The sequence below is a fragment of the Pseudopipra pipra genome, chromosome 10 (assembly GCF_036250125.1).
Source record: "Pseudopipra pipra isolate bDixPip1 chromosome 10, bDixPip1.hap1, whole genome shotgun sequence".
NCBI classification, from domain to species: domain Eukaryota; kingdom Metazoa; phylum Chordata; class Aves; order Passeriformes; family Pipridae; genus Pseudopipra; species Pseudopipra pipra.
In genome coordinates this window covers 1,940,136-2,225,783 of record NC_087558.1, presented here as the reverse complement: position 1 = coordinate 2,225,783, position 285,648 = coordinate 1,940,136, and the positions used below count along the sequence as shown (strand labels likewise).

Sequence of the window (285,648 nt, the reverse complement as noted above, 5' to 3'; positions counted from 1 at the left end):
CCAGGGATCTCCAAAACATCCCTCAAGTGTCCTTCTGGTTCTGAAAACGTCTCCAGCTCACAAAAAAAAAAGTGCTAGTAAGACTCAGGGCATGGTTTGGGTTGGAAGGGACCTAAAAGCTCGTCTCATTCCACCCCCTGCCATGGACAGGGACACCTTCCATAGATCAGATTGCTTGGGATGCACCTCCCAGCTCATCCCATGTAATCCTGGAGATTAATAAACTTGATAAATATTCAAAACACACGGAAAAATACTTGACTAAAGGACTTGACTAAACCAGCATCTACATATTCCCTGGGGATCCTGTTCCAAGTTTTCCACCACACTCATGTTTTTTGGGCAGGGATCCCTTGATTGCAGCTCCCAGCAGTTCTGCCTTCCCCCACCTGCACCCAGAACGTTCCTGCCTGCATTTAAATGCAGATTTCCAGGTAAATGGCAATGCCAGGCAAGGAGCTGCCAATGAAAAAGTAGCCTGGGAGAGCTACTTAAAGAGATTAACTTTCTTATTATTGTCACTGCACACTGTAATTCAAGCAGCTGGGAGCCTCATTTCTGTAACTACACAAAATTAAACTGGGAGAGAAAGCTCCTTTTTGTGCTCTTGTTTTCGTGGCTCCAAAGCTTGGTTATGTGCCTCCAGTGCCCCTGCTCCTGAACAGGAGGATCAGCAATTAGAGGGCAAGAACAGGGTTGGTTTTGGTTTTTTTCCCCTGTAAAATTTGCTTTTCTTTAATGTGTTAGAAAAGTAGTCCTGTAAAAGTCTTAACATTATCTGAACTCATTTGCAGCAGCAGTGAGAACAGCTCACCTTTCCCTTACACAACAAGGGGAGGCAATAAATGTAGAAAAAATAAGGTTTTGGAGTTTTTTTTAATATGTTTTTCACTGTAGGCTGCTAATTTTTACAAGAATATATTTCTATTTCATGAAGACATATATAAATCACCACTGTACACATAAGAGTAACTTCCTTTGGTGACAGTGGGCTGATACAAACCTGTGCCACTGGAATTTTGTGCAGCATTATTTTCAGCTTTACCAATGTCAAAGAATGACAGAGTCATTTAGGTTGGAAAAGAGCTGCAAGATCATGGAGTCCAGCATTTATTGGTGGGTTAAATCTCTTTCCCAGGAGCAAAACTATAAAGAAAATGAAAACTTTTTAACCTCCGTTCAAAAAAAATCATCTTTAACTCTTTAAACTCTACTGCTAAATCAGCTACTGTGGGTTAAATGAGCCTGAGGGACAGGCAATTTATGGAGAGAAAACAGTTTCCATGTAGAATTCAGGAGTGTTTAAAAGCCTGGGCAGAGTATCTTTTACTCATGTTCAAATTAACAACATGGATTGGAGAAACTCAGCTTTGGAATTACTTTCCTTTGAAAGCCTGAGCAATTTGGGTGCTTTCCCCTTCCAGATGGGATCCACGAGCCTTTTATTGAAGTAACAGCCAGAGAAAGGTAATTACTGCAGAAAAACATAAAAGAACTTAGACAGGTTATGTAAAAAAATCTTAGTTTTATCATTTTATCATTTCTAAGGGCGATTTTTCCCATCAACCACAGCCAAATTCAAAGGGTTTTCCTTGACTGCTGGGTGAGTTTGACTTGTGGGAGATGGAGCAAGGGGTGGCTCAAGCAAAGAGAAGCCACAGGAGAGAGAAAAACAAATTAAACCTAGAAAATATGACCTAAAGAAATGGAGAGAACTGGGGATGTGTGGTTGCAGGTGCCCAAGGGGAGGGGTGATAACATTCTGACAGTGTGTTAAAGGTAAATAAGTCAGGAATTGAGTCTTCTCCATGGTCCCTACAGAGAAACTACAAGTGATGAGCTGAAATCCCAGCCAGGGCAAATCAGGTTGTGCACCAAGGGAGATTCCAAAGGGTGAGGAGAGTTGGGCACAGGGACAGATTGCCCAGGGAGGGTGTGGACTGTCCAGCAGCAGAAAACCTGGTAACAGGCACCACAAACGAGTTGAGAACAATTTTGATGCAGTGGTGTTGCTGCAGTGGAATTAATTGACTTTCCACCCCTATTTTCCACCTGTAAATCAAGCTGCTCTATTCCCAGAGTTCTCCCTTCCAGCATGGCCACTGGAACCACTGTACCCCCTTTGTGGTAGCTGGACAATGGCCTCACATGGAAACAAGTGTCTCCTCCAAGCACAAATGACCCTTCTCCCCTCAGGAAGGCACCAACCAGCCACTGGCTTCTCCTGCAAAAGGGAGATCCCACATGGAAGTGAGATCCTTCCCTGTAATTCCCCATGTTTTCTGCATCAGCCTCATCTTAGAGCATTTCTAAGCTCAGTGCAGGAGTTTTTCTCTTGTCAATAGTGTGGTGATTTGGAGTAAAATCTGCCAGAGCAGAAAATACCTTGGACTGCAGAAAATGCAAATTAATTTATTTGTACCTGTTTGACTCAGAGCTGTAGCTCTACATTGGCAATGACATGAGAGGCTAAAACTAATTTTAAACCTACAAAATAATGACCTGATGCTGAAATCAGCCCTATGAATATTTAGGAGTGGTAAATTCCTTTAGAATGCAGGAGTGAAGACCATTTACTATTGGAAAAGGGAAATCTGCACAAACAGCTTGTGTTTCATATAATCATGGAATGGGTTGGGTTGGAAGGGATCTAAAAGACCATCTAGTTCCAATCCCACCACCATGGGACACTTTCCACTATCCCAGGTTGCTCCAAGCTCCATCCAACCTGGCCTTGGACACTTCCAGGGATGGGGCAGCCACAGCTTCTCTGGAAAACCTGTTCCCAGGAGCTATTTCTTGTCTTTCCCCAGTCACTAGTGTAAGTTGAACAACTCCTTGAACCCTCTGTAAACATCAAATCTTATTTCTCTCATGTTATAAATCCTACAAGTTTTCTGGAGCTGGAACAATCTCTGATCTGTCCAATACCCAGCCCAGTGGATATTTCAGATGCATAGTTCAAAACACTTAATATTAGTGATTGTGAAATAAAAAACTGTTACACAGGGTCCTAAAACCACATATTCTTCAGGGTTTTACTGAAATTAAGAGGAAAAACCTACCAGAGAAGGTGCATAAAGCCTTGCTCAGCACAGGAAGGTAAACCCAGCAGTTGGTTTCTTTACTGCCCTTTGGAGGTCTTTGGAGTCAGAGCTGTGAAAAGCTGAGTAAGCAGAACAAAAAAAAAACCAGTTAGTGAAATGCAGAAGAAAATGTGGTCACTAAAGCAGTACTATTCACCTGTACTTTTACTATTTAGCTCAGTTAAATTCATGATCCATAAAACAGAGAGCAATAAAATCAATTTTTTTGTTGTCGTGGCTGTGTGGAATTAGAGTATCACTAATGCTTGAGAAAACATTGCTCTTACTCAGATGCTGGTGTGGGTTTTTTTAATCAGGAAGCTGAGCAATTGCAGATATTATTTCCCCTTGACAAGTTTCAACCCAAGTCTTTTTTAATGCCCTGCTACCTTAAAGACTCCCCTGAGCACGGAATGCCAAGCTCTGGAATAAAGACTCAGATCCAAACTACTACACAAAGAATAGGGGGTGGTTTAGTGGAAGTTTTTTTGGGTTTCAGCCCAAAGCAGAGCCACAGCTGATCAAGGCAATCCCTGCACCATTCCCTGTCTTCAAGGATGGGGACACAACGCGTCGTGTCTGGGAAAACTCCAAGACATTTCTCTTGTTCTGTATCCCATTCTCCAGAGAACAGTCAGAAATTTCCAGTGCTAAACTTCCTCTGTGCCATGGACTGTGCTTCTGGAGCAGCATGGCCATGGAGATCCAAAAAACCAGAGCTGAAGGGATGGGGAGGCAGCAGAGCAGAGCAGGACATTGGGCTGTGCCACCTCACACACTCGTGGGCTTGGGGCACTGTTGGGGACATTTCTTCCAAAACCAGGGAAAGAAATCTGCTGCCTTGAAATGTGGGGATAGGACAAGGGGGAATGGGTTCAAACTGCCAGAGGGCAGGGTGAGATGGGATATCAGGAAGGAATTCTTGGCTGGGAGGATGGGGAGGCCCTGGCACAGGTTGCCCAGAGAAGCTGTGGCTGCCCCATCCCTAGAAATGTCCAAGGCCAGGCTGGACAGGGTTTGGAGCAACCTGGTCTGTGGAAGGTGTTCTTGCCCATGGCAGGAGGTGGAATGAGATGATCTTTAAGGTCCCTTCCAACCCAAACCATTGTGGGATGTGCCTATTTAGAAAGCACCTCTCACTCTGTGCTCTGGCTGCTGTTCCCTATTCAAATGCAAGTCTTTAATAAAGGTACATTTCCTCCCAATAAATACCCTTATCTCTGATTTCAGGCTCCTGCCTTTAAATCTGAAGAGCCCTGTGTCCTGTTGTTACATTAATATATTGGCCTCATTTCTGCATTAACTGGAGTGATTCTCTTGGCTGACCTCACCCTCTGGGTGATGCCACCCCTGTGGTGTGTAAATGGAAAGTAACTCCTTATCCAGGAGGGAAGGGGCACTGATGGATTGCAGATGAGGAGCAGGGAGGCAGCAGCAACACAGACTCAGTCCTTGTAAGTGGTTTGCAACTACAGGTGTCTGACAAGTGTTGTTTTGCTTTTCCTACTGGAGCTTCAAAGTAAAAAATCATCCCTTTTGTCTTTCAGTAAAATTTAACTGACTGCTCCACGTCCAAAGGTTTGATAAGTGACACTGCTCTTATTTTCAGGCTAGAAAGCATTCCCAAGGAAAAAGATCTGGAAAAACCAAGTAAAAATCAGTCCTTACCCAGCCCTTCAAGCTCTGCTATAACCACAATTTTACCACGTAAAGAGCAGGTTGGTGCTGATGAGGTTTTGCTCTCACTGCTCCTCCCTGTGGCTCTGTGTCCTGTCAACCTGTTTTTTATTGGAGAAATCCCAAACCCACCTGGACACATTCCTGTGTCACCTGCTCTGGGTGACAAAGCCTTGCAAGGGGGGTTGGTCTGGATGATCCCCAGAGGTCCCTTCCAACCTGAACTATTTTTAGTTCCAACCTGAGCTAATTTTGGTTCCAACCTGAACTTCCAGCTTCCAATCCCAAATCCAATTCCATCTTCCAGTCCTTTCCCACCTGAACTAGTAGTTTGTTACCACTAACAAACAATTCTGTGATTGATGCCTCTGTCCATCAGCCTCCACTTCTGCCCTGGCATTCACAGCAGCCTGATGCACAACACTCCTCGCTCCCACATCCAGCAATTCAAGACCCTTCCAACCCAAATTGTTCTGTGATTCCATGAAATTCACTTTTTTTAATAAGGAATCACGTTGGCATTAAGTGTTTGAAGGCTGAAGGAACCCCTTGTCACCCACCTGCTGCCAGGTGGTGGCTTCAGCCCTGCAATGTTGAGGACCAAGGAGGTGCCTCCCCGAGCAAGTTTTTACTTTGCCAAGTAAAAATATGATTATCCTCACCAAAAAAAAAAAAAAAAAAAGAAATAACCCTGCCCAATGTTGCTGATGTTGCTGCTTTATCACTTGTTCCTAAACCAGCCCTGCAGCCTTTGGAAAATCCACCTCCAGCTGTGTCCCAGGTGTGCAGCTCTGATCCAGAGATGACCAGAAATGGCTCCTTCTCATCACAGTTTTAGGGGCATTTTTACAGAAATGGTGACATAATCGAAATTTTGAGGATGCTTGTTCAAAAATCCAACTATTTCAAGCACAACTGCTGTCAAAATATGTTAATGGTGGCCCTTAAATTGCAGCTGCATTTAGGAACTTGATGGTTTCTATTGGTATCCTGATGGATTCTCCCAATGGAAGAAACTTTGCACACACCAAATTATAAACCTGAGTGGAACAGATGGTTCCATCAATATTATCCTGGCCAATTGCTAGAAACACTCTTATTAGTCTTAATATCTACCTAGATCTTCAGTGAAAACCACAGGCAGAGAAGTTGTAATACAGGGGGGAAATATCATTAAAATAAATAGCATTGAAATGAATAAAAAATTACTCAGCAACTTCAGAATCCCAATGAGGACAAATGGCCTGTAAGTGTCATCTAGTGACTGAAATAAGCAATTTATTCAATGTCAAGTAAGCAAAGTGACACATAATTTAGTTCTGCCATTCCTAGAACATCAGAGCAGCAAGGAAAACACAAAAATAAGGCCATCATATCTCAAGAGCAACAGAAATTAAGTTAATGAATCCTTAAAAAAACACTCCTGGGACCATTTTTGGAAAGATTTCTTGTCATTAAATCAGCTGTGCTTAAGTGCAAATGGAACAGCACAGCCATAAAAAAGGATAAACTTCCAACAGTTAATTCAGAGAACCATTTTTAAAATGAATCTGAAACTTACCCCAATGTTTAATTCAGAGAAGTGTTCTAAAATTAATCTAAAACTTACCCTGAATATCCTGAACCAGGAAAACAAAAATTCAGCTTGGAAATTCTCTGTAAATCAGATTAATTCTGAGATTTCCAATAATTACATTCCTTCTGGAGGAAAAAAGGCCTTTGCAGTCATTTCAGCTAAACTTCCTATTCCCACCTCCCCAAAATCCCTAAGAAATCAGATATTTATCATAACAATTTTTGGAATCTCTTTTTCACCAAAATATTTTGGGGTGCTCATACAGCTCCACAAGTTCAGCACAGAAGGCAGCATTTTGTGGATGCTGTTAGGATTGTATTTTAAATAAGGTTTTGTTCAGACAAAGAATCCCAAGGAGCACACGGATGTGCACTTGGATCCCTGGGTTTTGCTGCTCATCCCAGCAGGAACCACTCGAGGTGCTCAGCCCATCCAGGGCTCCCTGAGTGGGAACAGAGGGTAAGTGGACAATTAAATGCTCTGCAAGATGACATTTTATTAGCTGAGTGTTCTGAGAGCTGTGGAATTACTTCCCTTTTTTTTTTTGTTTTCCTCCTTGAATATTGAGGGAGCTGTTAAATAAACGAGGAACCCTGTGGTCAGTGGAGGAGCATCTGACTGCTCTGCAGCCCTGCCCTGACAGATGAACCCATCGAGTGGGAGCTGTTTTAATGAAGCCACAAGATACTTTTATGATAATTTCGGTCTTTAAGAGGCAGCCTCTCTGATGAAGTGTGTTCCAACAGGTGCTGGAAATCACTAAATGCCTTTTTTCTCTAGACAAACACTTCAAGAAGAGGCATTTTTGTGCTTCCCAGATTAGCTGCTGCCATCTCTCATCCCCTTTAGCTCCAGCATATGTTCAGGTATTCCCTGGTGTGTTTTTACAGCCACAAACAATAAACTCCCCAAAGCCCCGAGGAACAGAGGGAACAGCGAGTGGGTTGTGTTTCATCCCAGAAATCACAGAGAACATAAATTAGTCGAGTCATCTGTGTCATTTATCCACCTAATTGGGCTTCCCAACAGGCAGAATTTTCCCTTTCTCCCTTTTAAGTTCCCAAAACACCTTCTGGGTTTGGATGAGGACACATCAAGAAAAACATAAATCACACAATGCCAGGAATTGTCAGAAACACAAACCTTTATGGAAACCTGGCTGTTATTTCAGGTTCATATTCCCATTCCCAAATTGATATTTTGATAGGCAGAAGAAAACACATATTTGCAAGTCTCTTTGGAGCCTTCCCTGGCACTTTGAATCCGGCCTAAGACACTGCTGGGATTGTGCAGGTTGGCTCAGGTTCCCAAAAAAGTGAGTCAGGAGCGCTCTTGGAAACACTTCCTCGAGCATCTGTCAAAGGAAAACCTTTCACATGAGCTGTCAAAACTCCAAACTGGCCAGTCAGCCCCTCTTAGAGCTGCTCAAGCTCCTTCAGCAGCCAAAGTGCCATCAGGTGGTGTTTATCTTGCTCTGATAACAACAGAAATTGGAAGCATAAATATTATTTTCCTATTTTATTTGTATTATTTTCACTGTCCCTTTTTGATTTTTACTGGGATGGAGATCAGGCCCATTTCACACATCCCAGTTTAATCCCCTTTTCTCTTGGCACTTAAACCAACATAACTCTCCTTCTGCTCCTCCAGCACTCCTGGAAAACCCTGTTCCTGTCTGACAGCTCCTTATATCCATCCCCCATGGCCTTGGGAATACCATCAGGACATCTATCCATACAGGCAGAGGAGGAGATCATTCTTTTACTTATTTATACTTTTCAGGGCTCAGACTGAGGAATTCATACTGAATTTAAGGAAATCTGAGCAAGTTTTAGAACAGAGGACCTGAATTCATACCCAGATTGGTTTTTAATTGAATTATTTTTCTTCACAGTTCAGGAGTAAATAAAAAAAAATTGGATTTTCTACCAAGAACTACCCACAACTGACACCCTGCCATGAGTTGTTTCTAACCAGCAGCAGAAGACAGGAAGATTATTGTATTTCTCCTCTTGTATGTCCCTCACCCCACCTTTCCCTCACTAATTCCAGGTGTAACTCAGCTGAAAACAAACATTTCCCTGTGCTGCCTCCCACCAGGTATTTACACACCTGGAAAAAGATCCTCCTGAGCCTCTTCCCAACCCCAGAAACAAAAACACACAACGTGGGAATAAAGCATTTTCAGCCTGGGAAAAAAAAAAAAAAAGCACTACTTGATTTTATGCCATATGCCAGTTTTATTGGAGATGCTTCTGCTACCTTGGAATAATTTTTCCCCCCGAAAACCACCATTTTTATCCTTGAAAACGACATTTTTATCCCTGAAAACCACCATTTTATCTCTGAAAAATACCATTTCCCCCCAAAAAATCACATTTTTATCCCTGAAAACCACCATTTTTCCTGTGGAAACCAGCATTTTTTTCGCTGAAAGCCATCATTTTTATCCCTGAAACTCACCATTTTATACCAGAAAAATACCATTTTCTCCTAAAAATCACGTTTTTATCCTTGAAAATCACCATTTTTCCCATGGAAACCACTATTTTATCCCCTCAAAACCACCATTTTTATCCCTGAAAACCAGCATTTCCCCCCAAAACCACATTTTTATCCCTGAAAACCACCATTTTTATCTCTGAAAACCACCATTTTATCCTTTAAAACCACCATTTTTATCCGTGAAAACCACCATTTTATTCTTTATAACCACCATTTTTGTCCCTGAAAAACACCATTTTTCCTGTGGGAACCACCATTTTCCTCCCTGAAAACCACCATTTTTCATCTCTGAAAAACCACCATTCTTATCCCCAAAAACAACCATTTTTCTCCCTGTAAACCACCATTTTTATCCCAGAAAATCACCATTTTATCCTGGAAAAACACCATTTTCCCCTAAAAACCACATTTTTATCCTTGAAAACCACCATTTTTCCCATGGAAACCACCATTTTTATCCCCGAAACCCACCATTTTCCCCCCAAAAAAACACCATTTCCTCCCTGAAAACCACCATTTTCCCCCTGAATATTCAGGAAGTCGTGTCGTGGACGTACCACAGGGGAGCTGTATCAGATCCAGCTCAAAAGGATGGAATCACAACTATTTTTACATGGCTTAAGTCTCCTCTTTGATATTTTTGAAGAAGGCTGATAAAGCACTTCAAAGAGATCCACACAGTCCTTATCCTCCCTCCTCGCCACAGAGCATTCCAAGGCTTGGAGAAGGGCACAAAATTCAGTGTATTTTTAGCTGTCATTTATATTTCTATCTCGGCATGGGATTAAAGAAGTTCCTCCTTCTCCTCACAAAAAAAAAAAAATAAAATTAAAGTACCAAGAATAAAACTGCCAAATCAACCCCCAACATCTGCTCAAGTCGTATTCCTGAAAGAATCCGTTTCCCAGAGGGATTAACAACGACTGTGGATCAATATTGACAGAGTCAAATTAACCAGATGCCTGCAGAGAGTCGTTTGCTGCTGCTGAAGATAAATTTTAAAACTTAAATGAAAATTTTTTGCTGCGGGTGGGCGTCCTCAAAAAAAGAAAGGGATGGGAATGCTGCTCCTCCACCTTTAAAATTTTAGTTTTAAGGATATCAGGAAAGATTTATGCAATTATTCTGAATTTTGTTTTCCTGTTTCTGAGCGTATCAACAATTTTTGTGGGCTAGGAAATGCAAAAAATTCGAATTAATGAAAATTAATAAAGTTGATTAAAAACGAGATTCTCTCAAAACTGTAAGAAGTCAAAAAACATGTAAATAATGGGCCAATTTTTGTCCCAATTAGGCCACTCAACAAGAGGGAAGTCAACGATTCAGGACAATTTTAGTTTAAGGATCCTCCTCCCAGTTTTTCACCCACAAACTTAAATAACGCAGTGGAAGTTCTGGGCTGTTGATTCACTTTTGCTTACCCAGGGATGGACTATTTAAAGAGAAAATTAATTACAGAGGGGAAAAAAAAACAAGTTTGCACCTGAATTAAGTAAATTTTGTTAGCTAGATTATTTTTTTGGGGCTTCAGTTTAATTATACCTAGATTTTATCATCATTAAATTAAAGCTCAGGCAAATTGGTTCTCCAATTCTTGCTTCAAGAATTAATACTATTTGCCTTCCAGGAGCACTAAAGTATAAAACTGCTTGAAATTATATCTTTTTTAAAGTGTTTGTTACCTCCTTCTAATTAAAGCCATTCATCACTGCAATATCATTGGAGGTTTGTTGAGGGTTTTTTTTGGTTTGTTGTTGTTCTGATACTTAATTCTTAGCATCCCTTGTTTTCCTGGGATGAACCTGAATGTCTCCCAGACCAGGGAAAATCAACACCTGGAAGCAAAGACTCAAATTTTAAGCACCCAAAAGACCTGCAAAGACCAACACCAGACACAGTTCCTCAATTTCCAAACTGGTTGTGCTCTTCAAGTTCAATATTTTCAATACAAATGGCTTTAAATTTAATATTTAATTCCATTTAGTTGCTCATTTTAACTTTCAGGCAACTTAAATGGCCGAGTCTGGCTCGCACAAGGTGCCATTTTCTGAGCTGGGAAACAGGTTTAAAACTGAGATTAAGGCTGTTAAAATAGTCAGGCACTGGGATATTTTGTCAAAAATAAATTATATATATCTTGAATAATTTGGGTCATCTACCTTCATCGAGGCAACAGAGCCAGGGCATAAAGTGTGTCATTAATAAAGTGAAGTTTATTTGGGATTGCTACTTTTAGTGGGCTGTTACACCTTCATAGAATCATGGAATGGTTTGAGCTGGAAGGGACCTGAAAGACTCTCCAGTGCCACCCCTGCCATGGGCAGGGACACCTCCCACTAGTCCAGGTGGCTCCAAGCCCTGTCCAACCTGGCCTTGGACACTTCAGGGATGGGGCAGCCACAGCTTCTCTGGGCAACCTGTGCCAGGGCCTCCCCACCCTCCCAGGGAGGAATTTCTTCCATAATACAGGTATAAAAATAATTAGATATGTGGGTATAACGACCTGGACAGATCCAACCCGTCACAGCTTATAACAATATATAAATTTCATACCAGACCAGCCAGGGAAAAGGACAAGAACTTCCAACAAACTCCACCAGGTTGGACCTTCCCATCTCCACTTCTGCTCTCCCACACCTGCAACGTTTCCATGAGGATCTGGTGGTGACCAGTGAGATACGTGACTTTAGCTTCTGCAAAACAGGAGTCCCACAAGTTTAGATCTGTGTTAAAACTGTCCTGATGACACAACAATGGGTTAAAATTCCCATAAAACAAGTTCCAAGTGTGCACACCTTGGCTGTGTGTGCACTGAGAGCTGCCTCCTCCAAGGGCAGGAAAGCCCTCCATGGAAACCCCCCATTAAAACAAACAAGATTATTCATGGAATTAGAGCGACTTTGGGAAGCTGCAGCCATTAATTGCTGCTGTGGTTTTGTGGGTTTAGGTTTTTAAACACTGCACCAGGGTGCTTAAAGATCCTCCTGATTACATAATTCAAAATATTTGCACTATAGAACATGTTTGAAGGGGAGAGACAACCGTGCTAAACACTTTGAATTCACGAGGAAGCAGCTCATTAACATGCCAGGCTATCAAATATTTATTACCTTCTCCTCTGTAATGAGCTCATTTAAGATCAGGGTGAGAAACCCCCATCTTGTATTAAAGGTGGCAATGTTTTATTTATGGGCACTTTAATATTCACTTTAGGCCACGCCAAAACATAAACATACAATTAATATTTCATTCATGAGAAAGCAGAATCTGTTCCTCCAACTTGTGGTGTGCTGTGATGCTGCAGCCCCCACTGCTCTGGGAGGGGAACAATCAGTATTCAATTATTAAAAATATCTTTTCCCTTCCCAGATTGGCTCAGAGAGGAGCAGCAGTGCTGTTTCCACAGCTGCTTTTCCTGGGAAAATGAGAGTAGGGGAACATTAGGGTCCAAAAATAGATTAAATGCAGCCCAGGGTGCACAAGGAGAGGGATTGCCCAGGCATGGGAATAGCTGGGAATGTCCTGGCTCATCCAAGTTATTGACTTAACTCCTCTAAACAACCCACCTGTGAAATATTGATGGGCTCATCCCTGGGCTCCAGGGATGGAGACCAATCCCAGCCTGGAGCAGTGCCAGGCTTTGGAGCAATGCCAGGGGCAGGATTTGGGATGGGCAGCACAGCTCTGTGCCACCCTCTCCCTCACTGATCAGGTCTGGGTATCCCTGGTCAGCTCCTGGCCTTCCCTGGATCCCTCTGGCAGACAGAATTCCTCTCTCCCTGCCACACCAGCAGCACTTTCGACAGGATCCAGGCAGGATTTCCCCCCCCCAGTTAAATGGAGATTTCCCAAGTTGGGCAGCAGATTAGCTGAGATTTATTCCCCAAAGCAGCATTGCTGGCACATCCCAAATTCCTGCATTTTACCCACACTTATTTTACCTTTCAGCAACAATATCTGTAACTTCTTACTATATCCCACCAGCAGGATAAACACCCATCACCACTTATCTCCCCAGGATTGCTGAATAATCCATTCATGAGTAGGAAATCTCCTGGAAATGGAAACTTTTCACCTCTCTCCTCCCCGGACAAAGAGGGGTCAGGTTCCCTCTTTCCCTGGATTTTGACAGTCTGGATGTCTTTACAGAGTTAAAAAAACACCTCTTGGCTTCTGGGGTTTAATCCAACAAGCTGTGGCACTCAAGTTGGCTTCAACAAGCCTCTGTTGAGCATCAGAGCTCAGCTCTCACCCTCAGTTTGCACATTCATTAAGCACCAAGTGCTCTCACCAGCTCCATGGGAATCACTTGGCAAGGAATGGTGCCAATCCCTGTGATCCCTCTTTGCCAGGGGCTGCTGGCACTCCTGGCACAGCAGAAGTGGGGTTCTGGTGAAGCTCAAAGGTCTGTCTCAAGGTGTCCCTGCCCATGGCAGGGGGGTGGAATAAGATGAGTTTTAAGGTCCTTTCCAACCCAAATCATTGTGTGATTCTATGATTCAGCTCTCAAGAAACTCTAAGTATGACTTTGTTGCACCTTCCATTCCTCTGATGGGATTCTGTCCTTTGATCCAGCCAGGGCACAACTTCTTAGTTGTGCCAAAGACCCTCAGCACCATTAACACCCATCAGCAAAGAAAACATCCCCGTCTGGGCCACGAGTCATTTGGTTTAGATACAGGTAAAGGGGGGAAAAAAAATAAGGAAAAAAGTACTGTACAGACAGTTTTGATAGGATAAAAGCCTCCTGCTTTGGGAATAAATGTGGCTGCTTCACCTTGAGGTTTGTTGCTGCTAAATGGCCCAGCTTTGCCTCCGTGTGTGTCTGGCAGCAGGACCATTATCCCGTGACAAGGTCCTGTTCCATGGGCATTATCTGAGCAGGGACAACAGGATCAATATGAAAAAAAACCCCAAAATGCACAATTTGCCTCCATAAATGTGACAAATACACGACATCACCCCCACCCCCAGTCCAGGGAATGGTGCATAACAAGACCAATTTTAGTGTACAAGTCTCACAAAATGGAGTGTAATTAGCTGCAATATTTTTTTTATGGGGTTATTGCATAAAAACAGGAGCTGCCACAATTCTTTTAAAAGGATTTTTCTTTTTTTCCTCTCAGGTTCCTCAAATAAAACCGAAGGTTTTACATACATTCTATTAGCACAGTGATTTTTAATCCAACTGTGCATAATCCCAGAGTTTCTGCTGCCTGGAAGAGCTTTTTGCACAGGTCTGCAGCAGTTTTTTTGCCAAGAACCAAAGATGCATTTAGTGAAGCAAATCCCAGCTGCAGCTAAACATGCATTTTTCTGCATGAATCAGTCTAACAAGATGCATGTTTTGGAGGGCAGGCATGTTTTTAGCTCGAGGAGAAAACCCAACACTTAGAAAGCAATGAAAAATTCATTGTCCTTCAGGGGAGATTTGACCGTGGAACAATCTTCCAGAGGACACTTGGCAACTCCAAACTTTGAGGTCCTAAGAAAATGTTGGGAAACATCTCTCTGAGGGAGTTGTAAACAAGGGATTTAATACTATTTAATTAATTTATTTAATATTATGAATATCCCTTTTTTTACTCCTCAAACCAAGCCATTGTCCCAAATGCAGCAAAAGTTCCCTTTTGACCTAAAAAACAGTAGAAGGAAGGTGGGAAGAAGTTAAAGACTCCCAGAAGTCCTCCAGACGCTCAGACTCTGCCACAGATTTGTACATGAAGTCCATAAATAAGAATTATAAAATTCTTAAACTAATTGGAGTCTGCCCTGCAGTTCACCCCCAATCTAACACCCATCACGCCGCCTCTTTCATTCCCTCCTCATTCTCATCACAGACTCACAAGGTCTCTCTTCAAAAGCTGAAGGAATTCTGTTCATTCCTTTGAGCTGAATTTCGTCCCAGAAGGTGTGAACAAAATCAAAAGCCGCCAGGTAACCTGGTTTCTCACTGCCACACCCACTGGTGCTGCTTAAATAACCCACCTGCTGTGCCCAAATTAATTTTTCTAGGCTGCATCCAAATTAATCTGAAGTCATCAGACAGAATCCCGTTGGCTGCAACAAGCTTTGAGTTTCCAGAGCACCTGTGGAATTGCTGTAACTTGAATTGTGGAGGGGTTTTGAAGACAAAAATCTTTTCTGGCCACAGCAGCTCCTGAGAAGTTGAAGAGTCACAACTCAATGGGTCAAGTGAAGAGCATCCACTCACCTGCATCCACAATCCCAACTGCATCTGCCCCTGGCCGTGGAAAGAATCCTTTAATCCAGGATTTTCTCCCCGGGGAGCTCAGCTCCCACACCTCAGAAAATCAGTGGGATGGTTTCAGCTCATCCCTCACCCTGTGGCAGGAGCCCCCTCTGAGAAGGTTTTGTTCTGTTGGTGTTTTAACCAATCAATCAATGGGGCAATGGGGGAAAAAAAACCATAATTTTTCCAGCCTTCTGGTAGTTTATTGTTACTGGGAGTGAGTTTGTTCCCTCTGCTGTGTCAGGGGGGTTGCTGAGGCTCTCACTGAGTGATGCTGGGGGGTCCATCCAGAAACACTTCAGGGTCAACACAGACCTTCAGCCCAGGTGAAGAAGTGCCCTCACCCACAGCAGGACTTCAAAAGCACCATCTGCAGGGATTTTCCTTGAGCTACATCAGGAAAGAGGGATAAATATAACAGGAAAGAGCTTGGGCTGCAAATAGCTCAGGCCCAGAAAGCACTTTGACAGAGGATGCCCCAAATCATCCACAAAACTTGTAAAAATTGGCAGAGGACACTCTCTGTAATTCAAATTGAGCAGCAAGACCCGCCTTGAATCCCATTTATTTGCTTAGAAACCTTTCTGAGACCTGCACAGCAGAATATTTCAGTCTTTATCAAGAGATGAAAATCTCTGGGTCTTCTACCAAGCAATATTTCCTCATGTAAGAGGCACAGCCACACTCAGATTTAATCAGAGAGAGAGCAAATCAAGCAACAAGCCAAATAAAGTCTGCAGCTTCTGGTGGAAATAGCACATAATGCCCATTTTTGACTGCAGTGGCAATGCAAAAAGTTATTTCAAGTTAATTCCATTTGCTCTCCCGAGACTGCAAACCAGAAATACTCCCCCCCTTTTTTGGATTTTTGGCATCATTTTGCAGCTCTTCAAAAATGACAACAGTAATCCTTTCAATATAATTAGTTACTGTGCAGAAAAAGAGGCTACAAAAACATTTCTTTGCGAAGAATTTAAATCAGAAAAGCAAAATGATACAAAAATGTTTTAGAACGTTTGCTTTTGATGTCGAGGCTCTTTCAAGAAGTCTTTTGAAAAACCCCTGTTTGCTCACATATATTCAATAAAATCTGTTTATCATGTTAATGATAAATGTTTGTAATGTCTCCAAAAGGAACCAGAAATGTGGAGTTTTTCCTAAAGGTCTCTTCCAACCCAAACCATTCCCTGATTCCTCAAATGTTTTGCTGGATTATTTGCTGCTGAGGGGGGTGGATGGATGTCGGGCATCCCGGGGCCAAATCCTGGATTCTGGGATCACACCTGGAATTCCAGACCACATCTGAAAGGCATCTAATAACTCATGGGATAAAGAGGAGTCTTTTCACCCCTTTTCCATCCCGAAGGCACATTCCTGCTTTGCAGAACCTCAGAGGCAGAAGCTACACAAGGAATGTTGCCAGATGTGGCTTTTTCTGCTTTTCTCAGTGTTTTTTAAAGCCAGTTTGAAACCTCCAGCCTGGGCTCCTTCCTCTGTATTTACAACAGAATCCCTCTGGGAATTTAAACCCTCCAGGTGAACCCCCCCTTTATTACCAGGGGGCTTATCCATGTCCAGGGGCTACAAAAAAAAAGCATCACCAAATCAAGATTCAGACAAGAATAATCTGCATCTGCCATCCCGACCCTGCCCAAAATAATATATATATACATACTTAAAAATAAAAAATAATACAAAAGCATTAACAGTTTTGTGATCTCAGGACCAGATTGAAAATATTCACATTTTTGGAGGGGGTTTTGGGGGGTTTTATGTCGTGTGTCAGCAGTCCTGGCACATTCCTGCAGATGCTTTTGGCAGCCAACAGGCTGCTCTCCCACCAGGAAGCCCAGGGAACCCCATCCTATCCCAGGCCCCCTCCCTGGGCACCCCATGGAGCTCCAGGAATAACAAAGCATGGAACAAGTCCTATTTATCCAAGTTTATTCCACTTTTCGCTTGCTTTGGTTTGCTCTGGGTTTGTTTTAAAGTTTGTTGGCTAATTAGAGCCTCATGCAGCCTGATGGTTTAGGACTCTCAAAGCTGGATTTAATTAAGCTGAATTGTAAAGTGCATTGAGTTGCATTTTTGCCTCATTTTTTAAGGGGAATATTTCTTTCTAAGTGAGCCCATTTGATATTTCTGCCTGTTTCTTGCAGCATTTGTAATTAAACAGGAGCTGAAGCAAAAGTAGCAGGAATTTGTTCACTTTTTTTATAGGTTATTTGTCAGTGGGCAGCCCTGAAAAATGATAAAATATAATTAGAAATATGTACCAACCACAGCCTGGGCTTCCAAGTGTGCTGCCCTCAGATCAGCTGAATTTTGATCCTCGTGGAAAACCATGTCTGTCACCAAAATGGGGATTTCAGAAAGTCAGCTTTACCTGGAAAACTCACCTGCTTCCCAGAGAACGAGGAACCAGAGCTCCCTCTTGGCCACCAAGACAAACCCTCACGAGTGTGGGGTGAAAACAAGGAGATTCCAGATGCAAACCTGGAAAATCCCGGAAAGTGAAAAGGTTAATTAAATCACACTCTTGGTTTTGACAAGTGAGGGTTTTTTAGATCATCCCATGAAAAAATTTCAAAACCAATCTGCAACACACAAAAATCTTCAGTTAATTAAGGATCAATCAACTATCAGCCTTAAAATACATGTAAGCAAAGTCTACTAAGCCCAGGTTGTGTCCCAACCTAAAGAGGAGGTTTTCATGTTATGTTTTGGTGTCTAATCACAGAATGTGGGTTCAGAAATTCAGCATCCATCAACAGAAGGGTAAGTTTTCCCTTTCTGCTGGGTCAGCCCTGATTTCAGTGCATTTGCATTGGAAGCAAACTGTCTCAGCTTCTAAAAAGTTGAATAATTGACATTTTCTTCCACTGCTGACTTTTCAGAGAGTCCCTGGATTTATTTTTCACTGAGTCCCCGTTTTCCTTCCCTCAAAATCAGCTCCACCACTCCCATTTGGAGCACAGAGAGATGCACTTTGTCAGCATCTCCTCTCCCAGACCTCCAAAACCTTCAGTGGAGATGCAGCCACCAGAACAAGCGTCCTCGTTGTCACTGGCAGGAAGAAACCAGCTACAAAATTGTGCTTCCAAAGCACTTCAAACTTCAGCCATATGTTTATAAAACTTCGTTTTTGCAAGTTCTTGTGAAATCAAAGAAGGAGCACAATTAAAAAAAAAAGGAGTTCAATTAAAAAAAAAAAAAAAGGATCCAAAATTTAAGAGCTGTTTCAGCTGGAAAGGTATTTCAACCACCCAGAACCTGCTTACACAAAGCTCTTATTGTGTTTATATAGACAAAAATCTGGTTCCTAATTAGCACTGGGAGCATGTAAAGTAAGATAGATGCTGCCTGGCCAGGATTTAGATTACTGCAAGTTTCCAGTATTAGTTTGGGGTTTTTTCTTTTCCCCTAAGGAAAAGCTCTGGAAGAAATGAAACCTCCTGCATTAAAATAATGACTTGACACATGGATCATCAAAATGCCTCCACAATGAAAAGCTTCTGCTGTTGTTCTGCTTAATTAAATCCAGCTATCAAATGTATCATTCCAAAAAAACTTGTATTAAGTATTAATCAGTGGACAAAATGCAAAAAAAAAAAACCCACTCAAAGAAATAAATGATGCTTCTTAATCCAAAAGGATTCAGTAAAATAATACCCACTGAAACTTTAAATTCAGTGCTAACACCAAGTGTAGCTACATCATATTTCTGTTGTCATAAATTCAATTGTTGATAAATTCAATTGTTAATAATTTTCTCATTAAAAATGAACAGATCATAATTTCCAAAGCAGCATCTGGATTCTGGGGATATTTTAAAAAAGGGTGGGGACAGACTGAAATTTTGTTTGTGGATAACAGAGACACACACAGGGCACAATAGTTGAAAATAATCGAGCAGTTTTCTTATTTCTTCACTCTGGGGGGGAATTTCCTTTGCTGTTTATTTTCTGCTCCCTTTTTTGCCACCCTCCAAATGAATTATCAACAGCAGCTTTTCTGGTTTAAGAAAATCTCTGGATCACATTTCCCTCCAAGTCATTTCCTTCCCTGAGATGATGAACTCATGGAACTCTGGTTCAGGAAGGTCCTTCCATGGGTTCACTGAAATCCCTCTGAACTGCTCCATCCCACCAGCCTGCAGCTAATTTGCCCAGCTCCTTGCAGGGTTATTAAATGGATTATTATCAGCATTTCTGTGCCAAACTCAATTAGAGCCCATAAACAAAGACATGGTAAAGCCCTGAGGAGTCAAATGGATTCACAACCTCGTGGAAGCAGCAGCATGCAAAAGGTGACATCATTAGAAAATCGAGGGAAATGGGAGAATTAAAGCTTTTAACTTTTTCTTAATAAAAAAATATAATCAATGATTAAAATGACCACGTGTTTTCATCCTGAAGCTCAGAGTTTGACTCTGAAAGGGTAAAAGCAGCTTTATTTTGAGTTGAGCAAGTTGATAAAAGTCCGTTTCTATCCAAGATTTTTGCCATCTGGATCCTGGGGCTGGAGCAGCTCCATCAGCTCAGGCACCACCAGGCACAGGAGGGAGGGAAAGCAGAGACCTGCCCCAGCAGCATCACTGTCACCAGAGCATCTCTTCACCTTTCATTATGTCCAATTTTCCTTCCTGTGGTTTGGAATTTGACATTTTGAACTGCCCCAGCTCAGAGGTGGCAGTGTCTTGTCAGGCCACACGCTGCTCAGGTTAAAATCTAAATATTGAACGCTTGGTTTTCCTCGGGGAACGTTGTGGGTTATTATTTTATGTTGTCACATGAATAGGAGAGGGAAGATAGAATGATATAAAACACATAAATAAAAAATAACATAGAAAATAGAAAGGGAGGAGGTGGATGTGATTTGGTTCTTTGTTTTTAACAGATATTACCTGTCTTTGGATATTCCTGAATTCCCAAACCACACACATCCATTTCCATGTGTTACCAGGGGTTATTTGGGAAGCACAAGGTCTCGGCACACACATCAATCATTCCTTGTCCTCCAGCTCCAGAGAAACCCAGGGAGCTGTTTGTCCAGTGTGCAAATGTCCAACAGCCAGGCTGGATGCAGAGTTCCTCCTGTCCTGGTGTCAGGAGATTTTATTCCCCAAGAGGAAACTCATTCTCCTGTAGCAAATGACACTGTCATGACAATAAACACAGGAGCCATCTGGAACCAGGAGATGCTTCTCTCCAGAGGATTTTTAAACTACTTCAGAATGGAGTTTGTTGTTACAGACTTCAAATGTGCATCCCTTGTCTCTTAAAATACGAACAGGGACCCATGAGTTTAAAGACTCCTGCTAAAAATTAAAGGAACTGCCACCAAAACGGGCAAAGTCCTGCTCCCTCTAAGTCCTGGAAGAGAAGAAGCCAAAATGTTATTTATAGCAGCTCCAGGGGGATGCACAGGGGAGTGGGGACTGAGCAAAATCCAGTTGCAGCAATGGGATAAGAATGATATTCCTGAATTGAGGAGTTAAAGATATTATGACTCACCCACCTTCTTCTTCATGATGAGGCCCTGGCACAGAGAAGTTGTGGCTGCTCCATCCCTGGAATTGTTGGACAGGGCTTGGAGCAACCTGGGATGGTGGAAGGTGCCTAGTGAAGGTGGAACAAGATGATCTTCAAGGTCCCTTCCATCCCAAACCATTCCACGATTCCGTGGGTGCAGCTGGGATAGGTTGTTTGCAGGGGGGCTCTTCCCACACCAGCAAGGAGAGGTTTTCATGGCAGATAAATGCTGGAAGCACAGGGGTTGTTCTGCCAGAGCTTCTGCTCTGCAAAGTGACACCAAAACTGCCCAAGTTCTCAGCCTGGCACTTCCCAGGAATTCATTCTGCCTTGAAGGGCAGGGGAAAGCAGCGAAAGGTCAGCGCAGACAACGACATTTTTAAACTGAAAACGTAATTGCAGTTTCTCTCTGAGGCTTGTAAATATGCTCTCAACTATAAATAGGCCCTTTCCATCACTTTTCAAAGAATCTTAATTAATTTATCAGCCATCACAGCAAATACAGCTCCAGAACTTTCTGACACACTCGGTGCTGTCTCCTTGAGGTGTCCCACAAACAGAGCTGCTCCCGGGCCACATCTCCACTTCCAAGGGGGAAAGGGGGAAGGGAAAACCTGTTTTCAACCAAATTTCATTTTGCCCTGCAATTCAGCAAGAACTAATAAGCTGTTTAACATGCAGAGGTGGTTTTCCACGTCGCCAGAAAAAAATATTCCCTCTGCAAATGCGGCCTGGATTTCTTTTCCTGTCTGTTGATGCAGCAGCTCTGAAGGTTGTTGGCATTCCAAGGATGCACTGGAGCCATCTGAGAAGAGATGGATACACAGCAGTTAGTGCTGGTTCTGCAAAAGTCCCTTTTGCAGAACCCTTTCATGGGTGAGGAAAAGCAGGAGCTTTTAAGGATGTCCTTAGGAATGAAGATTTTGGATCAGGGTCGGGTGGGGCTTTCTCAGCCCCTTGGGATCTGTTTTCTCAGGGATGGAACAAGGGATCATGGAGATGCTGTGCCTTGGGATGGGGTGAGGCTCTAAGACATCTTTGGTTGGGCTCAATATCTTCTGATACTTGTGCTGCAGTGCCATGAAAGACAAACAGATGTCATGGAAACCATCAGGAAGGGGAAAAAAAACCTCTCCGTTTCAAAATTCTGTCCTTTTGTTGTCAAATCTCCATCTACCACCTCTAACTATTTTTCTCTTTAAAAAACTGTACTTGCATTAAAAAAATCGCTAATTATTTTGCTAGTGAATCCCTTTGTTTTGCATAAATATAAAGAAAATTGGGGATGCAACAAACTGGGTGTGAAGTGTCAGGAAGAATATAAAATGGTGTGTTATAGAGAGTGCAGCAAAACAATATTTGATTAATAACAGTCAATAAAACCATTAATTGGTTAAGAGTCTCAGCGTCATGATTAATAGTTCCCTCAAAATCTTAACATAAAGGCAGGGAAATTAATCTTAGGAAAGATTTAATGCTGTAGATGGGCTGTTGAACTGCTGGCAAAAGAGATTTGAAAACATTTACCTGTGAGAATCTGGGGGATGTGGGAGGCCTTGAGCTCAGACCCATAAAGGACTCAGGACCTCAAGAGTTTCTAGAGTGGTTCTTGTACCTCCACCCGAGGGTAATTCACCTCTTGGGATAAAAGCTCTCCCTTCTCCTCCTTTCCCACCCTCTCTCCTGCTTTTCCTCTCCCACTTGCTTGTTTATTTTTTATCTGTGAAGTTTTCAGCAGGACTGGGATCAGGAAGCCCAGTTGGAAGTGGCCTTCCCAGCTCTCTGGGAAGCCAATTAGGACACAAAGCAATTGTGTCCCTCTGAGGCTCCATCGAGCCCAGCTGGATCACAACATTCTCAATAAATCACTAGAGACTCTTTAATATGATTTTTTTTTTGGATGAGTTACTCTTTGTTATTAGCTAATTCACTTCCTAGAAAAAACTACTTTCAGTGTTGCACAGTTAAAAATCAGCAGCAATTCCAAAATCCCTGCCAGGGGTTGGGTTTTGCTCCCTGGGGGCAGAAGTTAAAGGTTTCTAACACAAGCCAACACCTGCTTTAGCCTCTCTAATCCAGGTCAGCTCTGTGTCATTCCCTGGCACAAGCAGATTGGTAGACAGGCACACATTGACTACCTCAGGTTAATGAGCAATTAATTCACTTAAATTAAAATAAGGATCCAACTTCTCCAACCTACACGTGGCCATCACTGGGCTCTGCTCCACCACCCTTCTGCCCCTTCCCCCCCTTATTTTCACTTACAAATTATGAGCCTGCAGTATCCTCAAATAAAACAAACACAAAGCAACAGGCAACAATCTTAGGGGGACAAATCATAGAGTGACTTGGGTGGGAAGGACCTTGAAGATCATCTAATTCCACCCCTGCCATGGGCAGGGACACCTCCCACTAGCCCAGGTTGCTCCAACCTGGCCTTGGACACTTCCAGGGCTGGGGCAGCCACAGCTTCTCTGGGCAACCCATGCCAGGGCCTCCTCACTCTCCCAGCCAAGAATTCCTTAATATCTACTCTAAATCAACTCTCTGTTTGAAGCCATTCCCCCTTGTCCTGTCACTCCACGTTCCTGTAAACAGTCTCTCTCCAAGGAACTCTAAACTGCTCCATCATGAAAACCTGTGACCAAAAAATTGCCAAGATTGACCCAAAACAACGTGAAACATCACCAATCTCTCTTCAGACACTAAAGATGAGTTAGAAAATCTTGGGATATCTGCTCCCTCCCATCCACATCCCCCTCCTGAGGATCTGCACCCCAGCAGGGCAGCACAGGAACAGGACGCTGTTATTCCCACGCTTTGCAAGATCCACCTGCACAGAAACCACCACGAAGAACCCCCACACCTCCCCAGGAACTGCAGGAGTTAAATATTTGATGTTTTGCTGCTTGGTTCCAAAGTCTCAGCTCCCAGATGAGCCCTTTTAATGCAGCACAAACGAGTTGAGCTGCAGCTCAAACCCCACTCTGCCCTTTCAGGCTGTTTAACACAATGTCCTATAAACCCACCCATGTTTAGTGTCACTTTGGAGACTGTTTTTCTTTCTTCCTTTCTGAATTTGACACTAAAGGATTCAGGATTGTTCTCCTGCACCAGCCAAAGCTGTCAGGCTTTGTTACTTCCAAGGCAAAAGTTCTAAGATAATGTAGGAAATGCTGGAATGGGAAGATGCAGTGATTTATCCCGTGGGAATGGGGTGACACCAACTGCCCCTGCCTGGTACTGCACAGCCCCTGGATGATGGGGAATGTGGCATTCCCAGACAAGGGTACCCACTGCAGAACCCCCAAAATAATAATTTGGTCATTTTAATAATAAAATATATGTATTGGAAGAATTTATATATATACCTATGTATGGGAGAGGGAATTCCTCGTTCCAAGGTTTCATGGGGATACTACAGCCAAAATTTGACTGTTTAGGAACACTATTAGGATAATGTATGAAATGCTGGAACGGGAAGATGCAGTGAACTGGTTTAATCCCGTGGGAATGGGGTGACACCAACTGCCCCTGCCTGGTACTGCACAACCCCTGGATTATTAGGAATGTGGCATTCCCAGACAAGGGTACCTACTGCAGAGCCCCCAGATTAATAGTTTTGGTCATTTTCATTAAGAAATATATATATATATATATATATATGTATGAGAGGGAACCCTCAATTTCAAAAGTTTCATTGGGATTCTGCAGCCAAGAATTGCCTTTTTAGGAACAATATTAGCCAGCAGTGATCCTCATTAGCTTTACACCTGCATCATTCTATGAAGGGTCTTTTGGGGGTTTTTTGGGGGGGTTTTTTTCCCCTCTCTCTTCTCCAGTTGTACTGCCTGCTCAAAGCCCAACATCTGGGAAGGAGTTCCTCTGGGATTTCAGGATAGCCCCACTCCTGCTGCAGCCCTGCCCTCACCATACAACACACTAAAATTCCTAAACATCCCTCCTAGACCCTTCCCCAGTTTCCTGAGCAGCCCAATTTCGGGTTAATCAGTTCCCTCTCAGGTGGGATCCGTGCAGGATCCCAGCACTGCTCCCTTCCATCCTCTCCCAGCCTTGCTGTTCCTCATCCCCTCCTGCCCCCACTGCATTTCGCCCTCTCTTTCATCCTCCCACACTATCTCCTCCAATCTTTCACTATTTGAAGAGAAAACTGTGCCCAGAGTGGTGCATCCAGTGCCCCAGCCCTGTCTGAGAGGATAAAATCCCTGTTGAGGCACTAAAGGATGGATTTGATTCCGATTTGCACACCTGGCTAAGAGAGACCTTTTTCCAGCCTGACTTAGCATTGTGTTTTCCAGCTTCCTCTAAACAAGCCTATTTTCCGAAAATAAGCAGCCAGGGTGAAGTTCCCCTGCAGGCAGAACACTTGCACGAGGCCCATTCACTCGAGCTCAACTTAAGCCTAACTTTGATGGTTTAACAGGAATTTACATGGTACACACACGGCTCCTTCCAGCGCCCGACACAGGGAAGATTTCACCCTCTTTGCACTTCAAAGTCTCGGCTTTTCCCATCCCAGCTTTTCAGGGAGCGCAGCCCATTGTGCTCTTAACACTTTTTCATCCTTTTCAAATCGCACCGTGGCACCTCGCAGAGCTCTAATATTGTCAGCCCGTGACCGGCAGGGATCCGGGAGCCAACTGCAAACACGGGGATGCTCCGAGCACCGACGTCAAGCAAAAGTCCTCCGGTGCTCTCAGCAGCATCGCACAAACAGCCTCCGGCCTGGCTTCCCCCTGCAGAGCTGCACCTTCAAAATGTTAGTTGTTTTGAAGGAGAAAAGGGAGGAAAACTTTGCGAGGTTGACTCCTTGCTGGTGGAAGAAGCCCTTGCACAAATTGTCCCATTCACGCAAACAAAAGCTTTTCCCACATCCTCTCTCTTCCCGCTCCGAAATGCAAAATAATTAATTGGAAATGACCTTTTGGCACTGGCACCTAGAACTGCTATTTCCAGGAGAAGAGCTTTAAGTCCTACTTAAAGAGAGTGGAAGAACCTGGCCCTCACACAGCCCCAAAGAGAAAATGAGGCCCCTCCGAAGCGCTGGAGTTCACAGAGTGCCCAAACAAACCAATCAAGCTCCTGTAATTAAGGGATTTAAATCTCCAACAGACCAGCCATCGAGGAGTTGGTGCTTTCTCTTTCATGTCTCTTTAATTAAAAATTTGTCAGAAACTTCAGGCTGGTTTTCAGAAGTGCCTGGCACTCCCTGTGTCCTGTTGTGAATCTTAATGACCAGGTTTTTCAATGGGGGTTTGGAACAACAGGTTTTCTTGAAGGAAATAAAAGGTTTATTTTGTGCACAGGTCTATAAAGAACACATGGGTCTCACCACACCAACACACCTCACAACTCAATTTTAATTGCTTTCTACATTTTATAGGAGCAAGGAAAAACTCCTTGACCCTACCAAGCAAAACTGGTAGGAAAATATAACTTCTCCTTAGAGGAATCTGACCTTCAGCAATCCCATTCCAAAGACTTCCTCTAGTCCCAGCCAGAGACACTTATCAATCCGAGTGGGGAAAGAAAATGGATCTGTCAGAAAACAGTGGCCCTGCTAAAATTAGAGCCAGAGGTGTCATTTGGTAATTTCCCTGGTACCTCTCAGCTTTGGAGGATTTATCAAATATATATATTTCAGCCAGGAGACAAAATACTTAACCTTTGCCCAAAAACCTACATTTTCTAGTAAAGATTTAAGCTGGAATTTATTCTTGGCAGAGGTACCTGAGCCACTTCTGTGAGAGCCTTTCCAGGGGATTGTGAGTGTCCCAAGACCTTTGGGGACTCCAATTTACCTTTGCACAAAGTGAGGCCAATATCTCATTCTAGGGAGCTCTCAAAACTAGAGAAAAACATCATTCAAGCCAAAGGAACCCTCTTAAAATATATTTTTAAGCGCTCACCCTTTGCTTGTGCCATTTGCTGCCATTTAAGCAAGATTTTCATTTTTCTTTCAGGACTTTCACTGCTCACAGAGCATTTTTCCAGTCTGAACCATGTAAAATAACTCCAAACCAGTGAAATATCCCAGAACAAACCACAGGTTCCAGTTAGGAAGCTCTGGTTGAAGTTCTGGGTCCGTGCACCCTTCCCACTGGATAAACTGAGCACAGGAACACCCGAGCTTCCCATCTGACATTCAAGCTGGAACAAAAAGTTTCTGTTGGAAGCATCCAGAAGCACAATACTTACAAAAATTAGTCTCTCCAGCCTTCCACATCTTGCAGAGAAATTAATGCATTATTCAGAGTGTGAGGCTCAGTCTTGGCTCCATCGCTCAGAGCAGCAGCATGGGAGGAACTGGGAGGCAGAAGAAAACATTTAAGGTTTTATTACTTCATTTAGAAGGGGAAAAAATTCAAAATCTAAACAAAATATGTTTCCACCAGAAAAAAAAATAGAAATAATAATAAAAAAAATCTCACTTCTGCCACTGGCAGTTTTTGAGTCAAATCTTTCAGCTGCTTAATTCACATTCACCTGGGTGGGTTAGTTATTGGTTAGGTACCAATGGTTCTGATTATTTAAAACTTATAAAATAATAGTAGCAAAACAAAAAAAGCACCAGTCTAACATAAGGGTTTGACCTTTTTCTACAAGAGGATTATTTTCATGGCAAAATCCTTCGAGCTCAGACGGCTTTTTTTTGTCCTTTTCTAGCAAGAACGAGGCTCATTTTCATGCCAGGCAGGGCTAATTCCTCAGCAAACAACTCCAAACTTTCCCAGCAAAGAAATGTTTCATGCATAAAACCCAAACTCTTTGCACTGCTATTTTGCATGCCCTCGTTTTACAATTAAATCCATGCTAATGGATGGTTACCTGCATATGAATGTACCTCAAGGAAAAGAGCAAAAACTCTCAATTTAATGTGATTGTGTCAACACTGTCGACTAAAATAGCCATATTTTAGTGTGATATATCGACACACACGAGGTGGTGGCATCCACCCTGCTTCTCAGGGGTCAAGGAGTTACTTTTCCACCTAAAAACCCAAATTTGAGGGTCATGAAGAGCCAGAGAATTGCCCAGAGGGAGGAGGATGTGGAGGGACCAAGGACAGGTCGTGCAGGGGGTACAAGTGGTCACCAACGGGAAATAAACCTCTCTCCTCCCTTAATTAAGTCAAGAGAGAATCCCAAGCTCTACATGTTGGACAGTTGGGGTTTTTTGGGGTGATTCCACTCGCTTTGAGGGGCTGGATGACCTTGCACAAACAGCAACTCTGTAAAGCAGGGGAGCCTTTTGGAATGGGTTGGAATTCCAGACAGGGTCTCCCACATCCTGCCCCTGCACCGGGATTTGGGGCCCTTCTGGGGCTGCATCTTCTCTCTTTCCTCTCAAAAAACACATCCTGACTTGGAGAATCATTTCGAAGGCAAACCCCAGATATTTAAACCTTGACACAAGCAAAATGAGTCCCCCCGACCCCAAACTCAGATTCCCTCCCTGCACCGATGACAGCGGCCGCTTCTTGTTTCATTTTAAAGTACCTGGGTTAAAACTGGAAAAATCTGGTTAAAAACATCAGCAGTGACTCAGAAAATGTTCAATAAATAAGACAACACATAGAAAATGTATCAGGCATTAAAGGGACAGGAATTGTTGTGGTTTTTTTTGCAGTTTTCTACTTTTTTACTGACGCATTTCCTGGTATGAAATAATTTACTTTAGTGGGCAGATATTTTGGCGTCTTCCCATTAAGCCCCAATTCATAGCTGAGTTAATTATTTCTTTGTTACAAACTGCATATTCAATCAATAAAAAGAGGCTTTTTTTTTTTTTACACTAGTTTCAGTAGCAGTTTTCATAACTCCTTTTGTATCACAGAGGTGTTTTTCTTTACAGAGTGTCAGCAACTCTTGCAAATTCGTGGGGTTTTAATTTACCAACCTGTAGAAACTTCAAAATTAATTTAACTTTGACCTAAGAGTGTTTTACGCTTATCTTTGACAGTAATAGAGAAGAACTCCAAAAAAACTAAAGGGCAAGAAGGGTGGACTCCCCAGGAATTTTAATCACCTCACCATTCCATCTTATGGCTTTAGGGATTATTCATAATTTTTAAACTTTTATGTCTGTAGACAAAGACAGATGATTCAGGTAATCAAGTTAACCTGTCCTGCTGCTTTCCAGCCTTACTTTACCAAAAAATAAATAAATAAATAAATAAAAATAAACTCTCTTTGGCCTCTGATGCTCAATAAATGCACCAGAATATTACAGGCATTTAACTCCCCAGATTTGCAGATACCCTCAGGCATTTCCAAGCAGTAAAACACGTCAGCAAAATTTGTATCCAGTTATTTCCACTATCAAATTAGGGCTCTCTTTCCATTATTAGCCACCTTGAAAACAGTATCATGTTCCAGCATCTTCAGGGGAAGGACTGAAATGCAGCCTAACAAAAATGTCTTTTGAAAGCCAGAGAGATAAGCAGGGGCCAAGCTGCTCAGGAGGGAGGACAAGTGGCCTGCAAGAGATGCAATCACAGAAATTACACTGCAGGATGAAGCCAACTAATAAATGCAATTTTTACAATGTTTTTTTAAGGTAAAAAAAAAAAATTCCATTTCTCCTACTGCTACAAATCTCAACCTTTAAATGCCCTTAAAGAGGAAATAATGTAATCTCTACATAAATTATTAAATTATACTTCTTGTCCTAAAATATTGGGGTTTAATCTTTAATAGCTTGTGAAGGCGTGAGCAGCTACTCTTTAAATGCTCTTAAAGAGGAAATAATGCAATGCCTGAATAAATCCATGAAATTCTGTTTCTTGTCCTGGAATACTGGGGTTTAATCCTTCAGAAGCAAACAGCTCCTGAAGTTGTGAGCAGCTACTCTTGAAATGCCCTTAAAGAGGAAATAATTTAATCTCTACATAAATCTATTATAATCTCTACATAAATCTATTAAATTCTGTTTCTTGCCCTGGAATATTGGGGTTTAATCTTGAAGGATGAAAAAGCTCAGGTAGCTGTGACCAGCTACCCTTTAAATGCCCTTAAAGAGGAAATTATGTAATATCTATATAAATTATTAAATTATGTTTCTTGCCCTAAAATATTGGAATTTAAACTTTAACAGCTCGTGAGGGTGTGAGCAGCTACCCTTTAAATGCCCTTAAAGAGGAGAGAATTTAATCTATACATAAATTCTGTTTCTTTCCCTAAAATATTGGGGTTTAATCCTCGAGAACCAAACAGCTCAGGAAGTTTGAGCAGCTACTCTTTAAATGCACTTAAAGAGGACATAGTATAATCCCTACAGAAATCTATTATGTTTCTTATGATAAAATATTGGGGTTTAATCTTTAACAGCTTGTGAAGGTGTGAGCAGCTAGCCTTTCAATGCCCTTAATGAGGAAATAATGTAATCTCTACATAAATTATTAAATTGTGTTTCTTGTCCTAAAATATTGGGGGTTAATCTTTACCAGTTCATGAAGGTGGGAGCAGCTACTCTCTAAATGCCTCTAAAAAGGAAATAATATAATCCCTAGATCTATAATTATCTATAATACCTAAATCTATTAAATTATGTTTCTTGCCTTAAAATATTGGGGTTTAATCTCTCCCAGCTCGTGAAGGTGTGAGCAGCTCCTCAAAGCAGCTGCACAACACAAGCAGAGCCTTTTTGACTCTCTCCCTGTAAATTGTTTAGGGCACAGACTCCTTCACACATTCCAGAAGAGTTTCTACTTTTGCATAAAACATGAAATTGTGGCACCAGAGGCCTGCACAGTTCAGTGCAGCCATTGATTCCCGCATTTATTTCCTCCCCTATCCCAAATCTATTCCTCCCGCCGCTTGTCAGGGAGGGCTGACACGTGTCACAGGGTGCCACCAGACACCGTGGCAACACGGAGCCATCAAATGGCAGCTGGGAGAGAGGAATATATTTAAAATACTCCTGAGCTCAGGGGCTTGTTTTGTTTTTGCTGCGGCCTGGTAATCGCCCCGAGTCAACAGCCATCGGAATAATTCCGGGAATACAAAACAGCTCTCCCGGTAAAGATAAGGAGAACTGAGCTCAGCTCAACAGGCACCACCAGAATGATAAATCTTTGCAGCTTGTTTAAGCATCAGTCCTTTTTAAGGCAGGGTTTATTTGGGTTTATCTGCATTTTTTTTCCTTTTAGGGGGATAAAATAAGTGGCAGAGCCGCCTCGATGACAGGGTACAATTGGGGTTGTGGACTGGTTAGGCCTGGGGGTGGAAAGCCTGGATGTCCTGCTTGGTGTCCTGCCATCACAGGAGAAGGTTTAATCATCCTCTCTCTTGGGTAACCCCCCTAAAAAAGGACTGTAAATATATAAAATAAAATTATAAATGAAAACATTGACTGTGTTGTTACTCTGCTCTACAGTTGGTCTCAAAGACCTTCAAGTTGCAAGTTGCTCCTCATGGACCTGACAGGGAACAGTGTGGTTACAGGAGCACCTCTGGGGCTGCACAGTGATGAAAATGAGAGGAAAAACTGAAATTCTTGATGCACAGTCAGGCCTAAGAGTGTGTGAAATGCTACAGAGAGGACACGAGGTCTGAGAGAACCAACACAACCCACAGGAAGTGCAGGAGAATCAACACAACACAGTCTTCAGAGGTACATTTCTTACCAGCTCTGCCAAGCATTATGAACTGTAAATTAATCCCACTCTTATGTGGGAAGGGAATTCAGACTTCATATTTATTTGGGAATGATGTGGGATTATGAACTGCAAAGAGACTTTCTGTAGTACCCAATGTTGCTAATCGCCAGCACAATGTGCCAAGAGTTAAAGAGAAAGGGAAGGAATGGCCAGAAAGTCTCTTTGAAACAAATAACCCACAAATTTCAAACGTGGCAGGATGATATCAAGGGGAAAAAAAGAAAAAAAAATAAAAGAAATCATGGACTTTTTATTGTTCAGCAGATCCTGCATCCAGGAATCCATGTTCACCAGAACAGATAATTCAAGAGTTGGTCTTTTACAGGGCCTTTTTGACCTCTGTTTTATCTTTAGTAATATTTATGTTACAAAACTGTACTTGCTTAATTAAGACCGGTACTAAAATACCAACCTGCCAGCTCAGAAATGTACCTCTGGAATAACTGCATTAATTGCCCTTTGGAATAACCATACAATCACAGAGAAAGGTATTTTCTACACGTTCTCATCCTTGTCTCTTTGCAAGGGCAAAGCAAATACTGTAAAATCCCCCTGTTCTCTGCAGTTACAACAGTTCTATCTTTGCTCAGAGGGTGGGGAGGCCCTGGCACAGGTTGCCCAGAGCAGCTGTGGCTGCCCCTGGATCCCTGGAAGTGTCCAAGGCCAGGTTGGAGCAATCTGGGATAGTAGAAGGTGTCCCTGCCCATGGCAGGGGGTGGGACTGGATGGGCTTTAAGATCCTTTCCAAGCTCTTTTTTGATTCTGGGATTCCAACTGAGATCAGGAAACCCCAGAGAACATCCCCACAAGTCTGAATCCTGGAGACTCCAAGGCTCTAGAGTGATATTAATTCTCAGGTGCCAACATCTCCCTCAACAGAAAGAGGCACATTGGAATTTTGGAGAATACACTGTCATTATCTGAAGCCTGAGAAGTGTTAATCACGTCATTCCAAACCCAAAACCACACTGCAATGAGGTACAATCCTTCACATCCACGAAAACACCACTCCCTTCAAATAAATGCAGCAGGAAAAGTACATTACCCAGACACATCAAAAAACCCAACATCTTTAGAGGCTTATTGAGCATAATCTGGCATACTTACAGGTGGAAATACTCTCTAAGCCCTCAGTACCAGCAGGTATTTCAGTCAGTGTTCCACCCCAGCATCACCTGCTTCCAAAATGCCCCCCTGACACCAGCCTTGACAAGATTAGGGGACAGCTTTACATAGTAATGATGAAGTTTCTTTTACCAGCTTTTCCTCTTCTGATCCTATTGCTCTTTAAAGTTTTTATGCCTCCATTATCCTTAAATGATTTCTGGAAGTTTTGATCAATGTTTCCTCCTCTTTTCACATACAATGAAGATAATGAGACATAGTACTCAGAATTTTTAAAATTCATAATATTTTTCCTTCCTTGATGACATTTGCACATCTACAGCAATTTTTCCTCTCCCAGCAGAAATATAAGACTAGAATTTGGTAGTGGCAGAGAGACTCCAAAGTGTGTTGGCTGGCCAGCAGTTTGTAGGTATTTCTCCAGAAGTTTCACACACTCTTTTTAGCTCATGTTTTATTTAAACTTCATTTAATAAAGGCCCTCATTCCTCACCAAGGGCTTCCATTAAAGTCTTCCATTAACATCTGAAATGCCAAGCTTGTTTAATAAATTGTCTTGTGTTTCTTAGTGGCAATCACAAAAGCCACTGTATAGCTCTGACTAATTACCTAAGCTGAGCTTAATCAAATGTCTCCAGTGTAATGAGGAATTCTCCTTGTGTGGAATGAGCAGGACACTCTGTTTACGTGGGGTAAACACCAGGCCAGTAAATACTCCCACAAATCACTACACCCATGTTAACAGCATTAAGAAAAGTGGATTTCAGCAGGTCACAGCTCTCTGAAACACAGGAATGGCTCCAGGGGGATTCCCTTTTAGCTGGACAGAAATCAGCAGAGGCAGCATTTCACATGCACAGCAGTTATTTAGCACCAGGGAGAGTTGTCTTCTTAATGGGTTTCTTGACCACATGCCCCTACTGCAGTGTCATGGAGACAAACTCATCCCTGTACACGGACCCACAAACCCCACAGGGCAGGAACAAGCTGCCTGGAAAGTTGTCCTCTCAAAATGATTCAGCCACAACAGCAGGAAGTCAGCAGAGCTTTTCTCATCAGGATGAAAACACTGAACACATCAGGGCAAAGGCATCTCTGCTGGAGCAGAGAATAGCAGATGGTTTGGGTTGGAAGGGACCTTAAAGCTCATCCCATCCCACCCCCTGTCACAGGCAGGGCCACCTTCCACTAGCCCAGGCTGCTCCAGCCTGGCCTTGGACACTTCCAGGGAAATGTGCACTATGAAAACAGGAAACACCACATAAATGGGAATTACATTTCCCAGCTACAAGCCAAATATACAAATATCTGGCTCAGATTTGTACTTTCTCACTCAGATTCAGAAGAAGAGTCTTTTTCCAAGGTGCTGATTTATTCACTTACTGTAGCATGGTAACAATATCCACTGATATCAGTATCCATGATATCAATATTTAGAGAGCTTTATGGAAGTTTAATCAGATAAGTGTATCTTAACAGCCACATGTTTTTGTTTCAATAGTTGTAACAAGACCCTTAATGTTCCATAAGGATATTGATAAAATGAGGAACCTTTTATTATTTTATCTCCCTTATAGGACTGGTATCTCTCAGCCTTTTGTATCATCTATCTCAAAAATATAACACAACTTTTCCAGAGATTATCAGTCCATTTCTTCTCACTGAATAAGGAGCTTTTACTCAATCATGGCTTAAAAAAACTAAATTGTCATTCTCAAAAGCATTAATAATCTGATTGGATTAGTCTAAGAGTAGCTACTGAGGTCTCAGTGCTGCCACTAAGACAAAAAGAATCATTTTATAAGATTCAATATGCAACAAATGTCACTTTTGCCCCTAAATGATTATTAGCTATCAGAATATTTATTAACCATCAGAAAAGTATCTGCCCAGAATATTCCATCTACCAGGGGTAAGGAATGGTTGCAGAAGTCACAGTGTGAATGAAAGCAACATATTCTTTGGTTTTTTTTTTAATTCAGTGTCTGCCACTGAATGTCACAAGCCCACAGGACGTCCCTGACTCTTGGTCTTTGCATTTGAATAACCAAAAAAATTAAATCACTAAAGTGTGAAGTGGTCCAGCTCTGACAGCAGACAGCCCAGCAGTGAGCACCCAGCACAGCACAGTCCTGTGTGCTGCTATTCCAGCGTGTGTTTGGAATATATTTTGCTCCTGATAAACCAGTGACAGGACAAGAAACTTCTTTCCTTTAGTCAAACAGTTTTCCTTCCCTTTGTCTTCAAACACAGCTGGAGTTCACACACACACCTGCAACCTTGTGCTGCGACCTCCCAGCACGACCAGAGTTATCAGAGGACAAGAGTCCCTCTTTCATGTGACACAGATTTGGAGCCAAGATGAAAATGAAAAGTAAAAAGGCACTGCATTATCATTCCTTCCCTGGTATCCCAAGCATTCCCTCCTATGATCTCCCCTGCATTTCTCTGATATTCCCACAATGCAGCTTAGGTCACAAAATAGAAAAGACTGAAAAAATGTGGGGAAATTATATCAGCCTAATCTTCCAGGGCTGGTTAAAAGAATATATTCCGTTTTAAAAAAGGACGTAATTTAGTTAAGTTTGGGAATGGATAATTTTATTCTTTCTTTCATGCCCTCTCCTTACCTCTTAAGACTTAAGGGAGTCCAGCAGTTTATCCCTGAGGATGGAGTGGTGCCAAGCAGTGCTGCTCAGTCATCCAGGACTTGGCCTGCCCTTCAATTCCTTCTATGGAAGGGGAGGATCCAAGACACCCAGAGAAAACCCTCTCCCTTGGGCTCCACTAATCATCATGTTGGAACAGAAGAGCAGAACTTCACCTCTCCCCCAGCTCCACCCTCTTGTCAAGACACCCAACCACGAGACCACAGAAGGCACGTTCTTCTGAAACCTGGTGAAAACAGAAATGAAAACACCCCCAGAGTCCCCTGATCCTGGAAAACTGAATGTCCCTGGATTGACACGAATTTAGTGAGGGTGGGGAGGCCCTGGCCCAGGTTGCCCAGAGAAGCTGTGGCTGCCCCATCCCTGGAAGTGTCCAAGGCCAGGTTGGACAGGGCTTGGAGCACCCTGGGCTGGTGGAAGATGTCCCTGCCCGTGGCACTGGAACATGTGATGTTACAGACACACCATCCCTTCTCTCTGAGGAGGTTTTGCTCACAGAGGTTGACAACAGACATGTCAAACTGTCTCCCCTTTGATGGCTTTCCCTCCTTTGCCTTTCAGCAAAGACAACAGTGACTTTGCATAATCACCTCGTCACTGCTTTGCAGCTTCTCTGACAATTAAAACAAGGTCTCCCAAAGAGAAGCCGTGAGGAAACACTAGAACAAAGTCAATCATATCCAATAAAATTACTCAAAGTGTAGCTCGTTCTAACCCAATATCCTCCTGCTGTGTCTGTCCATCACCAACATTTCACTCTGCCTTTGACTCCAGTTCATGGAGGAACATTTCCATCCAATCTCTCTCCCTCGGGATCACTGCTGGAGTAGTGGGGAGGATTTGCACACATGGGCTGTGCTGTTTACCTGACACCACTGGCCCAGCCAGACTTCTGGGCTTGTTCTATATGACAATCCTACTTTCTGCAAAGGGAACCTCCAAGAAGAGGCAAGTTTAGGATGTGGGGAGCAGAACCTGGCACTGCACCTCCTGCTGTGGGACCATCAAATCAGCCTGGAGAAGAGAAGGCTTTGGGGTGACCTCACTGTGGCCTTCCAGGACCTGCAAGGAGCCCACAAGAAAGATGGAGAGAGAGAACTGACAAGGGATGGAGTGACAGGACAAGGGGGAATGGCTTCCCACTGCCAGATAATAGGTTTGGGTTGGATATTAGGAAAAAATTGTGCCCTGTGAGGGTGGGGAGGCCCTGGCACAGGTTGCCCAGAGAAGCTGTGGCTGCCCCTGGATCCCTGGAAGTGTCCAAGGCCAGGTTGGAGCAACCTGGGCTAGTGGAAGGTGTCCCTGCCCATGACAGGGGGTGGCACTGGATGATCTTTAAGGTCCCTTCCAACCCAAACCATCTGTGATTCAATCTCTGGTCTCACAGACTGTGCCCAGGCAAAGGTTGTGTTGGTTGTGAGTTTAACTCTGCTGGGAGGGATTGTTACCCCAAAGGGAAGCTGCTGGTTCACACCCAGCTCAGAGCCCTTCCACAAAAAGAGTGGGAAAGACACTGGTTTGGTACAAAGAGCATGGCTGCTGTTCCTCAAACCCAAATAAACTGCAGGAGCAGCTTTGGCACGGGAAGAGTCGAGCAAGGAACAGGACAGAGCAGTGCAAAAAGGATATTCAGAGGAATTAGGCCCCAGCCCCCAAAATGCACACACAAATAGCTGCTTTCTAACATACAAAAATTAATTTATGGACAACTGGGACCTTGATTTTAGCTGTAAAGCTGAATCCATTGATCTGAGTGTTTAGGAAGGGAATCAGGGTCCACATTATCATCACTGGAAAATGAACATAACAGGGATTTTCCCTGGAAGCTGTTGAACTCTGGCAAGTGTCAGCCTGTGATGTCACTTTTTGTGGCTTCTGACGAGTCAGAAAGGAGTTTTAAATGCTTGTCAAAACTATTCAAACCCCCAGTTTGCTTCCTTCCACCCTCCCTCACCAACAGAGCCACATCCACAGAGGGAAAAATTGTGTGGCATCACAGCTTTCATGGAGGTATTTTGGGATTTGGTTCAGTGGGCATGGCTGTGTTTCATCCAAAGTTGGACTTGGTGGTCTTAAAGGTCTTTTCCAACCTTGGGGATTCCATGATTTTGGGCCTGCAAAGAGCCAGGATGCAGCTGTACACATCAGTACAGAGTTTTTCCTTGACAGGAATTCCCTTCAAAAAAGGACTATTAAATTGTATCAAACTTGCAGTTTTCCAATGGGTATTTCTGGATTCAAAATCACCAAAGCACAGTGCTGCTCACTGAATACTCTCAGTCAGCTGGCTGGGAACTCCCAGGCTCTGTCTGGAAGATTGAGTTTGTTGTAAGACTGGCAAAATAATCTGGTTTTCCCCTTGCCATCGTGGTTTAATCAGAACCATGAACTGCTCCACCTCCAGGGCACAGCCCTGCACCTGATTCTGGAAAGGTTTTCAGGGGCCATGCTGGGCAAGTTCTTTTGCAGTTTGATACCTATGAGAGGGAATACAGCAAACAGCATGTATTCCTAAAAATAACCATTCTACTACCTGTAAAAAGACCCCATTCTCCAGAAAAAAAAAAAAAAAAAGGCACTGGAGCAGCCCCACGTGCACCCAGGCTGAGGACTGCAGGTTTTAGCAGGGAAAACATTTAACCACAGATTATGGCAATGTCAGACACAGGCAGGAGAAGAAATCACTTAAATAGTTATCAGGAGAGCTCAGTGCACTCCTTATCATCCCTAAATACTCTACAGAAATGCCAGGGCCCCAAATGGATCACACCCAGCATATGCAACACGTGCAGGGGGGAGGCAGCACCATAAATTAAAATATATCTTCCACATCAGCACTAAAGGGTTGTGTTGCCCACTGAATTTTAAACTGCTGGGCAATAATGCCACCTGCAGGCCTGGAATTCAATTTTTTCTCAGCTAAATACGTAGCAGCAGGAAAAAGCAAATATAGAGTGAGTGCTCAGCACAGTGGATGTTAATATGACTTTCATATGCTGGTGGAAAGTTCATTAAAAAGAAACAAATACAAAAGGAAAATACTTGGAACTCCTCTCAATAATAATAATTAAAAAAATAAAACACAATCAAAGACTACAGACCCGAAAACACCAAATCTTTTCTGGGATAACCCAGAGAACATCACTATCATCACAGCACTGTGTTGTGCATCCATATTTTAGGAAGAAACTGTTTTTGCACGTGCTTTGGAGGTCACAAGTGGGTTGCATTTTATCTGCTGCCTGATTTAAGCAAAGCCAATGCCTTGAGGCATTTATTAAAAATCAGAAAAGAGAGAAAATCTCTTACTGGCAACCTCAGGTTGTAACACAGACAGGCTTTCCTAAAGAGGAGCTTTTCAGTCCTACTCGTGGGCCCTACTGGATTGTTTGGAGGTTCATACTCAAAATACACAAACAGTTAATGAAATAATTCTACCTTTATGTTACTTTTATGTAGAGTTTCATCTCACCTCTAGACCTGATGACATTTTAAACCCTCACGTGTCAATGGTCGGGAAGAAGATTGAGAAAAAAGTTGAGTTGTGCCAGAAATCTAAAGTACAGCCAAAGAAAAATATAAATATAGAATAAAATAAATGAAGACACTGATCATGGTAAAAAATTACCAAGTTTCCAAGAGAGATTGCAAATAGAAATCAGCAGTATATTCCTATAAATAACCACTCTGCTACCTGAAAAGATCCCATCCTCCAGAAAAAGGAGGAACAATCCCCCATCCAATAACTCCTGGTGGATCTGGCTGATATTGGCCCACACAGACAGTGTGTCCCAGTCTGGAGTGGATTTTCATTTAATGAAAAGTAAGCAGCTAAAAAACCACTCCTGGAAAACTGGAAGCAATAAATCCATGTGGGGATTACTGTACATGTGTAGTTTCAGCCATCCAGACAAGTGTTAATACCTTCCTTGCTGAGTCTGAATAAGAATAAAACTCCAGCTCCGTTCTCTGACAGAGAATATGGAGATTTATGAGCAGGAAGAGGACATAAGAAATCAGCCACACAGAGAATACTTTGCTAAAACCTCAGTCTTTTTGTTGTCCTGGTTTTTAAGCGTGGAAGGAATTCACATAAACTCAAAGATACATAATTATTAAATTATATTATTATAAAATAAAGCAGAGCATCATTTCTAAAGCCCCAAGTGTCTTCAACTGAATTTACTCACTCAGTTCTTCACTGTTATACATTTGTGTATAACATTCATATACCTGGAATTTCATGCAGTTCATCCTGTAGGAATATATCAATTTAAGGTGCAATTTAATTTAAAATACTGGTTTTCTCCCTTCTTCTTCCTTCTCCTCCTCCCCATCTTCTCTCTTCCCATCTCGAATTGTTCCCACCCAAATAGCTGCAAACCCCAGTTTTCCCCATTTTATTATTCAGTGGGTATGGTTGTCAAACAAATGAATTCCCTTTGATTTGTTTGTTTTGTTTTTTTTTTTTGAGATTGTGTATATATTAATTCTTTGAATTGCAGGCACTGCTGTTTGTTTAATTCTGTAAATAGTGTTGTGTGATTACTCAGCGTTGTCACCTCACAAATAAAACCCAACTGCAAATTTGCTACTGGAGAACAATTTACATACTTTTTCCCCCATGGGAACAGGGCTTAAAGATGGCAGAAATATTTTATTACAGCAGAAAAATCTCTCAATTAATGTTACATATACCGTGTTTTCTGTCAAATGTGGCATGAAAACGTGTGTCTCACCCACAAAGTGGCCCATCCTTGATTCAACTAAGCTGAGAATAATATCAGCTAAAAGATGCTTCTTTTTCTGGTTACCCTGGAAAATTTGTCTTCTGGATGAATGTTTAGCACCCACAATTTGGCTGGTTTGTCCTCTCACATCTTGACTGCAATGTCTGTGAGGTGGCTCGTGAGAACATCCAGCCAAGGACAAAAAGAGATTCCAGATTTGGAGCAACCCAAACCCAGCTGGCAGCAAAAAGAAACTTGGTCAATTTGAATCATAAACTTTGGGAAAACAAGGACTGAAAACATCTCATTATCTAAAAAGAAGTTGGATCCTTGTCCTAAGACCTGTTGATGTACAATCCTCAGATTCTGCCACCAGTAGAATTAAAAGAGGACTTTTTGAGATGATTGTTAAGACTTTGTCTGAACCCCTGTAATCCTTCCTTCCCCCATGTAATCCTGCTTGAAGAAAAAAATTAACTATTTGGAAACTGCAGTAAAAACTTCTGTAATTCCCTAACTGTCAGTATTGTCAGTTTGGGGGCTTCTACTACCACAAACATCTCAAGTGAAGAGAAAACCAGATATAAGGTAAGTACAGGAGCAGCAAACTCCCTGCAGCCCTAACAGATATCTCTTAATAGGCCTGTGATAATTAAGAGCTGATGTGATCCCTTTGCTCCTCAAACATTTCCAGCCATCCTGGTCTAATCATCAGTCCAAACTCTCTCACCCATAACCCTGAAGGCTCCATTCCAGCAGAAGTGCCCAAGCATTCCCTATTTTACAGGCTTCCCAGTGCTCCCTAAGGGTAACTGAATAATTTGTTTGAAATAATCTCCAGGAATAAATTTACCATCTTTAAATGTATAATTAAGCAAGGAATCATTCCTTCCTCTTCTAAACTTATTCTACTGACAAGTGACAAGTTTGTGGGGTTTTTTTCTGGGTGGTAAACACAAGTTCTGACAGTTGCCAGCACATTCCTGCTTAAAAAGTTAATCCATTCCTCTTTGAAGGTTAAGGAAATGCAAAGGAAAACAAGATATGAGGGCTTAGGTAAAGTGGGAGGTTCCAAATCACTGGAGCTCTGCTTAGTAGAGAGCTCAGCTGCTCCTGCAGCAGCAAAGCACTCACAACTCACATGAATTGACCTCAGAGAGACCATCCTGACCTTCATCCACCTCCTGCCCTGACCTCCATCCACCTCCTGTCCTGGTGAGGGTTCTGTGCTGCTCTGTCCCATTAATTCTTTGTGGAAGCTGTTTTTCCATCTCCTGTCACAATAAAGTCTTGGCCCAGCACTGGGACACGGTGGAGAGGACCTTGGGGTGAGGGAGGGCAGGGAACCCAGCTGGGTAAAGAATCACAGAACCCTTGAGGTTGGAAAAGCCCTCCCAGCCCCTGTGCCAGATGCCCACCTTGTCCCCCAGCCCAGAGCACTGAGTGCCATGTCCACCTCTTCCTTGGGCATCTCCAGGGGTGGGGACTCCAAACCTCCCTAGGCAGCTCCTTCCAGTGTCTGACCACCCTTTCCAGGGAGAAATTCCTCCTCATGGCCAACCTGACCCTCCCCTGGCACAGCTGGAGGCCGTTCCCTCTCCTCCTGTCCCTTGTTCCCTGGGAGCAGAGCCCGACCTCCCCCCCGGCTCCCCCCTCCTGTCAGGGGGTTGCAGAGCCAGAAGGTCCCCCCTGAGCCTCCTTTGCTCCAGGCTGAGCCCCCCCAGCTCCCTCAGCTGCTCCTGCTGCTCCAGCCCCTTCCCCAGCTCAGTTCCCTTCCCTGGACACGCTCCAGCCCCTCAATTACAAAGATCTCTTTGCAGAGATGAACACCCTAATTATTAATACAGCACAAAGAGAAGATCTAGGAGTGTTGGATCCATGATTTACAGCCCTCATCCTACATTTATCCACTCCTCCAAGGAGCTCTTGACCCTTTTGCTCCCTGGCACAGGCATGTGCTCTCTGGGCACCTCTCGCTGCACAAAAAAAAAGAATTGCTTCATCCTGGGGAGCAAAACCCTGCAACTCATTCACCAGAAAAATGCCCCAAACAATATTCAGCTTAAAAATTGATTTTCCAGCCTTTCTCCCTGCATGTGTTTACACAGGGAATATCAGAGGCTATGTAATGCTTGGAGCTGTGAACTCTTTCTGTGTACAAGACATAAAAGGACTAAACACATGTATGGAATTATATATTCTGTCTTTCAAAGGCTGAACGAAAAGATAATCGATTATAAACCCATTTACTCCTGCTCAGCAAAGAAATATCATTAGATCTGAGGACAAGCCCACCTTTGGGTCCCGTGTTTAGAACAGACAGAAACAGCAGTAAAGTCCCTTTCAGGTGTGGGTTTGAACCTCCCAGGAGGGTGGAGACAGATGCAAATCTCCAAGGGATGAACCAACTCAATGTTCCTGCAACTTAAAATTGGAAGGGACTGTCGGAACTGTGTTAATTGTGGCTCTTCTCCCTCTTAATTGTCATCCTTGAGATTTAGGGAGGCCTGCCCTCACCTGCTCTTCAGACTTGCTGTGCAAAACTTCCCTGAGTTATTTATTCTGAGCTATCCCGGAAAGCCACGAGGAGGAACAGTCCTATTATTTATTTTTATACTTTTCTTTCATGTTATATTTGATTTCTCAGCATCCATCAGTCAAAATAGTAAAAAATGTTGCTTGTTGCTTTTCATGTTACCCAAACATACTGAAATGATGGGAACTAATAATAATTATTTTATTTCCAGAGGACTAGAATTAGACATGTCTGAGAATAAAGAGCCACATTCCAGTTCCTTCATAGCCAACCAGAGCAGGGGAACTGAGTCCCCAAGTTAATAACCCCCAGGACTTGGCAGAGATGAATTATCTTTCCTCCTCCAGCTGAGATGCTCAGATCTGCCCAAGTGTTCCCTGTGCCCAGATCCCATTCATTTCAGCACACAGTGACTTCCAAATCTTAGTTTGAACTGTAAAGCAGCTCTGAAAAATCTCTTAAATTAGATTTGAAGAGCCATTTCTTCTGTTCCTGAGGAAAACATGGGAGGCAAGGACAGAAATCCATCTGGCCAAAGCCTGGTGCTGGGAGGGGGATCTTCCCTGATACCCAAAACATTTTTTTCTCAACACTATTTTTTCCTGGAGAAAAGGAGCCTTCATCCCCAGTAATTCCAGAGGTAACAGCTCATATATAAACTGTAAAACGGCAGGAGAACTTCCATGACCAATATAATGATTAAGGAAAAGCTCTGTCTCTAAAATACAGCAAACAAGGAAGAGATACAGAATCACAGGATCAATTTGGGTGGAAAAGACCTCTGAGATCATGGAGTTCAACCTGTGACTAACATATAACACAACCAACCTCATTCCAAATGTCCTCTCAAAAGCCTGGCCATGGGAAAGGTCCCATTTTAACTCCCTCCAGAATCCATGCCCTGCCCTCCAGCTCTGGATTTGGATTACTTTGATAATTGTGGATGGGATTAGAGCAAAAAGTGGATGGAGATGGATAAAACCTCTCACCTACCCCCAGCCTTCACCCACCTGCTCGTTTGGAAGTGCTCTTGTATCAAATTAATTGACATAACAATTAACCAGACCCCAGAGTGCTTGTTCTTGCAGAGGGGATGTATATTTAGGCTCAGCTATTAATGAGCTCTTGGAAAATTTCCCATAAGATTTCTTTGGGCAGGGATACAAGATCTGTTCCCTCCATAAAGCACAAAGCCTGCAGCTGTGTTAACATGCTCACAAGCACATTAATGACACTCTGTTATTAAGCAAGTGCAAAGAAAGAGCAAACCCTTCCAAAACCCGCTCCAGATCCACTTGGATTTCAGCCTCCCTGCAGAATCCCAGCTCTCTGCTGGCTGATGGGCCTCTCTGAACCTCCCTGCCCTTTCCCAAGCCTTCACAAAGCAGCCTGATTTCCCTCAGAAGCTCTTTTTTTTTTTATTTTATTTTGAGGTAGCCCATGGTGACAGTCCCACCATCACTCCAATGTCACAGCTAAATCCCAAAACATCTCAAATCCTCCTCAGTGGACAGTCCATGCTCTGCAGCACCAGCCTTAAAATAGTCATGGAAGGTGATGAAGGTGCTGGACAAAAGGCAGCAGAGAGGCCCCCAGTGGGAATGCCATGAGCTGGACAGAGGAGTTTGGGGATTTTATTGTCTACAGGGAAGTGGATGAGATGCAAACAGTGGGATAACGAGCTCAGATATCACTGAGGAGCACCCACCATATTCCAAGTGCTTTTGGAGACTGGCCCTGGGAAAGCACAGACAGCAGCAGGACCAGAAGCCCTTCCAAGATCCCACATTTTCCAACTGAGGTTGGAAAAGCCCTCTAAGTTCAAGTCCAACCATTAACCCAGCACTGCCAAACCTGCCACTAAAATATGTCCCCAAATCGACACATTTTTTGAACACTTCCAGGGAGAGATTCCACCCCTTTCCCTGTTCCAGGGTTTTGTTATTATTTATTTACAGTCAGCAGAAATTCTGGGGCTCATCCCACAGCAGTGATCCTGTATCACAGGAGGGTGGCATCAGATCTAAACAGGGACATTAAACACCAAGAATTTTTGACTTGACAAGTTTTTACCAGAATTATCCACAAGAAAGTCACATCAAACAGGTTGGTAATGACCAACCATAAAAATCCATGTGGGAAGTGGGACAGCCCACCAGCTTTACCAGTGCTCACAATAAAATACATTTTAAAAAAAAATCCATTTTGTTATAATCAAAGAGAAGAAATTCGCTGACAGCTGGTCATCCCAAGCACTGTGGTTTGTCTCCATAGATCATGAAAAATATATAAACCTTCTGCTGCACAGCAGAGGAGAACACCTGCTTCAAATTACTGGGACACTGTAAACATTCCTGGAAATTGGAGAGGGCTGTGTTTTAAGGAAGGGAGAGGTACCAGTGCCAGCTGAACTGAACTGAGCAGGCTTGGGTCCAGTAAAGAGAATTATGTGCCTGGCCCCTGGCATAGAACTGATAAGAAACCTGAGTGGGCACAAAATTGAAGCCTAACACTGCAGAAATCCTGGCAGGTTGTGATTTATATGCATAAATTAGCTGAGCAAATTGTATTTCTTAATGGACTTCTAGTATTTTCCATTCGGGGTTGTCGCCTCTGGAATCCCTTCACAGCAAAATGGATCATTGGAGGTGTCTAAATTAAGAGAAATATTGGGTAGATTTGGCTAAAAACGTTCATCCGAGATCTAGCAAAGACTCCTGGAATTTTATTTTGACCTGAGGGATGTGGGTTGGTGCAGTTTCATCACTTCTTCCAAACCCATCCCAAGGCTGAATCCAAGCTCACATCAGCATCCAATAAAGTTGTCGGTGCATTTTGCTGATTCCTTCCAGGAAACATCTGCCTCCTCCAAGGGAAATGCTGACAAATGCTGAGGGGTTGCATTTCCAATGCTTATCCAAGAAAGATTTGTGCCAATGGCAAGCAGATGTTGTCCCAGTGTCCCTGCACTCAGCAGGTCAGATTTGGGAAATGCACTTTTCTGCCTCGTTCCATGGGTACATCAGTCATTCAACAAGACTTTCCATTTCTGTTCCATGAAATAGGAACACTGGCCCACTTCTTGAGCACATTAAAAAGCAGAATATCTCTTCATTGAGGCAGTAATTTTATAAATTGGATTCTGGAGCATCATTCCCTTAATGCCTCTTGTGTTCACAACACACACAATTAAAGGTGAAATACAAGAGAAATAAGGAACATTTTAATAAGCAAATAAATTTATAATTTCTATTCCTGGATACTTCAATTTTTCAGGCAGGTATAACTAAACCACCTTTCAACACAAGGAATGAATTACACAACATATATCCTGCTATAACTGGGTGTCCCTTATATTGTCATTGCTAATTTTGTGTAATAAAAGCTATTAAATCCATGCCACAGCAAATTAGAATGGGGAAACCAAGGGAATTTTAATTTTTTGTGTATTTTTCTTATCACTTAAAGGGGAAAACCAAAAAAATTTTGAAGTAGAGCTCTGACTAAAATCCCAATTCAAACACTCAGCCATGGAAACTCCAACACAAAGGGGTGGAAGCAGCACAGTGGGAGCTAAAAGAAGGATAGGGAGAGTTGAGCATTCCCTGGACAAAGCATGGATCATGTACAGAGGGGGATAATCAGGAATAATCTCCCAGAAAAGGCTGGTTCATCCATCACTCCCTTGGCAGATCTCCCACACCCAGTTCCTGAGCTTCTGAAATGAGTTTTTTGGTAACCACCACTCCCAGACTCACAATATATGAGGATGAAACCTTTAAAACTTCAGTTGTTTTTGTCCAAATTAACCCTAATTTTCATCCTCAGGAGCTATTTTGCATTACATGTATGTTGTATGTGTTGGTTTAATATTTCTATTACTATTTCATTATTTCTATTCTATTTTATTCTACGACCCCAGCTGTGCTCACACAGCTCTAAGAGCAGCAACTCAATTAACTTTTTTTTTTTTGTTTGTTATAATTTAACCCAGGAATGGATTCAGGAAAGTGAAAACAAAAAGCAGAAAAGTTTGGACTTTTTTCCTCCCAGCCATATTACAAAAGGATTTGGGAACAGCTCTCAAAATTCCCTGGAGATGAGTTCCTTGAGCACCTACACTGATGCAGCTCCAACTTTGTTAAGCTTTAACTTGAGCTGAGATAAACACAAGTCACTCATTCACAAATTCCTCACAGCATTTGCTTGAATAGAAAAAAAAAAATCCACATTATTTGCAGCCACCCAAATGCTGCACTGGGAGGTGCATCTTATTATTCCACTCCAACTAAAAATAAAGGAGTTATTTATAATTGGCTTGGTTTCCTCTAACTGAGCAAAATTCAGTGAGTTTCATTCTAAATCCAAGCAGAAGTGCTGCCTGATTTCAGAGCCCTTTTTCCAAGCCCAACACTGGGATTACAAGGCTGGCACCCACCTTTTTCCTGCTTAAGATTAAATGCAGGCTCCAATTTTTTTATATTTTTTATTATTTTTATATTTTTATATATTTTATATATAAAAAATATATTTTTTTTTTTTTTTAATTTGAGTACAATGTAAGCTATATGAGCACACCTTTCAGCTCTACTGAATCTGTAATCAGAGTTTTTAGTCAGTTTAAAGATTCTGGGACTACAAGGCTGGAACCCACCGTTTTCCTAAAGTCTATGCAGGCTCCAATTTTTTTATATTTTTTTATATTGTTATATGTTTTATATATAAAAGATACATATCAATTTTTTTTTTTAATCTGAGTACAATGTAAGTTATATGAGCACACCTTTCAGCTCTACTGAATCTATAATCAGAGTTTTTAGTCAGTTTAAAGACTGAGATTACAAGGTTGGCACCCACCTTTTTCCTGGAGCCTGTGCAGGCTCCAATTTTTTTATTTTTTTTATTATTTTTATATATTTTATATATAAAATATATATATTATTTTTATTTTTTTTATTTGAGTACCATGTAAGTTATATGAGCACACCTTTCAGCTCTACTGAATCTTTAATCAGAATTTTTAGTCAGTTTAAAGACCCTGGGATTACAAGGCTGGCACCCACCTTTTTCCTGGAGCCTGTGCAAACTCCAAAATTTTTTTATGTATTTTTTTATATTTTTATATATTTTATATATAAAATATATTATATATTTTTTGATTTTTTTACATATTTTTATATTTTTGTTTTAATTTGAGTACAATGTAAGTTATATAAACACACCTTTCAGCTGTACTGAATCTTTAATCAGAGTTTTTCATCATTTTAAAGGCTCTTTAAACAAAATTTCAGCACCCAGAACAGATAAAATCATCTCGGAATCCTGTTTATAATTTTCATTAACGTTCTGGGAAGAAAAATTTTATAGCAATTAAATTCACTTTATACCTTTTTGCTTTAAATGTGGGGACAACTGACCAAGTTTTGAGCTCACCATGCTCCTGGACAACCTCACATAAATGCATTTCTCAGGGGGTGGGAAACTGGATAACCTTTAAATTCCCTTCCAACCCAAACCATTCCATGATTCCATGAAAAGTTTGGATATTACCTTCCAGTTTTTCCACATGTGAACAAAAAACCACCTCCCACAACCCAAAACTGCACCTGCTTGGCTCAGGTCACCAACCTGTTCTTCCAGTCATTTAAAAATCCCTGGCTTTGGACTTTATTAACAAAAAAATTAATCTGAAAGACCTACTTTTCCAGCAGGAACGTCAATATTTTATGGTTGCTGTAAGGATTCCAGCCTGATTTATATGTTGTTTAAAACAAGCACCAAACCCATCATATTATGTAATATAAAATACCACCTTTGCCTCCAAGGAAACATCACATTTTAATCCAAAGCTACAAGAATAGTCCAAAAATTCAAGCTCCCACAAAACCCAAAACCAAAAAAAAAGTGGAGAAGGCATTAAATATAAAGGAATATAAAGAAAGCTCTCCCAATTCCTTAAAAATGAGCCTGTTTTCCCACAGAGCATTCCCAGAAGGAATGGGGGGAAATTATTATCTCTGCCAGCAGCACTTTTTATTCCACCTTCTTTTCAGTCCTTTCTTATCCATTTGCAGACTGACCCACTTATTGGTAATAAGGCCAAGTTCTTAATTTTTCTTTTTTCTTTTTTTTTTTTTAGGAAGCAAAAGCCCAGTAACCTCCTGAAAGCTGGTGAGCACCTGAAATGTTTCTTCCAACTCTGCATTTTCATGATTTCATGGGCAATTTAAGCAGAGCACACACACAAGTTGGACAAAAGCCAGTCACATTCACCTGTTGTCATGTATCCCAGATTCCCTGCCCTTTTAATGGAGTTGTGAGTACTGAGAGGTGATGCTTTCCATGGGTTTTTCCTGAGGAATCCTCTGCTAAAATCACTGGGAAGTTCTGAGCACAGAGCTCTTTGCTCTGAGGTGATGCACAACCTAATTTAAGTATTTTATCTATTCATACTAACACAAAATGTAGGAATATAAAACACAGAAATATCCAAAAAATACAGACTGAATCCCCCTTGAAACAGCCTGAGATGTTGCACAGTAACACTGACCAGCAGGTTTGGAGGGCTTGCTTTTTCATTTTTAAATCTTCCTGCCTTTTTTTTATTTTAAGCCAGTGGTCTGAACTAAATCATCCAACAAAATAAATTCCCTTGCCTCCATTTTATCTAATCCACACAACACAAAATCAGAGCAGTGACACATTAGAATATGTGTTTGGGCTCGAGAAGGCATTTGAGTCTCTCCAAGGTCAAACATAAATTTAAGTTCTTTCTGAAACAGGGCCGATTTTCCTGACTTTAAGGGGGAAAGAGTGATGAGGAAAGTGCTGGGGGGAGGTGAATCAAAGCTTCCTAAACCACATCCCATGGAATAAACCCCTCAGATGATGCAGGTAATGCAGGTGTCCCTCCCATTTTGGGGTGAGAACAGAATTAAATGCATTAATACCCATAATTTCCATCAGCAAAATAAGTGATCCCCCTTCCCACAGATTTCCTCCCATCCAGCTGCACCTCACACCCTGGATATCACCCATGGCCTCAGCTGAACTCGGGATTAGGAGTGGTTTGGATATCTGGCTGCTGCTCCTGGCAAAGAATTCCCTCTGTTTTCCATATAATCCCTAATTTTGGTGTTTCCTTCACCCCACACGTGCTCAAGGAGAGGCCTGGGAGCAGCTTTTAAACACGAGAAAAGTTCCTGCAGTGAAGGAGAAAGGATGTTCTGCCTGAACCCACTGGGAACAATCCAAGAGAAATGGGTTTAACCAGGAGCAGGGAAGACTTCGCTGGGATATTGGGATGTTTTTCCTCTAGCTGAGGAGAGCTAATTAGAGGAACAGATTCTTTAGGGATCTCCAGCAGGAGAGCTTTAAAGAACAGGTTGGACAAACACCTGCCAGGCAGGCAAACAACAGGAAATCTCAGGAAAATGAACAAAAACTCGCTTCTGGATTCAGCAACTTCCTTAATTCAGTGACTTGCACATTGTCACTATTGTGGCCAAAAATTAAAGAGGCCAAGTGACCTTCCCTGTGGCAAATTTGGGATTATAAACTCAGGAATTTGGGAGTCCAGTCCTCCCAGTTCTTTGCAGAAGATCCATTGGATTTGTTACTACAGACACACACATTGATATATTTATATATTTTATATATATAAAGCACATACATTTTATATATATATAAAATATATATAAGGCTTCCACTTAATTCCTAAGGAACAGAGGAATTTCCCTCCTGGCCTTGTCATTGGTTTCCCCTTCATCTCCAAGTGAATGCTACATGATATTTTAAACACTGTATTTTTATGCATGTTTTATCTCTCCTTCTTTTTAAGTTTTATTTAATAGCAAACAGCTTGTCTCCTTAACTGTAAAGAGCAAAGTGACAGAAAACAAATTAGTTTCTAAATTTGAAACTGTGTTAACGTTGCCAGGGCAACTGAAGCTCCACAATCACATAAAGCAAATAATACCTACTTGTAAGAACAGCACTCGAGCTCGTTCTGCAAAGAGCTGCTCTTGGAACACAATCACACTCAAATAATAAAGTAATAATTGTAAAGCACTTGAGCAAAACAGGGTTATAACCGGTTATATTTGGGAAAAGCAGAGACTGAGAGGTTTTCCTCAGGAAATGGCTTCCTGAGACACGCAGGGAAATGTGTGTTTGCCTCATCACAGGAGGTTTCTACTCGTTCCTGACAAGGACACAGGAGTCCAAAAACCTTTTTCTGAGGCAAACAAACAATGCTACGAGTGGCTCGTTCGACACCCAGGGCTGGGGAGGAACACTGGGCACGTGGAGAGAACCCTGCTGCCTGTCCCTGTCCTTATATGGGGTCCCAAAGGACAAGCTAAAGGCCAAAAAATCTCTGAAAGTTTTCAAGACAAGCTGCCCAGGGAGGTCGTGGAGCCCTCCCACTCTGGAGACATCCCAAACCCACCTGGATGTGCTCCAGTGTCACCTGGATGTGTTCCTGAGTCACCTGCTCCAGGCAAATCGGAGTAGACGATCTCCAGAGCTCCCACAAACCTGAATATTCCGTGATTCTCTGCTCCTGCTGTCACTGAGACAGAGGAGACAGACAACACGCAGAAAAATGCAGTTTTCAGCTGCACATTGGATAGGTCTGTCGAGCCAGCAACAGGTTTCTAATTGGATTTCTCTCTTGTTCTTTTAATTTGGGATGTTTGGCTGTCCAAGCATGCCAGAGAGCCCCAGAGTTCCAGGATTCCAGGCACTAAAACACGCACAGACACAGCAAGTTGTCTTTCCTGCTCCCTCAGTTGAACAGCTGCACTTGTCAAGTGCAGACAGGGATGAATTTCTCTCCAGATGTGTCCAAAAATATTTGGTTTTTCTTTGTAATGTGTCATAAGCCCACAGTGTGACTGACCAGAAAGATGGTGTTTCAGAAAATTATCTGCTGGTTGCCTGGTTTTTGTTTCTGTTTTTGTTCTGGTTTTTTGAGGTATAGCCACGAAATATTCAGTCTTTCTCACTAAAAAAAAAAAAAGCTCAAGATGAACCTTCCTTTTCTCCCTCCCTTCTCTGTGCCCCATAAAATGAACAATTTACAGCAAATCATTTTCTGAAAAATATGAAAAATACATCTGCACCAGAGGTGAATTCAAAATCCATTCAAAATTCAGCCCCTCCAAAGGTTATTCCACGTGAACTTTGTCTCTGCAAGAGGCAGACAAGGCTCTGAATCCACAAGTGACAGGCTTAAAAATGGAGTTGTGGTCCCTCTGCACTCTGCTGTTGGAGCTCTGTGGAAACCAGCAGCTCCTCCAACTGGTTGTCTGGACTTGTCTGTAAATTGTCTTGGAGGAGCACATGGAGCAGCACAGCTGGGTCCCAGGGAGCTCTGAGCTCCACACCATTAGGAAGAGCCTGGAAGGGCTCCTGGGCATCACCACCAGCCCTCCCTCTCCTGACAGTCATAACCTTTATCATTTAGCAGCCCTGTCCCTCATAAAATTATTAAAGGTTCCTTGCCCAGTATTCCCAGTCCTCCTGCAGCTCAAAACCTTCCATTAATTTCCAGCCTGAATTTATTCAACCCCTGTTTATATCCCCTTATCCAGCCAACAAAAACATCACCTTTTCCCCTCCCCTTCTTTTATTTATCCCCCGATGTCCTCACACAGAGCAACCACATCCCCTCCTCTCAGCTCTCATTTTGCTCAGCTTAACAAGCAGCTCCAGGCTCCAGTGGGACCAGCCCTCCTTCCCCCAGCAGCCAGAAGCATTTCCAGACATCTGTTCCAGCCCCAGTTGGGTTTTCCCTGAGCTCAGGTAACCACAACCCCGGACAGATTTTGGCTGGGAACTCGACAGCACCTTTCACAACACTCTGCATCACATTAACAGGTCAAAAGCATCCTGTGATCAACCAGATGCCCCAAAGGTCCCACTCTTCCTGTTGGTGCTGCTGGGATTCATCTCATCAGCCTTCAGGACACGACCCTGAGCTTGCACTACTCAATTTTATCCTAATTCTATTATTCCAGTCCTGGAGGTCACCTAATCCTGCCTAATTAATCCAATCCTGCTCGGTGTTGACACTGTCTCCCTGTTCTATGTCATCAGCAAATTTCATTAGCACATTTTGACTTTTGTGCCAAAGTCATTAATGAAAATATTCAACAATATTGGTCCAAACCCAGTCACTGAGGAGCTGCACTGACAGTTCCCCTCCAGCCCCAGACTTGTTCTCTTTCAACACAACCCACTGTTCTCACATCTTTGGGCTGGTTCTGAGGCCCTTTACAGTTTTCCTATTAAATCCAATTATCCCCCTGTTTAACTAATAATTGGCTTCTTGGAAACCCTGCTCCATGATTTAGTCTTTGGAGAGTGAATTAAATCTGGCTGTTTATGCAGGATCCTCACTGCCCACATCCCTGGGAAATCATCACTGGGGCATCCACACGGGCACAGGGCAGCAGCCAGAGCTGCCCTGACATCTCTTAGGGGGACAAGGATCATGTTTTGAGGACAGAATCCTGATTTACACCATCCAGAGGGGAAAAACGGGCTGGGGGGTGGGAGGGGTGCACTTACACCTAAATTTCTTGGCTGGTTTAGCACCGAGTGTGGTCTGACATCTCCCTGCTCTTTAATAACACTTCTCAGTTGGTGTCTTTCTTAATCACAGGATGGTTGGGGTTGGAAGGGACCTTAAAAATTATCCCATTCCACCCCCTGCCATGGGCAGGGACACCTTCCACTAGCCCAGGTTGCTCCAACCTGGCCTTGGACACTTCCAGGGATGGGGCAGCCACAGCTTTTCTGGGCAACCTGTGCCAGGGCTTCACCACCCTGCCAGCCAGGAATTCCTTCCCAATACCCCACCTAAATCTACCCTTTCTGCAGCTTAAATCCATTCTATTTAAAGAAATACATTAAAAGCATTTTTAGGAAAAAGAGCAACCAAAATAAACCTCCAACCTTCCCACAGCTCCCAAAGTTTGCACTGCTAAAATATCACCAATATGAGGCATTTTCCAGCAGATTCCCCTGGGAAAAATAGGGTTTTCTATATGGATATTTTCACTGTTCCTCTTTCAGCAGTGGCACTGACTCCAGTGAGGCAACACCAAGGATTAATTTGACCCACTCTCTTTGATACACTCAAAGCAAATCAATCTTTCACGGGTCCCAAGCTGTGAATACCTGCTCAAATAATTAAAACACTCAGCAGGGAACCTATTCAAAAGGTCATCTTTTACCAAAGATTAATTCAATTTTATCTCATGCCCATAAAATTTGAGGCAAAAATAACAGAAAGAAATGCATTACCCAATGCATCTCTCATGTCAGCACTAGAAAATGCTATTTATTTATACAAGGAAATTACACATGTACCTTAAACTAATGCAAGATATCGCCTTGCAAAGGGTAAATAAAAGTATTTTGCTTATTTATTTGTCATCAAATCTCTATGAATGAAACTGGGCTTATGCTGTTGAAACTCTGCATATCCCTGGGTGCAGGGAGAGGATTATGTGGCCTTTCTTTTGCAGGGCTTTTGTGGAGCCATCCAGCCTTTCCAGCCAAGGGAAATCCTGTTTCACACAGCACACGTTGCACTGAGCAGCATGGAAAATATCCTTCTTTATTCCTCTTTCCCTGAGAATTTTCTAGGCAAGCAGAGAGTAGATAGTACCTAAAAACTGCTTCAGGGAGGGGCAAAGTTGTCACTGAATTCAGTTGGAATGAGAGCCCAAACTTCCTAGTTTTAGTAGGAATGTTCTTTCCCGTAGGAACTTTTCATGTTGTGTGTCTAAAACTAAAACAGTGAGAACAGAACTTCAGACTTGATCAAAACTGAACTCCCACCAGGAAAAATATATATATATATATATATATATATAAGTGCTCATCCTGTTTACATTCACCTGACATTTTATATTACAGCTTTAAGATGAAAAGAAAATCTTTTCTTTGAAGTAGGGGAGGTGAAGGTTAAAGATGAGGTGGAATAACTGCATTTATTCTACATAATAAATGGAAAATGTGTTAATCTATGATTAACCTTTAGGTGCCAACCATACTTGACCTCTTTCCTTGTAATATTCTTGCTATTTGGGATCACACTGAACACCTTACTGCCTCAAAAGAATCTTGAAATTCAGAACAACTCTGCTGCTGCCCCACTAGAATTTCAAACCTCTCAGGACTGTGACCTCCCCAGAGCAGCCAAGTCCTGCGCTGCCCACTTGAAAATTAAACAATTTAGGAGTTAATCATGATATTTGTTGATTAAAGTCAGAATCAAGGTCAGATTTGGTCTCTGAGCAACCTGATCCTGCCCTTTATCCCTTTTCTTTGTAGGAGGGTTGGACAAAAAGACCTTTAAGGTTCCCCTCCAAACCGTTGGATGATTAATAAAGAATTTATTTCATTCCTGCTCCTCCCAAGCTTCAATACATCCAGAAACAAATCAATAAATATCCCAGCATCTGAGAGCTGAAACTATCAGGATCATATTTTCACTGGATGCCATATTTATTCACACACTTCAAGCCTGACATGCAGAATTATGGGGCTGCTTTATTGTCTCATGAAAAATGTATTTCAATAATATATCTTGACTACAACTTGCCCTGACACCGAGTGGAAAGCTCCAACATACTTTAAATAATTTAAAGCCCAGGTCTCAGGGAGCATTAGTTTGTGTCAGGAGGCACAGACACAAATAAAAGTAAGATATCTGTGGGGGGTGTTAACCAGCTCCAGGGAGGTGTGAACTGAAGATTTAACATAATTAACCCAGAGGAATAAAGGAAGGAGAGACAAACAACCCATTAGACTCACAAAAAATGGAGAAATGCAACAAGATATTTTGAGTGAATTAATCCACAGCGATCAAGAAAGAACAAAAGGACTTCGAGGAGGTGTCAACTCACACCAGAGGGTCGTTAAATGTCTTTTTTAAAAGCGTTTTCAGATCTTTTAGAAGCCAATACTCACTTTACAAAAATAAATAAATAGCATACAGTTCACAAAAAAATTAACTGACCTGGATACAGAGCACATAATTCCTACTGAGTTTAAATAAAAGTTGACTGTGTGAATTTATTCTTTGCCACGCCAAGATTTGTCTGCGAGAGAAAACACAGATGTGAGTGTTCCCCACAGCATCTGGTGGGAAGGGGACCGAGGAATCGAGGAATTCCTTGCTCTGCCCTAGAGCTGACAGGATACTGGTCCAACTTTTAGAGGAATTGGATCAACTGGTCCAATTTTTAGGGGAAAAAAGCCCTGCAAAGATCAGTAACCTCTTCAGACACTCAGCTGAAATTGCAGACTCACCAAGAAGGCACCTCAAGTCTTTGTTGAGTCCCTGTTTTTAATGCCTTTTTTTTTCTAAATATTAATTTTCAGGCTGGCTGACACGTTGCTGATGGACTGACCTTTGAACTGAAGTATCTCAGGTACCTGTGGACATCTGAAAAGACTCAGGACAGTGTCAAACCCAGAATTAGGAGTCATTCGTGGATACACATTATAAAATGCCTTGATAAACCCCAAACCAGCTCCCAGCACAGCTGGTGTTCCCCTGTTTGCTTTGAGGACCAACAGCCCACCAGGACTGGCCTTGAATTTTTTCTCAGAGCTTCCAGGAATTGTCCTATTTCCCCTGGAAAACATGAGGTTTGATATTTGGCTTTGCTGCAGAGCTGCAGTCCCACCACCAGGAAGCTTTAACTGTGGTGTGACATCCCAATTCTCAGAGGTGCCATTTCCTGAATCACTGGGTCACCACTTAAACCTGTATTTTGCTGCTGCACAGCTTCACTTGCACCACAATTGTCACTCTCAAGGAGCTGCTTTCAAACCCCCCACCACACCTTAATTCTGAAAGTTTTCTATTCAGAGCTTCAGTGCAGAAGCCACTCGTGTTCCTCACCCCAGTGGTCCCAAAGGGCTCCTGGCACAAGTCAAGTGAGGGGGGGAGAAAGTGCCTGGCATTTTTTTTCCTTTAAAGACACAAAATTCAGGCTGATTTGGCAGGTTTGAACTAATCCAAATTGGAAGGTCAGGGTCTGAGTCTTGCTTATTTTCTGCTCCAAAGCTTTCCTCAGCTGAGCAGGCACTGTTTGAGAATGCAGACACTCTGATTTGGAATTCAAGAGAACTTAATTCCAGGAAAAAAAGACCATTTTTGGAGGCCAATGCAAATATCCTAAATGTGGGTTCATGTATCTGTCCTACTTCTGCAACCTATTTAAAGCATTAAACAATTCTGAACAGTCTGATTCACCTCAGGTTATTAAGGAGAGTGAGCTGGAAATGAGAAGAATGGTCTCTAACATCTGATTTCCTTTTGATAACTAATTCTTTTATATATGTAATAACAAGTAGTTGCTATGACTGTGACAATTCTGAGAAGAATCAGGTTTCAGTGTTCCTTAGGATCTATGAAAATGCTCCTAATTAAATGCAGTGTGATGATGATGATGGGATTTTTGATTTATTTCCCCAAGTCTGAGTGTCCTTTCTTTTTATGCAAAGTATCAGGACTAGTCAGAGCTGCTCTTTTTTAGGTCACTTTGCCCAAAATAAAACACTTCAAGTACCCACATTGCATTCAAGTCTCACCTGTACTTTTGCAGCAGCCTAAAATTGGCTTTAGCTTTAGCTTTTTTTTTTCCCCCAATATATTATTCTTAATATTCTGTTTAATATCTTTATCCATGATCTGGACAAGGGGATTAAGTGTGTCCTCAGTAAGTTTGTGCTTGGGGACATGGTTTAGTCCAGGACTTGGCAGTGCTGGCTTAAGGTTGGATTCAATCTTGGAGGCTTTTTCCAACCTGAAAAATTCTGATTTTAACTAAATGAAGAGGGGAACAAAATAGACCTGGGAATATCCCTGGAACCACAGTGGGCAATTTGTCAATTTGATAAATGCAGTGCCTGCACCTAAAACCACCCTCACTGCTTTGTGCCCTCACATCAATTAACATTCCATTGGACTTTTTACAACCTCACTTCTCACCAGTTTTCACTCTTTAAAGGCAAAAAACATTGTTTTTGTGACTCTGACAGTTTGTGGTTCCTTTGAACCAACACAACTGCAGGTGAAGGCAAGAAGAGATGAACAGAAGACAAGTGCAAGGAAAATTAACAGAAATTCAAAGTAAAATGAAGACTATATGATCCTACTGCCAACCTTCTACTAAATAAATACATTTGATGACAAACTAAACCAGAAGTGTATTGTGGTTTTTAATCAGTTTAAACATCATCTGTCCTTTTGGGCAATAATTTTCCTGTTTACACCACACAAGTCAAAGCAGCAGTTAATTAAATGGAAGAAGAATTTGAAAGAATTGCAGTACACTTTAGACTGTCCACCAGCTCATTTTGACACCTCAAAATTAAACTAAGGACACCATCCTGGTTGTGTCAGAAGAGGAGAATGGATGAAGACTAAAGTGAGGAGGGATAATCCTTTCTCATGTGAGGGTACAACTAAACCCTGACTATTCCCAACAAGAACTGTGAACAAAGATAAATTTTGGAGTTTTCCACCTTGGCATTTCCTCTCTTCAGGTTTCTTGAAGTGCTTCTCCCAGTAGATTCAGACCTACCTACAAAGAGACACCTAGAGAGGGAGATCCACCAGCACAGCCCAGGGCCAGCAGCACCTCAGGACTTCCCAATTGCTTAATTCCAACTGGGGGGTTAAACAACCTCCCAAAATCCCCTATTCCTGCTACTTTAAACAAGATTTTTTGGATGAGGAGCACGAACAGGTCACACCTGGACATCTCCCACCTACTCACAAAAGCTCCAGCAGGTCTGGCTGGGAGCAGAGTGCCTGTTTGCTCAGATCAGGACCTTGAAGTCCCTCTACTCTCAGCTCTTTACCTTAAAGTCCCCATTCCTGCAACAAATTTAGATTCTCCCCAAGGGACTGGATGCAAACACACTCTTTTAAATCCATATTTCCAGTCAGAGCAAACCACAGGTGGCCAAAACCAGGCTCATGAGCTGAGTCTGGTTCAGGAAGCTCCAAGCCACTCTAATTCCCTCCTTCCACTTGAACTTGGTGTCCAACAGGACCAGGTGAGTCCCTAAAATGAGGGAAGGGAAACCACACGTGGGAGAGATGTTTTCTGGGCATAAACACCCAAAATGTGCTCTGACCTCCTGCCCAGTCAGGACACAGGGACAGGCCAGCCCAGAGCTGAGCAAGGGCAGAGCATGGCAGGGAAAAAAAAAAACATTTATTCCCAAGAATTTCAGCTGCTAAGTCTTTTCTTCAGACAGTAAAAAAGTGCTGCTGGAGCAGAACTGATGCTTCCACAGCATCAAAGGAATCAGGGAATTCTAAAGATGCTCATCCCTTTAGAAAGTTGCTGTTTATGAGGAAATAAAAATACCTGTGGAAAATTGATACTTCCTCATGGACAGGGGGTTTCTAAAGGAATGAGCATCCTTGGAATCCTTGGATTCCTTTGCTGTTATGGAAAGATCACCCACATCCATCTCTATTTTGCCTTCTGGTGTCTCAGCAGCCTCTCCTGCCAAGTGGAATTGCTCCAGAGAGGACAAAACTGCCAAAGGAGGAGGAAGAGGTTCCACCTCCATCCTCCTCCCAGGGATTGGTTTGATGAGGTTCATCAATTAGGGGGGAGAACATCCCAATCTCTACTCAGCTCTTTTGATGAAGTCAAATGATCTCAGCCAAGCAGCTGGTTCTGAACTATGAGTAATTCCTTGCTCCCCCCCAAACCATCCCCAGGGATACCCTCAACAATGGAACAGCATTCCCAGAGAGCTGGTTACCAATTAAAGATTAAATAAATCTTCAAAAACTACATCCCAATAAACAAAACCTCTCTAACCTTTTTTTCTGGCTTCTTTGGGGCACTTTTCTTTGGCTGTCTGGAGGCATCCCCTAAGAGTTCCACAAAAAGCAAATTTAAGCAAATTTAACTGCAATTTAAGCACAACTAACAACTGGAAATTCAGTGAGAAACCCAGAGATGCCCAAATTAAACCACTGCAGCCCCACAGTGCTCTTGCCTCATCTTTTCTTTCCCATCTCCATTAATTGAAATACCTGTTTTAAAGACAGCAACAGGAAGAAAGGCACAGGAGGGGGCTTTGATCTGTAAAAACATTGAAAGGAACATGTTACAGTGGCAGAAAGAAGAAAGGAAAAGAGGAAGGAGACCTGGGAGAACTAAGGATAAATCAAGCATAACACAGCATTAAAAAAGAATTAAGTGTCAGACAGAGCTGGCGAAGGGAAACCTCCAGAATAACTCTGTGTGGCTCCTTTTCATCTTAGAAAATTTCAACACCTGTGAGGAGAAAAACCTGAAGCATCAAAACAGCCACTGAGATGAAAATAAATAAGATTTTTGATAAAAAAAGTGGCATCTGGCTGTGCCAGGCAGAGTTTACACCCACTGATTATTTTTCCTGGGGAAGATGTGCTTTTTCAGCAATTAAATTATTCTAAACTTGGCCAACCCCAGCCAGATCATTCCATTCTTCCTTTTAATAAAATAAAACTTGTGTTCACTCAGATGCTTTGCAAGTTAAAAACAAATACATAAATAGAAATGTGTACAAGAAATACCTCCAGAAATAGAATTTTCTTCCTGTTAATTATAATTGCTGCTTCTTAATGCAACGGCAGCAGCTCTTATTTACAGCCATGTTTTCACCAGGCAGAATTAGGTTTTATTCATCCCTGAAAACCCAGTGTTTTCCTGAAAACAGAGTCATCTAAGCACACTTTAATATATATCACTTATGAGGCAAAAAAATGGAAAGACAAGAAGCTTTACCACTAATTTAAGCTTGGAGAGCTGGGAAAGTGATATTGCAGCAAAAGTTGTAACATTATGAAGACTAATTTTAGGAAAATAAGGATCCAAGGGATCCCAAAAGGACCATTTTTTAATTTTTCGTGCCAGCCCCAGGTTGTGGGAGATGCCAGGGAAGGAATATTGGCTTAGGTGGGATAAGGGATAGAAAAATGGGACATAAGGCACTGGTTGGGCAACCTGGGAAAGGGCAGGTGAGGAGAGATCAGCCACGAGCAAGATTTTGGAGCAGAAAAATGTCTTTGGTTTGTGATTAAATGCAACAATTTCTGTAAAAGCACCAGTGCAAGAGAGGGGATTTTTTTGGCTAGTTGGGAAAACCAATTATTTAAAGAAACCCAGAATGGTTTATACAACACTTCACTATTAACATAATTTATTTAATATATTCTATGTCTCAATTCATTAAAAAATAGCCCTGAACTACCAAAATATTCTGTGAAGTGGTGGGCTCTGCTCTTCAAATTCCTCAGCTTCTCAGGGCAACCTGTGCCAGGGCCTCACCACCCTCACAGGTGGCAGTTGTTGGAGCTACAGGTACCAGGGGTTCTGGTTCCAATTAAATCAATTTAAAACAAAAATCCATCTTTTTACTCCCAACTACCCCACCTCAGATGATTTCTGCAGTAAGATCCACTGGCAAACCACAGCTGAGACACGAAGGAAATTTTATTTAACCAAGTGCTAATATTTTTTTTTTTATGCTGAAGCAACACAAACAAATCTCAACTTCAGAGCTTCGCACAGAGTTAATATTTCCAGCCCCAACATTAAAAAAGATCAAACCAATATTTTCTAAAGTCACTCAAAATTTTTACAGGGGAAAATGTTAAGTGTCAAAACAGCACAACAGGATTTTCATGGATGAGGTATTACCAAATATCAGCTTATTCTCAATAAAACATTTGCTTCCTGCTCCTGCAGAAATATTCCCCGTGGAGCCAGAAAAGTTTTCTGATCAAAATAAAAGGTTTTAAAGGGAATCCTTTTTCCCTTTTGTCTGCTGGGGAAAAGGTAGCAACAACTGGGGCCAGGACCAGACTCTCCAGCTCAAGGCATTCAATCCTTGCTGCTGGACAGCCCCTAAAATACAGATTTTAAAGCACGATTTATTTCATATTTTTAGTGATTTTTCTTGTAAATCATCCATTTTCTGTCAAAAAGCATCTTTCTGCATCTACATGCAGGAAAGAATATTGGGAAATTCAGTTAAAATTGAGGTCACATCACTGAACCCAGATGGGTGGTAAGGAATTGACAGCCAGAAGAAAAATCCCTCATTCCCATCTCACAAGAGAAACCAAACTCCACAGTCAAAGGAACGAAAATCACCGTTTCAGAACAATAAATCATGTTATGAGAGGGAAAAAAACCTCTTTCTGTTATTAGTTGCCATATAAATAAGGAACATACAATTATTTCTCACAGCTCTCTGCATGTTCTGAAACATTATTTCTGTCAGAAGCATAATTGAAGTGACTCTCCCTGACACTTGAGCTCCATTAAATAACAATTCAGAGCTTTCACTAAAGGAGAGCTAAAAATATTAGACATTTTCACTGTGTGATTACACACCCAGCAACATGTGGCTGTTACAGATGAGGATGAAGAGGAGCTACAGACATTGAGGGAATTCATCCTGCCCAGCCAGGAAGTTATGGATAACAAGATTATTTCACACTAGTTGACCTAAATTAGAGATAAAGGATTAAAAAGCCATCACTCTGGATGTTGGTATCCTCTAAATTTCCCCCCCCTTCTTGAGTCTGTTCAGAAATAGACTTTGTAAAGGCAACATCATCACTTTTTCCAAATTAACTTGATTGGATTTGAGCCCACCTAAGTAAAGCAGAGGGGAAAGGCACAGACATCCTCAGGGAAATATCAATTATTTCTTGGAAAGGCAAGGCAGGATTATGTTATTGCACCTATTCAGGGGCAGGCACCTGAGCTACAACAATTCATACCTTACAAAACGAGGTAAAAACTGTTGGGAACCAAAAGCTGCCAGTTTTGGTTTAAATAAGTAAAAAAAAAAAAAAAAAAAAAAAACTGGTTTGCAGAACTAAATCCATCCTGGTGGCTTCTTTATTTCAAGGAGAAAGATTTACCCTTCTGTGACAGCAAAAGGCAGCAACAGAGACAGATTTGTGCTACAAAACCTGCAATCTGAATTGCACTGGGGATTTCAATATCTGAGAATTTGAATAATTTGGTGCAAAACGTGTTCAGAGAACCTTCAGATGCAGAGCCTTGAATGCCTTCACAAGTTCCACAGTACAGGCTCAAGCCTCCTCTCAAGGTCACAATTAGAAACCTACACAGAGATATTCAAATTAATGTAATAATAATAGTCCACCTCCATCTCAAAAGTGAATTTATTAATCTGGGTTACCAAGAAAACTCAAGAATTTGAAAATGGAGAGCAATAAGATCACACAGAGGCAAAATTTTAAGTATGTTTAAATGAACTTTACTGGAAGTTTTCAAGAGAGTTTAAAGTGAACTGGCTTCAAAGTTGCTTTAAAATGCAGGATCTTTTGAAAATCTCCCCATTGTTATTATCAGTGGCCAGGAATAGTCTGGAAATGTGTCAAGGAGAACTGAGAGGTAAACAAATAAAAAGAGGGGGAAAGGAAAAACAAATAAAAAGAGGGGGAAAGGAAAAACAAATAAAAAGAGGGGGAAAGGAAAAACAAATAAAAAGAGGGGGAAAGGAAAAACAAATAAAAAGAGGGGGAAAGGAAAAACAAATAAAAAGAGGGGGAAAGGAAAAACAAATAAAAAGAGGGGGAAAGGAAAAACAAATAAAAAGAGGGGGAAAGGAAAAACAAATAAAAAGAGGGGGAAAGGAAAAACAAATAAAAAGAGGGGGAAAGGAAAAACAAATAAAAGGAGAGGGAAAGGAAAAACAAATAAAAGGAGAGGGAAAGAAAAACAAATAAAAGGAGAGGGAAAGAAAAACAAATAAAAGGAGAGGGAAAGAAAAACAAATAAAAGGAGAGGGAAAGAAAAACAAATAAAAGGAAGGGGAAAGAAAAACAAATAAAGAGACGGGGAAAGAAAAATAAATAAAAAGATGGGGAAAGAAAAATAAATAAAAAGATGGGGAAAGGAAAAACAAGTAAGAGACAGGGAAAGGAAAGAAAAAAAAGGATGAACCCCCACACACTTTTAAGCAGTTTCTGTTTGATTCAAGTACAGGGTTCCCTAAGGGTCAACTACAGAGGGGACAAAAAAACCTGAAGGTCCCCAGCCAAGAGTTTACTGTATTTACAAGATTCCAGTGGTTTTTGTTGTTTTGTCATTCACTATTAAGTGTTGACTTGTTTTATTTTCAGATTGCAACATCAGCAGTATTCCAGAGGTCGTTCTATGAGTTGTCACCAAAGGTTAAAACACTCAAACCAGTGCCCTCCTGGACTTTGGGATCATCCACAGTGCCCTGCAAAGTGTCAGATAGAGCTGCAGGGCCAAGACCTTTCCAAATCCATGGACTGTGAGAATACAGCATCAAAACTCATGATTAAACACAGCTTCTTCTAAAATTAAACACCTTAGTTGGAAGAGGTGTTAATACGAATAAAGACCACCCACCCTGGATTTAAGGTCGGGATCAAAGCAGTCACATCATTCCAGGTTGTGCCCTGAGTGCCACCATCAGCTCCTGCTCAGCCACAAAAGGCAAGTTCCTCCCAAAAAACAGAGCAACTAGGAGAGTATTAATAACCCAGCCAGGTCTTCTTGGCCATGAATAAATTACAGCACAACCAGACACTAAAACACGCAGTGGCTGCTGAATACGAGGTGTCTGCAAACTATTGGTGCTGGGAAAATAGGATACAACATTCCACAACAGAAGGGCACCTGGAATCCCTTGGCAGTGATTCCTGAGCCCGTCCTTGAACTAAATCAGTGCTAAATAGATGTGCAATGTTATCTGTGTGCCCATGGAAACCTGTGTTCTTCACCGAAAACCGACTTCTGGGAGTCTCAAACCACCACATGACAGCAACTTCTTTGGGGGGTCATTTTATCTCGAGCTGATCCTGACTAACAGTGCCTTCAGGGGGCTCAAACCTAGCAAGGTGGATAAATCTCATCCCTGAGGTCACACTGTCCAGTGCCCTGGTTTAGGCTCAGCCTAAGCCTGAGGGACGTTCTCAGAGGCAGGTCAGGAGCAGAGCAGGCACAGTGTGGTCCATCATCCCTTCCCCACACTCAGCCCCCTCCCCCTGGGGTTAAATGACAGGTTAAATTTACTACAAGTGTTAGGGAGTTCCTACAACCCCAATTCCTGAGCCCTCACAGGCTTAGTCTGCCAATCCCCAGCAATGCTTTGAAGTAACTGCTGATTTCAAGCCCAAACCCAACCCAATATTTGATTAAAAAAATGAGGAATAAAAGATGAAAAGGGCACATTTGCACCAAAGCTAAATTACATATTGCAATATCTTTTATGAAATTGTTTTAAATATGTATTTTTCTCAGAGAAAACAGTGACTTTTCATTATTTAAAAATTGTTTATAAATATCCCCTCTGCCTTGAGCCTCACTTTAAAAAGAATTGTCCCTAGGGGTCAATAGGTACAAGAACAGGTGAGTGTTAAAGGCATGAAAAACAGAGTTAATATTACAATGCTTGGGTTTTTTTTTTTAATATCTATCAGAATTTATTTCAGTGGTTCCTCACTCTCCACACCTCATGCCTTTGTGCATAAAGTGTGTTTATGAGAATGAGACAACTTTCCTTCTGGGATTTCTGTTTGGGCTTGATTTAAGGGAATGCATTTAATAAGTGCTTCTCAAACTTTTTCAATTCTGCTTTTAATGTGACCTGGAAAGAAATTTGAAAGTCCTGTTGATAAACTACATGTGAGGGACAAAATAGGGTTTCTTTTTCCAACTGCTTTTCAAATACCTGGTAGATGTTGATGGGCAAAATGAGGAGAATTTATGACAGCATAAAATAAATTCACCCTTGCTATAAAACTTGATTAGATTCATTGATTATGTAACAAAAGCCTAGAGTTTGGTTTTAATAAGCTCCATTGATGTGTCCAAAATGAGGAGCATCCTCTTTAGTGTTGCTGGAGAAAATATTCAACATCCTCCCTTTCTGAGGTCTTTGTAATCCTGCTCAAGACAATGGGATTGAGAAGGAAAAAATCAAGTCAGACCTTTAACACACCTCAATTTTCTAGTGATTAAAGGTATTGGATGAACTCTCATGACTTACAACTGGCTTTGGGTGATGCCCCAATCAGAGTTCAAGGATAAATCCATACTTGGGGCTACAAAAAAAGAGGCATTACCTGGATTTCAAATACTCAAACTGTCCACAAGAAATCCAGGGGCAAGGATGTATTCACAGGATGGATTAAAAGTTAACATTGACTTTCAAACGAGCTCAAGGAAAATCTTATGGGGTTCCCAGAGAATTTGAGAAGAGAAAAAGTTCTATTTCCTGGATAACTTCCCCACAGTGATTATGTATTCACCTCCAGAGGCTTTTTAGCTACAGAAATATTTAGGCTGTAAGATAAAGCAGACAGGTGCTGATATTGTGAATATATCCAAGCATCTCAGGGAAAAAAAATTCCACCTTGGATCAGCCTGGTGTGCACTGAGACTGAATATCCAGCACATGGTTTTTCATGAGATGGTTCAAGATACCAGGAGAAAGAAAAGGAGGCAGAAACTGGGGTAAAACCAGAGTAGCAGGGAAATCACCTGCAAGTATTTGTCTCTCATTTCCCAAAACAAGCAGTTTAGAGGCACTTGTCACCCGGGAAAAGAGATCCTTTACCCCCTCTTCTGTCATTTCCATCAGCTTTCTGTAGGTGAAGCTTCAAAGCTGACCCTGATTTGGTGGGGTGGTGGCCCAAAACCCTCCAACCCAAATGATCCCACAGCTGTTTTTCCAGCCAAGCCTCGTGTCAGCTCCCCCAGCCCACAATTCCCAGCCAAAGCACTGGATAAACTGGGGGTGGAGGTTTTTGGGGGGGGACTCTCCCCTGGACAGGAATCCCTCACTCAAAAAGCACAAAATTGAATTTTATAGGGACACCAGAGAGCAGAGTTACAGTTCATCATGAAGATTCAGTTTATGAATTTTAGTGACACAAACCACATCTCCCCCCTCAAATTGTCTGACCTTTGAGAGCCAGGGATTAAATCCTATAAAACCACCACCTGAGGGATGAAGCAAACTCATCTCCCTTGCACAGGCTGGTCTTTTGCTAAAGGTCACAGTTGTTCTACACCTACTTCAGAGCCTTGCTCAGCTTAAGTGATCCCTACATCTGCTTCCAGCCTGTTCTACATGACTTAATTCCTTCCCTCAGTGATGTTAACAACACTTTTGTCTCCCTTCTAAGCTGACACTATTTATGTTCTGTCTCCTAACGAGACATTTTGCTGGTGTTACTCATTTGGGCGTCCTGGCAAGGCAGGATTTGTTCTTTCCTACATATAAACTGTGTGAAAAAATCAGCTTTAAACCCTTTGACTTTTAAGGCTACTTCCATTAAGCTGCACTGAATCAAACCCAAGCTGCTCATCTCCTCTTGCTCCCATCTGCTTCAGAACATTGCAGAGAACATCACCTGGACTTTGCTGGTGAAAGAAATAATTATTGCTGTTCTAAAATGGCTCAGACTGGTGTGAGAGGGACTGACAGTGTTAAAGGAACCATTGCACTGCAAAATAATGAGAAAAGAAGCCTGTATTTTTTGAAACAAATATCATTTTATGCTTGTGTGAAGCAGTGGGAATTAAACCCCCAATTCAAAGCTCTTTGGGGGCCACAGTCCAGCCCAGAATCCAAACTTTACATCCCTAAAGTGTTTGCAACAGGTTGTTATTCCTGCAGTCAGCATGTGCTTCTCAGCTGGGAGACTGCACCAGAAAGAGTTCAGATGTAGAGATTTAGGAAATGTGATTAATTTCTGTGTCAACAACCAAATTTGCCCAAAATAATTCCCAAATTCCAGCTTACAGCCAGGGAAAATATTGGATAAAATATTGGAAACATGGATACCCAATTTTGATCCTCTTTCACCATGACTTCTTTCTTTTCAAGGGCTTAAAGGATTATTCAGGTGGATGGACAAGTGGTGTCCATGTGACAGGAGCAGGAAGGAAGTTAAATTCTCATATTTCCTTGGTTCATTGTTTAGACCAAGAATTAAACAAGGGGAAAACATACTTTTTGTAATATAAAAACTTTCCACAGTCTCCAGGGCTTTGAGTGTGTTAATCATGGGATAGAGACCCCCAGCAGCAGCCCCTCAGTGCTGCACAAATATATTTGAGGGCCCCGAAATGGTTTCATTTGCTCAGTAACCTCAACCCTGTTCTTCAAAATAACTCCCACATCACCCTTCTTCTCCCTGCTTTTTCCATCCAAAATGAGCTCCTGTGCAAAATGAGGCACCTGGGAGGTCCCAGCACCTGCAGAGAAACCCAAAGTATCATTTTCTCATTTTCCAGGCATTGAAAGGAAAAGCAGAAACCTCTCACTGGAAACCCACTGGATTTATCAATGCTTTGGGCTCCAGAATGTCTAATGAACTTCTTTGATTTTTTTTTTTAAGGACCATCTCTAATTGTGTACCACTAATTTGCCATCCAAAAATCAATGGCAGGTGCAGACAACACTATTTGGATGCCTAATTAATTGAGGAGTCTCACAAATCAAGGAGGTGTCCAAGTTGCATTTACAGCTTCTCTGCCTCCTAATCCTGCACATGTGGAGACACCAAACTGTGCCACAGTGACACCTGTTACAGTTCATTTTATGGCTCCCAAAAAGCAAGGTTGAGAGTGAGGAAGAGCCTGGGAGAAAGAAATGGGCAGGAAGAGGTTGGTAGCAGCAAAGACATCAGAAAATCCTGTGATGAGGCACTAACAGGGGTTGCCCAGAGAAGCTGTGGCTGCCCCTGGATCCCTGGAAGTGTCCAAGGCCAGGTTGGATGGGGCTTGGAGCAACCTGGGCTAGTGGAAGGTGTCCCTGCCCATGGCAGGGGTGGCACTGGATGGGCTTTAAGGTCCCTTCTGACCCAAACCAGTCTGTGATACCCTAATTCTATAGTAACAACCCTAAAAAAAACAAAGGGAGCCCCCAGTAAGCACCAACCACCCCATTGTGGACCCAAGTTTGGCCTTTTATGCAGTTTCCAAGGAATAAAGTCATAAAATTACCTCCCTTAAGTGGAAAGGACCCCCTGCTAGTGCCCTAACACCACAACAGCCCAGAGCTCTCCAGCCTCACCAAAATCCCAGCTCAGCAAAGCTGACCCAGAGTTCAAGGATGATGGACAAAGCAGCACAAATATCCCAAGCCTGGGGGCAGGTTCCCAGTCAGAGCAACCCATAACCACATCTAATTATGCTGGAAAACTGTTCACACATCCCCAATCCCACCACAGAGCCCCTCTCTGCACCCACCCCAAGGTCAGGACGAAAGGCAGGTCCCCCCCAGCAGCGCTTCCCTGGATTTTTCCGGGGACTCTGTGGCCCAGCCCGGGGTTTCCCGGAGTTTTCGGTCGGTTTGCAGCACCACATTGCCATCTGCTGTCCCTGCTTCCCCAAAAACCGGGCGGAACACTAATCACAGCCAGCACGGGACACACAGAGCTGCTCAAAATGCGAACAGGTCCCAGAGCCGTCAGTTTGCAAATGGAATTTAACGTTTTAATTAATTAGTTAAGGAATACAAGAGATGAGCTTGGGGGGGGGGGGGGGGTGACCCTGGGCACTCGGTGCCCACCAAAGCCACTCCATCACTGCCCTCCTTAGCTGGGCAGGGGGGAGAAAACACAAGGAAAGGCTTGGGGGCTGGGAAAAGGACACGGAAGGATCATCAGCCGTCTCTGTCACAGGGAAAACAGGGTCCACTTGGGGAAATTTATTACCAATAAATCAGAGGAGAGTAATGAGAAATTAAACTACATCTTAAAAAACATCTTCCCACCCATCCTTCCCTTCTTCCCAGTCTCAGCTTCCCTCCCAGCAGGGGGGACAGGGAACAGGGATCGCAGCCAGTTCGTCACTCGATGTCTCTGCTCCTCCCTCCTCAGGGTTTGGATTCCTCACCCTCAGCCCCTGCTCTGCCCAGGGCTCCTCTCTCCAGGGCTCCTGCAGGAATCTGATCCGGAATGTGCTTCCCACGGGATCACAGCCCCCTTCAGACCTCCCCCTGCTCTGCTGTGGGGTCTCCATGAGCTGTAGGGGGATTTCTGTTCCCCCATGGGCTGCACCACAAAACTCCAGGGAATCTCAGCTCCAGAGCCTGGAGCAGCTCCTGCCCCTCCTTCTCCACCACCCTGGGGGTCTGCAGGGCTGTTGCTCCCACATATTCTCACTCCTGTCTCCAGAAGGTGGTTTCCCCCCCCACACCTTCCTAAAAACTTTATCCCAGAGACACTGCTGGGTTCAGCCTTGGCCAGCAGTGGGTCCTCTTGGATCAGACTGGCACTGCCTCCCTTGGACAGGGGGGAAGATTCCAGCAGCTCCTCATGGAAGCCACCCCTGTAACCCCCCCACCAGCAAATCCTTGTCCCCCAAACCCAACACATCTTGCAAGGACAGTCAGCTGAAGCATCACAAACAAGGACCAACCCCAGAATTAACCCTGACGCTTTAGGATGATGTTTTGTGTGGGTGCATCACTCCTAAAACACCTTTTAACACCCCAGCAGTTCACCATTCCCCAATAAATCACATCTCTGCAGTTGATAACATCTTGCTTTAGCAGCCAAACACACACCACTACTTTAACTGGTTCCTGAAGTGATACACCAAGTTATTGGCAGCAGATTTAACCTTTTGCTTAAATCCTGCACGAAAGCTCAGCTACCTCCTTGTGCAAACAACCTTCATGGCTTGGCCTGAGTTCTTCCTGAAGAACTTGCATGAAGGTCTTTATTAAACACAGGTTTAAGTGGTAGCTTTGGGGCTGGAACCTGAGTCTGATGGTGGGAAATCAGAATATTCTTTTCCAGAAAGTTACCTGGGCATTAAAAGGAGGGGTAGGGAATAAATCTAGCCAAAGGGAATCCTTCCCCAGCAGCCAGGAACACAGAAAACAAGGCATGAGGCTGTTCCTGGCTGGTTCTGACTGGCCTAACTTGCATTCCTACTCTACATCCATTAATCCTCTTTGCAGCTCCCAGCACAAGCTCAGGAGGGAGCAAACAGATGGACAATGACTTATCATTGGAGAGACTTGGATCAGCAACTTAGAAATTCAGATTTATCCAGGAAAAGCAAGTTAGTCATCCAAACAAATAGATATGCCCTGGGGAGAAGAAAAATCTGGATAGCAATAGAGCTAAAATAAAACCTTAAGAAAAAGTAGAGGCTCTGAGGATGCAGAAGGAAGAACTGGATGTAAAGTGAATTTTATAAAGAGGAAAGAGCCACAAAGCACAGAGAACTTTGCTAAATGCTCATTTCTCGTGTGGCTGTATTTATGACACAAGGAGATAAAGACTGAGAACTTGAAAGCACTGAGTGTGTTTGTAAGATACAGGTCTGTATATTTGTGTTTTCCCCAACATTTTAACATTTCCTGGCCTCAGATTCTGCAGAAGAAAACTGAGGCTGTTGAGCTCCCAGCTGTGCATCAACAGCTGGATGGGTAGGATATCCAGGCTATATTATGGATCAGGATTTAAGATTAAAATTACTGGGGGAGGAGGTCACAGAGCAGGATCTCTTAGGCAATAAATTACATCAATCTCTGAAGTCATTTCTTAGAAACATTCCAGAGGAAGCAACCCTGCCAAGGCAGGAGATGGTGGGATGATCTCATCCCTCGTGGCAGGGCTGCACCATTGCCTTGGGTTTGCAGCCCAGATCCCACGTGGCTGCAAATAGCACGGGCACAGCAGGGTGTTCTCCTGCCCCCACTGCTTCCCACCTGCCCACAAATCCCCTGCCAGGGCCACAGATGCAAATTCTGGGCAGTAGGAGGTTGGCATCTCATCCAGCAAGAGGACACAGGGATGGAGGGATGAGCTGCTGGTGGTATTTACCCTTCACAGGAGGCAGGAGAGGGGAAAAAAAGAGGAGAGAGGATTCAGGATTCTCTCCAGGAGCCCATCAGACACTGGGATTACACCTGGCAGTGAAAGGCAGTTAAACCAGTCCCTGCCCTGTTCCCACCTCCTTGATAAATAAACAAGGATGAGCTACTCATTGCTCCTGCTTCCCACTTCCCTGAACACCCAAACAGCAGAGGAAATGCTGTGACATTTCCCAGGCATGTCCCAAGGGATTGAAGTGTGTGAACAATGACAGACAGGATTTAACTGCTGAATTGGAACATCATCAAGCATTTTTCACCTGTGCTATTTTACGAGCCTCTCCACTCAAGGGGAATGATGAGAGGTATGCCAAAGGATTAATCCTGCTCTAAAAACTGAATTTTTCAGTACTCTTAATTTCTTTCAATTTTGGTTCAGCTTTTACATAGTTAACTATCAAACTGACCTTAAGTTCTGCAAGATTTTCAGAAGAAAAGTCAGTTGTGCAACTGCTGTACTTTTTGTGTGTCCTGGGAAACACACCCCAGGAGAGGTCCAGCCCAAAATCCACACCAGGATCATTGGATTAAAGCAGGAAAGCTCTAAAGACTTTTTCCTCAGATATTTCCAGATGGAAGCTGAGATTGCTGTTATTATTATTCTTCAAGCCAATGTATAGTTTAGATAAACACATCATCAATATTCAGTGACTCAAAGAAAGTGTTAGTTAAAATATATATAATTTTTTTTTTTAAACACAACCCACAGCCTGTTTTGGCCAGATGGATTCAGACTTTCTCCACCAATAAGAATTCTTGCATTTTTCCCTTAAAACCTGGAGCTTTGGCTAACTAAGGATTTTAGGTGCTTGAACAACAGAAACCAGAAGAGGCTGCACAGGTAAAGGAATCACACACTCCTGTCCTAAACACACAAAGATCCTGATATTCCAGCCTGCTTCCATCAGCACTTTATTCCCTCCCATTGCCATGGAGCTGTGCTAGGAAGCAGAGATCCCACCTTTACTCTGCAGAGAGGTTGGAACTTCCCCTTCCAGCTGTGTCAGCCATGGCAAAACTGCTGGGAATTAACAGTTTTCCACAGGCAGAAATAACGTGCCATCAACTCCCTTGTCCCCATTTATTATCCATCAGGAGCAGAACTAATTAAATATCAGCCAGTTCTTTAAGCATGAGGGAGATTGTGAAAAATCCCATTCTCCCACTAACTGCCCATGCAGGGCCTGAAGAGCAGAGTCAGGAACCCCCCAGCCTGGAGACACTTCCTCCTGCAATTTAGATTTTAATGGGAGAGCAGAGGATGGATTGCTGAGCACCAGGAGCCAGAGCTGTGCACATTGAGGGGTCAATAAAGGCACTGACCCAAATTTTTCACATTTTATGGGACAAGGGGGGAAAACTGCTGAGAGAGCTTGTTCCCAGCTCTGCAATTCCACTGTCTGGGAAAGAGGAGGGATGTGCCACATCCCTGTGGCTGTTGCTTTTCTGGGACAGTTTGAGCCACTGGTTAGAGCAGGGAATTGCAGCTGGACCACTGGGCTCTGTGGTGCTCGTGGTCAGACCCTTCTGGGCTGTTTGGACCCCTTAAAAAAAAAAAAAAAAAAAAAAAAAAAAAAAAAAGCTCTAAAAGCAGCAGAACTTCCCTAGGCAAAAAAAAAAAAAAAAAAAAAAAAATTGAGCTTTCTCATGTAATTAGGTCCTTCCTTGTAAGTGAGAAAAATTACAGAGGAGTTCATAAGTAAGAAGTTCTCATCTGTGGCATCAACTCTGTCTGATTTAGCCCAACACTGACTACAGGTGTCTTGTCACAGCAGAGAAAGAGGGACAGGTACATCCTGCTCATCAGCTTCCAAAAGCAGAGCAGTCTGAGGAATATCAGCCTCCACCTGCATTAGAGACCTTAAATCCATGTGTTGTGGCAGAGGAGACAGGCTGGGGATGACACTGGTACATGTGAAAATGCAGGAAAATGAACTGTGGAGCTGCCAACAGAATGGCTGAAGTTAAAGATGGGGCTCCAGCAGAGGGGAAGAGAGTTGGGTTTATCTTCTTCCAGAACCCACCACCCAACCTGCCCTGCAGAGACCTTCCAGAACTCCAGCAACAAACCCCTAAGAGATGCTCTGGTGGGGAACTGGGCTCAAGGTTTCTCAATAATCTCCTCACACCACCCACTCAGGTGAGTCCCTTTTCAACCACAGCCACCCTGAGGGGCCCTGTGCTCCAAACACTGATCCCTGATGCACTGGAAGCAGATGAATCCCTGGTCATTTTATTCTTTTTTTGGGGGGATTTTGAGAAGGACAAACAAAAACTGGAATTGAAAGTAAATTTTAGGAACACTGATTTTCAAGAGCTGTGGTTTACACACGACAGATACTCAAAGCTTTGAGTTCTTGTCAGGTTTAACAAGAATTTTCCTTTTATATCAAAAAAAACTACATTTCCAAGTCTTTAGTAAAAGTTTATTTCTCTGTTCTTCCCATTCCCAAGATCTCCTGCAGTTCCAGCTGTACTTTCCACAGCTCTCAGTTGCTTCACTCACTAAAGAGAAAATCTTCTGAACGTACTGATAAGAGTTTTATCCAGCAAGAGGTGTTCACCAGCATCCTGAAGGCTTTGAATCTAAATTACTGAGCTGGTGTTTATAAAGCCATTCCCCATAACCCCAATCTCACCCCTCTGAAGCCCATTTACTGTCCTGTGTTACACAGCTGAATACCAAAGGAAAAAGGGCAAGAGTCAAAGTGAAAGAAATACCAATTTAGCTCACAGAAAATGATCATATTATCCTGGCATTTTACTGACTCTTGAAAATGAAAGAGACAAAGACAGGTATTTTTATTGACTGGGCTGGTGCCCTTTCAATACCAAGCTGATGAACCAGCACATTAAGGCAGCCACAGATTCATGAGCAGCCTATGGCTTGATAAACAGTTATGGAGCAAAGAGAGTTTACTTGGATAACTAGAATTGTGACACTAACATCCCACAGGCACCATATAATGGAGTAACACTCATTTGAATCACAATCCTACTAAAATAACCCCCCAGTTCTCGTGTTCTGAGTCAGGTCCTCACAGCAACCTCTAGTTTTGCAGCCCTTTGGTGACTCAGCACAGAGGTAATTTCGACTTGCCGATAATTAATTTACCATTAGAGAGCAACAGCCTAAAATTTAAGGTATAGGATGAAAAATTACAGTGATAAAAGCTGGCAAGAAGCAACTCTAGAGGCAGTTCAGCAATAAAGCAAGAGATGTTTCCTCTGGCAGGGAGCAAAGGTGCACCAGCAACTTCCCCCCTGCCTCGTGGCTGCTTCTAAGAGAGGAGTAATTAAGAGTTATGCTGTCCAGAAGAGACACATTTACATTGATCTCTTATCAGAAGAGCATAAGAGAAAGAAAAAAATCAGCTCTCTGTGGTTATCTCCTCTCCCAGACACTCACCTGGCTCCCTGAGACAGAGCTGGGCTCAAACAAACCTCACACAGCAGCCCCTTTGCAGAGAAAATTAAAATAAAACCTCTTTTCAGATGACCTATCCCCCATCAAACACTTAAACCAAAAGCTCCTCGGGGAAGGAAAGGGAATCTTAATTTTTTTGGCAGCCCCTCCAAGACAATATAAGTGTTCATCTGTTTTGTGCATCATCCACCCCAAACACAGGGAGGGACCCTAAAAATGAGTGTTCAAGCTGCACCCTACCCCTCCTGTGCCCAGGTGCTCTAAAGAAATCTCCAAAGGCATAAAAATTCCCATTTTCACCTAAATGAACCCCAGCTTTTCACCAGCACTAGTGAGGGAGGGAAAAGTTGGTTCTCCCAAAAGCAACACTATCCAAGGATTTGCTGAGCTGCTCTGACATGGGAAGAAACAGGCCCAAAACCCTCAGAAATTAAGCAAGAGGAAGAATTTGAGATCTTCTCTGAAACTGTTCTTGACCAGGAAAATATTTCACACAAACACACATCTCTGGAAGCTGGTCTGTTATCAAAACATAGCACTTGTGGATAAAAACTTTCTTCAATGAAAAAATCCAACCTGGAAAAAGGGACAGTTTGAGGTAGGGAAACAGAATTATAATCCAATCAAGCCCATCAGGGAGAACCCAAACCACCACCTTATCTGATCCAGAAGGCACAAAGCCATTAGGACAGAGCTAGCAGATTTAAAAAACACTATTGACATTTTTGAAATAAGACATTCCAACCTATTTTTCTTGTTCCCTTCTTCTCCCACTACACTACACCTTTGCACCTTTAGTCCAGACTGGTTTCCTTACATCTGACTACATGAGAAATATATTGAATATTAATAATTACATTGACCAAAATAAGGAACTGAACAGGCAATGCTGATACCAATACACAGACCAGCCCCAGCACCCAGCCCGAATTTGGGTGCTGGAATTCACAGCATGATGGACACACAGGGAGGAACAGGGACACAAAAACAGGTGACAATGACATTCCCAAGTCAGGATTTGCACAGGGATCTCTGCCAGCCACAGCCACCAGGAAAAACACAGGAAAAAAAGACACTCCCAGACATAATCCCATAATTAATTTAAAATCTATCGATCATAGAAAGGATTTCTAGAAAAACAAGATTTAAATATTGTGGAAACAGTTGCATTTTAACCAAATACCAAAAAAAACCCTCACCAATCTAAGTAATTTAGCAGCTTAATCTCTCAAACAGTGTTTTTTAGCTTGATTTGGGGACTATAATGTCCCAATGTGATACCAAGCCTTTAACTTGGTAGCTCACTCACCAACCCACATTGTCTCAAGTGCAAATACCTGTTCCATGAAAGAAAAAAAAAGTCAGAGATATCTCAGTTCCAGGATGAGTTATTCCTCATTCCTTCCTTTTTAAAGGAGACTGGAGAGTCTCAAACGTCAAGTAGATTGGGTTGGAGGTCACAAAACTAAGCTTAAACTGAGAAAGATTAGCTAAAACAAAGCCAGTGCATTTTCTGCCCAACCTCAATTTCATCTTCTTGAAATATTTCCTATAAAAGGAGCAAAGAATCAAAGTTCTGGCTGCAGCAAGAGGAACTTCACTCAGAAGATGGAAAATCTCTGCTTAAAAGAGGATTTATTTGCAAAAAACTAGAGCAATTCAAAAAAGACATTAAAATGCACCAAGTGATTCAAATTTACTCCAAAAGAGACTTTGCAACTATTAATAAACACACCTAAATTTAGGAACTTTTCTAACAGGTTATATTAATAGGAAACCCAACCTCATGACACAAAGCAGGAGCAAATCCTTCTGGTTTGAAATTAAAATTTTGCATGATGAAAAGGCTGAAATTGTTTCAAGGAAAAGTGGTGAAATTCCAGCCTCAGAGCTGCAAAAAATACTGTGACAGAGCTTTTCCTGGGAATCAATAACAGGGAGTCTACCTGGAGAACAATCCCAGCCTCCACACTGCCTGAGAAATATCCCCTACTGAGGAGCTCCAGCATTCTACAAGCACTGGATAACTGGCAGTGATCACACCATAATCCACTTCAATTCACAGCAAAAGGTGGGGTTTATTCTTTTCAAGAGGGGGAAAAAAAAATATTTCTCCAGCCGAGTTGTAAGCAAAATTACAAGTCTCTGAAAAAACAACTCACATTTCAGCTGGAACACCTGCACTTGGATTATTACATTGTGTTTTCCACCCTGTTATGAATTCCTACATGGAAGTCATTGTGAATTCGCTGAAATACATCCATTTTTTGAAGCAAATTATAACAAAAACCAGTTGCCTACCTGGGACACAGCATGTTCATCGAGGAGGGAAGGAGGAAGAGCTCAGTGAGGATCCAACCTTTATCCCTGCTCCCATATAATCCCAGAACTCCCACCTGGGCCATATTATCCCATTTATTAACCAACCACCAGCCCTCAGGATGCAAAGGTGGGCTTGTTCTGGGGCAAATCCAGCTCAGCTGGGGAGATTCCTGATGGGAGTGTTGGCCTGGGAGCACCTGGAAAGCCACAAAACCAGGGCAAGAAGCTCAGGGAGACTCAAGGTGTTGGTGTAGAAACATCAGAACATTCTGATGATGTTTCTAAGAGCAAAAGAGACAAATTCCCCCCAAAAATTATAGAAATAAGTGCTAATATGTGTAATATCTGAGGCAGGGTTGCAAAGGCATGAAAACCAGCTGAAGGGAGGTGTTTTAATGGCCTTGTGTCAGCTCAGAATAATTTCATTTATTGAGAACAGCTGCTCTTCTGATTATTACCCCGAGCATTAATTGTCTTTCTCCTGAGTCAAAATGCTCCATTGCAGCACAGAGAGGAGACACTTTTACCAAACAAATCTGGCCTAAGAGAAGCAGAAGTGAAATGGAACAAATATTTTGGCTTTTTTTTTTTTTAACAGTGCTCCATAACAAGGCAAAGCACATTCCTCAATCAGTTCATTCACTGCATGAAAAATGAGGAAAAATGTATCAAAATGAGGGATTTTTTTGAAAACTTCACGATTTATGGTGATGTTTAAATATGGTGTGAGAAGAGATTGAAACAAGGAAACCAATGGGAAGAGCTGCCTAATTCACCCTGGGAGTGTTGGGATCAGACCCAAAATTCATCCCAGCACTGGGAAAACATCCCTGGCTTGCAACTGCCCGAGAAAACAAGTAAATCCCAGTCCCTAACCATGGCACTTGAGCTTTATTTCTAAAAAAAACAGTAATTGGGACAATTTTGTGTGTCATAGTTAATGTGCCAGAGCTGGTGTAAAGTTCCTACAATGAGAGGAGGTGAGTTAATAAGGAAATATATCCAACGTGACAACCAGAGGTTATTTAATGTCATATTTTATTTTGATTTTGGTAAATCAGCTTTTTAAAAACATGCCCACAGACCCTCTGGGCCACCACAACCCCTCAGGACTGATGTGAGTGCCAAAATCTCTCCCTGGCTGCCTCCTCATCCTCCCAGCAGCCAAGGGATGATCCCACAGCATCACTGATCCATCAGCAGTTCAGAAACGGGAATTTTCAGTAGACTAATAAAGTGAATTATGCACCTCTCAGTACTTCTGAAAGTTTCAGATTTATTTGTGTCAAAGAACAATGGTTTTAGGGGTTTTTTTTATACTCTCTAAATAACTTTAATACTCCTTTAGACAAACCTTTATATAGTTCATGACCATGTCTAAAGTACTAAATAATACTGATTCAAAGATAAAATAGCTTTAAATCTTTTCATGTGATTTTAAGAAACCTACTGCTCATGTTCACATCTGACTGAGCTCTACAAATCAAACTCTGCAATCTTTACCAAAACTTTTATTTTCTTAGGTTATCAGAACTGATTCCTGGAGGGGTTTGGACCACGGGAGGATTTGCAGGAGCTGACCTGATGAAAATTACAGTCAGGCCATGAGTTTCTTTACGTGATTTGAACAGGCCAATTACAAACTTGGAGCCTGGGATGGGAAATCCCCTTTCCAAGCTGGTCCTGCTGGTGTTTGGATGCTGGTTCCTCTCAGCCATCACAAAGGACGTGTCGCTTCTTGGGGCTGCCACTTAAAACTAATCCATATATTCACAGAGTCACAGAATATTCTGTTGGGAGGGACCCACAAGGATCAAGTCCAATTTTTAAGTGAATGGGGATCAAACCCACAAGCTTGGTGTTACCAGTACCCTGCTCTAACCAACTAATATTGCAAATATAAATATTTCTGTGAAAATATTGTGAAAAGCAGCCACTAAACCATTTCTGATGCTCATTTCTCCTCTCACAGGCACAGGGAAAATCCTGTTTTCCAGTGGCATTGTGAAGTAAGAAAACACACAGGTACCCCCAAAATGCCAAGCAGTGGAAGGAATTCTGGAAAACTTATTCCAAAGTCCAGAACACTGGACTTACAAGGGAAAAACTCCTAGCAGTGCTGCAAAAAGCACCTCCTATTCTCTTCAAGGCTTTTTTATCTTTGCCAGGCCCTCCCCTGTAGCCTGTGTGAGTTTATCTCTCCTCCCACCACAGAGACTGTAACTCCTCTGGAACGCAAGAGGAGAAAACATCCAAATTATCTTTGAGAAAGGTATTTTTTTCTTAGGCGGGAAAGGCTTCCTAAGCGAAACAAGGCCTAATGTCCTCATTACAAATCTTCTGGAAGGGTATCTGCACTCGACAGAAGACACCTTCTCCCTCTAAATCTACCTGAGGACCTCGAGAACATCCGGGTAGAGCAGGAAGCCCGTGAAGACGCTGTCGTCCTCCGCGCCCGCGTAGACCCCGTTCCAGTCCCGCGCCACCTCCAGCCACACCTGGTCTCCTGCACCGAGCTTCAGGATGGTCAGGAAGGAGGCCTGGTCGATCTCCTGCCCGTGGACGGTGTCCCTGGCCTTGGCCACCCTCCTGGTGCGCGCCACGAGGCCGACGCGCGCCGGCCGCCCGCGCACCGTCAGGTGGAAGGCGAAGACGTAGGTGCCGGGCACGGAGCAGTTGAACTTGCCGGTGGAAGGGTTGTAATCCCGCTGCTCGTTGTACAGGACCCTGTCAAACCTGATGGGCACGTTGGGGGGAGGGAAGGGCTTGGACAGCCCGGCGCTGAAGGCCGACCTCGGGGCCTTGGCGGGGTCGCCCCGCGCGCCCTTGGCCCCGCGCGAACCCTTCTTGCCCGGCGCCCCCCGGCCCCCCTTGGTGCCCGCCACCCCCTTGGGACCAGTAGGTCCCATCATGCCAGCGGGGCCCAGGTCCCCTTTCTCACCCTTAGTTCCTCGCTCACCCTTTTCTCCCTGTTTTCCATCCACCCCCCGAATCCCCTCAGCCCCCGTGTCCCCTTTGCTCCCTTTTTCCCCCTTGGTCCCCCCTTCCCCTCTGTCTCCCTTCGCCCCTCTCCCCCCTGGCTCCCCACAGTAGCCCTTCTCCCCCGTGTCTCCCTTTTCCCCTTTGTCACCCTGTTCTCCCACCACTCCTGGGTCTCCGGGATCCCCCCTGTCCCCCTTGGCTCCTTTGGTCCCATTCTCACAAGTGTCCCCTTTGGACCCCTTTTGTCCCTTCAGCCCAGGGAAGCCGTAGTTGCCCTTATTGCCTTTGGCTCCGGCTTCACCTGGAACAGGGAAAAGTAAGGGGGGAAAGGAAGATTAAAACACCAACAGTGTTGGATTGTTTTGGAGACAGAGACAGCAAAGGGAAAGGTCAGGGCAACATTCCTGGTTTCCCAGCCTGTGTTACATACCTTGCAGCCCAGGTTTTCCTGGATAACCGGGATTTCCACTTGCTCCTCGCTCGCCTTGCTCCCCTTTTCCTCCTAGAACATTCCACCATTAATGAATTCATTACTCGGTGCTGGTGTCTGCAGCCAGCAATCATCACACAGCAATCAATCCATTGGGACCATTTCCATGTGTCCCTCACTTCCCTGACAGAACAGACACCAGCAGTGTGTGTTTGCAAGACACCCCCTCAGAAACCTCGGCTGAATCTCACACCTCAAGAACCATCTCACTCTGTGCTGGATTTCTGCCTCCCTGGGAGGCAGTTCCTGCTGCTTAACAGCAAGATGCAGAAGGTGACAGCATTCCTCACTCCAGGATTGCCAAAAGCCTTGTTTCCAGAAGTGAATCAAGGCCTAAAAGGCTGACTAAACAGCTTTATATAAACTATAAACAGTTCAGCACTCTGCTGCTGGAAGCCCTTTCTCTTGGAAAAATAGGGTTTCTTTTCATTTTGAGGTATTGGATGAGGACAACAGCATTTGCTTTACCTCTCTCTCCTTTAGAACCTTTTGGACCTTGAGGGCCTGGAGCTCCTGGCAGACCTGGCAGACCATCATCTCCCTTGTCCCCCTTGGGACCTGAAACACAACCACATGAACAAAATTATCTTAGTAACTCAAAGGTTTCACTTTAGAAACAACATCTGCAATAATTGCTGAGCAACCTGGCACTGGGGAGTGTGTGGAAGGGGCTTCCATCCCTCTGGGAAGAGCTGGGTGTTTTATTTGACATCATACAACCAGTGCAAATCTTACAGTTCTGCATTTCACCCTTGACCGCAGCTAAAGACTTTTTAAAACCAACTTTGAGCTGCCTCAGAGCCACGGGAGCTCAGACAGTGATAAAACTTCAGAATTAATCTCTTTTTAATATCTGAGTCTAAGGAGCTCCCTTTGCTTTGGAATTGCCCCTCTCCTTCAAGAGAATTAAGTCTGCAAATATAGAAGTCAGCACCTGGCTGACAGTTCCTTGCTGCAGAAAGGATGGGTTGAAAGGCAAGCAAGTTGGCTCCAATCTTTCCTTCATTTTTACATCCACCTGGGAATCTCAGAGACTCCCAGTGAATGTCTGGGAGCAGATTATGGCAGCTCCAATCATCCCAAGGACTTTTCCATCCACACTCCAGAGACATAAGAAATCAAACTCCCTTTGCAGCCACTAAAACTTCCATTAGCCAATCCCTCCCGAGCCCTGGGAAGTGAGAATCCCTGGAGTACATTGTATTAAAGGAGAATTATTTCATGATTTTACCACCTTTCTTCGGCTGAACAGTTTCTCTTTCCAATATTAGTGCTTTTAAAGTGAACATTTGCAGACTAATGCACTATTCATTCGAGCAGGATGAGAATGAGGTGCTCTATGAGGTGTATTTTAACAGTAGAAAGAAGAGACAAAGTGTGTTTTATGAAATATTTATAAAGAGCTGCCTCTTGTGAGAGGTCCTTTATTTATTTATTTTTGGGCTCGAACCCAAAATTATTCCTGTACTTAATTTCCTCTTTTCCAATGGGAAAAAAAAAAAAAAAGAGAGAAAAAAAAGAGAGGGGTTTATTATAAAGCTTCAGCAAAGATGCAAAACCACTCCAAGGTAGTTTTGAGGCTCACAAAGCCATGGTTGGAGTGACTGGGAAAGTAAATCTGTGACTCCCAAGGGCTCAGACACAGGGACAGAGAATTGAAGAGCGTGGCCACCTGCCAGCAGGAATGGGGGACAGGGCTCTGCTCGAGTCCCACACCACTGTGATCCCATGGGAGGGAGCTCCTTTTGGGGGCCTTCCCACTCGTTTTGGTGGTTTATAACTCCTGGGATGTGATCAGAATGCACTTTTTTGCTCTGGATTTACACAAGGTGTGCTCACATTCAGCATTGCATTGAATCATAGAACATCCTGAGCTGGGAGGGATCCCCAAGGATCATGGAGCCCAACCCTCAGCCCTGCACAGGTCCATCCCCAGAGTCCCACCCTGTGCCCCAGAGGATCAGCCAAACCCTCCTGGAGCTCTGGCAGCCTTGGGGCTGTGCCCACTGCCCTGGGGAGCCTGGGCAGTGCCCAACCACCCTCTGGGGGAAGAACCTTTCCCTGAGATCCAACCTGACCCTGCCCTGGTGCAGCTCCAGCCCTTCCCTGGGTGCTGTCCCTGGTCCCACAGAGCAGAGATGGTGCTGCCCCTCCATTGCTCATGAGGAAGCTGCAGGAAAACCTCTCGAAGGAAAAGCTCCTTGATTTGGTGTCTGTGAGGGCAGTGAGAGGGTGATCACCCTACCTGGGGGTCCCTGCTCCCCCGGCAGCCCCCGGGGCCCCGCGGAAGGGGGGCAGCAGTCGCAGCAGTTGAAGAAGAACTCGGCCGTGTCCAGGGTGTAGTTCTCGAAGGGGAACATCGTGGTGGCCCCTCGGCTCGGGGGGGGTGACTCAGCTCCACCTGGAGCTGCCGGGACCGGGATTTTCCCCGGGAGAAGGGTGGGAGGGGGGCGAGAGGCCACCAGCTGTGGGGGCTTTGGCTTCGTGTACTTCACGACCGGGGTCACCTTCGGCCCCGCACGCACGACCACGGCCACAGCCAGAGCCAGGAACACCCAGATGGGCCCCGGGGAGCTCCACATCCTGGCAGCTGTGGGAAAACACAAACACAACAATAATCCCTCCAAAACACCCTCTGCCTCACAAAGCCACAGGACTGAGCCTTGGGGCTGTGAGGGTGGGGAGGCCCTGGCACAGGGTGTCCAAAGAAGCTGTGGCTGCCCCATCCCTGGGAGTGTCCAAGTTGGGTTGTAAAGGACCTTAAAGCCTTAAAGGACCTTAAAGGTCCTTAGAACTAAAGGTTCCTTAAAGGACCTAAGGGTCCTTTAAAGGACCTAAAGGACCTTTGGGTTGTAAAGGACCTTAAGGACCTCAAAGGACCTGCCACGGGCAGGGACACCTCCCACTAGCCCAGGTTGCTCCAACCTGGCCTTGGACACTTCCAGGGCTGGGGCAGCCACAGCTTCTCTGGGCAAGCTGTGCCAGGGCCTCACAGGGAAGAATTGCTTCCCAATATCTAACTTAAATTATCCCTCTTTCCCTTTGAAGCAGTTCCCCCTCATCCCATCACTCCACGCTCTTCTGAAAAGTTTCTCCCAAACCTTCTTGCAAGCCCCCTTTAAGCACTGGAAGGATACAAATAGAAATCAGTAATGATTTCAGAGTCCTGCACAACTGCACAATTTATATAAAGCTTTGCTCCAAAAGAACAAATGGAAACAAAATGACACATCAAGTTTCCCAAAATGAAGTATTTTGGAATCAAAAGTACCAAGCACCAAATATTCCAAAAATTTCACCTTGATTTTTTTTCTGACTGATTTTCTGGACTTCCATATTTTTAGTGCAAACTATCACATCTGTTCTTTTGATTTTTAAGGTGTTGATTCAGCTGAACCAGGAAGAAAGAACACAGTAAAAAGACATTATTTTTTTCCTATAGAACAGGTGATGCCTCTCAGGTGACTTGTCATAAAAAGCATCTTTGTTTCTTTTTTAAAGCTGTAAATACAAACAGAACAGAGTCCCTTTCTTGCTGAACCTGTAACCCAACCTTCCCTACAGCCACAGCACTTCAGTGCATGAGAAAGTCTCCAGGAGGTATTCCAACTATCCCTGCCATCCAGGGGGCAAAAGGAGATCCCATTCCAAGTCAGGCATTTGCAGGATTAGAATCTTTCCATCTTCAAGAATTCAGTTTTAGAGGAAAGGGTGGTGATTTTCTTTTTTTCCATTTTCACACAAAACCAAATCATGTCGTGGAAAACTGAATATCCACATAAAATTCCCAGTGGCCACTGTTGCCATTCAACACATTCTTCACCCCCTCAGCTCCAGTAAAAGATAAAATTCTCCTTTTGAACAACATACTCATGCAGGAGTGTCCTGCCACTGCTGGAAATAATTTAAAAAAACCTATAATTTCCACACAGAAAGAACCTATGACTTTAAAGATCAATTAACTTTATGGGAAGTGGTAAATCAGTTCTCAAATCCCAATAATTTCTGTTTCACTGTCACACCCCACTTCTGCTGCAAAGCTCTAAACCAGACACACCCCAGTTAAATAATCAGAATTATGGATTGCTGTTAAATACTGGAAAAACACAATTAATAACAAAATTATACCTTACTGGTTTGTTTAAAAAAATAACATGCTCAGAGCAAGGAATCATTAAACAGATTTTCATTATAAGGGGCAAGACTGTTCCTAAAATAATTATTCTACATATGTGGAAGGTGTCCCTGTCCATGGAAAGGGAGTTGGAATGAGATGATCTTTAAGGTCTCTTCCAACCCATTCTGTGATTCTATATAGAAGCATTTTAATAAAACTGAAATTATGGACTTTTTCTTTCCATTAACTCATCACCACTGAATTTAAAATCATTCCTTTGAATCCCCCCCACTAGGAAAGATTCTGGTTCAGGGTGGACACAAAGTAGGAAGAATTAAACTTTGCTGCAGTGCCACCTCACTCAGTACATCTATATTTAATTGCATTTAAATATCTCCTGACTGTTTACATCTGTGCCATAATAACATGGGAATAATACACTTGCTCTTTTATCTGCTCCCTAAAATTCTAATATTTAGATATTCCAGTTTATGACAGGTATTTAACCCCAATCTGCCAGTTTTAGATACCAAGGAGATTATTTAGATATCAAGATAGCATTTTCTGTTATTTAATTATTTCTAGTCCTTATATGGGAGAGGAAAAAAGCCAGTCCTCATGCAGCCATAGATTCCTTATAGCAAGTCATTTTTCTGGGGTCAAATTCCACTGCCCCTATGTCTTAAATTCTACAGGTTCATTGCAAATACCCCTCCTGAAGCCTGAGCAACCAGGGTGTGCTCTCTCCTACCTTATAAACGCTCCTGCTCCCAGGAAAACCCCCCCTCCATGGCACTTGGAACAAGACAATCTTATTTTGGGAGAGAATCAGTTTTATTTGGGGCACAGCTGCTCCCGTGGCCAATAAGAGCCAGCGCAGGAGAGAAGGGGGGGATTGGCAAAGTCCCCTGAAAGGAGCAAGGTGACATCGATACCTGGGGACATTCAAACACCTCCCTGGGCTGGGAGGCTGCTCTTCACCTGGGATGGGTTTGGGATCTTCCCCCAACACCAGTTTTTGGGGATTTAGGGAAGCTCTTCTTTAACCTCACGTGGTACCACCAGGCTCAGAGTGAATTTGTCCATTTGCTTGAGCAGGATCCAGGAGAAAAGAGTGAAAACCAAAGCAGCACAGAAAAGAAGCCAGTTTGGCAATATTAGGTAATTTAAGTATTAATGCTCAAGTAGGCAAACAGGAAAAGAGAATGTTCACAAAGAAGTGGGTAACATGGAATTAAATTGTGCTTGAGCTGAGTAAAAAGTGTTAAAAGGAAGTTAATGTTCCCGTGTGAAATCACAATTCCCATTTCTCACAGATTTCCCATGATTTAGCAGCTCCTGGAAGAGCCCCTCCCACACACATCCCCCAATAACCTGATTTTCTGAAACACTGCGACGTGTTCTGGTTTTCTTTGTTCATTATCACAAAACCATTGAGCCAAACAGAAAACAGACTGAAGAGGAAATTCTCTGCTGTGCTGCTGATTAGGGGAAGGAGTATTTCTGTATGAGCAGTGGAATAGATAATTAATCAATCCAAGATATAATTCCAATTTTTTCTCATTTTTTCTTTTTGGTCCTCACTGTTCAGGGCCCCCTTGTTTTCCTCCTTTCCCACTGTATCCTGGTTTACCAATAGAAGGGTGAGAATTGTTAAATTCCACTTATTAAGAGTAACTTTGGATTCTAGTTTGTAATTTTTTTCCCATGACCAAATTAGGAATTAAATGCTTGACAGAAAAAAAAAATCTAAAAATGAAAAAGAAAAATATCTTTGGATTTTGCTTTTAGCTTAAATTTAATTTTTAAATTAAATTAAATTTAAATTAAATTTTTAAATTTAATTTAAATTTAAATTTGCTTTTAGCTTAAATTTAAGCTTTTAGCTTAAATTTGGGGGAGAGGGAGTTCATTTGTGATGAGAACTTTAAATCCTGCGTGGTGTAAAAATTAAACAAGTCACGTGTGTAAAGAAAGGAGACGTTCCTCGTGTAGGATTTTAACTGCTTGACTGCAGAAAAATACTGCCATAGGGATTTCCAGTGGATGCAAAGGAATGAAATGATCAGTATCATTACATTTAATGTTATTATGATTCAGATATCAAGGGGAAAATGAGATGGGAAAAACCCTGCATCAGTCTGTGCCAGTGATCCCACAAACCTTCCACCATATGTTGCTTCAAATTCCCTAAATCTGCAGGATGGCAGCACAGTTGCACCTAAATAGAGACTTATTGCCCTTTAAAGTGTAATGGCCAGAAAGATCCAAAAGCTCCCATTCCCCAAAAATACCCATTTAGGGAGTTATTTAAGGACTGCAAGAACTTCACGGTGCCCATTCCATTCCATGGAGTCAGTCATTTTGGGAGCCCCTAAATGCACATTTCAAACACCAGGATCATGTAGAGATTTATGGGAGAGAGCAGAATTCCAGCACGTGAGTTGTGGGCTGAATTCCCACACTGGGGCTGGTTTTTGAAGCCTTTTTGGAGCGTAAAACATATTCCCTGGGGTGTCACCCCGGGAATGGAGCACGGCCCCACTCCAAGACCTGTTCCAGGAGCTCCTTTGTCAGGACCTGCAGGTGCCTCTGCCCCGGGCTAAGAAACACCTCCTTTGTGCTCCTCTGGAAACTCGACAGAGCCAAAGGTAAAAAGTGATAAAATTACCTGGCTCCCCTTTTTCACCCCGGTCTCCCTTTGTGTGCCAGGGCAGGGATGTCACGGAGACCCAGCTTTGCTGGGAATGCTGTTTGCCTTGTGTGTTTGGGAAACAAAAGATCCTCAATAGCTCTGCCTTTGCTCATAGCCGGGGCTGGGATTGTTTCCCTCCTTGTCTCCAGTACCAACTCTCAGGGAAGGCTTTGCACAAAGAAATAACTGTGTTTCTGACTTCTGAGTCGGATCGTGCCCTTGCCGGCGCTGAGATGTAAATGTAGGAACAGCACGGACTGAAATTCTGGGATACTGAACTCAGAGATGGACTCAGAGCTTTCCCAGTCCTCAGTTACACTATTAAGCTTTTAATTATTGCAGGTTTTAAACAAATCCATGCCCCAGCTGCACCTGCCCAAGAGGTGGCAACGCCTCATGTCAGGCACAGCCTGGCCAAGGCAAAGTCCTCTCTGTCAGCAAAGACTTTAATTGGGAACTCATTTCTCCACATTAACCACTGAAATCATTATTTTAACACTGGGAAATCCATTCTCCAGATGTTAATAAGCATCTTATGAGCCAAAGGACTTAGAGATCTCCAAAGCAGCAGATTTAACTCACAGAGAATCTTGTCTTGCCCCACGGTGTGGACACAGGTGGCACAGACTCCTTTGCAGGGGATTTGACATCAGGAGTTGTTGCAACACGCCTTGGAAACAAGGAAATGGAAATATCTAATTCCCTTTAACCCAAATTCTTCTCAGCTCTGACAAATACACACTTTGTAATAAAGTAAAGTTACAGCACAGGTCACACAGTACCTTAAAATCATGGCAGGAAGGAAAAAATCTGGGAACACAATTATGTGTGTGTGTGCTGGACTCAAAATGCTGGGCAGTTTATAGTATTTACAGAATTAAAAAGCAAAGGATAGGGAGAGAATATTTATTTTTGACATACAAACTACCTGCAAGGGGCTTTGGATCAACACTAAAGTCAGGAGAAAAATTCCCACTGATTTCTTTGGAATATGCCTAATATTCTCCACCTCCTCTGCACTTCACCCAGAAGCAGAGGCAGCAAAATATCTCTGAAAGAATAAACAGGGGAATGGATAATAATAATAAAAAATTATAATTATAAATAAATTTTAAATAAAAATACAAATACATTGTATTTTTTAGACCTTCTGATTGGAATCACAGAATATCTTGAGTTGGAAGGGACCCACAAAAATCAAAGTCCAACTCCTGGCTCTGCACTGGTCAGTCCCAAAAATCCCACCAAGAATCACACCAAGATTAGAGAAGGAGCAAAGTTACTCCCTTTTCATCTCTTATTTCTCCCTTGAAAAGGGACGAAGAGCAAAATGTGCTTCAGTGGGACGGATTTCTGAGGCTCAGCACAAGAGGGCACTCCAGGAGCTGCCAACAGCCCTGCCAGGGATGGCTTTACAGCCAAAGCACAGCCATAAAATCCCAGAATATCCTGATTTGGAAGGGACCCACAAGGATTATCCAGTCCAGCTCCTGGCCCTGCAGAGGGGAACGCCAAGAATTCCACTCTGTGCCTGAGAGCCTTGTCCAAACATCCCAGTCCTAAGCCCTAATCATCCCCTCCCACATCATGCCCTGCATCCTGATCAATCCAGGGCAAGCACAACAGGATAACACAATCATTTTCCCAGGATAACTTATGAACAGCCTCCATAAGGGAATTTTCTCAACACTGTGTGCATGTGATGAATAAATAAAACATGAAAAATCAGGTGTTTGTGAGACCTACACTGTTCAAACTTGTTTCCATTGAGAGCAGTAACAAACACTGAACCCATATGGTCAACTTATATAAGGAAAAACAAAACAGAAACCCCCAATACTGGTAAGAACTGGTCATTTTAAGAAAATTTCCCATGGCAAACTGGTATTAGAATGAGTGGGATTGATGACAAAGGGCTTTCTCCAGGTGAAAAACTTCTCCAGCAACTCCAAACTGCTGTTCAACGGGTTGTTTCTTCCAGACCATCCCAGAACAAGGCTGGTTTCTGCACAGGGAAACTTTAAACTCCCAAAGCACCTTCTTTTTTTGTTCTAAAACACTTTGGGATAGGTTAGAGGAGCAAAGCAGGTGCTCCCTGTCACAGCCATGGGGTGGGGATTTACCCCAGTGAGGGTGTGAGTGTGGACATGTTCAGATCTCCAGCTCAACAACAAGATTCCAGTCCTAACAGGAGGTCCCACACTTGCTTCTACAGAGCAATAAAGTGGATGTAGCAATTTAATATTGGCCAGGGAGCTGAGAGAGATGTGAAGATGTGACTCAAGCAGGATTGTAGATCCTGCCCAGCCCTTGTTCTTAAAGCTAATTAATCCTTTTCCTTCTAATTACTCGTTCCCGATGCCAGAATGCCACCCAGCTCCTCCTCTAGCTGGGGACTGGCAGAGTTACCCCAGAACACCAGTTAAGGCTGAGATTCGTGAGGACAAGGCTGCTTATAAATAATTACAAATTCACTACATGATATAGATATAAATATAGATATAGATAGATATATAGATATAGATATAGATTCACATATAGATACAGATATAGATATAGATGTAGATATAGGTATAGATGTATATAAGCAGTTTCCTGTGCAACAGAATTTCTCAGACTGGAGAAACTGAACAAAATTCCGAAAGAAATCACACCAGAAGACAGGATGAGCCCTGGCCACCAGTGTCCCACCCAGCCTTTCCTGCCTTACAGGTACCTTTGAAGGGACTCTAATCCCCAAAACAGTAACTCCGGAGAGGTGTGGTGTCATCATTTGGAGAGATAATCACCCTTAAACGGTTGTCACACACCCTCAGAGAGGTGATTGTTTTATCTGCCCTGTCATTAGATAAAAGGTTGTCCTCTAATTTGGCAGGCTGAATGAGAAGTGTAACACCAAATTAGTTAGGAGCACAATTAACAACACAATAAGGGGAGGTTTAGCCCCGGCATCACCTCTGCCCAGCATCCCAGCCTTTTACAGGAATATTCTGCAAACTCAGACAAATTCCATGCTTACTCTGGGAGTTTCCTTTCCATTCATCAAGGCAGCCTGACTAGGTAGACAAGATCTGAAGATTACATCCAGATATTGAAAAATGAAAAATGAAAAATGAAAAAAATGAAAAGAGTTTTCTGCCTGTTGTTCTGCTGGGTTTGAAGGAACATCCTTGGGTCAGCTCAGGTTGTAGGTTTTGGAGATTAGGGAGAAATCTTTCCCTGGGAGGGTGGGGAGGCCCTGGCACAGGTTGCCCAGAGAAGCTGTGGCTGCCCCTGGATCCCTGGAAGTGTCCAAGGCCAGGTTGGAGCAACCTGGGCTAGTGGAAGGTGTCCCTGCCCATGGCAGGGGGCAGAACAAGATGATCTTTAAGGTCCTTCCAACTCAAATCATTCAGTGATTCCATGATTTGAGGTAACCAGGCCTTCAGAGGACCTTGCAGTTATTTTCCTCCGGCTGTCAAAGTCCAAATAAACTTACCCAAAATGAGACCACATGAAAAAAAGTGAAAAGTGAAGTTTCAGATCTCCCACCTGCAACAGACAGGTGCAGACCAGGAAAAGGAGTTACTAAAAGCACCATTGTGGCACCTTGACATGACTTAGTCAATATTTGACATCCAAAGCCACCCAGGGTCCAACCCAGCCCCTGGTGATCCGGGCTGGAAGAACCCTGCCTGTTGGCAAGTGTTTCTGCAGCGGGGTGTGACAGAGCCTAAAGGCTCACCAAATATTACAAATTACAGTTTTGACTTCAGGAATGCTCTGACAGCCTTTATGGCAGGTGTGGGATTTTATTCCTGTCTCAAGGGATGAGCTGGATGTTTCCTGCAGGAGCAAAAGCCAAGGGCTTCAATCCCCAGTAATAATTAACACAAATCCCCAGTGGCCAAACAAGGAAGGGAGCAGATCTTCCAGAGCTGCAGCCCCTGGGGAGACAAGGAAACAAACTCCTTTCTTTTTATCTACTTTATTGAGGTAACAGCTCTGGTCTGATTTTTACCATGACAAGCATTTTTAGAGAAGGCTGAGTTTCCAGAAGGTTTGGAGCAGGAGGCTGGTAACCCCAAGGAAGTTCACAACTAGACCTAGCTTAGGGGTTACACTCATCTTTTAAGGTATAGGCCTGATTTTAAGGCACTGGGAGGATTTTTGGCTCCTTTTCTCAGGGCAGAAGGAGCTCCATGAGCCATCCTGCAGCTGGTAAATGCAAGGGTTAGATGTGTTTTTAAATGTATTTATGAGACCACACAAAGCCTCTCCTTTACAAACCCCGTCTGCTCCAGCTGGTCTAATAGAACAGTTAATTCTTCATTTCCTTTTTTTTGTTCCCCTTTCATTGCTTTGCTTTTCATTTCTTCCATGGGCAAGCAGCGAGGCTTCTCCTGAGTCAGGCAGGAACCTGGCAGGAGCAAGAGGCTCAGGGGGGAAACAGTGGGTGAAGAGAAAGAGCCTTCCCTGTCTCAGCAGCAATGGATGATAAATCAAACCCAGCCTCCTTTAGATTAAACCCTGTCCTACTTCTCATAAAAGAGTTAGTAATCCTGAATTCAGTCAGTTCTGACTTGGTGAAGTTCTTCCCTCTGGGAACACTTGGTAGGGCACCTGCAGCCCTGTCTGGTCTCAAGGCAAACAACGTTTGATTATCAGCAAATCTGTAATTCATTGTAAGGCAAATCCTCCTCCTTTTGATAAGACACTGTGTGTGTCTAAAGGCAAGAGTGAAACGTTTATAGACACACTGAACCTGCCTCTAAACCAACTGGCAAGGGCAGCAGATGGGTGAAAGGGCAGAGCACAAGTGTAATGGGAGCTGGGGGGGCTCAGCCTGGAGCAAAGGAGGCTCAGGGGGGACCTTCTGGCTCTGCAACCCCCTGACAGGAGGGGGGAGCCGGGGGGGTCGGGCTCTGCTGCCAGGGAACAAGGGACAGGAGGAGAGGGAACGGCCTCAGGCTGTGCCAGGGGAGGCTCAGGTTGGATATTGGGAAAATATCTTTATAGAAAGGGCTGTCCAGCCCTGGCACAGCTGCCCAGGGCAGGGGGGGAGTTCCCATCCCTGCAGGGATTTAAAAGCCCTGTGGATGTGGCACTTGGGGACATGGGTCAGTGGTGGCCTTGGCAGTGCTGGGTTAGTGGTTGAACTTGATGATCTTGGAGGGCTTTTCCAATCTAAACAATTCTGTTTCAATGACTCTGTGACCATCAGCAGGAAGACTGAAACAAGACAGTAACAGACCATAGGGATGATAATGAGAGTGTGGGACAGTTATTTGTAAACACCTCTTCAAAAATCACCCCAAGCAGTCCCTTAAAATACCTAGAGCTAAAGTTGTTGTGTGGAGCAGGTGCCCTGATAACCCAGAGTGCTTTTGCAAGCTAGGAAGGGACACAGCTATTTGAAAGCTTAAAACAAAGCCTGTGCATAAGCATTTTTTAAGATCAAAGACTCAGCAAGCATCAGTTCCACGGTCAACATCCATGAAAAGAGCAGAAGAAGGCTCTGTTCTCACTGCACCAGCTGGGAAGGGAAACATCACATCCTGATCACCCCCTTGTTGCCTGTGCAGCTCTGTTTGTGCAGTGCCTTTTAAAGGTATTAACTGAGGAAAGAGCATTTTTAAAGCATCATTAAAAATGTGTTCAAATATTAAAAGAACAGCTTTAATACCAGCAGTTACACCTGGCCCTTTGAAACAGTTTGCATTCCTTTATGGCTTTTTTGTGGTTAGAATTCATCACTGGGTGCCAGAACAAGGACACGGTGGCCCCACTGTGAGGGAGGTGACACCAAGTCCCACTGGGGTGACTTTGTTTAGTGAATGAGATTGTACCTGGAATTCACCCAGAATCACAGAATATGCTGAGTTGGAAGGGACCTACAAGTATCATTGAGTCCAACCCCATGGGAAAACTGAATAAAGTGCTTGTTGCTTTTATTTCTCACTTATACTGCAAATTTAAGTTCCTAAGTAGCTGTTTGGTAGTGAGCAGGACATCAAATCCTGCTTTTTTATCTCTGGGACAGAATAAACTACAGAAAACCGAGCCTCATGGTTATCATCATTCATTGCACAGGATTTCAGATAAAGTCCTGTAAGTACTTGCCCATCCACATCTCTCTTTTCTGGAAGCGCCTGATAAACGGTGCTATCACACACACACACACACACCCGTTTCTCTCTCTCCACGCCCGGTGTCTCCCAGCCGTGCCGCAGCACCTCGCTCAGGTCCTTCCCACCCATCCCTTTGGAGCCGGGATGCTCCCAGTCACCTGCGGCCCCCGGGCAGCCCTTCGCACCCCCGCTATGCCGCAAACTACACTAAAAACAGATATATTCCAGGGTCCGGGCGCGATGTGAAGGGCTCTCGGTGCCCGCAGGTCTGCGCGGGGCAGCTTTGGCGCAGCCGGTGCGCGCTCCCTGCGCTCCCCGCATCCCGCCTGACGCCGGCGCTTGGAAAAGCCGCCGGCTCCAAGGGAAACACCGCGCTCCAGGGAAACAGCAGGCGTGCCGGAGGTGCCAGCCGGCTCCATCCCACGGCATTCCCCAGGCCCGGCCCCGCTCCTCCCACCCCCCGAACGCCGCAAGCCCCAGCGCAGCGGCTGCGGCAGCGGGCGGGGCGGGAGCGGCCCCGGGGCCGCGGCCGAGAGGAGCCGAGCGGGGCGGCAGGTAGGGAGGGAAAGAGGGAGGGATGGAGCTGAGGAGGGAGGGAGGGAGGGAGAGAGGGAGGGGGAGAGGGGGGTATTTAAACAGCGCCGGGCTGGGGAGCCGCGGTGCGCGGCGCGGAGGTGAGCGCGGCGCGGGGCCGCCGAGCGCCCGCATCCCGGAGCGCCCGCATCCCGGAGCGCCCGCATCCCGGAGCGCCGGTGTTCCCGCAGCCCGCTGTCCCCCAGCCCGCTGTCCCCGCACCAGGAGCCCCGCACGGCCCGGTGTCCTCGCTCAGCCCCCGCTCAGCCGCGCTCGCCCAAGGGCATCGCGGCAGAGGCGCGCCCCGGAGCATCCCCGCGCCCCGGAGCATCCCCGCACCCCGGAGCATCCCCGCACCCCGGAGCATCCCCGCGCCCCGGAGTATTCCCGCACCCCGGGGCCGGTGACCTTGGCCCGGAGGGTCTCCAGAGGCTCGGTAAGGAGCGCGGGGGAAAGGCCCCGGAGCAGCGGTGAAGCCTCAGGGGGTTTGCTCTGCTGTGCTGCCTTCAAGGTGGTGGTGGCGTTAGGGACTGACCTACAGCCTTCAGCAAGGTCCCCCTGGGCTTAAAATGTTCCCTTGGAACGAGAGGAGCTTCGAGGTCCCTTGGAGCCCAAACCATCCTGTGGTTCTGTGACTCGTTGCTGCAGTCGGGGGTTTCCAGGTGTTGTGGCTGGTGCAGCTGTTGGAGGATGGTTTGCCTTGGCAGGGGGTTACTGCAAACCAAACACCCAGAAACACAGAGGTGGAAACAGGGGATGGAGGAGGGAAGGTGACTGTTCTGCTCAGAAATACTGCTTGCAGGTTTTTTTGCTCTTTGGTTTTCTTAGGGTTGCTGGTGGCTCCCAGTAATCCTTCAGGGGGAAGCAGGTGCCAGATCCACCTCCCTGTTGGAGCTGGGATAGCAGGGAAGAGAATCCCTGCAATAAAGGGTCTGCTTAGTCAGCACAAGGTACTTTGTGGACTGTGGATTTTGATGCTTTAGGAATTGAGACACTTCTTTATCTTTTTCTCACAGATATCATGAGTATGGTACAAATAACTATGTTTTGAGAGCAATTCCACGAGTCCTTGGAGTGATTTCTAGATGGTGCAGGTCTGGTGGGGGAAAACAGGGAAGCTTTACATGAAGCCTGTACATTTTTCCAGCTGGAATGGGAGATGTGGGGAAACAGCATCTGGGGAGCAGCTCAGGGCCACGGGAATGCTTGTTCCATGTTCCCTGTGTCCCAACAGCATCCAGGACATGTGGTGCAGTGCACAGCACCAGAACACAGTGCTCCAGCTGGCTGATAACCATCCCTGGCTCTGCTCTGGGTCCTGCCAAGCCAGGTTTTATCAAGCTTTTCCTTTGTGCTGTGTCTGTACCTCAAGCCTGGCCTTGCTGCTGGTGTAGAGCCAAGTGAACATTCCCAAAAACAGCACCCTGGGAGCAGAGGAGCCCAGGGAGTTGGGATGGGACACAATGCTTGGCTGTGTCCACTCAGAGGGGACCCCACTCGTTGCTTTTCAGGGCTCAGCACCACGGGGTGCTGCAGCTTTGAAGAGCCTTGTCTTGCCCTGCTGTGTGACTGGAGGGTTCCTTGTGTCTCCCCTCCAAAAATTAAGGGTGGCTTTGCTTTCGCCTCATTTTAGGGATATTCTGTATCAACAGCTTTCTGTGGTCAGACCTGTTTGCTCACAGGGATGAAGTGGCCTGTGAGGGAAATCATTCCTTCCTACACCTATGGGGTTAAATCAGTTTCTGTGAAAAATGTGAGTCTCCCTTTTTCCTTCTTATCTGTTGCAGGGATCTCACTTCATTTTTTCTTTTCCCCTTTCGGGCTGCTGTGGTGCAACTCTCCTTCCCTGCATTAGATCTCCAAGGAGATGCACTTGCACAAGAGTTTGGTCCCTGTTTCCCACTAATACCTGTCATTACTCTGACAATACTCACCTTCTCGTATTACACATAACCCAAGAGCAGCTGTTATTTTCAGCTGCTTCAGAAATGACTCAGAGCAAAGCAAAGAAGTCTGAATAAAATAAGAACTGCAATCGGAAGTAAATCTTTTTTTAGACCCCAAACACCTCAGCTATTTTGTCTGGAGAGTGACGTGTTTACACAGCCTTCTGAACCTGAAGACCTTTAAAGTCCTTTTGAAGGATGTAGATGATGTCCCAAATCTCACAAGTCTTGCAGGAACTAAGGTTTGTCACCAAGAGCAAAGGCAAAACCTCACCAAACCCTCTCTAAGATATTCCTGCAACAGTTCTTTGAGAAGTCTCAATTTTTGAGTATTTGCAATTTAAACCTGGTGCTGGTATCTTGTTACAAATTTGAGGGGCTTTTTTGGGAATCAGTTTAGTTCAAAACCATGTCTGTCCTAAACTGTGCTTACCCTGAAAATACAGGGAAAGCTTTTCCTGGGATTTCAAGTTGCCAGTTCACCTCTCTGCCCTGGCAGAGCTGCTCACCAGTTCTGCTCCAGGGTTCAAGTCCTGTCACAGGGGGAGGACTTGGAGCCCAAAACATGCTCAGCCCAGAGGAAGCTGGAAAGGAAGGGATTTGTGCATAGATTTAAGGAGCAGATAGTTATGTAAGGAAATGACTGAGGAAACTTCAGAGGAGGGACGAACAGAAAAATTGTTGAAAAATTAATTTGGCCTTGGAAGAAAATGGGACAGAGCTGCTCCAAGGATGTTGTTGTTGCAGAGAAGCTGCATCTCCTCCTTCCTCTGCCTGAGTAGAGACAGGAGAGTGGACTGATAAATCAGCCAAGCTGCAAAGTTAGGGGGAGTTGATTTATTCAGCAATGTGGCTTTGCTAGGAGCAGCCTACAGCTTGCAGGGGTAGGTAAGGCATGAAATCAGTCTAAACTTTAACTGCTTTCAACCTCTGTTCTGTTATTGAATGGTTGGGAGCCTCTCTCCAAATGAAGTCCCTGTGGGTGCTGCTTTCCCCAGGGTCAACAGTTTGTATATCACATTTAAAATTACTTCCCACATCACTGTGGGCCATGTGTCCCCCATCTGTGTGCTCAGCTCAACTGAAGGAGCAAATTTGCCATTTCAACAAAAAAAATAGTTAGGTGTTTGCCTTCCACTGTTTATTGTTAAATACTTCCACCCAGGCTGACAAGAATCCACGTGTTCCAGGTAGGGATGGAGCTGAATTATAGCACCAAACCACTCTTGGGGAGCCCAGAAGAGCTGCTGGAGGAGCATGGACGTGGCAGCACACGAGGGGGAGGTTTGGGGTCAGAGCTGGACATGAGGAAGTTGGGCCAGACTTTGTGCAGGAGTGGCTTTACCACTCCATGAGGGTTTTGCTGCCTTGTTTGGAGTCACCAGAGGTAAAAGGAAGTCTTCCCGAAGAGCAAAAGGTCTTGTGTGCATTATGTAACATATAAAAGAACCCAAACAGCACCTCTGTGCTCCCACTGAGGGCAGCAGGAAGGAGGGCTCGTATTTAAAGATCAGGAAGATGCTGGAGTTCCTTCTCCTGAGCAAGGGAAAGCAGAAACGGGGCCAAAAATGCTTTTCTGTCTCACCCTTCCCACTTTTTAAGCATTTTTCCCACTCCTGGAAGAACTTCTTTCGTCCAGAAAACCCCACAGGAGCAGTCAAACCATGTTCACCCACATGCAGAATGTCTGAGTCACATAGAGCAATAAAACTTGACCAGCTCAGAGCTTTATCCTGCTGTTGGACGGGACACAAGCAGGAGCTCACACATTTCCTGGAGCACAGGAGCTGGCAGGAATGCAGGGCCCAGTGTGCTGAGGTGCTGATTCAGGAGGATGAAAGCTGAGGGAAAGGAACCAGAGATTGCCTCAGTGCTGCTCTGCACTGCAGAATTACAGGTGGGGTGTAAATCAATTGTAATTATTTATTACAGTCTGGATGTCGAGGCATTTTTAACGGGGCCTCCTTTGGGATTGTTGCTGCTGTTCTCACTCACATCCTCTGCCTGGTGTTTCCTCCCTGTGAAAACAAGCTCGAGGGGACATTTAAAGATCCATGTGGAAGCACTGCAGTAACCTGAGGGGTTTCTGCTTCTCAGGAGGGAACAGGCAGCTTTCTGGGCTGAGCTGAGGAATTGGAGCTGCAGGGATGCAACAGAGGAACAGGCTGAGGGTGTCCCTGGGATTCCCTGCACTAGCTGCTGCCTCAGCGAAATTTCTTCCCCACTGCTGGTCCACAGGACCTGAATTTCATTCCTTATGCTCTCTGCTTGGTGCTCACTGAATAAAACATTAAAGGCAACGAAGGATGGAGTGGGAATGGGAATCCCTTTATGGTTCTGTTTGCACTTGGAGATGTCTGTCTGCACAAATTTGGAGATGTCTGCCTGCACAAAATCAGTGGGCTCAGCCCAGGATCACATTGGCTTGTCCCCCCTAAGAGGGACAAGATTGGTGCCTTGGATAAGTCAGGATATTCTGAGTTACAGCAGAACAAACCCATTTAACACAATAAAACGACAAAGAACAGCTAAATAACCTGCAGAAAGGATCTCTACTTCAATCCCCAAGGGGGTGACTACCCATTCCTCTTCTAATAGCTGCAATTATTTATATAGCAGACAACTTAAAAACAATTATTGCACTTTGCCTCGTTGCACCTGCCCACATGTGGGTGCTCAGGGGGTGGTTGGACTGGGAACCCCCTCAGGGGCTCGTGGCAGGATTTTATTTAAGCTTCAGCAGGAGAGGAATCCCTCAGGATGCTGCAAAACCCACCCACTCTTGCTTCTGTGCTATCACAGCAGTTATTTAGCAAATGGCTAATTTCTAGCCAATTAAATATTTGCATTTTGGGGGTGGATTGATTGATTGCTTGTTTTTCTTCTCTCCTTGTCCCTACTTTACATTCAAAGCACCAGAGGCACCCTGTGAACGGGGCCACCTCCACTCCCAGGGTTTGTTTTTCCCCCTCCCAGATAAACTTAGACATGAATATATCTTGGAAAGCCTTTTTCTCTGTATTGTAACTCAACCAACCCCTCCTGCTGAAGGTGTCCAGTGTTTCTCAAGCATTCTTTGGAAACCAGTCTATCCCAGTTCCCCTCCAAGAATGTTTCTTCCCACAGGAATTTCCCACCAGGTGCTGTCCGGCCATGGGTCAGAGTTGTGGACTTATACCACGACCAAAATTCCCCAAATCCCAGCTGCTCAAAGCATAAATTCCACATTAAAGTCCCTTACACTGGCATCTTCAGGTTCCAACTCCCAACTAGCTCCAACACCAGGCCACTAATAAAGCAATTTTTGAGATTAGACATGCTCTGAAATGAAACTTGGGGCATTTTGATGATGATTTATCTTTCCAGCTGCCCTAATCAGAGGCATGTATCAACAAGTAAGAAAATCAGGCAGCCACTTAAAACAATAAAAGCTGCTTTACAGGTTTCTCTTCTTGGGTTTGGTTCTTTTTTTTTTTTTTTTTTTTGGGCTTGGAGGTGGAATTGCTGAAAATAACCTGAATGTTGCTTAATAGCTTGAGAAGGTGAATTCTCTTCATTTCACTCATAGCTGGCTGGAACAGTCCCATGGCCTCTAGAAAGGCATTTCCACAATTGTTTAAATCCAAATTTGCAGACAGACAGTGTTAAGTTAAAATGGCATAAGAGCAAATTACCTCCTGCTCTGGAATTCTGGGAACTGAAGAGTGAACAACTCAGGACTCCTTCAACTCAGAGTCACAGTAGTAATATAATAAAACACAGCAATGCTTAAAAATGGAAGTAGAAGGACAAATCCTGCTGAAAATACAGATTTTTTTTTTTTATTAGCCTCAGAAGTTGGTGTGGTGATCTACCATTCCCTTTGATTATCGGTACAAGTAATTTGGGTGGGAAAGCTGCTGGAGGTGTGGAGCTTTGGGCTGTTCCTTGTGCTCCACACTGGGCCCAAATTAATGCAAACAGGGTTCCTTCCCAGAGGTGTCTGTGGCACAGGGCAGCCTGGTCTCTCATTTCCTGAGCAGCTGGTTTAAGGTGCCTTTTTTTTCCTTTCCCTCCTATGTTTTCCTTCATAAATTATGCACCTGGAATGGCATTATCCTGCAACACTCTTTGTGCTGCTGCCCTTCTCTTGCTATCAGAGAAGGTCTCTGGGCAGATGAAATGCAGTGGAGGTGAGTTAGTGGTGAGGACTCTGTCATTCACTGTTTGGCTTTTACTTATCTCAGCCTCTGCCATTCATTAGGAGACCACAAAGCCTCTGCATTAAGACAGTGTGTGTTTTCCCTGGTATTCCAGGAGTGCCTGGGGATGGAGTTATCCCCCCGCACCCTGAACTGGGAGAAGCAGAGAAGCACAGGCTGGACTTTGTGGTGGAGCTGAGTGGAAACACAATCCCCAGGCTGGAGAAACAAAGTGTGACGAGGTCTTTGGTTAAATCAAAAAGGGCTGCTCATCATTTTAATGACTTCATCCTTTATTCATGCCTCCCTCCAAGACAGCAGAGCCTGGAAAGTGATAGTGCTGAGGCTGCAGCCTGGTTGAATATCAGGCAAATCAGCCTAGGGAAGGTTTTTCCTGGCTTTGGCTGCTCCTTAAACCAGCTCTATACAGAGATACACAAGTGTATGTGCACCTCTGGTGCCTCAGAGCCTCAGCCACCCACAGCCAGAGCTCCAGCCTTGCAGCAGGCAGGATTAGCAGGTATTTACCCAAGAAAGGTATGAGTTTAACTAGCACAGGTCTAACCCCAGTGTAAATACCTTAATCCTAGAGAGTATCAGAGGGCCCTTATCGTTCTCCTTCCAATTGCAGAGGAAAGGGCTTAACCTCTTCATTGGAAGATGCTGCTCTTTTTGCACAGGGGCTAAATAGAGACACTTTTGGCTCCCAGGGAGTCACAGTTTGCCAGCTGTGCCATTTTTATTGAAGGCTTTGCAATATTCACAAGGCTTTAAGGTCCCTCTTGAGTTCTGCTTTAAAATAAATTATCTTCCATTCATGCCAGGACAGGGACCAGTGGTGACATTTCTGCCCAGCCTGAACTCTTGCAAGTAAAACTGTTCCCAGCAAAGACAGTTCATTGCTGGATTTAAAATGGGAGTGATCTTTCCCTCCAAAAGCACTGGAGGCAGTTTCTTGGTCTGGGAGATATGGAAAGATGGAAGTGAAGGAAATGAACTGCTTTATGAGAATTGGGGGAATAAAGGATATATTGGGAAGGTACTGATGGTTGGAGAACACAGAAGAAAGGCTGGTGGGAAGGAAAGTGTGTTTGTTGGGGGATGATGGGGCAAGTACAGAAAGGTTGCTGCATAAAAATCTGGACAGAAACCTGAGAGATGGGAGGAGAAAATGGGGAGAAGTGCCTGCACATGGATGAGGAGGGGGAATAAACACAGTCAGGTTCTCAACAACAGCTTGGACAGGCATTTGGAGTATCCATCAGTCAGACAGCCAGGCTTAAGGTCAGCCTGTGGTTGTTGTCTTCCCAGAGAAAAAGGAAAACCCCCAAATCTACCTTGCAGCACCTCCAGACAGTGAGGTGTGAGAGTACCAGTGATCCAGGGGAAGAAAGATGGAGAAACACAATCCAGGGTGTGTTCACTTGGCTGGGCACCCACCAGCCAAAGATTTACACACCAGCAACCAAAATAAAGCTGTTAGAAAACAAACCAGGCATCCTTTGTAGGGTACCTTGTCTTCCCTTTGGTAAATACCCACAAACCACCAGAATATTGTGGACAGCAGCAAACCACTGAGTGCTGTCATATTTTTTGGCCTGTATCACTGGCCTCTCATTATTTTAATCACAGGCTGCAAATTTTTCCCTGCTACCTTGGTATTTGTGGCTTTGAGGGACGGGAAATTTCTGGTGCCCAAAACTCGCTACGAACACAAGGCCTGAGGGATGTGATGTGCCCAAGTCTCTCTGTTCCTGGCATTTCAGGCAACAGAAGTGTAGGTAAAAAAATGATACATTGGAAGATTTTCCAGCAGGAAAATCTGCTGTATTCCCTGGGAGCTGACCTGGTATGTCCTTAAACTCAACCCCCAAAATTAAGACGGCCCTCTGGGAAGCCTCATACAGTTGCTTGTCATTCTATTTTCTTGAAATACATGTTTTAAGCCTGCATTTAAAGGTTATTTAAAATGCCAAAAAACAATTTTAACAATAAGCAATGGAAGGCAAACCCCATTTCCTAGTTAATACTTGCTCAACCATTCCTCTTTCCACATGGAGCTGGGAACAATGAATGCAGAAAGGTATCACCTGAGAGGAAAACCTTTCCTAGACTTGTAACTTCTATTAAATACATTTAATCTGAAATGTGTCTTATTTCTTTGGAGTGAGCTGGAAAAATTTCTTCTGCAATTTGAGGTTACTTTTTTTCCCCTCCCTTTCATAGCTTGTCTTTTTTTTTTTTATTCCCAACAATTGCAGAAACAATAAAAAATATCACCAGAAGGAAGCAGAGGGGGTTTTAGAGCAGTTTTTTAATCTCATCTTTATCCCAGGGCATATCTGTCTGCCATCCACATTTATGGAAACTGACCCAAAGCCTTCCCTTTTAAATGCCTATTTCCCTGATTTCCATGTGATCCCTGTGCCTTTGTGGGATCATGTGGCTTTAATTCCTAGAACAGAACGGACAGAAAAATACACTCACAGTCGGAATGTGGGAATTCATAGAATCACAGGATGGGTTGGGATGGAAGGGACCTTAAAGCTCATCCAGTCCCACCCCTGCCATGGGCAGGGACACCTTCCACTAGCCCAGGTTGCTCCAAGCCACATCCAACCCGGCCTGGAACAGTTCCAGGGCTGGGGCAGCCACAGCTTCCCTGGGAATTGAGATTGTCCAAGTGATAGAGCTTTGATAAATTCAAGAAGCAGCTGCAGAGCTCAACACTGTTCCCTGTGCTGCTGATGGCACTGATGTGTTACCTCTGCTTGAAATTCACTTTATACAACGCTCACATGTGATATCAAACTCGAAATGATGGTCACCACATCCTGGTTCAGTGCCAGGCCTCTCCAGTGCAGTTTAATCCGGAGTTCCCTGTCGTTCCAGGTCGTCTCCCAACCCCCAGGAGCTGAGGATGGATGTGAAGCGGGTGAAGGACTATATCTACTGGTTGTACTACCAGTACCTGCTGGTGACCTGCAGCTACGTGCTGGAGCCCTGGGAGCAGTCCATGTTCCACACCATCACGGTGACCGTGGTGGCCATGGTGGTGTACACGGCCTACGTCTTCGTGCCCATCCACGTCCGCCTGGCCCTCGAGTTCTTCTCCCAGATTTTCGGGGCCCAGCCCGACGGCGCCGTGTCCGTGGTGAACTGAACCCGCCCCGGCAGCTCGTGTGGAATGTTGTGTGTTTGTTCCACAGCACTCTGGCCCGTAGGAAAACACCGTTTGCTCTCACGACACACGGCTTTGCTTCATTCCCGGAGCTGGGGAGCGGAGGGAGGCTCTGAGGTCCTGCCTGCACAGCCCCTCTGAAACCAGCCCAGGCAGCACATCACCTGCAATGCCACATTTGCCTGATTTCAGCCACTTTCAGCAGCCTAATTTAATCACTCTGGCATGTGCAAAACAGCAGAGACTGCGATGGCTGAGGGCTGCAACACTCATCATACACGAAGTTCACAGTGCAGGGGAAAAACCCCCCCATGGCTTCTCTGCCCAGGCTACAGAATATAAAGAAATGAGTATATCCAGCATGATTTGAGTCCTAACACCTGGCTGGTCATTGACTTCTAGTTTTTAACGGATGGGAGAGGAAATTGGAAGAGAAAGCAACAGGAGGATGAACTTTAATCCAACTTTTTTGCATCTAAGTTGTTCAGATGGTCTAAAAGAGATTATTATTTTTTTTAATACTGTGTGTAATCTTGCAGTTTAGTGAAGATGACAGAAAGAAGCAAACTCAGCTCTATTTCAGTGCCCTCCTGCCTTATTTGATAAAACCCAAGCCCTTTTCTTTCTGCTCCCACTCACCAAGGCAGCAAAGTGCATGTCAGGACCAGGGGAAGATGATCGAGGAATCAGCGTGGAAGTAATATTTTAATACCTGCAGGGAAGTCTGAGGGCTTAAAGAGATCTCCTTTCTAAAGAAGAAATTAGATTTATAATCATTGCCCGTGGGGAGTTTCTGGAACAATGAAAGGTTGTTTGGTTTTCACACTACACCTCAATCACATGTAAATCCCAAATCATAAATTACAGCTGCACATCTCTAACAGCTGATGCTGCTGTTCTCAGAAGGGAGAGGTGCAAAATGTAAATAGCTTTCAAATGATGATTGCACAGTTATAGGATATAAAAAAAACCCCTCTTAACTTCTTTATTAAGCTGCAGTGGGGTCCTGCACCTTAAAAGCACAAATCTGTTTGGAAACGAAGACATGTTGTGAAGGTTGACCATATCTGAACATGTGTATGCGGGTTTTTTTCAGATAAAAATTAAATTTTATTCTTCTGAAATGACATTCTGGTGCTCATGACTCAGCTCTTCTGTGTTTTCTCTTCATTCATAAATAGTCTGGATGCGTGTGGGCCGGGCTGGCACTGTGGCAGACAGATTATTTTGGAATAAATGTTCTGGGATGAGGTTTGAGAGCTTCCTAAATGGATCCATGGGGGGATTGCCATGTTCATCCTCACTGGATCCAAGCCCTCTCCTGTCTCTGGGGGGAAAAAAAACCACTAATCTGCTTCAAATTAAGGCAACAAATACCTGTGTGTGCTGGTGGCACAACTGGGTGGTTTGGGCTCAAATGGGAGCCAAAATCTCAGTTGTCCTGGCAGTTTAATCCCAGTTGTTATCCTGCAAATCCGGGGTGCCAAGCTGTAATCACACTTCCAGTTATCCCACAGCATAGGAGGAGACAAAAAATGGCAATACCTGTGACATTTTCTATGGAAGCAGCCCATAAAATAGACTTAAAATAGACTCAAATAGACCAAAAAGTTACAAGCCAAATGTCAGAGGTGAAAAAATAAAAATATTTACCCAGCAAGTTGGTGCTTGAACCAAAAACCTGTGCCAAATTTTATTTTCAATTCTGTTTGTTAACTAGATGATATGATGATGTAAATGCCTTGGCATCTCCTCATCAATCCTGTTTCCAGTAACATCTCATTTTTTAATTTCTGAAAAAGGGGATTTCTTCCCCATGTCATCAAACCCAACTGATCTGCTTTTTGGAGGACAAGGAAAAACACTTTTTCATAGTTTTGCAAAGGCTGGGTCTCCTGTCTCCAAGGCACACACCCCGATGCAAGATTGCTATTTAAACATTTAACTGAGAGCAAGCAGAACAAGGAAGTTCCTTTGCTCAGGAAGAGGGATTTCCATTGCCATCCCATGGGATTCATGGAAAGCACTTTTCTTCCTTAGTGGGCCTGTTATCTTTGTCTGGCTTTGCAGAAGGTGCAGGAAGATGGAGGAAAAACAGCAGCAGTTGCTTTTTGGGAGGGTTCCTGCAGCCTTACTCCAGTGAAAATTCCTTTTTTTTTGAGTGAGTTCTTCAGCTTCACTAAATTTCAAAGGTTTGGGGTGAGAGGAAGGAAAGAAACAGCTGAAAATAACCTCTGCTAAAAAGCCTTTTGAGATTTTCCCAACCCTTTGCACTTCTCCTTGCTGCTGGAAAAGCTGGAATAACTCTACCTACTTCTTATTCAAAATCTGTGGGTTCCAGCAGGAGACTTCAAGGCATTTTTGGCACTCAGCAGTGAACAGAAGCAATTTTTTTCCCCCCAGCTAAAAGAGAGAGGAGGTGAGATAACACTTTTGACAGCTTGAGACCACACCACAGCTTGGGAAACTCTGCTCCAGCACTGAAATCCCTTTTCCTGTAGATGAAACCATTCATCCAGGATGGAAAGAGGCTGTAAGGTGGAAGCAGGGTCTTGTTTTGGAGCTCCCAGTAACACCAGTATGGCCAGCACATGGGCAACAGCCCTGTTGTGAGGAGTATGTATAAGTATAAAGCACCTTGGCAGGGCACTGTTTTCTCCTGCTTCATTATTGCTCCACATTAATTGCACTTAATTGCTCCATTATTACCCTGCTAATTGTAGTTCAGGCTGAGCACAGCAGCTGAAGGTTTTTACACCAAAAAAAAAAAAAAAAAAAGCCAAATGAAAGGAGTGTGTTAAAAGTAAACAGAACCAATAATCCAACAGTGAAAACCAAACCAAAAGCAGGAAGGGGAGATGAACCCGTTCCAGCTGCACTGACCCCGAAAGTACAAATGAACCATTAAATTAAGTCAGGAGAAATTTGGGGGCTCAGCTGGCCAGCACCATACCTCTCTCTTGTTTAAAACTCATTTTCTTAATTCCATTCCATCAAAGCTCCCATTTATCCTGCCATAAAGGTTTCCTGACCAATTTCATGGATCACCTCCCAAATCCATTACCAAGGGCGACTCCACATGAACGTGGGCAGAACATGAACCTCCAGAACTTTCTCCCTGAAGCCCCTCTGGGCAGCTTTTACCCACCATGAACCTCCAGAACTTTCTCCCTGAAGTCCCTCTGGGCATCCTTTACCCAAGACTGTTAAAAACAGCTTCCCAAGGACCTTTTCCTTAGCTGGAAATATATATTCCTTCCTGGTCTTGCCCAGCAACACGGATCAGGATCACCAGCAGTGCCCCTGCACATCTACCAGGCTTATTTCTAAGTTATTTGGATGTACTTTTATTACATTAATTAAAAAGTTGAGATTAAAATAGGACAGCAGCATTTCTTAGCTCGAGGGTCATCAGTGGGACGTCCATGACTAAACTCAGCTTAGCAAGCAGTGACTAAATGTAGTCCTAACTTAATTTGAAGTGTGATATTCCTACAGAGAGCCTTAGAGTGGCTCTTCCTCACTGCTTATCAACAGAAGAAAGAGAAAGCTCTGTTTCCATCCTTTCCCCTGATCTTTCTGGAAAAGACTGGAAAAACAATCCTAGGTGGTTGGTGGGGAAGCGCTGCCACTTCCTATCCTACAAACCTTGTGGGCACCTGCATCCAAACCAGTCACTTGTGGAGATAAATCATCCTCTGAGTGCCCAATTTACATGGAATTCCATGCAAAATGAGCCCCCATGTTTATGAAGTTTTGAAATCTTAAGGAAGTCCAAGTACTTTTTTTTTTTTTTAAGTTTTATTATTGCTGTGGTCCAGCCATAATTTAAGATTCTTGGTTTGGATGAGAAATTAGTGAAAAAAAAAGGTTGGTTTTTTTTTTTTTACTTATAATGTTCACACCGTTATGGTTAAAAGTTAAAAGGTCCTAAAGTTTTTATCAAGTGAAAAATGTCATTAATGTACTTTAAGTAATATTTTTTTAGAAAGGCCTTTTATAAATTTTTCAAACCAGCAAGTTTAGATCATCAACCAATAGCACTCAAAATCTGCAATACATGAGAAATGTGCCCCCATAGAGATCCCTCTCAGAAACTTCCTACAAATAAAAATGTGTGTACAGGGAAGGGAGCCCAAAAGAAAGATGGAGAGAAACTATTGACAAGGATGTGTAGTGACAGGATGAGGGGGAATGGCTTTAAATTAGAAAAGAGGAGGTTTAGATGGGATATTGGGAAGAAATTGTTCCCTGTGAGGGTGGTGAGGCCCTGGCACAGGTTGCCCAGAGAAGCTGTGGCTGCCCCATCCCTGGAAGTGTCCAAGGCCAGGTTGGAGCAACCTGGGCTAGTGGGAGGTGTCCCTGCCCATGGCAGGGGTGGAACTGGATGATCTTTAAGGTCACTGCAACCCAAACCATCCCACGATTCTGCTCTCCACGGTAGGAAGTTTCTGCTGCAAAGGACAGATGTCCTGAGCTCCTTGTGAACACCCACCTTGTCTCTGTCTGCTTTCACCTCTGACCAAAGCAATGCTCCACTTCCAGAATTTAATTCCCTAATTACGTGGACGTTAGAGGAAAGAACCAGCTATTTAAGCCACGGGAAAAGAAGCACAGCAGGTGTGGTAACAGCAGAACCACAAATCACACTCGAGCAGCAGCAGCGTGAGCCGAAATTGGGACAATTCTCACAGATGAATTACTGCACCCCGGGGCACAGACGTGGACAAGTGGCCACGTGCCAAGCTGAGCACTGGAAATTAAGGCAGAACAGGCTAATTTTCAAATGAAATATTACTGAACTTTTAATAACTTCCTCACATTCACACAAAACGTTCAACGTGCAGCGTTGCACCAACAGCAGTGCTGTCCTCTCGCAGGGCACGAGTCGACCCCTGCCCAAATCATTTTAATTATTTTCTCTTAAAACACCACATCAAAATGGTTCTATCAGCAAGTTCCTGACATCCTACCACAAACTGAAAAACTGGGAAGTCAGCAGCAAAGCTGGACTCCTTCTGAAGTGCAAATCCTCAGCTTCTTCAGCCCCATCAAACCACCCAACACGCAGCCCCGTTACAAATTTGTTGCAGTCAAGGGAATCAAGGGAGTGGAAATTATTGAAACGTTCCAGTAAAATAATCTACCTTGAATCTCAGGAAACTGAAAATGCTGTGTGCTGTCAGTGGCTGTCAGCTGACACAGGAGGTCTGATGCCTGTATTATTCCCGAGATCCCTCAAAGGCTGGATCTGAGTTTGTCCCATGACTCCGTCAGCAAGAGCCGAAACAAAACTGGCTCCTCTTCACTCTGTCCTTACACACAGGAGGCAAAACTCAGCCTGAACTGATCAAAGTGCTTCTAATCATGATCAGCTTTAATATATTTATTCCTCAGAGTAGGCAATCTTTTGCCTGATTTGAGGAGCCCAAATTATGAAAATGTCTCCAGGCAACTTCCATGGAAACTCCCTGGTTGTGGGGCTCTGATTCACAGGTGGAGGCAAGAATTAATTCTGAGAATTCCCACTTGTCATCATCCCTGCCTGCTCCACCCTTATTTCAGCCATTGCTACATCAGGACAGGGAAGAGCTGATAAACTCTGCTGATTCTGGTGTTTTACTACAGTCAGTTTTTACCTGGATAACCAAGGCTCTCTTTATATTAGAATAAGCTCCAAGCTGGAAATAGGCTCTAGAAATCACTTCATGTGGCCTGATATAAGTCGTAGCACCCCCCCTCAATTACCAACACACTTTAGTCTGGGCTTAGAAGTGAAGTTAAAAAGATGTCCATGTACCTTTTGCATCAAAATATGGGTCTTACTGCTGAGAAGTGCTCAGGCAAGAGGAAAAAAAATCAAGAAGCAGGACAAAGAGGAGAATGGGAATATCCACATGACGGAGAATAGGAAAAATCTACATGAAAAAGAGTCAGATTCTGCTTTTCTTACAATGACTGAGCAAAGAGGGATTAAATGGAGGTAAATTGTGGCAGTGTCAGGGATAGATTTCTGTCAGCCAAGGTGCTGCTTCCATTAGTTTGTTCTGGCAGCTCCTATTTTGCTCCAGAATCATGAGATCAGAAATATCTCATTATTTCAAGGTCATCCTCAAGGATGATTTACACAATGTGAATCTTTATGAGCTTTTGGTATTTAGAAAAAGATGAACAGGAAGAGAAGAGAAAATGCAGGTAAAAAGCACATCATGGAGATTCTGACACAAAACAAGGGAGGCCAGGCTCGGGACAAGCACCCTGACACGGAGAGGGCTGGAATGGGATTGCTGGAATGGGATTGCAGCAATGTAATTAAAGGATGGGGAGCAAGGCCTCACCCATCAGGCTGGCAGAAGAAAGAGCTTCTATCGGTTCCTTGTGTTCTCCCCAGCCATAAATTGCACAAGAGAGAAGCCTGGTAGCTCTCACACACTAATTATCTGCCAAATGCACAGAGATTGAGTGATTTATGAGGTAACAACTGGAAAAAGAGATGGTGCAAACCGAGTCGACACATCCAGCTGTGGATATTCTGGTGCCTTGCTCAGGGAAGTATGGGATGTCCCAGATATTTCACTCCAGGGAAATAATACACCTCAAGGAGCTTTCTACACTCCACAGATGAACACTTTGGACTTCCCTTTCCAATATTTCTCCTCACGTGAGAATTGAAGGCAGAGCTTGATGGAATCCAGTGGGATCAGGCCACTTGTTGAGGTGTGTGCACCTGCCCCCAGCAGTGCTGCCTCATGGGTGGTCTGGAGGCACATCAAAAAATGCCAAGAGCTTCCTGTGCTCCAACCTTTCCCATTTTGTAAGAGGTGACTCACGTGCTATCAAAAAATCTGAGTATTTTGCTCTCCAGAAGCTCTTCCTTATCACAGATACATTTTCGTGGCACCAAAATACCTCAGAGCCCCACACCCAGGTCAGTATCAGCTTTTTATTCAGAACTGGGTATTAGGAGAAATTCTTCCCTGTGAGGGTGGGGAGGCCCTGGTACAGGTTGCCCAGAGAAGCTGTGGCTGCCCCTGAATCCCTGGAAGTGTCCAAGGCCAGGCTGGATAGGGCTTGGAGCAGCCTGGGCTAGTGGAAGGTGTCCCTGCCCATCTCAGAGGGGTAGGAATCTTTAAGGTCCCTTCCAACCCAAACCATTCCATGACTCTATGAATTTCTGTGCCCTCTAAAACCCACTCCATCCATCACAGCACTTGGGCACTGAAATAAGGGCACTTTGCAGCAGCCCTGGACCCGTGGCTTCTTTTCCCCAAGAAATCTTCAATATCAAAACGAGCCTCACTGGGATTGTCTTTCATACAAATGCAGATCCTCCTAAATAAATAATGAGCTGCAGCATTTGGGAAGTTTCCACTCCCTCGTCCAATGCAGTAAGTTCTGGTTTTGCAATTTTCTGGCTGAGCAATACCTGCATGGCTATCTTTTAATAGCCATGTGTCAGCTCTCCCTGTCGTGCATGTGCCAACAGGATGGGAGAGGTGGAAAGGAAAATCCAACCCACCACAATTGCACCATCTCTTCCTGAGAATTTATCTCCGTGCATAATTATAAATGCAAATGCCATCAGAGAGGGCTGCTGCATGCAAAAGAAAATAATAAACACATAAGAAGAAAGAGCTAATTGCCATTGCATATATCAAACCTGGCACCTCAGCATGTCTTAAGTTACTACTGGTAGGATGATTCAATGTTCAAGTGGTCTGGCAAAGCTCTGGATGGGCACAGTGTCCCTGTCCTCCTCCTCCTCCTCATTCCATGTTTTCCTTCCCCGACTGTTTAAGCAATACTCATTTATCAGTCCACGCTCTCTGGCACAAATTCCCTACAATCACACAGTTCAGTTCTCAGGTTCTTTCTGCCCCAGGTCCCTTTGACTTGGACTCTTTTGCAGTCCTGCCCTGCCTCAGAGGATTATCCCAGAGATACAGGGCTGCTGGAACATTCCCATGGCTTACTGAAGGAGGCAAAAAGTCTGAACAGCACAAAGGCTCTCAACACCTCTCCCTGGCTGCACTCTGGAGAGGCAAGGATTGAGCAGACCCCATGGACAGAGCAGACCCCATGGATAGAGCAGATCCCATGGATAGAGCAGATCCCCTGGACAGAGCAGAACCCATGGACTGAGCAGACCCCATGGGCTGAGCAGACCCCATGGACTGAGCAGACCCCATGGACTGAGCAGACCCCATGGATAGAGCAGACCCCAGGCTGGTCCAGCCCTGTGCAAGAAAGCTCATACAGTGGTTTAATTTTCCATCACCTTCCCTTCCTACCCTCTCCAGTTGGCTCCATATGGTCCTTTTGCAAAGCTGGATCATAGCTTCCATGTAGTTTAGCTCCCATTTCCACCACCAAATTCTCCTTTCCTTACTCCTCTTTCTCCCCCATAAACCATCAATCTCTTGCTCTTCCATCCACATCCAAACACACAATTCCTGCCTCCCCATCCTCCTGTCCTCTCCCTCTACCCCCAACAGCAGAGACATAGGGAGAAGGAGTAGAGCACATCCCAAAGGACAAGGAATGCAAGTTGGATTCTAGGGGAAGCGCACTGAACTGTTTTTTGGCATTTTCTCTGGTTTTGTTTCCAGCCAGAGTGAAGCAAGTCTAGGAAACCTCAACACTATCCATAATTTTTATGCACAGGTTTTTAACAGACAAAATGTGCAAAATATTTTTACCTGCAAATCGCAATTCCCATAAAATCCCAGAATAGTTTGGGCTGGAAGGGACCTTAAAGATCACCTCACTCCAACCCCCTGCCATGGGCAGGTGTGGAGCTCACATGGAGTCTCATATTCTCTCGTAAGAGAACTCAGAGTGCTGAGAGCTGAAAATATAAATTCTTTAAAAATCCATTCATTTTACTGATACCAATGTCCAAACTTGACACTGGTGTGGACCCTCTCCTGGCAGCTCCACAGCTCAGCACAACCCACCCTCTCACCAGGTTTCCTTTAGCCAGTCAATGGAATGAGATGGTTTTTTAATGGGATGAGGTGTTTTCAGCTGACACGGAAGATGACAAAAGGCAAGTGCAAAGCAAACAGCTACTGTTCAATAGTCTCTAAGATTCCTGTCGTGTTCTGATGAGCAAATATTTACCTTTTTAAAACAATTCTTTCTTAATCTGAGGTTTAAGTCTAGTGCATCCTGGTGCAGGTAATAAACACACCAGGACTAAAGCAACCCCTCCTGGTTGCTGTCCATGCTTTTCCTTAAAATGAAATTTTTGCCACGACTGTTCATGGTTATCAAGAAACAACAGGTTGGGATGTTTGACAAACACAAATTGGGAGCTGCTGAGGAACAGAAGTTATCAGAGGATGATTTTCCCTTGCAATACCCAGAAGATCCAATTTCACAGAATCCCAGAATCCCAGAATGGTTTGGGTTGGAAAGGACCTTAAAGATCATCTTGTTCCACCTCCCTGCCATGGGCAGGGACACCTTCCACTAGCCCAGGTTGCTCCAAGCCCCGTCCAACCTGGCCTTGGACACTTCCAGGGATCCAGGGGCAGCCACAGCTTCTCTGGGCAACCTGTGCCAGGGCCTCCCCACCCTCACAGGGAAGACTTTCTCCCTAATATTCAATATAAATCTAATTTCACCAATTTAGGATATCTCCTTGTTCGAGCAGCTCAATTCAAGCAACTTTATGGTTTGAGTTATTTTGTTTTATAAAGGCTACTAGGAAAAAATCCCATTTTTAACAGCATGACAGGCATAGCAGTGGCTTTTAAAAAGTTCCAGGAATTTAGGAATGCCCTTCAGTGCAAAACTGCCCCTGTGCCTCTGACTGCACAAACCCAGCAGCTCTGCCTGTGGCACTCTGAGCTTCAGCAAGATTGGGAATTATCCCCCTCTGCTGACACAGGGCAGCATTTCCCATCTCTGCACCCTCAGATATTCCAGAGGTATCCCTGCAAACCCGTCCCACATGCAAGTTTCACACCACACATTAAAAGGAAAGCAAACCACAGGTGTTTGTGCTGTGACGAAGCTCATTAAGGCCGATGATGCAACGTTTCATCTCTTCATCAGCTGAAAGTGGAGTGTCACAATATCCTGAGCCCCGTCCCAAAGCCACTTTAAAGGAGTTTCTTTTTGGCTGTCTTTGTTCCTGCCTCTGCAGCTCGGCAGGGATAATGTTTGTGGCTCACACCATAAATTGGGGTTGCTAATTGGATTCCTCACAACGAGCTGAAGAAACAGGCAAGAACTGGAAAATAATTGGAGCATTATCCCAGTAAATTTAGTGCAGGTGAACTCACAGAAAGCAGCCCCTGGACGTGGAGTGTCCCAATGGGATCAGCTGACATTATTCCTCCCATTCACATCCCTCCTTGAGACCACAGAGGACAAACTGAACCAGCAGTCAAGGGACAGCTCTGCCTTTTGGAATTCTTAGTTTGCAACTTCCTAGCTGGCAACCCGTGAAAGGCAAGGAAAGCCTTGCTTTCCCAAAGGGATTACAGCCTGATTACAACCTGAATTGGGAGTTAGATCCTGCTTGGAATACAACTGGAAGCTGGGAGTTGCCACCTCACACGCAGGCCAGGCACAACCTGTTCCTGCCCAAGAATGCCTCCCATGGCTTCCAGAATCACTGGCACAGGGAGCTGCTGCCTCCACCTTGGATCCTTAAATATCCCTCTTGGCCACAACCCTGCCTTCAATTCCCCTCTCCCAGTCCTGGTTATAATCCTGCTGTCTGCTCTCTGAATGGAAACTGCTCCATTCCTCCAAACTATGACTTGGTGTAATAGGAAAAGAGCAAAATTGTCAGGAGTGTGGGAATGCTCAGGACCTCAACAACTAAACATACACATGAGGTGTCACCACAATCCTCTTAAAAACTAAACTGGGCAGCAGTAAAGATCATAAAGGTGATTCATTGTTATTGCTGTTACTAAAATCCTACAGTTAAATGAGGGTATTTTTATTAATTTGTGACTTGGAGGTGCTGAATTTCCTGGGAGCTGTACACACTGCTCTGAATCCCAAATCTATTTTTGAGTTAATATTTAAAAAATGTGTAAAACAATGTCTTTGCCTCTGTTCTTAAATTTTTTTTTTAATTTTACGTCTAAATTTCCACAGTTAATGAAAAGAGCAGCCCAGAGCAGGGCAAAACCTCTTTTGGAGGATCAGAGCAGCTCCAACTGGACACGAGGTCCCAGGAGTTTCTCAGGTGGCTTTGGCACCTCCTTCCCTGGATCGTGTTTCTGTGAGGGAATAGTGACCTCAGGTGTCTGTTAAATTAATCACAGCAATATCTTTCCCATGAATTTATCGTGGCCAAAACCTACACAGTAAGTTCTGGAATCCAGACCCACCACTGCTGAAGTTCTCAGGGAATTCTGTTCCTTGCTTTTTATCCTGTTTATTGTGTACAAATACATTTATTGCATAAAATTTTTCACAAGTGGTGCTGAGACAGTTTAAAACATACAAATTTTCCTCAGATGGGTGGCAGCCAGAGGACAACAGAGGCAGTACAAAGTACCTTGGTGAGCACAAAGAACCCAGTTCTGATATGAACTCAGCCTTGAGCTGAGGTAGGGTTTGATACATTAGCACCAAAATTACGTGGAGAAAACTGCAGTTGAAAATAAATCTGAAGTGGAAACTTTTACAGCACTATTAGGATCAAAATCTCCCCCCCCCCAGTGACTTCCCAGAAGATCTGACTCCCATAAATGACAGGCTTTGTCCTACCCCTCTTGAGACTCTCCAAGTGACAGCCTGGAATTCACAGGAAGGGTATTATTTCATAAATCAAAGAAAACAAAGGCTGAGTGATTCATCAAGGCTTGAAAGTAAAAACTAGATAACACCCACTGTGTAGCAGAGGTTCTGAAATGAAACTCTGATGCAAGGAAACACTTTTTTTTCCACATTTTCTTTTCTTTTTTTTTTTTATTAATATGGTCAGTAGTCTCCAGAGAGGTCTGCAAAGAAACTTAATTTCAAAGGAGCAGAACTGAGTTATAGTCTGTGAAGACAAGCAGCCCATCAAAGAAAAATGTGCCAAAGAAGAAAAAACACATCAGACAACTCGACAGACTGTGATTTTCACTCCCCAGCTGAAACAACTCTTCCTTTCCATGAGAAAATTACCACATTAAATAAATCCCACATGATGTGTCGATGCAATTCAGCTCCGCTTTTCTCTGTCACAAATGGTGACCCACAAACAAACCTTGGTATCACAAAATCATGGAATCACAGAAAGGTTTGGGTTGGAAAGCACCTTAAAGATCATCTCAATCCAACCCCTTGCCGTGGCAGTTCCTCTTTTCCAAAGGGTTGTTATGGTACACCATGACTGGAATCTAATCCAACCAACTCCTCCTTCTAAATCCAAGTATTTTTGTACTAGAGACAAGCACCAGTCTGGAAAGTAAACTCATAAAAATCCTAAAATTCTTTGCTAAGAACTGGCATCAGGGAAAACAAGTCAGTAGATGAACTGACATCAGGATAACATCCTGTTATTCCACTATTGAAACTGCATCTTCCATTTGGAAATTTGCAGGTGCCAGTGGGTTCTGGCAGTAGTTTCACATCCTAAAAGTAAATTAAATTATAATTATCATAGTTTAATCCTTTAGAAATTAGTGACAGGATGAGGACTCTTATTTATGCTTCCTAATGATTTCAAATCAAGACTGAATCCCAGCTGGAATGTTTGCTTCTTCATTTACAAGCATCTGCACCATCATGTAATCTATTGTATCTAATCTAAAATCTGCGTTTTCAGGAAAAAAAAATATATGATTTTATTGCTCAGATATAGGAGGACTAAACAAAGGGAGAAGTTCAGAAAATCTGGGGTTTACCCACTTCTACAAGAAATACATTTCTACAAGAGCGTGTCTATTCTAAATTTAATTCTGAAACTAGAGGCTTTTTTTTTTCAAAGAGGGTGACTCTTTTTCAAACGATTTGCAATTTTCTTTTCAAAATCAATACCGAAAGTAATACGAATTCAATGCCCAAACATCCCTAATCCTACTCTTTCCACTAAAGTTGGAAATTCTTTTCAAAAAGCACTTGGAATAGCATTTGGAGACACTCAGCCACAGCCGAAAAATAGGTTAGAAAACAATAAAAATGCTTCAGAACAGTATTTATTAAAGGTAAATTAGCAGCATCCCTTAAAGCATTAATTAGGTGCAAAGGAGCAGCTCCTCAGGCACAACTCAAAATTCACGCCAATTCCAGTGGGGATTTGCGGGTGTGAAAACACACGAGAAAAATGAGGGGGAAAAGAACAACTTCACATTTCCATGAAAATAAATAAATAAATAAATAAATAAATAAATAATAAATCAGGACACCGATCCTTGTGGCAGGGGTGGAACAGGCGGAGCCGCCACCGCTGTGCCCTCGGCCGCCATTTGCCGCTGCGGCAGCGGAGCAGGGGAGGGTGTGGATTTTTAACGAAAAGTGAATTATTGTTTGGAAGAATCGCTGATTAAAATGTTATTCCCGTTAAAATGCGGAAGGGAACGGGAGGCACCATGCCCGCATTCCCTCACGGCTCCCTCAGCCCGCCCTCCCGAGGGGCCGAACCGGCGCCGCCGCCTCCGCCCCTTCCTGTCCCGGCCGGCAGCGCGGCCGCGTGTGAGGGGCCATGGAGTACCTGGGGCCGGCACAGCCCTCACAGGGACACATGTGAGGGGATACGGGGGGATATGGGGGGATATGGGGGCCATGGAGTACCTGGGGCCGGCACAGCCCTCACAGGGACACATGTGAGGGGATACGGGGGCCATGGAGTACCTGGGGCCGGCACAGCCCTCACAGGGACACACGTGAGGGGATGAGGGGCTGGGGGGGCACCCCGGTTATATGTTGATGACTGACTGTCCTTCCCCCCCTCCCTGTGTTCCAGCCTGTGCTGCCAGTGCGGGGTGCCCATCCCGCCCAACCCGGCCAACATGTGCGTGGGCTGCCTGCGGGCACAGGTGGACATCACCGAGGGCATCCCCAAGCAGGGCACCGTCCACTTCTGCAAACAGTGTGAAAGGTGAGGTATCTGATCATCCTCTCCCCTCCTCCAGCCTCCCCCCGACGTTCCCTCCAAGCCCACAGGCTTTGGGTCTCATGGGATGTGCCAGCACCTCCTTGTGTGTATTTGTGGATGTGAGGGTGCTGGTGTGTGGGGTCTGGATGATTTAAGTGGTGAGTTTGTGGTACTTGAAATAAAGTGGGGAAATCGGCGGGGATGGCAATAAAATGCACTTGGAATGCGTCAGTCTCAGGGTGTAGAGAGCAAAAGAGCACAACTCTGGTGAGGAGGCTCAGGGAGGACCTTCTTATTCCCGAAAATTCCCTGATGGGAGGGTTGAGCCGGGTGGGGGTCGGGCTCTGCTCCCTGGGAACAAGGGACAGAATGAGGGGAAACAGCCTCAAATTGCACCAGGGGAGGTTTAGGGAAAACATCTTCGTGGAAAGGGCTGTCCAGCCCTGGCAGAGCTGCCCATGGCAGGGGTGGATCCCCATCCTTGGAGGGATTTAAAAGCCACATGGATTTGGCACTTGGGGATGGGAGTTAGTGGTGGCCTTGGCAGTGCTGGGAAATATTTGGACTCGATGATCTTAGAACTGTTTTCCACAGGTATCTGCAGCCTCCAGGAACCTGGATCCAGTGCTCCTTGGAATCAAGAGAGCTTCTTGCTTTGTGCCTGAAAAAAATCAAAGCTTCCCTGAGCAAGGTGAGCAGCTGATCCCGTGGGTATTTCGTAGAGTGTTGGTACTGCATAAAATAAAGTCCAGCAAACTCGTGCAGGATTCCATCCTTCTGGAGGGGCTGTTTGGACTCGTGTAGAGTTTATCAACATTTTTAAAATTGTTTATACAACACTTGTTCTCACTGGTTTGTGACAATATGAAAGAGGGTTGCAGAGGTCTATATGTAGATTAAATCAAAAGTCACAGGTTTAAGTTGAATAAAGCATCTCTTAGGGTGAGAGTATTATTAGAGGAAAATATCTGAGATAGTGTTTTAAGCAAAGTATTGATTTTTACCACACTCCTGAAGGTTTGTATTGGATCATTGCCCTATTGAGCTTGTTGCTGCTGGGTTAGTACTTAAATATAGACAATATTATTAACCATTTTACTGTCAAAATTCATAATTTCCTGGCATCCAGAGATGTTGAATAGTATATTCTGTTACTCTGGTGGGACAGACCGTGGTTTTATCACCTTTATTTTAGGTAGATCAACCTCCGTGTTCTACCCAAGCATTATTAATTAGACTTAGGATATTAATATGTATATTTTTAATTAAAGTAGTTGGAGCTGGTTGTGCTGAGCTCTTGTCCTTTCCCACGGGCAGGTCCGGCTGATTGATGCAGGTTTCATTTGGACAGAACCACATTCCAAGAGGCTGAAGCTGAAGCTGACTGTTCAGAAGGAGGTAACTGGAGCACAGGATTCTCCTTGTGATTTTTGAAAAGCTTTTTTATGGCAAAAAACGGGATTTTGTTATTGTTCTGGGATTTCATCCTGCCTAAATTTTGTCATTAAAATGCCACTCGTCGCAGTTGGAGGAAGGTTATTGTCTGTTCCAGTAAAGTTAGGAAAATACTGCTGTTATTTGTGCCCCAAATATATGTCTGTCACATATTTTATTGTCTTGACAGGACTAATGAGGAAGCCTTTAACACTTTTGTCTTTCAGGTGATAAATGGAGCAGTTCTGCAGCAGGTGTTTGTGGTGGAATATGTTGTCCAGTCTCAGATGTGTGAAGACTGTCACAGGATTGAGGCCAAGGATTTCTGGAAAGCTGTAGTGCAAGTCAGACAAAAGGTGGGGGCAAACTGAATTTCCATTTGATTGTGGCAGAACAATCAGGCAAAGAATTGGGAGATTTTTCTGGATTTCTCAGAAAAAGAGGGACTCACAGACAGCCACAGGGATACATCTTGTCTTCAGGGTTGTTGTTTTCTTACTGATCTTAGTCGAGAAAAACTTTCTGCTGCCCAGTATTATTAACATTCTTTTTTAAATGATACTGGCAGGAGGATCTTTTGCAGATGGCTAAATATCCTTCTGTATTTTAAGATAGTTTAGAAACAGTGGGACAAATCATTCATAAAGATTTAAATCTTTAAAGGAAATCGTTTTTCTAGCCACCAGTTACACAAAAATGAGAAATGGAAGCTTTAAGTAATTTGATATAAGTAGAGCACTCTAAAATCTTTTTGGTTACTTGGTTTTGGCTTTGGATCTCCCTTCTCCAGATGATGTCTCCATATAAATGTTTATTCTCCAGAGGTACTGCATTTGCACTAGATGGTTCTGAAATAAGCTGGATAGTTTTACCTTTGCTTGGTTTCAGACTCTGCACAAGAAGACTTTCTACTATTTGGAGCAGCTGATTTTAAAGCACAAGCTCCATCAAAATACACTTCGCATCAAGGAAATCCACGGTGAGTGAGGTGGTTGGGTGGCCTTGAGGTGGAGTAAAGTGGTTTTAGGAGGGGTGGTTTTATGTGGGTGTGCTGGCAGCTCTGTCCAGAGAAGCAGCAGATCAATTAGCCTGTGGATTGTCCTTGAAATAGGTTTGTTCATCATATTTTCTTCGCTTTTCAGATGGCCTGGATTTTTATTACTCTTCAAAGCAACAGGCCCAGAAGATGGTGGACTTTCTTCAGTGTACAGTTCCATCTAGGTAAAGCATTTAAATTTACTGCCTTGAGTACTCAAAAGCTTTTGGGAAGTGTCTTTTATCCTTCATTTTTAAATAATTTTGTAAGTGAAAGGGTAAGGAACCTGTATTTTAGTTGAGACAAAATTTCTTCTGCAGAGGTCCCGTGTTTCCCACTTAACCCTTGTAAAACTCACCTCATGCATTTTTCTATTTACTTAATATTTGTATTGGTTGAACATGTATTTTTGTTGCTGTATTTTGTGCTGATTATCTCCTGTAATTCAGGTAATACCCTTCTGGCTGCCTGAAGGCTCTGTTTTTATGTTTTACAGATCAAAATCGTCCCAACGTTTGATCTCCCATGACATTCACAGTAATGTCTACAACTACAAAAGCACTTTCTCTGTGGAAATCGTTCCAATATGCAAGGTACCTTCTCTCTGCCTCATCTTCAGGGTGTTGTGTGAAGTGGGAACAGTTTGGATTTGGTGATGGAGGCCTGATTGTGGTTTTTGGGGAGTGGGGAGGGATCTGCATGGGAAATGCAGAAGTTACTGGGTGATACTGGCTAGAAAACTGAAAACACAAAGTTTAAAATTGGTATTTGAGAATTTTCTCAAGACTTGGTTAAAAGTGAAGGCAGTAGGGGTGTAAATTATCTTGTCTTTGTTTGCAGGACAATGTTGTGTGTCTGTCACCAAAACTGGCACAGAGCCTGGGGAACATGAGCCAGATCTGTGTGTGCATTCGAGTGACAAGTGCCATCCACCTCATCGACCCCAGAACTCTGCAGAGTGAGTGTTGGGTTCTTCTCTGCACTCTGGCAACAGCTGATTTTTCTGGCATGGTTACTTTTTGTTTATTTCCACAAAATCTTGTGTATTTTTGGACCTTAATGTTGTAAGTTTGTCTGTACAGTAGAAATTTAATAGTCAACTTAGACATTGCTCTCCAAGCTTGATTTTTTTTTTTTTTTTATCCCATAAGATCCCAGGCAAAATGTGCAGGTTTAGTGTTAAATTCATGGATGTTCTCTGTCTCTGTAAGCACTTGCATTTCACTTAGGTGGCATCTAGTTTTTCTCTGGATTAAGTTTGTAGCCACTTCAGTATTGAAAGTTCTGTGCTTTGATCAATGGGAGCTTGACCAGCAGAATCCCTTTGCTAAGGATGGATCCAGGAGAGTAATTCCTGCGAACAAAAGATCTGTGGATAAAGGGTCTGTGCTTCAGGCACAGGAGGGGTCATACCCTAAATATTTAATGAATGAACAAAATGTGTTTGGCAGCTGCCTTAATTTTGTTTAACGGTTCCTTTTTCCCAAGAAATTCTCTCCCTCATTGGTGGTTTTTTTCCAGTTGCTGAAGTGGATGGGAATACCTACTGGCGCCACCCTTTCAACAGCTTGTTCCACCCCAAGCAGCTAGAGGAGTTTATCATCATGGACATCAACAGGGTCCACGAGAAGAAAAAAGGTGCTGGGGCAGGTGCAAGGTCAAACAAGGTCAGAATTCTCTGTTTGATTCACGTTTTAGGACTCCTGTTCCCCTTCCCTCAGCTGAATTGGTGTTCTGAGTTGTTCTGCCTTGCACAGTGCTGTTCTTTTTGCCACTGGCAAAAGCTCTTCTTGGGATCATTTTCAGAAATTCTTCTCTGTTGGAGAGCTTAAACTCTGCTTTTTGTTACCATTATGGAAATGATTTTCTATGAGCTTTGCAACTCTTTAATTATTGAATTGGCTTTGTGGAAATATATAAGCATTTCCTTTTGATCAGAATTAATGTATCTTTTTCTCAGTCAAAAGCTGGATGTGGTTGAAAGTCATGAAGTTAAAAAAAAAGCCACCAAAACACATTATAGAAATAGCCTTTCAGGAATTCCTGTTGGAAGGGGTTGGAATGTCCATTTCCTTGCTTTTGTAAGGATGAGAAATGAGGAGTAGCAATGGATACGTGGGATGTTTGGTGTAGAAACACAAGTTTCATTCCAAATGTACTTTAAAGCAGTGATGTAGCAGTGCAGATGTTTTAATTAAGCAGTGATTGATTCCAATAATTTGATTTTTCCTTCCCCAAGCACACTCTGGCCGAGGCCTGGGTCCGGAAAACCTCGGAGCTGGACACGGATCATCAGTACTTCTGCTGCACACACCTGGGGCACATCCTGAACCCTGGGGACCTTGTCTTGGGGTCTGTACTCTTTCTTGGCCTTTATTAAATGATTATTTAATGACTGAATTCTTCAGATTCGCTGGAAAGTTGAACTGGTCTGATTTCTAAATGGAATCAGCGAAAGGGAGGGAGTCGTGAAGAGCTGGTCCTAATCCAGGAAATCTTTAGTCTAGAAAAAATCATCTTGTGTTAGCAATGAGAGAGCTGAAGCATTGCCTTTGGAGTGCAGGTTGGAATAACAAGTTGGACATAAATAAGTGGGAAGGATTTCTAAAACACCACCAAAGTTTTATTTGTGTGGTAGCGACAAATCACCACAATGATGAAAAAAGTGAAATTTTTGTAGGATCAGGCAAATTAGGTGATTCTCAAACAGGCTTAAACATGAATGTTTCTGGAGCTGTCGTGAGCCCAACAGAACCTCCGTGGATGTTGCAGTTTGGGGTCAGGAGGTTGGGAAGTGCCACTGGACTTTGGGAACAGCAGCTGTTCCTGGTTGTGACAACTGCAATATTGATGTGGATTTTTGTTTGGACTTCATCTGGAAACGTTTCTCTTTCTTAGGAGCTGTAACTTACACTGTGCTGCCCTTTAATGCAAACATGATCCACTGAGTTCAGTTTTGTGGATTTATATATAATACATTAAACCAACCGTTTTTGTTTTAGGTTCGACTTGGCCAACTGCAACTTAAATGACGAGTTTGCCAACAAAATGAACCCACACAATATTCCTGATGTGGTAAGAAAATTCCTTTCTCTGCACAGAGTTCTCTGCTCTTCCCAGGGCTAGTGGGGACTATGATTTTACAGGGAATACTCCCCAGTGCCTAAAGGAAGAGGGGATGTTAACAGCAAAATTGGAACAGTGTCGGATTTAAGAATTATTTTCTTGAATCTTTGAGCGCCCATTCTCCTGATTTGAGCTGCCCAAGTGCAGACCTGGGAGCTGGTTTGGATTTTGGGAGTGTTTTCCAGCAGCACTGCAGGGTGGGTGTGTAAGTAGGGGCTGGTTTTCCCTGCAGGTGCTGATCAAGAAGAGCTACGACCGCAGCAAACGGCAGCGGCGCCGGAACTGGAAGCTGAAGGAGCTGGAGAGGGACAGGGAAGCCCCGGATACAGATGATGAAAGGTTCAGTATCTGCCTGGGTTTGCCCAGTGACAGCTGATACAGCAACAGCAGACTCCAAATAACCTCCAACTGAGTAGAAAACAATGAGTTAAACTAATTAAAACGAGTTGGAAATTATTAGGTGGTTAAAAAAAGGCAGAAAGAGTGAGTTGGAAATGTGGGAATGCTCTCAAAAAGCAGGTCTGGTGGGGCTTTGATTCTTTGGGTTTATTTTATAAATTTGCATGAATCCAGAGGAGAAGTGAGTAAAGACATTCCACATTGTTCACAGGCAATACCAGGACTTCCTGGAAGATCTGGAAGAGGATGAAGCCATAAGGAAGAATGTCAACATTTACAGAAGTAAGGCTTTTTCATCTGGTTAATTCAACTGTAAATCCTGGCTGTTTGAGGGGAAATATTTTTCCTGAAGTTGTGTATTTGCATCCTCTGAACTACTCCTGAATAGGGAAATATATTTCAGAGGTGTACTTCCCCTACACTGCTGATGGGTTTTGTTTCCTTGCCTCTAATATGAGAGGGAAAAACATATTTTCTCCCACTGCTGGGTGAAGGATTTGATACATAATTCATGTTTTTCCACAAGGGGAATTGCCATGGGATTGTTGGTTTTTAGGAGGTTGTTGGTTTTGTGATTTGTTGGTTGGTTTGGGGTTGTTGGTTTGGGTTTTTTCTCCTTCCTTCTCTGGGGTTGGTTTGGGGTTTGTTTTCTTTGCTTAACTGTTGTTTGGGTTTTTTTCTGTGTGTTTTTAGATGCAGATATTCCAGTGGAGAGTGACACAGATGAGGATGGGCCCCCCAGGATCAGCCTGGCTGAAATGCTGGAGGATCTCCATATTTCTGAGGATGCCACTGGTGGGGAGGGAGCAGAAATGTTGACAGAATAACAGGGCCCTCTCCATGCACTAAATATTCCCTTGGCGAGCAAAAACTACCCAAACCATCACTAAACATTTCAAACTGATCTCAACATCGTGAAAAGGAGCAGAATCCCCTCTGTACCCTGAAATAATGGTCCTGAATTAACTTTTTATAGATAATATTCCAGAGAATCAGCAATCCCAGTTCAGTTTCTGCTGCAAGCATTGCAGTGTAATTCCAGAAGTTCCTCCCATCCCTGAGAGCTCTTTCCTTGCAACTTCTGCAGTGTAAAGGGCAGCTGGTTGACTTGGGGATTATCCACTGGAATTCTGGAGACAACTGAGAAGGAAGGATGTCCAGAGGGAGAGATTTTATTCCAGTTTGGTGGATTTTTAGGTAGAGTGCCTACCTATTCTTACTGCTTGAATTTCTTACATGGGGAGAATTTTCCCTGTCTCTTTGGCACAGTGGTTTGAAGCCTTTTATGATATTGGTAGATTATTCCATGTATTAATATTTTGGGGAAGCTCAGGCCTGTAGTTCCTGTTCCCTTGGGAAGGGAACTCCAAATATCCACAAAAAACTCCCCTGCAAAGCCCTCTATCAGAAAATTCTGTGGAGTGTTATGAATATTGTACCATACCCGTGCCTGTATCAGTGGATTAAAAGCAATATGCACAGTGTATAACTAATAAATAAATCAGCTCTGAACTCTTAAAAACCTCTACAGGTATTTTTGGTCCATCATTTTTTTTTTTTAGTTTGCTTTAAAACCAAATTTCACTCTGCAAGCCCAGAGGGGACAGAAGTGTGGGGGGAGGATGTCACAGACTTGAAATCATCTGGTTTTATTTCATTTTGCTGCACAGAGGTGCTTCAACAGAAGTTTTACTAAGAATTTCTGTGAACATACATTTGATTTAACTGTAAATACAATAAAGTGTCCAGTACAATTTGTGTCACCCTGAGTAATAATTTCCTGTTGCTGGCAGGTGAAGAGGGAATCAGAAAAGCTGGAGTTAAACTTTTCCTTCCTCTCCAAAGTTTTCCCTCAGGAGTTTTGGCTGTGGTGTTGTGCTTTCACTGGAAATGTCCCTCTTCTTTCCCCCTTTCCCTGCTTTGTTCCCAGCCTGTATTTGGGTTCAAGCATCTTCCAGCAGGAGTTTTGTTTGGAAGGTCCTGAATCCAAGGATTGCTTGGCTTTGGGAGGGTTTGTTTGCTGCCTGGGAACACGTGGTAACAGCTCTCCAGTGAGTGGAAACCAAAGTTAGTCCTGATTTTAGGTTCTGCAGTGTCCCTTTGGGAGGCTTAGGGGGGTGTACAGCAAATTAAATGTTTGCCAAGAACTTCTCCCTGACACCAGATCAATGATTTCACAAAAAGTACTTAATTCACATAGAAAAAAGTTGCCACTTGCTCTGCAGCTGGTCCTGAGAATCTCTATCTGTGGGTTGAGCCCCAGTTTAAAGCTCCTCCTCTCTTTTTATAGGACAGAAGTTATTCCGGATTTTAAGCCAGAAGTGCTTAATGATGCACTGATGTTGGATAATTTGGAATTGGAAGAGTCATGCCAGAAGCTGTGCAGGACTTCAGTTATAAACTTTTTGCTCACAGAAAATGGTGAAGGACAACGTTGTGCTGCAAAAGCCAAACCCTACAGCACAAAACCTGGGTGACTGAGGGAAACAAATACTCAGAAAGGGGTGACTGGGGTATGCAAACACTATTTGAATTTTTTTTTTCTAGAGAAACAGTCTTATGTTGATGATGAAAAGCTTAAGGGTGATGATTTCACCTTTAAATGCTTTAAAACCCTGTTAGTAAATTCCCTTCTGTAACTGCAGAGGTTCCCAAATTGGGTTCAGGTGGAAATTATTCAGGTGAAATATTGGCAGGAAAATACTGTGAAATTTGTGCCAAATGACTCAAAGGACAACTCCTGTGCTGGTTTTGGGAGGTTCCAGTTTGTTGTTGTTGAGATGCTGATCTGGTGGGGATTTCTAATAGAATCAGTGTTATTTTGATCTTTTACTCTTGGAAGTAGCTTAAATATAGGGAATTACAGGGGAATATTGCATCATAAATTTTTCCTTCAAGAATTTAGCCCAATATATGAATTTCTTCCTTTTGCTTGGTTGGGGTTTGGCATTGTTTCAGTGGGTACCACTGAGAAAAGCCTGGCTCCTTCTTCCATACTGTTTCCAGATGGATACAATCCCACCATGGCAGGCACTTGCCCCTTCTCCTGTAAAAGTTTCCACAGAAAAACCGGGATGTGATGAGCAGGATAATCCACCTGATGTCACTGTTCCCTCACATGCACGGCCCCAGCCAGGCTGCAGCTGTCTGAGGAAAAGGTGGCTAAAAACTTTGGGGAAACTCTTTATGCCCAAGCTTAAAAACCCCACCAACCTAAGGAAAAATAAGACAAAAGCTGTTTTGATCTGATGTTAAAGGACTTCATTCCAGTAAACTTCTCCTTCTTGTGGCAGATCCATCCCAGCTCACACCTTGCCAGGGTTCTTTATTTTAGTTCCACCTCCCAGAGCAGTTCAATGTAGGAGGGAGACTCATGGGGTGGGTTCAGGGGGGATTTGCTGTCAGAATTTACCACTTTTTTTCTGTATTTAGGATGGAAACCTGGTTAAGACACGTCAGGAACAGGAAATGAAGCTTCAAACTTATCAGGGTTTCGTTCCCTGACAAACCCAAAAGCGTGATGGTAAAGAAAGAGAACTCCTTTGATTTAAATATTCAGATTTATAAAATGAAACCACTTTGCAGGACACAAATCCACAACTAATGGACCTTTTCATGTCCACCAGGAGAACGTTTCAGCTGCGCCGAGGGCTGAAAAGACTCGAAAGACTATTTTAAAGTCCTCTGTGCTCAGTGACAAGACAGAAGGGAACTCTTTCAGCTGTGAATTATTGGGCAGGTTGTTTGTGCACCACTTAGTCAAGGAGACTGCAAGGATTATAATTAACACCTGTGTTATTAATTTGGGTCTTCCTTAATTCCTACCTGTTTGTAGGGCAGATCTGAGATAAGAGAGGCTGCAGTTTTTACCCCAGAGCTCTGCTGAGGTGAAGTTATGCTGATTTATGAGAGCCTGACAGAGTAGGAATGCAGCAGGAGAGGAAACCCTCAGAGTTGTTTGAAGTCCTGAGTTTGATTTAGGCTTTTCCTTAAAAGCTGAGTGATCTTGGTGAAAATAATCCACAGCTGGGTCCTTTAGGAGGCTGGAATCCCAACCTGGCTCCACCCTCCTGGCAGGGAGTTGTAGGGACTGAGAAGATCCCCCCTGAGCCTCCTTTTCTCCAGGGAATTCCCTGCACTCTCACAGGATGCAAGGGACACACAAGATTGTTTAACCTCAAAAACCAGTTCTTTTAATATAGATTTATATTTTTTAAAAAATAATTTAGAATAAATTTCCTGCACTGCCTTAGAGCTTCGGATCCAAAGCCCCCACATCCCTGTTTTTAGCTGGGTGCTGGTGCCTGGACCCCCAGCTGCTCTCTGAGGGGGATCACAACTCACCTACTGAACACCCTGTGGGGTTTTTTATGGGGTGATTACAAATCAATTGGAGCAGGGGCAGAAATCACACAATAACTGATGCTCCAGCACCCACAGACTCCTCCCCTGACGCTCCCTGAGAGAGGAGCTCTGGCAGCAGAAAGAGCTCCTGGGGAGCATTCACACTGTCCAGTTCTCCCCTCTATCCCTATAAAATATACCTAGAAAAATAGCCAAGTTAATCCCACTCTAAATAACATTTACACTGTGTGGAAACATCACCAGTAATGAAGAAGGGATATTTTATGACAGGACAACTGTAACTCAGCTGTCACACGAAGCACTTTCAGCTGAGCAGGAAAAGTGAAGCAGAAAGTTTCAGCCAGACAGGACGGAGTAATTTAAGGTCAGCTTGGCAAAAGCAAACAGATCTGCTGCAAACTCAACCCTGCTCTAACCAAAATCTAGGCAGGATGAAAAGGAGGGTGTTCTATGGGATGCAGAGGCCATAAAGTGCTGACAGGTTCACTGAGAAGCAGGATTTTCCAGTCAGATAATGAACAGCCAAGATAAGAGCTCAGATGTAAACAGTGGCATAGACAAAATGCATGTGTTGTAGTGCAAAACAATACAAGTAATGAGGAGTATGAACTTATCTCAGGCTTCTAAAAACTGCTAGGAGTTATCAGAAGCAGAGGGGGTAAAATGTGAACAGAATTGTCATCCTTATTGCCTTTAGGAAGTGTTAACTCTTTGGATCAACAAAACACAGATTAAAGTTTAATGAGATAAGCTGTAAAAGTCCTGCAATAATAATCCTTCTTAATGAGGATGCTGTGGATCCAGCAGGATGGATTGTAGCTGGAAAGATCAAAGAGTTTCCCAGTGAACAGCACGAGCAGTTGGATTTTAGCAGCTGTTTATTATTTTGTTCTTTAGTCTCAACTCTTGCTGAACCAGCATTGCTTGAGTTGTACAATTGAAACAGGAGATTCCCTTTGACAGGCAGGGATCTGGGTGGTGCTGAACATCACCCCCACCTGCCTTTTTAGTCCCAAAGGACATAAATTTCACCTTATAGACACAGGGGTGGGAGGTGAGAGCTGGTCACAAAGGTGGGGAGTGGAAATGAGAGAACCAGGCTGGTTCTAGGGCAGAAAAGAACTTTGGCCAACACTAAAATTAATCCTTTATGGACAGAAAGTTCCTAAACAGCCCAAACTGCACACACTCTGAGGCCAGCAGGCCCAGGAGAGAGCAACTCCTTCATGTGACCGATAACAAAACCCCAGCAGCAGCTGAACAACCATCCCTGCTCCCCTCACACCCCCCAGCTCAGCCCACACGGAAAACACGTGTGGAATCAGGAGCTCTGTGGGGCACAGGCAGCTCCTCATGGATCTGATCAGATCTTCTGACAGCGTTGAGGAGACCAACCAGCCACCCAGTGTCTGACAAACAACCTCCTACTCACATGGACTGTGAGAGAAAGTTTGTCCCAAAAACTTTTCTTGGCTGAGCAAAAAACTCAGGCAGAGAGGGATGGCAAAGCTCCAGGTGCTGGCAGGAACTCCCAGGGAGCTGCCCTTGGTGCAGGTGTCTCCAGAGAAGGGTGTCCAGGCAGGCACTGCAGGGAATGTCCCTTTTCCTGTTCCTCTTGGAATAGTTTCTGCCTCGGCCACTCATTCATTAATTGGGGTTTGTAACACTTGGCATCATGGGTGAAGAAGAATGTCATGGCCACTCAGTGCAGCCTTAGGAGCTGGTACAAACTGCACTGATTGAAAAAAACCTTGGAAAATCCCAAAGCAGCCTGTTCCAGTGTCTCTACTCCACGCAGAGAGTGTCTGTTCTCAGCTGGGATAAATGTACTGAGTGTGTGGCTCGTCTGATAGACACCAAATTACACCAGTCATGGAATCTCCTGACCCAAGGGACTCACAAGGATCATCAGTCCAACTCCTGGCCCTGCAGAGACACCCCAACAATCCCACCCTGTGCCCCAGAGGATCATCCAACCCTCCTGGAGCTCTGGCAGCCTTGGGGCTGTGCCCACTGCCCTGGGGAGCCTGGGCAGTGCCAACCACCCTCTGGGGGAAGAACCTTTTCCTGAGATCCAACCTAACTCTGCCCTGACACAGCTCCAGCCATTCCCTAGGTGCTGTCCCTGGTCCCACAGAGCAGGAGATGAGCAGGCACAGGCCTGACATTACAAATCCAAACCCTTCTCCCAAATCTGCACCTCAGGCACTGCTTCCAGCAGGAACCTGCCCGGGCAGGTCAGCGTTTGGAAACCGAAACAGCAAAACAGCCAGGAGGAATTGGAATGGGATATCCAAACTCTGTATTTAATCCTGGAAATTGTGTAGATCAGTGACTGTCAGGACAAGAGTGTGAGGAGTAAAATTAATCAAGAAGTTGAGGAGGTTCAGCTGCCACTCAGCCCCTGGTTTCCTTTGCTGGGTTTTGGTGCCTTCCTGGCTGCATATCCCACTCACCCAGCCCAGCTGGGACCTTTGGGGCTGTGGAACAGCACAGAGAGCTGGAATGACCCTGGAATGACCCTGGAATGATCCTGGAATGATCCTGGAATGACAGGAGCAGACTGTCAGGAGCCCAGGCATGGCCACATGGAATCCAGGCCGTTGCAAAAGAGGCACCAGGCACTCGAGGCAACGCCAGGAATTTGCACTGGGGAGACCTGGAAAGGGCAACAATAAACAAAAGCACACCCAGGGTGAGAGTTCCTGCTCCTCCAGCCCCGTGTCAGATTCCTCCATGTTGATAAATCCTCTGGATGTACGTGTGCAGCCTTCACTGTAATTGACTGTAAACACAGCTCTGGTGATCTGTGCACTGAGCTCCTTGCCAGGCACACAGGGCACGTCCCTCCAGCACATTTAATGCAAAATACTGTCCTTCTTTATCTGCTATAAACTCACAGTTTGGAAATAAAATCCTTGTCTCCATAAACAGGCTAATAATTGACATAACTAAAATACTGTGTGTTCCCTATTGTCTTCCTAAACATCAGTAAATACAATTTATATGAATGAATATCAGTAAATGCAATGTACATTAATAAACAGCAGTAAATATAATGTACATACTGAGCATGAAAGCTGCTAGGAGCTAATCCAAGCTAGTTACTACTTTATCATTATATTAGTTTAATAAAACATACAGTTGGACTTGAATCTGAAAGGATTTAAATAGTTGGGGTTTTTTTACAAACACAGAGATTATTTGGGTACTGTCAAAAGAGTTGTGAATTTAAGCACAGCTGCCCTCATTCTCCCAAATAAATTATTTTCATATCCTGTCTTATTTTCCCCTAATTACAAACTGGGAAAGCAACTGAATCTCATATTGAGATGACAAATAACATAATTAGTGTCTTCACTTGGTTTTGTCACCGCCTATGACTGAATCTCACTCCAGAAGTCATTTGACTGCCACCCACTGACAACATCCCAGTCTCCTGAAGGACACTCCAGGAGCATCCCTGTGCTCCAAAGAAGTGACAAAACTCAGAGTGGGTGGGAGAAGTTGGATTTGTGTTTCCCTGTGTGTCCTTCTCTGCTCTCTTCTTCTCCTGGGGTGATTCCAAACCCTGATTCCAGGTGCCAAGGCTCCCAGGTTCCCACCCACGTCCACTGGAGGAAGCCACAGCACAGGAATCTTGTGTTTCTACGGCTTAAAAAATATGGAATTTGGAACAAAACCAGTTGCAGCCAAACCCAGCACAGCAGGGACAGTCTGAGGGCTCAGGAGTTCATGTTTCAAACACTACAGGAGAGTAAAAGAGGAGGTGAAAGAGGGGAATAAGAGACTTTTCCTTTTAAGAAAAAAGGAGACTTGTATTTTAAGTAGGGTTTTATTTTCAACTGAAACCCCTCCCACCAGTGAATCTGTAGCTCTGTGTTCTGTGCATGACATACATGGTTTATCAGTCTTCTAAAAGCAAAACAAAAATGCTCTGGCTTTAGAAAGTCCAGGAATACGAGAACTTTTTTATAAATTTTCATAGAAAATTTTTTTAACTTTTAACAAATCAAGTGTGGGATTTGCAGAACAATGATGGGCCAGTCAAGTTATTCATTGTATTAAATAATCCAGGTGACTAAATAAATACCAAAATCACCCTATAAATACACATACCCCAAGCTTAGAGAAGCACCTCCCACCCTCCCACCAGTGAATCTGTAGTTCTGTGCTCTGTATATGACATACATGGTTTATAAGTCTTTTAAAAGCAAAACAAAAATGCTCTGGCTTTAGAAAGTCTAGGAATACGAGAATTTTATTATAAATTTTCATAGAAAATTTTTTTAACTTTTAACAAATCAACTGCAGGATTTGCAGAACGATGATCAGCCAGTCAAGTGATTAATTGTATTAGATAATCCAGGTGACTAAATAAATACTGAAATCATTCTATAAATCAATGTCCCACCCAGCCAGTGGTGTGTCCACATCTCTGGCAAACAGGAGCAAATTTATTCCACGGAATTTGTCAAGATGAGAACTCTCCACATCCGAGCAGCTCTGCCTGGAATAACAAAATACACAACAGGGGTTGTTTCTGTACAAAACCCAGCCCTGGAACTCCAGCCAGTCTTGAAAATTAAAAGCTCTTTTAAGAAGCAAATGATAAAAAAAAAAAAAAAACAAACAAGGATTGATTGGAGTTGTTTGGGCAAAATAATTGGCTGTCAGGGAGCCCTGGAATCAAGAACAGGAGGAGATGCTGCTGCAGGATAAAGCAGTGCTTGCACACAGTTTGTTTCTAAACAAAACAGAGCGTTAAGAAAACACCCCTTTGATCCAAAAGGCAGGTTGAGGATGTTACTTCACAGCAGAAACAGCATTTTCCTGCTGGTTTCCAAGCAAATGCCAGAGGAACTGGAGGGCTGGGCTGAGCTGGGCAGCGACGCAGACGTAGGTGGTGTAGAACAACATCCCCACCATGGAGAGGTTGAAGGAGTAGAAGAGAACCTTCTCCCAGGGCTCCATGAGGTAACTGCAGGTGATCAGCTCGAACTGGCAGAACAGCCAGAACACAAAGTTCTTGGTGCTCTTCACGTCCATCCCCAGCTTCCTGCTGCTCCCAAAAGCCTTCCCTGTTAAACAGAGGGGAGCTGGTGGGAATCCAACCCTTCCATCACCACCATCCACCACAATATCTCTTTTTTCCCATAAATCAGTTGCCCAATAGTTGTGGCAATACTAGTCCTCAGGCCAAACTCTTTCCTAATTTTGCCTTGCACTGGGTTGCTCAAGACTCTGCTGAAGCAGCTTAATTCCAAAAGCACTTCAATCCCTCTCTCCCTCTCCACTCATGGATTTGGATAGAGAACTTTGATTTCTACTCCTGCACACTGGATTTTAGGTCTTATGCCTCATTGCTGCTGGAATTCCCAGGTGCAAACTGGGAATATGCAGAACATCATCCATACAGAACTATAAAAATAGATATAAAAAAATATACATAATATATCTAAAAATATATATGAAAGGAAACTATATACATGTTATCCAGCTTTTTCTGCAGCAAATTTTAAATTGATCTGTTGCCAGAGTGAACAACAAATTATAATAATAATTAATAAATATATCATATATAACTATAATATATAAATATGTAAATATATAATATATAATAATATAAATATGTGAAATAAGAAATAATAAATACTTTTTTTAAAGCTTTGTGTTCAAATCAATGCTAATAACTACTGAGTGTTACATTATGTATTTAGAACACAAAACTGGAGAGGGAAAGGGAAAAAAGGGCTTTTTCAGTTATTGGTGGTTCCTGTCATTTGGTAAATAAGAGGAGACAACTCAAAAACTGGGATTCCCCACTGTTTGACTGGAAAGGAAGGAACTCCTGGTGGTGTCAAGATCTGTGGAAAGAAACTTATTCCTCAGGAATGAAAAACATCTAACTCCATGGAACAAAAGCCACTTCCCAAAGTTTTTAGAGATATTTCATGTCACCTTTTTGCATTTTGCTCCCGTAACTTCCCCCAACTCTTTTCCTCCTGACAGGTGAGATAAATTAATGCTCCTGTAGTTAAAAACTATAACTACTTTTAGCAATATCCTCTCTCTATCCATGCCCTTTGCAGGCAGGTTTTACTAAATCCAGGTTACACTTGAGCCTCTTGTCATTAAATGCATCACAAAGATGCTCTGAGGAAAGACTTTTCCTCCAAAAAAATCCATATTTTAAGCAGCAGAACTCACCTCTTCACTCCTCCCCGGTGACAACAACACGTCCAGGTGGGAGATGCTTCCCAGCACTTGTGGCCCTTTGGAGCTGAGCTGCTCCTCTGTGGATGGAGAGGCAGAAACGAGGAGCTTTGATCCTCAATTACAGAGAATCCTCCACACCCCGCCCTCCTCCACCACTGCTGAGAGCTCCTCTGGCCACAGCACTGGGAATTATGCAACAGGGGCACCAGTAATTTGATAATTTGTGCAGAGCCCGAGTGGTGGAACTGTGGGCAGGGAGGGACACACGAGGCTGAAACGACCTTTAGCAAAAAAACGCTCCTGATTAGTGCCTCCCCTAATCCTGAATCCCCCAAAACACCCCTGCCTCTGTGGGATTTTAGGCTGCCTAAATGGGATTTTAGGCTGCCAAAGTTCCTGCAAAGGGGCAGTTTAACATCTATGCAAAAATCTGGTGACAGAGAGTTAAGTGGCCACAAAAATGCAGCTCAATTAATATGTCACAGGAAAGTCTCTGCTGAAGTCACCACCTCCTTTTGCAACCTTTGATTGGTATCACTTTCAAACAGCTCAGGGTATCTCCCACACCTCCATCATCCTCATCCGGGGTGGAGAGAACACGTGGCCAAGATTTTTGTGAGGAAAAGGTGCTGAGCTTTCCTCAAAAAAGTGCTACAAAAACAAAACCAAGCCACAGACGCTCGAGGCATTTTAATGATCTAATTGGACAAGTAAAGTAGGTAGAAATCTGCATAATAAATGCTGTTCTAAACTATAATAGATGATGTTCTAAACTATCTGCCTGCAGCCAAATCATTTCCAAATATGAATCAGCTTCGTTTGGGGATGATGTGCCACAAGCAATGTCTGAGGTAGCTGGGCCTCACCTTTCCTCCCTTCCTTACCAAACACAGCCTGAGCTCACCCATGAGCAAACACTGACCTGCTCCCTCAAACTTTTGTTTTTCCCCCATGGCTTTTCAACAAAATTTTCTGTTCAAGAACTGTCCAGTTTTCCACAGAAAATTCAGAAATGATAAATGGCTGCCCCACATCCAACCTCTCTCCTGCAGAGGGTCTGCCCCGGGTCTGTCTCCTGAGCAGGACCAACTCCTACATCATGGAAGGTCCAGATGAGAATGGGCTCATCAAATGTGAAATATTACTGCCCTGGGGCTCTGCTGCAGGATTTTAAGAGTTTCTGCTTTCAACTTGACTTTCTCAGCTGAGTATTTCAATGGAGTGTGGAGGGCTGGGCTGGGACAAGGAGTTTTTTTGGGTTTTAGGGCAGGAAAATGTTGTAGATGACACTTCCCTCCTGGTGGGCCAGCATCTTTACTTCATGCTCCTCACCTTCCCTGTGAGGTGGATCAGCCTCTTCTGAATCCTTCAGCAAGATGTTGTGGCAGAGCCCCAAATCCCAGGGCAGCACAAGGCAGGGCTGTCTCCTCTGCCCTCTGACTCCTCTCCAAAAACATCTGCATAAAAGCCAGCAAAACTCAGGTTATGGCTCCCAAGTATCAAACCATTTCATTATTTCCAGCAATTCTCCACCAGTTCTTTCAATAACAAGTTCCCCCAGTTGAAACTGGGCAAGTGAGACTTGCCTGGGTTTGTTCAGCTCTAAGAGCACCCAAAAGTTTTACCTGAGAGCTGAGACCAGGTGGGTTATAGTGCAGGTGGGGTTGGGAAAAGCAGGATCCATTCCCAAAGTCCTGCCGTGGTGTGTGGAGCCCCCCAGGCGTCCTCTGTTCCTGCTTCCTGAGCCGCTCCCGCTGCTTTTCCCGGCCAAAATCCCGAGGGGAGATAAGAACCCATTAATACCTTTCACAATGCATAATGAGGTGTGCATGGCTTCACTCAGAACACAAAATCCGCCTGAAATCCCTGCCTTTTAAGGCAGTTTAAGATACTTCTTCACACAGAGAGAAAAAAGAAAAAAAAAAAACAGAAATTCTCTTCAAAATTAAAAGAAAAATAAACCAACAAACCCCTCCAGACAAAACCATACTCTGCCTTTGATGGATGACTGCAGGTACCTGAAGAAAGCACATTTTGAAAGCATTTTTTGGCAAAAGATCTTACTCTGAAGAGCAGGAATGAGCCCCTCCCAGTACCACTCTGTCCCACAGGGGCTGATCCCTTGTTTTCAGGTCTCTTGATCCTGTTGCCCACACAATTAGATGTCAAAATCTGTTTTTAATGCTTCTCACCGTGGTTTCCTTGCCAAGCAAATTCAAACACAACCATATAAAGGTGACACAGCAATTTCCCCAGCAAGGGAAAATTAACCAAACAAAGCAGAAATATTCAAATTACCGCTGCACTGAAGGAAATCACCCACCTCCCTTTTTCAGTTCACCAAGGTTCCCCATATGCAAAAGCAGGAAATTTGGGTTTATATAAAATTTAGAAGATTAGCTCCATAAGCTTTTTCCCCCCTTCTATTAATTTCATGCCTTATAATGGGATTTTCTGATGTCTCCTAAGATACAAACCCATATGAATCTGATTGTCTTCTGTGTGGCTCCTCTGCTGTCTGGTATGGTTTGGGTTGGTATAACTACATAATAAAGCTGCTTTTGTCTTCTTGGTCATCTCTTTTGACCAAATTCATGTCTTTGAGACCAGAATTTCTTTTCCCAGCTTGAATGAAAATGGTCCAGGGCTGAAAAGTATGGGATGCAGGGAGAGATAGAGGGAATGAAAGGAAATAAGCCTCATTTCCTGAGAAGACCAAGGTAAAAGTGCCTGAAACATCTGTGCCCCACACTTACACACTGTGATAGCTCATTTATCTGTCTGGTTAAAATCTGAAGGCTGGAAAATAATAGAAGCAGAAAGTTCAGCCCTGTCCCTCCTCCTGGTGAGGACACAGTGAGGCCTGGCAGGACAGAGAACCTACAGGACACACACCAGTGTTCCTGGAAAGGCCAAAAATTGCCCAATTCTTCCCAAGGTAAAACAGCTGGCATGTGGCTCCAGAACAACCAGCACCAGCAGCCAGGTTATCTGGGGTGGTATCACACCTGCAGTGGGGCTGTAAATCACCACTGAACAACTCGGATGGGAGATGGAGCCAGATAAGGGATGGAACTCCAGAAGGAATGTGGCTCCAGCTGCTGGGGCTCCACTTGCTGCTGTTTGTAATGCAAATAACAGATTGTGATGATTGCATTGTTGGCTGCTGGAGTCACAGACCCCACACCCAGTCAGACCAGTTCAGGAGCTTGGTTAATTCTGCAGCAAGGCAGATAATTAAGTCAGTGAAAACTCTGCAGGCTGGGGAACTGCAAAAGCACGAGGGATGTGCACGGCTGGATCAGGCACAGCCAATTCCAAATTCAAGGTGATACCCCACCATTAAATGTGTCACAAACCGAGCATTTCACAACGGCTGGACAGTTAATTGTGTCGGTTGTGAGGAGCAGTGAATTCCCCAGCCTTGTTCCATCCCCTGGCAGACTGTCTCCTCCCTTTTGGAACCGAGGATGGGTCATTTAGGAACAGAAGGGATCAGGGAAGGCAGATCTGTGTCCCTGCACATCTAAGCTCTGCTTTCTCCCTCTCGTTTCTCGAAGCTGGTGACAATATTTCTCAGTCTCAGCTCTTTTCCCACGCTGTGGCATCACTCACTTTATAACTGCTGCTCTTTCAGGTGCAAAACAAATAGAACTAATCAGGAAAAGCTGCCTAAAAGGAGTTTAAATTTGAGCACGGTCCAGATGCAAAGCCAGGAGTGAGTTGCAGAGCTGGGATTAGGCTGATTAGACCAGGAATTCTCCTAAGACCGAGGTTCTTCTGGAATTTGCAGGATCGTTCTGTATTTTTGCTTTAAAACAGGGGTGACACCACCTTTCTTGCAGGGTTTCAGTACACGTGATACAAGAACTGACCGAAAAAGCGAGGAGAAATTTCGTCTGGCTCCCAGTAAACAAACAGCTGCAGTTCCTCTTTGTTTTAGACATTTTTACACGGTTTACAAATTGTGACAGTCATAACAAGCACAGCTGTGTCAAATTCTGTGGGAGAGCTGATCAACAGGACGTTTAAAACCACGCAGGATGTTTGGAAGTGTTCGAGGCCTGGGCTTGGAGCAGCAACAACTAATTTGAAATGATTACAGCACAAAACCTTCCTCCATCTAATGCTGAAACTGCAGGAAACCGTGTTCTGGCTTTGGAATATGCAAAAGAACATTCCACAGGGAGCATCAAAAGGATAATAGGGGTGTGTGCTTGGTTCTCCCTCCCAAGTGTGTCAACAAACATGTGGCAGGGGGTGAGAATCCACCAGAACTGGGGCAGAGGATTCCTCAGGAAGATAAATTAGCGTGGGGTGAAGTCCAAGGAGTTGGATTTCGGGAGGGAAAGATGAGGAATTAAAATTTGGGGAGCTTAAGGAAATATGGAAGATGAAAGGATGAGCTCAGTGATTTTCTCTTGTTATAACCATGTCCCTCTGACCCCTCACAGCCCCTCAGTGTCCCCTCAATGTCCCCTCAGTGTCCCTATTTATAGTGAAACCCCAGTTGGTAAAATTCTTCTTGCATTTGAATACATAGTGTAGAAAGTGAAAAAATAAGGCAAGAGGAAAGCACTGAATTATCACCCAAATAACACATATTTTTCCTCCAAAAGGCCACATCAGTCTGCCTGTATTTGCTTTATCTAAAACTGACTTTAAAAGCCCTTGTCAAGGTCATCAAAGTGAAACTATTTCTAATTTTATTTCAACTAAATTTTCCTTTATCCCGATGCCATCAAGGTGAAACCATTCCTAATTATACTGGAACTAAATTTTCTTCTATCCCTACTCTTTTAAATTTCTGTTTCAATCTCTGGTGCTTTAGAACTACGAGGAAGAAGAATATTCCCTGTACCTCTGAAAGGAAAAAGGGGGTGTAGATGATGTATAATAAAGGAAACATGTCTAGAAGTTTCTCTTGCACTAAGGAATCAGCCCAAGCTGCCTTATGGGTGCTTTTCACAGGGTGGGAGATGATTTTTAGTGAAATTTAATCCCCTCCAAGGGCAGAGAAGCCAATTGAAGATGCAGGAAATAATTTGTTTGCTTAATTGCTGCCTCCTAGAAACCAGAGAAGGGAATGTCCTCATGCTACTCAGAAAGAGGAGTAGGGATAACCTAAGTTAGACTTGGCCTAGAGCACTAATTATTACTGTAAAAGAAAATCCTCATATCTATTAACAGTGTTTAAACTGTCTACAAAGACCCCAAATACATAAAATTTGTGTGCATTGATTTCTCTGCCCGAATATCCAGTCTTTCTCTGTAAGAAGCTTTATAAATTTGAAAGGCCAAGATACACAGAAATGCACCTTTTGCTTAATGAGGTTACATTCATTGTTCTCCAGGACACACAAATTTGGAACCTTCAGCTTTTTAAAGTCAGCTCTGGCCATCTGTACTCGGCAGGATTCACCTGATATTTTATCCCTGTAATTAAACTGATTAATTGTGAGTGAATCTGAGGCAGATTTTTCTTAATCTTGATGTATTTTTCTCCTGGAAAGCGAATCTTCTGCATTTTCTGCCCTGCCAAGATAATCAGTGTTGCTGCTTCTTTATTCCTATTCTTTTGACAGAGGTTCAGGCCTTTCCCTCGACAGGAATTCTCTTTATTTAGATCCTCCTTTTACACGTGGCCCAGTTTCTCTGAGACTGTGGGGTAAGAAATGGGAATTTCTTTTCTGTCTAATTCCCAAAAATAAAATCTGAAGGATAATTAGGACTGCTCTAGAACTCCATGAGGGAAAAAAGAAAGAAAATAAATATATTCATACTTGTAATTTAAAACCCAGTCTGTGTAGCTGTAATTACACACTGGCTGCACATGTATGTGTTTTACTACTGGTGCAATAATGTTAATTGGGTATTTCTTTGATTAATTAATATTTTCCCTGTCAGCTTTCCTATAAAATACTGCTCTGTGTGAAATTTATTAGGTTTTATTGCTGTTTTCGGAAAACTATTTCATACTGTTGCAAAACAGATCAGCAAAGAGGTTTCTGTTCCATAGTTTCATTCCCAACGAAATCAAGCCCTCCCAGAGGGATGTTATTTGTCTCTAGACACCTAAAAGGTGGATGCTTTGTCAAAGATGATAGTTATTTGGTAAATTAATAACATAAAATAATGAACAAATCAGTAAGAACTGCCATTCTGGAATTTTCATCTTTGATCTCCCTCTGTGCTCCCTTCTTAGTCAAAAACTGTCAGAAAGTCTCATTTTTAACACTTCCTTCTGCTTTTCCCTTTATCTCCTTCTCTTATTAAAAGCCATTTGTCACAGCAGAATTTTCAGAATTTTAGGGCAGATGTAAAAATATCTCCTTTTATGCTTATCCCTCTTTATGATTAATAAGAGAAGTGTATTGACCAGCCTGAAAAGAGTGATTCCTTTCAGAGTTATAAAAGGCTTCCATCCCATCTCCTCAGCTGATCTCAAACGAGGACATTTGCAGTCCTGGGAGAACGAGGCTTTGCTGCTCCATATAAATCAAAATCTGAGCTCTGGGGCCAATTTAATCACAAAGGAGATTGGGAGATATCCTGGAACACGCAGACACAATCCCCAGAGGATGGAGAACTCCAGGGCAGTGGGAAGTCACACCTTGGAAGAAAAATCCACCAGGGATTTGTAGATTTAAAATTGTATTTACTGTCAACCTTCCCAGTGTAACTACAGAGAAACCTCTCCCAGCAGGAATTAGAAGCCAGAGTGTAGCTTTGGAACCTTCATGGATTTACGAACCGTGTTCAATTACATTTTTAATTCCTTCCTCATACACAACGATTTTATGACCTTCCCACCTATCAAAGCACCATAAAACCAGGACTCTGCCACTCCAGAGAGACTTATTTTTCCAAGACTTTACAGACTTACTATTAAAGCCCATTTCATGTGTCATAAACTTTTATATCAAACATTCATCCTTGGCTTGCTTTGCTGTTGGAATGACATAGTGGATCTTATTTTAAAGATAAATTAAATCCTTTCAGCCCCATTTTCCTCATTCCAGGTGTAACCCCGGAGGACCTCTGTAAAATATCATTTTTGAAAACAAAGGGCAAAACTATCCATAGTTTGCCTCATTGCTACTTAAATGTGAGAATGTCACAGTTGCCTCTCTTCATATGCAGAGTTCAACCTCTAAAATGAAAATATTTATTAATATGCTCTCAGTTGCAAGTGGCTGGAGAAGGGGAGAGACTCTGAGGACACAAAACAGTCATGTTAGCTGAAATTCTGCCACATATTCCAAGATAAAGCAATGCATTAGGCAAAGATTTAGATGTGATTAAGTGATACCTGTGTGTCTCGATGAATCATTTGAATCTGTGAGTCACAGGAATCCAATTTGCATCTCCTGCAAGAGATTGGATTTAGTTGTCATATCCATACGTGACATTTCACCCATACAAATTTAATGCAGGGCTATTTGGTGCTCTTTCAAACTATTTTTATTTAAAACATGCCCAAGGAAACAGTTTTCCAGCCCAAAAAAACATGTAATTTTCAAGTGTTTCAATCAAAAGTGTATTTTTTGTGAAAACCCTAAAACCAATGTCAGTGATTCCTTAGGCAGGTATTTATGACAACTTTGAGATCTTCACTACCCTTTTAAAATATTCCTGTTGTAAAGAAGAATAATCTTGGGCAATTTTTTAAACTAAATCTTGAGGCTGTCAGGAAACAGAGGGGGGGGGTCCAGGAGTTATGGCAGAGTGACAGTGGCAGGCTCTTCAATTCTGACACCGAGGAAAAATCCAATATAGTTACACCTTTACATCCTGGTTTTTACAACTTTTAAGGAGTTAAACACCACAAAATGCAGTTCAGCAGCACAAGAGTGAAATTACATTATTTATACTTCTAAACACACAACTGTTAATGTTATTAAATAGTTGGGCAAATGACTGTCAAAATATATTCTGTGACAAGTACTAGTAGTTAATGGAGTTTATCATTTATTAGTTCATTCTTTTATTATTTTATTTTGAAATTATTTTATTATTCATTCTTCTTTACTACAGGAGTGTGGAAAGAACAATTTAATGGGATTTTTTTCCCTCTTTCTCATTTATCCACTGGGCAGTAATGGCAGAGGTCCTTGGATGTGAAATAATTACCCCATCCCTTCCAAGCATCCCCAGTGATTCCCGACGTTCCTGAGATAAATCCAGGAGATCTGTGAGCAGCAGAGCACGGGCTGAAGGTCAGTGGCACTTATTTATGTGCTGAACTGCCTTTCCAGAGCAGGGTCACACTTAAAAACCCTTCACTTTTAGATTGCTCAGCAGAACTTGGCTATTTGGAGAAACTAATTTCAAGAGGCACCACTTCATTAAATGTCCCTTGGTATCAGGGAGGAATAAAGAGTAAGTGAACTTATCAACCTTAAGGAAGTAATGGAGCAGGTTTAGAAACGGCAGCTGCAGTTTTAAATGTGCATTACTTCATCCCAGTGTGACTCATCCAAAGTATAAAACATATATCTTTATTGAAAATGGGAGTTTCTCGCTCCTTCAGAGAGGTTCTGTGTGCCTGGATTTCTTTTATTGCCCTTCCTGTCTTGATGTTTGCCAGTGTGAGCCCTGTGAAATATTTAAGGGCCCATTTTATTGGGGTGAGAGGCCTTTATTATGTGCCATCAAATTCACTGGACGAGCCCTTGAATTTCCTTATGACTTCTCAACTTTGAAATTAAAACTGACTGTGAGGGAATTTTCATCTTCCCCTTCCACCTCAGCAGTGCAGATTTTCCTGACAGCCAGTTCCTGGTAGTTTTAGATAGGAAACTTATGAAAATAAAGAAAAATACCTTCAAGTTTTACAAGTAAAACGTAACAACCATTACAGGAGCAAAGAATAGGAAATTTAGTTTTTTCACTGTGGTTCTGCAGTTCCCTGTGAGTGATTGAAACCTTTGCTGAAGGGAAAGCTTTCAAAGGCACCAGGATCAAAGGCATTTAAGGAGTGGGGTCTTCCATCTCTTCCAGGGGAGTCAGGCTGGAAATACATCCTGCTCCACTTCCAAAGAGTTCTGTGATTCAAGACTTCCATAAATTTTCAGCTCTAGACAGGCCAGATAAAGAAAAACAATAGAGGAAAGACAGATAAATATGCATCCAGCCCCCAGATTCTGCACGTTATGCTGTGTTTTGCTTTTCTCTCCTCACAAACATCAATTCAGGAATTAATTCCTCTTGCTCCTGGTTGAGAACATAGCAAGTAGAACTCCAGTTTTGGCTGGTGGCCCAGTTCCTCTCATATAAGTGCATCAGCCATCTCCTGTTCCATCACAAATCCGTAGCATCACGTATTTGTTGCACAGAAAGTGCTGGTAGTTAATGCTTAGCCAAGCTGTGAAATTATTTCTTGAATACTTTACTTTTTCCATTACAGCGAGGAGCAGAAAGGAGAAACTGCTTTATGGGCACACAGTTATCTGGCTTTATTTCCAGAGCACAGGATTAATTCTAACATTAAGATGTTTCTGCTCAGTTGATCTGCCCGTCCTGAGGTGCTTTTAAAAGTTAAAGTAGAAGGAATTTTTGGCTGGGAGGGTGGGCAGGCCCTGGCACAGGTTGCCCAGAGAAGCTGTGGCTGCCCCTGGATCCCTGGAAGTGTCCAAGGCCAGGCTGGAGCAACCTGGGCCAGTGGAAGGTGTCCCTGCCCATGGCAGGGGGGCACTGGATGGGCTTCAAGGTTCCTTCTTATCCAAGTGATGCTCTTTTTCTGTGGCAGGTCAGGTGAAGCCACAGCTCCCAGACTCCCTGAGCCATTCCAAGGGGTGGGAGTGCAGGAACACAAGGGGAAGCCAGAGAATAGGATGGAATCAGACCCTTCCCTCCTCCAGCAAAAGCTCGGGACGCAGTGAGTGTGTGGAACACTGGATCACCCCTTCACTTCCCATTTATCCCAAGGTCTCCTTTGTGCCTCCCGTGAGCACCAACAAACAAGACTCAGCAACATCTCCTGTCTCTGCTTTCCATGTTGCCCAAGCTTGTTATATTTGGCTGTTGGAGTTTCCTCTGGAGAGCAGGGATGGATATCAAACACAGGACAAAATCCTCTCCAGGTGCAACATCCCGGTCCAGCGTGTCCCTGGGAGTGGGTTTGACAGCCCAGTGGGTTGGAAAAGCCTGGTTATTGCTTTCTGTGGTTTTTTTAGGAAGCAATGACTAACTGTGTCAGCTGGGAAGAGTGCAAATCCCTGCTCCTTATTTGTGGAGCATTACTAATGGATTGGGCATCAGGCTGCTGGGAGACAGGACCCTGGGATAAGGATCTGATGGTGTGAGGACCTGCTCAGGTTACTGGCTCTGTGTCCTCAGCTCCCATATTAAGGCAAGTTGTGGTGATTTTCAACCCACATCCCAGATTTACTGCTTATTCTGGAGGAGCCCAGCTCTCTGTAGCGACTTTAATAAAGGAAAAAAGCAGGTTAACAAAGGGCTCACAATACTCCAAACAAGAAGCTTTTCTCCCCCTGTATTTCAGTTTAAAATCATTTCATTCACTTGGCAGAGTCGGCCTCCTGACTCTCAATTTGAGCAGGGAGGTCAGCAGAGAACAATGTTTTTGGAGAAGTCATGAGCTATAAATAAATCCCTTCATAACATCTGATGAAGAGCCTCCTGCAGAGGGACCCGTGTAAATACATTCCAGCCCTTCCACGCTCTCCCTCAGCCTTTGTTTGCTGCTTTTTGCATCAGCTGAAGGCGGCTGCCACTCATCCAGCCCCTTTTCCAGGCAGATACAGAGAACGTGGCACCTTTGGGGAGCCGGGAGGATGCTGAAAGCAGTGGAAAACCGGATTTAGTATCCCCATTTTTTTCCACGTGCACGTGCAGAAATGAATCTTTGAGAGCTGGAAGCAGCAGGAGGGAAGCCCACAGCTGTTTGAAACTCATCCCCACATCTGGTGGCAGCTCCACAGTCTGGTGCCTCAGGAGATCTAGGACTGACGTGGGAATTGGAGGCGGGGGGGGGGAGAAAAACACCCAGTAGATATAAAAGAAAATTAAAACAAAGCCATAAAATTCGGATTTTTTCCCATTAAAACACGGCTCCAATGCGGCAAATCTGCATGGTGGAGAAGCAGATGGTGCTGTGGAGGGATATTTCACAGAGTGGGGAGGAGGAGAGACAGCTCTGGCAGCTGAAGGCTCCAGCCCGTGCAGCTATTTTAGGACGAACTCACGTCGCACTCCACATATTGCCCGGGAGGAGCTGGAGAACAAACAAAAAGAAACGTGTTTGTCACTGCAGGCACATAAAGAGCAGGGAAATCACTCGAAACAAAAGTTGTGCTCGGGAATTATCCCTTTCCTTACATCACCCCACACTTAGGAACCCAAACTTTTGTGTCTGCCTCGGTGGGGGGGCACAGACACCCGAAAATCTCCTGTAACCAACACGGGAGGTTTTAAGAGTCTTCCCCGAGTTTCTCTCCTTTCTGATATTTTTATTAATTCCTTTTGTATCTCTTTCTGTGCTTTTGCACTTCTCCTGGAGGCAGGTTTGGGCTGTCTGAGGGAGATCAGGGCTGTATCCACTGGACATCAGCAACACTCCTTTGGTTTTTGGTGCCAGGTCATTAGAGAAACCCTCAGATCCTTCCTTTTCCTGTCACTTATAAAATAAATCTCCCATTTCAGCCCTGGAGGTAGGAATGCTTCATTTTTATTTATTGCCAGGCCCAGTTCAAGCAAATTTCAAGCACTGGGTATGAATACAAACACTATCATTTAAAAAACGGGGCGAGTCTTAATAAATCCTCCATAAGAAAATTCTTATTTGAATATTTCTTTATCTCCATCACCAAAATCTGGGAAAATAAGTGAGCCTTTTGAACTGAGTAATGGGAGCCTGTCCTGAGGCTGAATATGAAAATGAAGCAGTGTGTGAGAATCAATCCCATATTCCCAGAGACAAAGGGAACACGGCCTGCCTGCTTTGTGCCATTCATTCAGGGGCCATAAAGGACTCAGAAAACCAATTTATCTGGTTTGCTCATGGAAATCTGCAGCAGCCCAGAGCTGAGTTATCTCAACATGCATCTTAGAAGGCTTTACTTTTTAGGTTTTATTAGGAATTTGGTCAAGGGAAGGTGTCAGGGTTGGATTTCTGCTGCATCTTGGCTGTAACAAATCCTTGGAAAAGTCATGGCATCAAGTGCAACTTGGATGTGTCTTACACTGTGCAGTCAGCTGAGTGCAGTTAATTTTAGTTTTAGAGTAAGTCACCAAAAAAGCACCTGTAACCTCAGTTCCCCTCTCCTCTCAGCTCTGGGACAAGCCTGGCATGGCTGGCCTAAGGATTTAGTCCTGAATGCATCCAAATGTACCTGAAAGAAGTAAAAATGCGAGGAATTAAAATGTATAAATCAACTTTGCAGTCTCTTGCTCAATGCACATTAAACAGTCTATAACACAGACACAAAACATCTGCTAAACAGAGTAAAAATTAATGAAGAAGAAAATTAAGATAGCTCTGTTGTTGCTTTTTATCAATTTCTGCTCAAATCTGAGCAGGGTTTAATAAGAATGCTGCCAGTTTGCAAAGTGATTCTGAATTGCTTAACTTCTATTTATATTTTCCTTGCATATTCTGGAGTTCTTCATAAAAGTGGGAAGTTTGTGGTGCAATAATCCACCAGCAAGTACTTCACAAACATTTCCAAATGTATCTCCACTCCGTAGTGATGCAAAGTTAAGCTGCAGCTTAAGTGAAAGAACAGTTTAGGGAGCAGCTCTGGCAGTTGGGATCATCTTCTACTTTATCTGCTGGGTGGTTTTGGTGTTATTTCAGTCCTGCCCCAATTCTCAGCGAGTTCCCCTCTGGAAAATGACAGGGAAAAATGTGTTTTGAATAATTCTACAGAGGGTCTGACAGGGAGAGCTCAGAGCAACCAGGGAGAGTTGCCAGGAGTGTGTCACGGGCTTGAGAGGTGGAGCCTCCATCAAAATTTTTTTGGGACTGTGCTTCCACCAAGATCCAAGCAAAGATTCCCACTGAGGTCAGTGGGAACAGAGCTCCAGCTTTTCATTCCCATTTTGTTGGCACTGTCAGTGTTACAGTTGCTTTTATACACTTGGATATACTTGGATATACTTTTATACACTTGGATCACCTGGAAGCTGCACAACTACTGAGCTGATCTTACTTTTCACCTGCAATAGCCAATTTTTCTTGCAATTCTAGAATTGTACTAGTTCAAGGTTTCTGTAAGTTGGTCTCTTCTCCCAGGCAACCATCAGCAAGACAAGAGGCCTCAGTCTCAAGCTGTGCCAGGGGAGGTTTAGGTTGGATATTAGGAAGAATTTCTTTGCAGAGAGGGTGCTCAGCCATTGGAATGGGCTGCCCAGGGAAGTGGTGGATTCTCCATCCCTGGAGGTGTTTAAGGACAGACTGGATGTGGCATCAGTGCCATGGGCTGGGAACCACAGCGGGGTTGGATCAAGGGTTGGACTGGATGATCTCAGAGGTCCCTTCCAACCCAGCTGATTCTGTGATTCTATCACACTTTACACATGAAGAGGTCCCGTAACGAGGAATGGAACTGAGAGTCTCGCGGAAAATAGAAGGGAGCAACTTGGGTGGAAAATGGCTATTTTCATCCCACGCCTGCAAACATTCCTGTCTGAGGGAGATGCAAGATGAGCAAAATTCCTGTGATGAGATTTCCCGGGGGTTTAAGCAGGAGAAGGCAGAATTTCCCTGCAATGCTTGGATTTGCCGCAACATAAAATCCTGGAGATGGTATCAGGACGTGTGGCTTGTATCAACTGAGATCAAAAAGGAAGGATAAAAACTCAACTTTATTTACCTGTTATCAAAACTAATGTAAAAAAAAAAAACAGTTTATGGTGTTGCTGCAGCATTATTCCTCTGGAGAGCTCTGCCTGTGTCATCCCAGATATCCTAAAATCTGTTTCTTTTAAAATATCTGAAAAGCACAGGATATTTTACTGCATTGCAGTTTTATTCCTGATGAGCAAAACTCCAGTTTTATAGTTCTTGTTGGGACTGATTTTTCTATTCTGATTTTATATCTGAACAGAAGAAAGAGGAGATGGCTCTGGAGCCTTCAGGGAATAATTTGCCCGAATACTTCGCAGGACTAACCTGCAATAAACTACATTTATGTCTGATTTGTGCCAATAACAGCGTTTGAATCCGAAAATCATGAGAAGACTTTCCAGCTGAATGCACAAAACAGTAACAGAAGCATTCTCCAAATTTTAAGACCCATGGGAATATTATAGAACAGAAATTGTACAGATTTTGGTAGCATTTTAACAAGGAAATTTCCATCCAACTAAATAGTTCCTGTAGTGACACTGCCCAGCAAAGCTGATCACCCACCAGTGTTGTATCCTCACTGTTCATCCCCAGGGTGAAATAATAATAACTCCATAATAAATTCACTTTGCAACTACAGGAAGTGAAATAGATTTTTATTGTTGTTATTATTTAGGTTATCCTTGTAAGTATATTTACAAAATGAGACTTCTTACAATGAAAACCATTGTATTTTTTAAAATATAAGCAAGAAATGACAGTGTTAACAGTGGTGGTATTGTGCAAATACTGAGAGCTTTCTCATTCTTTATTTTAATTCTGGGCACCACAAAAATTGCCTAGGAAGGAAAATTTTATGACAATTTTTCCTCTTGGACCCCAGATTTCCAATTTTATTCCATATCAGGCAACATATACGCCGTGCTTATGTATTAGACCACTAAACAGACAATGAATATATGTTTATTTATAAGAGATTATTTGGTTCTGGAGCCAAAATCAGCAAACAAATGATGCCTCAACCACTTCATGCTCCGCGCGAGCAGGAGGAGGAGCTGTTGAGCAAGAAATGCTTTTCCCCACTTTTTCATTATCAGCTCGGGTGTAATTATTCAGTTTATTTGCGGAGCTGACTCAGAGATTGCTTTTCATTCCTTTCACAAACGAACAAAAGTTTGAGTTCGCCCCCCCAGCAAACCCAAAATTAAATAGCAACTGATATCCCGAATATTTAGGACGTTTTTAGTGTTGATTTCCAGTGTTTAAAAGGATGTCTTTGGATCCTGAAGTTCTGTTTCTTCAGTGGGAAGAGCTGTTGGAGGAACCAGCACATGATTCAGCCCTGGGGTGCAGGATGAGACCTGGAAGTGGGTTTGGTGGCTCTCCCTGGATGCTGCTCGGAATTTTGCACTTAATTGGTGTAGAACTTGAGCTTAACACCCGAATTATTGGCATTTAATCAGTGGGCAGCTCCATTTCGATTTTACACACATCACTTTGCACTGGCCCCATCCCGATTGCAGTGCCTTCCCCATCCCATCTCTCCAGCAGAACCAGACTTCACCTGTGCCCTGCTGTTCCAGCCCCTTCTCCAAGAGAAGTTTCAGCCCCTCAGCAGCTGCAGAGCCTTTCAGATCACGTTCTCACAGCCAAGATGCCTCTGGAACCAACTCAATCTCTCCTGCAGCCTAAAATATGTATAATGGAATGGGAGAGAGGCAACAAGAATCATTTTGTTAATGGGCTGCTCCAAGAAGATGGAGCTTCTCCTGCTTCTGGGGGTATTTAGCACAGGGAGGATCCTGCACTTGCCTGGAGAAAACTGTTGGGCAGTGCATGGATACGAGTCCTTGGCAACTGAAATAATGATGAGGAGAAGCTGCTGGTGGCTGGAGGAGTGATTTGTGTGCTCTCTGGCCTGGAACCACTTTATTTCACTTCACAATTCCATCATCTGAATTCAAATTGCCACCAGTGAAACACAACTTCCATAGGAGTCATTGTTCCCTGTCAGCACATGCACATTTATATCGCATTAAAATGAGGATTAAATAAATAATTAGCTGGTGGTAGTGATCAGTATTCTCCCTATTTTACACTTATTTTGTCTTTCCTTAAATATAAAATCAAATAGAATGAAAAGAAGCCATAATAGAGATAGTATTATTAGAATTATTAGCTACGTAGTTTTCAATATGAAAAATATCACTTCATTGGTGCTACTTATTTATCCCATTTAGCCTTATGTTTCCTAGAAGTTTTGTGAAGTATTTTTAGCTAATTTTTATCCAATCACCATCATAAGTTAGAGATAAAACATGCTGGTACCAGATCACCAACTCACAGGTGAAGAGTAAAGACCCCAGGGCTCAACTCAAGCACATAATGACAGATGGGAAGATAAAGGCAAGAGTTTCTCCGGGCCTGAAATGAAAAACTTTGGATAAAATACTAATGAAGTGTAAAGTACCAGTAAGATTTAAAGCAGTGTCACCTTCTATCCTACATCTGTCATGAACTTTCCTGCTCCTCAGAGCTGGGTGGAAGAATCGGACACAGACAGGCTCAAATCATTAACTTTGGGTTAAGCAGGCCTGGCTTTACGTAATTTACTTGAAGCTCCCACTTCCTCTGGACTTTTGTTAATGTGGAATTTACAGATAAAGATAAATAAGCCCTTGTTTTGCCAGTTCTTTCAAAGATCAGCTCAAGTAAACTACGGGGCAGAATCCGGCACTTCCCCTTGTTGAACTTCCCACGGTTGGCGATTCCCAGCCCTCAGATCCACTGAGGTCTCTCTGCAGGCCCTCCCTGCCTTCCAGGGACTCAACAGCTCCTCTCAGCTTGGTGTCATCTGCAAACTCGCTTAGTTTGTCCTCCAGAAGAATCACAGAATAGTCTGGGTGGGAAGGGAAGTCAGAGGTTATGGAGTGCCACCGCCTGCCATGGGCAGGGACACCTTCCACTAGCCCAGGTCGCTCCAAGCCCCATCCAACCTGGCCTTGGACACTTCCAGGGATGGGGCAGCCACAGATTCTCTGGCAACCTGTGCCAGGGCCTCCCCAGCCGCTGAGGAAACAATTCCTTCCTCTTCCTTTCCCTGGCCCTTCCCTTCCTCTCAGCTCCTTCGGTGGGCTGCGAGCGCTCCCGGAGCTCCACGAGGGTGCAGGACTACGAATCCCGGCGGCCCCCGCGCCCCGCCCGCCCCTCCCCTCGCCGGCGCCGCGCCGCGGGGGCCGCCGGGACTCGTAGTGTCGGGGCGGGGCCCGGGCTCGGCGGGGGCGGTGGCGGCGATCGCTCCGCCCGCGGGCAGGAGGCAGGGCCGGCGGCGGGCGCGGGGCACACGGGACACCCGGGACACACGGGGCGCACGGGGCACAGGTACCGCGGGCGGCCCTGCCACGCACCCCCGGGCCGAGCTGCGAGCGCTGCGGGGCCGGGCGCCGGAGCTCGGAGGGGCCGCGGCGGCGGCGAGAGCTCCGCTCAGCACATCGCCCATCGCCCATCGCCGGGCCCGCTGCCCCCGCGCCGGGCTCCGCGGGGCCGCTGCCCGGCGGGTCCCCAGGGAGCGGCGGATCCCCGGGAGCGGCGGATCCGGGGGAGCGGCGGATCCCGGGCATCAGCAGATCCCCGGGAGCGGCGAATCCCAGGGAGCGGCGGATCGCAAGGAGCGGCGGATCCTGGGCATCCTCGGATCCCCGGGAGCGGCGGATCGCAGGGAGCAGCGGATCCAGGGAGCGGTGCATCCCGGGCAGCGGCGGATCCCGGGCAGCGGCGGATCCCGGGCAGCGGCGGATCCCCGGGAAGCGGGGGATCCCCGGGAAGCGGCGGATCCCAGGCAGCAGCGGATCCAGGGAAGCGGCGGGCGCGGGGCTCGGCGCTGCCCGCCCGCCGGGGATGCGCTGAGCGGCCGGCCCGGCTCGGAGCCGCCCCGTGCATGCTGTGGGGATACACTGTCGCGATAATAAATGATAGAGGATACCATGACTTTGCTGTCTCTGCTGGGTCGGATCATGCGTTACTTCTTGCTCAGACCGGAGACCCTGTTCCTGCTGTGCATCAGCCTGGCCCTGTGGAGTTACTTCTTCCACACGGATGAGGTGAAAACCATTGTTAAGTCCAGCAGGGACGCGGTGAAGATGGTGAAGGGCAAGGTGGCCGAGATCATGCAGAATGACAGGCTCGGGGGGCTGGACGTGCTGGACGCTGAGTTCTCCAAGACCTGGGAGTTCAAGAGCCACAACGTGGCTGTCTACTCCATCCAAGGCCGGAGGGACCACATGGAGGACAGGTTCGAAGTGATCACCGACCTGGTGAACAAGACTCACCCCTCCATCTTCGGGATATTTGATGGGCACGGAGGAGAGGCAAGTGCTCAGCTGGATAAAAAAAAAAAAAAACCAACAAAAAAAAAAGGGGGTGCGGGAGGGAGGGCGGTTCAGGGCAAGGAAGGGATGAGTTCTCTGAGTTCTCACCCACCAGGTTTGTGTGGTTATCTTGAGATGATCTTGAGATGTCTTGAGGCACTGAGGGGAGGGGGTTCCCTGGCTTTTTGGAGGAGGGGGGTGTCTCTAAATAAGGACCATGAAATACTCCATTCCCTTTATCTCTCATTACCCCTTCCACGATCGGCGCGGTATAAATGTGTTTATCCCCCCTTTGCCCTTTGCAGTAGTAAAGGTTTAATTGGAGCGAAAGCCGTTGGAGGTGGCTCTGACGTGCGTGGAATAACGATGATGAGCACGAACTCCCTGGAGTCATCTTTTGTTACAGCCAAGTGTGGTGTGATGTGATTTTGGCACCGGCCTGGTTTCTCCCCCTGACAGAGCTGGGCTCATCACAGAGGTTACAGAGCATTTATCCTGAAGGCAGGCTGTGCGTGGAAAATGTGTCTTCCCAGTAATTCCCTCTCCAGCGAGGAGCTGAGTCTGCTGAGAATGAGCATCGCGTTTGTGAATTGTGTGTAGTTTTTATGTCATTACAACTGTGCTGTTGTGCTTGTCCCTTCCCTAGTGGAAAGCCAGGAAAACTGTCATTTTGAAACTTTGCGGTGTTTAACCTCCTAACTTTTTCGGGCAGGGCGACTTCCTTCGGGTCGTGCCGTGTAATTGGTGTTCCAGCTTGATGGGATAATTCGTTTCTGACAGATGAGAAACGTGGAAACTGCAGCTTCCTCTGCGTTTAGGATGTGGTGCTGCCACATAGCTTTTTGTGTGGCACAAAGCACATGTTTCATAACTGTGGGAAAGGACAAAGAATTTGCCCTTGAGCGACAAATTAGCTCTAGCAAGCGTTGTATGCAGGGTGTGAGACAACCTCATGGATTTGGGGATGATGTTGGAAGTTTTTCAGCTGAATGCCCTGCCAAGGAGGGATGAGGCAGCGAGAGAGCCTGGGTGTTCGTTCCTCCAGCTGCTCTCACAGATCAAGGAGTCAAAGTCCTTCCTAGAAAAGCACTGGCAGTGACCGGGCATTGATGGAGCACAGGGATGGCAGCCGCTGCCCCGCTAAACCTAGAAGTGCCGCCTGGAAAATCCAGGCTGGAGGCACGGGATCAAAAAGGCTGTGAAGGGACTCGGGCTGTCCTGCTGCTCCTCCAGTGTCAAGCGTTTTACCCCCTTTAAATTAATGCAAGCACTGTGGATACTGAAAAACGTCCCCTTCATAAAAATGCTGGTGGTGACTGACCCCCGTTCTCCTTTTTCTGCCTGGTTTGGTTGGGGCACAGCTGTGCCAACTCTTCCTGGCATTCGCTGTCCCTGGGCCTTCGAGGAACACGGGGGCAAATATTGCTGTGTCCCAAAGTGGCTCGTGGCTTGTCCAGCAGGAGGATTAGCCCAGGGACAGCTGGCTCCTTTGTGCTCCGCGGCTCTGGGGGAAGTGCTGCTGCTCTGCCTCCTGCCTCCTTCCCCTTTGTGTGAACTGCCAGCTTGCCTGGGAGCCGCGCAGCCAAAACAAGTTTGTGGAAGTGTGTATGTGGTGTTTTTAGACAGAATCCTGGGGTTGTTACAGCTGGAAGGGTGAGACACACGCTTGGACTTGGTGTGAAAGGGGCATCTGACTCCCTTCATTAATTTTGTATCCTACATGTGTCTTGCCCAACACCTGATTGCAAACTCAGTGGGTTGAATAACCCAGAACTAACACAGGGAGTAACTAAATAACAATGTGCTCTCTATATATTCCTTGTTTTGTTGTGGATCTTGAAATTATAGCCTACATTAATGATAATCTGTGGGAAGCTCACTTGCCTTTTGTGTTCTGCTTCCTCAGAACTTGTTCTAGTTGATTCAGTGGCAAAGTATGAGGCTTTCATGGAGGAGGAGTTTCATTTTAAAAGGTTCAACAGATCTCTCTTCAAATCTCTCTAGATTTAGTATTTTATAAATGTGTGTATCCAGCATCTCTTATTCATCCTTCTAATGAAAGCTTAAGTGTTTCTAACAACCTTTGCTCCCACAAAAATAAGTTAAACTCTAACTAGTTTCTGGCTTTAAATTTTAAGTAAAACTGATCAGAAGAGCAAAAGCTGTGTGCTGTGCATGCAGCAAAAAAAAAAAAAAGAAATCATGAAAACCAGGGTTTAGCCTTAGCAGGTTTTGTAGTTTTGAGTAGAAAACAGGGGAAAGAGAAGAAATAACAAAAATTATTGCTCTTATTTAATCCCTAGTACATAATGCTAAATTTCAGGTCTCTGTTTGAATTGGGGTTTTTGTATGTCTTACTTTTTATTTATTTTCTTTAAAAGATAAAAGGCTCTGTGAAAAAGACTTTATCTACATGTGTAGCAAAGCCCTCGTGAAGATTAAATTTTCCATGTGGGCTGCCATTAAATTTCTTTATGTGTATTTAAAGAAGAAAGAACTGCTAATCCCCGGAGTTAAGTGTGAAACAAACTGTTCTATACAGGAAAAAAATTGTTTTTCCGAGCAGATAATGCCACAAATGAGATGCTGGATTAATTCTTTCCAGCTATATACAAGGGAGTGTGTCTCCATTAATTGCTTCCTGCCATATCCCATTGAAGTGGAAGGATGGGGAAGCGTGATTCAAGCAATATGAATTACTGTGCACTGCTGATTTATGAAGATTTCTGAGTTCTGCTTAAATATCACCAACATTCTGCATAAATTCTACTTCTCCCTTGTGCCATTTCCTCTTCCATCTTCACAGTTTTGGCCTGGGTAGGTTGGCAGCCATTTACTTGAATTTTGGGGGTGGCTTGATGAGAAAGCAGTAAGCAAAAATAATTAATAATGCTCTGGGTTGCTGCTTAGAATCTGGTCCTGCTGCTGCAGTTACTTGGTAAAGGCAGTGATATTTCAGGGATAAAATTCCATACGTGGTGGGTGGTGCAATGTTTCTTCAAATGTTAGTTTGTTTCTTAGAGATATAACAACAACAAAACCACCACCACCACCAGAACAACAATGACTATTTTTTTTTATTATTATTATTATTATTATTATTGTTATTATGTAGACCAGGTCAAAGAAGTAGAAAAGTTTCTGCCTATTATTTCACTTTGGCCAAAGCTTTCAAGGTGATTTAACTTAAGAAAAGAAGAGAATAAAGTATTTGTCTGTTCTCTCATCAGCTTCTTTACAAGGCTCAAAGCTGGCTTGAGTGCTTTCTTTTTTCATCCCCCCTTTCCATTTTTCCTTTATTTAGGAATTTTGGGGATGCCCAGGTGGAAGCTGGAGCAGTGTCAAACCCTATAAACGACCAAAATAACAATGAGCTTGAAAGCTGAGCAAAGGTTGCTTAATCGGAGTGATTTAACTATTTTAACTAGCATTTACTCTCAAATATTTAAGGTTTAAGCACTCAGTTTAATGAGATCTCAGTATTAGACAAGACAAAGTAGCTCAGCTACCATCTGCAGTTTTATGGTTATGGCTCTGCTGCATGTCATTGTTTGTTCCTAACCCTGTGGGGTGAAGGCTTTAAAAATAATTATGGTAATAGATGGTACCTTCTCTGCTGCCTGTGCTTGTTTGGAGTCATAAACGGGTGTGGGTAACGAGGGGGGGAAATTAAAAGCTCAGTAACTGTCCCATAAAAAACGTCTCTCTTTTTATTTCCCTCCACCTCCTTAACGGGAACGTGGCAAGGCTTGTCCTCTGTGATCTGTGGGTGTAGGTGAGAGCTTTCTGCAAGATCTAATTGGGTTTTAGAGCTGCTGTGGTGTGTGAAATACACCTTGCAGTTTGTATTCAGGGTGCAGGGGAAGGGTGTGGAGCTGGAATGTGGAAGGAGGGAATTGGCTGCGAGTGGCTGATGCTCTGTGTGTCCCAGGACCTTGAAAGCAGCAGCACCAAGTGCTGGCAGCAGTCTCTGGCTACTGATTATTTTACAAAGACACTAAAAAAAAAACGGGAAAAGGTCAGAAGATAATGGTGAGAGTCCTTAGGAGCCTTGTCTGAGACTATGGAAACGGGAATGCTGAGGTAAGACCTGGAGAGCAGGGCACTGTGCCAGCTGTGTTTAAAGAAACCTGCTCTGCATTCAAATCCAGGTGCTTGGTGGGTTTTTTTTCCTTATTTCTTAGTTTCTGCTAATAGCAGAAGGAGTTTATAGTGTGTTGAAAGAAGAGAAAGCTGACAATTTGGGTTGTGTTTTTTTCCCCCCTAAATCTCTAATTCTAATTCAAAACCTTTTCCTCTGATACTGAACTATTTAAGCGACCTCAGAGATGAAAATTTATCTATCAAGCTTTTGAGGAAAGGCCATTAAGGATTAATGGCTTGGGATTTTATAAAAGGTAAGAATAAATCAAACATCAGCTTTTGAGTTTCTCTGGGTGTTAGAGCCTTGTTGGAAGGTGAGGTCTTTGAGGCTTTGCAGCTTTTAAAAAGAAACTACTGGGATGGTTTCCCTTTTATAGTCATTTCCTTTGGTTTCAAATCCAAAGTGCCCAAGTGTTTGAATAAATATTTACATAGGTGAGGTCATCCTGATAGGCAAATCTCAAATCTGCTTATAAATTCCACTCCAGTGGCCTAAAATATAAGCCAACATGATATATAGGAACATTTCTGTCATTTTGTTTGGTTTATGCAAGTTTTGATTCTTGGGTGTCTTGTTCCAGGATTATGATTTTCACCCTACAAAACCATGCTGATTTGATTTAGGGCTAAGCCATGTGCTCATTTGCTGTACAAAACTGTGACTGCAAATTGATTAAAATGGTGTAAAACTCTGTAATTGGAAGTAGGGAGTTTAATGGCTGCCATTCACGGCTGTATCACTGGGTGTGGGATTGAGTGGTTTTCAATTCTGATAGAAATCAAAAAGTCAATTAATTTTGAACGTGTTTTGCCAGCTTTGCTGGGGCTTCCGTGTCTGGGCACACATGGATTGCCACTAGTGAAATTTAATCAATTTTGATTCTTAGATGCTTTCAGATTATGAAAGTCATTGAAGTTTCTCCATTAACTTGAGTAACTCAGCTCCATAGGACTTGTTTGTGTGTGTGTGCTCGATGCCCAGCAGCTCCTCCATCTCTGGGTGAGGAGGATAAGGTTTTAAGGCAGTAGGATTTGGGTCAGTTCTGTTCTGTAGCTCAAGAACTTGGACATTTTTGTGTTTAATAACGTGAGAGAACAAAAAATCCATCTCCTCTGTCATGTGAGCTTAGTTAAAACAGCAGATTGCTCCAGCTCTGCCTCCAGTGTCGTGCTTCCAGTAGCTCTTTTGGAGCAGAGCAGTGTTTCTCCTTCCTCCCTTGTTGTTACAGATCCAAATATTTATGGTGTAAATTGTTCCTTAAAACTGAGATTTGGCTTCTGGCGGTTTCCCTTTCTAAACAATCTCCTGGCAGTGCTTTGTGTGGATGCTCTGCTTTGCTGCTCTCTGGTTTTTGCTGGTGGCAGCAGATTTTCTGCAGCAGTTTTGGCTCTGTAGGGATGTCCCATGGTCACAGCAGGGTTCCCATGCACTGCCTCTGGCACCTCTGCATCGTCCCTTCTTCTCAGGACCCTTCATCTGACCTGTCTGGGGTCTTCCTCAGCACAAAGGTCTTGCCTTCACAGCAGTGAAGCTGCACCTTTCCCAGCCCCTGAAGCCTTTGGACGTGTTGAGCTCCTCAGAAATGAGAAAGATTGTGGTGTGACATCAGCCAGGTTTTGTGACCCATCCCTGGAAGTGTCCAAGGCCAGGTTGGATGGGGCTTGGAGCAACCTGGGCTAGTGGGAGGTGTCCCTGCCCATGGCAGGGGGTGGAATGAGATGGTCTTTAAGGTCCCTTCCAACCCAAACCAGTCTAGGAAAGGCAATCCAAAGGTGTCTGGAACTAATGTTTCTTGAGTCTCGAGGTTCAGGGTTTGCTCTTTGCTTAGAGCACAGCACAGAAATGCTGATAGATCTGGAAAAAGGAACAAAATCCCTGTATGCTCCTTCTGCTTTGAGTCTGTGCCCTTGAAAGGAGAGTTCTCAAGACTAATTTGAGGGCAGCAGCAGCTGTAATTATGTCCAGAAGTGATCTGCAGAGCTCCAGCTCCACTTCTTCGCCGTAATATTTGTTAAAACCTCGAAGTTTCAGTGAACTCACCCCCCCTTTAGGCCCTACTGCCATCCCCCTGCCATGGAATCCAGTCATCCATTCAGGGAATGCTGTGTCTCAACAAGGTGTTCTCTGTTAGCCCATTCCAGCCCTTGTGCCACCACCCTCTGGAATGGGGACTAGGTGGGAGGGAGGCTCTGTGTCCTTTAAAACAGCTTTTGGAGCTCCAGGTTCCCTTGGGCTGCTGTCACTTGCTGCTCAGGTTCATCCCCACCCTCAGTGCCTGTTGTAAGATCCCAGTCCAGCTGGACAGACCAGTTCCTCGGGCTCATGGCCAGCCCAACAAAGACTAAGGCAACCCCAAAAGGAAGTTTCCATCCTGACAAAGATGTCCATAAAGACACCTCTGGATCTCCTGGTTGTGTGCAGGACCAGTGGTTTCAACAAGCTGGAGATTTGTTTTCCTTCTGGGCTGTTTGTGTGCTTTTACTTCTGTTTAGCTGGTGTTAAACACTTCTAGTGGTTTTATTAAAGCAGCTTAAAGCTCGTGCCAAGTGTAGAGATGTCATTTGAAAGCAGCAAAGCTTTAAAAACATGCAAATTTCATTGCAGTTTACAAGAAAAAAAGCTTTGCAGATGCCAGAACGCTGACAAATACTCAGGGTAAGTAAGACTGGGGAGATTGTGTAAATTGTAGTGTAAATAGCTGCTCATTTATGCCAGGAGACCTGATATTTAGATGGCAGATAAACCTTGTACCAGGTCAGGCCTTTCCTGATCTGATACAAGGGAAATATCTTGGTCACAGTCAGGAAATAAAAAGCACAGAAAGATCCCAGAGTCACAGAAAGGACTTGTTAAGAGTCGGTTTTCAGATCTGGAGTGATTTTCCTTCAAATAATCTGGATGGAGGAGAAATCTGCCTTTCTTTCTACTCTTATGGAAAAGTCATTTGATGGCAAATACACCTTGGACTTTCCTGATCTGGTGCAAGGGAAATATCTTGGTTGTATTCAGGAAATAAAAAGAACAGAAAGATCACAGAGTCACAGAATCCCAGAAAAGACTAGTGAAGAGTAGGTTTTCTGGTCTGGAGTGATTTGCAGGTCATCAAATAATCTGGATGGAGCAAAAATCTGCCTTCCTTTCTACTCTTGTGGCAAAGCCACTCCAGAAGAGCAGCTGTTGGGTGTTCACTGAGCTGGGACAGGGCCTGGGTGTCTGTGATGAGCAGGGTGGGCGAGGGGAGGGGAAGGAGCATCATCTCAACCCCGAGAGCCACCCCACAGCTCACACAAATCCACTGGGATGCTGAAACATCCCCAGCTCTCATCATTTGCAGCTGACACCAAGCTGGGGGGGAGTGTCCATCAGCTGGAAGGCAGGAGGGCTCTGCAGAGGGACCTGGACAGGTTGGAGAGTTGGGCTGATTCCAAGGGGATGAGGTTCAACCAGGCCAAGGGCCGGGTCCTGCACTTTGACCACAACAACCCGCGGCAGCTCCAGGCTGGGCCAGAGGGGCTGGAGAGCAGCCAGGCAGGAAGGGAGCTGGGAGTGGGGATGGACAGGAGGCTGAACAGGAGCCAGAGTGTGCCCAGGTGGCCAAGAAGGCCAATGGATCCTGGCCTGGCTCAGGAACAGTGTGGCCAACAGGTCCAGGGAAGTGATTCTGCCCCTGGACTCAGCACTGGTGAGGCCACCCCTGGAGTGCTGTGTCCAGTTCTGGGCCCTCAGCTCAGGAAGGACATGGAGGGGCTGGAGCAGGTCCAGAGGAGAGCAACGAGGCTGGGGAAGGGACTGGAGCACAAGTGCTGTGAGGAGAGGCTGAGGGAGCTGGGGCTGTTCAGCCTGGAGAAGAGGAGGCTCAGGGGAGACCTCCTCACTCTCTGCAACTCCCTGACAGGAGGGGGGAGCCGGGGGGGGGGGTTGGTCTCTTTTCCCAGGCAATGATCAGCAAGACAAGAGGGCTGGGTCTGCAGCTGTGCCAGGGGAGGTTTAGGTTGGATATCAGGAAGAATTTCTTTCCAGAGAGGGTGCTCAGCCATTGGAATGGGCTGCCCAGGGAAGTGGTGGATTCTCCATCCCTGGAGGTGTTTAAGGACAGACTGGATGTGGCATCAGTGCCATGGGCTGGGAACCACAGCGGGGTTGGATCAAGGGTTGGACTTGATGATCTCGGAGGTCCCTTCCAACCCAGCTGATTCTATGATTCTGTGATCCCATGATCCCTGACCTTGTCCTGCTTCCCAGCTGTGGGAGCAGCTGACATCTCCAGCCAGGCAACCAAAGGACGTGTTTTCACTGCTGAGCCACCCCTCAGTCAGCCCTGGCACGTCGGGTGGGCAAACCTGGAAGCTGCCCCGCACAAACGACGCTTCCTCGCGTTTACCTTCAGCCCTAAAGTGTTACCCCTTGCAAATGTTCTCCTCGTCATAAATGTTGAAAAGGCTTATTTTTGTTTTTATTTTTTTTTTTTATTCCAGATCCCCTTCAGGGGTAAACATTTGATTTTATTAAGCTCTGTTGTAATAGCTGGAGCTGTCGTACAGCACCGCTCTCAATCAATGTGCTGTTTAATGCAATAAATCTCTTTACTTTTTCGTTCTCTCCCCGATAGGAAACTGCTGGAGGGCACGAAACGTTTCTTCTGAGTGGAACTGCCTGGCCCCTAATACAGTTCTGTGGCTGCCACTTTTTTTAAATTTTGTTTTAAGTGGGAACCTGATTTATTTGCAGGTGTATTTTTTTCCCTGGAATGTGAGCTTCCTCCAAACACACACTGAAACCCAGGCATTGAAATATCTGATTGTGATTGGCATGAAATGAAATCTCTTATCCAGGGCTCTGTGCTTCAGGAATGAAAACTTGAGTGTGGGAGTAGGAGGAAGGGGAGGATGAAACATGCTTGTCTCCTTAGTGTTCTTGATGTTTATACCCCCGAGCTTTCATCTACTTTCCTGCTTTTGAGTGTGAATGGGGGTTTTTCTATTTTTTTCCGCTTTCTTTTTATTATTCAAGTGGTTTTAGAGATGTATAGGACACTATGTAGGATGTAAAAGGTGCTTTTTATGTTGGTTTTTGTTTTTTTTTAAAAAACTGACTTACGTGGGATGTGGTTCCAGTGGGTTTATTTCTGTGAAGAAGAGGGGAAGTTGGGCAAGAGCCTGAATATCTCACTAAACAAAACCAGTATATTCATGAGGTATTTATTGCTTATCTTCTGAAGTTTGACGCTTTATTGGTGTGGAAGAAAAGGGGACTCACATCTGGAGTTTGGACCTTTACTGGTGTGGAAGAAAAGGGGACTCACCCAGGGAAAAGTAGAACAGTAAGTGCAGAGTAGATAAAAGCAGCCTCTAGTTCACAAGGAGGAGAGAAGCAGCAACACTGGGAAGGAGACAATCCCAAAGTGGTGTTAACTGGGAGATGCCAAACTGACCAAAGGTGTCTGTAGGACTGCAGTTCATGGAGGTGTAGGTTCATCTCAACCCTTTAATTGAGATTATATGAAATTGAGGTGAAGCTGAGTGACCTTGGAGATGCAGCCAACTCTGAACAAGGAGAGGAAATCTTTAGGATCTGCTTGAAAACAAGCTGCTGCCACCTTTTCTGGCTGTGCAGTTGAAAGCATCCAGTGTTCTCACTGGAATAAAAAGGCACAGGGACTCCCAGGAATTCAGTTTAAGGATTGACTTGGATTAACTCTGAGTTGTGTGTAGCAGACAAGCTTTCAGTGCACACAAGAGGTCCCATGAATTAAGTAGGCTGTTGTGAATTCACACCATACCTCAGTGATTATCCAGCTTCCCTGACTGGGCCCTCAGCACATACAATGCCCAAGAGAAACAACAAATATTTCAGTCAGAATATCTGGGAGATGCCACAAATTCAAGGGGAGAACAGAAAGCCAGGAGGCAGAAAATGCAGTTGATGTATAAGCAGAACAAAACAAAAAAAATAAACCTTGTCTTCTAAACACACGATGACAGAAAGGTTCGTGTCCAAGCACTCTCCTGTCTGCCTCAGCACTTTTCAGGTCTCTTTTAGAGTGCAAAACTCTTTTAAACACAGGAAGTGGGTGAGGGAGAGGAGAAGGGGAGCTGGAGATTTGAAGAGAAGAGTGTGAGAGAGGAGAAAAGGGACAATGGTGTGTGGTTTTGCCTCGGAACTTGCCTTGATTTTAGAGTTCTGTGAGCCTTGGTGTGTTCAGCTGGAGAAGAGGAGACTGAGGGGAGACCTCACTGCAGTTCCAACTTCTTTGGGAAGGGCAGAGGAGGGGCAGGACTGAGCTGTGCTCTGGAAGGATCAGGGACAGCACCCAGGGAATGGCTGGAGCTGTGTCAGGGGAGGGTCAGGTTGGATCTCAGGGAAAGGTTCTTCCCCCAGAGGCTGGTTGGCACTGACCAGGCTCCCCAGGGCAGTGGGCACAGCCCCAAGGCTGCCAGAGCTCCAGGAGGGTTTGGCTGATCCTCTGGGGCACAGGGGGTGACCCTGGGGATGGGCCTATGCAGGGCTGAGGGTTGGACTGGGTGATCCTTGTGGGTCCCTTCCAGCTCAGCGCATCCTGTGATCCCATGTGTTTAGTGACAGACTGTCCAACAAGACCACAGCCACAGCAGAACTATCACTTCCAGTGTCCTGTTGCTTTTCCCTGAGAGGCAGAACCCCATGGATTTTTGTGTGAGGGTTGTTCCTGTGGTTTAGGATGTCCCTCATGTGTGATGTCTGAGGTGACAGCGCAGGAGGGTGCGTTTTGACCCCAGTCCTCGATGGCTCTTGACAGAGCACTTAGAATTCATGACTCTGGGTGCTCTGAACACTAAACTTTGCCCTCTTTGTGTTTCTCCTGATGTCCTTGGTTTGCTGGCACATAAGGACAGTCCTTATTGCTCAGGACAGAGGGAACAAAGTGCCGGACCAGCTGCCTGGGTGACGGTGCCAATTGGCATCGACATGTCAAGGAGCTCCAGGCAGCCCCTCCTCCTGCTGATATTTCATGTATAAATATTAATGTCAGGTGCTGAAACAATTTACAGAGAGACTGGTATGAGAGGCTTTCTCATTTTTCAAAATGTTTTATGCTGTCATATAAAACACATCCCAGAAGTTTGACTTTTTGCCTCGCAACCTCAATCACGGCAGCGGGTTTTGGAAGTCGAAGCAGTGATTGAATTCCCTGGAGATGAATGTTGCATAAAAGATTTGTAATCTTTGGCAATTAGAAAATTGTTGCTGAGGTTAATGGTGGTATTATTTTTAACTTGGAGGGCAGGAGCAGTCTTCTGCCTCCGGGATGGAATTATTTCAATCAGCACTTTAAATAAGCACTTTCTGCGATGCTTTAAATTGACAAACATTTAAATCATCAACCTGTATTCTTTCTTTTGCTTTAGTATTCATTTGAGCTGTTATGTATCCTGATATATTGCTTCGAATTATTTTTATTTTGCATTGTTTCTGGAAAGGAGAATGGTATTTACTATCAATTTTTTCTTTGGTGAGTTTGTTTGGGTTTTTTTGCCCTGATTTTGTGGATATTGTAGCTGGAAATAAAAGCAGAACAAAAAACTAAATAAGAAGCCAAATAATGTATCTACATTTGTTAGGATTTACTGAGTGATTCGTTTCTAGTTCTAATTGTACACAACATTTTAAGCCCCTGGAGCGTGAATTGATTCGAGAGACACTTCTGGGACTTAGAAGGTTGATTTTGTGGTGGAGCTCCTCTTGCTGAGCCTCTTTTCCTGAGACCTGCATTTGGTGGCCAGGTTGTGATGAGGTCAAATACTTTATCCTCAGAGTCCAGTTAGAACTGGAATTAGAGTGGGACAGACAGGAATTGGGGGTATTTCTGCCTGACCAAGCTACATCTTCAAAGAGAAGGATGATAAGATAGTCAAGGATTTCAAAAGAGCTACATTTTCCCCTGCTTAGGAGAACCTGCAATCCTGTAGGTGATAGAATATTGGTGTCCTCATCTGAATATGTCCCTGGGGCTGTGGCAGGACGTGGTACCTTGATAACACCAGTTCAGTAACTCTATTTCTCTTCCACCTCCAGAGACAAATATGTGCTGTTTATAATCTATTATTTTAATTAATTATATATTAAACCGACAGATTATATGTTCAGGCTTGGAGAAATAAATTTTGTTAATAATTTTCTTTTGAAAGAACGTGATTTTTTTTTTTTTTTTTAAGAAAAAAGACAACTTTTATCCAAATTTTTTTGCCTCCTTGTGAAGAAGTGCCAGTGCCTGGTAGTGTCATATCACTCCAGACAGTAGCTGCACGCTGGGTCGTGCTGCAGGCCTGCATGTGATGACTAGAAAAATACCCTTGACTAAATTAGACAATCCCTTGGGATGTGTTGGGATCTGCACTCCAGGCTTTTAAGCTGCACGAATTGGAGGTGGTGTATTCTAAAAAGTGTTGGTGTCAACTCTCCAGGCTGGCAGCTGCCGTGGCTGAACTCGAAACAGCCTCCGCGGGCACAAGAGCCAAAAGAAAGGGGATCCAGCTGCATATTGGGATTAGTCGGTTCAAATGGAGGTTTTAAAAGCTTTTTTGGCATGCAGGTTGTGTATACCCTATTAAGGAAAAAAACCTGACAGCGAGGGGAAGATGAAAATCGTGATGCTGAATAATATGAAAAGCCATAACCTCGAACCTATTATAGCGAGGAGAGATATTTTTTACTGGAATGTTTTGTTGCTGAGTTTCCCAGCACGTCCAATTGACAGGAAAGCCAAGCACAATTTCAGTGACAAACACAATTTAATTGAGTTTGGGGTTGTTTTTTTTAATACACAAATTGAAAGCTTGACATGTTTTCTGTCACGGTGGCTTTTAGTCGACCTCTCTGGGCTTCCGAATCGAAGCCTTTCAAAAGTGGGTCACAAAAACATACTATACCTCTGCAAACAGGTGTTTTCAGATCATTTTACGGGCTTAAATTTCTGCTTATGCCTCTTGGCTCAGTAACACAACTGAAAATAGAACTTTATAGCCCCCTTTCTCCTTCTCTCCCAGGTGCAAGTGCTCCTTTTCTCTCTGTCAGACACCAGCCGTGTGCCTTCTGTTATTTGGTGTAACACCATCACCTTCCTGCTGGGCTCTGCAGCCTTCTTGGTTCTCTTCTTAATGTGGTTATCGGGAAAATAATTCCTCCTAAGGCCCAGCAGCATCCAGGCTCATTTCACGTCGTGAAATGGTCTTGGTGGTCATCTTTCCTGCCAAAATGAGTTCCTGACACGTCCCTGTCGCTGTGAGAAACCTGATTTGAACCTGTGCTCCTATTTGTCATATTTTAAGTGCACCCTTTCAGCGTTTTATTGTGAAACTGAATATTTGGATTTAAAAAGTGACCTAAGCAGCAAGGCAGGAGCGTGAGACAGGGCCTGGTAGTTTGAGGACACTCATAACTGAATTAACTTCCAGCCCTTCCCCGAGGTTCTGTGCAGGGGGAGAAGCTGAACACAATCCCTGTGCTCACCTGTTCCTCTGGAAGGGGACTCACTGTTCCCTTTCTTTGCCAACAAGAGCCTTTCAGTGTAAGGGACTAATGGCAAGACTTGAAAACTCGGCATAATTTGCCCTCTCTTGAGCAACATAAAGGAGAGGCACCGCAAGGAACCTCCTGCCTTTTGCTCAGCTGCTGCAGGTGCTGCACTGGCGGTTCCTGGGGCACTGCTCTTTCTTCTCTCTTTTATTTTCTGCTGTTGAGAGTTAAATGCATGCCCTGAAGACTAAAATCTTCTGGCAGCTTTTGATCCAGGAGCCCAAAAGAACTTTTAAGAGGCTGGGGGGGGATGTGAACAGAGCAGCCCGTGGGGAGGCTGGAAGTGAGTGTGGGTAATTTTCTCTGATTTAAATAAGAAAAGTTCAATTAGGCGACATAGAGGGGCTTATTCTTTTCATAGAAATGCCCCAGAAGATCTAGTTAAGTGGTTTTGGGTTTCACTTTCGAAGTTACCTTACTAAAACATTTAAGAGTGCCTGATCTTCCCCGAATTAAAGTTGTGTATTGCAAGAAAATTGCTCTTAGCAGTGAGGGGCATTTCGAGGTGGTCAGGGATGAGCTGGGAACAATAAAAAGGAATTAAATGAATGAAGTGGGAGTGAGGGGTCTGTGTTTTACCCGGCCTTCTGTAAAACCACACGAGGAGAGGAAATCAAATGGATCTTACTATTGCTAAAGCTTGGACAGCTCCACGCCACTGGGAGGAACCTACAGGCATTATTTTGGTGCAGCAAGAAGGAGATAATTAAAAAGAAAAAGAAGAGAGAGAGTTGCTGAGCGGTCAAAAGCAGCAAATCTGTAAATATTTTGTAGCGAGAGGTAATTAGTGGTAGGAATGAGCTCTTAGCCAGGCCCTGAGCTGCCAGAGGATCTCAAGTCCCCAATAAACAGTTCCAAAATGCATCACCAGTGCCTTCTGTACTGCACTCATTAAGCTGCAGTACCCAGGAATGGCATTATTTAAATGTCAGGGTTCAAGAGCCTGTCACAGAACCGTGTTTGTAGGAAGAAAATGCATTAAAAACACTCCAACAAAGCTTTTTTTCTTGCTGTCACGTATCTGCAGGTGCTGAGCCCAGGGGAGCACAGCCCCCATGGATGTTCCTTAGGGAAGGGAGGATCTGGGCTGCTTTAGGAGTTCTCCCCACTTCAGTAGGTGTTACAAGGCCAGTGTTGCCTTCACCTGTCCCTGTTGTGGGGACTTCACTATTTCAGGGGGGATAATTTTCAATGTTTGAGCCCATATTTCCACATGAGCCAATATTTGAACCTCTTGTAATTACTAAATGTTTTAATGATCTCTTATTTGCATCAGTTGATAAAATAGAGACGTTTTAAGTGATAGTTGAATTCCAGAGGGACCGAAGTAAGGATGGGCTTGACTGCCAGGTGCATTCCTCACATACCTGGTGGGTGCCTGGCACTGGGGGGATGTACCTGAAAAGGGTGTCTAAAATCTTTCTTATCCCTCTCTTCCTCTTCCACTAGCAGAATTTATGGCATTATGGGACATTATTTACAGCATCAAAAGAGCTTGACTTCTTAATTTAGCAAAGAATAGAAAGTGTAGAGCTCCAAAGTGAGGTTTGAGGGAAAGTTTAAAAAACAACAGTGAAACAAGTGAAGTCTTTTCCCTTCCTTTATACAGAAAACCAAAATCAATTCATTTGTTTATTGATTCATTTTGATAAAGATAAGAATATCTGTTTTGGCTTGAAAACAAAGGTTGAAAGAAGGCTCTGACAGTGATACTGAAGTGCCTTAGGGAAGCTGTGTGTGTGTGGGATGGTCATGGACACCACAGCTCCAGGACCTCCCAGGGAAAGTCACCAGCATCCCAGGCAGGAGCAGTGACCACACAAGAAGATCCTCGTGAATGGAAGCAGCTAAAGAGACATTCCTGAGTTTTTAGGTATTCATCAGCCTCCTTTGTTTGCAGTTGTGTTGTTCCCAAAGCTCTTGGTAGAAGAACAAGTTTGGGACAAAAGGGAAGTTGGCTGCTTTGTGAGGGAGATGTGCAGGCCCTTATCATAAAACCACGGAATTACTGAGGTTGGAAAAGACCTCCAAGGCTCTTAATTTGCATTTCATAATCTCAGAAATGTCAGGTAAAAAATGAGTGCAGTTGTCAAGTCTTGGGTACCAGGATCTCTCTGTAGCTGCACCTTGACAATGCACTTCCAGATTCCAGGGCAAATCCTGCTTCGCCTCGTGAGTTTTAATTGGGAAAGAAGAGCCTGTACAGAAGCCTGAGGCTGTGATGGAATTAACACTCATTTTAAATGTTTCTTAAGAAGAGAAATGCTGCAGTAGAACACACAGTTGTGTCATGTTGTGGCAGTTGGAGGCTGAGGCACCGTCACCAAATAAGATGTGTAAAGTTCCCCTGGGTGGGTCTCCATCCTAAAACAGCCACACACAAGAAATGTGCAAGGAAGCTGCTTTAAATTAGCACTTCAGCACAGGAATATTGATTATCTTCTGCATAAATACAACTGTTGCTGTCTCCACCAGGCCCACTTAATTCCTCTGCATCTTTCCCAGTGACAAGGTTGAAATGTTTTAACCACAGGAGCTCATACTTGGTAATTGTGCATGAAACCAGGTTCTGTTTGGCAGGATGGAATTGGGATTTTCACCCAGTAGGGAAGAGAAATGCTGGGTTAGATTCTGCTCTGTATGAAGAATTTAGTACTAATTGCTCATTCTGTGGATATTAAGTTTTGTTACTTTATATACGGCTTTTTAGATCTCCAAAAAAATGTCTCAAAAACTGAATTCCAAACAGAATTAGACAAGATGGGTTTGGAGCATGAGCAGGGGAAGCTTGCAAAGCCCTATCTCTGGATTTCATCAGAGCCAGTAATGCATTTTTTTCTGGACAAGAAATTTGCTTTTGTGTTCATTGAGTGAATGGAGCGTGGGGAGAAAAACTCGTGTTTGGTCTTTGTGTGGGTGAACTGCAGGAGGTCACACTCCAAAATGTTCCTGTTCTATTGAAGCTGAAAGCAGATAATAACCAGAAAGCTTTCATACCCTAAAAGTGTATTTAATAGAGGTTTATTAACAGCTGAGAGGGGTTTTTAAAATAAAACACGTTCTTACATCTGTGTTTGTTTAAAATACAACCTGAGCGACCTGGGCTGGTGGGAGGTGTCCCTGCCCATGGCAGGGGGTGGAACTGGAGGAGCTTTAAGGTCTCTTCCAACCCAAACCATTCTGGGATTCCATGATCAGTGCTTTTTTTTTACTTCTACTGCTCCTAGGTGCCCAAATTGCTCCTGATTCCACTGCAGGAGATGATTGGCCTGTAATATTTTTTTTTTTTTTTTTGTTGGAGCAACTCTTTGCTCCCACTTTGTAAAGGTTGCTTGAAACTGCCCTCAAAGTGAAATTCATCCATTTTTAAAATTGCCCATACGGTGAAAACCGTGGATTTATGTTGGCTGAATAATTCAGTGCTCCCTGGGTGGAATCCTGAGGCAGCTGCAGCTCTTCCCGCTGCACATTCCAGCTCTCCAGGCTCCTTTGGTTGCAAGGCATCGATCTGGATGAGATGGAAACAGAACTTTGAGACCAAAAAAAGATCAGATTTAGCAAGGAGAGAGGAGGAAGGGCAAGAAGAGGCTGAGAATTGCAGTGTTCAGCATCAAATTCCTTGCTGCTCTTTGGGGATGGCCAGGACTAGCAGTCCAACCTCTCCTGGTTCTCCCAGCTGGTGTTCCCAGCCCTTGTTTGGCAGGAGAAAACTGGAATGACAAGTATTTATGAGGGAGAACCCAATTAACAAAGGTTTGTGTCATATTAAAGGAAAGGTGGGGATTTCTGTAGCAAAAAGTAAAGAATTCTTGAAGGAAACACTGTGATATTTCCCCAGCTGACAGGAGCTCTGACTCAAAATGTGCCATTTGAAGGCAACAGCTGCTAATCCACAAAATCTATTTATATGGATGTATTTATATATAATATATAAATATATGTCTTTATATGTATTTATTTATATTTATAGGAGCCAAATGTCAGGAGTGGAGTCGAGACCAACCACGTAGGATGTAAAGAATCCCTGAGCATTATTTAGGTCTGTTATTCAAGAGGGTCTTGAACATTTGTTGTTTTAAATTGTGCCAAGTGAAAAAAAAATAGGTTGGCACACGAGAGGCTGAGCTTTTGCCATGTGTGTTGGATCTGCCACTGGAATGGAGTGGTGATATCCAAACCCTCCCCTCACTAATTCTTCCATTGTGGAAACCACATCTTGCTTGCAAAATATTTTCAGTATCTGTTGGAAACACGATCCTTTAAAATAATTTCTGTGGTATTGGATTTATTAGCCCCATTTTAAATTAATCCCATCTTAGTATATGACTCCTCTTTAGAGGAATAATGCAGTTTGGATTTTTAAAGCTTGGATCCAGTCACACTTTGTGATTATTTGCTCTTCCCCAATCCAAATAAATAAATGTTTTTCCCACTAATGCTTTGCTTTTGAGGTAATGACCATCCTGTGGCAAATATTGATTTCAGTGGTGTCCTCCAGAGTTCAGAGCACATTTCCCTTTTGAAAAGTTAAGTTTGACAGCCTGACTTTTTAATTCTTTGCTTATTAAGAGAAGAAAGGTAGAGAAGAAGATAAAATTATGCCATATTCTAAAAGCTGTTAATCTCTAATAACTGCAGCTTTTTGGTCTGCATTTGGTTCTTATTTACTGCACCAAAACCATTATTAGTTTTTAAATTTCTGAAGCACTTGGCAGAAATCCTGCAGCAGTGCACTCCTGCCTGGAAAACTCTTCTGTGCTGAAGATGAGGCTATTTCTTGAATTTATTATCTTATTCTAAGATTGAGACACGTGGGAATACACCTTTTGGGAAGGACCATTCCAGCTGTGGTGCAAGCTGGAGGGACTTGGTAGCAGAGCAAAAAGAAACATAAATTGTTTGAATTAATCTTATTTTACGTCATGGAAATTAAAGCAGAGGTCGAAACAGAAATCCTCTGTAATTTGATAATATTTTTGACTGGACACAAGCAGTTTCCTTCAAATAAAATAGTTCAATAAAGGAGAATAAAATAACAGTATTGCTCTTCCAAAGGCTGTGTGCAGCAGGATCTCTCTGGGATGAGCTCTGTGGCTTTGTGATGCAGTTGGTACTCTTAAATATGCACGAAATTAAATATATATTTCTCCTAAGGCAGGATTTTATACATAAAAATAAATACTCTCCAAGAAACGGGCCTTGCTTTGACCTACCAGAATATTTTACCACAAGGAAATGCAATTTAATTCTTTCTCTGTGGCAAAACCTGTGTGTGTCCACCATAATCTTTCTCCTGCTGGTTGGTTGAAGGTGAGGGATCTGGAGAGAGGGAACATCTGAACTGGAGATTCTTATCAAGCACTAGATTAAATATTGGCCTTTTGGAGATGCAGATGTGGAAAATAGGCTGGTGGGGCAGAAATCAGCATGAGAGAGCAGTGGAGAGACATCTCAGAGCCTTGGCCTTCCAGGTGCTCCTGCTTTTCTCTGCCTTGGAGGAAACCTGCCCCAGAAATGCTTGGATATAAGTGGAAAGAATATAAGTGAATTCAGATATCTCTGAATTTTTCTGTTAAAACATTTGTCTGAAATCTCTAGAAAACCTTCAGTGTGGTCAATACATGTATTTTTGGTGGCTCTTTTAGTGGAGCGTGTCATACCTTCTTCAAAAAAAGGCAAAAAAGACAATTTTGATGGAACATTTCAGTGCTGGACAGAGCACTGACTCCAGGCTTGAGTTAGGCCAGGGATCACCAGGAAATTTGTGCAACTTTCTGGTTGGGATTTACAGCCATGGAGGAATTCTGTCCAAGCTCACCATAAATAGCTCTGCCACAAAACCTGTATTTTCTGTAGCTGGGTTGCAAAGGTTGCACTAGATTGACATTTAATTTGTTTGCACTAAATTACTTTGCATCAACACCCAGCCCTTAAAAATCCTCTAGTGTGGAGTGACCTGTTTCACCCTTTTCCTGCCGTTTTCCTGCCTGTCCTGCTCCTTTTTTTATTTTGCTTTTCTGGCTGCTCAAAACAGCTCCAAGTTTTCTGTCTCGCTCTTGGGTTAACTCTCCGTGGATTTTGCTTCCTCCACCTCTTCACTGTGCTAAAAAAACAACCAGGGGAGAGCATTCCTAATTCCAAATTCCTAATTCCACAGCCCCCCTGGGCACTGTCCTAATAAAAACCCAGCAGGACCAAACTGAAGGGAGGTTGTTTTATGCAGGTGGGTTGGCAGTGCCTCTACCAAGCCAAAAACTGTGGGGTTTGCTCGTGTTTATAACCTGCTTTATCACAGCAAACAAGCCAAATAAACCCCCTGTGGAGCCCCTGCCCTGAGGGGACAATACTTTTCTCCCCAGCTGTGTTTTAGCCACTGAAATTGGGTAAAAACCAAGGGCTGGTTCAGAGCTACAGCTGGAGCTCCTGGAGATCTGGCCCAGTTGAGCCCAGCTGGTCCAAGGAGCATCTTACTGGGGCTCCACCAGTTGCTTCTCAGCCACAGCACCTGTGACCAAACCATTTCTTCAAATATATTCTTCTTTTTTTTAGTTTTATTTATTTAAAAAGGGACCTGTGCAGCAGTGGAGGGGAAATGTTAGGACTTAATCAACAAGAGAGGAGGTTTAATCCAGGAAACAGCAGCTGACAAGCAAGCTCTGAGTGATGTCCACGTGGTAGAAAAACCAAATTAAAGCTTGGCTTGGGGAGAGGGATGTAGCATTGATAATGAATGAACATGGAAAAATGCAGACTTTATGGGCAACCAGGACATCAGGCCAGGACAATTCTCAAGATGAGGAAGAAATTAATAAATCCAAGCCAGTGATTGTGCTGGAATCAGCTCTCATTGTGGTAGAGGGATCTGCCACCCCGACCCACAGACACCCACTGACCCCAAAGCAGAGAGAAACTGGGCCTAAATAGCAGAGAATAATAAAAGTACATCAGTTTGTTCCAGGGGGGTGAGTGGTTTTCCCTTCTCACCGAGGTGCACATCTCACAGCTCATCTGCTGAGCAGGGGCTGCTCACAGGACCCAGGATGTGGGTTGGGGTGTTGAGCTGATCTGAAACTATTCAGTGGTTGGGATCTGTTTATTTTTAAATTGCCTAGGCTGGGTGTTTTAAGGTGAATTTTTGTCTATTTGAGCGTGGTGAATACAGTCTGACTGCAGTGGAATCGGTCTGAGCAACAATAGTTTAGTAACTCATATTAAAGTTTCCTCATTGCTGTGACTAAAACTAGAACTGTGACTAAAATCAGGCAGAGAGAAATAAAAGGGAAATAATTTTTTTTAAAATATGACTTTAAAAAAAAGTGCAGTTAAGATTATTGTATTTGTAAATTATATATATATAAATATAAATATATGTATATATAAATTTTTGTGTTATATAACTTCCATTGAGAAAATGTTCTTCATTTGCACTTTAATGAAGTGTATATAAATATAAATTTGAAAGGGAAAAAATACACACTTCCCTTTTGCTGCTGCCCTGAGACTTCTCTGACTCTCAGTTTGCCAAACTGGCAGGAGGTGGTTTTTTTCCAGCAGGTGCTCCCAGGCAGGAGCTCATCCAGAGCCAGGGAAAGGAGCAGAGGGGACTTAGGCAAGAGCTTAGCTGGGCTTCACTGCACAAGCACTGTAGTGCCAGGCACTTGTTTTGCTGTGTAAACATGACCTAAAGAACCTGGTTTTCTTTACAATGCCTTTTTTTAGGCTCCTTGGGGCAATCCTCAGGTGTTTCTGTGACTCCTTCTGCTGTTTCCACCCCACCCTCCCCAATCTTTTACACCTGAGTCTCGTTAGGAATATTTTTCCTTTTCCTCCCCAAAACCCTTCTCTGCCTCTGAAGATTGAGCTCCTTCAGCTTTGGTGTTCCAGGTATTCAGTGCTGACCCTTTGTTGGGTTCATTTTGTTTTCTTTGTGTGGCTTTTGGACTTGAGGCTCTGAGTCAGTCTGGGAAGCTGTGGGAGAGGCAACGGATTCTTCAGGAATTCTGGAGGTGTGGGAGACTTGCAGTGGGGTGTGTTGGGTTTTTAAATGAGAGCAGCAGAATTCAGCCCCAGCTCATGTGTTGGGAAAGGATATATTTTGTGGTGAGAAGGCAGGAGAGGTAATTAAGGTGGTGTTTGAGAGCAGGGCTTTGTGTGCATCCTTTGTGCAGGGGCACAATAAATGACTCGTCTCTGATGTGATAAACTGTTACTGCGGATTTAAAAGCTCTCCATAATAGGCAGAGCCACAGAAAAATCTCCCCAAAGCCTGTATTAATATTCATTACAGAGTTACCAGCACTGCAACGCTCCAAAACAGACAAAAATACAAACCCAGACGAGAAGAAACTTCGTGGGGGTTGAATCCGAGGCCTCTCGGATCTAAAAGTAGAGGCTGCACTTTGGGAGCTGAGGAATTCTGGCAGCAGGGAGTAACAGCACTTCTCTCCTTCCAGCCATTAAAAAAAAAGGCAAGTAAAATATAGCATTGTGTTCTGAGCTCCATAAATTCAGTTGGAAAAGTCTCCTGGCACCGGTTTTTGGGCAGCCTGTCACGCAGCCCGTGTAAACTGAGGGGATGTGCCAAAACCTGCCACTTCTGAGGGCTCCTAAAACCCACTGGTAGAACCTGTTCATGATGAAATACCCCCCTCAGTGCCTGTGGGGCTCCTGTTTTAAACTAAATTTTACATGTTGAAACCAGCACTCTGCTTAAAAGTGAACTCTGTTTGTGCATCTCTGAATCTGGGGGCTGTTTGTGATGGTGGCGTGGTTTATTCTTGGTTTGTTCATGGTTTAATGTTTTGGGGATGGTCTGGTGAGTCAGAGTCACCTTTTACAGATAGAAAGTGGCTAAAATAGAGCAATGTGTTCCTAGAAAAACTGTGGTGCTGGAAAGGACAAGGGATTGTCTCCACACCAGTGGCTGGAATGGGAATTGCTGGGGAAAAATGAGCTTGAGGGATCTCAGATGGTGTTTCTTCTGTGCTGGGCCACCACACACCTGGTTCAGCTCTAAAGTGAGGTGATGGTGATAAACTAAGAGAAAATAATCAATAAATCCATGCCAGGAAAAAGAAATGCTTCTCATTTAACAAAGTCCCTTGAAAATCACCACAAGTTGCATAAATAATACCCTTTGAACTCTTCCTCCACGTATTTGAGGGAAATGTTGTTGCCAATCCTGCCAAAGGGGAGGAAGGTTTGTTTATCTGCCCTCCAAAAAGTCTCTTTAGGTCCATCATTTTTACAGGATCTAGTTGCAAAATCATCCCACACTGTATATATGGGTATTACTCCTTTTTTTTTTGTTTACCTGAATGTGGTATCTCTATAAATTTATTTAATGGGTGAAGGCAGAGCTCAGGTGCCTTCATGGAGCTGATATCAATAAAAATCAATCTTATCAATATTAATAAATCTCAAGAAATGTCAGTCTTACTGAAATGACACGCTGTGACATTTGTGGAGTAGCTTTGGTTCTCCTGGTTGCATTTCATCTGTTCTAAACTATCACAGTTTATTTTCATTTTGTAATTAAAAATGTACGAGGTTCCAAATGGGCTTTTCCTGCCCCCTGCCCCATTTGGCACCATTTCAGCCATATTTTTATGCATTTTGGATTCCTTTAATGTGAAAGCAAAGTCTTGTTTGATCTTTGCTCTGTGTTGGTCCTTCAGTGTGGCAAAAATGAGAGAAAAATCAAAGATTACCTAATAATAGCTGTGAGTTTTCTAAATATGGCCTTAAACACTGCATTTTCTTGTAGCAATAATGATGGGTTAATTAGTTTTGCTCCTCTGGGGTAGGTGGAAATCAGCTCAGATCTGATGAGTTTTAGACCCAAGGGGCTAAAACTATTCAGTGCTTGGGGCCTGTTTATTTTTAAATTGTCTAGGCTGGGTGTTTTAAGGTGAATTTTTGTCTATTTGAGTGTGGTGAATACAGTCTGACTGCAGTGGAATCAGGCTGAGCAACAATAGTTTAGTAACTCAAATTAAAGTTTTCTCATTGCTGTGACTAAAACTAGAACTGTGACTAAAATCAGGCAGAGAGAAATAAAAGGGAAATAATTTTTTTTAAAATATCAATTTCTTTTAAAAAAAGATAGTGCAGTTAAGATTATTGTATTTGCCAATTATATATATATAAAATATAAATATATATATATATAAAATTGTGTGTTATATAACTTTCATTGAGAAAACATTCTTAATTTGCATTTTAATGAAGTGTATATAAATATAAATTTGAAAGGGAAAAAAGTTGCTTTTTATGTTTATAAAAATAAAGGTGCCAGTCTCTTCTTGCTTTGTTTAAAAAGAACCAACAACCCTACAGACAGACCTACCTGTGACAAAACACACTCAGGGGTGTTGCTTTATCAGCATTTAATTTGTAGCAGAGCTTGTGGAAATAGCAGTGAACACAGTAAAAATTACTTTATACTTCAGTCTGGTGAGGACCAGCCACAAAAAGGGTGTTTTTATGTTAAATCCACAAGGCAGTCAAGCTGTTGGTGAGGGAGAAATAGATAAAACAATAAGAATCCCTGTACACCCTGAAATGGCTTCAGATTGCAAATTTGAGGGGTGAAAACTGTAATTATTTCCCAGTTCTCAAGACTCAAAGAGAGGTTTTAAATTAGAATTGCTGTTTTCTTAAAACCTGATACGAAGCCAACCTTTTGGAGAGGTCAAGATAACAAATAATGAACCTCAAATTTTATAATTGAGTCCCTGCAAAATCAATTACACCTCAAAGTACACCATTGTAGAAATAATAGAGTGGGGTTATTGCTGTAGTTTTATAAATTTTCCTTCCAGAACATAAAAAACCTAATTTTTTTTTAGCCCCAAATAAACCTTCTGGGAATATATTAATAGGTTGCTTGTCAATAAGGATTGTAATATATTGTATAGTTTCATGAGGAATTTGGAGAGTGAGGGAATTGTCCTTGGAAGCACTTGTTGAGCTCCTTTCACTGCTTTTATTTTGACACCTGAGTCGATGTTGCTCCATATTTTTGACCTCTGTGTCTGAAAGACAAGCCAGGAACTGCTCCCGAGGTTTCAAGTCACGCTTCCAGGGATCTAATTCCTGCCCAAAGTTGATATTTAGGATGGATCTCCCACCCTGTGCTGTGCAGGGCTGTCCCCACAAACTCTCTGTACCTTAAATAGACCCTGAAAACAGTAACTCCCTCCAACAGGAGAGGAAAAACAAACCAGGTTTTATTTTGCTTTTTGCAACTGTGGCCTTTTTGTGCCCTGCTCCCAGCACAGCAGTTTTTAGAGCAAACACTTATCCTGGGGTTCAGCATTCCCGTGTTTTTATGCCAGATTTGCAAATTATCACATCCTTACAGCATCTTTCTTCCAAAACCTTCACCCTCTCTGATATTTGTGAGCATCTTTGATCTCCTGACCCGAATTGACTTGGAGTTCAGACCTCTTGGTGCTTTTGTGTCTCATCTTCTCCTGTTTTATCTCCCTCCTCACTTTCTCTCTCCTTTCTCAGTGCTTTTGTTTTCCCTTGGTCTTTCCCCTCCCCACGTTCTGGGAGAGGCCCTGGAAGGTGCCCCTTGGCCCTTCTTTTTCTCCTTTCCAGCTCAGATGTGCACATTTCCCACCCTGGTGCTCAGGGCCAGCTCCTGCTCATCTGTCACTGTTCTATCCTCATTTCCCTGACTGACACTCCATATATCTGAGGGCTAAATTTTGCAACACCTTGACACACTATCATTAATTTCCTGGGACTTGGGTGTGTTTTGCCTTTTTTTTTATGGCTTTCCCCAGCTTGTTAATAAGTACAACTGCTTCAAACTGAGTAGGGAGGGACTTTCTCTGCTCATTAATTCCCTCTTGGCTCCACTGGTTGTTAGTCCTGAGTTTTCCTGCTCTCTGGTTGAGCTTTAAAGTCTATCAGTCTTGGGTCTAGGCTCAGATCCAGCTCATGTCCTGTGTGTGTTACTGTCCTGCCTCTCTTTTCCTGCTGGGAAAGAGCCCTGGACTCCCATTGCCTTGTTCTTATCTCTGTATTATTATTCTGCGAGTTTTGGAGGAGCTTTTCTAGTTTTATTCGAGTGAACTGTGGTCTTTGATTTTATAGGATGAGTGTGCAGCCTTCCAGCAGAGCTGAAAGCAGGTTAGAGAGTGAGCGTGATGCAGAAAAAAACCAGATACTGCTACAAATAAAATATTTTTATAATCCTCTGCAAACATATTCCAGTATTTTACTTTTTTTGTCAACTTTACACATTAACTGATCACTGTTGTAGCAACATCTGACTGTGCTTATCATGGAATTAGAGACTGGTTTGGGTTAGAAGAGACTAGAGACCAACTTGTTCCACCCCCTGCCATGGGCAGGGACACCTTCTACTAGCCCAGGTTGCTCCAACCTGGCCCTGGACACTTACAGGGCTTGGGCAGCCACAGCTTCTCTGGGCAACCTGTGCCAGGGCCTGCCCACCCTCACAGGGAGGAATTTCTTCCTCATATCCAATCTAAATCTACCCTCCTTCAGCTTGAAGCTGCTCCCCCTTTGGCTCATTGAGTCCTGATTTATTCCTTTGCTGGATAAGCTGTTATTCACTGCCTGGCTTGATTTACTGGAGGATTTTATCACTTTAGTACTACACATGTGAAACAGAATTGGAGAGGGTGATAAAAAGTGTAGTTAAACTTGTTCTGTGTAGTGCTAAATGAATAAATCCTTGGGTTTTTAGCTCTATGTAGTATTTCCTGCATATGTGTGCTCTCCCTGTGCTGTGCATCCAGCTGTTGCCCGTTCAGCAGTTCCCACATGGGAAGAGAGTGAGGAATTGTCTTGCAGTGCTGGGACACTTTGTGGGTACCTAATGAGGTGCCCTGGGCAGAGTCCTCAGCTGTGAGGAGCACTCTGCTCATTTGATGGAGTCCTGGGCCCGGGCTGAGCTGAACAAACCCATCTCTGTGCAGAACCCACGGGCACTTCCCCGGCGGGCAGCTCTTGTCCTTGGGTGCAGTGAGGGAAAGGAAGGAACAAGGCATTGTGTGTACAAAAGAAAAAAAAAAAGAGCAAAAAACCCCCCCAAAATCTGCCTGTCTGGCATGGTGTCCTCATAGAAGGGAATTGTTCTTGCAGAGCTTTCCCTCTTTGCCTCCTTGCTATGGTGCTGGAATGTCGGCCCCCTCGGAGTTGGCCTGGGCTGTGTTGACAAAAGAGCTTTTTATTTGATTATTAGTATTCAGCAGTGGGCCTGGGCTGTTAGATACCTTGCTTAAAAACTGCTTTTCACCCAGGTATTTGAAGAAGATGGGAGTAAATTCATCTTGGTGTCACTTTTTGTTTGCAGAGTCGCTCGGTCCAGCGGTGTGTTTAATTACATCCCTGCACGGCTTGATGCCATCTGCTGAGCTCTGGGGGGGAGGTAACTTATAGTGACAGATCTGAACAGGGAGAAAAATCAATATTTAAACACTCAGTGCCAGATAGCTGCAGTGAATCTCCCACACCTGAGCCAGGCTTTAATATTAATCCTCGTTTCGTGATACCCTTGGCGGTGATTCTTTAAGTGACCTTAACACACCCCCGCTGCTCCTTCCATCAGATCTGTGTGTCTCCCTCCTGCAGATCTCCATTATTATGGAGATCAGCATCTCTCACAGTAACACCCAGCATCTTGCAGTACTTTGGCTGCTCTTTGGTCATTATAATTCAGGAAGGGTCTAAGAGCAGCCCAATGAATTCACTGGATTAGGCCCCAGTCATCTCAGGACAGATGGGCACAAATGAGCTATCACAGGGTTGAGGGCCATGGAAGTGTCGAGCTAAATGTTTAATGACACAAAATCCTAAAAACTAACCCTCCCACAGGCAGTAAAATGTGAGGAGTAGGAAACTACCCAGCGATGTTTAATTGTAATGTGAGTGGCTTCGGGATGGGAAGAGCAAACAGTCTTGGGCTTCTGTGGTGGAAAAAAAGCTCCATGAGAAGCACGAGACTGAATTCCCAGTGTGGGAGTGAATCCTTTCATGGCTTTCCACCTGGATGTGCGTCCTTTTTATTTATATAAAACCTGGAGCCTGTGATGTTGGCAGTTCCCTGGGAATCCCAGGATCACAGGATGTGCTGAGTTGGAAGGGTCCCACAAGGATCACCCAGTCCAACCCTCAGCCCTGCACAGGAACATCCCCAGAGTCCCACCCTGTGCCCCAGAGGATCAGCCAAACCCTCCTGGAGCTCTGGCAGCCTTGGGGCTGTGCCCACTGCCCTGGGGAGCCTGGGCAGTGCCCAACCAGCCTCTGGGGGAAGAACCTTTCCCTGAGATCCAACCTGACCCTGCCCTGACACAGCTCCAGCCATTCCCTGGGTGCTGTCCCCGGTCCCCCCAGAGAACAGATCAAGAATAAATGATCTCAGGACCATGTTGTTCTCCAGGATTGTTTCAGTTCCAGCTTTCCTTTCTTACCCAGTCTGTCCTGGGAGCACAAACACTTCCCTGGTCGGCTCTTGTCTCCCAGAGCTAAACCCTGTAGTCACAGCTGGGCTTCCAAAGGGCATCCACATGGATTGGAGAGGTAGGATCAGGCTTTGCTCTCTTCTGTTGGTTAATGAAAACCTACATTTCCTCCTGACATGCTCCTTCCTGCTGAATTGTTGGATTTATATCAAGGTATCAACTCGTTTCCTTTCATGCCATGAAACTGAGGGAATGAACTGGCTGGGAATAAACACTCCCAGAAAACATTAATAGCAAATAAATATCATTATGAAATGGAACAAATTCTGTGTATTATCCAAAGTTTGGTTTTCTTTTCTATAACCTTACTTCTCCCTCCTTCACTGCTTTGCTTTTTGATAAAATCTGGCTGTTGAATGGTGAGAATCTCAAAAAAAAAAAAAAAAGGGTATTCTGGAAAAATCTTTCTCTTGAAAACCCTGAGCTTTGCAGTCTCAGGAGTATAATTTCAGTCAGTAACAAGTTCAGAGATAAATCACATCATATAAATGTGTAAAGGCCAGTATTAGGATGGAAGTTTGCGTGTGTGGAGTCAATCTGGGCTCAGGCTGCAAACAGCTCTGCCTAAAGAGCCACCTCTCCTAATTCTGTGTCTTGCCACTGATTGGAAGGGTTTAGCATTTCAACCTCTTCGAGATGCTTAAAGTTTAAACACTTTGCTGTGAGCAAAGCCAGCTCCTCTTAGGAGGAACCTGAAACCCTCTCAAGTGTTTCCCGACCTGCCCTGGGAAGGCAGGGGAGCTTTTAGTGCATTCCTTGGAGCTGAGGTGTGCTGGTGGAGGGAGGGGGAGCAGCTGAGGCTTTGGTGGTTCTGTTGCTGTTCCTCCTTTTGTTTGCCTTGATCCGAAAGCGTTTCTTTGATCGTTTAGCAGCAGCTTTTGTATTTCTCAAGGACCTTTTGTTCAGGGACGTGTTTCATTTAAGAGAAGTATTACATTAAGAGAAGTGTCATGTGTTACCTTTAAGAGAAGTAATTTCTCAGAATGAAGAAGTAGACTATTTAAAAAAAAATGGCTGATTTAAAATCATGTTATTTGGGGTATTTTCCCCCAAATAGTATTTTCCAGTGTCTAATGGGGGCTTACAAGAGTCACAGGATATGCTGAGTTGGAAGGGACCCACCAGGATCCTGGAGTCCAACCCTCAGCCCTGCACAGGCCCGTCCCCAAAGACCCCAGTTCAGGTTGAAACAGGAACACATTGATCCCAAAAATATGTACCTTCTAAACAAACAAATTTTCAATGAACAACCCAAAATAGGGATTTATTTTTTTTTTTGGTAGTTATCTGTACAATTGGTCTCATCAGACCTAACAAAGCTCATTTCTACATCAACATGGAAGTTTGTTTTCCTGTGGGGACACTTGGTTTTAGGCTGCTGAGCTGAAACTGTGGTAATTTTTCCATGAGAGCAGTTGGAAATATTCTTAATGCATGTCAAGTGTTGAGTGGCTGGAGGGAGCTGTAACTCTGAATCCTTGGCTTAGTACCTGTGACTTAAAAAGATGAATTGACATCATTAACTGCAGCCAAATCAAGTGATGGATGAGGCTGCAGTACCTTTGCTGTTGCATTTTTTTTTTTAATTGGAAGCTGTGTTTATTAATTAATGCAAAGCAGAGAAGTTCCACAGCAGGTTTGGTGAGTGTAAAGCTTGACTGTGGAACAGATAAACTGATGGCAAAATGTTTTGGGTGTTCATCCAGCCTGGCAGTTATTTTCTGAGATTTTCCCCAAGTGACTGTATACTTAATTTAGTTAAACAGGATTGAGACAGTCACCCATCTGTATCTTTTAGAACCCAGAAACTCAAAAATATCTGTCCCTGCCTGATTTCCTTATTTAGTGCCTCAAGCAGAGCGTTGCAGGATCTCAAAATTCCTGATTCCTTTCCTCATAACACTAAATAAGGTTATCGTCCTTGTAAAATGGAGAGTTTGGGAATAAACCACTATAACTGATGGAATGGAAATTGCCTTTTTCACTCTGCAGATTCTAAGCACAAAGCAGCCCAGATGTCTGTCCTTCTGCACGGGGGGAAGGATGGAGAGCAAAGCTTTGGGGCTGATCACAGTCACAGCCCATCAGCGATCATTTTTGGTGTAAAACACGGTGAAAAGAGGCTGCCTTGAGTTTTCATTGTGCTTGTGAAATCCTCTGGCCTTCCCACCTTCCTGCTCACTGCAGTGAGGTCCGATTTGGGAGGATCTGAGAGAGAGATCATTTTGGTTCCCTTAATTACCCAGAAGTGATGGCAGTGTTACCTGACCCCTGTTCTTTGGCAAGTTGTCCTAAGGCTTAAAGTCAGTCAAGAATTGAGCTTTCTATCAATGCAAACCATCCTTAATCACGTGCAACAGCTCTTGATTAAGGAAGTTTTGAGGCACAAAATGAAAGTTCTCCTGAGGGTCTTCCTGTAGGATTTCACTCCATCCCTGTCCTTACAGAAACGGAGCAGGATTGACACCGAAGTGTTAAATGAGCCAATTCTTACCCCAGACTAAATATTGACTGTAAATATTGACTAAATATCGACTGCAATCACCTTTTTAAAAGACTTTTGGAACCTGGGGATGTGGGAGCAGGAGCTTCTCCCCAGGTGGGGTGGAGGAGTGACTGTCCCTTGCCATCTCCATGTGCTTTCTCCCAAGAGGCTGAGGATTATATTAGGAATAATCCTAATAAGAAAAACGACCGTGGAACCCAGTAGTTTTATTGCTGAAAATTCACCTGGGTTTAACTATTACCGTGAGGGAATACGCAGAAATAAGAAAACGGTGTCAATTTGCATTTCATGGGATTTTTGGCACCGATCTGGGAACAGGGAGATCCACGAACGGGGAGATCCATGGCTGGTTTTACAAGGACCATGCACAGGATTTATTTGCGAGTGAAGGGCTGATTTCAGGCACTTGTTTTCTCCCTGCATTCCCCAGGCCAAGCCCGAGGCAGTGGTGCTCCCTGCTCCCCAGCTCCCTTCCCAGTTATTCTGGGAAGAGCCATCTACGTCACTGGGCACCTGGGGGGGTGGCCCAGCCGAGTTTGCTGGCATTCCAAAAGAGGAAAGTAGGCTGGGCTGCAAATCCCTGGAGTTTGGGGGCTGGGAAGGTGTCAGTGTGACCTCTGCAGGCTCTGAATGGAGATCCTGCAGGATCAGGACCTTTTATTCCAGTTGGACTTGATGATCTTAAAGGTCTCTTCCAACCCTGGTGATTCTGTGATCAAAGGTGATTTTGGGTTCCAGGAGCCAGCCAGGACTTGCTCAGACAACTCGTTTTGAGACATATTATGTTTATTGCTGCTTTTCTGTTTGCTCCTAAGTCATCTTCATGTAAAATAATGAGAAGAAAAATGAGATTTATTGGGCAGGTTTGTATGCAGGAGGTGTTTCTAATCTTCTCATCTTTCAGGAGAGCTGAATAGGCTTCCCAAGCTTTGCAGGGAGGGGTAGTTGGTAATTGCTGCTTTTCTTCCAGAGATTTTGGCCAAACTGAAAAATAATACAGGTTTTTTATAAGAGGTATACTTTCATTTTAAACCTACTGTGTCACCTAGAGGATTTTAAATACACCCATTTTAACTTCTCATGTAGATTTGGATAGGAAGGGACAAACCCTGTTATTACTTTAAATTTTGATTATGGTTTGAGTCCTGAATAGATTTAGGGCAACAAAAACGTTAGCAACTAAACCAACAGATTTTATTTTTATTTTTAGGTGTAACAAAGTTATTTTTTGAACGCTAAGAACAAAAATACCCAGGACGGGCGAGGGAAAGGTTTTAATTTTATTGGGGAATAGCGGGAGCAGCCGCCTGAGGAGGATGAATTAGTGATGGGAGGGGAGGAACAGCTCCGAGCGTGGCACGCGATGATCCAGGGACACATCCAGGGATGTGGCAGCACAAAACCATTTCCCAGACACTTTCCAAGCCTCCCTCGTGTCCCACGGGCAGTGTCTGTGTCAGAACTCCCACCCCATTCCTTGCACCCAGGGTTGTATCCCGGGAGGCGTCTCCAAGGCTGACTGTACCTGCTGGAAGCGGTTCCCGACATCCCGCAAATCATTTAAATACATTTATTTTGTGGGCTAATCACTCCTATTGTGTGGGGTTTTCAGCTGTTTGTTTTGGCCGCTAAATGGCTCATTATTTACTACAACATTCCCTGCCCCGAGCGACCGAACCCCCTCCAAAACAAAAACCTCAGAAATGTGCGAGATAAATTCTTCTTGTCCTGGATGTGCGGCGAGAAAAGTGGGTCCGGATTAATCTCGTTTGATCTGCCACTTGGAATTTAGGGGTGTTTTTATGAGGGACTCCAAAGGGATATTGAAGTGTGGGATTAGAGGGTGAGAGAAAAGAATATCAGAGGCAGAATGGGATGAAGTTGTTTCCCCCCCCACCAGCACCGGCAGGAATTAATTATCAGAACTATATATTCAAGGAGAGGCAGATCCCATTTTCAGACTGGTTCCCTGAAGATCCCAAAATCCCACGTGCTTTCCCTCCCTCCTTTGATTTGTCAGAGCCTCATCCCAATTATTGTACACGGGTCCCTTCCAACTCAGAATATCCCGTGATTTTCTGGCCTGAAAGGGAGAGTGATGGATTGATTGATTTTTGCTCGCACTTAGAACGTCTTAACAACACTTCAGCGATTTAATTGCAACTTTTGGTAGGTGGTTTTAACTTTATGGCCTTTTTTTCTTTTCTCTTGGAGAGTTTAATGTTTTTTTAAAAAGAGCTAAAAAGTTGTTTGACAGCGGCTGCTGGGAATAACCTCCAGAAGCGGCTAAAATTCCAGCTTGGAGCCTGTTTCGGTGACTTCAGGGAAGGAAACATCCATTCTTCCTTCCCTTTGCACAGCCAGCCTGACAAATCCCGTCACTTTTAATTTGCCTGTCTTAATGAAACAGCATCTCAGTTTTTCAGTTACAAATTGCCGGGGCAGAGCATGTTGGGTCGATGGAATAATTGTGGCTTTCAGAAGAAAAGAAGAACTGAAAAGAGAGTGGCTTTTTGACACTGTTACTATGCAAAGGCTGTGGGAAGCAACATCACTGTTCAGAGCCCTTTTTGGTACATCTCTTATATAAATGTTCGTTTTTCTTTAATTCGCTGCGAGAATAATCTGATTTATTAGTGCTCACTGTGCATCAGCCTCAAGAGATGCCACCAGCTGGGATTTGGATGTTGCTCTTTTAAATAAAATTCTCATTGAATTTGGGGGGTTTTTTTGGCCATACCTGCAGACATACATTCCCTGGGATCTCCTGTGTTGTATTTTTCAGCTGCTCAAGTGTGGCACGGAGTGATGTCCCGCTGCTGGCACCAGGTCAGGTGCCTTTGCCCGGGGCTTTGGTGGGTGACAAATCACAGCACAACATTACATTTGTACTGTTTATAGACTGATATTCTCTGAGCCATAAAGTTATGTTTTAAAGGACATAATCTCGTGATTTTTCTTTTCCCCCCCTCAGACTTCCCATGAAAGGAAGGAATTAAGAAGCTTTTGGGCAATTAGCTGTGAATTAAAACATACCTCTTCTTAAGTTGTTTTTAAGTAGCTGTTAAGTTCATCAGATGAGGAATTCAGCAGAGTGTCATCTTAAAAAGGCCTTTGTTTCCAGATGAGATGAAATCAGTGGTGTTGGCGCTGCCTGGCACGTGTTTGAACCATCTCTGCAGCTTCCTCTGCCGAATTGCCGTGATCAATATGCAATTATTGCAAGGAAAACAAGTTCCTAATTAACGTGGCGATTCAAACGGCTGTCCAGATTTATTCCTATCCTCCCGTTTAAATCAGTTTTGCGAGGGTATTTTGTCTGCCTCGAACTAAAGCAATTATTTCGTGTTTATACATCTCCAAAACGACGCAGTCCACATCTGGAATATGTGTTTCCTGAGCTCATTTTCATGGAAGTCTCTTAAAAGAATTTGTTTTGCTGCTTGTGGGGGGCAGATTGAAATCCCAGACCAGTCTGGATGTCCTGTCTGCAGCTCCTCCTGCATTCCAATCCTCCCATCCCTCATGGACAGACCGATTATCCCAAACTATCCCGTTCTCTGTTGACTTGGGGTAGAGTTATTGGCAGGTATAAAGGGATCTGTGAGTTATGAGTGGAAAACACCCCCTTGGTGTTCTCCATGAATATGGATGTGGGAAGTATTATACCAAAGAGGGCAAATTATCCCGAGAAATGGAGCTCTGGCAACAATACTGTGAAAGGAAAATGATCCAGGCTTGGCCCTTGTGAGCAGAGGTGCCCCCAGCTAGATCATTGTCCAAATTGCAGACTCTGCTTTCTCACTCTTTAAAAGGCACTTCAGTATTCCTAAACTGAGGAATTATTCATAGCATAATGTACAGGAGAGCTATTTTTGGAATGTGCAGACTGGAGACTATTCATTTTACATTTACTTGGGGATTTAGACTCTATTTCATCCCGGGGAGCACGGAGTGAGCTCTGTTAAATCATCTTGTGTGCTCAGAGGAGAGGAGAAAATCCTGGGCCTTGCTGCTGGTTTCAAACCATACAGATGTTTTGTGCTGCCTTGGTCTGCTTAATTAATTTTCTACTTATTATAGGAGAGAAAGACATAACCTTAAAAGCCTCGATGAAAGAATAAAATGAAAGAAAAAAACCAGTGGATGTTCAACATCCATCTTGCCTCCATCCCCCATTAAAAGCATCAGTGTAATATTTGCAAATAGATAATTTACAGACCTGTGCCTTGAATTATTCCCTGTATTTCCCCTGTATTAGCACACAGTGGTCACTGTAAATGGTTCCTGGGGGCATGAGTGTCCTTTACTCACAGAGTAAAAGTGGTGTTGTTTTGGCACATCAGTGGCCAGAGGGTGAACCCTCAGAGGTACAAAATCATCCCTCAGAGGATAGGTTTCACATAAATTGCATTTTGCCTCCACAGAGACCCCAGAGCTGCTCCCCCCACAAACTTCAAACCCAGTTTTATATAAGCCTTTAAATATCACTGAGGAGAAACCCAAGCAAAGCCCAGAAAATGTTCTGGGGGGAAAAAAAAAAACGCTTTAAGGCGCTTATTTAGTCTGAAGAAGCTGCATGGGAGTGTTGGCTCCATCCTTTGCCATTAATATTTATCTTGGAGCAGCTGAGAAGGCAGAAAGGGAAAGTGCTCTGGTGTCGGTCCATTAGGCTGGAGGTGAGACAGGAGAACACCTGAAGGTGTTCACTGCCCACACAAGATGTATCTCTTCCAATAATGGAAATATATTTCTATTTCTGGGCTCTTGAGGGAAGTGTTTGTGTTAATGGAGTGAAAACTGTGACGTGGCTTTAGCTCAGCCTGATGACCCTTCAAAGCCAGGCTTAGGAAGGCAGGGGCTGGAAGAAAAGTGGCTGAAAACCTTGTCAGCACCAGGTTCATGTCTGAGATCCAGCTCTGTTACAGGGTCACAAATTCCACCCTGAACTGAGTTTTGCAGGAGAATTTGGCTCCTGAAATAGCTCAGAGTTGGCTTCTAGACTGTTCTCATCTGATACCCCGGTTCATTTGCAGCTGAAGCTGTTTATTTGAAGAGCATTTTTGTGGTTATATTGTAAAGAGTCGACTTTTCTCCCACGCCTTGACCAGAACTGTCTGCTAAATTAAAGCAGAAATTCCTTTTCCTCAGCTCCACCATCCTGACAGCAACATCAAACAGTGCCCAGTGATGACCTTGAAATGAAATGGGTGTCCTGCTTTACAGGGTTTTTTTTGGGGGAGAGAACTATTTCCAGTTCCTATTTTCAGTGGAGTTCTGTCACAGCTCATGAATATAAAATACACCTTGGAGTCACAACTGAGTTGTAACTCCTTGGTGAAGCCCAAAACATGGTGCATTATTAAAGGTGCTTGGCACCCATAAACAGAGCTATGAATAACTGTCCCTCATCTTTCAGGCATGATTTGCAGGGAAATAGATCTTGTCAAGTGGACTGTGATGGATGAGATTTGTTGCACTGAACTGAATATACTAATATATATAAGAATCTTTCGTGTTCCTAAGGGAGAGCAGCTGGAAAACCACAGGCAGCAGAGTGTTACCAGCACTGAAAATTCACCAGAGTGTTTTAAACTCTCCAGACTTCACTGAAATTCTTATGTCCCATTATTTTGGCCTTCTGATTATTTTTAGTTTCCTTGTTCATTCTTCAGAGGTGGCTGCTGAGAGTCTGCTGTAGCTCACATGTGTATATATATGTGTAAATATAAATATAAAAATATATTTATAAGTTGGGGTTTGGCCTTCTGTGGTAGAAATGCCAAGGTCTGGATCATGGGCTGCTTGGATATTTGGAACTTGGATGTCACACATGAATTTAATGTTGGGATAAGATCACCTTCCCCTTGAACCATCCCATCCCAGGCTTCTTTTCCTCTTACCCCTTCCCAGCTGTGATGTCCCTGCAAGGAAGGGCAGCTCTTATTCCCTTTATTTTCCCAGAAAGGGAAGAGTTAGGTCTCCCTCTCTTAAAAAAACCAGCTTAAAAGAGCTGTTATTTCTCCTGGTGCTCTCCTTTCCTCTGCCCTCTGGTGCAAACCCCTCATCCCCTCCCTGCCTCAGCACTTCTCCTGAAAACAGAAGGGGAACATCCCTTTATCGATGGAGTTCATGGCAGTTTGCAGGTTGAAATCCAGTGGAGCAGCTCTTGACAGTTTATATTCAGCAAAAAAAGCTGCCCTTGGGTAGTATTAATAGTGTAGTTTTATATTCCTATTAATCAGCCTGACAGCTTCCTCCTGGAAGGAGGGGAGCTGCTGATCAACACGCTTCAGATACCAGAGCAGGGGCAAATTATTGAGGTTTTAAAGTTTATGAAAAGTGGCTTGAAGTGTCACTTTTTTCCTCTGGCTCTTGGCAGAGCAGCAGCTCTGTGCTGTCAGCACTTACAGGGGGAGTTGTCACTGGAAGTGCATCTGCTCGTCTACAGCGGGATGGCAAAGTGGCACCAGGCTGGAACAGGGCTGTCTGTGCCAAAATCCTGTTCATGATGCAGACCCAGCTGTGAACCTGCACTCAGGGAGGTGAGGGTGAGTCTGGATGGAGCCTGGAGTTCTGCAGGAATGTGTCTCCCCCTCTGGAGAAGTGTCATTCCTCTGGAATTCCCGGTCTTGGCGCCGATCGTTGGTATTTGGGCTGTTCAGGGAGCACTCCCAGGTTGTGCACACACGTATTTCATGCCTTACAAGTCCCTGGGCTGCCTGTCCTGGGTGAAGGAGTGCTGGATTGTTGGGACATAACATCATTTTCCTTTGTGTGGTTTCTCCAGGTGAGAACTTGTCCGTGCAGGAAATGTTTGCCTTGGGAGGTTTTCAGTGGTAAATTGGCTTCAAAAGTGTTCCTTGGTCCCACGTAGGTGAAAACAGCACATCCTGGGGGGTGAGTTTTGCAAGAGCCTTCAATTTGAGGAGGATTTGGGTTGTAGAAGCTGATCAGGAATGATATAAAATCCTGGCTGTGCACAGTTTGCCTTTACCCATTTGGGTGGTGCTGCATTTTCCCTGAGTAACTGGTGATGTTTTCCATGGTGGACCCATATCAGTAATTAGTGTAAAGCCAAGGACCGAGATTATGAAGCTGATTTAATTTGTGTGCACACTTTGAATAGCACCATAATAAAACCCAGGGCCAGACTTGTGCTGATAAAGAATTTATGAAAGCAGATCGTGTTCATGAGGATTTATTTGGGACCTGATTTTGTATACACAAGGTTTGTCATTTTTATATCATGTCCTGACTTCAGCAAGGGTGTTTAAGCCCATTATTTTGTTTTTGCAGTACTAATATTAATGTCCTGTGTAGATTAAAGCCTGGCAGTGCTCACTGTTTCTCCTGGTCCTCTCACAGAGCAGACATAAATCCTGACAGTTCCCGTGGCATCACCAAAAAATGGAGGAATGCAGCAAAGAAAATTGTCCTTCTCCAAGTGATTCTGGCAGCAGTTGAGTGAATGTTGTTCTTGGGATAACAAATCCTGTCTCCTCTGTGCCACTGCCAGGCTTCAGATTGGCAAGAAGGGCTACGGAACATCAAGTCCCCAAAATACTCTTCTACAACTCCCACCCCCACTTACCCAAACAAATCATCTCCTTTTTACTACTGCTGTCAAAAAAACAACAAAGCAAGTAGGTTTGGTTTCTCTGAAGCAAAAAAGCAAAGGAGAGCATTTTTCACTGAATCTTCCCCCTCCAGCTTTTCGGGAAACGGCTGCACCTCATTTATCTTTAAACTCCTTTGCTTTTCTCTGCTTTGACTTCTCAGTTCAAAGAGACAACAGCTTTTGAGAGATAAATTTTGTTGCAGTTGTAAAGCAAGGACCTGTGTAGTGCTTGCCTGGCACTACACGAGCTGGATATATTATTTATATGTGATATCAGACAGAGAAAAAGTGGATGTATATATTAGAGCATATGTTGTTTATACTGATGTAATATCTACAATATTCGAATTATTACTGTAAATTACTGGTCCTTGATGAAGTGTAAAGGGCACAAGCAACTTTAATGAAACTGTTGATATAATTAATGTGGTCAAAGACCCTGAGAGCATCAACCTTGTGCTGGCACTGAGGGCACATCACTGTCAGAAGCATCTTTAACAGGTCACTCCTGACCCATCAGGTGGGTCCCTGTGTCCCCAAATGCTGTTGTCATTTCCTTTGCTTGGACAGATGGAGAAATCCCACATTTGGGGCAGGAAACTCCCAAAAGAGTGGCTTCATCCTGCTTTTTTGGCTCTCCTGGAGCAGCAACCAGTGCTTTCAGGAAAGGTCAGGAACTAGAGTGGGCTACAAGAGGAGTTACTGAATCCAGGGTTGTTCATGCCTGGAACTACAGCCAGACTTCTCCTTCCACTTTTCTGTTGTTCCATCTTTGGAGAGATTTTACAGAGCGATTTACAGAGCGAATTTTCACCTCTGGTTTTTTAAAAGCTGCATTGCAAGAGCAGCACTGGAGGGGCAACAGGCTGCTGGAGTAGGGGAAGTGTGGCAAAAAGAGGCAAGGTCTTGTCTCCCTGAAATGTATAAATGGGAGGGTCTTCCTTACTCCAGGAAATCTGTGGCTGGCGTTAAAGCAGCAGCCTCACTGCTGAGAACGTTAAATCAAAGCAGAAAAGCCAACAAAAAAAATCTTCTTTTCACTGCCCTGTAGTGCTTTTGTGTTAAATGGAGATCACATCTCTCAAATGAGCACCTAGAGAGGCATTAGAGGTTAGACTGGAGTAAAAGCCAGCAAAGCTTGGGTGCAGCAGGGCCCTTTCAGCTGACTGAGCTCCCAGGCTGTGTCAGTCCTCCTGCACGCTCATTCCAGGTGTCATTTGGGAATTTCCCAGGGAATAACAGTGCAGAATGATTCTTTAATTTCCCCCTTTCAGCTCTGGGTGTGGTGGTTGTGTTGTCCCTCGGCAGCAGAGGCACAGCTCTCCTGACTTGGGGTGGATTTTACCTCCTGTTCCCTCCCTGCCAAATCCCAGATGGGCTTCAGAGAACCAGGACATGACTTTACCTGTTACTCTGAGGTGTAAATAGATTTTGTTGGAGCTAAAAAAGGGTGACACCGTGACTGGGAGGCAACTGGGGTGTGTCCAGGGAAGGGAATGGATCTGGGAAAGGATCTGGAGCACCAGGAGCGGCCGGGGGAGCTCAGCCTGGAGAAAAGGAGGCTCAGGGGGGACCTTCTCACTCTCTCAACAGGGGTGTCCTGCACAGCCTTTACTCTCTCTTTGCAGTTCATTCACATTTAGGAATATGGGTTGTACATTCCAAATGCTCAGTGGTTTTGCATTCCCATCTGGAGCCAAAATTCCATCTGAAATTCAGATCCTTCCTCTGTCACAGCACCCTTAGTTCTGAGGTTTTCATTTGGTTTCTGAAACCTGTTTGTTAAATGTTTGTGCCACTATAAATTTAGGGAGAAAGACCTGACATGTGAGTCACGTCAGCAGCAATTTGGCCACTTTGGGTTTTGTCAGGAATAAAACCTCCATGATTAATGATTTTTAGGCATTGTACAGTATGTGCTCAATAAACTGTGCAACTGCAGAGCTACAGGCACTCACAAATACAGTGAGTGCAGGAAAATGCCCTTTAATCTACAGTTTTGCTGAAAATGTTGTAAGGATGTTTAGAAAAGCATTCTTAGGGCTGTGATCCCCTAAATTCAGAAATGCTGGAGTTCAGTTTCTGATCCTTGCACCGTGTCCCACGCTTCCCCCACACTCACTTTCTGTGCTATTCCCACTTTTAGCTGCAGCTTCAGATTTAATTTGGATTTTTTTTTTCTCTCCCGGCAGCAGTTTAAAGCACAATCTGCTGCTAATTTTGCATTAACAGAAGGGAAAAAAAAATCATTTCACCTGATTAAATTAAAATGCAGGGTTGTGATTTCACCTTCACCCCATTCTCCTGATGAAGTTGCTGATCTGTTGGAGGCAGGAGGGAGGATGTCTGAGGGCAGTGATGGGACCCCTGAGAGGAAATATCTAATTAGGGATTCTCTCCCTTCACAAATCACAGTTCATTTCCCTGTTTTTTTTCCCTGGGATTCAGCCTGTTGGTAAACAGCAACACCAACCTTTGCCTGTAGTCAGGGATACCTTCTGTTTGTGTTTTCATATCCAGAATTCCAGCCATGTAACTTGTGTTCCCTCTGGTCCATCAAACTGTACTTCTGGGTTGGATGTAAACAACAGTTACAAGTTGTTTCCCTTCTGTAATAACCCATCTTTAATGAAGTGGAGAAGAAGTAATAAATACCAACTGTTTGTAGAGCTGCTGCTGGAAGCAGGAGAAGGTGTAATAGCCTTTTAGTGCATCAGTGCCATCATTCCTGTGATTAGCCAGGAATCTGAGATGTTTGTGACGTGACCAGAATCAAAACCTGCATCCTCATCCTCCTCCTCATCCTCCTCCTCATCATCCTCCTCATCATCCTCCTCATCATCACCAAACCTGAGGAGCCTCCTTGGCTCCAAACTTCTCCTCCTCCTCAAGGCTTTAATCTCCCAGCTCAGAACCTGCCACCCAAGAACTCACAATTAACCAGCTATTTCATTTAAGCAGTAAATTCCAAACCCTTTTTCTGCAGCCTGTTCATGAAGTTTTAACTTCTGCATCTTCTCTGGAAGGGCTTTGAGCAGGATCTTCCCTTTGCTGGGGTAAATTACGTTGCTCTTGAGATGCTGGGGGTTGTGGTTTGTTGGAGAATGGTGTTACACGGGTTCTAAAACTGGCAAACACCTTTATATTTATTGAATTAACCTCTGAGCTTTCTTAAAAAATACCTCCAAACATCCACCACGAAGCAGACAGCTTTTTTTGGTTTATAGCCACAGCTTGGGCACAATTTACTTTATTTGTCATCTTCTATAATTATTTCTCCAGAGCTACATCTACCACAGAGACAATATGTGAATTTGAATAAGCTGTGAGAAAGCTGTTCCTGAGGGGAATAACAATTTAAATGTGTGGAGGTAGTTACTTGTAATCATCCATTTATTTCTAAACAGAAATTTCTTTATCCTTCTTATTTTCACCCTTTATTATTAATAATGTTGTGGCTTTTCCCCAAACACTCTGTGGTGTGTGTGAGTTGTGCAGGCAGCTGTTACTGGGAGGGCAATTCCTCCTGATTAGCCTGAATTAGCTAAAATGGTGTAAAATAACCAGGCAGTGCTTGAAGCTGCCAACCTGAGCTGAGAGCTCACCACGTGCATTAGAGCTGAAGTGAAGAACAAACCAGCACAGGGAGCTGTGAGGAAATAAAGATCCTGCCTGGGAATAAAATACCTTCAGTGGTGGAATCACCATCCCTGGAGTGTTCAAGAACGTGTGGATGTGGCACTTGAGGACGTGGTTTAATGGTGAACATGGTGCTGGGTTGGGATGGTTGGACTTGGTGATCTTAAAGGTCTTTTCTGACCTTATTGATTCCATGATTCTCTGATTAAGGTGACCCATTAACTGATGTGTTATGTGATAATCCTGCTCATCTTGCCATTCCTGCACAGGTTACAGTTTTATCCTTTTGACTTCCCTGAAGTGTTTTGCTGCACAGCTTGGGAAGCAGCTGTGGATGAGACCTTCCCGTAACTCTTTTCAGAATTTCTTTGCTCTGTCCTTTTGCTTCCAGATATGGTGGCTTTTACACCAAAAATTTATTATTTTATCTTATATTATATGTATATTTTTCATAAATACAACATTTACATCAGGTATCTTGCTCCAACTTGAGGCTTTTAGAACTCTGTGAGGGTTCCCAGGTCCCCTGGTGTGAGGGAGGCCCCACATCTGCCTCCTGCGTCGCAGCTGATCCTGGCAGGGCAGGGGGGATGGTGTCAAACTGAGAGAGGGCAGGCTTAGATTGGGAAGGAATCCTTCCCTGGGAGGGTGGGGAGGCCCTGGCACAGGTTGCCCAGAGAAGCTGTGACTGCCCCTGGATCCCTGGAAGTGTCCAAGGCCAGGTTGGACAGGGCTTGGAGCAACCTGGGCTAGTGGAAGGTGTCCCTGCCCATGGCAGGGGGTGGGTCTGGATGGGCTTTAAGGTCCTTCCAACCCAAACTATCTCATGATTCTGTGATTCTGATGCCTCCTTGTCCTCCACCAGATCTCCAGACCTGCAGGTCCCCTGCAGCAGCTGCAGAAGCCCAAGTTTTCGTGGAAACCCTCTGGTTCCAGGCTCCTTTTCCCTGTGTTGCTGTCAGGGCTCAGAGCTCTGTGAGGAGCAGCCCAGCTCAGGCTCCTCTCCTTGCTGTCCATGACCCAGCTGTTCCCTCAGATCTCCCAGCTCTGCTGAGCCAGGTTGTTCTTCCATCTCCTCCTTTCTGCGTTACCTGGCAGGGCCTTTTTCTGTTCTCCCAGGTCCTGACCTTCACAACTGCACCACATAACTTTTTCTCCACTTACTCATAAATCATTTCCTATTCTTTTATCAGGGTTTTTTTCCCCTCTTCTCTTTTTTTGCCTAGTGCAGGGCTTTATTTTACAGCTGTCAGCAGTTACTGAACTGTGCCAGTGTCACTGCCCCCGAAATCCTGCTAGCTGGTGAGATAACTTCATATATGTGTCTCTATATAGATTTATCTCCCCTATTTAAGGTCTCAGGTTCTTTATTTAGAAGAAATGCAGCAATTCTTGTATTATCCTGACCTACTGAACTTCTGGTTTATATTTGGACTTTGCTGGTTTTGTTCTTCATGAAGGAGAGGTGGTGGTGAGTAGAGACCAGGTTTGTGAATGGGCTGTACTAATAGAAAAGCATTTATCCATGGGTATGTTCTGTGCAGGTATCTCTACTCTGTTCTACCCATACTCCTTTCCTACTGATATTCCCAAAATAATTACGTGATTTCTTCTTTTCTCTCTGTAAAGCATATTTTCCCAATCTCACAGGACTAAGCTGCAATCAAGCCCTTTGGGCAAACTCACTTTTCTGTGTTTCTTCACATTCCCTTCCAAATCAGGTTGCCCTGAAAGGAAAATAAATGTAATTTGTATGTGCCATTCCCTGAAGTTGATTTTCCTTTATGCTGCTTTCATCCTGTGCTGTGTATTGGACACTGGAAGTGTGCAACATCCAGTGCAATTAGGAAAGAATACAGTTTATTAAAACCCACAACAAAGCTCTGTATTTTGGGTAGGCTCAATAAATGAGCTTCCTGAAACAGGACCAAGTGTTTCAGTCCAGCCAACACTCCTTTGGAGGCTTTCTTGGCCAGAACAGCACCAGCAGTGATGATGAGAAGCTTTAATGCTACAAATTTGCTGCTGGGCAGATACAGAATTACAGGGGCTCTTCCTAAAATCCCTTCCTAGTAAATGATGGGATATTTGGAGTCAGTGGCAAGGGAAACAAAGCTGGAAAAAAATGCTTCCTCCTGCTCGTGGAGATGTTGTATGAGGAGCAACGTGGGGTTTTATTCAGCCAGAGCTTGGTGATCCAACACGATCCTTGGCCACTTTTTTTCCTGGTGGAATGTGAGTGCCATGGGAATGTGTGCCCGGTGGTGGGAGAGAGCAGGACCATCCCTGGTGAGGATAACTGGTGTTAAATCAAGCTTGTCTGGCATCTGTGTGGGGAAACAGCGTGGCCAAGGAGCGTTTTGGCTGCTGGAACAAAAATGTGGCCACGGGGCTTTTTTTTTTTTGGTGTTTTATCAATTTTATCCGGTCACACTCCTGTCTTCCCACGTTCCTTCTTCTCCCAAACCACCTGCATTTTAAGGGGGTTCTTGGGTTTTAATCATTCAGCATTTAATCATTGGGGTTTTTCCAGTCTTATATTAATTCTGGGGTTTTTTTAAAATCTATTCAGTGTCTGTCTCCCAAGGTCCCAGCCCTGGCTCTCCTCGCAGATGGTTGGTGTTGAGTGGGGACTGTGCAAACCTACCAGAGGGTGGGTTTGGGACCAGGAATGTTCATGGGTTGAATGCTATTCCAGTTTTTATCCTGGCAGCTGCCACGAGAAACGTGTGTTTTGAACATCAAGCGTTGCTGTTTGTTCCGGGGCACAATAATTCCATTTTCAAATACAGAATGTACAAACATCCTGTGCACTTTTTGTGACACCACTTCCAAAAATGTCTCTTAGGGAAACGCTGAAAAGGACACATCAAAGAGGGACCTTGTCAATTTTTTTCCCCTCCATCTAAAATAAACCTGCAAACAAAACCCTGCATAGGATGTTGGTGTTAATAATATTTTTTGTTGCTTCCTTGTTGAAAAAGGATCTGTGAACTTCAGGGTTTATCTATTTATAAAGCATTTTCTGTGCCAGTGCTTTCAATACAGTGGGTTTTAATTTGATTTATGAGTTACAGTTAAGGCAGGCTGGCTTTTCCTTCAGTTCTACCTCTTACCTGCATGTGTGCAGTGGTGAAAAAATTAATTAAGTTATGCTGCCCAGAATGATTCCCCTGGAATGTGATACCTCCAGGAACGGGATGCTCCAACCACTTTATTTAGAAGCTATCTATAAATTACCCCCACAATTTATCATGGTCTGTCCAGGACAATGAGATTTTTTTTCCTCTATTTATTGAGCTTTAGGAACATATCAGATATTTTCTGTTTTGTTCAGACCATTGTAGCTCTGTAGCTTCCTTCAGTTTTCCTTCATGGCCACTACTTTTTCTAACCAAGATTCTTCTGTGAGTCTGATTTAAGCACTTTATGGCCTTGGTTTTGTCTCTCTGTGCCCTGCCTGAGCTCCTTAATTCCACAGAACGAGGCAAACCAGCAATAAAGCTCCAAGCAGGGTTTTACACTGCAACATATAATGGTGCCTCCCAGCTTTCAGGCAGGCCAGAAAAACTCCATTTTTAAATCCAAGATAATGCCTTGGAGTATTTATTCCAGTCAGAAAAGGCATTGGGATCAGCGCAAAATAGATTTGATTTATGCCAGAGGTCCAAAATTGAGGTTTTTGCCCAGACAGACACGGCGACTTCGACTCTCACGGAGATTTAGGCCTGGAATTGGGAGTATTTGACTTTTTTTCCCAGTTACTGACCCATTCCTTGGCAAAATGGCTTTAGTTTCTTCATTAGCTTGTTGCAAAGGAGCAGGTCAGTGCTGCAAACAGCCAATTTTTCCATTTTTTGGGAAAAAAAAATCAAATATTCCCACTTCCAGGCCTAAGTCTCCACAAGAGTCGAAGTCACCGTGTCTATCCGGGCAAAAACCTCAATTTTGCACCTCTGGCATAAATCAAATGTATTTTGTGCTGATCCCAGTGTCCCAGGATGCAGAAATTTAATCCAGGCTTCCCCTGTGTCACCTGGGATCGCTGGAGTTGATCGTGACCAAAAAAATATGAGAAGGTTCAAAAAAAAGTCATGGAGAGAATTAAGGGGAATTCTTTGCTTCCCTTCTTTGTGGTTAAAACATTTGTGTTTTATTAAAAAAAAACTCAGAAGGCCAAACATGATGTAAGTTTTTAGGCAAAACACCTTTAATGGAAAGGAAAACAGTCCCAGGAATGCTGGAGATCCAAACATTAAAGATGGGATTTACCCCAAATTCCCTGTTGTATTTACAGCTCATGTTGTTCTCTAGATGAATTCTCAGAGAAATCGCACAGAAATTATTTTATTAGAGGCCTTTCAAAGTTAAAGCCCAGGCCAGTCCTCTTAGAAAGAAAATTATTGTGTTATTGTGGCAATATTTGGGAAGAGAAGAAAAGAGAGCGCAGATTTTTCTGGGAATTGATTTCCCTGCAAAAAGTACACGAGGTATTGTTTGAATGAATGGGTTTCTGATTTGGTTTCTAAGTGAAAATCAGATTATTTCTTGGACACCTAACTATGAAAATATTTGAACAGCATTTTGCTTGGCCCTGTATTTATATATTTTATTTTATTTCATTGCTGTGAGCTGTAACACAAAGGCAAAAAGCTGCCACCTGTATAAAATCACAGGAATCAGCAGTGAAAAGCCTTTTCATCAAGTCCTGCCATATTTGACGTATCACTGCCCCAAAAATCCCATAAAATACACTTTAATATTCAAAATGTCTCCCTGTGGGAAAAATACATGACGTTGGGTGACGGTGTCGAGGCCACACTGGAAAGCTGAGCCCATAAATTGGAAGTTGTTAATGGATTTAAGGAGAATAAACTGGGATGCTCTGGGAGAGGATGCCAAAAATCTGAGGCTGGGAGCAGGAAAGCTGTGCCAAGGGCAAAAGCCTGGCAATGAGAAGTAAAAATAGCAGGATAAAGATCATCCTGGTCCCAAAAAATAGCCTGTAGCTCCTCGTGTCCATGTGAAACTCGAATAGTGACCAAAATAACCTTCCTGGAAGAGAAATCCAGGATCTTTCCATAGCAGCTCCCCAGAAATCCATGTGTGGATGGAGGTGATGAAGAATCTTTTTACCCATAAAATCAGGATAAACTCAGTTTTCTCTCTCAGTTTGATTGCTGGGATTAAAGATTTCACTTTCAGGTGGTTTAATCTGCAGCTCTTTAAAAATATAATCCCTCGTATTTGTATCCAGTGGAAACTTTCATTACATAATTTTTTTTATTTGAATTCATTCCCCCCGTGGTTTCTCCTGATTTCCAAGCAGCAGAGTTTATTGCAAAACTTTAGAAAAACAGGCTGGAATATTGTTTTAGAAAAACCAGATTAGAATATTATTTTAAGTGTCAGGAAACATCAGGCACTTTATCATGATTTCCCGCAGTCATTGCTCTTGCAAATTTGATTTACCACTTGACTAAAATCCACTTCATGAAAATCCTGCACCGACATGTAGGGGAAAGGGGATTTATGGGCTCAGAAATTGAGATAAGGAGTTCAGAAATAGCCCTAATTACATTTCCTTGGGCTTTTTTGCTTCTATATTTTGTTCTGTTGGAGCCTTTTAGGTGGGAAACAAAATGAAATGTTTCCTTCAAGCAGCATTTTTGCCTCCCAAAGCCACACCTGTGTCCAGTTTTATCTCATCCCATGAATTTCCTCTCAGATTCCCGTTCTGGGGTATTCCAGGTGTTACATAGAAATATCAGTAGCTCTTTAAGGTAAAGCTCCCTCTCAGTGTTTATTTTGCAGGGGATTTTCTCCTTTCTATAATGGGATGGATTAAAAATAGCCAAGATTCAATCAAAAGGCCAAGCCAGGGGAACTAATCTGGTTTGGGAGCCCTGAGCTGGCACAGACACCCGGGCAGGGATTGGCACCTTGGGCTGCAAGTTCCCCTCTGAGAGGAGTCCAGCTTAGTGCTCTCATCAACACTCATCCCACCCAAATGGGCTTTCCTCCAAAAACAGGGAATCCACGGGCTCTGGGTGGTGACTTAATTCCTGTCAGGGCACTGGGCAGTGCCAGACCCTGGGATTTGTGGGCACCAGGAGCTGGAGCAGCAGCTGGAACTCCCTGGCTGTGACTTTCTCTTGGAAACTCCTGTCACTGGAGTGTGGTTTTGTACATAACTGGAGCCCAGTGTGTGGATTTTGGACACCCTGAAAGGCACCCAAAGGCAGGTGTGTGTCCATGACGACATTCTCTGATTCCCAACGTGCCTCAAGCACCTCTTTTAACCTCTTATCAAACCTATCTTTAAAGGTGGCTCTTAAAATTTCCTGTCCTTTAATCAGTTTTTGATGGATAGCCTTCCCTTTTGTCCCTCGTCCTCCCTTGCCATCATTCTTTGGCTGTACACAAGTGTTGGCTCCAAAATTGGTTTCTCAGTCTTCTCCACCCCGTGTGTCTGCCAGGTTGTTTTCCCACCCCCCCAACATTTCCTGGTGATATTTTATTTGTCTCTATTTAGATTAGTTTCTATCACACCCACAGCATTCCCAAACCCTGTTTTACCCTTTTTTTTGCTCAAGATTGGCATCATTTTTTCAACCTGACTCACGACACCGGGGATTCTTTCAGAGGTTGTTTTCTCACTCTCCGTTTGTGTCCCGACTTCGGTCACCAAGAAACCAAACCCACTTTCTGGTGGGGGAAACCACAACCCCCCCCAGTTTCCTGCTCTGAATTATTTTCTCACATTTTTTGTCCTGATCTGTCGAGACACTCCAGAGTAACATACTTTTCCACTCTTTTGGTTTCACCACAGTTCATCCCCTTACTGCTCAAAATAGAGTTTGCAGCGGCGTTGGCAGAGGGACAGCGTTGCTGGAAAGGCTGGAAGTAAATCTGGATGACAGCAGGAAGGGTGATCCAGGAGCTGGGATCGTGCAGTGCCTGGAGGGAACGTGTCACCTACGTGGGTTTAAAAGCAGCTGCACCTCGAGATGATGTGCTGGAACAACAGGGAAGGTTTAGACATGGTTTAGTAATCAGGTGTAGTGAACACAGCTCAGTCAGAGATAACACCTTGGAGACATCCTTCTAAGAGTAATCCTGGGGTTTTCCTGGTCTCTGGGATAAGAGGATGAGAGGAGGACTTGCAGGAGAGGATTAAGAGTGGTGCTTCCACTGCTTCATCCTGCAGCACTGTGGGAATATCCCCAGAGCTGCCTGGCTTGGATTTTAGCCCAGAAAGCTCTGGAAGTCAAGGTAGATTGGGAAGCCATGAGCTAAAGATCACAGCTGGTGGGGTTGCTGTGAGTAGGACTCAGCCACAATCCTTGTCTGGGACAACTGTTATGAAACTGAGGGAAAATAACAGGTGGGATGGGGATAATTCTGTGGGAAAGATCCAGATGGAATAATTAGCAGCAGGGAAAAAAAAAACCAAAACAAAACAACAGAGTTCATCCATCCTCAGGGGAAAAACACTGAAGGTAGGGCACAGCACCAGCTGAAGGATAGGGCACAGCATCTCACCAAAGAGACCAAGTGCCAGAGAGTTTGGGGGAAAATATTAATGAATTCAGAAAATAATAAATCAAAACCTGAGTGACAGCACAAGAATGATTTGCTACCAGCCCTTTTTTGCTGAGAAAATAAACTGGATCTCACCAGCTCTCAGCTCTGTAACTCACAGTGAGCCAAATCAGGAAAACCTGAGGAATTTATTTCCGAGAGGCAGGTGCTGATCCTTGTGGGTCCCTTCCAGCTCAGGAGGTTCTGTGAGGTTTGGGAAGGGAAGGCTCTGAGGGGAGCAGCTTGTTAGCCCTGTTCATGTTATATTTGGTGTTGCTTTTGGTGCAAATCTGAGCAATATTGTTCCTCTCCCATGAGCCAGAGCGCTGGAATGTTGGGATCCTAAAAATGATGCTCTGGAGTAAAGGAAGCACCGCTGCTCCTGAGCAGTTCTCCAGCCATGCCCCAGTGGGTTTGGGTCCCAGGTTTGGGTCCTCGTCCCTGGGATGGGTGGGTTGGAGCACAATCCATCTCCCAGGGCGCTGCTGTTCACCAGCAATCTCCCCACGGGAGGAAAACCCTCAGAAACCTCTGTGATTTCTTGGGTTTCTCCGAATTTCCAATCTGTTTTCCTTTAGAAACATTCGCTTCCATTTCTGGTTTAAACTCCTGGAAGTAAAAGGTTGAATATTTTCGGGAACATTTCCAAAATATTAAGCCCTGCTGCGTGAGCTGCTTTGCTCCCTGCTCCTGATGAAAGGTGTGTGTGCTTTTTGTTGTCTCCAGGCTCGCCGTGAAATCTGAAAACTCCAGGCTGTGTCACTTTAATACACAAACACTCCAAGCAATACAAAAAGCCTGAAAAAAAAAATCAAAGCTGTGTGCTCTTATCTCTGCAGACCAGGAGCCTTTTCAAGGAGGTTCTAATGCAGGAGCAGAATGACTTCCAGTCGCTTCTTTGAAGTTTTTATGGTGTGCTATCATGGACATTTAATCCGTGCTCTTGGAAAGAGGAAGAAATTGCAAAGGGAAGCAGGAAGGGGAAGGAGCTGCTTGAACATGGATTTAATCAGCCTCACTTGACAGGGGTGGCTGGTTCTGTCCCTGCCAGGAGGAGCCCCGGGCAGGGCTGTCACTTGGAGTGGTGGTGTTTGGGTGTAGCACAGCCTGGTGATGTGCAGGGAGAGAAAAAGTACTAAAGGATGACTACAACACACTCTTTAATGTTATCAGAGACTCAGAGAGTGTGTCTGTGGGTGAGGGCTCAGCTCGTGACAGGGCTCTGCTTATTCCTGTCTGTAAATTAGCATATCCTGAATATTTAGTTTTCTCCCCTCAGCTGAATAATTCCCTGCTCAGCCCCCCCCCATTCTCCATCCATTCAAGAGCTGGAAAATCTACTTGACCTTCTCCCTTGTTAATTTAACAACCCTTGTCCTAATGAGCTAGAGAAACAAAATTACTGTGTACCACCTTATTTAATTAAATTGTGTTTCAGGAAAATGTCGTTTAAATGGTCACTCACATTTCCCTGGCACTGAATCACAGATTCATAGAGGCTGGAAAAGACCTCCAAGATCATCAAGTCCAACTTTTGACCAACCACCACTTTGTCAACCCGACCAGAGCTCCAAGTGCCACATCCAGTCATTCCTTGAATGAAATTGGTTTTTTCTCACCTTTTTTTGACTTCATTCCCCTTCTCTCACCCTTCTCCCTTTAATTAGTATCTCCATTCTTTTTTCCTGTCTTTTTGGTGTGATCTGGCTGGTCAGGCCCTTCAGGGATGTGAGCAGGAGCACCCCCAAAGCATTCCCTGCTGCCCCTGTGCTTTTGGGCTCAATAACCAGAGGTGTGCTGATCACACAGGCAGGAGAAATCCTGGTTTTATTCTTTGACATGTGCATTTTTAGAGGCAAGAAGGAATGACATCCAGGCATTGGTGTTTATCCTGATTGAGGCCTGATTTATGCCTCTCCTTGTCTCAAGGGTCCATCTCTAAGTGTTTATGCACTGAAATGGCCCCAGAAAATGAACACACTTTGGAAACTATTTATGGATTCGACTTGGCTGCTTTTTATATTTAATGAAGTCCCTGTCTTTGAGTCTGTGCCATTTCATTAAGTGGTTTATCTAATTACTCCCTGACATCAATTCTGTCCACTCTGAAAGGTTTGTCTTTTCTTACTGAAGAAGGTGTTTTATTTAATGTGAGTTGCCAGGTCCTTCAGCTTGGGAGATAAAACCCCCCACAGAAATGGAGAATCCCAAGGCAAAGACATTTCCTGCAGCAGGATGAGCTGAGCTGGGTGGGGTGAGATCCTGCCAAGCCATTCTTCTTCTCCTCAGTTTCTGATGTACCAAGGAATTCTCTGATTCCTCCACTTTTTAGGAAGAGGAGCTGTGATCCAGTCTGTGTCAGTACAGCATCTCTAAGCCCCTCTTGCTCCAGGGCCTTCTGCACATCCTCACCTCTTGGACCTGTTGCTCCTCAGAGGGAAAGTTTCCTTCTCTGGGGAAACCCTTTGGGGTTTTTTTTCCTAATTGTTTTCTCTTTTTGTCCTTGTTTTCTTAAACCCTCAGTTGTTCTCTTGATTCTCACATTCCAGCTGTAACAACTGGACACAGTTTTCCCCTCTAACAACTCCCCAATAGCTTTACCCCAGTCCCTCATTATTACCCCACTATTTACACACGTTGGGATTCCCGTCGCCTTTTTAAACACTGTGTTGTCCCATAATCTTGTGTTTCAGCTGCTTATCCCCCACATGATCACCAAGTCTGGCAGGCAGGAGAAATCTCTTTTCCTGGCAGGCTGGTTTTACAGTAGCACACGGAGAGGAGACAAAAGTTTGCTTTATTCCTGCACGCCCTTGGATTCATCATCATCATCATGGCTGGGCTTCGCGAACGAAGATTTGGGAAGGCTCTATCCACATTTGCTACAGGCGCGCTGGTGGCTTATGAGGCCAATCCGTGACAGACATATCCGATTGCAAAAGGCACAGCAGAAAGACTCCTTAGATGGTGTATTCTGCAATACACGGTTCTTTCTGCGTTGCCTTTTTTCCTCGAGGGTGATCCTGCGTGCTTTCTCAAAGGCATCAGCTGCGTTATAGATGGTGTGTCTCCAGGCCTCCCGATTTGAGGCCAGAGTAGACCAGTTATGGTGATCAATATGGCCAAGGCTGAGATGTTGTTTCAGGGAGTCCTTGTATCTTTTCTTCGGGGCTCCTCTCATGCGGCAGCCAGTGGCAAGTTCACCGTAAAGCAAGATCTTAGGGAGGCGGTGGTCCTTCATCCTGGAGACATGACCTGCCCAACGCAGCTGTGTTCTCATCAGCATGGCCTCAATACTTGTGATAGCTGCTTGCTCTAGAACAGATGTGTTGGTGACATAGTCTGACCAATGGATTAGTTGGACACGAACCGGGAATGCGGCGCTTTCCTCGCTGGCTCCAGCTCGTTATTCGTGACATGGGGCAACACAGTGGCCTTTTCAAAGCCAGAGAGAGGAGAGGACCTGAGCAAAAGAGCAATAATTACCTTTAAATAGAGCTCAGCGAGTCCCAGAGTTGTTCTCCTCCCAGATTTTAATCCATCGCTGAAGGAAAATGTCCTCGGGCCGGAGGTGAATCATGGAAAGGATTCCCTTTTCCTTATTAACTCTTCCTGTGCAGGGTTTGTTCAGCTTTGGAAGAGACACACTGTGGTAAATCCACCTGGAACAGCTCCCAGTTGTGTCTCCATCCAGGAATCCCTCCCTGGGAGCTGCTGGGATTAACCCCAAGGCTCTGCAGCTTCACAGACTTTCCTTCTCTCGCCGAGGGGGTTTATCTTGGTCTTATCTCCTTCTCCTCCCTGGATGTAACACGGGGCTAATTAGCAACAGGATTTCTTAATAGAGATTTTTTTTTTTTTAAGGTCACTCATAAGAGAAACTTAAAGAGAAGCTTAAGAATTGTTTCCAGCATTAGATTTAACCCATTTAGTAAAGGCCTTATCGGGACAGGACTTGGATCCGGGGTTAAAGCTCCTGCTCCAGCTTTGCTGGTTGTCTCAGGCGAGGACGTGCAGATGATTTATGGCTGAGGAAGGCAAAATAATAACCTTTTGGACGTTGGCACTTGGCTGATATTTGAAAATTCCCCTCTGCTTTGTACTTGCAAAGCTTTGGAGTCGTACTGGATGAAATTACAGAGATGCTTCTTCTCGGAGCGGGAGAAGGAGGGACGGGAGACAGGTTTGTTTGTGAGCAGATGGTTGAATATTGGTGGAATTCTGAGTGAAAAACACAGTCTTTTTGGTCCCCTGTGTAACAAAGCCAGGCTGAATCTCTCTGTTTTTTGTGATGATTTCTGCTTGGCACAAAGTGATGTCTCTAAATCAGGAGAGACCATTTAGACTGAAATATTCCCCTCTTCTCTGTGCTCAGAGGGAGAGAACAATGGCAAAGAAAGATGAATGCTCCTTGCTATTTAATTGAGTCTAATAGGCTATAAATATATTTTTTTTTCCCCCCTCAGCTACAGAATGAAAGGCTTCTGGTAAAACTGGTTTTTCACTCAAAAAAAAAAAAAAAAAAGCTATTTGCAAAAGCTTCTGCACAGAAACACCTGTAGAAATCCCCTGGAGTAGTTTTAAGGCATTTTAATTCCTGATAAAAGCTTTCAGTGCGGGGCCTGCGTTGATTCGAGGTTACAGTCACCAAGTTTTAAATGTCATTTAAGTTGCAGTTGTTTTGCAAACCTCCTTTTTTCCCCTTCTGTGTTGAAGTTGGTGAGCTCAGTAAAAGCCAAAATGCTGTATGGAAAAGGAGCACAAAATGAGCACTTCAACAGTTGGTTTATGACATTTCGACCTTTATTTTCTGGGTTGTTGCTCCTTCTCTCACTTCTGCTTGTTGGTGCCAATATAAAAAATGATCCCCCTTTGCTTGGATTTGATTTCAGTGATAAAAGAAGATGTTTCAGTTCATCCTGCTTGGGTGAAATGTTTCTGGCAGGCCTTGAGCAAGTGCAGTCCCTGCTGTAGAGCTCTCTAACATTTATATTTAGTAAATAAATTGGATTTTGGCACCTAGCTTTTTCTGCACTGTTAACTGGTGATGGACGAGTCTTTCCATGCATTTGAAAACCTTTTTTTTTCTATATCCTAATTTAATATTCAGCTCATCTGTGTTGATAGTTACAACCAATTAGCATAAAAATCAGGTGAAATCTTGACATATCTTTTTTTTTTTTTTTAAGTACTTCAATCAAACATATTTTGCTTTGTTCCATCAACTAAATCATGCCCTTTGGTAAATGAAAACATTAGTTTCATATCCCAAATATTAATATCCTTTACCTGTGGCCACATAGATGTGGAAATCAGAATTCTTTTGTGTCTGTGCTTGTGCATCTTCCAGGATTTAGGAAATCCATCACTCTTACACTCAGCTTCAGGTTCCTGCTTGTTTAAACTAAGGGAATGTTCTAAAAGTGCTTTGTCTGTGGCTAGTTCTCAATTTCCCCACTAATCTTAATTCTTCTCCTAAAAAGGACATAGGTAATAATTGCCTTCCCAGCACAATGGAAATTCAGAGTTTGTGTCAGTGCAAATGCAGTTTAAGTGCTTTTCCTTTCACTCATTATTCTTAATATACTCCCTAAATATTTTGGGGTGAATCTGTGCAGTTGTCTAAACCACTGGAATAAATATTCTGGGTGGAGTAGCCACCCCATTGGATTCCCTGGAAATATTTGTCCAGGGTCACAGAGGGGCCGAGGTTGGAGGTGCCCCTGGAGACCCTCCAGTCCAGCCTTTGCTGGAGAAGGGACACCTGGAGCAGGTTCATCCAGAACAGTCCAGTTGGGCTTTGATGTCTCCAAGGATGGTGACTCCACAGCCTCAGTGTTTGGCCATGAAAGAAGAGCTTTTATTCAGGTTTCAGTGGAATTTCCTGTATTTCAGCTTGTGCCCGTTCTGAAGGATCATAAATTATCATCCCCTCTGAGGATGGATGATTTTTTTTGATGGTGTTTTTTTTTTTCCCTGCTGCTGATTATTCCATTCTGGATTTTTCCCACAGAATTATTCCCACTCGACCTGTTATTTTCCATGAGTCTCATAGCAGTTGTCCAAGGCAAGGATCGTGGTTGAGCCCCAGTCGCAGAAATTTTTTAATTTTGTCATTTTTAGCTGAAAACTTCCCAATCTACCTTGACTTCCAGAGCTTTCTGGGCTCAACCCCAAGCCAGATAAAGAGAAATTGTTGAGTTGGTGAACATCCTGGTCCTTGTGGGGATGTGACTTAAAATATCATCAAAGATTGTGGTAAATAATGACGTTCAATTAACGATCCAGAGGGATTTGACTCATTTGCTGGGTGATCACGTGAAATTCAGTGTAATCAACCACAAGTCTGTGTATCCAATATTGCACAGGTCCCAGAGGAAGATTCAGGGGCTCCCTGAGCTGTCCAGGAGATCCCAAGGCAGTGGTGAGCCAGGAAGGCACATGGTTAATAAAAGTAAGGAAGTAGTTTTGGCGTTAATGAGTTTTCCTCCCTCTCCGTGGGGTGTTGCAACGATTCCCCCCCTAAAGAACAAAGCTGGAAAATGGGAGTGTTCCAGGGAGAACCACGTGAGTGGCAGAAAAGATGAACAAGGGTGCAGGAAAATGTGACAGGTACTAATGTGCCATTCAGGGAGCTCCAGCTGTTGGGTTTATCAATGGGAAGATAATGGGGTGATCTGAGCCATTTGCATGCATTTACATGAGAAAGGGGAATGTAGGTGAGCAGACATTTGACTTGATTCAGTGGCTGAAAGTCACAGATAACAGAGGATTCAAATTGGAAATAACAGTGAACAGTTTTCAGTGGAATGTGAATTTATCCTCTCCCAGCAAAGATAATTAACTTCCGAGGGCTGGGAAAGATTCTCTCCGTGAATATTTTCATATTTTTCAAAATGACTTATTCCTTCAGAGGACGAGACAGGGAAGTGCTGTGGTCCTGATTCAAGATGCCAGACAAGATAATTAGAATGATGCCCCTTGACTTGATACAATTAATCTTTTCATCAGCCATCCAGATTCCAGAATATTCCTGGCAGCTCTGCCAAGTGCAGTGAAGAGGAATCACTCCTGGTGCTTTGTCTTCCCTGGTCTGTGGCACTGCTTGGAGCATGCCTTTGCTCATTTTAATTAATTAATTAAAATTAGGTTTTGAAGAGCATGACTGGTACAAGTACTTCACCATCATGGGAAGATGGAGGATAATTGGGTGTGTATTTATTGTCCCCTGGTCTCCTCCTCCTCCTCCTCCCCATCCCAGATGAAGTCCCATTCCAGCCCTCACGTGTGTGCTCCTGCAGTGCCACCCCTTCCAACGTGCCTGATGTTGGGGGGGAGTGGGAGGGAGAACATTTTCCCATCACAAATCTCGTTGACTTCCTCGCTCCCCGTTCTTGGGCACTTCAATAATTCCATTTAAGCAGTGAGCCACAAGGGCTATTTTAGGGAATGAACTGAAACGTGGAGTCTAAAGGCAGAAAATCGTCATATTTGTATTTTTAGCCGTGTGGGGATGTGGTTATCTGCATTTCTGGTAGCCATAAATCCACATATAGGCTGTGTCAAAGGAGATGGAGCTCTCCATGCTCAGGGAGTGAAGTGGGAGCAAAGCTCACACCAGATGGCCTTTGCTTCCCAGTTCATGGCCCCCAGTCCTCACTGGGCAAGTCATTATTTTCCACAGTTGAAGCAGCTGTAGATTATTGTAATTATAGATTTCATCTATCTCTGACAGTCCAGTGTGGATGTTAATTTGAACTTTCGACACCCCCTTGGAATCAGGTTAATGTTCTCGTGATTATACAGTGTCTGATTAAGTGAAGATGTTTGTCAGGCTAATATTTTTCTTGCTGTGGAAGTAACTGTACATGGACTGCAAAATAATAGTGGTGCTTTCAGTGTTCAGTGCTGTTGAAAATCCTGGGAGAGGATCTCTGAGTTCCTCAAACATTTTCAGCCGATGAATTGGTTTTGAATGGTGAGTTTGGCTCTCCTAGTTCAATAGTATTGAACTGAATGGTAATTGTGGAGGGGAAAAAAGGACATTTTTAAGAGAAATAACAGTCTAAATGTACCAGAATTTTGTGTTAGGGGAAAACTCTCCTAATAGTTTCTGTTGGCATCTTTGTCCTTTAAATAGTTCTTTGCTTTAGAGGGCAAACTGTTTGTCCTGGTGCCATTTGTAGATCTTGCATTATCCTCTCGAGAGCAGATTATGTTTTGCTCTCATGTGTTTTCCCTTTGAATAACTATTCATAGCTCCATGTCCTTATTCCAAGAGGTTTGGCTCAGCAAAATCCCACTGACTTCAGGGCAGTTATTCATGTTCCTGCTGCTGAAGGCCAGGCAGCTGATCCCAAAAATGAGTGTGGGATGGGAGAGCTGGGGCTGAGGAATGGGAATTTCTCTGAAATCAGTGGGGCTGGAAGCAGAATTTTGGTGTCTGATTCCATCACCACCGGCTTTTCCTGGTTTGTCTGCCCTAAGCTGAGCTCTCAGGGAGGCAGGAACACAAAGAATATTCTTTAGTCATTTCCAGAATGCCAAGAAACAACTCCTGGAATGATGTTAAATGGGAACAAATCCTCACCAGGTTTGAGGACAACGTGGCTGGGCATGGAATGTGCTCCCAAAGTGGTCCTGGTTCACCCCTGGAAACAGGGACATCTCTACCAGAATCAAGTGGATCATGGAGAGATGGACTTCCAGGTCTTTTCTTTAGTCTGGGATGTGATTTATTTAGTCTAAAAATCTTAATTTATATATGTGTGTGTAACTATATATATATATGTGTACTTTTTGGAAATGACCATGAAAGCCTTATAGCATTGCTGCAAAAAAAATCATTAATGGACTCCCTGGAATGTATTTCTTGTCCACAACCTCATCATTCCATGGTTTTTACTATCCTATTGGGAGATACCTAATAAGTTAAGTGCACTGTTCTCAGATTCTCAGAACAATGAATTGTGTGGGTGGATTTGGGCTTTTTTTTTTTTTTTATTTTAAGATGCAAATCCAAAAACCTCAATATAAAGGGATTTTTGCTCAGGAGCGAAACGTGGAATGTGAAATTCCAAAGGGGGTCATCATGTATTTCAAACAGCACCTCCAGCTGGAATCTTTTCCGTGAGTGTTGGGTGGTGACAGTGAGAGTCTCCCACACCCCAGGAGCACCCAACAGTGTTGGAGATGCATCTTTATCCTGGAAAATTCTTAATCCAAGTGGGATTCAGCATCCTGATTTCCATGGGAGGCTGTCCCTCAGGATCCCCTAAGGCTTAGGAGAACAGAGGGGACATTTGTGTGTGCTCAGGGTGTGCCCAGTGGTCCCCAGGCTTTGCAGCACAAGGTTTTTGCTGGAATGAGCACGGGAATATTTGCTCCTGAGGCTGCAGGGGATGGGAATGGAACCGGCAGGTCGGACACCCCGAGGAGCCACTTTGTTCTCTGTGCCTCACAAAATCCTGTGTGGAGAAATCCCTTGGTCTGCTCTCCTGGTTTTTTAGGCATCCAAGTTCAGCTGATTGCCCTGGAATTCTGCCTTTCTCCCTTCCATTTGCCCTTCCAACACTTGCCCTTCCCAAACAGCGTCTCAGCATCCCCTGGGAATTCCCACTGGTAGAGGTCCTTAAAGACATTATTTCCACCCATTACCTGCATATTCCCAAGTGGATTTGAGCTGCCCCAGCCAGCTGGAAAATATCATATCTTTAGAAGCACTTCCCAACCTGTTCCTGCCCTGTTCTGCCTCAGGATTTTGGTTGTTTGCCTCGGATTTAGCTGCCAGTTGAACCCAACAAGGGTGGGGTAGTGAGTGGTACATTAAATATTGAGCTTTCATGGCCTCACCTGTCAATAGTTCTTGTACTCAGCAGTACAAATCCCTGGATTTTTCCTTATTACACGTGGATTTGTAGAACCTTTTCTGGCTGCCTTTCCCAGCTCCAGGTCATTTTCCTCTTTAGTCTCCAGTTGTTTCTCAGTGTTTGTTGTTCTTTTATCCTTGGGTGGTGTTCTGACTGTGTCTGTGTCCGTGAGTTGGAGATGACTTAGCCAGGTTAATTCCAGGTTTTTATGCATTGGGATAGTTTTCATTCAGATCATTTCTCTGAGGTTTGTTCCCTGTATCTTCTTTTCTCCTTGGACTTGCAGCTCTTGGACCTTTTGTACTGTCAAGCCTCAGAATTGTTCTTCCTTTGAAGTCTTTTGTCTTTATTATGTTGTTTTCTCCTTGAAGAATTAATCTTCACCTTCACACAAGTTGTCTTTTGACTTCCTTATCTTAGGGGGCTTCTCAGTGCTGGAACATTCCACACCCAAACTGGTTTTTGGGGTGCTCTGAAATACATAGCCAGTAATATCCAAAACACAAGAGACATCTTTGCATGGTCGCTATTTATAAAATCCTGGAATGGTTTGGGTTGGAAAGGACCTTAAAACCCATCCAGCCCCACCGTCTGCCATGGGCAGGGACACCTTCCAGTATCCCAGTTGCTCCAAGTCCTCTCCAACCTGGCCTTGGATCCACTTCCAGTGATCATCTGGAAGAATGATGATCATCATCTCTGAAGAAGGAAACTTGCAGTGACCCACATGTCTTTGGAGGGAAAGGAAACCTGTGGAAAACAGGGGGAGTGAGATGTGACAGAGGGATCTTGGTGTGGGAGCTACACCCCAGTGCCACACTACAAACTGGATCCTGTATTTCCCCTGCTCACTGAATGTTTGCAGCAGCTGGGCAGGGAGAATTAATTGTCTCAAGAACATTAAGATCATAAATTTGTGGGGTCCCTCCTCCCCCTGTAACTCCTGGGAGTCGGTGCCGAGCGTGGGTCTGAGGCAGCAAAGTCTTCATCTTCCATTCCTTAAATTGGAATTGTGTGACTGTAAATAATGGCTGTTCCAGCTAATTTTGGTCCCTCGGTGCTTCCCATGCCCGTGTTCTGCTCTTCCCATGGCCTTTGTTTGGCTTCACAGGGTCGTGGAGCCACTTAACCCTCGTCGTCCTAATTAACACATTTTGTCACGGAGCGCTCGGGTCGCTCCTGGAATGTTCCCACTTGTGCCCACGGAGGGAATCTCTTCCCTGTGTGGGCATTTGTGTGGAGAACCATGTAATTTAGGATGTTCTGCCTCCCTCCTCCTCCTCCTCCCCACCACGGGGTGAACAGCATTCCCAGGGCTTTGCCTCTTGGAAAGGGTCTTCCATTTTCCTCCGGCATTTATCAGCCGATAGCACCATTTCATGAGACCTCTCTGAGTGTTTCAAGGGCCAAAAACATGCAGGATTTGGTGAAATTCGAATTTGAAAGGTCAGGTGGGTTGGTGAAGTCAGGGTTTGGGACGTGGTGAGCCTGTGGAATGTGATGAGGATGAGGAAGGATGCAGCTGTCCCTTCTGGGTATGGTGGGTTCCCACCCACCAAAACTCTGCTGCACGTTGGAAACCTTTCCAAAATCCCCCAGATAGGTGTGTGAGGAGATGCTTTGTCAAGCCACCACTTGACTTTTGAAGTAGCTTCATAAAGAAACCTTTAATTAACCATTTTAGACCTTTCCTTCCCCACGAACAAAGCAGCTCCCAGAAGGATCCACTTGAGAAAAGCAGAACAAATTTCAGTGTGTGGTTGGCATAATTTATAAAAGGCAAATTTACTTTGAGTAAGGATTTCTCAGCAGTTAAAAACTGTGGGCAGATTTGGGGAGGGTGACAGAAGGACACTGGCTGTGTTTGGGGTTCAGTTTGCTGCAGAATGAGGGATTTCAGCAATTCCTGATGGGATTTTTATCAGGGATTTTTTTTTAGTGAACAGAGTAAAATGTGATTTATTTTTATTTTTATTTTTTTTTGTGAATAAGCTTTTCAAGTGTATTTTATTGTATGTAGACATTTTGAAATATATTCTCTACATATGAAATATTAATTTTCCATGGTAGGACAAAATACCCTAAAGTCAGTTAAGGTATTAAAGCCAATCCTGTATTTAATTTGGAGGAGGGTGTTTCAGACTGGAAGCAGATTCATGGGGGATGGTGGAGTTTCAATTTATAAAAGAAGTGGCCACAGCTCCGAGTTGTTTTCCCACAGGGATAAGGGAGAATGCCCAACAAATCTAATCCCTGAGCTCAGGTGTTTTCCAGGAGCAGCTGCATTTGTAATTCCTTCCTGTAAGAGGGACCATACAGAGGAAAAGAGGATAAAGCTGGTCTGGAGCTTCAAAAATAGGTTTTTCACCTTGATTTCTGCCTGTGACACAAACCCATAGATTAATGAAAAGAGATTTTGGGAATGCAGGGGGACCTCAGGACTGGCTGGAGGAGGAGCAGCATCCCAACAAATGGGTCTGCACCAAAATTCGTGAGGGAGGCACATGGAGGGAGTTCCTGGCCTGGTCAGAAGTTGAGTCTCGTGGTCTGTGGGATGAGATGGAGAGCCTGGAAATGGGGGGAGTCATCCTTTTTTAGGTGCTGTTTGATTTTCATTCACCTGGCACAGTTGGCTTCTTGGTCTCTTTAAAACCACGATCACAGAATCCCAGAATGGTTTGGGTGGGAAGGGACCTTAAAGCCCATCTCATTCCAAACCCCTGCCATGGGCAGGGACACCTTCCCCTAGCCCAGGTTGCTGCAAGCCCTGTCCAACCTGGCCTTGGACACTTCCAGGGATGGAGAATCCACAACTCTCTGGATGAACACCTGCACTCACCCCCTCACATTATTTCTTTTTCAATATCCAGTTACTTTGAAAAACTGAGATAAAATGGCTTTTGCCCCGAGTAGGATGTGGCACAATCCATCTGGTCCCTGCAGTGCAGCTGGAATGGGATTACTGCCACAGGGCTGAGCCCCTTTCCTGCTCCAAAGGAGAGGAGTTTAAATCTTTGGAGTTTAAATCTTCAATAACATCTCCACACAACGATAAAGGCCGTGGGCTAAGCAAGTGTTGGGTTTTGCTTCTCACTGAGGGGGGAAAGCCCCCACCTGTGAGATCCCACTTGGAATAGGTGTCATCCCTGTGGAAAAACTTGATGATGGTCCCGATGGTTTTCCCATCTGTCTCCTGGTTTCCACTTCCCAAGGTCTTTGGGACAGGATGGGTGTTTTTCCCTGCACGTGTACGGCCTGTATTGTACCAACATTCACTCACTGGCACAGGATGTGTTTCAGAAAATGAATGTGCATCAATTCTGCTTTTCTTCTGCTTGAGAATTCCTAAATTCTCCCTTAGGGAGAGCACAAAAATCCCCCCCACCCCGAGTCAAACCTCTTCTCAAAGGTGGCACACAAATGCCTGAACTTGGGCTAAATTAATCCCTGTCCAATGTATCTTTTGGCCTTCCCAGGGAAGAAAACAACTATAAAAATGTAACATTAGTTACTCTGGACTCAGGTGGAAAGTTCCTTTAGTTTTCCCAGAATAATTCCCTCGGTCTCACATGGCTCAGTGTGCAGAAACATGGAACACAACTTCAGGGATATTTTAAGGTTGCAATTTAATCAGTGATTGACTTTGGAAAAGTAAACATAACCCCAGGAAGAGCCTGTTGGAGAGCAGAGGTAACTTCTGGTCAGTCCCAGGCCTGGAATAAAACAACCTTGCTATGATTTATTTTGCTCTTTTTTCTTGAGGTTGGCAGGAAAGCTGGAGCAGGGAGCAGCATCCCTTGCTGCATCCTGCTTTTCCAGCTCCAAAACAAACTCCAACCTGTGCCAGAAGGAGGGAATTCCTTATTCCCTCTAACAGTGGGAGTGTGATACTCACAGGAGAGGGGTGGTAGTGCTGAAAAGCAGGAAGCCAGGGTGTGTTGGGGTCTCTCAGAGCCCAATTCCAGAGGGATGGAACTGGCACTTCTGCAGGGGCAGATGCTCTCCTTGTTACTACTACCTTACTACATTGTTACCCCAGGCTGTGTAACACCAGTACAACCATGCCACCTTGTGTCAGCTGCTGTCTCCTCATGGCCTCGAGCAGTCAGAGAGAGAAATTCTGACAATTTTCTGCCAGTGGATGCACTTTGTGCTTTAAAATTCGGAATAAAGAGGTTGGATTTCGTGGTTTTGTTTTCCAAATACCTCAGCGCCGAAGTCGAGCTGCTGTGGGGGGTGTGTGGGTGACTCTGGACTGCCCCAAACTCCCTGCTGGAGGGTGGGCTGTGTCCTAGCTCAGGGGAATTTGGTCCATTATATATCCCTGACTCTAATTAATAAATAGGAACTAATTAAAGCTTTGCCTCTTCTCTCCCCAGTCGGCGGCAGAGTACGTGAAGTCCCGCCTGCCCGAGGTCCTGAAGCAGCACCTCCAAGACTATGAGAAGGACAAGGAGAACAGTGTCCTGTCCTACCAGACCATCCTGGAGCAGCAGATCTTATCCATCGACCGGGAGATGCTGGAAAAGCTGACTGTGTCCTACGACGAAGCAGGTACGGCCGTGTCCCTTTTGGAGTTACATTTTCCTGCAGCAGAAAAGCTGCTCAGCTCAGTCTCTCCCCAAACAACCTCGTGCTGGAAGGCTGAACTTTGTCCTCACAGGTATGAGGTGACTCGGTGAAATATTTCTTCCTCCTCAGGCTGAGATAGAAAATGTTCCCCTTGAGTGATGGAGTGTCAACCAACTGAGAGGACACTTCTTCTTCTCCCAGCACTTTGTCCTCTGGGCACTGATGGTGATTGATCTGCCTGTGCCTCCTTATTGCCTCTGCTTTTTTTGCTCTTTTCTCCTTCACAACTAACTTATTTTTGGGCTTTCCCAGCTCAGAGTGTGCTGGCTGGTCCCAGAACCTGATTTTAAATGTCCACGATGCACGTGGACAGTAAAACCCAGGTAGTTTGTGTGGTTTGGAGGCATTTTAACAGTGTAGTTCCAGGGGTTTTCAGCTTTGATATTTCCTTTTTACTAGCATGTTGTTCTCTAGTAGGTAGAAATCTCTTCCAGCTTTTAGATCCTTCAGAGTTGTCCTGATGCAGGGACTCCTTTACAGTTACAAGGAAAAAACACACTCTTGATGCTTTTCACTGATTTTCCAAAATAGCCCCCAATAAATGCTGTATGCCCTGAATTTTACCAAGTTTCTTAGTGTTTCAGTAAGTTATTAACTTGCAACCTTGCAAAGAAAGAATCAAGCAGACAGAGCAGTTCATGATTTTACTGCTGAATTAATATTCCTGGCAAGGAGTTGGGCTGGAGGTGTGTATGGAGATCTGAAAGATCCTCTTCTTTGTTCTCCACTCGTGGCTGAGGGCTGGAACTCACCATCTCCTTTCATCCACAGCCCCACCAACCACCAGCCTCAGGCAGCCTTGTAGTACAAAAAGAGGGTTTATACTTAGTATGACCCCACTTTGGGGTTCTTCCTTGCTCCATCCCTCCCCTGGTGCCCTTGGGGAACTGTGCTGAGCTCGGCTCCAGGTTTTCCTCCCAGCTGCTTTAGGCAGGAGCCTTGAACTCATAACTGGGGTTTTCACCCTGTTTAGATGGGTTTTCACTCTATTTAGATGGTTTTTCACCCTCCTTAGATGGTTTTTGCAGACACTGCCCTGTGGATCCCTCTGGGTTGGTTTCTGCACCCTGATGAATTTGCCACCATCTGAGTCCCTCGTCACTCCCAGCTCTGGCAGACCCAGCCCTGCCAAGCTGCTGGTACTTTATTCTATGATTTCTACTCACACTGCAGTGCCCTGAAGTGCTTAAGATGCTCCAACTACTTTGTTCAGGCTCCTCTTCAGCCTCCCACTCACCAGCAGTGAGATTCTCTTGGACCTCCTTTGATCTCGAGGGCGCTCGAGCAGCTCCAAATGCCCTTTGCAGATGGAGCTCACAGGGTGCTCACAGGGCTGGGAGCTCTGCTGGAGTCAAGGAATTACAAAGCTCTGTCTCTTTATTGATGATATCCCCTCATTAACCCAATAAATAAGGCTGGTTCCCTCAACTCCTGTGATCTGAGGTGCTCTGGAGCCCCGGGTGCTGCCTTTGCAGACAGAAGGAGCTCAGAGTCACACAAGTTCTCAAAATCAAGAGTTAAAATGAGGGTGCAGAACATCTCCTTAATCACACATGGGCCTGTTTTTAATGATGCATAAAAAAATCAGCTTCCAAAGTTGTTGCTTCTCTTTATGTCTTTCCGCGCAGAATTTCCCAGTCCGGTGAGTCGTGTAAATCTTGTCCCCTGGTTTGGTCACTCCAGCTCTCCAGATATTTTGATGGATGGGATTTTGTTAGGAAGGAGAAAATGAAATGGAGGAAATCACTGACTCCTGTCAGAAGGAAAAAAAGCTTTTTCCTCTGTGGAAAATTAAGCGAAAATTAGGATTAAAACTGCTTGAAACCCGTATTTGGGGATTTCTGTCACACAATAAACAATCAGGTGCAAATGAGAAGCCACAGAAATAACTGGTTTAGGAAAGTCCCAGCATTTACACACATTCAGAAGGGAGAGACAGCAGAGCTGTAAATAAAAACCCCCAAATTTCAGCTTCCCAGTCAGGTGGAGACACCTCTAGAGATGAAAACATGGTGAGGGAGCCCTGTCATCATCCTAATCATGGCTCTTGTTTACTAGAAAGGCAGAAATGGTGCTCCCTGCTCTTGAAACAAGATGTGATTGTGAGCAAAGCACAGAAAATGGGCAGTTAAATGGAACTGAGCAGCTGTGGGTGATCCCAGGTGCTCCAACCAGTCAGCTCTTGGGGGGGGGCATTTTCCTTTTATTGGCCTTTTTCCACACCAAAATCAACTCAGGGAGAAACTCCAGCTGCTGGTGGGACAGGAAAAACAAAAGAAACAGTCCTTCAAAATCCAAATTGGGAAAATGAAGTGATTGTGGTGAAAGGGAATTAGTTGAGGGATCAACCAAACCCACCCTGGAGTGTGTTGTCAAGGGTTTCATTTCAGTAGTCACGTGGAATTCTGCCACACGTCAGCTGGGGGAACTGGAAAGGGAGATGTTTGAGGTGATCCAGGGGTCAGTAGCTGCATGTACAGGAGCATTTCCACACCTTTTCCATCCAGGAAACCTTTCCCATCCCTCTTGGAAGGGCCATTTTCCAAGAGTTTGCAGCCCCAGCTCACTCCATTCTCCCAGGAGTGTCTCCCAGAGGGGGTAGAATCCAGTTGCATCCCTTTGCCCAGAATCAAACAGAACTGCCCTAAAATGCCTTGGGCTTTGGCACAATTTTGCAGGTTGATTTGGCCTTTCTGACGAGATTCAGTATTAATAAAACTCAGCTTCCGTGGGCTCAACATCCCAGTGCCTCTCTGGGAATCTTTTCCCTTCAGGAAATCAATCCCTTGGAGCACCCAAATAAAACGAATCCGTCTGAAAACAGCCAACGCTGGCAAGATCTGAGGTTTGACTAAGGAAGCTTTACAAAATGAAAGGAGGCCAAAAGTGACAGATGGATACAAATCCTCTCATAATCTTTAAATCCCTTCGTTTAAAAAGTGGCATTCTTGACTGAGGCCGAGGTAATTTTGTGCAGGAATATTTTCTCCCGCCGAAGCTTTGTCGGCCCCTTAATCCTATTCCTTTGATTTATGGCACCTCCAAACATCCGGGGTGGAAAAACAAAAAGTTTGGGCATTTAAAGGCAATTTTTAGAATTTTAACAGGGAGCTCAAACCTGCTGGGAGATTCCAGAGGTGGTTTTGTCCTGTGAGCAATTGTTTTTTCCGTAATGGATGGTCCCTCTCCCCTCAGAGTCCTGTAGAAATTGAGTTTCATTATTGCCCGACAAAAGAGATGAATTCCAGTTTTCCCTGCTGTCAGGCAGTCAGGGAAGATATTGATATTTAGGGGCTGCATCCAGAGCCAGGTGTCAGCCCAAAAATGTGTTTTCTGAGCTGATGTTTGCTGGGTGCAGCTGTGGGTGAGGTGGGGGGTTGAGCTCAGCCTTCCCTGGGATGCCCCTTTTCCCAGGACACTGCTCCCTTTCTGCCACTGCAGGAAGGAGGTGTTTTCCCCCCAGAGAAAATGCTTACAAGGAGAAAATGAGAACATTAAAGCAGGAAAATTGCAGCAGAAATCATAAATAACAGGGATAATAAATGCTTTGTTAGGGAAAAATGGGTTTTATTCTCTATGCAAAGAGCTTTAACAGGGAATTTATCATTATGCTTCATTGCTGTGAGGATAAATAAGTTACCTGTGGTGGGATGTTGTGGGTCATTGTCAGAGCAACCCGTTAAAAATGAAGAATAAATCTGTTGGATTTATATCTTTCCTTAAAATTAAAAAAAAATTACTGATCCAGAGTCATTCTTGGGTTGTGCTTTGGGGCTCTGTTTGATCCTTTGGGGAAATATGGGAATATGGGAATACACTTCCAATAGTAATAACTCACCAGTGTTTAAATCCTTGTCCTGACAAGGAGTTTTGGGAATGTTTCTCTCCCAGCCTTGGCTAAAGCTGTTCCCAGGGAGGCAGAGCTTGGGCTCACCCTGCTGACATCTGTAATCCCACAACTGTGCAGGGACAGTGATCCTGCAGGAACATGGAAAAGTGCTGGAAGTGAAATGGCCTGAGCCTGAAAAATGACTGAAAATCTTCCTGTAAGTTTTTAGGAGGGTTTATAAGAGCGGGAAATAAAGGGATGCCCTAAATATGATTAAAAACAACAGTTGTAAAGGAGGAAGAGAAGAGCCAGAAAGAGGAATATATATTTTATATACAATATATAAAATATATATAAAATATATACATGTTATATACTGTATATAATATATATTATATATAATTTATATTATACATAATATATTATAAACTATATATTATATAATATGTTATATATTAATATATAATATTAATATAATTATATTTTAATATATTATTATACTATATAATATATTATACATAATATATGTTATATATATTATATATTATATGGTATATATTATATATAATATATTAATATATATTATATATAATATATATTAATATACTATATTATATACAATATATATCATATATATTATATTATATGCATTATATATAATACATATTTATTATGTATTATATATAATGTATTATATATGTATTATATATAATGCATATAAAATATATTCTATATATTTTATATATATGCATATATATGTATATATTCTATATATTCTATATATGTATATAAAATATAGGCATATACATTATAGATATATAAATATAATTGATGTGTTAATTATAACATATTTAATTATATTCCCTATTATATATAAAATATACTTTAAATATATTTTATATATAAAATTATATATAATATTCTATGAATATAATTATTGTATTAATCAGGTGTTTTCTCCCCTTCTGAAACAATTATCCACAAACTGCTACTTGGACTTCTACGAAGTGCCTTTTCTGATGCTAAAATACTAAAATACACCGATAATCTTACCTGACTTAAAAAAACCCAACATCTCCCCAGCCAGTCTAGTGCAGGGTTTAACTTTCCAGCTGCTTTCCTTTGCAGAGGGCTGGGCAGGTTGAGGCTGCCAGCCCAAGGGACTCATCCAACATGTGTTCTCAATTCCAGGCCCTTTTCTGCTGGGAATTTTCCGCCGGGCAATTGCATTAAATCTGAGGCTGCTGACAAGGGCTCGGTGTTTCCCTCGCTCCACACAAGGTTAAACGACTGAAATAAAAATAGATGGGAAGGAAAACAAAGCAAAATGAGTTTTGCTTTCTCGGGGCAGGTGGGGGATGGAAGGATATCCCAGCCATCCATCAGGGAGCTGGAGAGAGCTGATCCTTCCTAAATCACCTTGCAAATCACCCTCTGTCGCAGACTCTCATCCACACAGATCATATAACCAAGAAGACTGTGTTCAGTGTTATCATTTTTATAGAAATTGTGCTCATAATGGCTCTATTTGGGAAGCATTTCACTTCCTGAGCACGGGGGCTGCACAGGGTTATTCGCAGTTTTTCTCGGTAGGAAACATGATGTTGGTGCTCCCTGAGGGAAAAATACACTCTGGGGGGGTGCAGAGCAGGAGGGTGGGCTGGGACCCAGGAGAATCCAGGAATTTAGACATGGAAATGTTGGGCAGGTAAAGCTCTGACCTTCAGAGAAACCTGTGGTGGATCTTGGAGCCTCCCTGTCCTGCAGCACCCCGGGGTCCTCCTGGGGCTGTTTTGGCTCCAGCAGGACTAAATTTTACATCTCCCAGGTTTTGTTTCCCACCCAAATTCCCAAGGCAGCTGTTCTTTCTCTCCCTGAAGCTGCTGATTTCTTTTCCAACCCGGTGGATTCTGGGAATCTCTGCCCAGCCAGGATGCAGGAGGGCAGCCCGAGGCTGCTGGGATGTTTGTCGGGGAAAGTTCCATAAATAAAAGCAAGGGAGGTGCTGTTTGTTGCTGTAATTCTCTTACTGCCCCTCTTGGCACAGACTTCATGCCCTCAGGGCCAACTCCTGAAGGCTTCAGAGGAGATAATTCTGGAGCAGGACACTCATTTTTTGGGTTCCTGAGGGGATCCTGGTGGGCAGGTTCCTCTCTGTGTCCTGTCAGCAGTGAGCCATTACCAACAAATGAGAAACTATATCCATACAGGTCTGCAGTGTGTCCATCCATGGCAAAAAAATTACCAATAAATATATATATTTATCTGTGCCTGCCTTGTGAAAAAATAGTTCTAGTTTAGGGCTGTGCAGGGCAGTCAAAAATAAACCCTGGGGACACAGGGCATCTGGGCACAATTTGTTTATTACTGGCTATTTTATTTATACCAGTCATGGGATATTTAGCTACTGACATGGGAACAGCAAAGCAGAACTTTTAACTGTGTTTTGGGCAAAGATGCAACAAGCAGCAGCCACGAGAAATTGGTTTTCAGGCCACAGAGCACAGGCTGAAGCCCTGCTCTGTCCCAGTGCTGGTGCTGGAGTTTCATCCCCAAGACTGGGCAGGCTTCTCCCAGAGCTGTGATAAACCTTTTTATCAGTGAATAATCACTTGTAAATTAATAACAGAGGTGAAAACTCAACCCTGTGCTTCTCTGGTCTGCCTAAAAGAAAAAGGGCACAGCATTAAGTTAATTTGATTTACTGTTGAGAGATACCAGAGTGCCTTTTGTAACTGTGCCATCAGTGCTAAAATTCCCTTTTAATCTTTGTTCCCTTTTTACCTGTGTGTCTAAAAACTTCCTTTCCATCTTTGGATTCTGGGGCATGGATGAAATGGTGCTGTCTGGTCCAAAGCCCGTGCAAGGAATATTTGTAATAGCTGGAGTTTTTATAAATGCAGCTCCTAGTAGCTGGAGGGGAAATATAGAAAAGTCATGGTCTTAATAAGGTCTGCTTTGTTCAATATCCATCCCACTCTATCAATTAAATGAGGAAAATACAAACTATAATGTTCATACTTGAAAAACACCCCATTTTTCCAATGATTTCCTGCCATGTGAGCCAAAAAACACCTGTTGGATACAGTGATCAATGACTTATTACATTTGCTGTGTATTTAGAGGCTAAAGTAATTAAAAATGTCCAATCTTTTCCTTTTTTTTTTTTTCACTAAAACCATAAAGAAGTGACCTCAGCTGTGGAGGGGACGAGGGGGGGGAGCTCTGGGTTATCCCAGAGCTGCAGGTTCAGTTCTTGGGAGCAGCCAGGGGGCTCTGGGGCTAATTTGTGCTTTAATTACTTTCCTTGGCCATTAGGAAAGGCCCAGATCCAGGATGGAGATGGGAAACACTCCTCCCACTCTCTGCGTGTGGATCAGAGCTCTGGGCTGGGTGACAAGCCGGGATCGTCACCAGCTCGGACTCGCTGCTCTTGGAGGGCTTTCCCAACCTCAGTGATTCAGGGATCCTGTGGCAGGAAGAACATTTCCCAGCTAATAATTCACATCTCTGTGTGTGCACACCCCCCCTGTGTGTCTGCTCTGCTCTCCCAGGTACGACGTGTCTGATCGCGCTCTTGTCCGACAAGGAGCTCACCGTGGCCAACGTGGGGGATTCCCGAGGAGTCCTGTGTGACAAGGATGGGAATGCCATCCCCCTGTCCCACGACCACAAGCCCTACCAGCTGAAGGAGAGGAAGAGGATTAAGAGAGCTGGTGAGTTGGTTTGGCTTTGGGGTGAAAGTCCATCTTTTTTGTCCCGCCGATAAAATGCATTTTTTTCCCTGAGAGAGGCTGGGAAGTGCCCGACTGAGGGATCAGCAGAGCAAATCTCCCCCTTCCAGTGGGATATCACAGGGCAGACAGAGATGGCAGCAGATGATCCACTCCTTAGCAAGCTGGTGTTGGGGTAGAAAGACCAAGCTGGCCCATGGACCATCCCATCCCTTGGGATCTCTGCGGGGAGCAGTGAATAACCAGGAGCAGCAGCTGCTTCACCCCAACCCTGCCCACAGCCTGGCTGGGTCTGAGCCTGAGCCAGCTTTAGTCTCCAAAATAAGCAGAGCATGAACCTAATTCATCAAAGCTATTTTTTCTTCCCATCTAATGAGCACAAACATGGAAATTGTGGCAGGAGTAGAGGGAAAGGATGGAACAAACAGGAGCCTTTCTGCAATAAATCTTCCTCGCTTTCATCACTCGTCAGTTCAGCCACCTCCTGGGCTAGAAATTACATTGGGATCATCAAGTTTAATGGCCAATTCTCCAGGAATTTGTCAAAGTCTTTTTGAACCCATTTCTGCTTTGGCTCCCACAGCAGCAGCAAATTACTTGCTGAAGGAAAGGAGTTGCTCTGGTTTGTGTTAACCCCACCCTGAGCATTGCCCCCAGAGGGGCAGGGCCTCTCTGCCTCCAAGCCTTCCTCTGGCTGTAAAATGGAAATAACAAGATTTTCCATGAGTACAAAACATATTTAAAACCCACAGGTCATCACTGTGATGGCAGAGCCAAGGCCACGTGTGCTCCCCCCAGGGGAAGGAAGGAAAACCATACAAGTCCTGAGAAGAAGGAATAGAAAAAATCTTGGTCTCTCTTTGCTTCCCCTTTCGTATTTGGGGGATGTATTCATAAAATTTATCTATAAAATCACTTCCCTCTCAGCCAAGCCCAGGAGGAATTCACTGAGGAGAAAAAAAAATAATCTGATTATTTGATTTGTCTGAAAATGAGGCTTTATAACACAACAGCAGGTAAAATGAACCTGGATTTTTGCAGGAACTTCCATCTCGGGAAGAAATTATTTTAATGGGCAGGTAAATGTTAGAACAAGAAATATTCTCTCTAGACCTGTGACTTCATGAATTCCCTCCTCTGTTACCTCATCACTGCTATGACCTCAGAGTGCTGTTAAAAACATACAATCCACTTTATTCCACTGCCAGGTACTTTTACATTCTGGAACATCCTTTTTTTTTCCCATCCACTGAGTGTAAAATTGAAGCAAAGTGCCCCAGCTGAATTATCTGCTCCTGTGACAAAAGGCACCTGGCTTTTCCCAGCATCCAGATCCCTGCTGGGAGGAACTGGAGGAGGTGACAATAACCACATCACCAGGTTTCACTGGCATTTTCCAGCTTTACATTGCCCTGTTGGTGTAGGAGAATGGCCTTGGAACAGCCTGGGTTTGGCTTGGGAGGCAGCACAAGGTGACTGTCACTGACAGAAATTCAAGTTATTCACCTTGAGCATAATCCTGTGAGCTTAGCCCTCGTTCACAGGGAAAACATTTGTGCTGTTGCCAAGAAGCCTCAGTTCCTTTAATGCCTTTTTCTCCAGGCACAGCCAGCACTGCAGTGTTTGCTTTTCCCAAGCATTTCTATGGATTTGATTGGGATTCCTTTGCAAAAGAAAATATTGGAAGTGCCAAAGACACTTGAGGAAACCACTTGTGCCACGGGCAGTTCCAGGTGCCACCTGAGAACGGCACCAAAAGTCTCTTTGTCCACATAGGACCTGCAAAGCCTGGAGTAAGTGTGGAGTAAGCTTTGCGTGGCTGTGGATCCAAAGAGGATGCTCCCAAATTCTTTGGACTATGGAAGGAAACATCTTCCTCATGGAGGCTCCAGAGGAATGTTCAGGAGAACACCCAGTTAAAGAACTTTGTTTCTGCTGGTTTTAACACAGATCAAGTTTCAAGCTTTAGGCAACAATGAATCCTTAAATGAAATAGTTTCACCTGAAAGCAGAAGGAATTTACAGATAAGATCAGCCAGCCAGGAATGGGAATGCTATGAGAAGATTTAGGAGACAGGTGACAAATAACACCCAGGCTGAAGAAAGAACAAAGACATTTGTAAGAACACAGAGCAGACAGTTTGCAGATAGAAAATCCTGTCCTACATTTAATGTTCCATGTTTGCAAATTGTTTGTCCTCGAGTGACTTCTCCTTCCCGTTAGGATGACAGGAACACTGTGATGGAACAGCTGCTGGTGTGCAGATGGATGCACAGGAACTGGAGGTGCCACAAGTCTCCTGGGTGACCTTGAGTGCTGCCTGATTCCCATTCCTGGCACACTGGCACCGTGGAGCAGCCAGGTGTGGCTGTGGCAGAGCCAGCAAGTGCAGTGCAGAACAGACCTCCCTCCAAGCCAGCCCTAAAGAAAAGAGACTCAACCAGATCCTTAAATCCTGGTGATGGCAAAACCAGTCAGGGCCCACGGTGCATTTTCCTGACTCGAAGTCGAGTTTTGCCATCGGTTTGTCCCCGACAGAATTTTGGTCCTGTTTGACAGAGCCAGATTGGGAAAAGCCTGTAAATGTTTTTGCACTTGTTTCTTTGCTTTGTGCCTTGAAGGCAGCCGTGTGTCCCACTGCAGGGTGTTCTCAGTGCTGTCTCCTTCAGGGATGTGAAATGGGAAACGTGACCCCCACAGGAAGAGGTGTTCACAGGCAGGAATGGAAAGATTTGTCTCGCTGTTTTCCTCTGCTCATCACCGGGAGTTTTCCTGAGCACTGAGTTGTGTAGAACAGGAATTCCTGTGCTGTTCCATGAGCTGGGGGTCTCTCTGGGGGAGCTGCTTTGTTTGAAGGCAGATCCACTGCCGATTCCTCTGCTTCAGCTCTTGCAATCTGGCTCAGCACTCCGAGATGTGCTGAAGGCATCTCCTGCATGTTGAGCTCTGTAAGCCCTGTATCCCTCAGGATGGAGTTTAGGCTGGGTCTGGCAGGAACCAGAGGAATGCTTTTAAGGTTTCAAAGAGCTGCTCTAAGTGCTGGTGTCTCTCTGCAGGTGGTTTCATCAGCTTCAACGGCTCGTGGCGCGTGCAGGGGATCCTGGCCATGTCCCGCTCCCTGGGAGACTACCCCCTGAAGAACCTGAACGTTGTGATCCCTGATCCCGACATCCTCAGCTTTGACCTGGACAAACTGCAGCCAGAGTTCATGATCCTGGCCTCTGACGGGCTGTGGGACGCCTTCAGCAACGAGGAGGCCGTGAGGTTCATCAAGGAGCGCCTGGACGAGCCGCACTTTGGGGCCAAGAGCATCGTCCTCCAGTCCTTCTACAGGGGGTGCCCCGACAACATCACAGTCATGGTGGTGAAGTTCAGGAGTAGCAGCAAAGCAGAAGAGCAGCAGTGAGCAGAGGCTCCCTCTGAACTCGGCACAAACACAGTAGGAAGCTCGAGTAAAAGCCGCTCCGATTCCCCGCGGGAGGAGCGGACGCCTCTGCTCTTTGTTCTGTGCTTGACAACAGGAGCAATACAACAAATCCATGCTGAGCAATGACAGGAATTCAGTTTGTCCACACGTCCCTGCCTCTGGTGACCTTGCTGCTGCTCCTCCAAAACTGACTGGAACCTTCCATTGCACCATTTTCTTTACGAATCCTGTGCAGACTTCCCGTTGGATTCCTCCCCTCCCGTCTCCGAGGTCGGTCCAGGTGCACGGCAGGGCCAGGGCAGTGCTGCTGCTTTTCCCCCGTAGCTGGGACTGCTCATGTTCCTCATCCCTTTAACCCACAGTGATAAGGCTGAATAGGAAAAGGTTTGTGATTATTGGCCTCTTATATGAAGGAGGAAGAGGAGCCAACTCTCCCCCTGCTGCCACACTCTTGGCTCTCTCGCTTCATTCAACCTCACCCCCCTTCAACAAATCCCTGCCAAGCATGTGAGTAGGTAGAGATACTGAATTACCTGAAGCCACATGTTTATTCAGGCTGTGCATTACTCTATAACAATTCTAGGCCATATTGTATCCAAACCAACTCATGGTAAACTTCAGCAAAATACTCTGAGGTCTGACACCTTCTGTGTGAGAAAACAGCTCAGCTGTGAGAGCAGAGTGTTTGTCCTCCACCAGGGATCGCCCTGACCTTATTTTGTTGGCATGGACTTGGAAAGCAATGCAAGGTAAAATTAATTTCATTAGTGACTTTTGGAAAACTCCTCAGAGCAGGGAGTTCCTCAGAGCTGCCTGAGTCAGGGCTGCTCACGTGGTTATTCCTGGTACCAACTGCAGATGGATTCGTGGTGTTAATCCCAGGGCACAGCCTTGTTTTGGGATAATGTACAAATGCCAGGCAGCATCGTTGCACTGTAGAGATGAAAGCTTGTGTTAAATCTAGAGAAAAGCCTGCTTAGATCTAACTTTCAGTATTTAATTGTGTTTTGGAACCTGTGGCTGCTGTAAGTTTGAAGGAGGACAGTGTGAGTTTGTTCTGCACGTGGTAACAACTGCTGAGGGACAGGGTGTGTGAGATGAACGGACCAGGCTGGAGAATTGTAATAATCCTTGGAATCTCCCTGCAAAACGTGGTCCTGGACCATCTGCTCAAGGTTCAGGGCGCTGGAGGTTGTTGGTGTTTGGGTCTGGAGGGGAATCAGAGATCTGCTGCATTAACTGGCCTGTTCTTGGGTGCTGAGCAGGTCTGGGTCTCTCAAGGAGAAAATCAAAGAGCACAAAATCCTGCTCGAGAGGGAATTCCTATCTTAGTCTTTTCAGTTTTGTTCCTAGGTTACCTCTCCCCCAAGGGACCTCCCTCCTTTAATTTGTTGGGGATAATCACAGCTCTTAATTGGATCTGTTGCCTTTACCAGTGCTGTCCAAAACGTGTAGGGGATCCCTTTGCAGCCTCTGCTCATCCCAGACTCCAAGTGGAGCCCTTTGACTCTGAAAAGTGAAAAGCAGGAGAGGGAAGTGTCCAGCACTGCTCCCTCCCTGGAGGATGGGAGGCTCCCAACTTTTTTAATCCCTTGAGCAGTACACGCAGTGACTTGGCAATGCAGCTTGGCAGTTCAATTGAGCAGCTCCCAGGAAACATTAAAAACTGCAGAGCACTTCAGTTGTTTTACTTTGAGAAGGTGTTTGAGGTCAGAAGGCTGGGAAATGCAAACCTTGTGTGGTATTTCCCTGGGAGTGCTCAGTCCTGGAGCCAGGAATGGCACAGCAGCAGTATCAGAGCTCCAGGCAGAGTCTTTCCTGTGTCCTTCACAGGAGATGTTCCATTGCACCAGCTCTCCTTTGGAGGACACAGCCTGGGGAGCTGCCCAGGGAGAAGGAGAATCTGACCCAGCAGCTCCAAAGGAGAGGGATGTTTGTGTAGCAGAGGCATCACCTTCACAGGAACTGGGGGAGTTGGAACTGGAATGATGGTCAGCTCCCAAAAAAACATAGTAGATTAAAAGCACTGGAGTGAAAGCTGCTGGCTGCACTGAGCCTCCTGCAGCTCCCACTCCCGAGGTGAGTGAGAATCCCTGAGGGATCTGTGACCTTTTCCTGAGCATCCCTGAGGGATCTGTGACCTTTTCCTGAGCATCCCTGAGGGATCCATGACCTTCTCCAGAGCTTGGCTCACTGGCTGTGCTCCAGCACTTGTGACAGACAGGATGACAAGGTGGCAGGAATTCCCAGCCATGAGGAGCAGTGGGAGCACTCTGGAAGCAAGCCCTGCTCACAGGATTTAGGAAAACAGTGCAGTGCAGTACAGAAGGGGTTTGCCTGGATGTTTATTCCAGGATCATTCCCTCTGTCACTCCCAGCCCCTCCAGGCAGGCACCAATCAGCCCTGTTCCAGCCTTCAAGTGTCTGCAGCTGCAGCAAGAGCTGCTGGAGCACCTTCAGCTTCCTCTGCAGCCTCCTCTCCCCCTCCCTCTGCACTGTCCTGGCCATCCAGGCCCATCATCTCTGTTGAGCTGGTGATTTTGGCTTTTATTACTTTAAAAAACGAGTTTCAGCTACTTTAGGTGTGAAGCTGAAGGCCTGAAGGAGGTGAGAGGCTTTGTGTGCTCTTCCACCTCCGTGCTCAGTGCCTGCCTGTGCTCCCTGCTGCCAGCCTGCAAAGCTTTTCATCCAAACCCAGACATGTAGAACTTTGCTGATTTGTGCCAAATTCTGTCGTGACACAGCTGTGGGACGACAAGGTTGAGTAATGTACCTTTTGCTGATGCAACCTGAACAATCCAGGGTTCTCCCACTGCCTTAACGCTCCGTCCTCCAGCTGGGAAGGGTTGCCAGGTGCTGTAGCCAGAAATATCCACCGTGGCAGAAGGGGTTCCTCCCTGCTGCTCTCCTGCCTGGGCACCTCTCCAAAAAAAAGAGCTGCCTTTTGGTGGCAGTGGCCAGAACACAGCTGGGAGCTCCTCTTGCCATGGAAGTTTTTTGGAGCCCGAGCCCGAGTGGCTCCGCTGGTGACATCTGTTCCCTCGGGAAGAGCCTCCTGTGGCACAGAACTGAGGGATTGAGTTGCTGCCAGAGCATCTTTCCTGTGGTCCAGTGTGACAAAATGTACCTTGTTCATTAGTTCAGCTGGTCCAGTGCTTAAGGAATTGGGGCTGTTCCCAGGGATGTCACAAGCTCCCCATTAACTCACGTGGGACATTTTAATGTTCAGTGATCGGGATTGGGATCATGGATTGCCATGGAGTTCACCACTCTGATTATACACTGGGAGGGGTTCAGACAGGCTGATCCTTCCTAGAATTCCTGGAAGGGCTGGGACTTTCCCTGCTTGTCCCTCCGGGGCTGGGGTTGGTGGCGCTGTGGCTCCGTCTAGTGGCCTGAGCCTGCCCTGGGAATGGGAACTCCGCAGCATTCCTCCAATTCCTCAGCGGCTCTCTCAGCCCGTGTGGCAAAGGGGAGGGATTTAAAGTCCCCCTTGTCCCTTGTCTCCCGAGCTGGAGTCAGGAATTCGTTGCTCACCTCAGGGCTGGCAGGAGACACCGTTTTATTTCACACCAAACCGATCCCACTCCTTCTTCTGTTGCACCATCCAGCACCAGGCACAGGGATCTCATCCCACAGGGAGGGGTGGCACGGGTGGCACTGTGATGGTGGCACCACCTGTACTCCTAGAATGTCTAAAAATACCCAATTTGACACGAATGAGCCACTTTTACTGATAGATTGTCTAGATTAATATAAATATAAATAAGGCAAATGCCATCCAGCATCACGGACTGTCCACTGACTGTGGGTGCTGCTGCTGTTCTTACACAGTTAAACCATTTACAGAGGTAAAAGTAAAATATTGGGAAGGTTTTCGAATCCAGGAGTTAGAACTGAAGTGCTGCACCAGCCTGAACAGTGTTTGCTGCAGAAACACCAATGCCACAGCCTGAAAATAAGGGATTTTGTGTCCAGCTGCCTCTCAGGATACAGGACAGCCCTGCTTTAAATAATATGGATATATTGCTAATGTAGCTGATACTTGTTTTACACAGAGAAACATTTAGTGAGTGATTATACTACAGAAAAAAAACCAAACAAACTTACCAGCCTTTCATTTCCCAAAGTAGGTTTTTAGGCCTCTGTACAAAATTCCCAAGTTTACAGTTGAGAATGTTCTGCTGGAATTTGGCAACTGCAGAGCCTGGAGCTGCTGCCCCTTGCTGTGCTCCATATATTCATAAATGACCTTTCTAAACCTGAGAACTCAGCAAAAAAAAAAAAAGAGTTACTACTGAGTTGAAGTTTAATTAGTTTTATTTCTGTGGTGCTGACCAGACAAGGTTTAGGGAACCAGCTGTTCCAGAGTTTTCCCTTAGGTAACTCAAAAGTTCCAGGTGTCTCCAGTTCTCCAGGATGGTCTGGGTGCTCTGGTAAGCAAATGGATGCAGCTGAAGCCTTTCTAGAACCATAAATAAGAGGCTCAGGAGCAATTCTTGAGACAACAGTTTGTCCTTCACTCCTTTTTAGGTTATGAAATGTTTAAATAGCCATGTAACTTCTTTCAGCAGAAGCTCCACAGGTTGGGGAAAATGCTGTTATAATCTCCAAAATACACAATTTTGGCAAATTGCTGGGCTAAGTGCCTGTGAATGCTCCCAACAGCTTTCAAAATGTGGATTTTTAAAGCACCCACCTCCTTTTCCTCAAATGTCTTTCGAAGTGTGTGGGACCAAACAGCCAACACGCCATCCAGGCACCAATTCCCAAATCCCTCAGTGCTGGTGTTTCCTGCAATGAGCTGCACCTGCCCCTTCTCCCAGTGAACAAAATTCCTCCTCAAAAATCAGTTCTGCAAAGTCTGAACCTAAAAATAACCATCCTGAAAATCCAAGGCCTCATAATTCTTTAATCATCTCAACATAATGTGGGGTTTTCTTCCCGAAAATTAAAAGAACTCCCTCTTTTAAAATAGATTAAAAGAAACATCAGGTTCTTAGAGATATACAGAAATTACTTTGAACCTGTAAGATTGAAGCTTAATGTCCAATACAGAACAATTCCTACCTGGCTGTATAAGGTATTATTTTATGGGTTTATACTTGAAACAGAGAACCATATTATGTTTCTAATTAAATCCCTGGATCATGGAATGGTTTGGGCTGGAGAGGACCTTAAAGCCCATCCAGTTCCACCCCTGCCATGGGTAGGGACACCTTCCATTAGCCCAGGTTGTCCAGCCTGGCCTTGGACACTTCCAGGGATCCAGGGGCAGCCACAGCTTCTCTGGGCAACCTGTGCCAGGGCCCCCCCACCCTCCCAGGGAGGAATGAGATCCCTGTCCTGCCAAAATTTGGGATCCCTGCCACCTCTGCTTTGGGCAGAAACCTGATAAAATTCCATTGTTTGCTGTGCATCCAGGCATCTGTGAGTTACTTGCATTGAAATGCTTTAGCAGGGACTGGGAAACATAAGGCAAAACTTTGGAAAATATGCCAAGTGTCCTGGGAATACTGATCACAGGGAATGCTGCCCCTGCCTGGTTTATTTGGAATTCGTTTGTTCCAAATGCACACAAAGCATTTCAGCATTTTAACTCCTCTGGAGTAACATCCAGGCAGGGAATTCCACATCAGAACCCCCCTTTGCTCCCCATCCAGCAGCAATTCCCAAACATCTTTGCCCAATGGATTATTACCATTAGGCTTTTCAAGTCAGAAACCCCAATTTTCCTATAAAATCACAAGTACTTGGAATTCTGATTTACTACAGCTTTTAAACCACTTACTGCATGAGAAAAAAAACCAACCCTTAGGATCTGGAAAAATTTTAGGCATTTTTAATACAATATTTTAGGCAGATGCAATAAAATTTGGGCCCACCTCTGACTTCAATTCTTAGATTAGCTCATGGTCTGAAGGTTTTTCACCTCCTGCATGGCTGCTCATGCTAAAAACTTCCCCAATCATGGCTTTGAGCAGAAACAGGAGCTTAGTTAGGAATTTTACAGTTAGGAATTTTCCAGCCTTTTAAGCAATAATAAGGTCAGACTCAAACACAAATCAGATTTGGAAAGGAGGGGTTTTTCAGAAAACCAGGACTCATTTTCCAGTGGGATTCGTTGCAGAGTTGCTGTCACTGTAGGTGACAATTAATTTCAAACTGATCACTGTGTACAAACCTTTGTTTGTTGAGCAGTGTCAGCACTTGGGGCACAGAAACCCCAAATACTGGCAGGTGGTGGGTGTGTTTCTGGTCCTCTGTGACCCTCCTTTCTCCCTCACCAGGACCACTCTCTGCTTTATCTATTTTCTGAAGCCTGCAGAGTCATAATTACATTTTTTTTTGGGGGGGGGGAAGCAATAAAAACTGTGCTGTAGTATCAGTGTTCTTGTGGCAAATAATTTATTTCTGAACACGTAACATGGCAGGCTTCTAAAAAACAGAGGGGTTTGGGTTCTGAGATGTAAGAACAATCATAGAACAAGGCAAATATTTCTCACAGAGCTCTCAGGATCTGCCCAGAGAACAATCAAATCCCAGATCCTAAACCCGTGGCACAGCTGTAGTTGTACCTGTTTCTGGAAATACAAGAGCATCCTTCCCTCAGTTACCCAATTATGTATCTTCAGCTATTTAACAAAAAAAAAAAAAAAAAAACTCTTATTTTTTAAAAACTTCGATCTTACCATCCATCCTTAGAACACTGACATCTTGTCTAGAGAGTGTTGTCCCCCAAACCTCACTTTTATACCTAAAAAAATACCCCGTCCTCCGGTCCCACCCGACCCCCACGTGCAGCTGTTGGAAAAGAGCCAAACTCAATCCCGACCACAAGGGAATGAAGGCACTGCTGAAACCTCCCCCCCGTGGTCCTGGAGGTTTCTGCACCTCTTGTGGTTTGTCTCTAGGAGACACTGTGCAATTCTGCCAGGCAAAATCCCTGGGAACAGGAGCTGCTCCATGGACAGGATGTCACCGTAGTCTCCTCCCCGTGTAGTGGATGTGTCCAGATTAATTATGTTCATGCAATTGCAAAATTCTGTATTGTTGTCTCTTAGAAGTGTAAACTACTGAAAACTGGGCCTTGCTGATATGAATAAAGTGATTAAAAACTGGTCTTTACACACAGGGCAGAGTTTGTCTTCTTTAAATATAAATATCGGGGGGGTTCTTCCTTTTTTGCATTTTAAAATGTGGGGGAAGGAAACTAATTGAGAAAAGCAGACATAAATCACAGGAGAAATTATTCTGCTTTTATCTTCCCTGTGGCTTCCAAAGCTCTTGGGATGCATCAGTACACACAGAGAGATGTTTATATATGGGGGTGGATTATCCCAGTGGTTTTGGGATGTCTCCTAACCAGTGAACTCCACCTGCCCTCCAGGAGTCTGGGAACACTGTCAAGGACACCAAAGCCATTCTATTTTATGTCTGTAGAGACACACACAAAAAGTGCCCCACTTTCCCAGAATTTCCCATCAGCTCCTGCAGATCCCACAGGCTTGGAATGTTCTCAGAAGCCTTACAGAGGTGATACATTTAAATACCCAGGTGTGACACTCTCAGAAGGGTCACAGAGGTGAGACACAGAAAGAAGGTTGTTTTGCTTCACACTGGGCAGAGAACAAATAATGGAGAGTGGCTATAAAACCATAAAAACAATCCAGGCAGGAATTTGGGAAGCATCCTCAAAGCTGGTTTCTTGGCATAAACATTATTCCTTTTCATTCATTCCAGAAGATTCAGGCAGAAATCCCTGCAGCTGATCATGTGGGGAGGTGTCAGAGGCAGATGGGACAGAGCATTCCAAAGTTCCCTGAGCATTCCAAAGTACCCTGAGTGTGTGGGATACCCACATGGAAAAGTGCTTTGTGAATTCCTGGTATTTTTATTTAAGACTACTGGGATGTTCCAGGGAAATGCTGCTACTGCAGTGTTGTCAAAGGCATCTCTAGAACTGCTTTTGGTTTGCATTTCCCTGCCCTTTAAATGTTGTTTTTACACCAAACAGGTTTTTAAGTTTGTGTGTTAATCCAGAATCAAAGGCAAGTCACGGAACTGCTGGATGACAAATCCTGCCAAAACTGGATGAGTTCACTCGGTGTAAGGCCATGAACTGCAATCAGGTGCCTGTACTTACAGACATCAAAATTAACTTTATACAGGAAGAACTGTTCTGCATCTTCTGGAACGCTGACGTTGACTTTAAGAATATTTAAGCAAATTCCAACATAAACATCCTCGAATTTCACGGGTTTGACGTGGCTCATCAGCTCATAAATCCTCAGGGCCAGCTTTCCATCCAGGACATAGCCCATCCCACCACAGTAGGGAGGGTACAGCCTGAAGGGATATTCCTGGTAGGAGATGGATCTGGTTTTGTCAGAGCCCCTGTAGGCAAAGTTGTCGATGAGGGGGTAACCAGTGAAAAGGTTCTCCGAGGAATTCTGCTGCAGCAGGAACTTCACCAGGTTGGGGGTGTTGATGAAGACATCACTGTCAGTCTTCATGAGGAACCTGGTGCTGGGGCAGAACTCAGAGACCCATTGGAACCCCATGATGGTCTTCAGGGTGAGGTTGTCGTAGGTGTCCAGGAAATCCTGCCGGATGATGTCTCCATAGAGGATGCTCTCGTCCTCCACCGACAGCTCTGCCGCGTTGTCTCCCCTCTGGGTGTCCTGCCCCAGCAAGAACAGGGTCAGGACTCGGTGGCCCCACCAGGAGCTCTGAGAGCCCCACGTTATCCTGATGGCCTGCCTGGCCTTCACCTCCTTCGGGCGGGAAGACACCAGGATGACCAGGAATGGGTGGATGTCCCGGCACTTCCAGCGCTCCCGCAGCGTGAACAGGTAGTTCTGCTTGTAAACGGGTTCATACTCGTAGAAATACATCAGGTTCACCTTCTCAAGCACAGTGTTGGAAGGAAAGGCTATGTACAACATTGTTACCATGGAAAACACCAGGAGAAACACAAAAACCCACTTCAAGGGCCTCCTGTACGTGGCACCCACTGGAAGCAGTGTCATGGTCTATCTGTGGAAGTGCACTGGTGACCTTCAGAATCCATTGCATGAGTCCTGAAGCATCTTTCTTGCTGGAAAAGAAAGGAACAAGTAGCATTCAGAGCATTGTTATCCAAATATTACCTTTTCCTTCTCCAAAGTGTCAGCAGGAAGCGTGGTGTAAAGTGAAGACAAATCCAAGCCTCCCTGATCCAGCTGTTCCATCCTGCACTCCATGGATCACAGCATGGACTGAAACCTCCTGGCTTTCTCCTTGGAAATCACCCCTGCATGGATCTGAGCCAATGTTGTGATCCCAGAGATCTCAGAGATCCACATTGTGATCCCAGAGATCTCAGAGATCCATGTTGTGATCCCAGAGATCTCAGAGATCCATGTTGTGCTCTCGATCTCTCCCACTCTATTCCACTGCCAGGAAGGAACAAAATCCAGCGGCTACAAAGCAAGTGGATGTTCAGAGGCTTCAAAATGTGGGATTTCTCTTAAACACAGGAATTCCTACTGGTTTGTATGAGCTGGAGCAAATCAGCCAAGACAGCAAAATTACACAAAAATATTTCATCCCCTATTTAAGGGTTGAGCAGCTGCTTGTTCTGAAGGTGCAAGAATGTAAAAATCAACACATTTAATTAAATTAAGTGATTTAATAAAGCCATTTTTGACCAAAACCATCACCATTTTTACCATTAGCCAAGTCATGTTTGGATTTGAGACACGCACCTCGGCCTGGAGCCCCAGCTCCTCAGCAGGTACTTCCAAACCCCATGGAATCCGTGCTGAAGCCATTCCTACAGTGTCAGGATTAGAGATTCCAATCAACACATCTTCCCAAAACTCAGTTTAAACCCTGTACCCTCCATGTACCACTGTTTACCTTTCCTGTATTTCTTTAAAACTGCACATGCTGTGCTCATACATTAGACATCTTGAGGAATTCCAGAGGATTTCTGATGTTTGCAGTAATAATATTTACCCTGCACTGTAAAGTGCTCACAAAGACACAGTAAGGGTGAGGGAAGGCTCAATTTCTCAGCACAATTAATTACTGTTTATCTTCAAAAATATCACCACAGGGCTTCTAAGTGTTTTGTATTTGACAAATACACAGCACACTGGAATCCAAGGAAATTTGATTTGCCAGAGCCCACCTGCCTCATATTTCTGTGTAGGATCTGACTTTAAATTCATCATCCTTTAAAAGAAAAATCTGGAGCACATTTCTTTAAAATTCACCAAAGACGCATCTTTAAAATGGATTTAAAGCAATTTTATATAAATAAGTATTTAATAGAAGATTTTTGGACTGATCCCTCTCAAAACCAGGAAGTAACTAACAGGTATCTTCTCTCTATATCCACCAACTTGACTTTCAGTGAACAATATGAAAATACATAGTGGAAGAAAATAATTTAAGTTTTTTATATATATATATATATATATCAGTGCTTATTATTTCATATTATATCAATAACATTTATCAGGGTTTGATGACCAGCTTAAAGCATGTCATAGCTGGATCAGTTCTTGGCTGCCTAATGGAAAAAAACCATAAGGACTTTGATTCTTTATGGCAGTCACCCTCCAGGATCATTGACCACTTCAAACACAGGCAGGAAAACAGGCAAATCCAAGGGGAAACCCCAAACACAGCCCTCAGAAAATCTCCATCTCTTCCTATTTCAAAAGGGTAAAGCAAAGGAAGGAGGTTGAAGCAGCGAGGTCTGAGTGGAGCTGGACCTTCTGCCCGGTCCTGGTGCAGGTGCAGCCCTTCCAGCTTCCCAGGGTGGGTTCTCCACCACTTCCAGGCTTTATCTGCTGGCAGTTTTCCCCTTCCAGTTGTACAGCAGGCACATCAGGAGCAGCACCAGGTCAGGAACTGCTCCTTCCGGGGAATTCCTTTCATTTTCTTCCAAGCTCACAACTCCCTGGCTCTGAGATTGAGCCAAGAGATCAAACCGATGAACTTTGGAACAAAGGTGAGGCAACATGTGCTGAACATGCTCCACAGGGATTTCAGATCTGTCTCTCACACTCTGCTTCAGCCAGGGAATTACGGAGTGTGAACATGCTTGGCAGGAAAAAGGCAGTAAATTCTCATATTCACTGAAGACTGACAATTCCAATAACTATATCATCCAATTTAAAGATTTTAAAATATCTTAATGTTAGATGTATAGAAAAACAAATCCTTTTGCTTTATAAAGCTACCAGCAGAAATTATTTAAAAATTTATTCCTGTCCCTTGGCCTCAAGGTCAGGTTGGATGGACCTCTGGGCAACTTGGTCTATGGAAGGTGTCCCCTCCCATGGCAAGGGGTGGAACTGGATGATCCTTAAGATCCTTCCAACCCAGACCAGCCAGTGATTCCATGCGGTTTACAACCAATCTAGGGGAAATTTTGCAAGACGCCGGTGTACGATGCTCTAATATAACAATACTTTACGAACTATTTTAAAGGACTTTTAACAACGACTTGCTCTCGCTTCTGACCGCCCGAGCAACCCCGGTTCTCTGTTCCAGGCGCCTTCTCTCGTGCCATGGATTGAGAAGCAGCAGGGAGGGATGGTGCGAGGGGCTCTGCCGCCCTCTGCTGAACCCAGGCAGCGATTTAAGGCCGTTTCAGTGGTTTTTATTAAAATCAGGCACCGGAGCGGCGCTCGGTGCCCGCGGTCATTGGGCTCCCCCCGAGCACCCACCGCGGCCCGGGGGGGACCCGCTCCCGCTCCCATCCCAATTTCCCACTCCCATCCCAATTTCCCGTTCCCATTACCGTGTCCCTCCTGTCGCTGCCGGGCCCGGGAAGCGGCACCTCCCCTTCCGCCTCCCCGCCGATCCCCGCCTTGCCCCGCCCGGCTCCCGGGGCATCCCGGTGGCTCCCTCCGGCAGGAATCCCGAGCTAAGGCCGGGCAGGGCCGGGCAGAGCAAGCGGCGCTTTCTCCCCCTCCTGCTTCGGCCCTCGTGAGGATTCACTCCCTCCATCCCATCTGCTGACTTTAGCGAGTGGAATAACCTGCCCGGGCAACTCGGCGACCTGCAGAGTTTACACAAAACACATCTGTGCTTTGGGCGCAGATTAGCTGGAGCTAAATCAGCTGTCCCGGGTTTATGACTCGGGGTTGTGCAACCGAACCTACAGGCAAACCCTAAACACAGGATAGTCCTGGCCCGGGCAAACACACCTTTGGACAAAGCAAAGGTGGATGTTCCATCCATGCTCGGGAGCAGATATGGGGTTAGAACCCGGCAGCAGGAGCTGCATCACACCCTGTCCTGTGTTTGATCTCACACTGGTTATGAACCCCGAAGCAATGCAGGGAATCCTCTCTGGAAGCAGCTCTGGATCACAGGCTCCTGCTCTGAACTGAACTCGTGTGGGCTCTGGTGCTGTTAGAAATGACCAGACCCCGATGCCCTCCCAGGGCAGCTGCTCTGTGCTGGCCTTCACTTTAATTAGCTGGTGAAAATCAGACTCTGCTTGATCACTGCCATGAAGTGACGGCCTGATGTAAGGAATGACAGTGGTGACCATGAACACTGAACACAGCTGGAGCAGACACAGAGCAGAGAACTGTGTGAGCTTCAAGTCACAGCACCACCCATCCCTGCCAGGCTTTGCCCTTGCTCAAGATACCATGTTTCCTCAGAACTGCACACTGTTTTCCAGGGAATTCTGATTCATTTGACCGTATTACACATCTCAGAGTTGCCTCCCTGTCTTTCAGTTCGTTCATATACATTATTTATAAGGAAACACAAACCCTTTCTTCCCGGATTTAATACATCATGACCTGCTCCTGCAAAAAGTCCTCCACATAATCTATACGTCTTATTAACTATGAAAAATGCACAGCACTGAGAACATCACTGTCATATTTTGTTGCCCCCAATTAGTTCTGGTCTAACCCTTTTAGCTTCAAGAGATACCAGATTATAACTTGTCTGACAAGGCTGAGGTCTATTTTACGCAACATGTAATATGTGAGCAATCAATGTCGTAATTATTGAAATGATTGTGCTATCAGTCAGCAGCTCCTTTGGCCACCAAGACCTTCACAGCTTTTTGCTGATTATATATTTTCTGAAGCAAAGACAAATGGTTTCTTGGATGTGAGAGCAAGTTAGTACTACAGTACTTGGTATGTGTTGGGCCAGCCCGGTGTAGGTCTGTCTACTGTCTGAAAAATGGAGACTCAATAGGAATTCAATAATATCAGACTAAATTTTCTGTCTCCTCTTGGTTTGTTTTACTATTTAGAATGCTGGCAAAAGAAATTATCAAGACACGGTTATTTCCCTGACTCTTGTCCCTTTACTGAAGGAAATCTTCATCAGTGGGCAGGCAGGGTAGAGCAGAATGAAGCTAACAGAGATTTTTAATTTCAGGCAGCAGAGTCTCAGCGATGACTGGTTCGTAAAGTCTATATTTACTCATTATATCATCATACAGAGTGCAGTTAAAGTTGTTCATACAAACAGAACCCCCAGCTCACAGCTGTGGCAGGAGGAGGCAGTGCCCTGGTCAGAGGCAGGTGGGTGGAGCAGAGCCTGCCTTTAGAGGAGCTCTGTTACAGTTTGATTGAGTCCCTGGGCCTGGGGAGACTCAGATTAGAAACCACTGACACAGAATCACAGAGAATGCTGAGCTGGCAGGGACCAAGCAGGGTCATCGAGTCCAACTCCTGGCCCTGCACAGGACACCCCAAGAATGACACTTTGTGCCTGAGAGCCTTGTCCAAACCCTCCTGGAGCTCTGGCAGCCTTGGGGCCGTGCCCACCGCCCCAGGGAGCCTGGGCAGTGCCCAACACCCTGTGGGGGAAGAGCCTTTTCCTGAGATCCAACCTAAACCTCCCCTGACACAACTTCCAGCCATTCCCTCGAGTCCTGTCACTGGTCACAGAGTGAAGAGATCTGTACCTGCCCCTCTGCTGCCCCTTGGGAGGATGTTGAAGACCCCAGTGGGGTCTGACCTCAGTCTCCTCCAGCTGAACAGACCAAGTGCCCTCAGCTGCTCCTCTTGTGGCTTCCCCTCCGGACCCTTCCCATCCTCATGGCCTCCTTTGGATTCTCTCTAATATCTTAATATCTTTCTTATATTGTGGTGCCCAAAACTGCACACAGAACTCAAGGTGACATCGGTTTGTTGCTGGAAGATGCACCTTGAGGGCACCTTGTCAGTTTATGGATTGATAAGTATGGACAAACCTTAGGATTTCCCCTCCTCCCTGGTTGTGTTTATACATAATTCCTTTTCCCAAATGGATGTGGATGCAGGGATTGATCTCTGAGCACGCACTGAGACAGGGCAGACTTTCCCCAGCCCACGGATCAGGGAGTAGAGCCAGGCTGCTGGTCCTGGAAGTGTTGGAAGACCTGTTGGAAGGCAGCAACCTTTGTGCCCGTGACCAATTGGTAGGTTACTCATGGTGTCCCACCCACAGGCTTGGCACGGAGGGTGCACCTTCCTGAGCGCTGCTGGCCTGTTATCAACCCGATAAACCACCCGGTGTATTTGCACAGAGGTTTTACTGACTGCAGAGCACAGAGCTGCTTCTTCCCCTTCCTGCCTCTTTGTGCTTCATCTCACGGAGGAGGAAAGACATCGATGCAAATTGGCTTCACGGAAGAGAGGGAATATCCCAGCCTGGCTGGAGTGGAGAACTCCAGGGCAGAAATGGGCCACCAGAACACCAAACCCCACAGAGAGAAGCAAGCCAACATAGTGATGCTGGGACTGGATTCTGCAGGAAAATCCACGCTGCTGTACAAGCTCAGGTACAAAGATGCTTTTCTGACCACGCCAACCATCGGCTTTAATGTGGATATGATTGAAACCGGGAGAGATTTTACCCTGACGTTTTGGGATGTTGGAGGGCAAGAGAAAATGAGGCAGGTCTGGAGCAATTTCCTGGAGGGCACAGATGGACTGCTGTACGTGGTGGACAGCTCTGATAAGCGACGGCTGGAGGAATCCAGGAGAGAGTTTGAGCTCATCCTGAAGAACGAATCCATAAAAAACGTGCCGGTCGTGGTGCTGGCGAACAAGCAGGACTTGCCTGGAGCTTTGAACGCCGAGGAAATCACCAGGAGGTTCAAGATGAAGAAGTACTGCAGTGACAGGACTTGGTACGTGCAGCCCTGCTGTGCCATCACGGGAGAGGGGCTGGAAGAAGCTCTCCATAGAGTGACCACGTTTGCCAAACAGTACAGCAGATCCAAGGAGTCCTTCAAAATCCTGAAGGAATTCGAAACACTTTAAGGATTTCTATCATCAAACTCTGGAGAATGTTAACATATCTTGTTGGACCGACTAAATCTGGAAATATTGGAGTCTGGGGAACTTTTATACATAAATATTTATAAAGAACTTTGACAATATTGAAGTCTACTGTTATACCTGCAGATGCTTCCGAGATACGACTCTGCAGCATTTTATTATTTTTTTTTTATTTGCTCAGGGTTGTTCAGCTCAGAAATGTGGCTGTTGAACGATGAGAAAGGTGGAGTTGAGCACCTGGAAACAAAATAGGTGAGAAGTGTTTAAATCCCTTAAATCAGGTCATTTTGTAAGAGGTAAACGAGCCAAGTCATTTGTTCAGCAATGATAAAACGCTGTTTTGTAATAAATACTCTGTGGATGTATTTCTCTTATATGTATATTTATATATATGAAATAGTGGTTTTAGAGCTTAAACTCTTAATTATGTACAAGAGAACTTGTTGGCTATTACTGCATTCTAGAAACAATTACTCCAAACAGGTTTTAACAAGCAGGATCTGCCCCTCAATCAGCCCCAGGCAGAGCTGGGATCCAGTGCTGTCTCTAAGGTGTAGGTCTGATGTCCCGTTGTCCCAGATTTCCATGTGCTGCTTTCCTTATTTCACTGCTGGATTGCTCTCCTTAGCCAGGAGCAGATGGATGGGATCAATCCAGAAAGTGCTGAATCCCAATCTTTTTGGGGTGGGGGAGGAACGGGAGAATTGGCTCCTTGGTCATTTTTTAATAGATCTTGACAGATCCTGTCCTGCCTTTACTGAAACCATCTGAAATATTGTTACTGATAAATTTAGGTTTGATTAAATTTGACATAACTAATCCCATTACTACAGTTTGTGCAAAACAATTCCAAAGGAAATTTCTGTGCAGATTTCCTGCTGGCTGAAGGAGGGAATTAATATCCTGAATTAAGGCAATGAAGGATTGATAACTAGAAGACTAATTGAACTCTATCAACCATGGAAGCAGTTTAAGGCTGACGAGTTAATAAGGCCTGCTCTGTAAAAGCAGGAGAAAATAGATCATTGAATTGTTGATTGTAATCCAGTCCAATTCCTTCTGCCTCCTTGGCAGAAGATGGGATGCCCCAGTGCTTTCCTAGATGCCTGGATTTTTTTATCCCTATTCCTACCACAATCTTTGACCACAGACAAGTCATTCAACCACTCTGTGCCTCAACAGCACCTCAGAAAGATGAACTTCCCAGGCATGGGTTCTGGAAAAGTCGTGGCCATGACCCTGGAAAAGGGGTCCTCTTATGCACCTTTTTTTTGGTGACAAAATGATGATGCCAAGTCATTCACTGAGGGAATTTGTGTTTCGTTCTTACTAATAAACAGGCAGGAATTTCAAGTTACAGGAGGGTGAAGCAGCAATAAAATCACCCAGACATACCCTGTTGTCTCATGACAACAAAGGCCAAAAAATCATCAGGTGAATTTGCTGAAATAGCAAACAAAGGGAGGTTTCTCAACAGAAGCTGTTGTTAATACTGAGACTAATTACCAGGGGCTAAATCCTGACTCATGTTGAGACTAAAAGGAGAGCAGGGATCTGTATTTCTCATTGCCTGGGCTGATGATTTAGGTTCAATATCAAATACCATCTTCTGGCCCTAGAAAGATCTTTAAAAGTCATTAACATGAGTTTTCCAAACCCAGCAATTCAATGTTAAGAGAAGTAATATTTCAAATGAATACATTCATAAGCATTTGCATTTTATGGTATATATTGAATTCTCTTAATCTAATCATGGGTCTGTTATAAACCTCAGCTTAGTTCTGTGGCCTCAGGACTCCCTCAGGGAGAAACACTCCTGAGAGATTTAATGAGGGTGCACCAGGGTCTCTAATTAGACAAGAAGCAAGTTCTGAAGGGAGAAATAAAGTCCTATTATAGGCCAGCTCATACAGCTAAAAATGAGAATAAGCTTTCAGGCACACAGGCCCTTCTGCAGGTTAGCAAATTACAGCAAATGACACATCAGCTTGAAGAAATATTTTACATTATGCTTTAAAGGAGAGAGATAAACTCTATTCCATTCACTTTGTGGAATATCAAGTACTTAAAAATTGAATTTTCTAAGAGCTTGCTTTCCCAGAGAAGTGAAGCCTGTTATATCTGCCCATGGAGACCCCAACCTTTTGGAATAATTTTGAAGCTTTAAAATAAATATGAATCGAGCTGGAGGTGCAGGTTCTCAAAGGAATTATATGCCTGAAAGTTTAATTAAAAAAAATCAGAGAAAAGTGACCACAGCAGTGCCCCCGGTGAGGGCAAAGCTGATAAGGAACAAAAGGAATCCCCATGGAGATAAATGTTCCCTCTGAGCCACAGGAGAGCCAAGGGATCATCAATCCACAGAGCCTGGCTTTAATTAGTTCCTTTGCTCCCGGAGCCGGTTGGTCTTTTCCATCCTGCAGGAATAAGCAAAATACTTGGGGGCTTCCTTAGGGTGGGGAGACCCAGGAGATGGATCCACTGCTCCAAACTGCCTTTCTGGGCCTGCAGCAAAGAACCTCTGTGACCACTCAGCAAGGTCTGGGAAGTTCCACGGGCAGGAAGGGGCAGAGGAAGCGGAACTTTGTGGCTCAGCTGTGGCCGGAGCAGAGCAGAGCTGGTGCCACAGGCTCGCCCCAGGGCCTGGGAATTGCTGGATATCTGATCCCATCACGTGCTCCGTGGTGAAATCAATATCCAGGGAGTCACAAAGGTGTTCCACAGCTTTATCCTGCTCTGGAGAGCTTGGGATCTTTGGGCTGCTTGGCTGAGCAAGATGAGCAGAATCGTCTTTGAGTTTCAGAGCACAGCCAAGGGGAATTCTACTGCTGCTAAAAATGCATTCCACAGTATCATAAGCAAAATTTATTCCTGGATAGGTTTTTTTATTTTATTTCATTATTTACAATCTTACAGGTCACTCAGTGAAAACAATTTTAGGGTTTTTGAAGGCTTTGGGAAGGTGAGAACTCAGAATACTAAGAACACTGCCCTCTGTGGGAGGGGAACTGAAGCCTGTGAGCTGCAAAGTTTGCATGGGATGAAAGGCCTTAAAGAGTTTGGGTCAGGTGTTTGTATTGCTTCAGGTTTGGGAATTTTTTCCATTAGTCATCCTGGTATTCTTGCATTTTTTTATCGCTGGATTCTGTCAAGTAGCTAAACTGCTCCAGTCCTCCAGTGTCTCCTTACACAGTTTGCTGTTCCTGTTCCCTTCTGCTGACAGAAGAGTCATCCATGGTGTGCTGGAACACACCTGACATCAGGAGTCACAAGGGGAAGAAGGATCTGTGAGACCCAAGGCATGCAGGACCCTGTGCCCTCTCAAGGAGATCATCCACCAGGACGTGTTTGGATGGGACAATTTAAAAGTTGAGGGTGGGGACCTGTCCTTTTGGCCATTTGTTGACGAGATCACTGTGGTGTGAAATCATGATGGGTTTTCAGAGACCTGAAATAAGTCACAGAGCTCCCTGGACACAGATCCAGCAGGATGCAATGCTGTTGGAAGGGAAGGTGTGGAGCACTGCAAGTTTGGATGGTAACACTCCCTCCTCCTTTGCCTGGGAGACAACTCTCCAATAATTTGAGCACTCTGCAGAATCAGAGGGAGGTGTAATGTCTGAGGAATGCAGGACAAGGCTTTTCCAATATCAGACAGTGCAGTGCTGGGCATTACTCAAATGTCTCTGTGTCTCCTCCTCATTCCTGACAAGTAACTGAACCAAAGGAAAGACTTTCCTGGATAAACGAGTCCTAAATCTACTGCAAAGGGAGACAACAATGCCTTGAAGTGCTGAATAAACATTAAAGAGCTTAAAGCAGGTTTTCTTCTCAAAGCAAATAACCCAAGCTACAACCAGGCTTCTTCCACTTCTAATTAGCTCAGGTATTTCTGTTCAGCACAAGATTGTGGACATGTATCTCCTCAGATCCCACAGTCTGGATTATCCAAGGCTCTGTAATTTAGGATGGAAACTCTGGAGGGTGGAGGCCCTGCTTCCAAACCACACTGCAGGGACCATTTGCAAATGTAAATTCATGAACAGCAACAAGTCCAAACACATCTGATTTTGAAGGGATTTTAGCAGGTTGTGCATTACTTTGTGCTCCAGTTTCTGCAATGTTCTGTCCTACAGCTGTGATGAATGTTCTTGTACCCCTCCTGCTCATCCAGGACGCGTTTGCAGTGTGCCTGTCCCCCTCATCCAGCTCTGGGCGGGGCTGGATGTGATAACTTTGGGTTCTTTGGTCACCAAAGACACTGCCCCTCACCCCTGTCACCTCTGTGTCCCCTCCCCAGCTACACATTTACACCTGCAGGTCCCGCCCCAGCAGAGCTTTCTCGTCCTCTTGTCCTTCCCCAGGCATCACAAAGGCAATGCCTGTTTTCCTGGTCTCTTTATCAGATTTTCACAGTGCTTTTGTGCCCGTTCTCATGCCACTCCTTGTGCTTGGAATTACCTAAACACAGTTACAATCCCCTGTCATTGTTTCCCTCCAGGTCCTTCCTCAAAGCACTCCTTTCCCACGATGTGTGTAAAGCTCCTGCCGATGGCTGTTAGGGTTTTACGACCAGGCCCTTGACCCATATCTTTTGATGAGTATTTTTTATTATTTCCTTGTTCTCCCCGTATTTATTCATCTGTTCCCTTGTCGTGCTTTCTTTGGTGCAAAGATCACCTGTTTATTCTGTGCTTCTGCACTGATGACAAGTTCCTAGACCTTATATTTCTGCTGTAAGCAGCCTGAATCTGGTGAAATATCTCCTAAAACAAGGAATTTTGTGAGTTGAATAAACCATCAGGCTCTGAAACCTGAGCCACGTGTGTTGTTTCTTTTTAGCAAATCTAGATGGCAACTGCAGCAACAATTTCATTGATCCAGACAAAGGCTAATCTCCTCTGGAATTCTCCTTGGCCGTTAAAGGGTAACTGTGCCTTAATCAATAGTTTTCAGTTACTTTATCTAAAGCACACACATTAATCACTGAAGAATGTGGGGCTCTTGACCTTCCCTCAGCTGATTCAGGAGCCTGAAAATTCTGTTTCTTACAGGACTGTCACAGATTCCTGTGAGAATCCCTCCTATCATTTGGATGCAAACAAAATGTAAAGTCATTTTGCAAACAGCTTAATTAATCTATGATAAATTAATCTCCTCATCGGAGGGGTCTCATGCCCAGAGCCCACTGCTGGTGCCATCAGCTCTTCCCAACAAAAGGCAGTGGATTTCTGACTGAATTTACCTGGTGGTTCCTTTGTTGAGGATTTACACTGTAAGGTTCAATGTATTTAAAGTATATATTGGTCACAATATGTTTGTGTGCTCCTCGTATGTTTAGTGCATACAAACCCAGCCTGAATTCCTCTGAAAAAGGTTAAACAAAATAAGAAAGGGGATGTCACAGAAAAAAGAACTTCAGGAGTTAATCAGGAGGGGAAGTGGGGGAAGATAAACTAAAGCAACACAATGGAAAAGGGAAGAGAAAAGAAAAATAAATGAGAAACATTCTGAGGGCAAACAAAGTCCTGAGTGTGTGGAGATACACAAAGCAATAGAAAGCAAAACCACCTTCCAGCCATCAAGTCTGGAGTGGTTTCTGCACCACTCTTGCGCTAAGAGTTTGTTGAAAAGCCTTCTCTTCTCTTAAAGTCAACATTTAATGGGGACAAACAGGTCAGAACTTCCCTGGGTTCCCTCTGAACACTGAAGGCAACAGTTTCGTAGATTTTAGAGGCCCCCAAGACGTAACCCTAGAGAAAATATTATGCAAATAACTGGCTTGGAGTAACTCTAAACAATATGAACCCTGAGTATGAATAACTAAAAATATAGAACGCACGATAAAAATCAAATGTCGTGGAAATTAGATATAGTTTCAAATACTTCTTCCATTTAACCTACACGGGAAGACTTTGATATTTCTCAGATGCTTATTAAGAGCTGATTGAGCCTTTCCTTTTGGAAGTTTAAGCTTTTCCAATGAGTCATTTGGTTCACTGATTATTTAAAATAATCATTTATTGCTGACACTATGAGGCTGTTCTTCCCCATGTGCTACTAAAATCCCCTGTCGAGTATTAAGGAAAACCCAAGGTAAACACTAGAAAATCTTTATCTCATCGAGTGGTATTATAAAAAAATTCCTGCATAAAACTCAGTGTTTCCGTGCTGAGACATCTTGTGGTGTGTCAGGTGTCCTGCAGCTCAGCAAAACTAAACTGGGGGGATGGCAAATTCATTCTGAGAGGCTTAAACCACACAGCTAAAAATCCTGCACCTCGTTTTTTTGAAACAAAACCAGCCTAATTACAGTGTTGCTGGGACTTATTTTCAGACATGAAGTATTTCAAATCTGATAGTAACAATTTGTTAAATACAAATTTCTGATGTATGTCAAATTCACATTTGTTGTCATTACGCCTTAAGATGAATATTTCACAAGTGCAGAACTTTGTGGCACTGAAATTTCACAACAGGGAGGTCCAAAGAAGCAGATTCCTAAACTGGAATTGCCTTTATTGTTTGGTTTTTTTTTTACATTAAGTTGGTTGTGATTTGTAAGAGCTCTGAGAAGCAGTTCATAACTAAAATGAGATTTGAATATAAAGAGAAGAAATGAATATTAAAAGGAAGAGTTGATCTCAGTGATTTCCAGTTCCTGAAGCTGCTAAAATGCTGTGTATTTCAGGAAAATTCTTTGGCCATTATTCCCCCTCAAAAGAAAAGCTGAAATAGAAATATCACCCTCTATCAGACAGCAGGAAATCAAGGAAATGTCAGTCCTAATCCTTGGGAGAATGGGCCTCCTTAGAGCTGCTCAGAGCCCTCATTTTCTTCATTACAGGGAAACAAAGAGGGATGCAAACTTGGGAGTGTTTTCACAGCCCTGCCCAATATGAGTCCTTTCAGAATTCCTTATTCAGTGTGTATCCCAGTTTCCTTTCAGAAGGAGCCCAAAGCACAGCCCTGACAATGGCAATCTGCAGCTGGACATTTACATTTTTGTTGCCTCAAAGATGCATCTTGGATTTGATGCTGTTTTATGTGCTAAACTCTGCTCCCTGGCAGTGCTAAAAGAGCTTAAATATGAGATGCTCCCAGAAATGTCTCTGGCTTTGGGATCCTTTCAGTGTTTCTGTGTCCAACACACGTTATCAAACACTTCACACCAGCATTTAATTATCTAAGCATATTATATTGTTGATTTTTCTGACACAGCTCTGAGGATCAGCCTCCCATTTGGAAACCTGAGGGAGTGTGAGGACAAGAAACTTCCCTTTCTGCAGACAGTCAAGTGGAACAGGATCCAGAGTACTGGAGTTCCCAGGCCTGCCAGCAGATATTAGGTTTTCCTTTGCCTTCTGAAACATTCTGGAACCCACCCAAACCCAGAAATGTTTTCTGTCACTGTCCTACCATCAGTGGTGCTACCAGGGGCTTCTTAAGAAGGATTTGTTTTGGCATGGAAAGACTATGGAAAGACTATATCCCTGGATCGTTCAGGCCACACCAAAATGGCTCATTTCACTCTGCATTTTCTCACTTTTTATCTCAAGTTAAATTTTCTGCCCTTGCCTTTAATGGGGAATTGTTCTGTTGGAAAGGTGGAGCAGCTGGAACACAGGCAGGGAAGTGCAGCTCCACAATCTGCTGATTGATGATCAATTCCTCTCCTTCCTGGGCTATTTGCAGCTGATGGATTTTTGGGATTGACTCCAACTCTGATACAAAGAAACTTTTTTTTTGCCAACGGTCATTTCCTGATCTATAATTTTGTCTGATCCGGTGCATTAAAAACTGAATGTTTATGGGCTGAATTGTAAAAAATGTCATCAATGGAAATGAAAAGCAATCCCCAAATCGAAGGTTCTATTCGGCAAAAAGTGATATTAAAAGAGAAGGGCTGAGATCAGAAATAGGCTGGTGTGTTATTCCAGAGGCAGCTTTGGAACTCTGAGGATAAATTTGAAGCTGATGCCTCCTGCTCTGTGTCTGCAGGAATGTGGGAGCCCTGGGTGGATCCTCTGCTCGCAGGAGCAGATGTTCAGCTGATGGGAATCAGCAAAGGCCTCGGGAGCCAGAGGAACCACCTTTCATTTGCCCCATGTGGGGAGCTGTGCTTTGGGAGGAACAGAATACTGACTGTTATCTTAGAACAGCCAGTGATGTGGTGGGTTCAAAAAAAGAAAATATAGAGAGTCTTTGATTAGGAAAAAAAGGGCTCATTAGGGGGTGTTTCACACTCAAAGAGGCCTCGTGGGAGGAGATCCTCCTCGGGGCAGCTGGAATGCTCAGGCTGGAAGGAAGGCAGGGGAGCCAGCCTGGGGAGGGACAGGGTAAATGAGGGATTGCTCCCAAACTACATCAGGGACATCCACAGGGCTTTGGCCCTGTTAACATCCGAGAGGGGCCAGCACTGGCTCCAGGAGCCAGAACAACCTCGGTGATTTCAGTGTCTCACACAACGTGATCAAAGTGTTATAAATGGAAAGGTATTGATTCCTACCTACATTTTAGGCTGATTTTCTTTTTCAAGTCTGTGCAGTCCATTACTTTAAGAAACTGTGATGTTAGACAGTGAGGTTTTAGTACCATCCCAACTAAAGAGTATTTTCTGAAGAAAAATACCTCTTTTTTTTTTTAAGTACAAGAAAAGCTAAAATACAGCGTAACCAGTGATTCTAAATGGGCAAATCCAAGGGAAACGTGCCCAGGAACTCCACAGCTTTGGCATCCAGCAGAAATGTCCCCACACAAGAGAATGACCCCTGAGTGTGAGCATAACCAGGGACAGGAGAGCTGTTTAAGTGTCTGTGGGCCTTGTCTTTTATTCCTACTGTCATCCAAAGGCCTTCAGCCAACTTCCATCCCCAACCACCTTCAGACCTGTCCTTTGGACAGCCCTGTGTTTGGCACACCACATGAGAGATATCCAGAAAATATCCCACCAGCAGTGCCGTGGTCTGCTTTCTTGTTAATAGCAGCTATTCCATTTGTATAAACGCCCGGATTAATGGGAATTTTTCTACGTGCACCACAAATCTTTGCAGCTTTACATAAGACTTTGTTTCTTATATTAGGGAGTTTTACTTGCTGTGAAAAGCCACTCGCAGGAACTGCCTTTTACCTAAATATATGTTTAGTAAATATATAATATATATTTATATATATCTGTTGCTAATAAAAATTTCCTCCTTGAATTGCTATTTCCCAGTCTGAGAACTATGCAAAAACATCAAAGATGCAGAGCTTTGTACTGCAGTAGCACATGAAGTTTGAACAGTATCATAACAAGAGAATTTGTGTTACATGCATAATTTATTACGTTGTAGGCACCTACACTGAGCCAAAAAATATCCTTCGAGGAAAAGCTAATTTAGACTCAAAATATCCAGTTGTTTGGGTGTTCTTAAAGACAGCCCAGTGACACTGGGTTAAGAATTCAGAGGGAATCCTGTCTATTCTTCAGAATTTGCCCTCTGAGTGTTTTTGCACTGCAGATCTGAGGTAAAATCAAACACAAATAACGTGGTAATTGTTCCTCCGAGAGCAAAACAGATTAATTAGACTACAGTTACACAAAATGCACTTGATTAACCGCTGATTATGTCTTCAATGAAGTCACAATATAAATTATTCTTCAGACGGCACCAGATCAAAGAGCACTGAAGGATTGTCTTCCTCGGAACATCCATAATTTAGGAAGAGCGAAGCATGTTTTGTATTTCACACGAAGTTACACAGAAGGGAACTGTGCACGTCAGAGCGGGGTGTTAGACCTGGGGATGCAGCAATGCCATTTGTAGGCAGGTCTGGATTTGAAGGAGGATCCTCCGGGGTGATTCTCGGTTATTTTCAAATGGTTACTCATAAAACGTGATTGTTCTCAGCCCCTTGACTCTGTCAATCTTTTTCCAAGAGCACAGGCGGGAGGTCGGCAGGGATGACTCCACTGAAAGGTCACTGTCACCAGCTGGGGCACTGAGTCAGTCTGCTCGCTCCAGAATGTGCTGCCTTTCCGATTCCATCATTCCCAAAGCACACGTTTTGGGGAATCGGGGGCCACAGTGGGGAGTGGTGGAGGTGGGATGAGCAGGTTTGGGTCAGCAAAGACATGGAGGAGGTGGTGATGAAAAGGGTGGTGATCGAAGAAAAGGGCTTTTCTTTCCTTTCATAAACTTCTGGGCTGGGCCTTGGACAGTTTGTATTTTTTACTTCATAGCCTGACTAATTACAGGCCGAAGGCATGGGCAGGAATGGAACATGTAGTACCAATGTATTAGAGCCCAATTTCATTATTCATCAGAGACTTTCTTCCCAATATCTAATCTAAACCTACGCCCTTTCAGTTTGAAGCCATTCCCCCTTGTCCTGTCCCTCCCTCCCTTGTCCCAAGTCCCTCTCCAGCTCTCCTGGAGCCCCTGGAAGGGGCTCTCAGGTCTCCCTGGAGCCTTCTCTTCTCCAGGTGAGCATCCCCAGCTCTCCCAGCCTGTAAATGAGACAGAACACTAATTAAAGAGATGATTTTTTCACTTTTTCTCTATGTGGTCTTCTGAAACATTGCCAGACGGACAAAGCACATTACTTTTTAAAATGTAAATAGGTGTATCAAGAAAATGTCCTTTTTGTCTGCCCAGACTGCAATGTGAAAGGGCTGCTGTCCCTGTACCAGGCTGGAATAAAACACTTTACATATTGGTAGACAAGCAGACTAATTAGCCCTGACTAATTTACCCTCCTCATGCTGCTGTGACATAGCTGCTACATTTATGCAACAGATGTGGCTGTGGTGACTCAGCTTCTGCCACTTCTGGTCTCAGTGAGAACTATCTGGAACTATCAGAGCCCCATCCTCTGAGAAACATCCAGAGACAAAACACACAGTTCCTCACGGTCTGAAAAATCATCGTCTCTGTTTTCACAAAGAGCTGAACCAAGTTCTCTTTTCTGGTACTCGTCAGTGTCTGAGTGACTTGGTGACTCAGTTTTCACGCCTGGGAGGCTGCATTTCCCACCAGAGCTTTGACTTCTTTTCTGTCAACATGCAAGACGACAGAGAGGAATCCCCACAACCCCTGACTGATTTTCCAGTCACTAGAAGTGAGTACAGACTACAAGTAGGATCAGGGCAGAATATATATTTTCATATACACACACTTTCCAAAGAGTAGTTCTAGTTATGCACAGAGGTATCATTTTCTAGATCAAATTATAGAAGAGGGAACAAATTTACCATCCTCTCTGCTCTGCAAGTGTATCTCTATTTCTTTCAATACTCTTTACCTCATTTCTATAAAACTTAACAAGAGTTGAACAGCAGCTTTTCCCCCCACCCCGATATTCTGGAAGCCTGGGGGGAACAGGTATTACTCTGAGCATATTTTCTTAATAAGTTAAAGCTGTGTCCCAAATATCATGGGTGTTGGGAGCTTTCAGAAGGAAATACCCTGGGTATTTTGTAAATAAATCACTTTGTTTTCCTGGCTCTTGTTGATCTCTCCACCTTACCACAAACTTTCTGCGGTCTGATCACCTGCATCACAGAAAAGGTGCAGAATTAAGAGATTTCTTTTGTATTTCTGAAGACTCACTGTCAAGAGGCAATAGTTTGTCAGATACAAGTTTCCAATAAGTAATTTTTTTAGAGTTAGGAGTGGTTCTGGGAGAGGGGCAAATACAAAGTGTAGCAAGGTGAGGAATTAAACTGTCAAATTTTGACTCCATGAGGCGGGTGAATGCAAAGTCAAATGAGGAGAAGGATTAGACTGTCAAATTTTGGCTCCATGAGGGGAGCAAATACAAACCCTAGTGAGGGGATGTATTAAAGTGTTAACTTTTGGCTCCATGATGGGGGCAAATGCAAACTCTAGAGAGGGAAAGGATTAAACTGTCAAACTTTCAGGTCCGTGAGGGGAGCGAACGGAAAGCGTAGTTCGGCTCCATGAGGGGGGCAAACGCAAAGTATAACAAGGGGAACGTATTAAACTGCCAACTTCTGGCTTCATGAGGGAGATAAACAGAACGATTGAAGTGTTAACTTTCGGCTCCGCGAGGGGAGCGAAGACAAGGTCTAGTTCGACTCCATGAGGGGGGCGAATGCAAAGTGTAGTGAAGGGACTGATTGAACTGTTAACTTTGGCTCCACGAGGGGAGCAAATACAAAACGGGGTGAAGGATTAAACTGTTAACTTTCAGCTCCACGAGGGGAGTGAAACGTCAAGTGCGTAGAGTGAGGGGAACAATTAAACTGCCGACTTCCGTATCAGTGAAGGTCATGAACGCAAAGCCTAGTGCAGGTCAGGATTAAAGTGTTAACTTTCAGCTTCATGAGGGGACGGATTAAACTGTTAACTTTCGCGCCATGAAGGGAATGAACGCAAAGTATAGCACGGAAAAATATTAAAGTGTTAACTTTTGCTCCATTAGGGGAGCGAATACAAAATCAGGTGGGGAGACGGAATAAAGCGTTAGCTTTCGAATCCGTGAGGGAAACGAACGCAAAGTGTAGCGGGGGGAAAGATTAAAGCGCTGACTTTCGGTTCCAAGAGGGAAGCGAATACCAAACGAAGAGCTGGGTCGCATTAAAGCGTTAAGTTCCTGCCCTGACAGCGGCAGCGCAGGCGCCGCGGCGGGCAGGGAACGCCCGTCCCCGCTGCGCTGCTCCTCCCTCCCCTCATTCCCCGCACCGCCCAAGATGGCGGCGGCGCTGAGGCGAACGCCCCCCCCCCTCCTCCCTCCTCCCTCCCGCGTCAGCGCGCGCCCGCTCCCTCCCTCTCGCCGCCGCGCGCCATTGGCCGCGGGGCGCGCGCGGCGCAGCCAATGGGCGGCGCGGCCCAGAGCGAGGCTGGCCCCGCTTGCTCCCCCCCCCGCCCCCCCCCGCCCCGCTCGCACCGTCCCTTCCCTTCCCCTCCCCCGCGCGGCGGCACCGGCGCGTTGGGGCCGCGGGACCGACCCGCTCCCGGCTCCTCCCGCTGCACGGACCGACCCCGCACCGAGCCCGGCCCCGCAGCCACAGCACCCCACACAGCCCCGGCCCTCCCGCCTCGCCGCGGGCCCGGCGGGGGCTTCCCCCCCGGCGCGCTCGGGCCCCGGGCGGAGGAGGAGGAAGAGGAGGAGGAGGAGGAGGAGGAGGAGGAGGAGGCGGAGGGGCCCCCCCGCGCCGGCCCCGCCATGGCCGACAGCGAGAAGCTGGACAACCAGCGCCTCAAGAACTTCAAGAACAAAGGCCGCGACCTGGAGGTGAGCGGGGAGGGCACGGCGAGGGGAGGAGGGAGGAGGGAGCGGCGCAGGCCGCGCGGTGGGGCGGGCGCGGCCCGGCCCGGCCCGGCCCGGCGGAGCCCGGCGAGGGGCAGCGCCCGGCCCGGCGGCCCCGCGGGGGCTCCGCGATCCCCGGGCCGGCCAAACCCCCGGCCGGGCACCGCCGCCGCCCACCCCGCCCCCGGGGCCGGGCGGCCCGGCCTTAATTTCTCCATTAACAGTCGCTCCGAGCAGCCCCTAAAACCCTGAGTCAGGAATTAGGCCCCAGCTGGGTGTAGCGCTGCGTGCCTCCAAATAAATAAATAACTGCCTGCTCTTTATAAGAAATATTATTTAAAAAAAAACCCAACCACTTTTCTCTATCTCTCTTTTTTTTTTCTTTTTTTTTTTTTTTTTTAATGTTACTCTCTCCCTGCTTTTCCCTTTTTTCCCCCCCCTCCTCACTTTTGAGAAGCAGCTCTGCCTTCGTAGCACGGGGCCTCGAAACTTTTTTTGGGTGGCCGCATTGCCACATCCGTTGTCTGAGCTGTGAAGGTGCTTCCTAAACGCGGCAGAATATATATAAAATATATAATTAACTCGGGGTTTCCTCGGTAAATAGTAAAATTTTAAAATTAGGCGTCAACCCTCTCCCTTAAGCTCACACCCAGGAGCTTCAAATTGTCAGTGCAGGGTTCTGGATGAGAATTTTGGCCGGTTTTCACTGGCCTCATGGTGTCCCAGCGTTTTCCACGATATTCCAGTGTTTCATGTGAAGACAGGACAGCATTTCTGTTTCAAAATAAGAGGTTCATTTATGTTGCTGGCGTTAATTAAAACATCAGCCAAGTTTCCCATCTGAGCGATTCAGAAGTCAGTAACACCTCGATTTCTTCTCCAAGTAGATTGATAAAACAGTTTATTATTTAGTTATATACAAAGTTTGGCGGTGCCAAAAATACTGGGAGTGGGAATAATGAATTGCTCTGTTGTGAGGTTGGTTAGTAACCACTTGCCCTCGCGTGTTAATTTGTTTTTATATAAATTCTGTTATCGTTGACTAGGCAACTGTAGGAAGGCATCTTTGGGAAGGCACATAGAAATGATAATACAGTGAAAAATGGGATGAATAGGAAGATCCAGGTTGGAATTCAGCTGCTTGGGTGCCTGTGCACAAAGTTTTAGGGTAAATGGGCTGAAGTGGGGAAGGTTCAAGATGGACACATGCAGGGAAACCACGTGTGTGTGTCAGGAAGCAGGGGATCTCTTCAGCGTTGTTTCTTTATTTGCTTGTGCACTTTAAATGGCCTTTTACCCAGTGAAAACCCACTGCAGGGCCGTGTTAAATTTTAGATATTGACATTTATCCAGCAAATCCTGGAGCATATGCCTGGTACCCAAAATAACCCCCGTGCAGGGCTGTTTTTCATACAATAGCTCAGGCTCCTGGCTGTCCTTGCTGCTAATTAACTGCTCACACATCCCACTTGTCATAAGTGAGAGGGAATTGGCCCTGTCCTCTCAGCAGAGTGTCCTGGGGTGGGATAACCCCTAAACACCCCAATTATTGGTGCTTTGGGCACAAAGTTGTCTATTTGCTTGCAGAGGAAGCCAACACTTGATCTTTATCTCCTTCCCTCCTCCCTCTCCTTCACTCCTCCCCCTTCTTATCTCCGCTGAATTTCTGCCTTCACCATGTGTTGCTTTTCCAAAGAATCTTATTTTTCTTATCCATGACAAATAATAAATCCCTCTAATTGTGGTGAATCCCAAGTTAATAGATACTTCCAGACACTGCAGTAAAATACAAACTTAAAAATGATATTTCTCTGATTCCACGTTGCTCAGATCAGTCCATTGGCAGTTACATTGCCAGCAGTTCCTGGCACATTGTCCTCACCTTCCAGGACTTAAATATTCACAGAAGATTTTGGTATTTCTTACAAAAAGTCGTGGAATTTCCTGCATTTTATCTCTTAAAATACTAAGCATATATTTACCTTTTTAGGTACTTAACGACTTAAAGTTGAACTTTGATTTTTCTGTGCTTCTAAAAATACAAATTCTGGCCTTGAGAAAAGGTGCAAAAAAAGACAGAAAACCCAAAGCACACACACCTGTTTTACATAAGCAGTTCAGCAAAATTCTTTGATATGCTGAAGTGTTGGGTAAACCCTCGTGCAGGGGCATGTTGTAAACAATTGTGCCATGTGTTTGGAGATGACAGATTGGTGATGGCACTGGGAATAAAGTGGGAGCTGAGGCCACAAACATAAAATATCCCCTTGTCTATTTTCCTTATTTATGGTCCTGCTCCAAGGAATACACAGGATAATAAACTTTTTAACACTGGGGGAGTTTGTGCTGTGAGAGCAGTAATTTGAGGCAGTATCTCTCTGTATTTTTGAGCATTTCTAGTCAGGTCTAGTTAAGGCCTTCAAGATTTAAGAGTTGTTAGAGCTGGGGGGGGGGGGAAATAGTGTTGTTACAGCACAAAGAGGAGCCTTAAAAACTGCAGAAGTGGTCACTTTATTTTTTTTTAACATCCAGCCCCAAAATCTTCCTTGAACAAGGGCTTATCTGGACTCTGATATTAAATCATGCAAATGCTTATCCATTAGGGAGCTGGTTAAGGTGACTTTTTTCATCTTGTGTCTTCAAGGAGGAACAGGTTTTACTTGAGCTTTTTTTTTTTTTTTTTTCCCTTGAATAAGAAAGGGTGAGCTGGTTTTTTTTCTGTTTGTTGTGGGTCTGGCTGTGCTGCCACCAAATCTTCTTTCCAATTTATTTTTAATTGTAGTCCCACAGACCTTGGAACCAAATATTAGATCTTTACAATGAACAGGCCAGAAAAGTGTAAATTCATTGTGTCTGTGATAGTTTTGTGAACAGTTTGGGTTTAAATAATATCTGTTTAAATACTGCATTTAGGGGTCTTGAGTACAGCCTTGTTTTGGGAAGGTTTGAAGAGATTTGGACTGTTTTATTTTTGCTTCATTTTGTTTCACCAGGTGATCCAACATCTCATTTTCTGGTGGTGACTGTTGCCTGCTGCAGCATTCAGATCTCACTGACATTTAGATTTTTGGGGTTTTTTTGAGATGAAACAAAAAATATTTCATGCATATTATTTCTCTGGGAATACTGGAAGAATCTGCTGAGTTCCTGCTGGCTTTTCCTTCCCTGACTCTTAAGAATTGCTTTAATAGTGGTAAATAGATAATTCTGCTCTGTAATTGAGTGATGCATGATGTGAAATGATGATAATACTGCGATGCAGAGCACTCCAAAACTAATTTTGGAGCAGCCATTGAATGAAGATGTTTTAAGATCAGCAGTGTCAGGATTTTAAGAGTTACCAGTAACGTTCACTGGACTTTAATAATGTGTTTGAGAACACCAAGGAAGCTCCAGGGGAGTGAGGGAAAGGTGCTGTTAGGAGATATATTGAATATTGCAGGTGCTTTGAAGCTTTTCAACCTTTTCTGTATCCCACACAAAATAGTTTCCTTGGGATTAAATATGGAAGAACTGAAGGAGAGCAAGAATTTCACTCACTGAGTTAAAAATAGGTTCCTTTAAGCTGACTTGGAGTTCTGTGGTGAAGCTCATCCATCTTGTCACTTCAAAATGATCCTGAGATATTTGTATAAGGCATTTGATTTGCCATGCCCAACTTCTGCAGGAAAACCTGGGGTGACAGCACATACAGTGTCCTTTTGATTTGTATTTATTTATCCATAGCTGAGAATCCCATTATCCTTCTGAAGGGGGAACACTTGCTGAGATTTGGTTTTTGGGGCCATCTTGTAGAGGCTGTGTTGGCTTTAAAATTCCAGAGGATTTGTATCAGTGATCTTGGGAGAAGACTCGATTGTTCCAGTTTGTAATGGATCAGTATAGGAGAGAAATAATATATATATACTATCCTAGGATTAGAATGGGGGGGGAAATAATGGATGGAGCAGGGCCTGGATCACTGGATTACACTGGCTGTGAAAAGTGAGGGGTTTTATCAAACCCAGATATGAAGTTGGATGTACCTGGAGGGCTCTTCCCTTGTTTTATAGTTTGGTGCCTCAGACCTGGGAAGGACAGGACAAGGTTTCTTAGTCAGTGCTGTGGTTGGAGACAAATCCTCCCCTTGCAAACTGAGTGCTTTGAGGAGCTACTCTGTGAGTAAGCAGTGTTTTAATAAGAAAACAATCAAAAATGCCATCCAGCTCACAAAAGCTTGAGGGGGTAAATAATCTATTTGCACACCTACACCCCATCCCCTCCCCGGGCTGTTTTTTGTTGGGTTTGTTTTCTGTTGGGTTTGTTTTCTGTTTGATAGCAACTTCCTCGGGAGGAACAAAGGCCCAGCCAACTCTGCTGGGCAGTAACTGTTGCCTTTGCAGTTCCCCAACAGAAACTCTGTGCCTTTGGAAACCATTCCCTGGACTGAGAGGAACAGGTGAAGTTCTGCCTTTATTTGTGTGCTGCCAGACCTTCCTGTTGCAGGTGTATAAATGGAGCTGCTCAAGTGAAATATTTTATAACAGCCAAAAAAACCCCACCCAGCCAGCAGTGAAGGCACTGTGTGGTGCTTCAGGGAAAGAAGAGGGGTCAGGATCCTGGAGCACAGCTCCAGGTGTGTTTAGGAAGGGCTGGCACGTGGAGCTGGGAATGCTGCCTCTGTTCCTGGCATTGTTGTGAAAACTGGGATGTCTGGGGATCCTGCAGGCATCAGCTACCACGAGATTTTAATGATAAGCTGAAGGGCTCAGTCATGACTAATGGTCAGAAATAGCCCTTATGATAAATCTGAAGCTAAATATAATTGAAAAAAAGGAGGATGGAGGGGTGGCCATCCCAGGCTGACAGAAATAGATCGGATCATTTGATTTTTGATGTAGCAAACAACAAACAGGATCCAGTGACTGCAAGAGCCACATGAATTCCTGCTGAAGTGATGCCTGTTTTGCAATTGGAGCCCTTGCCAGGGCCATCCTGAACTGTGCTTCCAAAACTTTTAAGTTGAGAATGGTTTCCTGCTCACAGTTGTGTCAGTGCAAGCTGGGAACTGATTCAGAGAAGTCTGACAAGTGTGATCTCCCACAGAACAGAAGGAATAATGTCCCTTTCCAATGCCTCTCTTCCTGCCCTTAGAGCTGTTTTCCAGAAGACAACACAAGTTGATCTGGACTCTGCTTGGCAGTTTAGTTTCTCCAAACTGTTCCATCCCCAGGCTGAGGTGGTGATGCCGTGAAACTCCGGGACAGAGCTGACCTCAGTTCTCCTTTGTTGTGCTTTTCCTCTTCCCGGGAGGAAGAGCAGTGACAGGTTGACCAGTAATAACTATTTTGTCAACAGACCACTGTTTACCCAGAGGATTATTTTAGTGGAGCCCTATTTTGGTAAATTGTGCCTAAGAGTGACTTCACTGGCAGCTTTTGTGAGTCCAAGGTGTGCAGGTCTCTGCAGAGCAGGCAGGAATTAAACCAAGGGCCTGCCAAGGGAGGGCATTCTTGTTCCAGCAGAGGATTTTTAAGTCTAACCAATTGTATATATGACTTCTCAAGTAAAGAAACTTCTAAATGACACACCTGAGGCTTTGTTCTTGTGCAGGTCCCACTCGCTCCTCCCCCTGTCTGTGTCACATGTGCTTGTCCTGGTGCTGTGTTACCACCACTAATTGTAGCAATTATTTTTAGTATCCTTTACACCTTAATGTCCCTTTTAAGTTGGTGTTACAGCAATTCAGTGTTTTACTCCTTGAAATGTCCATTGGGTTCTTGCTCTTGGTGACCAGCATGTCTGGGAAGGATCATCCCTCTCCCCCTCTAGCTTTCTGATAGGAATGCTTCTTCTGTTGGGTTGTGGTTTGGGAAGGTGTTAATGGTCCTGTGAGCTCATCAGGGGTATGGTGCAGTTCTGCAGTCTCATTATCAGAGGTTTTTCCCATATTATTTTCATACTGGATGTGCCAGGGTAGTCTTGGAGAGGCTGCACTGAGCACTGTGGCTCAGGCTGAGAGCAAGAGCCTGCAAGAGATGGGTCACTTGGGAAGTTGTAGCATCTTCCCAGAGCCTCTCAGGGGTGGGATGGGATCCAGGAGTGGATCAGCTTCTCTTGGAGCCCAGAGAATTGACCCTGGAGTGCTTCCTGCCTTCAGCCCTGCTCCTCAGAGCAGCCATCCATGGGCCAGGTGGGTAGCACACCTTTCCTGGGGAACCCCAGCTGGGAATGCTGCCCTGCATTGGAGCACCCTGGGAGCTGTGTGGCTGCACAGGAGAATTTTTAGCCTTGGAATACTTTGCACTTGGCTGTTGTAGCTTTTCCCTGGTTGCTGCAGCTGCTGGAGTTGCTCCTGGGTTGGATTTTCCCCTCCCCTGCCTTTTTTTCTCCTCATAATGAGCTGCTTTTTGGTCCTCAAACCATGACAAGTTCTGCCTCCAAAGCAGTGGGGAACCATCCCTTCTTTTCCTTTCCTGTCCTCTTCATTTTTCTTGGAGCTCCTTCCTTTGAGGAGGTAATTTCTCTTGCTCAGAGCTGAAATTTGATTCTGAAGAAATGCGCATTATTTTTGATAAAAAAATAATTATTTTCTGAAAGTCAGGCATTTAATCCTTATCTTCAGCAGCTTCTTGCTGTTGATGTTAAGCTGCTCCTTTTCCTTCTGTCCTGTGTTAGTGCAGACCTTTATTTCCAGGACTTCAGACTTTCCCTGGGACTCGTGGAAGTGAAGTCACAATAGAAGTGGAATTGTTTTGAACTTTGCAGTGAATGAGAGCAGCAAAGTTCAAAGTGTGGAACACAATCACTCCAGACTGATTTATTCTCCTGTTTTCACTGCAGTAGCAAAGCAGAATAAAACAATTTATGTATATTTACAAATTGATTTTTTTCCCCCTCAATTCTGTCAATGGGAGCTGTAGAGAAAATAACCCCCAAAAAATTGCTCTCAAAGTACCAGGATTTTTATATGGTTTCCATCTATAAACAATAGTTTTGTAGCCTGGCTTTGCTTACAAGATATCTTAATTTGAGCTTATTTATAAAGCTACTTCACTGCTGGTTTGCCATGGTCTTTATAATGCTTCTGGGGCTGGTTTAGGCACAACTCTTTCAATTTTCCCTTTCAAGGACACCTGTTTATTCCTGGTTCCATACACCCTTTTTTCTTCATCATGAACACCTAGGAAACTGTTTTACTGTGAAATAAAATAGACACAAATAACGTAGTTACTTCCAATTTCCTGTAGGATTTCTGCTTTTATAATGAAAATTAAACCCTTTGTGTACAAGTATTTAAAGTGCATCAACTTAAATAGTTGTACAAGAACTTTTAAAATTGGTCTGAGTTCAGAATATGATGTATTTTGATCTTGATTCTTTGCAGACTATGAGAAGACAAAGAAATGAAGTTGTGGTGGAATTGAGAAAGGTGAGATGATCCAGGATTTTTATTATTAAATGGGATTTTACATAGTAAAATGTAAGAGTTTCTGTTTAAGACTTTGTTCTTTCTGTATCCACCAAAAACATTGTTCCACTATCTCTTCATCTTTACTAATCTAAACTTTGGCTTAGAAGGAAGTTCTGAAATTTTTATACCTGCTACTGAGAGTTCCATAATTTTTTGTCCTGAAAACCAGGGTTTTATTTGTAATTTAATAAATCACTCTTGCTCCTCCAGCCAGGTTTTAAACACTTACAAAAAGCTTGTTTTTCCCTTTGGAAATCAGATGCTCCTGCTGATCTGTAGGCAGAAAGCTGTTTTCTTACAGCACACAATAGAGTGGGAGAGTCTGAAGGTAACACTAGAATTGCTGGAAAACTGGCTCCTGAGGAAAGGAATCACAACTGGAATTATTTTCCTTGTGGGATGAACAGAAAGTTGGCCTCTGGGAATTGCTGTGTCTCATTAGAAGTGGTGACAAATAGGTTGTGATGTCAGTGGGGATGGATTTGTGCACGTGGAACTTCCAGCACAACTTGGTGCTGTGTCCATAAAGTTGGAGGCAGGATTTTTTTGGGAAGAAGTGTTTTCCAAAATGTGCTTCTCTGTGCAGTCCATTCCAGCTTCCTGGTAATTTTAGCACTATCAATGACAGCATGTTTATGATGCTTGTTTAAAACAGAAACTTCTCTTCTTTCCTTTAAACCCCCACACCTCCTAAATCAAAGTTTTGAAGGTATTCACTCCTTTTTCTCTTCCAGAACAAAAGAGATGAACATCTTCTAAAGAGAAGGAATGTTCCCCATGAAGATATCTGTGAAGATTCTGATATAGATGGTGACTTCAGAGTGGTAAGAATTAACTCTCAAGCATATCTTCTTTTTGCATGCATTAAAAACATTTTGAATTTCTAACTGCTTTTGTCTCTGTTTTTTAGCAAAACACTTCTTTGGAGGCAATAGTACAGGTAAAACCAACTTAATTGTTTAAATATTCCTTGTGTCATGGTGACAAATGTGTGAAAAATCTAATTATTTTTTTTCTTTTCTTTTAGAATGCTTCAAGTGACAACCAGGGTATACAGTTAAGTGCTGTGCAGGCAGCAAGGTAAGAACACAGCTTTCTCAAATATCTTGGTTTTTATTCTCATTTTATCATGGTTTTGGAGTCAGAAGATATGTTCTAACTTAACTGAAAATAGCATGTAATTAACTGATTTTTTTTAAAAAGAAAACTTGATATCAAGAACTTCAGAAAAAATCAAGACATCTTTTAAGTAGCGTGGATTGTCATTGTAGGTAAATACATGGATTTATCTTGGTGCAAACTTGATGCTTCTCACAAGTAGAGTTAAAATATATAATTAGGAGGACTGCAAAGTGTTCAGCTTTAAATGCAGAAGGGTCTGAGTATCTCCCTTGGTGGGTGGAGGAGGAAGGAGCTGGTGGAGGAGGGTGGAGCTGGAAAACTCTGTCACCAGTAAAACAAAGACCAAACTTCCCTGGTGGAGAAAACATGGCACTGAAACTGGATGCAATGGCTTTGGCTTTCCAATAGCTCAGTAATTTTAATTTGGGGGCTTTGTTATTTTCACTTCAAGTGGAGAAAACAAATCTTGGGAGTAGAGAGACACACTGGGGAAAAAATTGCCAGCCCTGAAGGTGGTGTGGCACTGGAACAGTTTGTCAGGGAGGCTGTTGGGACTCTGTGCTTGGAGGTTTCCCAAACTCAGCTCCAGGAAGCCATCACTGCCCTGCTCTGGATTCCTCATTGTGATTTCTCTGCTAAATGTGGTTTTTTTTCTCCTTCCCCAACCAGGAAGTTGCTCTCCAGCGACCGCAACCCACCCATCGATGATCTAATAAAATCAGGAATATTACCTATTTTAGTGCACTGTCTTGAAAGAGATGACAAGTGAGTATTTCATGTTTTCATTGCTGGTATGTAACTGACGTGTGAGTGATTTGAGAACTCTCATTACAATAATTGTTGTGTTTCTCTTCCCTTACCAGTCCTTCTTTACAGTTTGAGGCCGCGTGGGCTCTGACAAACATCGCCTCTGGAACCTCGGAGCAGACACAGGCCGTGGTTCAGTCCAGTAAGTCCAGCAGGGTTTGCTCATGGGTAACACTCTGAAACTGCCACAACAATAACATCATCTAAAACACCCTGTAAAAAACATCCACAGCCCCCCCTGTTCCTCTCAAGCAAGTTCACAAATCCACACGTTGGATTCGGTTGAAATCAGTCACTGAGGGACCTGCCCATGAAGGTTCCTGCCAGATGTTCTACCTCTGGCAGGTGGTGTCAGGTGAATCACAGGCCTGCTTTTGGTCTTTGTTTTCTCAGGGTTTAAATTCAGTTGGGTTTCCTAAGGGTGAGTAACATCTTCTGGAAACTCACAGTGTTTTAGCAGAGTTGGTATCTGCTGGTTTCCAGTTTGCAAACTTAAAAACAAACAAACAAACAAACAAAGACCCAACAAAAACCTTGAAACAAACACCAAAAAAACAACCAAACAAAAAACAACAACAACAAAAAACCCACAGGAAACAACAACAACAACAAAACCAACCAAAAAACCCCAGTGGAGGGATCTCATGTCTCACTGCAAAGAGTGTGGGAGAGCTGAGGGCCAAGTCCAGAGGGTGCCTGACATCAAACTCTTCCAAAATCAAGTTGAAGGAAAAAAACCTGTCCTTCATACTGCATGGAAAGAAATTGCTGTTGGATTTGCAATCTGAATTTTGCCAGGCAAAGGAAACTTTCTTCTACCCCCCAAGCATGTCTTAAGTTGAAGTAGTGCTTCTGTTGGTAAAGCAGAACTAAGTAGAAGTGTGCAGGATTTTTGAGGGTAGTGAATGAAAGAGAGGTGCTTGAGCCTCCTGGAATAATCAAACATAATGTGAAACAAGTTTTGCCTAAAATTTAAGCAAAAAAATACAAAAATACACAGAACTTATGTTGGTTGCAAGATAAGTTGCCCTTTGCTTTCCCAACCTCAGTGTTAAAAAATTAAACCTCAGTTTAATTTGGATTGGACCCTTTTACTGTGTATCTTAATTCTTTTAACTTCCCTTTTTCCCATCCTCTTCCTTCCCCAGTTGCATCCCAAGTTTTCTTTTGGAAATCTAATTAATAGATAATCTGTCCCACACCTCTGATCTAGAACACTTTGTATTTAAACCTAGTTTATCAACAAATTGAGCACTGCTGTCAGTGGTGTTCTGTAGGTCTGTGTATGCACTAATTAGTCCATTTAATAGCTCTGACACATGAAAATTTGATTTATTTCAATGAAAAAGATGGCCTGTTGTAATCTTTCCAAAAGTACTTAATATGCTTGCTGGGAAGGTTTTTTTTCTCCTTGCATCCAGGCCTTATAAAATAGCCTTATTTAGTAGGAAATAAGAATCCTGCTGTGATTTATTTCTCTCTAGTAAAACATGATTTACATTGAGAGAGCAACTAAAAATACCAGTTTCTCTTGAAATCTGTGATCTAAAGTAAATGGTTTTTTTTATAGGCTCAACTATTATGTAAGCAAGCACCTTAGTGCTGGGGGAAAATAAACCAGGATCAATTATCTAAATGTGGAAGCCTTTCCTGCCCTCTTCCTACATTCCCAGTCCATAATGGAGCTGGGCCCCTACTTACTCTTAAATTGGTTCATTTGAGTGGGTGAGGTTGGTCTTAAAGTTCCTGCTTTGCACTTGATTCTGATGCAAAGCTTAGTGACATTTATTGAATTCAGAAATCCTGTGCTAAATCTGGAGTCCTGACAAGCTCCAGTAAACTTGTGAGACTTGCAAACAAATTCAATGTCGGGGTTTTTTTAATATTCTGAAGGGCAGGCTCTGTAAGAATACCCAGCAAAGGAAGAATTATTGCAGTGTTTTATTTCAGTGTCACCTGGGAAATTAGTGAACTTTTGACCAGTTCTTTACCAGGAGAAAAATTTCCTCTGTAAGAGTTGAGGATGTGAATATCTGGTGTTTTGAGAAGCACTTTTGACCATCCCATGGGGGATTTTTGTGCCTTTCAGATGCTGTGCCGCTCTTCCTGAGGCTGCTGCACTCACCTCATCAAAATGTCTGTGAGCAAGCTGTGTGGGCTTTAGGAAATATCATAGGTTGGTGTTACCCCTGAAAACTTCTAAGGATGTTTTAGTGTCCTTTATAAAGTTTTTGATGGAATCTTCAGGAATGTGTTGGGCTGTCCACTCTTCTTGGTGGTTTGGTGTTGTCTGCCCACACATCCCTAAATCCATGAATTGTGGAACTTTGCTGTTGAAATAACAGTAATTCTTTGCTGTCTCTACCAGGTGATGGACCCCAGTGTAGAGATTATGTTATTAGCCTTGGAGTAGTGAAGCCTCTGCTGTCCTTCATCAGCCCCTCCATCCCCATCACCTTCCTAAGGAACGTTACCTGGGTCATGGTCAACTTGTGCCGCCACAAAGACCCCCCTCCACCGATGGAGACCATCCAGGAGGTGATGGAATTGGGACCCACCCCCAGCTGGGGGTTTGTCTGCCTTAAAAATAACTTCAAGTATAAAAATAACTGTTCCTTTCCCTCCTCAGATCCTGCCAGCGCTCTGTGTTTTAATTCACCACACGGATGTAAATGTAAGTAACCAAACTCAGACTCACTTTTATGCTCTGAGATAGTTTTGTAGCTATAATAAACTCTTTTTGTAGTCATAATTAACTCTTTTTCTTTATAAAAACCTGTGATGTTCCCTTTCATTAGGGCAAACTTATTTTGATATCTTTTAACTGCTTATTTTTAAGTCTTAATTTGGTTTTTTTCCCTGGTATTTCTGTGTCTTTGCAAGTGTTTATTTGCATGTGCTTTCCCTGCACTTAAAAATAAAATGCAGTTTCAGTTGTATTTCTGTGAGCATTCATTTACAGATAAATACAGGAATTTTTGTGCCTAGCACTTGAATCTGTAATGAAAATCAGTATAAATGAAATTAAAAACAGTGTCTGCTACACATGTCAAATATCAGGTTTAGATGCAACTTCTGAGGTGTCAAATATGAACATTGTTATTTAATAGTGAAGTAAATGAGCAAGACTTTACTGAAATGATAAAATAGCTCATCTTTTTGCCTAAACACAAATGAGAATTTAAGATTCTTTGCTTCCTAGTGAAGTTGTAGCTCAGTTGTCTGAGTTGATGGCAACAGTGCTTTGCCAAAATATGTCTTAAATATATTAACTAATGTTCATACAGTAATTGTGCTCTTTAATTTCTTGGCTGTAAGTAGGTGAAATTGAGCTTATTTGAATTTTGGAAATGGCTGTATTTCAATCAGTCAGGAGTTGTCAGCTGCAACAACACTCCATTTTTACAAGCTGTCAGTCGAAATGTTCAGATTTACAGCTGTTTAAATTAGATTTTCTGTGTGTGAATGCACAGCACTAATGGAAATTAATCTTTCATTTATTTTTAACTGTAGTTTTAATTATTTTGGTGCTATTTCTGTCCCATGTCCTGTCAGATATTGGTAGATACAGTCTGGGCACTCTCATATCTAACGGATGCTGGCAATGAGCAGATCCAGATGGTCATAGACTCCGGAATAGTCCCTCATTTGGTTCCTCTTCTCAGCCATCAAGAAGTTAAAGTGCAAGTAAGTTTGGATCCCTTGAAGGAAGTGCTGCTCAAAACGTGCTACTAGAGAAAGTAACTGGTTTCTTTTTAGAGTTGGAGTTTAAAGAGCTTTTTTTTTTTATTTTCCTGTGTGATTTGCATAAAAGCTTTTGCTTTCTGAGCTGTTTGTGCTCAGCCAGAAAAAAAAAAAATATTTGGTGAAAAGAGCTGCGTTGAAAGGAAGTGTTTTTGTTTGTGGTTCATTTCCAGACGGCTGCTCTGAGAGCTGTAGGAAACATCGTCACCGGCACCGACGAGCAGACACAGGTAGTTCTCAACTGTGAAGCTCTCTCACATTTTCCAGCACTTCTGACACATCCCAAAGAAAAAATTAATAAGGCAAGTGATTGTACCTGACTGATAACTTTTGTATCTGGCTTAGCTTGGATCCCACACAATGCAGTGTCACAGAGGTTTGAGTAATTGGCTCCTTACGCCAGTTTATGGCAGTTTGCAGCAAGTGCTGAGGTTTTTCTGGAGATTAACATCCACAGGAAAATCTCTGAGGAGCTGCAGACTTGTACTTGACAAGGATGTTGTTTCCTGATTTTCTTCTAATTGAATTTTTATGAAATCAAAGCTTTATCTTCTAAATCTGGCTGTTGACTTAAAAGTTGGGAGTTCTCGATACGTGAAATGTCACTTTAATTAAACTGACTCTCTTGGAAGTGATGAAATAGAGATAATTGGATGTCTTTGAATGGAGTGTGTGTGAGAAATGGAATTTAAACCAAGTCAGCTGGGGGTGGGGTGGGGGATGTGTGTGGGGATGGATGGAAAAGGCTTTGAATGGGGGCACTGACTTCCGTGCTGACTCCGGAGTGCATCTGAGGCGTGTTGGGCACTTCTGGGGCCACTCTGCAACACTGCCCATGATTAAAGCCCAAAGCAAGCCCACCAGGAGAAGCCCAGACATCCGAAATCTCTAACAGGGTCACTGATGAAAGTGGTCCTGTGATCTGATCTCAGAGACTCAGTTGAATGAAACGTGAAAATTCCAGACTCTCACGTGGAGAGAAACATTCAGCTAAAAAGTTGTTGTTCCAGAGAGATTGAGAAGGGAATTGAGCAGTGATGGAAGGTTTCTAGGAAGGCAGAAATCTTTCCAAGTATAAGATTAGAAGCTGATACTCTGAATATACTGAAAATTTCATGTGAAACTGTTATTTCTTGACTAAAGGATCGATTTCCACTTAAAAAGGTGTGTGGGGACTTTTGATTCTTACTGAACATAAGAATCCAGACACACTCTTTGACTTAGTTCAAAATTTAATTTTAAATTTAATTTTTAATTTAATTTTTAATTCAATTCAGGACTGGGAGGGGCTGCTGGGGAAAAGATCTGTTCTTGCACACTGTGCCAGGCACCTGCTTTTGGATGTTGCTGGAAGGAGAGTCCTGGGCTTGTGGACAGAATGAGCATCAAGGGGCCAATAACTGTTGAAAATGAAGCATTTAAGCAATAGGTGTTGTGTTTTTTGATTGAAGCCAAGGAGAGGGACATTATGAAGGAGGTAAAGAACATCTCCTGCCACTCTCATGTGTGGAAAACATGATGCTGTCATGCATTTTGGAGCTCTTCTGGCCATCAGCTGAAACCTGCTCCAGCATTCATTGTCAGAGGTGGAAGCAATTACTGAGTGCTCATCTGTGACTTCTTTTTTTATGTCTCCAAATAATTTTTCCATTTAATCTGAAGTGTTTGGTTGTAAACTGGTAACAGTGAAAGATTGGAGAGTCTTGTGGAGTTGGAAAAATGTGCATGTTAGAGGATCTTGCTGGAGGGGGAATAAATGCTCTAGAAGACTGTCTGAATTAATTCCTGCCATCCTTTTGTTTTGCAGGAAGCCGTGTGGTTCCTATCTAACATCACTGCAGGAAACCAGCAGCAAGTTCAGGCAGTAATAGATGCAAACCTTGTTCCAATGATAATTCATCTTCTAGATAAGGTTAGACCACAAGGATTGGTGTTGAATGCTCATGTGGGACTTCAAATACCTGTGTTTGTTTTCAGTTCTTTGGTTCTTTGTGTCTCAAAATGTGAGTTTCCAAACCACCTTGTGGCTTGTCAGAAACAAGGGGGTGGCTAAAAGAAAGTAGGAAGTATTCAGGGGAAAAGACCATTCATAAATAGTTCTGTTAACTGTCAATTTATTGATCCCTGAGAAAAGAACTGGAGACCTTTCAAATTGAATAAACAGCCCTGAGCTGAGGAACTTGAGAGGCAGCCACAGTTGCAGTGTGTGCAGGGCTTTATCAAAGCTGACACTTAGTGCTTATCTCTGCCTGTAGGACATGACAGCTGTTGATAAGGAGTGGGAGAGAGTGGAGTGAGTGCTGCAGTTTTATGTGCTTTGATGTAAACAAATTTCCCTTCCCCTGGAAGATCGATTGGAAAACGTGGTTGCAGGGAAGGGAGGAACAGAACAGGATTTGGGAGTTACTTTCCCTGCTTACACACAGCTGATACAGTGATACTGTGCAGGGTGGACTGTAACAAGTACAAGCTTTTCTGGGAATACTGTTCCAGAAAGCCTGGAGTGATTGTTTGTGTCTGTGGTTGTGTTTTCAGGGTGACTTTGGTACTCAGAAAGAAGCTGCTTGGGCAATAAGCAACTTAACGATCAGCGGAAGAAAAGACCAAGTGAGTCAAACTTTGAGGTCCATTCCCTGTCTTGGGTGCATTTGAGGGAGTGCCAGGATTATGGATGTCTCTGTTCCTCCACTGTTCAGTAACTCTTCCCTATTCCACAAGGGATTGGAGAGTGAGCTTCAGTTGGAAGCTCATTCATTTCTGGAATGACATGACATCTTAGGATGGCCTGGGAGCTGGGAGTGACTTCATTCAGGGTCTGATGGGATTCCTGGCATTCCACATCCCCTTTTACCTTTTTCCCCAACCATCAGAATGTGATAATTACAAGGGTAGTATCCCATTAGTAGAATTACACTAGTTCATTGTAAACCCAGATTAGGGGCAGGGTTGGGGTGGTGCTGCTGATTTTCAAAGATGAGGTTGAAGCTCCTTATCTGATACTGAAAAATTCAGTGTCTGCTACTTGTGTATTGTAGCCCTTAAATATATTTATAACTTGATCCATAAATGTCACCTTTTAATAATAATAATAATTACATAATAATAGTTAACATAAATGTTACCTTTAAATGCTCCAAAAGGGGATTTTTGAAAGTGGCCACTGCAGAATACCTGGTTGGGTAACTTTGAGCACTTGGCCTTCATGGAGCTTGTTTGCATTTGTGTTTGTGCTGCACTGTTTGTCTGCCACATTCCTGGTGTAACTCCTGCCTTTCCTCCCTCAGGTGGCTTACTTAATCCAACAAAATGTAATCCCTCCCTTTTGCAATTTGCTGACAGTAAAAGATGCACAAGTTGTGCAAGTGGTTCTGGATGGACTAAGTAATATATTAAAAATGGCTGAAGATGAAGCAGAAACCATAGCCAACCTTATAGAAGAGTGTGGAGGTAGGAGGATCAATATTTCAAGAGGTTTTTTGCAGAAATTGATGTTTTGGCTTCCTGCTGTGTGTTGGTTAAAACCTTTTTTAAAGTGACCTTTTCATGCCTGTCACATGAATATACCCAGCTTTTCCTACCTAAGTTAAAATGTGGAGGAGCTGGATAATGGCAGTAAAACTTATTAAATGCTGATTTTGTAACAGTCATTTATTAGACAGATTATTCTCCTTGACAGATTAGTTTCTGTTAATGTAGGGATGATGTGCTTACCTTAGTCATGCACAAGTCATGTCCAGGTGGACTTGAAAAAAAGAATTCCAGATACAGTGGTTTTAAAAATATGATAACTTTAGTTTCCTAATGGCTCTGAGACTTCCTCTATGGTGGTTGTTATTTAAGTTGACTGAAACTTTTCAGGGATGAAAAACAGTGATATTAAATTTGGGCACAGGTAAAAAACTGAGTGGGATTTGTTAACATGGAGTAGAATAGTCTTTAAAATGCCAAATCTTGAGGGAGAGCAGAAAAATCAAGTGACTGGTGATGGCTGGGAGGAGAGAAGAGGTGTTTGAGCCTAAACTCTGCTTGTCAGAGCTCCAAAAATACACGTGTATGTACTTGTACACTTATTTGTCTGTATATAAATGTGTATAAAAATATACATAAATAGTCAAATATGAGTTTACAGCACCTTAATCATAGTCACTCTGTTCCCAGATTTGTTTTTAATTTCTTCCTTGGAAAATTGTTTTGCCTGAACTCGGTGTTCTGATATTTTCCTCGTGCATTTGTCACAGGGCTGGAGAAAATTGAACAGCTACAAAACCATGAAAATGAAGACATCTACAAACTGGCTTATGAGATCATTGATCAGTTCTTCTCTTCAGATGATGTGAGTGTGTCATTCTCTGCAGTCTGCCCTCGTGGTGGTTGATATTTATAAATATGGTTGGGGGTAAAGCTGCTCTGTGGGACTCGTTCGGTTCGGTGCAGAACGAGCCCTGGTTTAAACCGAGTGCCTCTCTCACCATTCCTCACCATGAAGCATCTAAAGAAGATCTGATGCCTAATTTAAGCCTCATCTCTAGGGATTAAAATCCCAGGCTTTGAATAGTTCCCTTACCTCTGAGCCCCTGCCTGAGCCTGACATTTCCCCTTTGATAAGCTCCCTGCTGCCTCGAGTGCCGAGTCGGAGCTTGTGCTGCTCCTGGCGCAAACCGCTTGGAATACTGGAATAATTTCAGGGGTGGGATGTACTGATCAAGAATGTTGTTTTCATTTCAAACACGTGACACAAATCAAAGGGAGGTTTGATTTGTGTGCACTTCAAATCATAATTGCAGAGAAAGGAAAAGCAGTCGTGGCAGTCTGTGCCGTGAAGGGAGAGGGGGTTTCTGCTTGGTTGGAGAACTGCAGGAATGGTAGAGCTCAGCTGCATTCGTGCCCTGTTTTCACTTTGAAGATCATTTTGTGCTAGACTTTCACTTTTATGTGAGCAATAACATCCAAGTCTTGTTTAGCAACTTAAATTTTGCATAAAGAGCAGGACTTGAAATTTAATCCAGTGTCAGTGTGGTAACCTGTGTTACCAAATATGTGCTACCCAGTTTAAATAGAAACTGCAGTCTGGATTTAATCCTTGCTTGACTTAATGGTATTGGTCATCTCTTAAGAACTGTGAATGTTTAGAAGACCGACAGAATACTTTTCCAGCAGTGAAAATTCCATAAGCAGGATATTATTGGGTGCCATGTAGACTTTCCTGCTAAATAAAAGCTAAAACAATTCAGCTTAAATTACTTCATTTTAGTGCTCTACTGAACTGGGGGGAAGAATGGCAAGACTCAGTGCAGGGAAGTTCATTAGGTAGAGATGGAGATGATTTTTGGAGTGTGCAGCTCCTGTTTAGTGAGGTTTTGTGTCCCTGTCCCCACTCACAGTGTTCCCATTCCGTTCCAGATTGATGAAGATCCAAGCCTTGTTCCAGAAGCAATACAAGGCGGAACATTTGGTTTCAATTCATCTGCCAATGTACCAGCAGAAGGGTTCCAGTTTTAGAGTGGTATTTTGGAAGTTAGGTACAATGCAGCACTGAATAAAACAAAAAAAAAAAGGTTTGATCCATCAATCTTGGCTCATGGGATCCGCTGCTGCATTAAATCGGGAAAGCAAATGTGAAGATTTCATTTGGAATCACAGAAAAGCCCAAATGAAGTCAAGATGGCGAGTGGGTGCGAGTGAGAATGAGTGGCAAAATGTAATGAAAAACTTCACACTGAATGCTTATTTAGATTGTTCAAAGAAAAAAAAGGGCTACAGGTCACAGATCTTCAGTGCCTGAGACGGAACACCGACTTCCTAGAGCAATTGGGGGAAATGCAGTATATCATCATCAAGCCTCGTAAGCATAAGAGAATAGGATGCCCACATAAGTCCAAGAGAATGAGCCCAGGCCTTGCTATGAAGCACCGTGTGAATGGACACCGTTGAGTGAATGTCTGGACTCGCTGCCAGGCTGGATCCCAGCGGGGGCTCCGGGCTGGATCCCAGCGGGGGCTCCGGGCTGGATCCCAGCGGGGGCTCGGGGCCAGCGCCGGGCCTGCCGTGTGATGAGAGAGTGGGTGTGATGCTGTCTGTGAGCGCATGGAGCTTGAGTCGCCTTCAGGGGGCTGGAACAACCTAACCCATCGACTTGGAGTGTCACCTTACACTGGACACCAGACCGGTTTAGCAGCAGACTCTGGTTTACTCCTGCAGCCTGTGTTTCTCTTGTTTTGTTTTGTTTCCTTTTTTTTTTTTTTTTCTCCCCCTCTTTTATTTTTTTTTTTTTCTTTCGAGTTATTTTTCATTTCTTTCCTGTACGGCTTCTTTTTAGTTTGTTTGTAAAGTCAGAATTTCAGGAAGGCTTCCCTGTGCATTTGCACCAGATGAATGTTTGATGTTATGAAAAGCTTTTCCATATCATCAAAACTAATTTGTAGATTTTTGCATGGAAAAAAAAAAATCATTCATTTCCCTTCGAACTAGACTGTGTTGCAGTACACAAGTTGCCATAATAGTAGAAAGCAGTAAAATGTGGTAATAAAAAACCTCATCCTTTTCATTTTCAAAGATAACATGAAGACCTTTGCATGTGGTAATCTACAGCATAGTTCATTTTTAGATTTTGTTGAGTCCTGTAACCAAAATGTTTCTGTTGTGGTAGGATACCGTGCTGTGTTTCAATGTTACTTGTTTTCAAACTTTGTTTTCTATGAAAATGATATGGAAACGTCTAAAAAATGAAATTTGGTGCATATGTACTGCCGAATAAAGACCGAGAAAAGAGGTGTGAATAGATGTACAAATCAAGTCATGGTTTGAACACCTTTAATATGCCTAATCCAATTGTTTTAGACTCTTTTTATCTTAGATGTAGGCAGCCATGAACAATCTATTTTGAGCCACTTTAGAGAGAAAACTTTGTATTTTTAAAACTTGCACAAAAAGGATGCAAGTGTTTTTATAATTGGAGGAATGCCTCAGTTTTGAGGTCCTGCACACTAAATTCAAGGTGAGGTTACAAATTTGTACAAACTGAACTCTTTATAAGGTGGCTCATTGTAGGAAATGCTGTGCCTTCCCCTTTGAGCACAAGTGTTGCATGAACAACAGTTTGCTATAATAAATAAAACATACCAGATTAGCCACCATTAGCATCTATATCTACCTTGTGTTTTAAAAATCAACTGGTAATTCTGAAACACTGTAGAATGGATAAAGATTATTTTGTGATCATAACTCTTTGTTGGACTAGAGTATTTTTGCAGCATTCCTTGTCATCAGAAACATGGTTAAAAGTTTAAAACTAGAAGCAGCGGAAACTAGCTTGTGAATTTATCCAAGTAGAGTGCAGGCTAGGCTGTCTTGGGGAAAATAAACATTGAAACTTGCAATTCTCGTGCTTTGGCTGCTTCTTTCTCTAATACATTCGTTTTTCATCAAAAGGTGCAGAGATTATTTGAAGAAAGTGGCTTCCTGAGTCTCTGGGCGTGAGGTTTTTACCTGCCAAAGGTCTGTGTGTGGTGTGGAGGCACGTCATTATTTTGGTATAAATCCTGAAAAATAACTGATTTACTTAATTATGTATTCACTAAGAAATTAGGGATGCTTTAATGTTAAATGAAGGGAAATAAAATCCTTTCTAAGGAAAATTCCACTCAGTAAATTACCATCTTCCCACTAAACCACCTTTGTGGAGGATGTGCTCTAGAAAATGGCTTTATTGGAATCTTTTCTTGTTGGGGGAAGGGGAGAACAGATGTTTGTGGCAACTTTACTGAACTTTCTGAGCAGCTTTCTTAAACAAAAACCCGTCAGAACACTGGCAAGGTCTATATTTACTGCCCCAAAATGCTTTTTTTTTTGGCACTTCCCTGATGTAATATAATTACAGTAAATTACCTTAAGGTAATTCAGGCTTTTTGCCTTTTTTTCATGGGTTTTTAAGTGAAAAATTCTCCTGCCCTGCTTCCCAGCAGATCCTGTCACTTGTTGGCTCACCAGAATGTGGATAACTGAAATATTCCAGCCTCCACAGGGTGGCACTGCTGGAGTTCTTTGGGAGCAAAACTGAAACCACTTTGTCCGGTGCCTTTTTTTCCCCCAAAGTTGCAGCTTGAGGTGATGGAATTAAATACTTTGTTGGAGAAAGGGAGTTGCTTGGGAATCTTGGGTATAAACAATAAATAACTTGGATTGCCTTTAGGAATATTGATCATATTGAGGTTGGATAATTATCAACTCTTCCTGTGTTTTGGAGTAAAGAATTCTCGTTTCAGCTGAACTTAGGGTAGCAAATATCTAGAAAAAGATTTAAAAATATTAAAAGGACAACAATCCATAAATAATCCATAATGCCAGGTAGGATTTTTATCCCAAGGAGCAGCGTTGCTGGACCAAATAACTGCCCTGGAACTTTGGGATCTGAGAAGAATATGATGCTGAATGGAAAGGAGCAGATTGAGAGAGGTTGACCCTCTTTTCTTTCTCTCCCACTGCTGGAAGTGGAATTTTCTCTGGTTGTGTGAAGCCTTTCAGTATTTCAGAGCCATTTCCTGGATCATGGAGCCCTGGACAGACCTATTTCCCATCCTCTGGTGGATCACAGGCATTCCCACTGAGCTGAGAACTGCTTTGGTAGTGGAACAGGTTAGTCTGTTTGAAAATAATAATTTATGGATAGGATGTCATTCTATTAAAATGAAATACTGGCTAAGGCAGCTTTATAACTTAAGAATGTCTTCATATTAATACTTGTAGATTTTTGCCACTTTTAACTCTTAAGTGTTTCCTCATCTCTGCGTGTCACCAAATTCCTGGCAGGAAGGCTGGTCCTGAGGCTGGGAACAATTAGAGAAGTCCTGCATCTGGATCAAATAGACTTTGTGAGAGGAAACTTAGTAGCAGGAAACGTGTAAAGTTACAAACTCTAACATTTTTAGCTACTGCTGGAGCGAAAAATGGCACAAAGAATAGATTAAAAGAAGGTAATATTGGTTGATTATCTACAGAAAAACGATTGGAAACCTAATTTCCCTAAAGGAATTCCCATTTTTGCTTGTAAATCCATTCTAAATGGGGGTCCTGTATTTGTACTGCTGGTTTGATGTGCTCCAAAGCTGAGGAAGAGCTTTCATTAAAAAAGAGTTGTCATTAAAACTGCTGTACGTAAATAGCTTGGATGTACTTTTAAATTATAGGGTGTTGAGGAGCTGGAGAAGCATCTTTGGAGAACTATTAAATAGATTTAGACCTTGCTGAGCGTGGGGTGGGAGTGAGAGGGGAGTGGTACAATACCATGGACAGCTACAGACTTGTCATCTGAAAAATAGAAAAATATGGTTGTCTTGAATATATGGAAAAGAGGAACCAGTAATTATAGTTCAGTGTTGAAAGCAAAGGGGGAATTTCCCCAGTTTACTCCAAACTCTAAAAAACTAAAAGATACACTGATTATTTGTGTAGCAAAGTAGGAAAATAGTAGCTATTGCCAGCTGTGGATTGCTTGTATTTTATCTCATTCCAAGCAAAAAAAGAAAATATATATATATCTTGCACCTGCAGTCTTGTATGAGCCTCTTTGATTTATTTTTAATCCCTTTTCCTCCCCTGCCCACTTTAGAAGCAAAAATAACAATTTTACCAAGCTCCCTCCACAGGGTTTGTGTTGAAAGCCAGTGTACACAGAGCCAGGATTACAGGGAATGTGTAATTAGAAACTGTAATTAACAGCCAATAGATATTTTGTAACCAAAGTCAGAAACAATGAGAGTGGGAAAATGTGTGGTAAAACTATGGCAAGTAGTTTGTTAGAGGATGAGATTTTTTTATTAGCTAAAACATAATTCCATATATTTCCCAGATATTTGGATAAGGTTCTCTAAATACCAGTTTAACGTGTTTAGGTGAGTTTTGGGTGGTTTATTATGATTTACATGACAACATTAAATGAATTTCATTTCTCTTTCAAGTTCACTGTGAATGCAGCAGCTGAGAACGACTTTACAGTTTAGTTCAAATGAATTGGAAATAAACCCTTGGACATTCCCAGGGCTGGGGCAGCCACAGCTCCTCTGGGCAAACTGTGCCAGGACCTCCCCACCCTCCCAGGGAAGGATTTCTTCCCAATATCCAGTATAAACCTACTGTCAGTTTAAATCCATTCCCTTTGTCCTGTCGCTCCAGGCCCTTGTCAAAAGTACTTTATAATAATCTTCAGTAGCCGAAGCAGGTAGATGTGCTTCAATTTAAATACGCATTAATTTTTATTTCTGTGGTTAGCAGCTCCAGAAGGTCGGGTCCTGCACCCCCAGAGCAGGAGGTTTCACGTCTCCTGGTTTGCGCTCCGGGGTGAATTTGTCCTCAGATGGTGAAGGGGAATGGGGTCGGTGACTGTGGTTGCAGAGAGGAGCAGGACAGAGCTCCCTGTGGGTGCCAGCAGTGCCCGGGGCAAGGGTTTGCCACGGGGTGCTCCGTAAGGTGCCATCCCCCCTCAGCCGCTGTATCGCTCCATCGTTATGATGCTGGCACCCAGGGCGCCATTCCCGGTGAGCATCCTCCTTCCCCCTGCCCGGACAGTCCAGCCCGCTCCCTCACACAACAGCAACAACAACAACGACGACGACCCCCTGGTTCCTGCCGGCTCCGGCGGCCGAGGGACCCTGCGGGGACGCGGCTCCCCTTTCGTGGCCCTGTCCTCCCTACCCTGCCTCGGTGCCTGCCCTCGCCCCGTCCCCGCCCTCAGCTCCGCCCGCTCCTCCCGCCGTTTACATTCAAACTCCGCGGCCGTTACGGCGCGCGGGGTGGCGGGAGCGGCTCCATCCCGCTGTGGAGCCCGGCGGGAGCGGCTCCCTCGTCCCGTGTGGAGCCCCCTGCTCCCCGTGGGGAGACCCTGCTCCTCGTGGAGCCCCGGCGGGAGCGGCTCCGTCCCGTCCGGTTGCAGAGCCCGGCAGGAGCGGCTCCCTCGCCCCGCGGCGCTGCCCGGGTGGTGCCGGGGGGTCCCGCGCCCTCAGGGCTCCCTCTCTCCGTGAGGGCTCGGCGGGGCCGGCTGTGTGAGCGCTGTGTGAGCGCTGTGTGAGCGCTGCCTTCCCGCGGGCCCGCCCGCTCCCGTGCCGTGTTTCAGCTCCTTCTCATCCGTGTGACCTCGGCGAGCTCCAGGTGTTGATCCCATCGTTTCCCGGTTACTCCTTCAGGAGCGGTCCCATCGTTGCCGGTCTGGGAGCTGCGGCTGCGGCAGGAGGGACCCTGCGGGGGACGCAGGTAAAGTGTGTTCATCCTTCACCTCCGCTGGTGCTGTGAGGGGAATGACGGATAAATGCTCAAAAACCAGACGCTTTGACAAGAGTTACAAGGGATGGAGGGGGGATCGAGCATGGAAAGAAAGGCTGGAGGGGGATATAGAACCACAGCTGGAAAGGACCCAGGGGGGATCATCGAAGTCCTGGCGCGGGTTTTTCTGCTTTCTCCCCGCTTTCCTGAAGTTTGGTTTTTAAAATCGCCAGCACGAGTTCCCGTTGTAAACTTCTTAATCGAAATTATGGTCTTGGAAAAATTTCTGAGATTGAGGTGGAGCGCGGAAGTTTCCGGCTGGGTGAAAATCGCTGTGGGTTCCATGCAAACCAGGGCTGGGACCGAATTCTTTTTGTAACATAAACGACACGTAATACGAGAGAGATCTGTGAAACGGCCCGGCTCGCTCTCAGGAGTCAGAGATTCCCTCGGGATTCACCGGTAACTGTGATCCCAGCGCGAATTTGGAGTTTTCGAATGTGGTAACTTGTGTCGAGTTGTGTCAGAGGAGGAGCCAGAGCAGGGACGGACAGCAGGGAACTGGCAGGTCCCTCTGACAGGGAAACTACACGGCTGTGTTCATCTCCTTCAGGTCATTAAAAACCCCAAAAAGTGTCAAACTGTGCCAGCGGTGTAGTAGCTGTGGTAGGAGTAGGGGCCGGGGCAGAACATCCCAGGCTGAGAATTGCTGTGACCTGTGCTGTGGGATAAAGCAGCAGCACGGCTGGAATGGGCTGGAATAGGGAGGTTTAGGGCTGCCTGTGATTCCTGGTGGGTTTATGTTTTGTTCCTTTACCAGGAAGGTGATTTATGAATGGAAAACACTGTAATGTCATTCGATCTCTGTTTCTTGCACAATGTAAACTTGAGCTTCTGTAACAGTGATGAAGAGGATTTCATGGATCTCTGTGGGATAGGGAATGGGCATTTCTGCGTGGATTTGGTTCAAGTTCAGCACATTTTGAAGTTGAGTGTTGCAGTCCTTCAGGAGAGAGCAGAGGTTTCCTTTGCTGGCAGGAGGAGGAGCAGCTCCCACTCCTGGGGGTGCCCCTTGGAATGGGCTGTTATCCAGTGCCAAATTCACCTTTTAAAGTCCTCTGGAGTAGAATGGGGTGTGGGGGATTGTCCTGTAAAGCAGTTATTTATCCACCTAAACACTGATGTATGCTGTGTTCCACTGTTCGTATATTTGCATATAAAAATATATATAATTTTTTCTAAACAACCTCTGGCATAATGAGCTGGAGGAGCAGGAGATCTCTGGGAACACAGTTATCAAGGAATGCACCACATTCCTGTGATCTGCTTCACTGGATGCTTTGGCACACACCCCATCCTCCAGCTCTGCTGCCTTCATGACATGTTTTCACCTCTCTACAACCCCCCTAATTAGAGGAGGATAAAATCCCAGTCCTTAGCAGGCATCCCATTGCTGGGAGATTTCCAAAACTGACACAAATTGCACTTTTGAATTTTAAAATACCTTCTAGTTTGTGATTTGTTTATGCTGGGGGAACTCTTACAATAAATCTGTATATTTATTACTATACATGTGGCACACGTATTTGCTGCCACAGTTGTTTGGAACATGCCAGGAAAAGTCTCTGCTCTGTGCAGGAAAGCATTTCCCAGCTTCCTGCTCCTGCTTTTCTTTTCCTAGAAAAGTTATTTTCTTTCTCTTTGCTTAACTCTGTCATTTTGGGCCTTCTCTGTATTTTCCAACTGCTGTTCCCAGTCTCTGTTTCCAATAGTCTGCAGGTGAACAGCAGTGGAAATAAATCAATATATGGGTATTTCCTCTGTGCTGCCAGTACTGGGTGAAATTTTGGGAATTCCAAACCTTTTACTTCCCTGCTACAACTCCTGGTAATTGTCTAGAACAAATTAAGGAGACACAGGGTGCTTTAGAAAAATCAGCACTGACATTCCAAATCCTGTTTGGAAACTGAGGGATAATAAATAAAAAATAAAAAGGAGTAATAAAAGAGCTGGAGGTGCCCAAGTTAGTGATTTTAAACAGGGAGATTTTCTAAAAATTATTATTAATTCCATATATATAAGAGAAAATAGTGAATATCTAACTAAGGATTCCTTTTTTTTCTAACCATGAGAAAAAATATAACATATTTTTCCTTTGATTTCAGTGGAAGTGACACTCCTAAGATTCATAGTAAGTTTATTTATATATATAAAAATAAAATAAAACCTTTAAATGTAGTTCCTATGGGAATTAATTATAAAAAATAATTATCTAGACAGTGGAATAGATTTGTTGCTCAGCTCCCTTTGTTATTGTCACATTTCTTTAGTTCCAGTGTCTGAAGCATCACTTAAAAACATGGAATTAATAACCCAGTGTTGCTACAGTGGCTGATTGGAAAAGCTGGGAAATAAAGGCCTGTGGCTTCCCAGTGAAAAGAGGAATAACCTCATGGCCTTTATTTAGTAAAAAATAGCTTTAGTGTCATTGTCACGAAGGTCTTTTGTTAAATGTTTGTTGGACCTGATCTGAATTCTCTTTACTGAGGAGAATGCAGCAGTTGGTTATAAATGCTGACACTCTTTGTCATTCTGCTTTTAAAGGGCAGTTCTTAGGAATTATATGGAATTATGTCTCACTCTAGGAGATTTTCTCCCAGCTGTTCTCAAGGTCTCCTTTTAAAAAGAATTCAAAGAAGTGAACCAACATTTTGTGATAATTTATCTGAAAGTGTGCTGCATGGATTTTTTAATTTTTTTTTTTTTCTTAGAGCTGAATTAATCAGCCTGTGTTTTGAATATAAAGTTGACTTAAGAACATACAGATTGAATTGGCTGATGGTAAATTAAAAATAAACTAATAAATTAAAGTTTTTAGTTGATTTTTTGGCATTGTTTCACCCTAATTAAGCCCAGCACTGCCCTTTTGGACCCAACCCCAGCCAGTGAGATAAGCCAGGCTCATTTCTGTGCCACCAGAGCAGGTTTCTGTGCTCAGGGCTCATTTAACCCTCAGAGAACTGGGCTTTGGGTGTTCAGCTCCCACCCTCCCTCATTGTGAGCCCTGCTCCAGGTTGTTGTTGGCAGATTTTGATTTAGACCCCAGATTGATGGGTTTTGATGCTGAAAACTCAATTTCTTGTTGCAGTGCAGCAAAGCCTCTGACTAAAACTGGTGGAGGGGCAGGAAAACGTGGCACGAAGAGGAGGAAACTTGGTACCAATTCCCTCGTGTTTTTAGCAGAATGGAAACAAAAATCATGATTTATCAGGAAAACTGGCTTTAGTGTTACTGTCATTTGGGATTTAACACTGATTTCACTAAGCTGGCAAAGAAAAAATGAGGCAACACATCACAAAGGATGGAAAGTGAAAGTTTTTGAGTTTGGTGCTTAAAGTAACCCAGGAATAGCACACAAAAATCTAATCCTGGTAGTGGTGGTGTCTGTAAGGGCTGCTGAGTTGGATTGTTAGTGCCAGAACCTCCAGAGAGCTTCTAGTAAATGTGACTGTTTAATGCTCTAATGACTATTTTATGTTACAAAAGTAACGTTTGAAGTGAGGGGAGAAAAAAAAGCGTCTGTACTTCTTGTTCTATTCTCATGTTGGAAGCGGTGGGAGAAATCGTTCATAATTCTGAGGTTATTTAGAAATTCTAGTTTTGCTTTTACCACTTTGCTACTGCTTCCCATCGTAAAAAACATCTAGTGGCAGATTCCTGCTTTCCCTGGCTTTTTAAGGCAGAGGTTGGATGTGGGTGCTCGCTTGGCTCCCGAGTGCAGCTCAGAATTTGCTGAACTCACTGAACTGTTCACTTTCATTATTATTTTGCCTTTCTTTTCCCCTTGGCAATGAACTGCCGAGGTGGGAATTCCTGGTCAGGAACTGCCCCGCTGGGGTCACTGCAGTGATTGTGGAGGAGCTGAAGCCCTTTGTTTGTGTTTGCTTTCCCCGCGCAGGCCATGGAGCGGCTGGAGGAGGAGCTGACCTGTGCCGTTTGCTGCGGCATTTACCAGGATCCCCGGGTGCTTCCCTGCTCCCACACCTTCTGCAGGGAATGCCTGCAGGGGGTTCTCCAGCGCTCCGACACCTTTTCCATCCGGAGGCGCCTCAAGTGCCCCAACTGCCGGGCCCTGGTGGACATTCCCGCCGCCGGGCTGGAATCCCTGCCCATCAACTTCGCCCTCAAGGCCGTCATTGAGAAGTGCCGGCAGGAAGAGCCCTGGGATGTGGAGACGTGCCGGGAGCACCCCCGGCAGCCCCTCAACATTTACTGCCTGCTGGACAGGCAGCTGGTGTGCGGGCAGTGCCTCACCATAGGGCAGCACCGCGGGCACCCCATCGGGGACCTGCACAGCGCCCACAGGAAGGCCAGGGAGGCCGCGGGAAAACTGCAGGAGCAGCTGCCGGAGAAATACTGGCGGGAGGTGCTGCTGTGCTACATGAAGCTGACGACGCAGAAATCCCAGTGGGAGAAGCTCCTGAGCAGCGAGAGGGACGTCGTGGGGCAGTACTTCAAAAAGCTCGGGGACACCTTGGAGCACAAGAAACAAGCTCTGCTGGGCGCTCTGGATGAGCTCAACAGGCGCTTCCTGCGGGAATACGAGCCCCTGCTGGAGAGTGTGAGCAAACTGAAGGTGGAGGAGATTGAGCTCAAGTACCTGAATTCCTCTATTCGGAAAGAGAAGTCCCCCCTGCTGTGCCTGGAGAAGCTGGAGGAGCTGCAGCAGCGGGTCAGGGCCCTGAGGGAGAAGGAACTGCCGGATGTGAAACCTCTGGAGATTTGTCCAAGGATGGAGGACCTGCTGAAGGACGTGTGGGCTAAAACTGAAATAGGTCAGATCCACAAGATCCCCCCTCCAAAACTGATGCTGATTCCCAGGAGGAAACAGTGCAGCAAATGCCCTGGGAAGGAAACTGTGGAAGGCAGCAAGTGGGTGTGTGCCCTGAGCCTGCCCCCCGTGAGCCTGCCCACCGTGCTGCTGCTGCTGCTGCTGGGCCTGGCGGGCACCCTGCTCGTCCTGCACAGGGCACTGCCCCCCGGGGCCATCCAGGCTGCTCCCGCGTGGATCTCGGAATTCCTGCTCCAGCTCTATCAGCATTCCTGCTCCCACCTGCAGAAGGCTGTGGATGGGCTGTGCCACCCATTCACCTCCCTGATGGGGTTCTGCAGGAGAATTGTCCCCTTTGACTGCTTCCGAGAGTAGGTGATGGCCCAGTGCAGGAATCCAGGATTAGTTTTGATTTCCACTGAAAAGCTGGATTATTAAAGCTCTACACTTTTCCCTTCTATTCCCATATCCTTCCTTTTCTCTAGTGCCTGGATTTCCTCTGAGCTACGTCTTAGTGAAGTAAACATTTGCACCAAAGAGGGCTCTCTGTCCCACTGAGGTGTTTGTTCCAGCCGGGATCCAGGCAGGACCAGCAGCTGGAACCAGCTCACACGTGGGAATCTGAGTCTCAGCTCTGAAAACTCCTTCAACATGGACTCTCTTATTTTTA

The 285,648-nt window shown here is 44.1% G+C and overlaps 8 protein-coding genes, 1 long non-coding RNA gene and 1 other non-coding gene across 17 annotated transcripts; 8 read left to right on the top strand and 2 right to left on the bottom strand.

Annotated features, from left to right (window-relative positions):
* Nucleotides 1–78,101: 78,101 nt before the first annotated feature.
* Nucleotides 78,102–85,502, bottom strand: OTOL1 (otolin 1). 2 transcript variants are annotated; one of them, XM_064665777.1, is made up of 5 exons: nucleotides 85,421–85,502; nucleotides 82,798–83,142; nucleotides 81,021–81,110; nucleotides 80,493–80,564; nucleotides 78,102–80,363 (listed from the first exon to the last, which is right to left on the bottom strand). In XM_064665777.1, the coding sequence occupies exons 2-5, from the start codon at nucleotides 83,132–83,134 to the stop codon at nucleotides 79,468–79,470; spliced, it is 1,395 nt and encodes a 464-aa protein (XP_064521847.1). In that variant the 5' UTR covers nucleotides 83,135–83,142; nucleotides 85,421–85,502; the 3' UTR covers nucleotides 78,102–79,467. The 2 variants fall into 2 exon arrangements, with proteins under 2 accessions (XP_064521847.1, XP_064521848.1); XM_064665778.1 differs by lacking the exon at nucleotides 85,421–85,502 and having other exon boundaries at nucleotides 82,798–83,229.
* An 8,281-nt stretch (nucleotides 85,503–93,783) lies between these two features.
* On the top strand, nucleotides 93,784–104,484 carry SPTSSB (serine palmitoyltransferase small subunit B). Of its 2 annotated transcripts, none has more exons than XM_064665776.1 (2): nucleotides 93,784–94,029; nucleotides 103,067–104,484. In XM_064665776.1, exon 2 carries the CDS (start codon nucleotides 103,095–103,097, stop codon nucleotides 103,335–103,337), a length of 243 nt encoding a protein of 80 aa, XP_064521846.1. In that variant the 5' UTR covers nucleotides 93,784–94,029; nucleotides 103,067–103,094; the 3' UTR covers nucleotides 103,338–104,484. The 2 variants fall into 2 exon arrangements, with proteins under 2 accessions (XP_064521846.1, XP_064521845.1); XM_064665775.1 differs by lacking the exon at nucleotides 93,784–94,029 and adding an exon at nucleotides 94,142–94,483.
* A 12,475-nt stretch (nucleotides 104,485–116,959) lies between these two features.
* NMD3 (NMD3 ribosome export adaptor) lies at nucleotides 116,960–124,929 on the top strand. Of its 2 annotated transcripts, none has more exons than XM_064665774.1 (15): nucleotides 116,960–117,056; nucleotides 117,277–117,411; nucleotides 118,003–118,099; nucleotides 118,726–118,806; nucleotides 119,070–119,198; nucleotides 119,731–119,821; nucleotides 119,985–120,063; nucleotides 120,375–120,471; nucleotides 120,719–120,836; nucleotides 121,400–121,545; nucleotides 122,118–122,230; nucleotides 122,881–122,953; nucleotides 123,237–123,343; nucleotides 123,615–123,685; nucleotides 124,097–124,929. In XM_064665774.1, exons 1-15 carry the CDS (start codon nucleotides 117,016–117,018, stop codon nucleotides 124,228–124,230), a joined length of 1,512 nt encoding a protein of 503 aa, XP_064521844.1. In that variant the 5' UTR covers nucleotides 116,960–117,015; the 3' UTR covers nucleotides 124,231–124,929. The 2 variants fall into 2 exon arrangements, with proteins under 2 accessions (XP_064521844.1, XP_064521843.1); XM_064665773.1 differs by having other exon boundaries at nucleotides 116,978–117,136; nucleotides 124,097–124,332.
* A 763-nt stretch (nucleotides 124,930–125,692) lies between these two features.
* Nucleotides 125,693–127,652, top strand: LOC135419286 (uncharacterized). The gene is made up of 2 exons (XR_010432900.1): nucleotides 125,693–125,916; nucleotides 126,836–127,652. It is a non-coding gene; the product is annotated as an uncharacterized LOC135419286 (long non-coding RNA).
* Nucleotides 127,653–151,128: 23,476 nt separating this feature from the next.
* Nucleotides 151,129–234,337, top strand: PPM1L (protein phosphatase, Mg2+/Mn2+ dependent 1L). Its single transcript, XM_064665767.1, has 4 exons — nucleotides 151,129–152,167; nucleotides 215,966–216,140; nucleotides 223,602–223,763; nucleotides 226,839–234,337. Exons 1-4 carry the CDS (start codon nucleotides 151,769–151,771, stop codon nucleotides 227,186–227,188), a joined length of 1,086 nt encoding a protein of 361 aa, XP_064521837.1. The 5' UTR covers nucleotides 151,129–151,768; the 3' UTR covers nucleotides 227,189–234,337.
* B3GALNT1 (beta-1,3-N-acetylgalactosaminyltransferase 1 (Globoside blood group)) lies at nucleotides 233,310–239,067 on the bottom strand. Of its 3 annotated transcripts, XM_064665768.1 has the most exons (3): nucleotides 239,010–239,067; nucleotides 236,959–237,026; nucleotides 233,310–236,309 (listed from the first exon to the last, which is right to left on the bottom strand). In XM_064665768.1, the coding sequence occupies exon 3, from the start codon at nucleotides 236,239–236,241 to the stop codon at nucleotides 235,255–235,257; it is 987 nt and encodes a 328-aa protein (XP_064521838.1). In that variant the 5' UTR covers nucleotides 236,242–236,309; nucleotides 236,959–237,026; nucleotides 239,010–239,067; the 3' UTR covers nucleotides 233,310–235,254. The 3 variants fall into 3 exon arrangements, with proteins under 3 accessions (XP_064521838.1, XP_064521840.1, XP_064521839.1); XM_064665770.1 differs by lacking the exon at nucleotides 236,959–237,026; XM_064665769.1 differs by lacking the exon at nucleotides 239,010–239,067 and having other exon boundaries at nucleotides 236,959–237,649.
* Nucleotide 239,068: 1 nt separating this feature from the next.
* ARL14 (ADP ribosylation factor like GTPase 14) lies at nucleotides 239,069–250,668 on the top strand. Its single transcript, XM_064665771.1, has one exon. It carries the CDS (start codon nucleotides 241,843–241,845, stop codon nucleotides 242,494–242,496), a length of 654 nt encoding a protein of 217 aa, XP_064521841.1. The 5' UTR covers nucleotides 239,069–241,842; the 3' UTR covers nucleotides 242,497–250,668.
* A 4,741-nt stretch (nucleotides 250,669–255,409) lies between these two features.
* Nucleotides 255,410–276,273, top strand: KPNA4 (karyopherin subunit alpha 4). 2 transcript variants are annotated; one of them, XM_064665764.1, is made up of 17 exons: nucleotides 255,410–255,756; nucleotides 263,138–263,182; nucleotides 263,959–264,048; nucleotides 264,135–264,164; nucleotides 264,252–264,304; nucleotides 265,016–265,111; nucleotides 265,210–265,295; nucleotides 267,243–267,329; nucleotides 267,522–267,691; nucleotides 267,783–267,827; nucleotides 268,709–268,840; nucleotides 269,071–269,203; nucleotides 270,709–270,809; nucleotides 271,433–271,504; nucleotides 272,182–272,344; nucleotides 273,136–273,230; nucleotides 274,298–276,273. In XM_064665764.1, the coding sequence occupies exons 1-17, from the start codon at nucleotides 255,688–255,690 to the stop codon at nucleotides 274,394–274,396; spliced, it is 1,566 nt and encodes a 521-aa protein (XP_064521834.1). In that variant the 5' UTR covers nucleotides 255,410–255,687; the 3' UTR covers nucleotides 274,397–276,273. The 2 variants fall into 2 exon arrangements, with proteins under 2 accessions (XP_064521834.1, XP_064521833.1); XM_064665763.1 differs by having other exon boundaries at nucleotides 255,412–255,756; nucleotides 269,071–269,199; nucleotides 270,705–270,809.
* On the top strand, nucleotides 269,524–269,828 carry LOC135419975 (small Cajal body-specific RNA 7). Its single transcript, XR_010433246.1, has one exon. It is a non-coding gene; the product is annotated as a small Cajal body-specific RNA 7 (non-coding RNA).
* Nucleotides 276,274–279,020: 2,747 nt separating the features above from the next.
* Nucleotides 279,021–285,438, top strand: TRIM59 (tripartite motif containing 59). Of its 2 annotated transcripts, XM_064665766.1 has the most exons (3): nucleotides 279,021–280,138; nucleotides 282,313–282,338; nucleotides 284,106–285,438. In XM_064665766.1, exon 3 carries the CDS (start codon nucleotides 284,109–284,111, stop codon nucleotides 285,351–285,353), a length of 1,245 nt encoding a protein of 414 aa, XP_064521836.1. In that variant the 5' UTR covers nucleotides 279,021–280,138; nucleotides 282,313–282,338; nucleotides 284,106–284,108; the 3' UTR covers nucleotides 285,354–285,438. The 2 variants fall into 2 exon arrangements, with proteins under 2 accessions (XP_064521836.1, XP_064521835.1); XM_064665765.1 differs by lacking the exon at nucleotides 282,313–282,338 and having other exon boundaries at nucleotides 279,146–280,138.
* The last annotated feature ends 210 nt before the right edge of the window (nucleotides 285,439–285,648 follow it).

Coding starts and splice junctions, on each gene's coding strand:
- TRIM59 (XM_064665766.1), top strand. CDS start 284,109: ATGGAGCGGCTGGAGGAGGAGCTGACCTGTGCCGTTTGCTGCGGCATT.
- SPTSSB (XM_064665776.1), top strand. CDS start 103,095: ATGGATGTGAAGCGGGTGAAGGACTATATCTACTGGTTGTACTACCAG.
- KPNA4 (XM_064665764.1), top strand. CDS start 255,688: ATGGCCGACAGCGAGAAGCTGGACAACCAGCGCCTCAAGAACTTCAAG. Junction 265,296..267,242: donor ACAGGCCGTGGTTCAGTCCA/GTAAGTCCAGCA, acceptor TGTGCCTTTCAG/ATGCTGTGCCGCTCTTCCTG. Junction 270,810..271,432: donor TAATTCATCTTCTAGATAAG/GTTAGACCACAA, acceptor TTGTGTTTTCAG/GGTGACTTTGGTACTCAGAA.
- B3GALNT1 (XM_064665768.1), bottom strand. CDS start 236,241: ATGACACTGCTTCCAGTGGGTGCCACGTACAGGAGGCCCTTGAAGTGG.
- ARL14 (XM_064665771.1), top strand. CDS start 241,843: ATGCAAATTGGCTTCACGGAAGAGAGGGAATATCCCAGCCTGGCTGGA.
- PPM1L (XM_064665767.1), top strand. CDS start 151,769: ATGATAGAGGATACCATGACTTTGCTGTCTCTGCTGGGTCGGATCATG. Junction 152,168..215,965: donor TTGATGGGCACGGAGGAGAG/GCAAGTGCTCAG, acceptor TTCTCTCCCCAG/TCGGCGGCAGAGTACGTGAA. Junction 216,141..223,601: donor TGTGTCCTACGACGAAGCAG/GTACGGCCGTGT, acceptor CTGCTCTCCCAG/GTACGACGTGTCTGATCGCG.
- NMD3 (XM_064665773.1), top strand. CDS start 117,087: ATGGGGGCCATGGAGTACCTGGGGCCGGCACAGCCCTCACAGGGACAC. Junction 119,199..119,730: donor TAGTGCAAGTCAGACAAAAG/GTGGGGGCAAAC, acceptor GCTTGGTTTCAG/ACTCTGCACAAGAAGACTTT. Junction 121,546..122,117: donor CAGGTGCAAGGTCAAACAAG/GTCAGAATTCTC, acceptor TCCTTCCCCAAG/CACACTCTGGCCGAGGCCTG.
- OTOL1 (XM_064665777.1), bottom strand. CDS start 83,134: ATGTGGAGCTCCCCGGGGCCCATCTGGGTGTTCCTGGCTCTGGCTGTG. Junction 81,111..82,797: donor GGGGGAGCAGGGACCCCCAG/GTAGGGTGATCA, acceptor GTTGTGTTTCAG/GTCCCAAGGGGGACAAGGGA. Junction 80,565..81,020: donor AGGTTCTAAAGGAGAGAGAG/GTAAAGCAAATG, acceptor GGAATGTTCTAG/GAGGAAAAGGGGAGCAAGGC.